Source organism: Pinus tabuliformis, chromosome Q (assembly GCF_031772625.1).
Source record: "Pinus tabuliformis cultivar Carrire ecotype Pingquan chromosome Q, CPIR1, whole genome shotgun sequence".
Classification (NCBI taxonomy): Eukaryota; Viridiplantae; Streptophyta; class Pinopsida; order Pinales; family Pinaceae; genus Pinus; species Pinus tabuliformis.
Genome location: NC_142296.1, coordinates 1,297,958,971 through 1,298,247,328, shown reverse-complemented (window position 1 = coordinate 1,298,247,328; position 288,358 = coordinate 1,297,958,971). Strand labels below are relative to the sequence as shown.

The following is a 288,358-nucleotide window of genomic DNA, read 5'->3' as shown; positions in this document are numbered from 1 at the left end:
AACACTTATTTTTGGACAAATGTCCCTGGAAAAAACCCAACTTGGGAAAACCAGTGTAGCAACTAAGGGTTTATATTATTAAGTAGCAATGAAATTCTAAGTACAATCTATGGATACCCAACTGACAATTCAATCAGAAAAATAAACTAGTTGAAATATCTGTGAGGCAAATACCTCAACACCACACCTGATCCTGCCCTGACATCTGACCAAATTAGCTAGTCATTTTTCCTCTGTGTAAGCCCCTGTGCAGTGCTTGTGCAGACCCCAACTCGCTAACCTGTAACTGCAAGAAATATGACGTCCTACCCAAATCTAACCCTGGGAGAAATTCTCTTGGCCTATTAGAGAATTTTCAGACCAATAATAATTGAATATCTCTTCCCTTTAGCAAAATTGATCTCCCTCTGAAGTTATCTGCACTGCCTCTGCGCAACCTCTCTAGGAAATATGACCCTTCTATGGTAGACTCTCTAGATCTAGAAAATCTTCCTCCGGACTCATTGTCCGCAACCCTCTCTGTCTCTGCTTCCCTTCTATGGCTCGAACTCTTCCAGCAACTACTACTGCTCTCTAGAAATTGAACTACCCAAGGAAATTGATCTGTTTGTATGTGTGTTCTCCATCTACCCATCCACTTCTTATAATATTTTGTTAGGACTCCAACGAATAATATTAAATCCTAATTGATGGATAATATTATTTCCTAGTTGATCCATGTGATTTTCTAGATGATTCTCACCTTTCTCAATTAATACTCATTAATTAACTCCTTTTCCTAAGTTTAGACATAGGAAATAATTGAAAATAGGATAATAATCTAACTGGGACACTTCTAGGTGGAATTTTCAGAAACAATTATGGGTTATGGGGAACTCCGGTGTTGTAGCCTCCCCACAAAATTTCGAGACTATAACACCTATGACACTACAAAAATAACACTCCCTCTTAGTGAGGAAGGTATTCTAGTGTTGCACCACTGCTACAACACTCTGTCTCTGTATCACCTTTTGTCACATTGCTAATGTTTGACTACTACCCATCAACCATTGCACAACTCTGATGTTGCATCCATGCTACTGTTGACACTACACTATACTACTATATTATTTCCAACTTTGCATCTGCACTGCAACTCCCTCTCATCTGTTGTTGCAACTACAACTACTGTAACTGGGAAGCATCTTAAATATTGAATCAGCTGTATCTGATGCATCTGTCTCGTGAGTATCTGACTGTTATTAGCCATTGCATTATATACTAAAGAATCTATGCTACTATTGAATCTCCTACTGAGCCTCTAGCTCTACTGCCAACACTGCATTGCACTCCTCATCACTTGACTACTACTAGTCTGCAACTATCACTCTGGATTCCAACAGCATCAATTGACATTGATCCATCATGTTACTAACTACTGTGGGCCCCCGTAGCAAAGTAATGATCCATGAGGAGGACATCTCAATGGACCTTGCCCGAACCTTTGCACTGCCCTATGACTATAACTCCATAACGCCCGACCTCTCTTCTGGAGGTATAGATTTAGACATAGAGAAATATTCCTCCAGCCTAGAAGACAACTTGTTTATCTCTGCAGATCTTGTTGCCTAGTCCTGCTTGTCCTTCTTCCTGAGACGATAATGGATACTGTAGTGGCCAAGCTTGCCACACCTGAAGCACATATATAGGTCCTTCTTCTTTTTCTTCCCCTATCTCTAGCTATGATCCTTTGATGGTAGGACCACATTCTCCACTTCCTTCTCACCTTTCACGCCCTTGTTGTTTCTTCTATTGATGGTACTCTTCAATAAAGCACACCTCAACTCCTCCTATTATAATTTAGACCACATCCTGTCTCATCTAGCCAATGTGTCTCTGCCCCAGATACTTTGGACACACACCTGCCACTCCTTTGAGACATTGTTCAGTGCCAAGCGTACAAGATTTGTTCGTTGAGGTGCCTCCCCAACATCCGCAAGTTGATCTTAGACCTCTGAAATCCTGGTAAGGAAGGCATCTATTCTTTTGCCCTTCTGCATCCTAATGCTTCTTATCTTCTCTTGCAGGAAAATCTTCTGCTGCTCGGAAGAAATCTGATATAGTCAGTCGAGAGTGTCCCACATTTCCTTGGTAGTATTCTTGCCAAATACATGTGAGACTATATGGTCCTAGACTCCATCCAGGATCAACCACTTCGCCTTCGCCATCTCTCTCTTGTATTCCTTCAATTGGTCTGCATCCTGGGGTACTGCCACTACGTTGTCCACATAGGCTTTCAGGCCATGTTCATCCAACAAGAAGGACATCCTAGCCTTCCATATGAAAAATTTGGAGGCACCTATCCTAATCTCTAAGCCCAATTGTGGCCATCTCTGAATCTAGTCAAAAATCTCCATCTTTGTGTGCTTGGTTGTTGAATCTACTACTCACACTCCCTTTTGCAGTGAGAAAATCTTTTCACAGCTACTTCCAATTCGCAACTAGAAAAAATAGATATCTAAAACTCGAGATCCCTTGAGAGAAATTTCCCTATGTGTGTGCTCTTTCTCTTCCACCCGAAGTTGATTCTGATGCTATAAAATCCTTTTGCATCCAAGAAAGGAATTTGCTCAACGAAAATATGATCTGCTTCACTAGAACTGCTTTTTGACTTCGCTACTGCCTGTTGACACTACTCATAAGTTTTGCAAATTTTTCCTACCACCTGCACTCGAAAAATTGAACCCTCTCCCCAACAGTTCAGTCTGCAAAGCCAACCTTTGCACAAATCTAGAAATTGTGTTGCCAGACTCCCTCTAAATCTGGATGATTTCTGCCTATCATTTTTGAGCTTCCCACCTGACCAATCTCACTCAGATATAATGTGAAAATTTTGCGCTACGAAATTATTCTGTGGTTGAGAAAAAATTGCTATGGAATTTTATTGTAGCAACTGGAATTATTTCCTCTAATTGTTAATTAAATTAGTAGTTTATTGCTACGACAACAACGAAATAAACACACTGCAATCTTCATAAAAGTACTACGGAAAATAATAGCGCTAGAAACTGAGAATTATGTTAGCGCACACATATAAAAGTTGACACACTTATTTTTGGAAAAATGTCCACGAAAAAACCCCAACTTGGGAAAATCGGTGCAACAGCTGAGGGTTTTATATTATTAAGCAACAATGAAATTTTGAGTACAATCTATGGATGCCCAGCTAGTAATCCGATCAGAAAAATAAATTGGCCTAAATATCTGTGAGGAAAACACCTCAACACCATGTCTGATCCTACTCCGACAACTAACCAAACTAGTCAGTCGTTCTGCCTCTACGCGAGCCTCTGCATAGTGCTTGCGCAAACCCCAAATCGCTAAGCTTAGAACTGCATGAAATATGACGTCCTGGTTGAATCTACCTCTAGGAGAAATTTGCTTGGCCTCCTAAAGAATTTCTAGACCAACAACGTCGAAATTTTTCTTCCCTTCAGCAAAATTGATCTCCCTCTGAAGTTATTTGCAACCTTTGTGCAACCTCTCTGGGAAATATGACCCTTCTACTGTTGACTCTCCAGATCTGGAAAATATTCCTCTCAACTCACTGTCCCTGCTCCTCTTTGTCTTTGTTTCCCTTCCCTGGCTCGAATTCTTCTAGCAACTGCTGCTGCTCTCTCGAAATCGAACTTCCCAACGAAATCAATTTTTGTGTGTGTATTCTCCATATAGACATCAAATTCTTCTTATAATCTTTTGTTGGGACTCCAACAACCAAGATTAAATATTTACCGATAGACTAAAAGTAAAAATATTTTTACCATTTCACTTGGAGTAAATTGGAGAGTGCATTTTACCCTATTTTCCTTAATTCTTCAAGCAAGCAGCATGGGAGATCCAAGGCACCATTTCACGACCTATCAGCTGCAAGTAAGAGCTCTTCCTTTTCTCGTGCTTTTCATTCTACTTGTATGCCATTTCTGATGATTTTCACTGGTTAAAAGGGAGGATTTAGAATTTTAAAATCAGGGCAATCGGCGTGAGTCTACTCATTGGATCCGCGTTGATTGCCCCTGAGCCTAAAAGGCTCACATGCTGCCAGCGCGGAATCAATTAAAACAGTTGCATTGGCTGCAAGGCGAAAAAATGAAGAGAAATTTTTGAGTTTTTGATCCATGAAAAGGCATTTAATCAATGTAAATGGTTGTTTTGTAGGAGATTTCGACAACATGGTCATCGAATGGAAGGAAAGGGGCCATGAGGTAGAAGATCACCAAGCTGCCCAAAATGTTGAATGTGTCAACGCTTTGAGGAACTACGGGTTATTGAAATTCTTCCGAACCCAGGACTTAGAGCTCAAAATGAGTTGCTACATTATCTAATCAGTCTATGGGATGTTGATTGACAGATCTTCATCATTGGAGACCAAGAACTAGAGCTAGAAGTAGTTGATATCTACTTCATTACTGGATTGTCTAGAAGAGGGGAAAGAGTCCAACTCTTTGGATCCCGTGGTGGAGGTGAGAGCACCAATGCCTTAATCAGAAGGCATTTCCCAGGTGTAGAGACAACAATGAGTGGGAAGGTGAAGATATTGACCATCGACAATATTCCCTTGAGGACAATTCTACACACCATGGCTCATATAGTTGGGTCGCAGGCTTTGCACGAGGTCTCAAAATCACAATTCCAGTATGCAGTGGATTGCCTTACTCCAACAATGTTCAATTGGTGTGAGGGACTGCTGGCCAACATGAAGAGGCAACTAACCAAAGGCAAGTTGGGAAACTTGAAGTAGTTCGGCTTTGGTTCAATTTTGGTCACTTTCATTTTGGAGCGCATGCCCCTATTTCAGTATCAATGGACAGAGGTACCAGATCATGCTCCACAAGATCTGAGACTTCTTAGATGGAGTGAGATCATGCCTCGTGGAGGAGGGGGCCACCAGATGCATTTCCCTCTGCAATTCTTCGGTTGGTTGCGCTGACAATTGATCGTTGTGGATGAATATGCCTATGCAGACACGGACTTCAGAGCGGATCGATATCTACCTCTACCACCGGGTGAACAATGGATTGATGCAGGTAAAACTTGTTTTTGGATTTTTTTCAAGTTTTATGAGTAATTTTTTATGATTAAAGTGTATCTGAGAGTTTACTTGTGATAAATGTTTAGATGTAGGACCAGAAAGGCCTTCTGGCATGTCACCAATAGCATGACAGGTAGCACGTCAAATTGAAGATGCTCCATACAAGGAAGGAGCATATCCTATGGTAGAAATGGAACGAAATATAGAAGTGATCACCTAAGGGATTCCAAAATATGCGACTATAGATGACGTTCCACTGTGATACCAGAGGCATACAATAGGAGTGTCTGCGAAACTGCATCGGTTGTTGGGCCGAGTGATCAGAGCGGTCTCATGCTATCGCGAGCATCATGTGGGCGAATAGCCTTTTCTAATCATGTTTTTTGCACTATTGTAGGCTTTCAAATCCATGTTTCTCGGAACACTTATTTTTTGAAATTTTGATGAACAAACTTTGACAAATTTTGATGAAGCTACGCAAATGTTTATCAAGAACATAATTTTCTAATGCATCTATTAGTTTATTCAAATTTCGTGGAATGTGTTGATATGTGATATAACCAAAATTTCTTTCTGGTAATCGAACACGTAGATACATACGCAAAATTTGTGGATTTCTTACTGAGCAATGACTATTCAAATGTAACACAACGAGTCATGAATCTAACTTAACAACTAAATTTCTAATGCCAAGAGCAATTGCTTATGATAACAGTTCAATAACTGTACTGTACTCGATAATATTATTAGTTGTTCGTCCCAAGAAAATACCTTGTAATCGATTAACTCGCCGTTAGGGGCAAAGAATGCCCAAGGTGCGGAACGTAAGTTATGTGTTCTACGACAAGCACCATCAGCAAAACCAACATAATGATTTGACGACATCTGCAAACCGAGTGGAACATAAGGTAAGCAGAAGGAACATGTCTGCAAAGCAAACAATCACACCAAAAAATCAAAATTGCACACTAATGAATTCACACAGTAATGTATAAAAGTATTTACACAGAATTCACACATAATACTTTTTAAGATAAATCCCTTTGTGGGGTTGTGATAATGCATTAACTTCATAGTCAACCAGCTCATAGGTGCCTTTTTGATGGACACGTTTAACGATATATGGCCCATGCCATATAGGTTCGAACTTCCCAGCTCCCAACTTATCATTGGCTTGGTCATACAGCAAGACCAAGTCACCTTCAGTAAAAATGTGTGGAGAAACAGTTTGATCGAAATGAGCTTTAACTCATTTTTTATGTGCTTCGATCACCATTGCAGTAATACGATGGGTCTCATCAAGCCTCTCAATATAAAGTAACCGCTCCTCTTCAGGTGAGGTATCAGGGAGTAGCTCGATAGCGACTTTTAACGAAGGAATTCCACACTCGATCGGGGCTGTCGCCTGTAAACCATAAACCAACTGGAATGGAGTGAAACCAGTGGTTGTCTTAGCCGATATCTAATAAACCCAAAGAGTCGAGAATAGCATGAGATGCCAATCATTTTTATGCTTCCCAATGGTTCGTTGAAGCATAGTAATTAAGACTTTGTTAATTTCTTCAACTTGGCCATTAGCCTGTGGGTAATAAGGAGTTGAGCTATTATGGTTAACACCCAACTGAGCAGTTAGCTCTTCCATCATGTACTGACGAAAATGTGATCCGTGGTTAGTGACAATGTCTTGAGAGACGCTAAAACGAGTTATGACATGGTTAAAGAGGAACTGAGCAGCAGTGATACCGTTAGCGTTATATGTGGGCATCACCTCGGCCCATTTAGTAAAATAGTTGACAACAACGATGATATAGCCATGCCCCTCGGCCGAGCGAGGGTTACATGTCATGAAATCTATGCCCCATTTAGCAAATGGGCCAATGGTAACGACTGGGTGTAAGGGTGCTGGTGGGGCGCGCTATTTGCGGTTATAAATCTGACATTCATGGCACTTTTGAACAGACATAATACAATATTTGAAGATAGAAGGCCAAAAATAACTAGCGCGAAGGATCTTCTAAGCAGTGGCATAGCCTAACATGTGACCACCACATGCCCTAGAGTGGTAGTCATTCAAGACTCATTCAACCTCTTCAAGTGTTAGACATCTACGAAGAACAGAATCAACACCGACTCGGTACAACGTATCACCAATAATCTGATAAGGTTGAGACTAATGTCGGATGCAGCGTCGGTCAGATCGAGACAACTCATATCGAAAAGTTTGGGTCTAAAGATAAACAATGATATATTCATACCACGGGTTAAGAGTGCTGATGAGAAACAAAGTTTCATCAAGAATCTGCTCAATAAAATCAGTGGAGGTGTTTGCGAAAGGAAGGGCGCAGATCAATTCGGCAAAAATGAGTGATTTCTTTGATTTGGTGGTAGTGAACTCCAAATCAAACTCTTGCAGGATAACAATCCATTTAGAGTATTTGTCCCCAAGCAATTGACGAGTCAGAATATAAGTCATGGGTTTACAGTCAGAAATCACAATGGTCTTCTGTAAAAGAATGTAATGGCGAAATCGTTGAACAACATGGACTGCTAGCAAGACAAGTTTCTCGACATGAGCATATTGAGTTTCAGTGCGAATAATATTTCGACTCAAATAATAAACCACATGTTCATTTCCATCGTCGTCATCTTGGACCAGCACCATAGCAATGGTACTATCATTTGTGGCCATGTATAGCAAATAATAGTGATGATAGTCACAAGGATGCAATAAAGGAGCAATGATAAGTGTTTGCTTTAGAGCGTCGAAATATTTTTGGGCAATCTCATCCCAAATGACTGGGATCCCCTTTTTGAGCAAGTGAGTAAATCCCTTGGAAAGCTCAGCATAATTAGGGACAAAGCAACAAAGAAAAATAGCCTTTCCTTGCAACCTCTGCAATTGGTGCAACGATGAAGGAGGGGGTAGATTTACAATAGCCTTAAATTTCAGATGATCTATTCGGATACCTTCTTTGGACACAACAAAACCCAAGAGACGACTAGATTCTATGTAGAAGACACATTTATACGGATTGAGATGGATATTATAATGTCGACAACACAAAAAGACTGCTCGAAGGTGGTTTGGATGGTCACGATGCTTAGCAAAATGATATGTTAAGTCGTCTAGATAAGGCTGAACAATGTGTTTAATATCATGAAAGGTATATGACATTGCTCTCTGGAAGGTATCACTAGCGTTTTTAAGACCAAAAGGGAGCTTCTTATAAGAAAAAGTCCCCCATGGACAGATGAAAGTCATCTTGTGTTGATCATCGGGTAATATGTTAATCTAGTTGTAACCAGAAAAACTGTCCATAAAAGAGAGGATCTCACCTCTAGCGCACTCATCAATGATTTGATCAATAAAGAGAGTTGGATAGTTATCTTTAGGGCATCCGTAGTTGATGTCGCGGCAATCAACACAAACTCGGATTGTTCGCTGCTTTTTAGTAACAGGTATGATATTAGAGACCCCATATGTCAATGGGATAGAGTAAATAAAATCATACTTTAGAAGTTTCCAACTTCTCCCTTAATACCGCGACCTTCCTGGGATGCATGGGACGGAGTCGTTTGCGAATGGGCTTCGCATCAGGATACGTGGGTATTTCATGCACCACAATAGTTGGATCAATACCAGGAATTTCCTCATACGACCAAGCGAAGACATTGCGAAATTCTTTGAAAAGGTCAATGTAAACCTTGATCTCATCAGGAGAATAGGAAACCCCAATGTGAATGTTCTCAACAATTCCAGGTTTAATGGAAATGTTGATTGGCATGGTTGCAGTAATATTTCCCATATTACCTTCAGACAAAACTTCATGCACCAGAACAAGTGTTTGAAGTGGGTGCATCGTGTTATGAGAAACAAAATCTTTAAGACACGAAAGAATCTCGCTTAGACTTGGAAGAAACAAGGAACGATGATGGGCATCATTCCAAGGAGTTTCGTCAAGATACATAACCTCAACAATATTGTCGTCAATGGGGAATATCTTATCCAAGTGATATGGAGAATCCCAAGAACCAAGCCGAGGAGATTGCGAATAAGTATCCAGGTGCATACTGAGAACAACATGATTGTCTGGAGCAACTACTGAAGTCGAGAAAATTTTGTGATAAGCTTGTTCTAAGGGACTTAACGACATAGTGTCACTAAATGAATCAACTTGATCTAGAGAAGGAATGATCCACGAGTCAATAGAGAAAGAGATCATATTGATCGAGGCGACATGTAGAGGTGGGAGAGAAAAAATTCCCATTAAAGAAAAATCTTTGAAAAGACCTACCCCCACGCTCTCATATGGAATATCGGTATTTCCCACATATGGGACGTTGCCATTTGAGGCATCGGAAGAGAAAAAGGACAATTGATTGACAATGACAATTTTTCGTTCATGAGGAAAACAGAGCACCTGGAACAAAGAGGAAACCACACAAAACATGGCATGGGTCCAACTTCGCCCAAGTAGAAGGTTGTAATTTAGATTTGCATCTACAACTTCCACTTCTAACTCGACAGTCTTCCCTTCCAAAGTGATAGGCAAACTTGTGAGAATACCATAAGGACGGGAGCCTTTGCCATCAAAGGCCTCCAAGGTGTTCAGGGACTGGTTGAGAGGTGGAGAGCCAATAGCTTTCCAACATGAAACAAACATGATGCGGGTGGAATAACCTTCACCAATGGCACTCCAATGGATCATCTTTCCTTTTATAATGACTTGAATCAAAAAGGAAATTTGATGAGGAAGACGAGGAACATGGTTTTCAAGATCGAAAGTAATCAAGCTCGAATCAATAGGATCAATGCCTCCAATAATAGACAATAATGTTTTTTGCTGCATTGGACAAGTTTGGAGAACTTCTAAAGTAAACATCACCGAAGGCACTTGAGCTAAATCTTCAACAATACTGTAATGTTGATCAGCTCTAGCATTCAAGTTATAAGATGACTTCCAAAGCACACCTTTGGGAGGCAGTCGAATAACAGATTTAGTATTAGGTCTCTCGATATGAAGAGGACTAGAACTGGATCGAGCAGAAGTAGAAGGTATATTTGTGTCTTCTTTTTCCACTGTCTGCTTTTGAGGGGTTTGATAATATTTTGATCAAGTGGCTACCGAGATAGGTAAGGAACACATCATCATGTAAACCTGAGAACCAGATAAGGCAGAGGATTGTGGTTGGTCTACCAACTGAGTCTATTGAGATGGGAATGGCTCTTTCAATATAGTCGGGGTCCCTTTCAATAAATGACTAACTTCTACACGTCGGGGACAATCCTTGGTGTAATGATCTTCCTCACAAATGAGGCAAGGATATTTCGGCTTTCGTTTGGAGGCATCATCAGCAGATGACTTAGGAGGATCATGTTTTGGGGTATCGAATTTTGCTTTCCCCTTACCCTTCTTCTTATCTTTCGAGGCTTTATCCGCTGCGATAAACTGGACAACGTTGACCTCGGAGGTTTTACCAGGATTCGATGGGTTTTTCAAAGGATGACTGGAACCAGTATTCAAAACAGATTTTTTATTCGAAGAAGCTTTAGTGGAAGTTTGAGATACTGATCCAATTACACCATCAACAGGTGGCACATCGGGAGAATTTGAAGAAGCTGGGTCCAAAGATGGCCTTGGAGCATTAGGCAACATTTCATATAGCGTCCTAGATTGGGAATAAACCAAATCCAAATACTGGGCATGGGCAATAGCCTAATCCTCAGTAACACAACCACCCATTGCTATATCTGCAGCAATTTTGTTTACGAATGACTTGGTAAACCATTCAGTCAACAACTCATCAGGGATTTCAAATTTGATGAGGCGACACCGACGTCTCCATTCATGGATGTGATTGGATATATGGATCGTGGTATCCTGCTTCAAATATGTAATCAAGTGAGTACCAGTTTCATAATGAAGTGGTGAGAAACTGGTACCTAGCCAAAGAGTCGAAGTCTGCCTAGGTACCTCGAGGCAACTTGATGTACCACTTTGCGGCAGCACCTGTCAAGGTTCGCTGAAAGAGGCGGAGACGAATGGAATCATCAACGTAGGAATTAGAAGAACACCATAAGTGATATGTCATCACATGGGCTTGAGGGTCCTCTTTAGCTTTTCCTTCAAATTTGGGGCAATCGCTTAGAATTTTAGTGAGAAATGGAGGCCAATAAAGCGAATGAAGAATTGGATCATTAGTAAGCCTCGAGACATCAAGCAGTTCCAACGTCGTTAAAAAAGGCAATTGCGGGTTAAAAGGCATATAAGGCATTTGATAAGGCCCAGTCTGCGAGTTCCAACCTTTTTGGTAAGGGTTCTGCCCCAAAAGTAGATGATTTTGACCATAAGAAACTTGATTTTGCCTCCATTAAGGGGTACCTTGACCATAAGGTGGATTTCGTCCAAGGTAGGGTTGATATTGACCTGCCATAGGCTGTTGATAACTGTAAGGAGGATAAACATTATGTGCGGCGTATGGATTGTAAGGTTGTTGCACCTGCTAACCCTGGTAATAAAGTTGTTGGCCCTACTGCTGCAGGGGTTGGCATTATGTCTGTAAGATTTGACCTTCTTCATATACAGGTTGAGCTTGTTGCTGCAAGGGTTGACCTTGTTGCTGCAATGGTTGACCTTGCATATACAAGGGTTGGTTGGATTGTTGGACAAACTGCATCTGTTGTTGCAAAGGTTGTTGAAATTGCTACAAAGGTTGCTCCTATTGCTGCAAAGGTTGCCCCTGCTTCTGCAAAGGCTGCCCTTGCTATTGTAAAGGTTGCTAAACATTTCCTTGAGGGATTCCCTATTGGTACTGATAAGTTCCAATTGGGATTTGACTATAGGCACCCGGAATAGGATTTTGACCAGGTTGCATGATCTGGAATTTATCCAGGATAAAGAAGGAAATGTATTATAGACTCATGTGCATGGATGTGCCTATGTTTCTTATGAAACGAATTGATAAGATTGCTAGAACACATAGACAATGAGGCAAACAGAGAAAACATAACAGTCAAACATGCAAACAAAACAAGTTTAATAAGGAGTTCACCCAATGCTCTTGGGCTACGTCTCTTGGTCCAACCTTTCAGTGGTGGCCTCTCTATTATGTTCCCAAGCAAAGTTTTACAACAGTGAGCTCGATTTGAGACTCAGTAAACATAATAAAGTCAGTAGGAATGGAGTGCACAGACTCTCCTTACTGAGACTCGACCTTTGAGGGTCGCAAGTAGTATGACAGGCCTATACCGAGGAGCTTGCTTGAACCTCTCAAGCCTTCAATGGAGTACACAGACTCTCTGACCCTCTCTAGCTATATTTGGCTCAATGCTGCCTTCAGGTCAGCTCGGCTTCTACTCTCTGTTTTCTGCTATTAGCTTTCCGCGTCTCTATGTGTTGCCTCTCTATATGCTGCCCTCTCTGCTTCTGTCAGTTTATGGCTTTAAAGCCAGTATGTTCTTTTGACTGTTCGTTTCTGCTTCTTGGCCTTCTGGTTTCCTTTCCTCTGTCCGTTCGAATTACTCTGCTCTGTGTCATCGTCACTGGGTAATGCCTCGTAAGGAGGTGGCCACTTGTTTGTTAACGAACTAGGTGTCAGATTCCCTGAATCATATTCGAATGGTCATTAAATCAGTTTGCTTCAAGATCGCCTGTGAACATGAATCGTTTGCCAACTCATCATCCTTGTCAGACTCCAAATCCCCTATCATCCTGCTTTTTAACCTGTTAAATCCGGTTAGCCATCGAGATGTATCTCCGCCGTCGATTTGGACCCCCCCCCCCCCCCCGATCCTACGGTCGTCCTTCATATCGGGCAGACAAGTTGCGCGATGTTTACCCATCCGATGCGGGCGGTTTTATCTCTCATTCGCCGGAAGCATGTCATTCGATGTGTGGCATCAGGCGAGACTCAGTCAAAACTGCTTACCGCCTTGAAGCCTTCTGATATCCTGCCGGTTTGGGGGATCCCGCGTTACGGAACCGAAACTGTTGCTTTTCCGAATTTTATAGCGATTTCAGGTCTGGGCGCTTCGGGGCTTTCCTTCACTGAGGGGGACGCCCTGCGATACGTGATTAGCACTAATCGCGTATCAGAATCCACCTCTGTTTCCTAAATTAGCCTCCGGTTTTGCCAGTTTTGTGCCATTGCGCTTTACCATGGGCCAACGGTCTGCGCGCTTGACCAAGGGTCCTCGTTGCTCCGCTCTGGCCACAACTGCGATTGTTATGAGGATTCCTTCTGATAACTTCGAATTTTTTTTAAGACTTGAATCTTTTAGCATAATTTGAAACAGTCATGAAAACTTAGAGAGTTTTAGGATCCAATTTGAATCACGACCTTCCCACTGAAAAAGCTTTTGGACCACCAAAAGTTGGTTTTTTTCAAGCATCAATCAAGTGAGGGTATTGCTTCCTCACTTGCTCAATTTCTATCCATTTAGCACTGCTTGGCTTTGAACCTTTGAGTCCGATCCTGAGGTACTCAACATCCCCTCTACGTGTAGTTCTTACCTTCCTGTCCAGAACTGTATCTTCCTGCAACTTATTAAGATATTCAGGTAACAGATCATCAATAGAAGGCAATTGACTTTGCTCTTCAAGATCTTCAATTAATGTAGGTTCAAATAGTCTCAAGCTGTCTGCATTAACAACTAAATAGATGTGCATGTAAGCTGGTAGATCAAGGCGAAAAGCATTCTCACCAATTTTCTCAAGTATCTTGAAAGGTCCATACCTTATTGGCTTCAGCTTCTTACCTTCTCCTTGCATTCGGTCTTTGCTGATAGACAGCCAGACTTAATCACCAACTTGGAAACTATGCTCCATTCGATGCTTGTCATGCCTTGCCTTGTACTTGGCTTGGTTCTTTTCCAGTTGTTCCTATACTACCTGGTGAATCTCTTGGATTTGTTCAATGAACTTGATTGCCTTGTCCACATCAATGTGTCCATCAATTGCTATGTCTTCACCAAAGACAAAATCCAAGGGAGAGCTTGGTGTGAAACCAAAACATGTCTCAAAAGGAGATCTCTGTGTAGAAGAATGTTTAGCTCGGTTGTAAGCATGTTGCACATAACATAAATGTTCATCCCAAAGTTTGGGATGCTTGCTGCAATAGCCTCTAAGCAATTGGATCACTGTCCTGTTGACCACTTCTGTTTGACCATCTATTTGCGGATGAAAAGTTGTGCTTTTCTTCAACCTGGTGTCCATCAATTCCCATAAACTTGACCAAAATTTCCCAACAAATCAGGTATCTCGATCAGATATTATGGAAGTGGGTAATCCAAAATGAACCCATACATGCTGAAAGAACAACTTTGCAGTTTATTCAGCTGTAATATGTTTGTTACAAGCTATTAAAATACACATTTTGCTTAACCTATCCACAACAACATATAAATAGTCATGACATTTCCTAGATTTAGGCAGTCCTCCAACAAAGTCCATGGAAACACTTTCCCAAGGATGAGAAGGAACTGGTAGTGGAGTGTACAAGCCTGGTTTTCTATTGCTGGACTTGCTTGTAGCACACATGGTTCACCCTTTTACATTTCTAGAAACTGTCTCATTCACTTTTGGCCATTAACAAAATCTTTGCAGTTGTGCAACCGCTTTACTTACACCAAAGTGACCTGATATTAGAGAAGTGTGTGCTTCTTGAATTATCTTTACTCTTTCAGTTTGTGGATTGCATAGCTTCCCACAATGATACAAGAATTGGTCCTTAATATGATAATCCAATTCTTCTACCCATTTTCCTTGACTCAGAGTTGCATATACATCTTTAAAATCTATATCTTGAGCATATTGTTCAATGTAGCTTTCATGCAATACTGAACTATGCTAAAGTATAGTAGATGCATTTATAATTGGTATAGATAACATATCTGCAACTTTATTGTTTATGCCCTTTTTATATCTGATGACTAAATGAAATTGTTGTAGAAAACCCATCCATCTATGGTGTCTTGATTGCTGCAACTTAGTTTGGGAGTGTAGATATTGAAGTGGTTGATGATCAATATGTATAACTGTCTCTGTGCCCATTAAGTAATGTTTCCACTTTTTCACACTCTGTACTATTGCATACAATTCTTTATCATATGTGGGATAGTTAACTACTGCAGAATTAAATGTCTCAGAGTGATAACATATGGGTTTACCATGCTGCATCAACGCTGCTCCCATGGCCTAGTCACTGGCATCTATTTCAATCTCAAATGGTCTTTGAAGATCGGCTAGTGCTAGTACTGGTGTTGTACTAATCTTTTCTTTCAAGGTGTCAAAGGCTTTCTACTGTTTGCCTCCCCACTGAAACACCTTGTTCAATCCTGTTAAAGCATGTAAGGGAGCTGCAATTAAGGAAAAGTTAGAAATAAACTTTCTCCAATATTGTGCTGCTCCTAAGAAGCTTCTAACTTCTGTAGCAGATTTGGGTTTAGGCTAGTTTACAATAACTGCAACCTTAGAGGGATCTATCTTCAATTCACCACCTCTTACTATATGTCCCAAATAATTCAAAGATGTTTTGCCAAATTCACATTTTGAGAGTTTAACATAATTTTTTTCTCTTTTCAAAACATCCAGTGTCTGCTTAACATGCTTTAAATGTTCTTCCCACATTTTGCTAAATATAAGAATGTCATCCAGATATACAATAACAAAATCATCAAGAAATGGTTTGAGTACATCATTCATTACTCTCATGAAAGTAGCAGGAGCATTAGTTAAGCCAAAAGGCATAACTAGCCACTCATACAATCCCTGCTTTGTTTTGAACGCATCCTTCCATGCATCTTGCTCTGCAACTTTGACTTGATGATAGCCACTATGCAAGTCTAACTTGGAAAAATAAACAACCTCTTTCAACTAATCTAATAGATCATCTATGCGAGGAAGGGGATCACGATTTTTTATCGTTATCTTATTCAGTGCTCGGTAATCAATGCACATTCTCCACGAGCCATCTGTTGGCATTATGATTCAAGTGTTGTCCTTGATGGCAACTCACTCAGAGGTTGGTACAGATGCTCAGAAGTTGGTACAGGAGATGGCAACTTAATCAGAAGACAGATCCTAGTACAGCTTGCCAAGGAAGTTCATACACGCAGGTTTGTTAAGACCAAGTCGCGTGTACACGCAGGTTGGCTTCAGAAAAAGCGCGTGTATGTGGAAAAGTACCTTTGGTCCATGGCGGTTAGTCCTTGGAAGTTGTGCCTATGGTTTCGGACCATTATGTCTCGACGGACGTGTTGATCCCTAGTTTCGAGGTTGATGGTATTGTGTTTCTATGGTTTTGGCTCTTGGTATTGAACAAGGCCTAAGGCTATATAAGGAGAAGATCACTAGGCAAAGGAGTATGGATTGTGGGTGTCTGACGCAGTGAGAAGATCTGGTATTGCTGGTTATCTGTTCGGGACGCTTGGCAAGGGTCGGATCTGACAGCAAAGGCAGAAGTAATCATTTCTAGATCTGCACGCGGGTTGCCTTTGGAGAAAGCGCGTATACACGCGGTTTTGGTACAGTGAAGTAGCGTATGCATGATAAGTGTTAATATTTCAGGTTGCTGCTGATTCTGGTGGTTGTTGCAGAGTTCTAGATTCTGGTTTGGGTTCTGTGTTCTTGATGACAGGGTTTCAGTGATTCGGTATTGGGTTGTTTAATGAATTATGATGCAAGTATAAGTTGATGATTGTATTGCGGTAATGTTTGCTTTGTACTCTTGGATCCAGTATGAAAATGTATGAAACGTGGTCCCTGAAGGTTGTAGGGTCAGCACCTACGTACTAGTAAATGGATCAGCTAGTACAAGAGCTGAGGGGGTTGTAGCTCCCTTCCAAAAGTAGTTGGAAAACGAGAGAGAGGGTTGTAGCCCTCTGCAGGTTGTAGCCTGCGTGCTGGTAAAGGACTGCACCAGTACATTGTAAAAGAAGTTTCTCATTAAAGAAGAAAGAGACAAATTGCAGCAGGTGGTTTTCACCCACATTGGGTTTCCACCTTATATCATGGTGTTCATGTGTGTGGCTTTTGTGTGATGATCTATTCTGTTATACTGCATCTGTTTACTGTTAATATGCTTAATAATATCCTGATGCATTTACTGAAGATAAGATTAACTGAATCATAAGATCTCTGCATATACGCTAGTTGCTTTAGACACAGTCGCGTGTACACGCGGGTTCACTTAACTGAAGTCGCGTATATGTTTCTGAGTATGAAATTGAAAAGTTTTATCTGATCTGATAATACTGATTCACCCCCCCCTCTCAGTATTATTTCCAACAATTGGTATCAGAGCAGGTCCTTCAAAGAAAGCTTGATCGCTTGAAGGAAAAGATCCATCAAATGGCTAATCCAGAAAGAGAGGCACACATCAGGCCACCAGTCTTTGACGGGAACAATTTTACTCACTGGAAGATAAGAACCACTGCATATCTACAGTCGCTTGGAGCAGAAGTTTGGGGAATCGTAGAAGGAGGATACAAATTCCCATCAGCAACTCCTACAGATCCAACAGAGAAAAAGCAATATGAGCTCAATGCCAAAGTAGTTACTGTCCTATTGAGTACTTTGACTCAATCAGAATTTATGAAGATCATGCATCTCAAATCAGCTAAGGAAATATGGGACAAAATCGTTACAAGCTACGAAGGAGATGATCAGGTAAAAATAGCAAAGCTTCAAACTCTCAGAATCCGATATGAAACTCTTAAGATGCGAAGTAATGAAAGCGTAGCTAATTATTTCCTGCGTATGGATGAGATTGTGAATTGTATGAGGGATCTGGGTGAAGAATTTGAGGAAGTTGTCTTAGTTCAAAAGGTTTTGAGATCTCTGTCTACTAAATTTGATTCTAAAGTATCTGCCATAGAAGAAAAGGAGAATGTGCGGAAAATTACCATGTCACAGCTTCACGGGATCTTAACTGCTTTTGAAATGCGACAAGAGGTACCACCAGAGGCCGCATTCGAAGTGTTAGAGGAAGAAGATGAGGTAAATTTTGTCAAGAATCTTGAACGGGGATCTGGACGGTTCAAAGATAAGCTACCTTTCAAATGTTTTCTATGTGGTAGAGTTGGCCACTATGCTGCTAGATGTCCTCATAACAAAGAAAAGATATATGAAGAAGATGGTAGAAGCTATTATACCCATATTAAAAGTTCATTAAATGATAGTGAGGATATTAGAAGTCTCATGGCACATAAGAAGAAGAATGCTTCATCCAATAATAGCGAGGATATTAAAAGTCTCATGGCACATGAAGAGACGAATGCAGAAACTGAAGAAGTTGCCAAACTAAAAGAACTATTGGAGACAGAAACCAGGGTAAGGGAGAAATTGCAGGATATAGCAAAAGATCAGAGCACAACTATTCAGAGACTTGAATCAAAGATCCTCTCTCTAAAAGAAGATCTTGAAGATCAAGAACATGAAGTGATCAAACTAAAGCGACAAGTGGAAGAAGGGAGAAAAGTTGAAGAAGACCTAAGGAAGAAGTATCTGAAAAAGGAAGAACAACATCAAGTTGAGGTAAATATCTTGAAAGGTAAACTAGAAGAAAAGGATAAGCTTTTACGATTTCAAGATAGTTCTAAAGTCTTGGATGATATTCTTAATAGTCAAAGATCTCCTGCTATCAAGACTGGTCTTGGTTTTCATGAATATGTTGAAGGTGAATCTAGTTCACAAGGTGAGACAAGAAACTCTAATGAGAAATCTGAAATGCTCAAGGAACAACCAAGGAAAGAAATTCCTCAAGGAAGATCCTTTACTCCTAACTATGGACGTGATAGACGATTATTTCCTCCGCTGAATAATGTTGAATGTTATGTATGTCATAATCTTGGACATGTTGCAGCCAGATGCAGAAGTAGAATGGTTCAAGAAAGATCATCGCATCCCAGGTACTTCAGAGGGTATTTCTTTGCCTGCAATGCATATGGACACAAAGCAATTGATTGTGATAGAAGGAACATGAAAAATATAAGGTGCTATACATGCAACAACTATGGGCATAAAGCAAGGGAATGCAGGAGTAGATTTCAAAATTCAAGACAAAAGGACCATACATCATCACAGTTGCAGGAATTGAAGAAGACAGAGACAGAAAGGTGTGGGATAACTCAGTCAGCTGACATAACAGACACAGGGGAATCTGAAAGTGAAATTCAGTATTCCATCCTGCATACGCTTATATAATGAAGACAAGTCGCGTATATACGCGAGTTACAGGCTGCAAAGTCGCGTATATGGAGAAAGGGCAGCAGAACAGACCCAGGTTCAGTCATGGTTGGCTCAGGCTCAGGGGGAGCAGAACAGACTCAGGAAATGGTTCAGACATGGTTGGCTTACACTCAGGGGGAGAATATTCTTCAAATAATGCATTGTTGGCATTATGGTTAGAAGGTGTTGATAAAGTCTATGAAGCTAAATGATACATCTTACTGTTTAGGAATGGTATTGCAGGCTGATGCTTATGGTACAGATCATGATGCTGTTGGTGGCTTTCATAAGTCTTGGTCTAGATATTTCATCACTATGTCATGTATCTCTTTTATGATGTCAAGGTCATGTAACGGCCTATGTTGGTTTCCCCACTATGCCTGGGATGAATGATGAAATGTTCATGTATTATCATGTATCTTCACATGGTTAGGTGGATGAGTCAATATTGGTATATCCCCACTAGGTTGGGTGATGAATGTATGTTGAGTCTTTTGGTGATAGGAAGGTCTTCTATGATGTATAAGTCTTTGTTCTTCTTGAAGAACATCTTTTGCAGATCTTGCCTACAGTCAAGGGGAGCATGAACAGCACAATTCAGCAAGAGCAGGATGGATAGATTGGTACACTTTGGCATACACAAAGGGGGAGCACATTTGGAGATTTCAGCATGTACTCAGGGGGAGTATGGACAGCAGTATGGACAGGAGAGGGTATACCAAAGAAGAGAATATCTTGGTCCACCCTTTTCCCTTGATGTCAAAGGGGGAGAGTGACTTGGTGTGGTGGTTGCCATCAAGTCCAAAGGGGGAGATTGTTGGCATTATGATTCAAGTGTTGTCCTTGATGGCAACTCACTCAGAGGTTGGTACAGATGCTCAGAAGTTGGTACAGGAGATGGCAACTTAATCAGAAGACAGATCCTAGTACAGCTTGCCAAGGAAGTTCATACACGCAGGTTTGTTAAGACCAAGTCGCGTGTACACGCAGGTTGGCTTCAGAAAAAGCGCGTGTATGTGGAAAAGTACCTTTGGTCCATGGCGGTTAGTCCTTGGAAGTTGTGCCTATGGTTTCGGACCATTATGTCTCGACGGACGTGTTGATCCCTAGTTTCGAGGTTGATGGTATTGTGTTTCTATGGTTTTGGCTCTTGGTATTGAACAAGGCCTAAGGCTATATAAGGAGAAGATCACTAGGCAAAGGAGTATGGATTGTGGGTGTCTGACGCAGTGAGAAGATCTGGTATTGCTGGTTATCTGTTCGAGACGCTTGGCAAGGGTCGGATCTGACAGCAAAGGCAGAAGTAATCATTTCTAGATCTGCACGCGGGTTGCCTTTGGAGAAAGCGCGTATACACGCGGTTTTGGTACAGTGAAGTAGCGTATGCATGATAAGTGTTAATATTTCAGGTTGCTGCTGATTCTGGTGGTTGTTGCAGAGTTCTAGATTCTGGTTTGGGTTCTGTGTTCTTGATGACAGGGTTTCAGTGATTCGGTATTGGGTTGTTTAATGAATTATGATGCAAGTATAAGTTGATGATTGTATTGCGGTAATGTTTGCTTTGTACTCTTGGATCCAGTATGAAAATGTATGAAACGTGGTCCCTGAAGGTTGTAGGGTCAGCACCTACGTACTAGTAAATGGATCAGCTAGTACAAGAGCTGAGGGGGTTGTAGCTCCCTTCCAAAAGTAGTTGGAAAACGAGAGAGAGGGTTGTAGCCCTCTGCAGGTTGTAGCCTGCGTGCTGGTAAAGGACTGCACCAGTACATTGTAAAAGAAGTTTCTCATTAAAGAAGAAAGAGACAAATTGCAGCAGGTGGTTTTCACCCACATTGGGTTTCCACCTTATATCATGGTGTTCATGTGTGTGGCTTTTGTGTGATGATCTATTCTGTTATACTGCATCTGTTTACTGTTAATATGCTTAATAATATCCTGATGCATTTACTGAAGATAAGATTAACTGAATCATAAGATCTCTGCATATACGCTAGTTGCTTTAGACACAGTCGCGTGTACACGCGGGTTCACTTAACTGAAGTCGCGTATATGTTTCTGAGTATGAAATTGAAAAGTTTTATCTGATCTGATAATACTGATTCACCCCCCCCTCTCAGTATTATTTCCAACACCATCTTTCTTCTTCACCAAAACAAATGGAGACCCACATGGTGATGTGCTAGGTCTGATGAACCCTTTCTCGAGCAGCTATTGTACCTGCTTCTTGATTTCTGCATTCTCTAAAGTGGACAACCTGTACATTCTGATGTTAGGCAATGGAGCATCTTGCTGCAAATTAATATCATGCACTATTTCCTTTTTGGGTGGCAGACCTTTAGGTTCTTGAAACAATACATCATATTCTGAAACGATTTTTTCTAAATCAACTTGCTGTTTAGCATCACAGCCCTTAAATACATTGGTTTTATCAGGTTTCTTTTTCCTTTACAACCATCAGTAAAAATTGTTTGCATGAATTTACAATTCGTTTCAACTGCCCTGAGTTTATGAGAGTATAATTATTCTTGAGCTTATGAGCTCTTACAATATATTTGATTCCATCTTTAATGAGTAGATACTTGTTCTCAGCTCTATAGAAAATAGCTTTTCTATCATACAAGTAAGGACTTCCTAAAACAATTCCACATATATCCAAAGGAACTATATCTAACTCAACCTCATCTACAAATGTTGACCCAAAAGAAAACTTAAGTTTACATTGTCTAGTCACTTGTAGCTTTGCTTTATCACATAGCCAACCTAATGGATATGGTTTCTTGTGAGGTGTGGTTAGTAATCGCAACTTCTTTACAATTGCTTCAGAAATTAAATTTACTTGTGAGCCACTATCAAACAAACTAGCAATCTTTTGATGATTGGAAATAACTCAAATATGAAAAAGCTCACGTCTTTTTCTCTCATTTTCTTCATTATCAGTAGATTGTGCAGAATTACTAGTAGATGCCTCAGAATTTTTACCTTTTATACCTGTGGCTGCGATTGTTGCTTCATCTCCTAAGTCCGACCCCAAATCCTTTTGAATAACTGCATCAGTCTTCTTCTTCTTGCCCTCGAACTTCTTAGGTTTCAGCTCCAGATGCAGAATCCAGTAGTGTTCATCATAATGCCCATCCTTCTTACAGTGAATGCATGAAGACTTGCTTTTCTGTACAGTGTTTGTCTTCCTCTCTTTCCATTTCTGTTTTCTTTTCTCCTTATTTTTGCTTGCAATGGGTTTGGATGATCCCCCAACTTCTGGGTTCCCATTCTCACCTCTAGCTTCGAGATGCGTAGCCTGAACGGATACTTCATCTATACTAGTGGGATTAAACATGAGGATAGTGTGCCTCATGTAGCTGTGTAGACCACCTATATACTTCAATAGAGTCTTAGGTGAGTCTAGAGAAATTCCTAGAATCAAAGCTCTTTTCCTAAATTCTTGGGTGTAACCTTGTACACTTTGCCCTTTTAGTTGTCGAAGAGTTTGCCAACTCGTCATGGCTTGATGCATGTAGGCTAGTGGATAAACAAATTCACTCTAGACAGAAAGAATCTTACCATGTTTCTTCATGTCAGCTTGTGTCGTGCCTTCCCACCATACCAAGGCAGTGCCTCCAAGCCGTAGGCTGGCCAGCTAAATCTTACTCTTGTCTGAGTCAATGCTCTACACTCTGCAATAAACATCAATCTGTCTGATCCAATTATCCAACTTCTCTGCATTGAACTCTCCATCATATATTGGTAAATCAAATTTAACATCTAATTTAATCAAAGATGTCTTCTTTTTATTTTCATGGCTATTAGGAGGAGGAATTTTTCTTCTTTCCCTTCGCCTTTAGAGTGGTCATGGAGGAGAGATTCTTCTACTCTGTCTTGTTTGGAGCTTGATGAATCTTCATCTCTATGTTTCTTATAGTCCCTATACATTTCCTCCACCATGGATTTCAGGGTCATAAAACTATCCATGAACTAGGGGTCTGATCCCAAGGGATTTTCTTCTGACATTTTTCTCTTAGGATAGACTCTTCCAATTTCCGGGTTAGTTTTAGCCAATTCTCCTTCTCCTAATTTAAGCTTTGATCTAGTTAGCATTCAACAACAAGATCTAGCACAAGCTTGTCTAACCTTAGTAACCTAGAGCTCCGATACCACTTGATCTGGAATTTATCCAGGATAAAGAAGGAAAGGTATTATAGACTCATGTGCATGGATGTGCCTATGTTACTTATGTAACGGATCGATAAGATTGCTAGAATACATAGGCACTAAGGCAAACAGAGAAAACATAACAGTCAAACATGTAAACAAAACAAGTTTAATAAGGAGTTCACCCAATGCTCTTGGGCTACGTCTCCTGGTCTAGCCTTTTAGTGGTGGCCTCTCTATTATGTTCCCAAGCAGAGTTTTACAATAGTGAGCTCAATTCAAGACTCACTAAACAGAATGAAGTCGGTGGGAATGGAGTGCACAGACTCTCCTTACTGAAACTCGACCTCTGAGGGTCGCAAGTAGTATGACAGGCCTATACCGAGGAGCTTGCTTGAACCTTTCAAGCCTTCAATGGAGTACACAAACTCTCTGACTCTCTCTGGCTCTATCTGGCTTGATGCTGCCTTCAAGTCAGCTCGGCTTCTATCAGCAGAAAACAGAGAGTAGAAACCTCTCTGTATGCTGCCCTCTCTGCTTCTATCAGTGTATGGCTTTAAAGCGAGTCTGTTCTTTTGACTGTTCGTTTTCGCTTCCCGGCCTTCTGGTTTCCTTTCCTCTGTCTGTTCAAATTCCTCTGCTCTGCGTCATCATCACCAGGTAACGCCTCGCAGGGAGGTGGCCACCTATTTGTTAACGAATTGGGTGTCAGATTCCCTGAATCATATTCGAATGGTCGTTAAATCGGTTTGCTTCAAGATCGCCCGCGAACATGAATCGTTTTCCAACTCATCATCCTCGTCAAACTTCAAATCCCCTGTCATCTTGCTTTTTAACCTGTTAAATCCGGTCAGCCATCGGGATGTATCTCTGCCGTCAATCTAGAACCCCCAGATCCTATGGTTGTCCTTCATATCGGGTGGACAAGTCGCACTGTGTTTACCCATCCGATGCGGGCGATTTTCTCTCTCATCCACCGGACGCGTGTCGCTCGATGTGTGGCATCGGGCGGGACTCAGTCAAAACTTCTTACCGCCTCGAAGCCTTCCGATATCCTGTCGGTTTGGGGAATCTCATGCTATGGAACCGAAACCATTGCTTTTCCGAATTTTATAGCGATTTCGGGTCCGGGCGCGTCGGGGCTTTCCTTCACTAAGGGGGGAGTGCATATCGGAATCCACCTCTGTTTCCCGAATTAGCCTCCGGTTTTGCCAGTTTTGTGCCATTGCGCTTTACCATGGGCTAACGGTCTGCGCGCTTGACCAAGGGTCCTCGTTGCTCCGCTCTGGCCACAACTGCGATTGTTATGAGGATTCCTTCTGATAGCTTCGATCTTTTCTAGGACTTGAATCTTTTAGCATAATTTGAAACAGTCATGAAAACTTAGAGAGTTTTAGGATCCAATTTGGATCATTGCACATGAGGGCCAGCTTGCGGAATGTAAGGTGGATTTTGCAATGCTTGTGAACCATATGGAACATAAGACTATTGGAAAGGTATCTGGGCCATGTAAGGTTGTTGATACTGGATATTACCTACCCCGGATGGATCAACAAGATTAGGAATACCACTAGGATTAGTTTGACTCACTCCAACCATGTGAGGTTGTGATCCACTCAATTGGGTTCCACCTGACACAAGAGGAAAGTTTGGATTCCCCCCCCTAGACTGTGAATGAGGTGGTGGTACATCCTGTCCACTTAATGGAGGGATTGAGGAACTTACATACGTATAAACCAAAACTGTCGGTTACACCAGAATGGAAGGTTGAAACGACAATAACGGTTGTGACAGAATCGTTGGTTGAATCAGAACTGAAGTGACGACAGTTTGCATAGGTATCTGAGAGGTCACATTAGGAATAAACAGACCAGAAGTAGGCATAGCATTTGATGACCAAATTGGATTTTGGTACAATGAAGAAGCACTGGGAGTTCCTAAAACTAATTGAGCCAAGGTTGTATAACCATGTGGAAGCATAGGCCCACTGTTTTCAGGAGGTGGTTGAGATGGAACTCTTCCTACATAAGGAAAGCCTTCTGGAGGAAAGTCATATTCAGACTCATTATCAACATTAGGAGTGTGAGTAGTGGAGACTTCTAGAGGACCTCGAGGAGAGGTTGGAATCTCACCTTCTGAAGCCATAGGTGGAAACAACTGGCGAGGAGGAATTCGAGATGGACGAGGAGATAACTCCAAAGGAACACTCGGTTGATCATATGGACTATAAGGGTGTTGAGGAGATATCACAAATGGATCAAATAATGGATTCAGAGGGTATAAAACAAACCTCTGTGGACTCTCAGGGGTTTCTGGATCAGACTCCTGAGATGATGATGAATCTCAAGGTGGAGGACGAGAAGCAAGGGGTTGGATGCTTGGGACAATTCCAAGTTCAAATCCTTGAGCTTCAAGTGACTACGAAAGTTCAGGATGAACTCCTTGTGAAGACCCTTTAGTATCAAACAACGAAGGGGAACTGTGAGGTGAACTCAATGGTTCAGCCACGGTGACTTTCTCTCAAGAGTAGAAGGAGAAGAGATGATTCGTTGAGGGCTGATTAAAATTAAAATTTACAAGGAATTTACTCAATGTGAGGCCAAGAAGCAACTACATGGGTTCAACATAATATCGTTGGCAGTTAATTTTATGACATGAAATAATAAATAAATCAAAACGGGTAATGCTAGGCAAGAGGGTTTACCAAGTATCTATGAACTGTTATATACACCTTAGCTGAAACCAAGGACTTGACATACAACGACCGATCTCCCCGAATGTTGTGTTCGGTGTATCACATTTACAAGGCGGCTGACTCGGTTACCTATGGCTAAAAGATAGAAAACTAGTGGGGCCTCCCAATATATACTCGATGGTACGAGGAGCACAATTCCGTGTTAGCGTTGTCTAATGCATAATCGTTCGATGAGAGCATCCCTATATGCTTTCCATACTGAAGTGCCTCCTATAAACCCAAAAATACAGGAGAACCTTTGATAGACTTTCGTATTGGGATGGGATTTCACCCCGGGATACAATGCAGGTAGTTAACAACAATTGCTATGTTTAAAGACGTCAGAACATGTCTCTAGCCTAGACCTCTAGATATTTGTGTTAGGTTACAAATGCTCCTTATATTGATTGAGGTAAATTTTAAGTTTACCTTCAATTAGGCTTAAGTTTGATGGCTCAACGATGTCACCTGAATTCCTATGATGCAACTAAATGATAAAAATGAAATATTTTCATTCGATGAAGGCTAAACTAATGAAGGAAGAGAGACAACCAAATAATGCATCAATCAAGCAAAATGCATCAAAACATAACTCTTTATCTTTCCAATGCAAAATGCAAAAATGAGATCTAATCTTTCACTTTCACAAACAAATGCAATGCCAAGATGCAATCCTACAAGAAACAAAAAAATCACTTTTCTTTCATTAAGATGCACTAATTTTTTGTCCTTTTTCTTTTCACTTTGATTCAACAATGAAAACTAATGCAATGAGAAAAGGAGAAAATGCAATCCGAAACAACTAAAATGAAAATTTCATTCACTTATGGTTTCAAATGCAAATCATTTCAAAAATACTTAAATGAAGAAATCTTTCACTTTTCTTTTCGAAACGAAGAAATCAAAACAAACATTAACTTTCAATCCTACCAAAGCAAACAACTGTAATCTATGTTTGACAATCAAACAAAAGAAATCTTCAAAACATCAAATGATTCAATACTAATTGAAATAACTCCACAATCACAACCAAAAGCAAGTTGAGGATGGTGTCTTGACTGCAGTAAGACTCCTTAATGGAAGCAATCAATCTCAGAGAGGCAGACCAAGCAATGAGCGAAGGGTGACCTAGATACCCTATAAACCCTAGAAAGCACTCAAACTCCAAGAACACTTCAGCAATTCCAATAGATAAACTACAATCACACAAGGATGACAATCAAGACAAATACATTATAGGCACACTAGAAAATCACTGACATAGGTCAAAAACACCGAAAACGGTAAGAAACCATAATTATCTTCTATCCTCTAGGATCAATGCGCTTGTTAAAGGAAAAAGGGCGATGAAAGGCACATCAACGCGATTGTAATCTGAAAATCCACGTCGTCAGCACTTCTATCAGAGCAGAAAATGCATTGGGCAAGAAAAAACAAATAATAGAAAAATTCTTTGAGATTAGAGCAGGTTAAACATCCTCAGGCAATAACCAATGATTTCAAATAACTACAGTGATGCACACAAGCCACCAAATTGAAGGTTGTTGAAACTCATCAGAGAATCTGATTGAAGGAATGGATGGAAAGGGTTATAGCTTCCCCAGTGGAGTCGCCATTTTTTTGTCTAGGAGAATCCTCTCTACGGACAGAGACAATCCCTTTAGCCCAATGAGTGGGACTAACAACCTACGTGACAATCTAGAAGACACTTTCCTAAATTACAATCAAAATGAGAGAAGAGGAAGATGGCCTACCTCATTTTGATGCTATAACGCACTCCTTTGTTGAAGACCTCGAATTGCTTGTGCCTCAGGCTTAGCTCTGTTACTTACAACGTTTGAATACATGCACAAGAGATCAAATACACAACAAAGCATATAAGTACAACAAGCATAATTGAAAGTAATCCACTTAACAGATCAAGGAGCATTAAGATAAATGATGCATTAACACAAACATTTATGGAAAATGAACCAACAGCTATATATATTAATGAAATAAAGGAGGAAGCATACAACCAAGCCTTGATGTCAGTAAACTCTCCTTGAGTGAATGTCCAAGTCCAAGCTCAAGCTCTCCAAGCACTCCTTCTCCAAGCCAAACGAGTAGTATGTAAGCATTATCTCTGCATAAGGGTGCAAATAACCAAAGACCAACCATTTGGGAATGGGAGAGGATCGATATATAGGCAAGGAAAGGAAGTTAGGATCTCTCCAAAGATAGGATAATGCCCTCATCTCAAGGAGGCACCTCATAGGGATAAGATCGAAAGGAAATATTGGGAGAATTCGATCACATCCACACCGAACAACCTCCAGCTCATCGTTCTGGAAGCCTCTAGATCACGAAGCTTCTTGCCCTCTTTGGGAAAACTTGCCTTTTAGGGAGCAGCGCAAGTATCCAAGTAAAGAACGTGCTCGCAGCATGAGGCCAATATAGTGCAACTCGTGACCGCACTAGTTTCTAGTGTCACAATCGCATTAATCCTGAAATTAGGGATTTAGAGCCTACTTCTACACAGAAGGCTCAAGTCATGTTTCCATTAGTGTTTCAGGGAGGATTTGAACTATATGTCAGGATGGGTACACTGCATGATTGTCAATTTTCGAGCACTTCGGGGTATGACACAGGGAAGTGCAGGAGGCGTGATAAAATACTGTGTAACAGGGAGGTAGCCCCTCTTAAATTCCAATACACAAGTCAAATGTTTAACAACAAAGTCTTTACTGTTGAAGACAAGAACCCTGGTCTTTTCTTTGTTGATCATAGTGCCAGAAGTTTCAGCGAAGATTTGCATGATTTTTTGGAAATTTTTGGCTTTGCATAGTGAGGTTACACCAAAAAGACATACATCATCAACAAATTGGTGATGTGTTAATTGTAAATCCTATCCAAACAATTTTAGTCCTTTGACAATACCTTTAGAACATGATTGCTTTAAGAATCTGTCGAGGCTTTCCATTGCCATGATAAAAAGAAAAGGAGATAAAGGATCCCCTTGTTGACCTAAATGTCGAAGATGGTGAGCCATTGATTATTATGGAAAATAAAGGTGAGGATATGAGGAAAAAAATCAAGGAGATCCACTGCCAATAAAAACCAAAAGCATCTAGAAGCTGGATTAAGTAATCCTAGCTAAGACAGTCGTAAACCTTTGATAAATCTAATTTCATCAACATACTAGGCTTATTCTTGACTTTTAGGGAGTGGATAATTTCCAAGGTTGTAATAATGCGATCTATAATCTGCCTACCTATGAAAATTTCACGCTACAAAATTATTTTGCAGCTGAGAAAATTTCGCTACGAAATTTTGTTGCAGGAATTGAAATTGTTTCTTTTAACTGTTAATTAAATTAACAGTTTATTGTTATGGCAAATACAAAATAAACACACAGCAATATTCACAAAAATACTGCGAAAAATAATAGCGTTAGAAACTGAGAAATATGTTAGCACACACACATAAAATTGACACACTTATTTTTGGACAAATGTCTCCAGAAAAACCCAACTTGGGAAAACCAGTGTAGCAACTGCGGGTTTTATATTATTAAGCAATAGTGAGATTCTGAGTACAATCTATTGATACCCAACTGACAATCCAATCAACAAAATAAACTAGTTGAAATATCTATGAGGAAAATACCTCAACACCACGCTTGATCCTGCTTTGACAACTAACCAAACTAGCTAGTCGTTTTTCCTCTATGTGAGCCTTTGTGCAGACCCCAACTCACTAATCCTGTAACTACAATAAATATGATGTCCTAACTGAATCTACCCCTGGGATAAATTTGCTTGGCCTATTGGAGAATTTCCAGACCAACAACAATTGAATATCTCTTCCCTTTAGCAAAATCGATCTCCCTCTGAAGCTATTCGCACTGCCTTTGTGCAACCTCTCTGGGAGATACTACCCTTTTGTGGTTGACTCTCTAGATCTAGAAAATATTCCTCGAGACTCACTGTCCCTACCCCTCTTTGTCTCTGCTTCCCTTCTATGGCTCGAACTCTTCCAGCAATTGTTACTACTCTCTGGAAATTGAACTACCCAAGGAAATTGATCTGTGTGTGTGTGTGTGTTCTCCATCTACCCATCGACCTCTTATAATCTTTTGTTAGGACTCCAACGACCAAGATTAAATCTTAATTGATGGATAAGATTATTTCCTAGTTGATCCATGTGAGCTTCTAGATGATTCTCACCTTTCTCAATTAATACTCATTAATTAACTCCTTTTCCTATGTTTAGACTTAGGAAATAATTAAAAATAGGTTAATAATCCAATTGAGACACTTCTAGGTGGAATTTCTAGAAATAATTATGGGTTATAGAGAACTCATGTGTTTTAGCCTCTCCACCAAATTTCGAGACTAGAACACCTCTGGCACTACTAAAAATAACACTCCCTCTTAGTGAGGAAGGTGTTCTAGTGTTGCACCACTGCTACAACACTCTGTCTCTGTATCACCCTCTATCACGTTGCTAGTATCTGACTACTGCCCACCAACCATTGCGCAACTTTGTTGTTGCATCTATGTTACTGCTGACACTACACTATACTACTATATTGTTGCCAACTTTCCATCTGCACTGTGACTCCCTCTCACCTGTTGTTGCAACTGCAACTATTGTAACTGAGAAGCATCTAAAATATTGAATCAACTGTATCTGATGCATCTGTCTCGTGAGTATCTGACTGCTACTAGCCACTGCACTATATACTGAAGAATCTATGCTACTGCTAACTCTCCTACTGAGCCTCTAGCTTTACCGCCAACACTGCATTGCACTCCTCATCACCTGACTACTACTAGTCTGCAAATGTCACTCTAGATTCCGACTGCATCAATTGACATTGATCCATCCTGTTACTAAATATTGTGGGCCCCCGTAGCAAAGTAATGATCCATGAGGAGGACATCTCAATGGACCCTACCCGAGCCTTTACACTGCCTTGGGACTATAGCTCCATATCGCCCCACATCTCTTATGGAGGTATAGTTTTAGACATAACAAAATCTTCCTCCAGCCTAGAAGACAACTTGTCTATCTCTGCATATGTTGTCACCTGGTCCTACTTGTCCTTCTTCTTGAGCCAAAATTACATGCTGTAGTGGCCAAGCTCGCCACACCTGAAGCACTTGAACTTATATAGGTCCTTCTTCTTTTTCTTCCCCTATCTCTGGATGCGATCCTTTGATGGTAGGACAAAAAAAAAACATTCTCCACTTCCTTCTCAACTTTCACGCCCTTGTTGTTTCTTCCATTGATGGTACTCTTCAATAGAGCACACCTCATCTCCTCCTATTATAAGTTAGATCACATCCTGTCTCATCTGGCCAACGTGTCTCTGCCCCAAATACTTTGGACAAACACCTGCCACTCCTCTAAGACATCGTTCAGTGTCAAATGTAAAAGCTTTGTTTGTTGAGGTGCCTCCCCAACAGTTGCAAGATGATCTCGTACCTCTGAAATCCCGGCAGGGAAGGCATCTATGCTTTTTCCCTTCTACATCCTGATGCTTCTTAGCTTCTCTTGTAGGAACATCTTCTGCTACACGGAAGAAATCTGATATAGTTAGTCGAGAGTGTCCCACATTTCCTTGGTAGTATTCTTGCCAATTTGAGTCCTTTGACAATACCTTAAAACATGATTGCTTTAAGAATCTGTCGAGGCCTTCCACTAAAATGATAAAAATAAAAGGAGATAACGGATCCCCTTGTTGACCTAAATGTCGAAGATAGTGAGCCATTGGCTATTATTGAAAATAAAGGTGAGGATATGAGGGAAAAAATCAAGGAGATCCACTGCCAATAAAAACCAAAAGCATCTAGAACCTGGATTAGGTAATCCTAGCTAAGATAGTCATAGGCCTTTGATAAATCTAATTTGATCAACATACTAGGGTTATTCTTGACTTTTAGGGAGTGGATAATTTCCAAGGTTGTAATAATGACATCTATAATGTGCCTACCTGTGAAAATTTCATGCTACAAAATTTATTTTGCAGCTGAGAAAATTTCGCTACGAAATTTTGTTGCGGGAATTGAAATTGTTTCTTTTAACTGTTAATTAAATTAACAGTTTATTGCTATGGCAAATATGAAATAAACACACAACAATCTTCACAAAACTACTGTGGAAAATAATAGCGCTGAAAACTGAGAAATATGTTAGCACACACACATAAAATTGACACACTTATTTTTGGACAAATGTCCCTAGAAAAACCCAACTTGGGAAAACTAGTGTAGCAACTGTGAGTTTTATATTATTAAGCAAAAGTGAAATTCTGAGTACAATCTATAGATACCCAACTGACAATCCAATCAACAAAATAAACTAGTTGAAATATCTGTGAGAATACCTCAACACCACGCTTGATCTTGCTTTGACAACTGACCAAACTAGCTAGTCGTTTTTCCTCTGTGTGAGCCTTTGTGCAGTGCTTGTGCACACCCCAACTCGCTAATCCTGTAACTGCAAGAAATATGACGTCCTAACTGAATCTACCCCTGGGATGAATTTGCTTGGCCTATTGGGGAATTTCTAGACCAACAACAATTGAATATCTCTTCCCTTTAGCAAAATCGATCTCCCTCTAAAGCTATTTGCACTGCCTCTACGCAACATCTTTAGGAAATACGACCCTTGTGTGGTTCACTTTCTGGATCTAGAAAATCTTCCTCCAGAATCACTGTCCCTACTCTTTGTCTCTGCTTCCCTTCTATGGCTCGACCTCTTCGAGCAACTGTTACTGCTCTCTGAAAATTGAACTACCCAAGGAAATCGATATGTGTGTGTGTGTGCGTGTGTTCTCCATCTACCCATCGACCTCTTATAATCTTTTGTTAGGACTCCAACGACCAAGATTAAATCTTAATTGATGGATAATATTATTTCCTAGTCGATCCATGTGAGCTTCTAGATGATTCTCACCTTTCTCAATTAATACGCATTAATTAACTCATTTTCCTAAGTTTAGACTTATGAAATAATTAAAAATAGGTTAATAATCCAATTAAGACACTTCTAGGTGGAATTTCTAGAAACAATTATGGGTTATAGAGAACTCATGTGTTTTTAGCCTCTCCACCAAATTTCGAGACTAGAACACCTCTGACACTACAAAAAATAACACTTCCTCTTAGTGAGGAAGGTGTTCTAGTGTTGCACCACTGCTACAACACTGTCTTTGTATCACCCTTTGTCACGTTGCTAGTGTTTGACTACTGCCCACCAACCATTGCACAACTTTTATGTTGCATCTATGCTACTGTTGACACTACACTATACTACTATATTGTTGCCAACTTTGCATCTGCACTGCAACTCCCTCTCATCTGTTGTTGCAACTGCAACTACTGTAACTGAGAAGCATCCTAAATATTGAATCAACTGTATCTGATACATCTGTCTTGTGAGTATCTGACTGCTACTAGCCACTGCATTGTATATTGAAGAATCTATGCTACTGCTGACTCTCCTACTGAGCCTCTAGCTCTCCTGCCAACACTGCATTGCACTCCTCAACACCTGACTACTACTCGTCTGCAACTATCACTTTAGATTCCGACTACATCAATTGACATTGATCTGTCCTGTTACTAAATATTGTGGGCCCCTCTAGCAAAGTAATGATCCATGAGGAGGACATCTCAATGGACCCTGCCCGAGACTTTGCACTACCCTGGGACTATAGCTCCATATAGCCCCACCCCTCCTCTGGAGGTATAACTTTAGACATAGTGAAATCTTCCTCTAGCCTAGAAGACAACTTGTCTATCTCTGCAGATGTTGTCGCTTGGTCCTGCTTGTCCTTCTTCCTGAGACGACATTGGATATTGTAGTGGCCAAGCTTGCCACACCTGAAGCACTTGAACTTATATAGGTCCTTCTTCTTTTTTTCCCCTATCTCTAGCTGCGATCCTTTGATGGTAGGGCCACATTCTACACTTCCTTCTCACCTTTCATGCCCTCGTTGGTTCTTCCGTTGATGGTACTTTTCAATAGAGCACACCTCAACTCCTCCTATTATAAGTCAGACCACATCTTGTCTCATCTGGCCAATGTGTCTTTGCCCCAAATACTTTGGACAAACACCTGCCACTCCTCTGAGACATTGTTCAGTGCCAAACGTACAAGCTTCGTTTGTTGAGGTGCCTCCCCAACAGTCGCAAGATGATCTCATACCTCTGAAATCCTGGTAAGGAAGGCATCTATGCTTTTGCCCTTCTGCATCCTGATGCTTCTTAACTTCTCTTGCAGGAACATCTTCTGCTACTCGGAAGAAATCTGATATAGTTAGTCGAGAGTGTCCCACATTTCCTTGGTAGTATTCTTGCCAAATACATGTGCGACTATATGGTCCCGAACTCCATCCACGATCAACCACTTCACCTTCACCATCTCTCTTTTGTATTCCTTCAGCTGATCTGCATCCTGGGGTACTGCCACTACATTGTCCACATAGGATTTCAGGTCATGTTCATCCAACAAGAAGGACATCCTAGCCTTCCATATGACAAAGTTGGAGGCTCCCTCCAACTTATCATGATCTCTGAGCCCAATTGTGGCCATCTTTGAATCTAGTTGAAAATCTCCCTCTTCTTGTGCTTGGTTATTGAATCTGCTACTCACACTCCCTCTTGGAGTGAGAAAATATGCTCACAGCTACTTCCAATCCACAACTAGAATTAATAGATATTTAAAACTCGAGATCCCCCAAGAGAAATTTCCCTATGTGTGTGCTCTTTCTCTTCCACCCGACGTTGATATTGATGTTACAAAACTCTTTTGCATCCAATCAAGGAATATGATCAGTGAAAATATGATTTGCTTCACTAGAACTGCTTTCTGACTTTGCTACTGTCTGTTGACACTACTCCTAAGTTTTGCAAATTTTTCCTACCACCTGCACTGGAAAAATTGAACGCTCTTCCCAACAGTTCAATCTGCTAAGCCAACTTCTACGCAAATGTATAAATTTTGCTGCCATATTCCCTCTAAATCTAGACGATTTATTCCTATCGCTTTTGATCTCCCCGCCTGACCGATCTCACTTTGATACAATTCGAAAATTTCGCGCTACGAAATTATTCTGCAGCTGAGAAAAAATCACTACAAAATTTTATTGCAGCAATTGGAATTATTTATTCTAATTGTTAATTAAATTAGTAGTTTATTGCTACAACAACAATGAAATAAACACACTGCAATCTTCATAAAAATATTGCAGAAAATAATAGCGCTAGAAACTGAGAAATATGCTAGCACACACATAAAAATTGACACACTTTTTTTGGACAAATGTCCACGAAAAAATCCAACTTGGGAAAATCAGTGCAACGGTTGAGGGTTTTATATTATTAAGCAACAACAAAATTTTGAGTACAATCTATGGATGCCCAACTAGTAATCCAATCAACAAAATAAATTGGCCTAAATATCTGTGAGGAAAATACCTCAACACCATGTCTGATCCTACTCCGACAACTAACCAAACTAGTTAGTCGTTCTGCCTCTACGCGAGCCTTTGCATAGTGCTTGCGCAGACCCCGACTCGCTAAGTCCGAAACTGCATGAAATATGACGTCCTGGCTAAATTTGCCTCTGGAGAAATTCGCTTGGCCTCCTAGAGAATTTATGGACCAACAACAACTAAATTTCTCTTCCCTTCAGCAAAATTGATCTCTCTCTAAAGCTATTTGCAACCTTTGTGCAACCTCTCTGGGAAATACGACCCTTCTACTGCAGACTCTCCGGATCTGGAAAATCTTCCTCTGGACTCACTATCCCTGCTCCTCTTTGTCTCTGCTTCCCTTCCCTGACTCGAATTCGTTTGGAAGCTACTGCCTCTCTCTGGAAATCGAACTTCCCAAGGAAATCAATTTGTGTGTGTGTGTGTTCTCCATCTACACATTGAATTCTTCTTATAATCTTTTGTTGGGACTCCAATAACCAAGATTAAATCTTAACCGATGGCTAAGATTATTTCCCAGTCGATCCATGTGAGTTTCTAGATGATTCTCACCTTTCTCAATTAATATTGATTAATTAACCCCTTTTCCTAAGTTTAGACGTTGGAAATAATTAAAAATAGGCTAATAATCTAATTGAGACACTTCTAGGTGGAATTTCCATAACCAATTTCTAGGTTATGGAGAATTCTTGTGTTTTAGCCTCTCCACAAAGTTTTGAGACTAGAACACCTCCGATGCTACAAAAACCAACACTACCTTCCACAAATTTTGTTTGCTATGGCGAAATGAGACTGGAAAGTAAAGGTTTTAAAGAAGAGACGAAAGTTATTGGGGTCCTTTGAATGCCCACGTTTAGGCGCAAGTGTAATGAAAGTAGCATTTAGACCTATCGATAATGACTGGGTTTGTCTTGATTCCTCCACTAGTTCATATATCTCCTTACCCGTAAAAGACCATCATTCTTGATAAAAGTTAGAGGTAAACCCATTTGGCCTCGACGCTTTATTTTTTGGCAAACCCAGGACGATCATTCCAGCTTCTTGGAAAGAGATCAATTGCATCAAAGCTATGTTTAGCTCCTTTGAGACAATTCATGGTATCCCTGTTAATAACTGACTTATTTGGCCATGTCCTTGATAATAAATTTATGATAAGAGATCCCATTCATAGTGCACTAATTCTACCTCTATCTCTGAGTGTAGGATTTTACAATAACCATCTACCCCTATGACAGAGAAAATTCCATTATGATGCCTTCGTTCCAACATTGAATTATGGAAAAACTTAGTGTTTCATTCTCCCTCCTTTAACATTGGACCCTTGATTTCTATTTCCATAATAATTCTTCCTATTGTTGTTGTTGTTCAAGTTGGTGTAGTGTGATTCCCTCCTCCACAACCAGGTCCATAGTTCGCCCTTCGAGGATTATTCGCTTCTGCAGTTCCTACATTTTTTGTTCCAACCTCAGTTTCTCTTCAAAACTATTTCCAAAGTGTTGTTTATTCCAAATTTTAATTTTCCTTTTTAAAGCTTGTAGCTCTAGTTGAAAAGAATGCATCCTATTGCAACCCTTCATCGAACCTTCCTGCCACCAAACTTTCACTTGCTTTATGAAATCTAGGTCCTTCAGCCAAAATCTTTCTAGGCAAAATGGTTGATTTTTTTGCATTTCTTTTAAATCTATTTCCAATCTAAGTGACCAATGATCCGACCCTAGACAAGGCAAAATAATGGCCTCTATGAATATATCCATATGTAAAATTGTCTCCGATATAAGGAATCGGTCAAAGCGATTAGCTATCTGATGGTGCTCACCCCTTCTATTGTTCCAAGTAAAAATTCCATTGACAGTGGCGATATATACTAACATACATTGCTCAATGAGGCTATTAAAATTTTCAAAGACTGGTTCGAGTCTGCTAAGACCCCCTTTTTCTCTAATGTTGACCTTATGATATTAAAATTTCCCCCTAAAATCCATAATTGATGAGGAAAGCAATGCTTATGATACAAGATTTGAATTAAAAATCTTGGCTTATCTATTGATAATGGGGGTCTATATATTGTTGTTAAAGCAACTAGGTATTGTGTGCTCAAATATCTAAATAAACAACTTAAAACTCATGAGCTTGCCACCCAATCTTGGAAAACAATCTCCCCAGGGTTCCATAATACAACTAATCAATCGAAGCTACTTTGAGCATAAAGTGAGATGAATTGGAAACCCTTCCAACAAAAATAAACAAAATTTCCCATTTTATCCCATACTAACTTAGTTTCTGTTAGATTTAGAATTGACATCTTCTCATTTTTAATTTATTCCCGTACATACCTTTGTTTTCCTTGCTATTAAGGCCTCTAATATTCCATGTGAGTATCTTCATTGGGATGGTTTTGGAACAACAAGAAAGTAATTTGAGAGCGTCATAGCTTGTCCAGAGTTCACTAGAAGATCTCTCATCTCTTGCAAAGAATCCTTTTTAGTTTTTATTCCCCTTTTTTTCGCCTCTTTAACCAATTCTTTGACTAGATTATCTTTATCTTTCAACCAAAATTGCTCTATCGAGTGTATACCAAGTCCCTTCAAGGATTGCTTGCATTTTTGGGTTTTCCATTCAAACAAGGCCTTCTCATTATGTTCACGTTGCTCCTCCAACAAATTCACGAAATCTCTCTCTACCCATTCATTTAGAAGGTCTACGAGTACACTTTTTTCCTTGGACAAGGACTCGTTAGTCTATTTTTTCAACATAACAACCTCCTCAATGTCCGGTAGGTCATTAACATCGATTTTCTCATCAACCCCCTCTACATCTCATGGATTTGTACTCTTCACAGGTTGCTTCATTTCCTTGAAATAATGAGTTTGTTCCATCATCTGTATATCATTTGGTGCTTCCTCTTTTGGATCCTCTTCCATTACAACTAGGGCTTTGAAGGCATTTTTCCACGAAAGTGTTTGTTGGTTTGTGGTAATGTGTGGCCTAGGGTTTCTTCGGTGAGAGATTACTTTGGTGAAGCCTTCATATTTCTAACCATTCCCACATTATCTAATTCCTTCTTCTGACTAGGGCAGTCTCAAAAAACGGTGACCATGTTCATGGTAGAGGTGGTAATGAAAAGGAACATGCTCATAATCTATTGGTTGGGACTAGATTTCCCCTTGATAATTTAGATTGATTGACTCCAACAAGGGTTGAGAAATATTCATATATATGCACAAACGAGCATACAACATATTCTGACCCCGTTTAGTTACTTTTGAGACTTTTACAAAACGACCCAATACATTACCGATCCCTTCTAGTATTTTTGGGATCCAAATTTCAACTAGTAGGGAATACAACCTTATCCAAACAGGTCCAGACATGAATTATTCTTTATTAGGGTTGAAACATTCTTCCCAGTGCCGAATATAAAAGCCCACATTATTGTAAAAGTAAGGCCCCCTTCAAAAATACAAGCTTTGTCTTCCAAGTTGGAAAAAATTACTACGAAAAAACCTTTGGGTCCTAATCATAGATCGATTTCACCCTTTGGTTTCCATTCTATAGAATCCAACGCTTCGGTTCTCTCTCTATAGGCCAACCTCCAATAAATTTATAAATAAAGGCATGATATTTCAGTCTTTTACGATGATCCTCCAAACATTGATGTGGGATTACAAAAGTCAGGTTTTGAGGAGCTTTAGGTGTGCATCTCCCCTGAAGACCGACTTAACATTTTTCCCCTAAAATTGAAAATTATGAGGAATTGGCTTTAGTCTTCTCTCCCTTAATCGAACCTACCGTAGATCCAGACACAACATTCCTGAAGGAGGGGGGGGGGGAGAATTGGTTCACCCTTTCATAACACTCATAGTATGTCATAAACCCTATAAGACATTAGGTACCAAAATTCTAGGGTTAGAGATTGAATCCCAACTTATTACAGAATGAGATTCGTGTTTGAATGTATCCAGTGAAAGTTGGTGAAACCACAAAAGTTTGTGTTGATCTATGTCTATTTGGTGTACCCTCACTATGCGAAGACAAAAAATTTCAGAAAATCATGCAAATCTTCATTGAAACTTCCGACACTATGATCAACAAAGAAAAAACCTGGGTTTTCTTCTTCAACTGTAAAGACTCTATTACTAAACATTTGACTTGTATATTGGAGTTTAAGAGGGGTTACCCCCCTGTTACATCTATGGGAGTAACATTAGTCTTTTACCCAAGACAAATTGCTTGGTGACGAGAGTTAATAGCTAACTTATCGCACAAAATACAAAATTGGACGTTTCAAGCACTAAATTTTGCAGGTAGGTTGGCCTTGACTAAATTAGTACTACATGCAATCCTAATGTACCAGATGACAACTATGCCGCTTCCCAAAGCCATAGGAGGTAAGCTTAGAATAATTTGGCAAGAATTTTTGTGGAGGGGATCCAAAAAAGATAAGATATGGATCGTAGTTAGCTGGGAGAAACTAATTTTACCCAAACCTTCAGGTGGTTTTAGGCTTAGAGATCCATACATCATGAGCACTGTGTTTGGAGTATGGCAATGGGTCAAAGGAGGTATGGAAATATGGAATCATAAATATGCCCAATTCTCATCACCGAAGGACAAATTGCATGATATTGGGTCTATTGTTAGGTCAAGGCTATGGAATTGGGCTCATGATAGTAGATAAATAGTGTAAAGATTTGCTTTTTGGGAAGTGAAATATGGTGAGACTACCAATTTTTGGAACGAAGCCTAGAAACAGATGCGAATAATCGATGAGAAAAATGAATTGCAGGGGATTAAAACCTATTTGGAAAACCTAGGTATGACTAGAGTAAAGGATTATTGGAAGAAATAAAGTACAAACCCATTTTGGAGGATATAAAAACAACAAACTGACTAGCCTCTATCCTCGCACCCACTCCCATGGGAAAAGCTTGATAAATAGTTAAGCGAAAGAAGGATTCATCACTCAAATGGTGCATATATACTATTTTGGGGGAAGAATTAGCACGAATGCTTCACAATTAGCGAAGTGTACCACATTGCAATAGGACCTCATTCTTTGGAGAAAGAGCAGGTATGGAAGTGGATATGGTCAGATTTTTTGTGGCCGAAAATTTCAAAAGTTTTATGGTTAATATCTTGGCAGCGTGTTTTAACTTTGGATAAGATATGCAAGTGAGGATTTGAAGGGTCATCACTTTGTTTTCTTTGTCACAAAGCACATGATACAACGAAACATATATTTCTTTAATGTAATTTTGCAACATAGGTATGGGAACTTGCGTTAAGACTTTTTGTTTGTCCAGTCTCACATTTTCAAGATATGACTTCTGCAGTTAACCAATGGTCCACTACACATTTCAAGAACATAATTGTTAATAGAGTCTGGAATTTAATTTTCGGTTTCATCTTATGGAACTTATGGAAGGAGTGAAATAATCAAATTTTTAGGCAAAAGGAGAAAAATTAAGGCTTATTGAAAGAAATTTTTTTGATCAATTTACAGGAGACCATATTATCAGCTACATGGTAATCAATGGATTGGGAAGTTGATGAAACACAATAGCGATCCTTATGAAATTGAATTTGGATGGTAAGATGATTAGCTCTCTTCCTCAGACCAATGCAAATCACTCTTTATCAATGGACCATGGTTATTGGCCTCCCCCAATGAATTTTATAAAATTAAGCTTTGATGGTGGATCAAAGGGAAACCCGGGCCTTGCGGGTTTTAGGGGGGGTATTTAGAGAATATAAGTCAGTCCCTTTAAGAGTTTTCATCATGGGTTATGGAATTGAAACTAATAACCTAGCTGAGTTCCTCGCTATAGAGAGAGGACCCCAGATTGATGTCCGTCAAGGTTTTAAGTTAATTTAGGTACATAGGGACTCTTTATTGGAAATACAATGCATTTGCCAACTATTAAACAACCAACCAAGCTCTAAAATAATCCACAGCTGGAGGCTAGAAGATGTGGTGGCCACTATTGCTGAGTTATTGAAGACCTTCAAATATATCCTAGTCGAACACACAAAATGAGCAGGAAATGGAGTGGTAGATTACATGGCGAACATGGGTTGTCGATTTGCAAGTTTGGATATGGACAGGTCATGGCCAATTTCTAACTGGGATGAGGGGAACCAAGCATTAATGGTGCAACTTGAGAGGGACAAAAAACTCTATAGAGGAGGATCCCCGATGTGGATGGGAACAAACATTTAATTAATTAGCATTGGAACGCGTGTTGGTATGGACAAGTGTTCACATGCACCCCATATGTGGAAGCATGGTATTGTGAGATTGGGACATCAATCTTTGGCATTGCTCTCTCATCAATATGCGAGGGTAATGGGAGAGGGATATCACAGCTTACTGGTTTTGTTCATTGCGTATGGTGTGGTTCATACAGTTTTAGGTGGGGTAGCCATAATGGCTTTAACGAGCTCAACCATGGGAGAGCATGATGTATGCTCTCAACTCATTTATGGCTCGTTGTAGCAGAGAAGGAATGCCTTCCTTAACAAGTGTGCCACAATTAAAACTTGTCTTCTCTCCGTCCTTCACTGCCAGAGCAACAATATCTTCATCTCATGGAATTCCTCTTCCTTTGGTCATTATAAATGGGCCGAACTTTTAACAGGTTGGCGTGCATACATTGTACTCTGTGGAGATGTTACAAGATTTTATGGTCCTTGTGTTTTAGTTTATCATGTCATGTTCGACATTGTGTGCTGGGTGCTGACGAAACCATCTCTCGATACACTGAGATATCCTTGCTCAAAGGAGGGAATTGGGGTTTTACAATCCTTTTGTTTCAAAGGATTTCAAAGTCAATATTTTTTATCCTTTTCGTCCATAGCGTAGCCTTAGGGCTTGTCTTCGAATTGGTGGTCGTGCTTCCTTCATCAACGCTCCAGGGCTTGGAATTTCCAGGTATCTCTTTCAACTGTCCAGTTTTGGTATGCGGGGTTTGGTACCCAGTATTTCTTTCAACTGCCCAGTTTTGGTACGCGGGGTTTGGTACCCATGGATTTGTGGTGTTACAATGGGGAATTTTGTGGCTTGTTATGTTTAATTTTGGGTCACATTGTTTAATATTGATGTCTAGTACTAGAAAGGAAAAGTGAATATCCAAAACTCATTATCTTACCTCTACCTACTGTTAAGAGAACATTAGCCTAATTTGTTTACGTCTAATTTGTTTATAATTTTGAAATGACAAAGTTTAAAAGCTCAAATGTAGTTCTATATTCGATTAAACGCCTATATTTTCATCATAAGAAATGTTTACATTAGACATATAACTTTTTTTAAAGTCACAAATCATATTTATGCTCATAATAACCTGAAAATGGTAAAGATCAAAACTCAAATTAAAAAATACCACTCACTAAAAGAGATCCTTTGCGTACGATAGACAATTCTTTTTATATCCATACTAATGAGTAGTTGAAATCTTTAACATATGAGTACTATTTTTAATCTTAATCTTAACAAAGTATTTATGTCATTAGCCTTTTATTCCTTTGAGAAGCTTTGCCTTACTATTAGACCATGGCTTGAAAGTCCTATTCTACTATTAGACCATGACTTATTTTCCTTCTCGTTGTTGTTTCATTTATAAGGCAAAACTACATAGTTGTATTTTGATAAATAGAATTCTACTGGCCTCACTCCTACAAGATTTGTTGGGTAGTCGAAAATTCCAAAAAATGCATATTCTAAGCTAAAGCCATTTTGTTGTCCAAACTCGGAGAGGGATATAATACCAAAAAACCATTAATATCAAGACAAAACAGATCACCATTAGGGCTGAGGACCAGGAGGGGGTGGCAAATGGAAGTCACAATGAACATGATTTTCCATATGGCTTTATCGACCATCAAGACGATCCAAGCTTTCTTGTGTGTGTCGTTGCTTTTGTTGGAGATGTGCGAGACTATATTTCATGTACCATTAATTCCATTGGACATCATTCATAAAGGAAATGATTGCATTTTGATTGTCGTGTTGGGCCTTTAGAAGTTGCTCCATTAACACATGTTGTTGCCTCTACATGGTAAGTAATTCACTTGATAATTTAGAATCTAATGCATATTGCCTATCTCAGTTAGCCATCCCCTCTAGGTAGCAATGCTCTTCTCACATTCTGGGAGAATTTAGGACTCGGTCCATTGTAGGCTCTGCTAGAGCGAAAGCCTCAAGAGGAGGCCGACTGGGCTGATCCCTTTCACTAGCACCCATACGGTCACAACAATCTTGACGTGGCATCCCGAAGCTACCTGGAGCCCAATGACAACTGAAATAACATAATTTACATGAGAGAGTTTGGATGGTAGGAATTCCACGTCTCCCAAGCTAAACGAGGTTCTCATTCCCAAGGAATTAACCAATGATACAAGCCCCTAATACACCAAAGCAACCAGACCAAGAGGGGTAGCCAAGAAAAATAGGGCTCGGGGGGAATACCAAGACCAAAAGGAGCCAAGGGTTTATGAATTGTAATCTTGAGGACTTCCCTTGATCAAGAGCCATAAACATGCCCCTGAAGCGAAAATAAGGACACCAAGTCAACCACAAAGCTGGACACAAAAGAAATCATACAAGGTGTAGGGAATTAACCAATGGTATACGCACCCAATCCTGTGGCCTAAATAAGGTTGACAACTCCCCTCTACTCAAACATATACTATGCACGCTAGAAAAGATATCGAGGCCCAAATAGACCAAGGGCCAGTGGACTTGGGTCTTGGCCATAAACCTTGGGCGTAAAACAAAGACCAACCCCTAATGCATACTACAAAAAACTCAACTAATCACTAAGACTGTATTCCAAAGAAAGATGCTAGAGGGGCTTTGCTTGAGAAGTGAACCAAGAAATCATAATACCAAATATTGAGAGCCAGGCTAGCTAGAGAGCCCAACTTACCTCCAGAACTAGCAGAATTTGAAGGGAAGAGTGCCATTGCACACCCGCTATAGGAAGGCAAAGCTCGTGACCCTTTCCCTCTACACTCCATGACTCCCTAAATGAAGAGATTAAATTGGTGCCATGATCCCAAATTTTCCAAGTTTTCCCTTGTCCTCCACTAATTTGCCTAAAGACCAGGTAATAAGGCAGGAAATTTCCATTCCAAAGGTTCAGAACCAGGCTAGCAGGGCCTCCATGCGGGCAACCCTTCTGCCCATCATAGCCCTAGACCACCAACAACGATGAATTGAAACAATGAAAAGACACCAAACAACAAATGAGCTCCTTCATAAATAACATTGGATGTCACATGCATGTTGCATGAGAGGAGCATGCCATGCCACCCTTGCCTTTATGAGACTTAGGATTCGATGGGGTGGTTGGCGCTCCCCCAAACCCACTTTCACTTTAATCATTCACCCCCATCAGGGATATTATTATTATTATTAAGTGTGGTGAGAATATTGTATTAAATCGAAATATGCATTTGGATTGTGACTTGTACAATGAAAATCTTTCAAGGTCAACTATACTTGTAACCTCACGATGATCTTTATTCTATTAGCTATTTTACTATCCTAAAGGACACAAGGTTTTTGAGGTGTAGATTCTCTAAATGAACTTTAGATACAGATAAAATTTACACTACATATTAACCCGTTATTAAGGAGTAGTTGCAAGGGAAAAATACCATTTCTCATTAGGACTCTTGTGTTCAAGTTTACACCTTAATTGGTGAGATCATCTACAACATAATTGTTCGTTCTCAACATATGAAAGAAGCTAATAGTAGAGAAGGCTATTTTCAAATTCTTGATTTGATTAATAATGCTTTACAATCTGCAATCCTTAGGCAAAAATCCATGAACAAGGTGATGGATAACCAACTGTGAATCTCCCAACACCACCAAACATTTGATGTTTGCTTCTTCGGCCAAAAAAGGTCCTCTCGTAGTATTCAAAAAATAAATAATCATTATAATATAAGTGGTTAATGTTTTAATAAATAATAGCCTTTTCAATCATGTTTTTATAAGAGAAATCATAGCATTGCAAGAGGAATAGGGAATCAAACTTTAATCCCTTATATCAATAAAATTCAAATTTTAGTAGTCGAAATATTAAATACGATACTCATTCAAATTTTAGTAGTCGAAATATTAAATACGATACACTTTGATAAAGAATCAATTCATAAAAAAGCACATACCAACTTCCTCTTAATATAAATTCATAATTAAAATGCCAAAACTCATTTGGGAATCGTTGAATTGCAAAAAGAGAATTCCAAATTATGGGTTGGAGTTCCACTCACAGCAGTTCATGAGCACTTGGGGACATGAGATTAACCACACCATTAGTACGTATTCAACTCATGGCTGTGCATTGAAATCTGGTAAGTTGTATGTGTCGTTGGAGGGATCCGAGATCAACGCCGGGAGGTGAAAGACATTTAAAAAGGTCCCCTGTACGGATAAGGAAGGAAAACCAGCCAATGACACTCGTCCGATGAGAGCCTCGCTGGCAGAATCCGGCCGTCGGTGTTGCATGAGTGGAATCTCAGTGCCACAACCCCAGTCAAACACAAACAAATAAAATGCAACAATCATACTCTGCACAGGCCACAGTCCGAGCTCGTTCTTTCTGTAAATCTGAACACACACACAGTTCGTTTCGCAGAATGACCAGAGACCTCATGCTATTCAAGTTTTGAACTCGACACAACACCGACCAAAACGTTTTTCAGAGTTTTTGCCTTCGATGGACGGTCCGTATTCGAGATCTCGATCACACAAGCGCTCCTCACAGTACGACGATGGAGGTCCCGGGGACGATTCCAACGGCCGCTACAAACGCTACCAATCCTCTTCGTATTCGCCCCGCGGAGGCCCTCCCCCTCCGCCCAGAACCCCAAAATTCATGTCCGGTGAAATAGTCTTCCGCATTCTGTGCCCCGAGTCGCTGGTGGGTAGCATAATTGGCAAGGGCGGCAGCATCGTCAAGAACCTCAGGCAGGAAACCGGTGCGCGGATTACCATTCAGGACGCAATACCGGGTTCAGAAGAAAGAGTGGTTTTGATCTCTTCGTACGACGGAGGAGAGAGGGAGGTGGTTTGCCCAGCGCAGGAGGCCCTGTTCAGAGTCCATTCGAGGATTTTCGAGGGCGGTATCGAGGAAGAAGGCTTAAACCGGAACATTAAAACTAGGCTCGTGGTGCCCAATAACCAGGTCGGCTGTTTGCTGGGAAAGGGCGGGAAGATTATTGAACAGATGCGCGAAGAAACCAAGGCCCAGATTCGAGTCCTGCCAAGGGATCAGCTTCCTCTTTGCACTCTGCCTTCAGACGAGATTGTGCAGGTGGATTCCCTGCATAATTCAAAAATCCTGCATACCCTAAGATGCTTTTAAAACCCACAAGAAAAAAGTTTTTTTTAAAAACCCTAAAGAGAATGTTTGTTTAAAACCCTTACCTAATACATTGTTCAAACCCTACAGCAATGCATTGTTTAAAACCCTACCAATTATTGTTCGAGGTGGATGGACATGAGACAGTACAGCTTGCTTATCATAACTTTCTATGTTTGACTCGCTCAGAGCTAGATGTTTTCGTAATACACTGTTCAAATCCTACCATGCATTGTTAAAACCTCACCAATTATTATTCAATTAACGTTATTCACCCCTGGATTTAAGTGCATGGATGGACATAAGATGGCTTATTTTGCTTCTGATAAACTAGCATGTTTGGCTCACTCAGATCTTTTCGGGTGGGTTAACTGAGAAAATTTCAGTTCCCTTAACCACCTAATTTATTTTGGAAAAAAGGGAATTTGAAGCCATTACTTAAACGCGCAATATTGAAATTCGAAGTCGAGGGCTACGCCCTCAAACAGATTATGAGATCGCTATTATTACCTCGATGCAATATATTGACCTGAAGAATATGAGCCAGCTAATTTTCTGAGATTTAATTCTCTGCTTGGGATAGCCACATAAATGAAGCGAAAATGCTTCCTCGTTTTCACCAATATTTGGTTGTCTCTCTGGATAAGTATCACGATCCAAAAAACCCTTCAGTTTTTCGAGAAACTATCATTTTCATTGTGGAAGCGACGCAATGATCAAACATGTCTCGAGAGGCTGCACTACAAAAAGTGTATTTCTTCAGGTTAAGCCCGTGGTCTCCAAGGGGAAACTATTCTGCGAAAATTGCGTGCGACTTGCACATGACCTTATTCCTTTGCAAATCATGCTATGCAGGTGAAGCAGACCACAGCAAAAATGGAACCTTGTTGGACAGCAGGACACTTCGGAATCAACGCCCCCATTGGCTTCTGTAGAAACTATCTTAGACGTGATGGTGAAAAATTGGAAACTGCCACTCCAGTGGTAATAAGAGGAAAGTTAAAGCGTGCTTCTTTGAATTTTTTTGCAGTTTCACTATTTCAGTGAACTATACTCATAACTTACCAAATGGTAATGAAATCAAACAATAAATGTAAATGCAGGTTATGAATTGTCCTTGTAACATCGGAGGCTTACGTTATTCGCATGGAATCGTAGTATTGGCACTGTTTGAGATTGCTCATAGAATTTAGGAAAATTTCCTTGAAAACACATTTTATTTGACTTTGTTTCATCCATGTTTGAGCACATTGCAAACATATATATGGCAGCTTACGTCATCAAATTGATAACGAATATGCCTTTGGCTGCTTAAGAGGCCCAAATATGGACCTTAACCAAACTTTCCGGATAATCCAATTCCAGATGCATGACTTAGTTGAAGATCCATCGCGGGAGATTTTCTTCCATGGCGATTTTACCAAGGCATAACAACATGAAACCATGATACGAATTAAGGAGATTTTCTTCCATGGCGATCATACCAAGCTGTAACAAGAAACCATGATACGAATTTACCTGCATTTTCTCTAGTTCCACTCTCACCGTGATTCACCTAGTCTCAATTTCAAACTCTTGCACATCTGGATGATTTGTTGTCTTCTCTTTCGACATTAAATCCGGAAACTTCGATGCTGATACAGAAAGTGACCAGATAAAAATAGAGCACGGGAAATTTGACATTCTCTTCTCATTTAAGCTGACAAATTTTTGCTTGATCAAGCTTGTCTATCTGTGCATGCAGGCATTGATGGATACATTGCCCATCGTTCATAGGTCTGGCAGTTTCTGACTCAACATTGCCTGTCAGAAAACATATACAATCTGTAAGCTCCCATTACCCAAAGTTTTCTTTGCCACAAACCTAGTATTTGCACTATTTATGTCTGCAGAATGACAAGAGATTTATGACTGGACTTCTCACTTTTGATGTGCAAAATCTCTGCCAACATTTACTACCCAATATGATCATAGAAATCAGTAAATGGTTGGAGCATGGATTGTCCATTATGCAGTAACGCATAGACAACTTTTTGAGTCAGGTACCATGCATGGTGGTGGCACCTGAAATAGTGGTGGAAATTTCATGGGATTTCAGGCAGGTTAGTCTTATGCTGGGGTGGCAAACTGATTAATGATGGCAATTTGGATTGTTGGATTTGGAGTCCACTATATAGAGATAAGATTAGGTGATTTTGTTAGTAACTTAAAACATAGCTTGCAGCTATTGTAAGTAAAAATGAGACGTGATTTTAATATATATGTGTTTCATCCAATAGACTTTGGTAAAGATAATTGTGCATTGAACCAGTCCTCCGTTGTAAGATATAGAAGATAGACATGACCTGAATTTATCAGGTTATCCAACCAAGCAAAAGACTACACTAAAAAGTGGATCAATGCACTTCATCGGTTATTCGATTCAAAAGGTTTCACTTGAACTTAAAGTGAGTTGGAGCCACGAGATTTTCAATACGGTTAGATCCCTAAGTAAAAGATGATTGCAAGAAGCCCCAGTCTGGTAGATTGTATTAGTTAAATAAAAATGAACCTCAAGGAAGCTTGAGGTTCTTGCTGTGAAATTATTTTAGCCTAATAAAATGGATTTAGAGTAAGCCCAAATTTTTGATGAGAAATCTAGAAAAGTGAGGTTCGACTAATTTGAAGGCTTTCTGAGGGAAATCATAACTACCTATGGTACGTCCAATATAGTATTCTTGCATTTAAGCTGTTTACATAAGAAAACTAAATGCAAAGTAACAATGAAGTTGATAAGTTTTAGTTTAGTGAGGAGATTAGTGCAGAACCAACTTCATTTGTATTTTGATAAATATAGTCATGCCTTTAGGCCTTGGGCTAATGTTGTTAATTTGTTTGGAGTCTAGTGTAACCAAATGAAGCTTTAAAATACTGTAATCAAAGGGGCACTTCTAATCTAGATCAACCAAAACTTACTAGTATAGAGGTGTTTATCTCAAACAGTGTTGTGGGTGTCCCTCCGCCCTTGCTCCCAGCCTTGGAATAGTGCTTAGGGAGTGCACTTGGGAGCGTGCTCCAAACCCTTTGGGAATGCTGCCTGCTGATTTGGGAGCATGGTGCTCCCAAGGATGCTTCTAGAGCCAAGGAGCACACTTCATAGATGCTCCTTGGGTGCTACTTAATTGTAATGTTATGTAATGTTAAATTCTTAAAGTAAATTTTTACTTAGATTTTTAACATTACCATTAATTGTTTAAAGATGTTTGAGAATGGTTCCAACTTCATCGAACTTTATATGGAGAAATCAGAATTTCATATCCCATTCAAAATTCAATAGACTTAACAATTTTCAGGATTTTAGGATGGGATTGCAACATTTCATTGGATTCTCTTAAGTATTAGGGCATACAATTGGCATTTAATCAAGACACCTTCTTATATGTACCACAGTGTTGGTGGTGTTGATTGTTGAACTCCTTTGTCATGGCCTTAGCAAAAATGCGCCCTTCACTCAAACCAAAATTATTGGTTGGGCATGTTGAGTTTTTTCTACCATATTTTAAGGCTTGGATTAGACAATTTCATCAAAATTGGGTGGTGTCGATTGGCGCCCCTAGAGAATTGTGGTAGAGGCAAAGAATGAAGGATGATGCTAATGACAAGGATCCTGATATAAGCGATGTTGGGAGACTGCTTGTCAAGGTGTGGTGGAACATGCATGGTTGTGCTACTCCACAACTACACCATTTGGCAACATGGGTGCTTTCACAATTCGTAAACACTTCTTCTATAGTGTTGTTTAGCAACTAGCTTAGTTTATTGTTTTGGATCTTTCGGTCTTCATATTTTGGTGGGTAGATGGCCTAATAGTTGTAAACATGACGATTTGGTCATGTTATTGTTGACAATTGCTAGATAGCCTATTTCATTCCATAATGGTCTACTTCCTATTATATTGTCTAAAAATTTGTATGTTTGTTTGTAATTGATAGAATCTAGATTTTAGATGGTTGATGCTCAAACGATTAATTATTAATGTACTATAGTATGGATCCCTTTTCTATCTTCATTGATGTACAAATATTCATGTTTCATATATTTTGCAACTAATTTGGCATTCTAGATATTTTTTTGAATATTTTTCCTTGAAAAGAAACCCGTACTTTCATTCAATAATAGATAGAAAATACATTTTGTATATACACACTAAAATGTGTGCATTCTCCATGGATCAACCCATCCATGAGTGGCGAAACATAAGTCAAAGGTATATACCAAAGGCATAACAAAAAAAGACCAAATGGTCCAGAAGATAAAACAACAAACAAAATGTAAATATTAGGGAAGATCATGAAGCACTAATCTTCCCCTTCTTCCCTTTCTTTTTCTGGACTTGCTGCCAGACCCTCGTGCTAGTACCAATTGGAACCAAGGCCAAAAAACACTTGGATATCTTCAGAGGATGTTCCTTGTCTGAATCAAAGCTTTTAGATACATGGACACATTTTGTACCCCCAAACCATCCTCCATATGTGTCTCATTAGTCTAATGTTTAGAAACCATGATTGTTTAGGATTCTACCAAGTTCTGTTTAGGAGAAACAACATCATGAGTCACTACACCCCCATCTGAGTGTAAGCCACGACGTGTCGATGCCTCCTCTTCTGATTGGATTGGCTAGTTTTTTGAGATTTCCTCAACCTCAGCAATTGAGAGGTGAGGATAGATATACTACCAACCCTTTTGTTTATTTGTTGCCCCCTTTGTTTTGGGTACTTTTTGGCTTGAGGACTTGTGTTCTGTAAATGGCCAGTTTGAAAATTGTTAGAAAATTAGAAAGGCAGAAAGATTCTCTTATGTTGATAATTACTTGTGATATTCTTGTAGTCTTATTAACTTTCTTTATGTTCTTCTTTTATCTTCTTTTCATCAAGCAATCATCAAATCAAAACATGAAGATTAACGACACCAGATATAGGCACTCAATCAGGGCTAAAACCCCTTTATAGGGGAAAACCTTGTCAAACTCTTCCACTAGTAGATTTAAATCAAACTTGAGACAATCCAAGACCTTAGACCATATCAAAAGACTTTCCTCCTCCACCAAGTCAAACTTCCAAGATGATGAACTAAACACAAAAGTCAATACTGCTTCAATCCAGATTCAAGTCTAAATTTCGGCCCTATAGCAACCCTGCAATTTTGGCCCTCCTTTAGCTTCAATTTCTTCACACGTGTGATATTGAGACAAGATAAAATAGTCTTCTTCCTTCGCTAGGGTTTTTCCTTCTTCGCTTTAGGTTTTCTCCTTCTCTTCTTGTCTTTTTTCGCACCTTTTTCTCTTCTTCGAACTGCAGATTGAACTTGCTTGAGTGAGTGACCAAATGAGGTCGAGTAGTTGCCTATTTGTAGTTGTTTCTGGCTCTAGTTTGAGGTCGACTTGGTGGAGGAGCCTAAATGACTTAATTTACATCCAAATAAATTTCTTCCTTGATAGATAAAGCCCAAGAAAGGTTTTTAACATAATGACAAAGACTAGGACTCGAGACATAAACCCTAGAACCCTACAGTGGAGGCTTTGACCTATTAATCATTGACCCAAGCATGAAACCCATGCTTTAATAAGTCAATTTCTTTTAATAATAAAAAATTCTTTTTCTTTCTTTTGATCAATACAATTATGAAGACTGATACTAGTTACATTCTTCAACAAAAACATTCTCGGCATCTAAAAGCCATGTTCTCATAATCTAAAACTTGTGGCCAACTGAAGTCTTTATGCTTCATTTGTATATGGTTAGGAAGGCCTTTACTAAGGTCAATCTCTACACATATTTTGGCAAATGTAAAGATGCTTTTCTCTATCCTTTCATTGTCCATTTTCTTGAATTTCCCAAGTGTGTTCCCAATATCCTCTATGACCCTGGGGTGCTAGAATGGAGGGGAAGATTTGGGAGTCTCACCCAAACCGGCATAGTAGAAACCACCATAGTTGTGGCATCAATTCTGGGAACCATGGTGTAATGAAGAGGCTCTTATTACCCCAAAACCATGGTCCATCATTTAACACATCCATTTCTTTTTGTGTGTCAAATTGTACAATGAAAAAACCTTTGGAGCATAAGTAAATGTCACAGTTTGGTATCCAAAGGGTTAAAATCCATTGGTGGAGAGCCTCAGGTTTGGGCCAAAAACCATTAAATCTACAAATGACAGCCTTTGATTGAAGAATAGAAAATAGTGTGTTTGCCTCTGAAAGATTTACATCCATGTTGGGAGCCTTCTCCATTTGTTCAACAATGTAGGGACTAGGATTATTTTGTATCTGAGACCTAGTGCTATTTTGGGGTAGCCCTGTAGTAAGGGAAGACTTTCCCTTGGTAACATCCTTGTACGAAGCTAATCCATTTTGAGACTTCTATCCTGAAGCACCACCACACAACCACAGATTCAAAATAATGGACGAATTGCTGTAGATTCCATTGTCTTTGAACTGTGTGTAGTCTTGTAGTAAAATCCCTGCATAAATGAGGTTTTGATATTCAATAGGTATACACCATTTATTCCTGATACTCTGTGTCAGGTCATGTATGGTGTTTGTATTGTTTATCCAAAACAAAATTGTCTGCCCATGTATGCTCTTAATGAAACCTGGAAAGAAAAAAATCCTTCCCGAGACATAGGAATGGCAGGCTCCATCTAGAGATTGCAATTTTCCATTTTATTTGGGTTTATAGCCCAACAGGAGCAAAAGTTGCTCACCTTCATTAGCTCTGTCACTCCCATATTTGTGTCCACAGAAAACAAATAGGGGTTTATTGTATCCCTTGACTGTTCGACGGCCAATATAGAGACATTTATACATATTGGGGAGCAATACAAAAGTAAATTTACCTAGTATATCCTTCTCAACCAATAACACCAGGTTGTGTATGCGATGGAAAGCCCAAACTTTTGATACCAAAGCCACCCTTGTAGTGGCCGCTCCAGAACAATTAAGCAGATGGTTTTTGTATTTTTGTCGTTTTGGGAGTAGCTATCACCAAAACAAAGACTCCTGACATACGAAGATTGTTCAAAGCCAACAACTCTCGTCCACCACTTTTGGTGCACCGTCACGTAGGGATAGCCAAAACCCCCCCATCGAAAGGTCCACAAGATAGCCTACGTTGGACCAAAGTCGAGAGGGGCATCGCCTCGCCACTCCAAAGACTGTCGAAACCATCCAATTCGAGGAGAAACATGTCGGTGGTGCATCCATCATTCTTGCAACAAGACAAAGCCCTAGATAGTCTTGCCATCGCCTCTCCTCACCTACTCCAATGCTTTTTTTTGAATATATATATATATATATGCTTTGTTTTCGAGGATTTTTGGAAAATGATGTTCCCGATGTCATAAACGGAAAGGAAAAATAAGATGTTTCATACAACCCATTCGAAATTTAAAATAAAATTGAAGAGATTTTCATTCGCTGCTCGATAACACAATTACATATATTTGAAAAAAATCATTAATGCTTTTCTCTTTACTTAAGATTATGATTTTTTTGTGTTTTCCATGGAGTTATATTTTAACTTGAAATCATTCTAGCATGTCGATGTCCTGTCAACTAACAAATGTTGCATATAGGCTTTGATAAGATGACATTCTTGTTGTTGCTGTTTCTGGTCATTTCCTTACGCAATCTTGCTTATGCCTTTGACTTTTGATGGTAGTTGTAGATATTATTGATATTTTAAGAAGAAATGGTTTGAACCCTCACTAATAGTTGGTATTTGTTGAATTACTAATATGCTTCATTTTCATTTTGTTTTGTTGTTAGTAGAATATTGAACCTCACTTAGATACTTGACCCTTGATCCTATGTTGATCTGAAATGGATCCAAACAAGCGAATATTGAACCTCATTTAGATACTTGAACCTTGATTCTATATTGATTTGAAATGAATGCTTGTAAGATTTAGTATTTACAAATATAATTTGGTGATTAATCAAGGTTAGATAAATATAAAGGACAATGCAATTGTAAAAAAAGTTAAATGAAACAAATAGAGAAAAAAATTAAATAAAACCATAGTTGTAGGAAGTGTCCTTACCCTCCTCGCTCTAACACTGGAACTGTGCTTGGAGCGGGAATACCCCTGGGAGCGCGCTCTAGGCCTTTTTGGCATGCTCCTTGCCAATTCGAGAGTGTGGTGCTCCTAAGGACGTTCTGGGAGCTAAAGAGCACTCTCCCAGGGTGCTCCTTGGATGCTCCCTAATGGTAATGTTAAATTCTTAAGGTAATGCTTTTTATCCTTTTACTTAAAAATTTTAAAATTACCATTGATTGTTTTAGGATGTTTGAGAGTGAGAGTGGTTCCAACCTCATCGAACTTTATATGGAGAAAATAAAAGTTAACAGTTTCAAGATCATTGGGATTGCAACATTTTCATCGGATTCTATTACGCACGAGTGTATGTGATTGGCATTTAATCGAGAGCACAAAGCCCTATATATACCACAACGTTGGTGGTGTTGATCGTTGAACTCCTTTGTCATGGCTTAAGCAAAAATGTACCCTCACTCAAATCAAAATCATTGATCAGGCATGTTAAGCTTTTTCTACCATATTTTAAAGTTGCGCTTAGGTAGTTTCATCAAAATTGGGTGGTGTTGACTTCTGTTCCTAGAGGATCGAGGTAGAGGCAAAGTGTAGACATATTTATTAGGTTTTAGACTTTGTGCAAATGAGCTATTTTGTATGTAGGATTAGAGCTTCAAGTTGTTAGAATTCTTGAAAACCTAGCACTCAATATTTAATTCCTAGCAAAAAGTTGATCTACTTAATAAATACACAACTATTTTCCTAACAAATTCAGTAGGAGCAAATTTAAATAAATGATCACTTGAAACAAAGCACACATTTTTTCCCAACAAGGTTATCATTAAAAAATCCAGACTTATGTGGGCTCCCCTCTTGGGATAATGGCCCACCTAAGAAAATACAAAATACAATTAACCTGGATCTGATCCAGCATATTTGCCTAGATTGGTGCTTGATCTTCCTTGCAGGTCTAGATCTCTAGCCACTTTGCCTCGGGCCCAACACATCACTCGCTGAGATGCTTCTCTCAATCTTGTGTTGTTGTTGTGTGTCTTTCTCCTCTCCATAACCTTGCTTTTATAACTTTACATTGAGCTAAATTGTTAACCCTAACCCTAATCACCAAATTTATTAACAGTTGAAATTAGATTTCGCCTTACTTGAGATCAATGGTTGAGATTAAAACACAATCACTAAAGTAATTTACTTTACTATTCTTAAGTTTTTTTAACTCAATTAGGCAACACAATAATATGTGCTTTTCCTAAGTTAAAAACTTAGGCTAAGTTACATTAGCAACTTGCTCACACTAGAGCAAGTGTTCTAAGGAGAATGTAGGTGAATTCTGCATGCCTAGACACAAGGTCTATGCAGAAGTACCTGCCCAAGCTAAAAAATTTGCACTCCCTCTTAGCGAGGGAGCTACTTTTGGAAGAACCTTCTCCATCTGGATCTGTCTCCAATCATGCCACATCATTTGTTGCTGTAGCTACTCCTTTTGAACTAGGAAGCATTCTTGCTACTCGCTTTGGAATCCACACTGAAGACTTGTTTCTTTCAACCATGCTCCTAGGAGTCTGCTCTTGAGCATCCATCAATGTTAGCTCATACCAATTGGTTTTAACAAACTTGGAAGAGGCCTCTTGCCCATCTTTCAGATTAGAAAACAAAGTCCCCAGTCTCAACTCAATCTTTAGAGCCTCCTGCCCAATCTCTGTCACTAACATCAATCCTTGATCCATGATCCCTTTGGATCTACCTACAGGTTGGCCACTAAACAACTTACCCTTCTTGACACCAAGTCTTACTGTTGTGTCCTTGGTTGCTACCTTTGAACATATGAATACTTGTCCTTTCTGGAACACAACATCATATCCTACGTCCTCTAAAGCTAAGACTAAGGGCAAGTTTGTTTTGAAATCTGGGACATATAACACCTCTGCCACCTCAAGAGATCCTCCTGATTCTAGCTAGAATAACACTGTTCCAACCCCTTTCATTGCATGTATGGTACTCATACTAGCTTTCACATGCATGTTTGAATCTACCTCTAAAACACTAGGGAACATTTCCCTCATTACCTTCATATGGCGAGATGCTCCACTATCCACGAAGCATGCATCATTGTCCACAAACTGAGCACTTCTAACACTAGTGCCATAAAGACAAGTAGCCACTAATGAGAACTCCTCAAATTGTGTTGCAAACTCTTTAATCTTTGTTGATGCAGCAACTTGTGCTTTCCCTTTGTCTTTCTTTTTGTTTGGGCATTGGGTTGCATAAGGTCTTGGCTTGTGACATGCAAAGCGCTTGACTTTGCCCATGTCCTTCCTGAGGATCTTTCCTCTATTTTATTCTGTTTGGCAACTCCCTTGCCATTTCTTGCATGACCTGAAAGAACAATGTTCTTCGCATTCCCTTCACCGTTTACCTGGTTGCCACGTAGAGCCTCATGAGTCTCCTTCTGGGTGAATTCATCCCACAACCTGTCCCAGGTTGGGAGATTCTCTGGTGCCATGCCTCTAACGAAGGTACCCCACCGCTTTGTGAACCTGTTCAAAGTTGTCCTTACTAGTTATGAGTATGACACTTTCTTGCCTATTGCAACAAGCTCATCTCGTACTTGATATATTAGGGTGAGATAAGAAGAATTTTTCTCAGTCTTGGGCATCTAGGTTTCTTTCTCACACCATTTTTCGGTTTTGGTTGTCACTTTGGTATAGCATGATCAATGTCTCCCATATTTCTTTTGTGGTTTTTCTTCCTGGATATATGACAAATAATGTGATCCTTCACTTAGACCAGGATAATCCTCTTGGATTTCATGTCCTTTTTCTTATGGGCGACCAAAAGTGTTGCATCGATAATCTGAGTTTGTTCTACAAATATTTAGATTTCGTTCTCCTCTAACACCAATGCAATTCTCTCCTTCCAGATGTTGTAGTTAGACAACCCATTTAAACGATCTTCAAACCTAAGGCCAGTAACCATCTCTGTACAACTGATCAAACCCTGTCAAAAACATTTTTTATTGGCGAAGAAGAAAAACTGCTCTCCACCTCTACAACTCTTGACAGCTTCGGCCGGTTGTGCCTCTGCTTGTTGGCTACAACACTCCTCAACACCCTTGTGTCTGGGCTAACTCTTGTCTTGTCCTTGCAGTGGCACCCACACACTGACCCAACTTGACCAACACACATATTCCTTGGTCCGACACCTGTGCACAATGAACTCCATGCAATGGCTACAAATCTTGTATCTATTCGGGTGTCTCCTCTACATCCCGAACTCGACTACTTGTCCCGTGCGCACGTTGACTATTTGTTGCCAAACCCACACACCAACCTGACAACCCCACATGACTTATTCTCCATGGTTTGGATGAACTTTATTGATTGGTAATTCTTATGTCTAACAGCTAATCCCTTTAACCTCTTGTAGTGGTGGTGGTTGGGTCTGCTTCCTTTCTCATGCGTTGTGACAACTTACCACTTACTTAGGCCCTCTATCTCTACTGAACCCCATGGCCACTCCACTCGTGTGTGTCTTTCTGTACCAACCCTTACAATATTGCACTGACTTATCTGCGATAGGTTAGCTCTATTCACAAATTGCCTTCGTTGCTTGAGACAACCCTATTATGCGACCCCACGCGTTGGCTGTGCCGGTTGAGCTCGAGCCGTGTCCAACTTGGTGTCCACGTAAACTGCCACTGTGGCACCTTCATCTTAGTTGCTCACTGGATTTACACGATTAGTCTTCTGCTCATGACAGTTTTGTGCGCAACTTCTTTGGCCTACTTGCCAACGGTTCCTTGGCTCCTTAACCCGATGTATCGACTCTTAGCCTTGATTTGTGCATGACCCTAGCACTTTGCATCTCAATTTGGGCTTGACCTATCTTGTATGCTTGCGGGTCTAAGACCTTTGCTAGTTGGGTCTGCACATATGCTTCCCTTGCATGTTGTTGGGTAGCTTGGCTGGTGACCCACTTCGCTGCCAAACTCTCTCTCTCTCTATCTCTCTTTTAATTAAATTTTAAACTTTAAAATTCAACCGCCAACAACTTTCCTAGCTCTGATTATCATTGCACGAACTTGGCTCCTTGCGCTCCTGAAATTCAACTGTAATACCTGTTAGCATTCTTGAAAATCTAGCACTCGGTATTTAATTCATAGCAGAAAGCTGATCTATTGAATAAATACACAACTAGGTTCCTAACAAATTTAGCGAAATCAAATTTAAGTAACCGATCACTTGAAACAACATACAAATTTATGCTTAACAAGTTTTTCATTAAAAAATTCAAACTTACATGGGCTCCTGTCCTGGGATAATGGCCCACTTGAGAAAATGCAAAATACAATTAACCTAGAATTGATCTAGCAAATTTGCCCCAGATTGGTGCTCGATCTTTCCTGCAGATCTAGATCTAGCCTCCTTGCACTTCCTCGGACTTAACACACCGATCTTGTGTTGTTGTTGTATGTCTTTCTCCCCTCCTCATCCTTGCTTTCATAGCTTTACATTGAGCTAAATCCCCAACCCTAACCCTAATCTCCAAAGTTATTAATTGTCGAGATTAGACCTTGCCTCACTTGAGATCAACGACTGAGATTCAAACATAATCACTAATGTAATTTATTTTAATTTTTAAAAATTTCTTTAGCTCAATTAGGTAATATAATAATATGTGCTTTTCCTAAGTTAAATACTTAGGCTAAGTTACATTAGCAACTTGCTCACATTAGAGCAAGTGTTTTAAGGAGAATGTGTGCGACTTCAACACGCCTAGATGCAAGGCCTGTGCAGAAGTACTTGCCCAAGCTAAAAAATCAACACAAGTTAGAGATTTAGGAACACACTGAAGTGAGGATGCCAATCAATATTAAGAGTCACAAGGGAGGAGATGATGATAGTGATGTAGAAAATAATTAGAACAAATTTGTGGAAAAATTGGAAGATTTTTTTGCGAAGTTTGTTGAGGAACTTAAAGCACCTTAGAAGACATGGAATCAAAACCCTTTAGTGAATGATGGTTCTTCACATAATACTCTAGATGGCCTGTAGGACGATGAGTGCTTGATTGAATGAACTTTGAAGGAATGTCAACCCAAAGATCTTCTATAACCTTCAAAGTTCTCACTATGATTTTGGAGGTGATGTTGAAGTGCATAGATGCTTGAGCAAGATCAAGTTAGGTTTCTAAGTGTAGGGTATAAATAACCAGGAGAATAAGTTAATATTTCTATTCGACACTTAGAACAATCGACAAATACATAGGGTGAGAAATGGATCACTAAATACCATAGGGGACTTTTCAACAAGTTTGTAGATGCATTAATTTTAAAGGAATTGTTTGGAATTGGGATGAACCTTATAATGTTTAGTTGATCCATTGGTTGTAGGAGGAGATCTCTATTGAAGAACACACTTGAGAAATTTCAGGTTTCAAAGTAAGGGAATACTTCATTATAACCAAGTACATGACATCTACATGTCAAACTTGAGGTGAAACATCGGAACAAAGATAATATTGTTTGAGCGCTTGAATTGTATGAAGCCACTATTGTAGCTAGGAGAGTAGAAACATAAAATTTGTATCAAAGCTTTTAGAAGGAATATTTTCTCTTAAAGTAGGGAGGATTTTACATCTTTTGTAAATTCTATCTTAGGAATAGGCCAAAAATGTCCCTTCCTAGATCTAAATCCATGTTTTAAATGCTCTTATCCTTGATCTAAAGCCCATGTTTGTCTTCCTATGAAACTTTACATGACTTGCAATTTAAAGATCTTAGTCACGATTGATCATGGAAGTACACTCTACATCATAGATGAAAACACGTTAATAGATTGAACCTCCATCTTTATACATCTGAATGATTCTGCAGTGGCCTCTCAAGCCATAAACATATTTGATGCAAAGGTGTCGTCCATAATGTAGAAATTACATTAGTAGATTATATCCTCAAGGACAACTTTTATGGTGCATACATTGGAGGTGTGGAAGTGGTCCCTTGGTATTCAGTGGTTGTATTCTTTGGGGATGTACTCCACTAACTACCAAGAGAAGTTTCACCTATTTAAACAAAATGCTTGAGAGTATACCATCAAAGCCTTGCCATTGAAGAGCTCTAAGACCACATACTCTAGTCACATGAATAATGGTCAACTTGGGTTCATGGATTGTGTATATAGTGTGGAGGCAACACTTTCAAACAACCTCAGATTTTGACCTTCTCAAAATTGGTATATAAATATAAAGGGGGTTTTGTAGCAAGGTCCTTAGTATCCTCAATGTGATAAGATGTACATTTTTGGTCTATTATTTTGTCAAACACTTGGCATGCTTCCATGATCTCTTAGTAAAAATTGAAATTCTTGTGAAAAACCATCTATAGGAACATCTTAAGGGCCATATAGGGGGTCTACGAGGTAATATGAGGAGGATGCATCTAGTAGAAAATGGATGATCAAAGTTTTCATTTGGTAGATGGCTCTATAGGGCACTTTGAGGGGCAATTACCTAAAAAAATACCCTTTCACATTTTATGCTTTAGACATAGCAATTACTTTATTGTAGGTTGGCTAGGATAGCATTTTTGTGAATAAAGTGGTTTGGGTGTCAAATCTTGCCATTTATTGTTGTAGTGACTTAATCACAAGGTGAACCCATACTTTTGTAATTGCATCTTGAAAGCCACTCTAGATTCCAAAAGGTGGGTTCTACTATTAAATTTTGGCAATTTAATGGCTCCTTTAGTTTGAGAAGCATATTTTTACATTTTTTAAGGTATGCTTCTACATATTTTGGACTCATATTGTGGTGGATATACATATTTGTAGTGTTTCCACAACATTCTCAACTTGGGTTCCTATTGTTTGATCTCTTAACCTTGGGGACATTGTTGAAAATTGTAGCATGGATGGTCTTGTCTATCTCGTTCCTTAGCCAAAAAGACCACGAGTTGTCCTTCTCTTAGCATGATGCGAATCATGACTTTAGACTAAAGTTCATGCATAGTGTTGGAGGATCAGTTACGTGGACCCCTCTTTAGTTTGACTACAGGATTTGAGTGGCAGTTGCGAGCTCAGTTTAGGACGAGTTGGTACTTGTTAATTTTAGGTATGTTCTATGCTTAGAGCAATTTATTTCAATTTTCACAGTTAGCTCAATATCTCTTCCAGATTAGCAATCACATTAGCGTTAAAGTAAGCTGCAGATAGAACATAAACTTAAATCACAGAAGACAAGCGAAGACAAGAGGACACAAGATGTGGCGCTAGCCAGGGACACACCCAAATGTGGGGAAACCCTTGATCAATTCTTCTTATATGTTTATCAATAGTTCAACAGAGAGAGAGAGATAGTACATATACATCAGAAGTCAACACTTTGACTTGACAAGATAAGAACATAGATCTTCTCTAAGAAGATGTCTCATGAGGTAACTGATATGGACTCATGTGATTCCATCACCCTATCATAGTGCTGCACCATCATACCGTGTCTCATCACAGAGCTGCACCATGATGCATCACTGCTGAGCTGTACCCATCTTGCTGCTCTTCATCTTCATGCTGCACACATCATGTTGCTGCACCATATCATCATGCTGCACCTCCTTGTGTTGCATCTTCAAACTGTACCTTACTGTGCCTATCATGCTGCATCCCCTTGTGCTGCATCTTGATACACTTACACTTATGCTGCACCTTGATACACTTGTGCTGCACCCCTTGATACACTACCCATAACAACTCTTGCTATGGTGCTATGGCCTGCGGCCTAGCACATAGCAACAAACGTATCCCTAACAGCCCATCTAAGCTGGCCCAGAATTGCTCTTAATGACTGTGGTTGTCCTCCAATGAGTTGCTGCCCTCCACGCTGCATCATAACAGTCCTCCTTGATATAGTAGACCTCCCAAATCGTCCCACTAATGAACTGCTGTAACCTTCTCTTTTCTTGTGGCTAGGGCAGTCATGAGACTGCATATAAGGAACCATTCAGATCCCTTCTCACAGCAGTCTAAGGGCACATGAAACCCTCCACAAATGCGGCCTAGAATATTGTTAAGGTGACTGCATTTAGGCCTGCGTTCAGCCATGTATAGACTGCATCTAGGGCACGCTTAACCCTTCCTTAGATATGCAACTAAGGCTCCTTTAAGGCTTCCTCATGTCCGCGGATTAGGGCTGCCTTGCTGCGTGTAGAAGTTCCCCTAAACAGTGGGTAGATCTCCCTTCTTTGCTGCGGATTAGGGCCTCCACTTGGCTGCGTATAGGGCTCCTTAGATCTGCGGATTAGGGCCTCCACTTGGCTGCGTATAGGGCTCCTTCTTTGCTGCGTATTAGGGCCTCCTTTAGACAGCTGTTAGGGCTCCTTTTGGCTGCATATTAGGGCCTCCTTTAGACAGTTTTTAGGCAACTTATGGCTGCATATTAGGGCCTCCTTTAGACAGCTGTTAGGGCTCCTTTTGGCTGCGTATTTGAGCTCCCTTTGACTGCGGCTAGGGCTGCGTTCTTCAACTGCGTCTAAGGCACATAGAACGCTTTCTTCACTGCATCTAGGGCTTCTCCCTCTTGACCTCTCTAGCCACTAAACCCAAATGAGTGGAGAAAGATCTTAGGAGAAGTGAGTGTTTAAATGACTTGAAGACCTCCTCCTTTTATAGTAAAACGTGGAGCACAAGGGGGGGTAGATTAGTTGCTGGCCGACCTTGACGAATTGTCCCATAACACAAATAAAATCATATCTCCATGAATACTTATCGGAATCAGATGATCCTTAGATCAATCCTACACCTTTCGATGAGATGAGTCCAAGAAAAATATCAGCAGTCATTAATAAGATGACCCACATGGAGTTTGTCCCTAGTTGCCAATTTTAATGGTACTTCAGTTAATTGGTTGAAGGAAGGACGAGTTATAACTCCAGTGATGATTGGAGCGAGAACCCGTTTGACTCAATTAACATGTCAATCACAACTCAAGTTCTAAATTTGTACTTGCCTATTTTAGCATGGATCAAAGCTATAAAAAAAGGACGAAGGCACATGTATTGTTCATTGTTGAGTGCACAAGTTTTGTGAGATCACTTTGCTTGTGGCGTGCGTATCCTTGAGGAGGTGCACATATTTTTAGGAGGCTTCTTGTGCTAAATAATAGGGAAAAATTGCACTAGGAAATAGGAGGCAATTCTACGCTAAGAAATAGGAGGCCCCGTGTGCTAGGAAATAGGAGGCTTGGTGCGCAAAGAAATAGGGCTAGGATTTGCGCAAGGAAGTAGGAGTAGGGCCAGAGGATTGTAGAGATAGAGTTAGGCTAGCACAGCAGGAGAACAAGTGTGTTCTAAATAAGACAAATTACCTTTTAATCGATCTATTTGCTCAATTAATAAAATACGACATCAAAGAAGCAGGTTTTCCCAGTTGGGTTTCTTGAGAAAAATAAGTGTGTTAATTTGTGTGTTGTGTTTTTATCACTTTGTTTATATTCTGCTGCTTATCAGTTAAGAAACTCTGTATCTTGGTGAGAGTAAATTTGGTTTCAGTATTGGCTGCCTTGTTTTCAGTAATTCACTAAGTAGTTGCAGAGTTTTATGGAAATTTAACATGGTATCAGAGCAAAGGTCAACATAAAAACCAATGTTATCAGAACCAGTGGAACTGGCCGGTCTGACCGTTTTTGGCCAAGATCGATCCGAACTGGAATTGGCCGGTTCGGTATCGAACCGACTGGTTTAGGACCAGTTTTGTTCTGTTTGTCCCTTCCCAGGTTAGTGTAAAAAAATTGCCTTTTTTATTTTTTGATTTTTTTCAGTTGGTTGGCCCACTTCTAATTCTCCCCTAGGCCAACCTATGGTCCTTAGCCTAATATTCAAGCCTATGGTCCTATTATTGCTATGCATTTCATGGTAATGTTAAATTATTAAAGTAAAAGTGACATTCTCCTTAATTTTTCATTTCCATCCTTTTACTTAAATTTTTAACATTACCATGAAATGACTTAGGATGTTTGAGAGTGGTTCCAACCTCATTGGATTTCATACAGAGAAAGTAGAATTTTAGATTTCACTCAAAATCCAACAGACTTAACAATTTTTCAGGATATCAGGATTGCGGGGATTGCAACATTTCCATTGGATTTTGTCATGTACGAGGGTAAGGAACTAGTATTTAATAAAGAGCACCAATCCCTCTATGTACTTTGATGTTAGTGGCATTGGTTGTCGAACTCCTCTATCATGACTCTACTAAAAATGTACCCATCACTAAAACAAAATCTTGACTTGACATGTTACGCTTTTTCTATCTTATTTTAATGCTTAGAGGGTTATATTGATGATAAAGATCCCAATATAGGCAATGATTGCAGACTTGGATGCTACTCATTCTTCAAATGAGGATGAGGAGGATGATCAGGATGATGATTCTGATGATGACATTGACAATTAGCACTTGTAGGCTGTAGCTATAGTATTGTAGACTACAGTATCATACTATCATGTTATTTTGGACTATCAAGGCCTTTTAGACCTTGCTACTTGATGTGTTTTGGTTCAGGATGTTTTGGACTAAGTGCTATTTCAGTTATATGCACCATTACTTGCTATATAAATGAGAACATTTTCATATTTGTGTATAAATGTTTTGGATTCATATGGATGCACATGAATATATATGTTTTTCTTTCAAATATGAATATTTTGTGTTTTTAGTAAATTGGTATTTTTTTCTCCAGTTTTTTACTGGTTCTGGTCATGTTCTCGGTCCACAAGATTTTTTGGTTTGATCAACGGTTCGGTTCTGATAACATTGATAAAAACCAACACCAAGTTGATCAGTTAGTGAAGAGTGCAAATCAGTCAAGAAGGCTAGCGCTAGATTTTGAAGAACAGTTCTTTGGATAAGCAGAATGCCGTTCCAAGGACTGAGGGTAGATCGCTATTTAAAGGGAGCCTCTAACTTTTGCTCATGGAATGAGTAGATATTAGTAATGTTGGAAGATAATGGGGTGCTCTAGTTTATAAAGCAGGCTATAGTGCCACGTTAAGATCCCCAACAGTTGGGCCAACATAACAAGAATGATACCAAGGCGAGGAGGATTATTCTAGAGTGGGTCAAAGACCATATTATTCCTCATCTCCATGGGAAGAAGACAACATATGAGATGTTTAAAGCAATCCTAGATCTGTATCAGGGTTCCAATGATGTTAGGAAGCTATCTCTCAAGGAGAAGCTAAGAAGTATTTGCATGAGCAAAGGAGAGCCCATCATCACATATCTTTTAAAGCTCACTAAGGTTCGGGATGACCTAGGTGTGTGGGCGAGATAGTTGTAGAAAAAGACCTTGTGAGTCTTGTGCTTCTGGTACTCCATAAGTCTTGGTATGGTTTCCAAGATGCAGTGAATGGTAGAGAGAATTTTCCTAGTTGGGAAAGGTTTTGGAGTGATTGCGTCCAAGAAGAAATCTAGAGAGGGACGAGAGATGGTAGATCGACGAAGACAAAAGATGAGGAGAACTTTTCCATGGTAGGCAAAGACAACAAAACCAAGGGAAAGAAAGGCAAAGGAAAGGCCGAGTCCAATCAAAAGGGTGAGAAGAAGAAGAAGGATATGTGCAAGATCAAGTTCTTCCATTGCCATGAGTTTGGGCACTATGCTACTAAGTGTCCTAATAGGAAGAAGGGTTCCAGTAAGGATCATATGGCTGCATCAGCTGAGGTAGATGGTTTTTCTTCTCGGTTCGAGAAGGATTTCTCATTGATAGCTTGCATGGCAAGCTCAATAGGGTGCAACATATGGTATATTGATTGCGAAGCATCCTTCCATGTAACCGGGAACAAGGAGTATTTCATTGAATTGGAGGAGAAGGACATGCAAGTTGATATCGAGCTAGGAGATGATGGAAAGTATGCAACTAGGGAAGTTGGTACTGTCGGCTTGAAGAGGGAGTTAGGTAATCCTCTTCATCTTAGAGATGTTCTCTATGTTCCAGGCTTGAAGAAGAACCTTGTTTCAATAGCTACCCTTGAGGACAAGGGGTATGATGTCATCTTTAGTAGGGGTAAGGCTTACCTCCAACACTTAGCTTTTGGATGTAAGAAGTAGATAAGTATAAGGAAGAAGAATCTGCACATGTTACAGGTTGATACAAGCACAACCTTGAGCAGTAAGGCGAGAGGTGATCAGAGTAGATAGGTTGGAAAACTTTAGCATAGGCACATGGGACACTTGCATCATGAGGCATTGAAGATTATGAGTAGATAGTCACAGGACTACCAACATGCAGTTTTGATCAGCATGATGCGTGCAAAGGTTGCACACTTGGCAAGTATGCCAAGTCACCTTATTAGGGTTGAGACAACAAAGCTAAAGGAGTTTTGGAGCTGGTACATTCAGACTTGTGTGGGCCCTTCTCTTCTCCATCTCTTATGAGACACAAGTATTATGTTACTTTCATAGATGATTATTCTCAGAAAACTTGGATCTTCTTTATGAAGAAAAAGGAGGAGGTCTTCTCCAAGTTCATGGAGTTCAATGCCTTGGTAGAAAACTAGATTGGGAAGAAGATCAAAGCATTGAGGAGTGACAATGGCAGGGAGTATGTCTCCAATGCCTTCAAGGATGTATGTGCCAAGGAGGGCATTAGGAGAGAGTTGAAAACACCCCATAACTCTTAGTAGAATGGGGTGGCTGAGAGGAAGAAACACAACATAGTTGGAGTGGCTAAGGCCATGTTACATGATCAAGGATTTCCTATGTTCTTGTGAGCATAGGCATACAACATTGCAGTATTTTTGCAAAATAGGGGTCCACACAGGGTGCTTGGACGAGTTACACCAAAGGAGGTTTTCACAGGCAAGAAGCCTGATGTTTCTTACTTCCACATCTTTGGTGCAAAATTTTATTCCCATGTGTCCAAAGATAGCAGGAATAAGTTGGAGCCCAACTGAAAAGGGTATTTTCGTTGGATACAGTGAGACAACCCAGGCATTGTAGGGTGTACCTACCAGGACTCAAGAAGACATGTGAAGTTCAGTAGGACCGAGCTTTGAGGGAATCCTTGGAATGAGAGTGGGTTGGAGTACTTGAGGAGGAGCTACTCACTCTTAAGCAGGATCCATAGCCCGGATCACAGATTGAGTCTCAGCCAGGCGGTAAGAGGGCCGCACAGAAGGATGACTAGGAGTTAGTACAGATGAGGAAGAGAGATTAGGACGAGATCAAGTAACCACTCCTACCAAAATGAGGAAGAGAGCCAAGTGGGCTGCAAGTTGATTTAAGAGGCCCAAGAGCACGTTGAAGCTCCTAGCTCTATGTTTTGGCAAAGCAAGCAGCCACAGAGGTACACAGGATAAATGGCCCTCATGACAGAGTTGGTGGACACAGAGCCGTCTTGTTATAAGGAGGCAAGCTCTTAGCAGGTTTGGCAAGATGCCATGGTGGAGGAATATTCCTCCGTCATGAAGAACGATGTTTGGGACATTGTGCCACAACCAGATGGAAAATCAATGGTAGGCTCACTTTAGGTGTACAAGGTGAAGCATGGAGTAGATGGAAGTGTCGAGAAGTATAAGGCCAGGTTTGTGGCCAAGGGTTTCTCATAGATTGAAGTACTAGGCTATGAGGAGACATTTGCCCCAGTAGCACAGTATTCATCCATTAGGACGATTCTGGCACTTGCAACACAGATGGGGTGGAAGATCCACCAGATGGACGTGAAGACAACATTCCTCAACGAGGTTGTTGAGGAGGAGATTTATATGGAGCAGCCAGAGGGGTTCGAGCCGTTCAATAGAGACACGCATGTGTGCAGGCTAAAGAGAGGTTTTTATGGGCTCAAGCAGGGTTCGAGAGCATGGTACACTCACATTGATAACTACCTTCGAGGATTGGTCTTCACTAAGAGAGAGGCGGATGCCAACCTATACTACATCATGACTAGAGGGATTTTGCTCATTTTAGTGCTCTATGTTGACGATCTTATATTGACTGGAGCAGATAACTTGATTTTTAGGGTTGTGAGGAATACCTTGCAAGGGAATTTGAGATGAACGATATGGGGCTTATTCACTATTTCCTTGGATTGGAGGTTTGGCAGGGTGATGGTGAGATATTCGTGGGACAGGGGAAGTACAATATAAAGATCCTTTGAAGGTTTCATATGCGGGATTGCAGACCCATGACCATGCCTCTAGTCACAAACTAGAGGAAGGTGGATGCTAGTAGAGTAGAGCAAGTAGATGCTACAATATATAGGCAACTCACTGGGTCGTTGATCTATTTGGTCAACACACGACCTTATATTTATTTTGCAGTAAACCAATCGAGTCAGTTCATGTCACATGATGGAACCGACCAAAGTTCACTGGGTTGTTGCGAAGCATGTATTGAGATATCTTAGAGGCACAACAAATTATAGTTTATGGTATAGACAAGTTGATGGAGTGAGGCTTGAGGGCTTCACAGACACAGATTGGGTAGGGAGCTCCATAGATCGGAAGAGTACTTCAAGTTATGTTTCAACACTGGGTCAACAACTGTTTCTTGGTACAACAAGAAGTAGAGATCAGTTGCACCCAGTTTGCGAAGGCCGAGTACATGGCTGCTAGTTTGGTAGCATGTGAAGCTATCTGGATGAGGCAGTTGCTTGTGGGACTTTTCAAATAGGGGATGGAGCCTATTTTGATACATTGTGACAATCAGAGTGTTGATTTGGGGTAGCATCAGATGTGCTCTAGGCCTCAAATTTTGCAGGGAGGCTTGGGCACATGCATTCCAAAGAACCCAGAAACTGTTTTGGGAAATTCCACCCAGAGACGATTATATTAAAATAATTAATATTTTTAATGGGGTTCCTAAGTTTAAACTTAGGAAAATTAAAATATTAATGGGTAGTAATCTAATTGTGGGTGAATCTTCTAGATAAAGACAAAGATCAAGTCAAATTGATCTGAGCCTTTAATTAGGAGTTAATCTAGGCCGTTGGTTGTCCAATAGGACGATATAAGAAGGGACTTGAGGGTTATTTGGAAACACACCAAGAGAGATCAAGAAATCGATTTTCTGAAGTGAGAAGTTCTCAAGAGGAAAAATCAATTGAGGAGATTTCTTGTAGTAGAGGGGTAGTGAGAATCCAGAAGAAGGAATTTAAGGAGAGTATAAGGCAGAGGGAGGACAGAAAGTCATCCAGAGGAAGGTTGACGCTGGCCCACGCAGATGTAATGCAGTCCTTGAGGGGAAGTCGAGTTTCTTGCTAAGGGAAGTCGAATTTCAGTTGCCGGGAGTCGAGGTGTGAGTCCGGGAGGCAAAAGATCGATTTTCTCAGCCAACAGAGGATATGGAAGAGGGGCAACGTAATACCCCGCAGGGGTGACACAAAAATTGCTGGTAGTGACGCAGTTCTATGCAGAGGCCACGCAGAGGGGTGACGTAGAGCCTCCAGTTCAGCAAGATCATTCACTGATTCTTCCAGTGACAGGCGAGATCATTTCACCATTCTTTTGCCCAGTATTCTCTTTGTATTCGATTGCTAGTTGAGCATCCTAGAATTGTACTCAGTTTTTCTCCTGCATAATAATAAAACCCTTAGAGCTGTTGCACCGGTTTTCCTGCATTGGGTTTTTCCGGGGACATTTGTCCAAAAATAACGGTGTCCTATGTGTTTGTATTTCTTTTCTCAGTTTCTATGTTTCAGAATCATATTTAATTTGGTGTAGGTTGCTTCAGTGATTTACTTCAATATTTCAAGAAGAAATCTGAAATGAGTTTGTAATGTAATTAATGATCTAGGTGAAGTAGATTCAGTTGGTTGTAGTAGGATTCCAGAGATTGTTAGATTTGGGAATTTTCACACAGAGTTGCATTAAGCTCTCTGAGAATCTAGTGTTTCTTGATCGTTCCAGGGATATTGAGATCAAGTATCATCTTCCTAGAGATTGTGTATAGAAAGGGATAGTGAAGCTACTATAATTCCAATAGAGGAGCAAACAACATATATCTTGACCAAGGCATTGGCAAGAAGCAATTTCGTCTACTTCAGAGACAAGTTGGGAGTTGTACAAAATTCCTGCGTCGCTAAGAGGGATTGCTGAAAATTGTAGCGTGGAAGGTCTTCTCTAGCTCGTGCCTTAGCCAGAAAGACCATGAGTCCTTCTCTTAGCATGATGCAAATCATGAGTTTAGATTTTAGTTCATGCGTAGTGTTGGAGGATCAGTTACGTCGACCCTTCATCAGTTTGACTACAGGATTGAGTGGCAGTTACGAGTTCAATTTAGGACAAGTTGGGACTTCAGTTATTGATTGATGGACGGTCTATAGCTCCAGTGATGATTGGAGAGAGAACCAATTCAACTCAGTTAACATGTCAATCACACTTCAAGTTCTAAATTTGTAGTTGCCTATTTTAGCATGGATCAAATCTATAAAAGAAGGATGAAGGCACATGTATTGTTCATTGTTGAGTGCACAAGTTTTGTGAGATCTCTTTGCTTGTGGTGTGTGTATCCTTGAGGAGCAAGTGTGCACATTTTTAGGAAGCTTCTTGTGCTAAATAATAAGGCAGAATTGCGCTAGGAAATAGGAGGTTTGGTGCCTAAGGAAATAGGGCCAGGATTTGCGCAAGGAAGTAGGAGCAGGGTCAGAGTATTGCAGAGACAGAGTCAGGTTAGTACAGCAGGAACAAGTGTGTTCTCAAGAAGACACATCGCCTTGTAATAGATATATTTGCTCAATCAATAAAATACTACATCAAAGAAGCAGGTTTTCCCAGTTGGGTCTCCTGAGAAAAATAAGTGTGTTAATTTGTGTGTTGTGTTTTTATCTCTTTGTTTATATTCTGCTGCTTATCAGTTAAGAAACTCTGTTTTATCTGGGTGAAAGTAAATTTGGTTTCAGTATTGGTTGCCTTGTTTTCACTTATTCTCTAAGTAGTTACAGAGTTTTATGGAAATTTAACAGACATATTTTTAAGGAGTAGGGCATGTTGTGTACATAACCACAACTTTTTTGTTAGGTATCAAACATTTATGATTTATGTTCGTATCAAACATTATGTAAATGAGCTATTTTCTCTGTAAGCTCATAATTTTGTAACACCCTTCCAGTCTTGGGTCTTTATAGTATCATATTTCAATATTTGTAAAAGACCACATCTATGTAACAAGGTTTGTATCACTTTATTATTAACTTTGCTTTAAGTTGAGGTTTCTATCTCTGTTTGGCATAAATAGTGGTGGAAAAATGTGGGGCCATGTTGTCAACCTTCCCTTTTACTCTCAAGAATAGAGGAGTATATTGTTGTATTGTTCGAGGGTCTTTCTCTTCTCTCAAGGGTAGTTTGATTTTGCTTGGAGTTGAGTTTGGTGTGGGTACAGTAGCATTCACTTCCCATTTCTGAGGCATTTTGGAATGCTATGGTAGTGCCGTGGAACACTTTTGTTCGTTAAAACTTAAAAGATGCTGTTTCATGGAAGCTAGTTTCGTTTAAGATGAGAAAGTTAGAAACTTCCATATGACATTGTTTGTATTGCATTTCTTTACATTGTGGTACAAGTTTTTAAAGGCATTGTTAAGTGTGTTGTTTCACTGTGAAATACTATCAAGGGCATTTCATAGATCTGTCATGCATGAGATTTGGCTTTGCATAATGTTGACAACAATCACAACTTTGAGGGTTGTGTTTGAAGTTCTCCATTCAACATCAAGGCTATATCATGTACTTGGGCTTGAATGACAGTGCTTCTCTATTTGTTTTGCCGATGGTTTGTCTGCATCAAAGTCCACTTGACTGTTTTTTTAAACTTTTTCTATTGCTCAAATCAAATTTGACTATTTTGAATTTCGTTTTAAGTTCACTGCTTTAAATTGTTATGGCCTTTGGTCCTTTTTCGGTTCCCATATTACCTTGTTTAGGTGCCTGTTATACAAAAAATACTGCTAATATATATATATATATATATATTTTCACATTAATATGTGTCTGCAATTGCATACATGGAATGCTCCTAGGACTGCTTAGCTCCTGTATTTTTGGGGAAATCCTGCTCCTGCTCCCCACTTGTGCTTTGCTCTATTCATTTGACAATGGAAAACTGAACTGTCTTTTATAAAAGAACAAATTGCACATGATCATAATTTCTCTAAGTATGCCCATTGGTTCACGGTTGTAAATGTCATACATGCTTGTTTATTTCTTATATTTATTTATCTATTAAAAAATTTGGATTTATTTTCCTTGACATTCAGTGTATCATGTTATAGCCTTGAATTCTTTCATATTAATATTTTGAGAAAATTGGTGTCTAACTGTTCATTTTAAATTTAATGTTGGGATTAACTTGGGAAACTATTATTGAAGTGTCTTAGACTTCAAGTCCATGATGTTCTTTTCTCTTATCCTAGTGCAATCATATGTGGTAGCTAACTTGCTCAACATTTGTTTTGCCATTTGTTAGAGTGGCTTAACTTTGCCTTTATATTGTTATATGGAGTGTGTGAATGTTGGTAATATTAAGATCTGCCTTAGCATCTCTTCTTTATATTTGATTTCTTTTATTGCAATTGTAACAAAAAATGGGTGAATGCATCTTATAGTTATGAGGAAATTGGATTCCTATTTAGTTTGTCTACAGTGCAGATTTTTTTGATTGAGTGGACAGTTTATTATTTAAATACATCTGCATTGAGCCATTTAGTTCGACTTTTTGGTTTGTTTGTACAATCTTCATAAAAAAGTATTGCTTTTCACTTAGCAATATCAACTTGAAATAGTTCGAGTCCTTTGTGATTAAATAATTAAAATCTCACTGTCAAAAGTTTGTTAGCAAAAATCTCTTTTTCATTTACCAGAGAATAAGATAATTCTTTGTTTATTGCAGGTTGCTGGTGAATTGAGTGTTGTGAAGAAAGCATTGAGTCTTATTTCATCTCGATTGAAAGGCAATCCTCCAAGGGAACGTGAACGGGAGCGGGACAGGGAGCGTGAACGGGAAAGAGAATGGGAGCGTGGTCAACCATCACCTTCACTTGCCAATGCGTACTCTCCAGATCGTCATATTCAATCAGTGGATGCTTTTCCTGTCTCAAGTCATGCACATGAAGATGGTTCTCTACCAGGTATAAGGTCATCAATGGGGTCCAGTAGCAATAGAAATTTGGCTCACACACTAGTGCCTTCGAGTTCTGGACACATGCTTTCTGAGGTTGTCGAATATCATTCACGTGATTATGAGCCTTCTTTTTCTGGAGAGGAGCTTGTTTTCCGAATCCTTTGCCCAAACAAGAAAATTGGTAGTGTCATTGGAAGGGCTGGTAGTGTTATCAAAAGTCTGCAAGATGACATTGGGGCCAAAATAAAAATAACTGATCCAGTTCCAGGGTCAGATGAACGGATCATCATCATATCAGCAAATGAGGTACATCAGTTTTGATGCCCTAGGGTAGCTGGTTATTTTTCTAGTCCTTTTCTTTTATCTGATTGCTGTTTGAGTTCTTCTATGACAGTTTATATTCTCCCATGCTAGCTGAAGAAGAAGCTACTCAGAGACAATGTTTATCATTTTCTCTAGATTACTTATTGATGTAATTTCATAGAAAACATGAGGTCTTCTTTATGTGATGTGGTTAAAGGGGCTTCAATGATTGCTGTTATTTTTCAACTTGTTGATAGCCTTCTTTGATTTCATTTGTTTGATGGGTGTTATGCTATATTTAGTACATTATTTTGTTTGGAAATGTAGAATAGTTAGAACTTAGAAGTGCCTAATGTGGAACAATCAGATTGGTTTCTAATACATCGCCAAAATTCCTTTATGGTAGCAATTTCCCTTTCTTAGTACATCCGTAATCTTGACAATGTCTTGTTCTGGTGGCTCTTTGCATGCTTTGCCTTTATTAGATAGTTTGACAATGATTGTGCGATTGTTCAATTACAGTTTTGCTAATCCACTTTGCATATAATTTACAGTGTCTTAAACAGAGGGTCAGATAAGGTCTGTATATTCTTTAGATGCTTACTCTAAAATTGCTCTCTGATATTGCAAAATAGAATCAACTTCTGTTTTTGTTTTGTTATATATGTGATTCACTCACTGCTCAAGATCTATGGATCATTTACATTTCAAACAACTTTGATCAAGGTAATAGTATGGTATGGGGTTTTGATAGCAATCATCTGTGGATATGGAGCTTGAATGCAGATTAATATCTGTACATTGTCTGCTGTGAGACAGAAAATATTTGTGAAAAGGTAAAGGCCGATTTTTAAATGGTAGAACAACTTTGCAGAAAATGGTGTTGCAACTCACTATTCCTCTATTTGATAGCTTTCAGATCTCTCGAGTATTTAGCCTAATCCAAAAGATGTAGCTGGGTCAAAGATGCTGCAATCTATAAGATGTTTGGGATAAACTTTCCATAGAAACTTGCTAGGCAGGAGGCTTTGAACATCATGCACACTCACTAGATCTCTCTTGTTGAAAATAGCACGAAGGAGAGGTGTTGCTAGGCTTTTACTATGTCACACGATTCAGGTTCGAATTCGAGTTTGGAAACAATTAAGTTCGATTCGAATTCAAATTTTCCAATCAGGTTCGGCATTAAGTTTGACTATACATATTTTTTATATATATATATATATATATGTATGTATGTATATCGTAAAATAATAAAATATCAAAAGCAATCAATAAAACTATGAGTAGCAGTGAGCACCCACGAGCCACAAATCACGACCATTATTAACTTCACGCTCCGGGCGACAGGGACAAGCAACATCTAGAAATTGAATTCAGGAAATTGTAGAGAATACAACACGCAGCGACAGCGCTGAGCACAATACAGTGATTACACTTATATTAAAGTTGGCTTGTGAAAATCTATCGACAAGCATGGTAAATAAAGCCAAACTAGTGACCACTGTGAGAAACTAATTGATGGGAAGCGGAACAAGAGAAAACCATGTGTTGCCCACGGTTTTTCTCATAAACCTTAAAACAACTGACAAAAACTGCCCTAAATCTAACCTCGAACCCCAAAAAATTTATAAAATTTATAAAATTTATAAAATTCGGCTTCAGGTTCATCTTTAGGTTTGCCTTCAAGTTCGAATTCATTGAGGTTCGAATTTCAAGTTCGCCGAACCTGAACGAATTTGATTTTTTTTTTTTTGGGTTCGGCGAATTACGAACCTCGAGGTTCAAATTCGGCGAACCTTGTGACATAGGGCTTTTATCCCTTTTAGCCTAGTGAGTATTACCGCTCAAACTAGCAGGAGTCCTAGGAGGGGATCCTAAAGGGAAACTACTAGGTCAAGGGAAACAATGGAGCGATAACCCACTGTCACCTCAGCTAAGGCTCCCTACCCTTTACAGACTTTCACCGATGGGAGGAGTCCCGGTATATGAGGAATCACGAGAATATATGGTCAATGATAAGATAAATAAGTGATTTTGTTGTAGCGGCTACAACCATCCTCCAAAATTTTGCCTTAGCTTCGTTTTGGAACTTCCCTACCAACCATCCTTAGCAGCATGTCTTGCACTGCCCAGGTACTTGTGCTTTCAGTTGAGTTTCTTTGGCTTATCAGCTTATGTTCGCTAAGTTGTTGTCTTTCACCCGCACGCTGACCTCCCATGACTTGGTCTCAAACCGACTCTTGTTCTGACTTGGAAAACTGCGCAACACTGAAGGGCAACCAGCCTTGCTCTCCGCAATTTCGCAGTGCAGACAAGCTGCCTTCCCCAAGAAAATTGCGCAGAGTAGCCCATCACCGGGCTTGCTCTCAGAATTTGCGCAGTTCTAACTGGCAGCCTTGGCTTTAGTCCAGAAATTGCGCAGAGCTTGAGGGGTAGCCAGAGCCACTCAACCTAGAAATTGCACAGAAGTCATCCCAGAGCTTGCTGATCGTTGCATGTGCTCACAGGTTGACCGGTTCCCTCCAGGACTGTGCAATCTTGCCTTGCATGCATGGGCAGTTTTTCCGAAAAAGCAAAAAAAGAAAAAAAAGCAAAAAAGCATTCCTAGATTTTAGGGATCTATTTTTAGCAGCTGGGGGTTACATGCAAAAGCCGTTTTAGAAACCTCCTGCCAAGTGTCGCTTTTTCCTAGAATTGTGGCATGCGCGTCATAAGCCTCGATCTTGTCAAAACTATTTATTCGACACTTCTTCACTTTCGATCTTGGAGCTCTGGCATTCCCAACGCATCTAGGAACTTTCAGCACACTCATCACAACTTTTTCCGGGTAAGTCCACTTTTCATGTCTTTTGTTGCTTTTATGTCGCTTTTTACATTTCGGTTTGTGTGAATGTTGTTTGTTTGGTTTTGTTGAACGCTTGTTGTCGTTTCAATGCATGTTAGCTTGTAGAAGCGTTGTTTCAAGTTTTGCATTTCCTTGTTGCACTAACTGTCGCCGTTGCGATGACTCGCTTCACACACTTCATTGTTTTCCCTTTTTATTGAATCCTGCATTGTTTGTAATCACATGCATATTCATTCACTCATGTCTGCACTAACTTTGCACATGCTTTCAGTCTTTACTGGTTTTCAGTCGCCTGTCGGCAGGTTTGAACTGCCTTGGCCTGGACCTTGCCTTGGGCGGCGTGCACTGCACATTTTTGGGATGGAAGGCTTTGCCTTGCTCCTAGGAATTGCGCAGAGCTTGCCTCACACTGGCCTCTTAGGCTGTGCTTTGCATAGTTTTGAGAGGTAGTGCCTCAGTTGGCCCCCGGGATTGCGCAGTGCAATTTCCCGAGTAGTAGTCATGCTGACGAAAAGTGCGCATTGTGTAGTTCCAGTCCTCAACAGGCCAAGCTGGACTGTGCTCTGTGTAGTTTCAGTAGTTAGTCAGCTCACTGGCAGCCTAGACTGTTCTGCGCAGTTTCAACAGTCAGTCTCCCAGTCTCTCCTAGAGAAAACTGCGCAAATTTCCCAGTTAGTCAATCAGGTGTGTTGCATGTCAATCCTCAAGTTTCTTTTGGTTTTCAACTGGCATTTTTCTTGCCATGAGTGTTGCTCTGTCTCGAAGCATCATAGGCGTTCATTAATCTCCTAGCAACACAAGTACAATGGCTTCCAAGAGAGCAGGGTCAAAGGACACCATAGAGAGCACAACTGGAGATGTGGTCAAGGAAGTGTCTGTGAGCTCGCTCATCTATGAAGATACTAAGCTGTTAATAGACAAGGTGATTAATATCACATGGTAGGACATCAATGACATCTTTTCAGGTACCATTGAGGAGAATTTGGAGGACCGCAGAGTTTATGTTAACATACACAAGTCTGGTTTGTATCGGGTTGCATGCAGGGATCCCGTAGTTTCGTGCGCGAACATGATCCACTGGAATGTCTTGCATACTGATCCAGAGACGATGGTATTGACCAGTGTTAGTGGAACAAAACTTGCTACCTTTAGGGCAGAGAACTTTCAGGAGATGTATCACTTGCCGCAACCAGTGAACAAAATGGATGCACTCTTCACCAATCCCAACAGCAGTGCGAACTCAAGAGACATCTTGAAGAGCTGGGTGAGAGAGCCATCTAAGTTCAGGACGACACCCAACTAGGTATACAAGACAAAGACATTGTGGAAGGCTTATCAGTTCTTGGTCATATTCGCATGTCGCTTATATGGCCAAGAGAGTACAAAAACCTTCCCACAGAGTTGGGTGATTGTGTTGGATCAGCTGGTGAACGAAGGAAGACCTTTCAATTGGTCCGACATGTTGGTTCTCCAGCTGAAGGGGCAAGTAACAAATGCCTGACATTCGCCCAAGGGTCAGCAAGCAAAGCTCTTCATGTCCGCCTACATTCTTGATGCAATCTGTGCCCATTAACAATTCCTTGGCTTGGGTTGGGCATGGACACCTTTAGAAACCTCTGTGCACATCTATTGCAGGTTGTTCTCCGAGTGCAACTTCTGTGGAGTTATACTACAACTATCAGACCACTTCATCACCCTAGTGTACAAGATGATCTTGAGTAGGATCTGCCTTGCATGTCACAGGAAACGACAGAGGCATTGGTTAACATAGCAGATTGGTATGCATCACCCCTTGGCACCTTCATCTAGATGTATAATGTGGAGAAGGCTCCGCATGTGTTACCGAAGTTTGCCATGGACAAGCTGGTCATGCAAGAGGTTGCATATCACATCTCGACAAGGTTGTCAGCAAGGCTGCAGAGGAAGAAGAAGGTACCTTGGCCCGCTCTTCCTTTGCAGATCAAGTTGTATGAGATCCAGAGTCTCAAGCATGCTGAGGCTGAGACGAACGAATTCAAGAGATTCACCTTCGACACCAGAAGTTTCAATCCATATGACTCGCATTGCTTAGTGAAGGACCACTGTGCAAGAGTGTATCATCCTTGGATCCACAGGGCATGTCATTGGCCTGAGGAAGACCCATGGAGATACTGCTATAACTCCTCAAGGCTCAATGAACCAGTCAGAGTGGCTGTAGAATGGTTAGCAGCGCACAGGGCAGCAACAGCAGAGGGCAGCAGACTTGCGCATGACAAAGGCAAGAGGAAGATTGCCAACAACGCAGAGGCAGAGCAAAGCTACAAGTTCAAGGAAGATCCACTTGTAGTAAGAGCAGCTTTGGAGATTGAAGCAAAGAAGCGACAACACAACAGAAGGATTGCGCAAAGACAGAGGGAGAAGCAGAAACTGGAGGAGGTAGAGAAGAAGTTGCAGGAGGTGAAGCAACAACTAAGGGAAGAACAAGAGCTGCGCAGAAGGGAGAAGGAAGCGTAGTAGGAACATGAACAACAGGAAGCGTAGTGTGCACACATTGATGAAATTGCGCAAATACAGGTTATTGAATTAGAACAACTGGCAGATAGCAAATAGGGTGAGCAGTCGCAGGAGCAGGACTTTGCTTAGGAGATTGAACAGATGTTGGAACAGATGGACACGGATGTGGTTCAACTGGAGCAAGATCAGGATACAAACCTCATGCCCAAGGACCCAGAGGTCACTCCATAGGTTTACCAGATCCGGGAGCTGAGCAAGTCCCAAGTGATCAAGTAGACACTGAAATCCTTGAGGACAATCGGGAAGCAAATAGGGACAACATATCCTTGGACGAGTTACAACACAGAATTATGCAGTCGCACAGAGCGCCCACTCCGGATGTCCATGCATCTCCTGTGCATTTTCAAGAACGAGTGATCGTGTTCGATGTGTGCAGACATCCAGTTGCATTGGCCGATGCTACAAAGGCATATGTCGAAGCCACCAGCTCAAGTGTGAGATTCTTGATAGCTGAGAACGAGCGCATGGCTAAGGAATTGCAAGTGGCCAAGCAGAGAGAAGAGAAAGCTACAACATCCGCTAGAGCAGAGTGGAGGAAAGCGATACTTGATGAAGTATCATCTCTCGAGATAGTCATGTGGAAGCTGTACTTCAGGTTCGTCACCGTGCATAAGTCAGTTGTCCATCTTAATGGTTGGAAACAATGCTGTGCTAGGAGAGCACGCATCTTGACAGACATACACACTGTTGTCGATCACATGCAGATATGGACAATGAGGTACAAGGGAGCCCCGTTATACTTGCTAAAGATGATGAAGCCAAAGGCAGTGGAGTTGAAGGCATGCATTTGGAGTCAGATCCAGAACTATGAGGAACTCCCACAACTCATCACCAGCTTACAAGCTTCACATGCACGAGTGTTCAAGAGCATGGATGTCATTGTGTGCACGCATGCGATCCCATCCATTGGCACACTCACTGAGGCGAAAGCAAAGAACCAAGTCTGACTGGAGCTGGACATGTACTTCGAGCAGTTGATGTGCATAGCCATCAACACAGATTTGCAAATGAGCGCAGACACTATGCACAAGTATGTCGTTGGTCCGACTGCACTCAAGACCATGATGCACATGCTACATGACAAGTTGGACAGAGGTACCAGATTGGTGTACCCGGATGCTACGGAGGCGAAAGTTCGCTTTCAAAAGGATGTCACCACGGAGTATGTAGACACCATAGCAGACTACCAAGCTTGGCATCAGTTCGCCACCAACGATCACCAAGAGGATGTCGAAGAGTTAAACTTCCTACAACTGTCTGAGTCTCAGTGATGTCTTGTATGGCTTACTCAAGCCCATTCTTGTCTCACATGGTTACATGTGCAGATTTTATTCTAAACATGTTGTAAAGTGAAGGACTAAGTGTCAATAGTAGAATGTAAACAATCATGTGTAAGTTGAAGAGTCACGAGGGTAGCTCAAGAGTCACAAAGGGGAATGTCAAGGGTCACCCCACCCTTTGCTATATATAGAACCTCATAACTCATTGTATAGGCTTTTGGGAGCCAAGCTTCTGATAGGTATAACTTAGAGAAAGCTTGGAGTGTATTGTAACGAGCCTTGGCTTCTCCACAGTGCAGAGCGAGTACATCTCTTTGGAGGAGCAGGCGGCAGTGACTGTAACGTTCCACTATTGGGGCTAGTGGCTGTCATGGTTGTATGTATGATTGGATCTTTCACTCTTTTAATATAACAGAGCCAACACGTTTCATGCATGTATTGTTATTGTAGTTCGACTATTCTGGTTACTCTAACAATGTATGTAGTTGTAACTTATGCATGTATGTATGGACTATTCCGTATATGTTTGTATGAATCTTATCAAAGTGTGTTGTTGGTTTAACTCATCACTTTGGATTGTCGACTATTCTGCTTTCCATCTTGTGATGTCTTTCAGCTCGTGTGTTCCCTTTCAAGCTGTGTACTATTACAGGCTTCTAAGGGGCGCACTCCTCTCCCCTTCCGTGTGTTAGAGCCTTTCCATGCATCTTCCCTGACTTGCTGCAAGGTCACACCCTTGCTTCCAACAAGGACATCTTGCTTACCTCTGCGCGCAACCGTAGTCAAGGCGATACCGTACTACCCATTGCTGGGACTCCTACTCCAAATGGTTTAAGGCAATGTTGTTAAAAGCGCGAGCGGGATTAAATCGGCGCCGGGAATAAATCGGAAAAAATCGGCAAAAGCGGGAAAAAAGCGGAAAAAAGCGGGAAAAAAGCATTTGGCACAAAAATATTCATTTTTTTTTCATTTTTTTTCAATTTTTTTAATATCTAAACCATCTACAACATAAAATAAATACATTGACACATAAATATGATAAAAAAACTAATATATAAGATGTTTAATATCATTTCTAGCGCTAAAATCACACATAACATTGAATCATGTCCTGAATAGTAAGTCCTGAGTCCCAACTTAGCCTCAAAATATCAACAAAAAATATGATAATGTATCTCATCATGTCATAATGTCATATACAATAAAATGAAAGTCTAATCCTATTGATTTCCTCTGCCCCTCTTGCGAGAAAATGTCACAGCTTTCTCTTTCCCTCTAGATGTAGAAGCTGGTGCCTGTGCTGGTGGAAATGGCTGTGGAGTCTGACGTGCTCTAGAAGCTGAAGAACTAGTAGTAGCAGCTACAGGAGGTAGACGGAGACCACGTCCTCTACTGGTGGTAGTGGTAGCCCGGGTAGGCGGTGTCACCTCCTCCTCCTGCTCCTCCTCCTCCACCTCCTGCTCCTGCTGCTCCTCCTGCTGCTCCTCCCCCTCCTCCTCCCCCTCATCCTGCACTAACCAATCATCAGTGGAATCCATGAGAGGCCTCTCGGTCTCAACCCTCCATTCAGCAGTGGTGTCAATCCCATCCAATGAGATGGCATCCATATCAGGTGTCTTCTCTAGTTGCCTCACCCACAATCGAAGATTGTAGTAGACATAGACCATGTCATTAAGTCTATGGGACTCCAACCTGTACAAAGTTCATGAAATAATAATTAATAATTAATATTATAAAAAAAATATTGTTTAATGAATTCAAAAATTTATTTGGAAATTTGCAATATTTTAAATGTTTAAGTGTTAACCTATTGCGCTTCTTGCTGTGTATTTTTTCAAATACACTCCAATTGCGCTCACATCCTGAGGAGCTGCATGTTTGGCTGAGGATGCGTACGGCAAGCTTTTGCAAAAGGGGTATTCTGCCACCATACATCTTCCACCATGCGTCTACAACAAAATTACAAATAAAATTTTAAATAAACATAAGAAAAAAATGGAATTTGAAGAGATAATGAAATTTGAAACAAAGTTACAAAGTACAAACTAAAAAATACCTGGCATTTTAATCGTCCTATCAGTGACAGCCATCTCAAAGCCAAATGTGCCACCTGACATCTTATATGTCTCAATTTGTTTAGAGATCTCTATACGTTGTTCTGGAGATCTCACCATCTTCTGGACACAGGATAATAATCCATCTATGACCTCAGCATCAAAATCAAACCCACATGCATAAGAAAATGCAGGGTTCAGGAAAAGCCCAGCAGCATGAATGGGACGATGGAGTGTGTTGTTCCATCGCTCATCAATCACTTCCCATAGAAGGAGTTGTTTCTGAAACCCATCATCTCCCTTATCATCATAGTAGGACCGAATGGCTTCTTTGGCCCTGTCCATGGCTTCATACAAATAGCCCATTGCGGGCTTCTCACCATCAACCAACCGAAGAACCTTTACCAAAGGTTCAGTAACGGCGCACACCTCTTGCACTCCTGCCTAGAAGTCTTCCTGGTATGAAATTAGTCTGCATACGGCCTCTCCTTCTGGTTTGCGGCTCATTGACGAAGCACGCCACTCCTCTGAAAGAAACATTCTCTTCAAATCCCACATAGAATTCAAAAGGGATTGAAGAGATATGAAACTCGTCGCAAACCGTGTAATGGCGGGGCGCACCAACTCTTTGTTGTTGGTGCATCTTCTCATCAAGCTAAGCACAGATGTATGATTGTAAATAAATTTTGTGATGCTTTTTGATGAGTCAACAATATCTTTGACAAAGGGAATTTTCCCTATGTCCTCTAACATCAAATCAATACAATGGGCAGCACAAGGTGTCCAAAATAAAGTAGGATGCCTGTCCATAAGCATTCTACCAGCAGCAACATAATTTGCAGCATTGTCCGTTATGACTTGGACAACATTTTCTGCACCCACCTCCAAAATAAACACATCCAGCAAATCACATAAAGTTCTTGCATCTTTGATTTGATGAGTTGCATCAATAGATTTGATAAACATAGTCCCCTTGGGACAACTAACCAAGAAGTTTATAAGGGTTCTCCCCTTTTGGTCAGTCCAACCATCTGACATAACAGTGCATCTTGTTTGTGCCCATGATGCCCTAAAATCCTCCAATCTTTGGGTGCAGTCACGCTTTTCATCTTGAAGAAGCCGGCCTCTGAAATCATGATAAGAAGGGATTTTGTACCCCAGGCCAACACTGGCAACAGCGTCAATAGCAGGTTGGAAAAATGGATTATTCCTTACAATGCTGAAAGGAATATCACTCCAGAGGAGAAATTTTGCCATCAACCTATCAGCTTGTTCTTTTTCAGTTCTTTTTAGCATTGAACCGATAGTTGGTTGTGAACCAGGTGTGGTTCGAGGAACAAAAAATGATGATGCAGCTACCGGATTGACTGACGCTGCAGTAGAACCAGTGCCACTTGGTCCACTTCCTTCAGCTGACCTTCTTAGTTGCCTTTTGAGTTCTTCTTTGGCCTCTCTAGTGTGCTCTAATTCTCCCAATGCTCTCATGGCTCTTTGGATAAGTTCAGGATTTGTATTTATACAGGGCCCCACATCATGTCCAGGGATTTGTGCAAGGTGGTACTTCAACCTGTACACCCCCCCGCGTATCTCCTTTCCACACAACTTGCAATTCAAGTTTTGTCTATCATTCGGAGCTTTAGGTTCACCATATTCCCAGAAAGGATCCAATTTCCTTGGCATGTTTGTTTTTGAATTTTGAATTTGCAAACCTATGGAAAAATAAGGATTAGGAAATAGGAATTTAGGATTACAAATTACAATTTAGCATTTACAAAATTACAAGTTAATTATTTCCAAAATCCCAAGTTACCCAACCAAATGGCAAATGCCAAAAAACAATGAAAATAAAAAAACATAAACAATGTTTAAAAAAAATGAAAAATAAAAATAAAAAATTGGTTCCCATAGTCATACAAAGTTACCCATCCCAAATCAATGAAAAATTACAAAAAATTCTTTAAAAACAATGAAAACAAAAGGAAAATGGTGCCCATATGAAATTTCTCAACCAAAAACAATGAAAAACAAAGTTTATAACAAGGAAAACAAAAAAAAATTAATCTACATACCGTTTTTATGGACAAATTGGTGATCTTGTCTTGGATTTCTCCTAAAAACACTTGGATTCGCTCCCAAAGTGGACCCAAACCCTTCAGCTCTTCTCCACAAGGCGTCTCCTCCTCCTCCGCGCGGCGACAGTCAGAAATGAAAAAATAAAAATCGATTTTCATAGTTTATAACCCGCTGCCCGCGCCCTCGGCGCTTTTTTCAATTTAAATCGCGTTTTTTTCGAAAAAAGCGCTATAAAAAAACTGCCGCTTTTTTCGTATAAAACGCGGGTTTTATTCGGCAAAGGGAAAAAAGCGCGCGTTTTTGAAAAAAGCGCGATTAAATCGCGCTTTTAACAACACTTAAGGTCTAGTTGGGACATCTTACCGGGGAGATCCCTAACATGTTGGCGGGTCCAACACCATCAACAAATACGTAGGCCTATTCACAAGAGAGACTCAACTAAATGGGTTGCTTGCTTTAGAAGCAAGGTGATGGGCTCTCTAGGAAGGGCTAAGAGGGCCTTTGAGGATAGGGTTTGAGAGTATGCTTTGTCAAGGTAGCCCCTAGTCTCAAAAGGCCTTATGGATGCTTGACTTCTAAGTGATATTTGTGGAATTGGAGTCAGGAAGTTGCGAGACCACAAAGGGCCAAGTGAACCCAAAATTAGGTCAAGGATATGGAGTTGATCAACCAATGATGTACTTGACCTAATTGGGGAAGGGAAAGGGATCAAAGAAATAATCTTCTTTTGATGATTTAGTTCTATGATCCCAATGAGGTCACTAGCCCATGGGAAACCAAGGGAAATAATTGATCTTCAAGCTAGGGCTTGAAATATCTCAAGATCTCACCGTAGGAATTTCGTGAAATTTGGAGGGCTTTTAGAAGACACACCAACGCAGTTGTGGGCAAGAGATCGAATTCTTTGGATGGCTAAATTGTGAGAAAAGTGATGCCCTAGTGGTCCTATGGAGGCTAGGCCTAGAGGAAGGGGAAAGGTGAGAGGAATTCGCTTTGAAAATGATCACCTATGGAAGGATCAGTGCCTTACCCTTTGGGGAAGATGGAGTCAAAATGAAATTTGTAATTTAGAGGAACTACACCCAATTAAGGAGCCTCCTAGACAACTTCGCATGGCAACTAGGGCACGAGAGTAGCTACTAGAAGAATTTATACTTCTATTTTCAATAATTGATGACTTATCAAGATGTGTTCAATAGAAACAATCTCTAAGAACATTCATCCTTCACACATGATACATGAGATGATGAAATGCCACAAAAGACTAAATTTCCACAATTTCGCATAAGAAAAGTAGTAAATTTCAGATCTAGTATAGCAAAAATCCTAGCAACACCAATGTATTAAAGCAAATAACAAGAATAGACATGAAAAGATTACTTACATGTGTAAAGAGTATATCCAATCACCAAATTATGCCAATAATGAAACTCCAAGAAAAGAGAGATATCCAAACATCAAATTTCATCCATTACATCCAAAATTGTTAATTTAAGGCAACAATGTTATGTTCTATGCTTTAGAGCAATTTTACTTCAATTTCTTTATGAGCCCAATATCAATTTTAGTTTAGCAATCACATCAACATGATAGTAAAATGCAGATAGAACATAAACATAAACAGTAGAAGACAAGCCAAGACAAGAGGACACGAGATGTGGCACCAGCTAGGGACAAACCCCTATGTGGGGAAACCCTTGATCAAATCTTCTTTTAGTCTTTAATAGTTCAGCAAAGACTCGAGAGAGATAGTACAATTTACAAATTCTGATAATTTATAACAACAACAAAATAGCCCAACCAAAAAAGTCAATGCTGGTCAACAGGGCAAATTTCTTCTTCAATTTAGCTCTGTCAAACCTAGTCAACTTCGGCCTCCAACAGCAAGTCTAATCAGCCCAAAACAATCCGAAAAAGTCTAGTCAAAATTGGTCAACAAAAGTCAACCCTGTGGCTAGCCCTAGTACAATCAACGCTGGTCAAACAGGAGATCAGATTGCCTCGGTTCTTGTGCCCATATCTGTGGCTTGATAGCCCAAAATCACACCAAAAACAGGTCAACGCTTGGTCAACGTAGTCAAAACAACCTCCTGCAAATTCGGTCAATGGCTGGAACATAAAAGTACAATCCTTCTTCGCACGTGTGGAGAGTTGCCCAGAAATCGGTACCCAATCGTGTGAGGAGAGAGAGACATGTGAAGATGAGTGATGTCCAAATGAGGATGAGGCATCATGTATTTATAGGCAAATTTTGAGGATGAATAGACGTGACTGTTGGGCTTCTGAGCCTACATGAGTTCCCTGGTCGACCTTGACAATTTGTCCATAATCAAAATAAATTCATAACTTCATTTGTACATGTCAGAATGGGATGATCTTTAGATCAATCCTACACCTCTTAGAGAGAGGAATCCAAGAAAAATACCAGCTATCATAAATAAGGTGACCCATGTGGAGTTTGGCCCTAGTTGCCAATTTTAACAAAAATCCTCCTCCAAAAGGGATAGCGAAAATCTCACAAGAGATAAGAATCTAATCCAAGTGATGACGATGAAAATGAATCATCTCACTTGTATTTATATACTCTCTAATGAATTCGATTTAGCTAAATTAGCTTAATTGAGCCCCTAAAATAAAATAATGTGCACAATAACAATACTTTTGGTGAAAAACCCACCAAATAGCTCAATAATGTAAAGATAAGCCTCTCACGAGGGTCGAATGATCAACAAAGTGAGTTGTTGGGCTGTGGGGGAGGCCTAATGGAGTCCAAGGGGTGCCATGATGTAGAAATGGACTCCAAACATAGTGGACAGCTCCTTGTTTTTCAAACAGGAACATGTGGTGCTCCCAAGTGGGTGTGCGGGCACAAGGATGTCCTCATGGGTCTCTAAATGGATCAAATATCCCTGTAGACCATTTGTAAGGGCCGGAGTAATGACATAAGCCCTCCCTTTGCAGCGGGAGACACCCTCTGGAACTTGGAACATCTGCCAAGTGTATGGTGCAACTATGGAGTCGGAGTTTGGCCCTAGTTGCCAATTTTAACAAAAATCCTCCTCCAAAAGGGATAGCGAAAATCTCACAAGAGATAAGAATCTAATCCAAGTGATGACGATGAAAATGAATCATCTCACTTGTATTTATATACTCTCTAATGAATTCGATTTAGCTAAATTAGCTTAATTGAGCCCCTAAAATAAAATAATGTGCACAATAACAATACTTTTGGTGAAAAACCCACCAAATAGCTCAATAATGTAAAGATAAGCCTCTCACGAGGGTCGAATGATCAACAAAGTGAGTTGTTGGGCTGTGGGGGAGGCCTAATGGAGTCCAAGGGGTGCCATGATGTAGAAATGGACTCCAAACATAGTGGACAGCTCCTTGTTTTTCAAACAGGAACATGTGGTGCTCCCAAGTGGGTGTGCGGGCACAAGGATGTCCTCATGGGTCTCTAAATGGATCAAATATCCCTGTAGACCATTTGTAAGGGCCGGAGTAATGACATAAGCCCTCCCTTTGCAGCGGGAGACACCCTCTGGAACTTGGAACATCTGCCAAGTGTATGGTGCAACTATGGAGTCGGTTGGGCATGGTGAATCAAGTGCATTATCCTTATCTCGATGAGTGCTGCTGGTGATCCACGAAGTAATTTCTGCTATGGTGGAGGCCCACATTGTATAAAAGTCTGGTTAGTAGTTTGTTATATCTCACTGCAACTAGCCCTAATATCATGTTTGCTACTAGTTTTGTCTCCATGTTTATGCAATCACCTACAGTTTCTCATTGGAAGGTTGCAAAAAGGATCTTAAGGTAGATTTTAGGGACCATAGACCATGGTTTTGTTCTATACACATTCTAAAAATTGTTCACTTTTAGGTTATACAGATAGTGATTATGCAGGGACCTCAGTGTATGCTTTTCATCTTGGAACCAATATGATTTCATGGGCATCCAAGAAACAATCAATTGTTTCAATATCTTTTGCAGAGGCAGAATATGTAGTAGCAAATTCAGCAGCTTGTCAAGCAGTGTGGTTGAGAAGATTATTGAAAGATCTATCAAATGTTCAAAAGGATCCAAATCCTATTTACTATGACAACAATTCAATAATTTCTTTATAAAAAAATCACGTTTTCCACAAAAATAGCAAGCACATTGACACATTTTCATTTCATGCATGAGCTTGTCAATGATGGGGACATAGTACTTGCTTTTTGTGGTTCCAAAGATCAACTTGCAGATATTTTCACAAAGCCATTGGGCAAAAATGTATATGAATTTCAAAGAGGGAAATTAGGCATTGTATGTATCTCTGCTTGTAATAGTTGAGATTAGGAGGGTATGTTGAGATATTAATCTTACTGTCTGCTAGGTGTCATCCTAAGTCACAGGACACGTCCTCCAAGGTCCCGTGTCCCGTATTTTACATGCCGGACACGAAAATGGCCCTAAAACGTGTCGAAAACGTTTTTCATCGTGTCCTGTAAAACGTATTCGCCAGTTTTCGTCGTGTCCTGCATCTGGAAAACGCGTATTTTGTTGATCGAAAACGTTGCCCTAACGTTTTTCCTCCGGTTGAAGAACTGTTTTCAAAATTCAATGCTTGTGGGATCGTTTCTAATGCTAGTACGTCTACCAGCTTTGCAGCCATGTCCATGTGCAGTAAATATCCCCTTGTTTGATCCATTCTGTAGGTTAAGGATGTTTTTATTATGTTTGTCATTAAACTGACCTGCTCCTTCATTAATATCTACATTGTTATCAGCCTGCACTTCCTTATGTGCTTTCATCACCAAGGGTTTCCAAATGGTCTCTCAAAATATTGACTGCTCCTTGTAGGCAATTTTTAGCAAGGATAGGGAGCTGTTGTTTCACTTCTGAAATGCCCTCATCTGCATGTTTGACATCAACAGCTTCATCTCTGGGGCAATTTGAGTTGTTTTGCTCAATTTGTATGCACAAGTCTGCCCCTGGAGCAGCAGATCCATCATTCGTTTGTGTGAGGGTAGAGGTATTCAAGAATCAAGACCAAGCATATCACATTCTAATTTCTAAATAGTAAATTTTGATTCTATTTATTTTTTTAAAGTGAACTATGAACTTTGAGAAGTAATTATATTTTAATTTGATTAGATAAGTTGCAACCTGCAATTTAATATGGATAAAAAACTATATTTCAGTATATATATATAGATATATTTTATTAAATATATATAAAACGTGTCCGCCGTGTCCTGTTTCCAGGTCGTTGCGTTTCGTATTGAATACTCGTATTTACGTGTCCTCTATGTCTCGTGTCCTCGTGTCATGTGACTTAGGTGTCATCACATTTGATTTTGTTGTCTACTAGGTGTCATAGACAGTTCAATTTACTTCAGTTTAGTCGAGTTTCACTCCATCTAAACGCTCACCTCACAAGTGCCAATGTGGCCCTCTGGAGGGCGAGGACCCCGTATAGGGATACCAAGCCCCAAATGAAGACCCACCTGCAATCCTACATAAGATCCAATGTGTCCCCTTTCCCTCCATTACAACAAGTCATTAGAATAATCAAGTAATAAAGCTTACAAGTCATAGAACCATTGGGGCAATTCATGGTGGTATGCCCTTCCATATGGGCTTTGGCATGTACAAGTTTCTTCAAGCTCAATAGGGGGGTTAACCAAGGGCCCTATTAGGTGGTTTCAACCTCTAAAGGGGGTGACATGTCCATGGTACATTCCTCAAGTGGTAGGTGGCAAATGATATATTAATGGAACAGAGTGGGGATCAGGGGAAACATCCAGACCACATGTCATGGTGCAAGGGTAGCTATAATGAGGAAAGCCCACACCTGAGTATATGAGTGTAGGAGTGAGAAAATTGTGGTACATGAGCTACCTTGGCCTTTTGTTTTTCCACCCTTCTTCACATGCCTTTTGCATTTAATTGAATTTTCTTCATAACTGCTCGAGGCTCCAAGGGATGAGAGCATGATGTGTAATATGTAGCAATGGATTCCCTCCTTAAGGCGGGGCAATTCATCACCCACTAGGGGCTGGGACAATCATGGGTTCCTTAATGATGGAGGGGGCTCATCTAGGGCCCATAGGAACCAGGGTGATGGTTATGGATAAGAGGTAAAGCTCATGTTTGGATTTTGCTCATGTGCTAAATTTGTATGTCCTGACCATCTTTTGCATTTTGTGATACATTTCCTATTGAGAGTGGCCAAATTATGCTTTTTCTTTTCTTTCTAGCTACATCAACCTCTGGGGCATTGTTCTAAGCCCAACTCAAGGTGCGGATAAGGGGAGGGGGAGGCTAACCCTATGTGAACCCGGCTGGGAAAAATGATGAATGGGGTTAAAATGAATGGAAGGGGGGTGATGTATATGGAGTTGGGAAGCGGGACCACGCAACCAAAATCGAGATTTCCCATGTAGTGCCAGCCCTAAAGCTAATGGCTAGTAAAAGAGATCCCACGAGACTAGGATACAAGGGTAACCACGAAATCGGGCAATGGAGACAATGATACAAACCTAACCCACTCTTTCCATCGAATCCCCCCACCAATCCATGTCCAAAAGTGTCCATGACAAGTAAGCAAAATTACTTAACTATACCAATGAAAAGCCAAACCTTTAGGGTTGGGAGTCCCACCTTCAAACATACAATCATGACAAGTGGTCGAGGGACCACATGGCTGGCTTAGCTGGCATATACAATGGCACATTGAGCTATCTAGTGGCTACAAGGGGTCGCTGGCTGCCCGTTGAGGACCATCTAGGAGAATTGTTTTCTCCTATATACACTATCCACAGGTGGTGGGTAACAGTGAACACATTAATGAATTTTTGTCTTGGTGACATTTATGAGTTATATTAATGTCATGGAGGAAAAAAGGTACTTAGAAGTTTTGTGCCATTTATTTTTTTTAATATTAAAGTCACTTGTACTTTATAAAGTGACTTTATGTTGAAAGTACTAAGTGTACTTTTCTAATATTAAAGTGAGGAGAAAAATCATTTTATGAGAGAAATAAAAAAGGTACACAACTTAAGAAAAGGTACTAGGAGACTTTTAAGTGATGGAGACAATGTATGAGGGGGTCATTTGGGAGAAATGATCTCAACCACACATCTTGAGATTTGAGGATGAAATCTCAGCCATTGGATCTTAGGTTTAGGGATTCAAATTTTTCCAAGTAGACAAAAGAGGAAAAGGGAAATCATTCTTCACTTCACACTTGAGAGAGCATGAGGAGAAGAGAAGAGGAGAAAAATTCAAGGAGAGGAGGAGAGATTGCAACTGTGAGAGACTGGGCTCGAATCCTGAGGAGAAGATTGTACTAGCAGCATGAGTTTCAAGGTGAGAGGCTGCATGATTTTCGAGGACAACAACACTGAAATCGAGGATAGTAACATGAAATTTGGTGCATCTGGGCACACGTTTCGAGGAGGTGCAATGCTGTTCTAGTCTGAAATACGAGGCACAAAATTTGGGATTTTTTGCACAAAAATCAAGGGGTTTTCAGCAACTTCCACGCATGGAATTCGAGGAGTTTACAATCAACCTTCAGCACAAAATTTGAGGCAGAGTTCAACGTTGTTTTCGAGGCAGATTTTGGGCACAAATTTTGAGTAGTTGAGAAGAGAAAAGTGCTAAAATTCTGGGCACAAATTTAAGTGTAAATCTGAATTTTCAGTGGGCACAAATTTTCAGAATGTGGGCATTTAATGCTACAACAAAAGGGAGATAAATACTGTGAATTTTATGTACTTATTTTCAATTTCTCAAGCAATAAAAGCCTCCTTTGAACACTGGTTTTCCCCAAGAGGCCGTGGGGTTTTTCCAAGGCCAGTTTGACAAAAAAAAAGTGTCTCTTATGTGTTGAATGCTTGCATTAATTATCAGCTATTAGGAAAGTGAAAAAGAGTAGAAGCACTCTTTATGTTTGCAATTAATGCATTCTGAAATTTATATCAACATGACAAAACATGTGGGATGGGCCTAAATAAACACATGCAAAATTGTAAACTAGGTCAAGGGTGCAAGTCTCTGAATAAATTTTTTCGCAAATAAGCAACTTTTTTTACCTTCATGCTTTGGTTAGGTCCTTTTATTTCACTGAATTTTGGTCTCTACCGCTTCCTTTGCCCCTGTTAGAGCTGAGGGTAATCCTACTTTTGGTTAGGGCCTTGTTATTGCAAAATCTAGCCCCTTAGTGCAAAGGTTCACTAAGGAACCTAGATTGAGATCAACAAATGGGAGAGTTATCACTGTTACCTCAACAACTACTCCCCCCTTGTTTCAGTGGTTGTATGTAATCCACCACAAGGGAGGCTTCCTATTAACCCCAAAATTTTCGCCCATACAAATTTAGGGGGTTAATGAGTAGCGCATTTCATCAAGCTAGAGGTTCATAGATATATGCAGATACAATTTTACTTAGGCAGGGGGTTACTTCCTAGGGAGATTTGTTGCAACATGGATTTACTGATGATTTAGACACAATTTGCATATATTTTTCTGTTCAATTTTCTACAAGAGCACGGTAAAATACTATTTTCTGCCAGATAATTACTACCTAATGATTCTTCACATTGTATTCTTATGCCACTGATGTCATTGAGTAATTACACCTCATAAAATATCAACAATAAACACAACATAAACAATAAAGATCAGAGAAAGACCTCTGTGCACAATAGAGACAACAATTTTACCCTGGGAAACCCAACCTTGGGAAAAAAACCCAGTAACTTTTCTTCTAGGAGAAATTATTCTTTAGCGAGGTTTACAAATCCAATTTGTCTACAAATCTGTGCCAAAATCCAAGTCAAAATACTAGTCAAACTTGCTCAAATTCCAGTAATTCAATGCTGGTCAAATTAGCCAAAAGACACAGAAGTCAACGCTCGTTAAGCAGTCACATTGCAGTCAAACTTTGGCCCTGTGGCCCTTGTGGTCAACTGCAACTTGCTTTTGTGGTCAAATATGCGCTGCAATCAATTCTGGTCAACGCTCAAATTGATTACTCGGTCAAACTCTAGTTAACTCGACCTCTTCTGTCACACTTGCAGCTGCTGTAGAAGAGAGAAGATGTTGAATGAATGATGATGAAATTGAAGCGTCACATCATGTATATATACTAGTTGAATGGGGGTGAATTGGCCCAAGGGACACACCCTTTCATGTGGCCGCGCTGACTTGATGCCTCAAAAATAAATTTGTTTTGATTTTTCTTCAAGACTGACTTAGGCATGCAGGAATACCTCTCGATGCTACAAAAAATCAACACTTCCTCTTAGCGAGGGAGGTATTCTCCTTGGTTGCATTAGATTTCTCCTTAGTTGAAATTTCTCCTCCATAAGAAAAGTTCATGAGCTTGCTATGTTGATGCATGTCTATAGGTCACTCCATCCTGTAGTAGGCACCGTGACTCCTTACATGCACGTCTATAGATCACTCCATCCTGGAGTAGCAATGTAACTCTTCACATGCATGTTTATGGATCACTCCATCCTGGAGTAGGCAATGTGACTCCTAGGCCATTTGCCCTTGGCCAAATTGGCATGACATGGCCAAAGTCCTTTATGGCTCCTTAGGTAAGTGTATCAATCTCCTCTAGTCAAATCATCATGACCCAACCAAGTCTGTCTGGCTTCCCAGGAGAGATTCTGCCCCTAAACCATTCGCCCTTGGCCAAATTAGGATGACCCAACCAAGTCCTGGATTCTCATGTGAATTTCATCTATCTCCTCTAGTCAAATCAACACGACCTAGCCAAGTCATTCCTGCTTCTCAGGAGAAGATCTGTCTAATCCTGCAATTGCCTTGGGCCATTCACCCTGGTCAGATGAGCTAACCATGTCCTTCTGGCTTCTTAGGTGAATGTATCCATCTCCCTTTTTCAAATTTGCATGATAGAGCCAATTCCTTCTGGCTTTTCAGGAGATAGTCTGCCTAATCCTGCAAAGACATCAACACTCCCTTTCAACGAGGGAGACTGTTTGCATCATGCCAAGCTTGTCTCTGAATTATATAAACTTAGCTCTAGACAAAGGCTTGGTGAGAATGTTTGCAATCTGCTCATCTGTGGATATGTATTGGAGTTTCACTGCTCCCTTTTGCACCATGTCTTGGATGAAGTGACTTGATCAAAGAGTCCTACAAGAAGCTTCCAAAGACATTGCTGCATGATTTGCGGCAATGGCTGCAATATACTTTGCCTCCACTGTATTGAGTGCAACAGAAGTTTGCGTCTTGCTAAACTAGGAAATCATAGTTGATCCTAAGCTAAAGCAACACCCCAAGGTGCTCTTTCTGTCCTCTGCACTCTCAACCCAATTTGAATCTGTATATCCCTACAGCCATAAACCATATCCACCTCTACCATATAGGTACCTTAACAAATGCCTCGCTACATGCCTTAGATCAAACATAAATTGGTTAGCTTTCTTCATTGGAACCATCACCGCAACTACTTTCGAGTCACCCTAAGTGGGTGCTCCCTTTGACACTAAAGCAAATCCTCTTGTGGCAATCTTGGCTGCCCCCCTGCTATTGTTGGTCCCTCTGTCACTGAAGCATATCCTACTGTCTAGCATGGTCCCCTCATAGAAGGCATACTACTAGAGACCTCCTGTCTTTGAGCATCTAGTTTGACAATCTCAACCCATGACATCCTCTTGCAAGGCTGCTCCTTCCATCTTGCTTGACTGTCTGTTTCCGTGGAACTGGAAGTTATTTCTGTTATCTAGCAAGACCTTTGATGTTCCAATAATCTACACTTAATTCTTTTCCAGTTCAGTTTCAGTTGGATGGCCAGTTGATTTTACATCACTTCCTAGTGCACATTGATCTTCCCTTTTTGAGGAATTCGACTTTCTTTATTCTTAGTGCATATTGAAGGAGGCAGAGGGTTATATATACTGGTGTGAGTTATTGGTTCAATGAATGGTCTTCATAAGTAGTGGCAATGTTGCTGACATTGGCATTTGGATAAAATCAACGAGTGTTTGGGAAAGCAAAAAGTCATAAAAATCAGGAAAATATCAGTAAAAATTGGCAAACATCAACAAAATAAAAGAAAAAATACAAAATGTTCATTTTTAAATTTTTTTTTGTAGCATCTAAGCATCCAAACATCAAATAAATGCATTGCCACATAAATATGAAAAGAAAACTAATATATAAGATGTGTAAGAGGTCTAGTGCTACATCAGACATCAATAGTGAATCATGTTCTAATTCCTGAGTCCTGATTCAACCTCAAAAATATCAACAAAAAAATATAATAAATGTATGGGGTGACAACAACTAGGTGAGAAGGAGGCCCAATTTTGAGATTGGGGTAGTTAATAAATATTAAATCAATCTCAAAAGGATCCCAACCTATTTGAAAGTTTGAAAAGAGGAAAGGTTCAAAGAGTAAGAAAAAATTGATTAGGAAATTGAGACCAATCTGGAATTAGAGCTCTCACTCGTACTAAAATTGGTGAGAGGAGGGTCTGATTTGTCTAGTGGGATGATTCCCAAATTGGGGTTTGACTCAAGTAAGAGAAGTGAAGAAGAGTTACAATCTAGATATTAGGAATGAAATAGTTCAAACCATACAAGGAAGAAACATAATTTTTCTGGGTGATAAAGGCGAAGAAAAGAAAAAAAAAGAAAACTTGCCAAATGAAACTTGAAAACTATTCTAACTTTAATTAATTAAAAGAAAGAAAGAGTGCAACCATGCAATAAATAATTAATCCCATGTAAAACATGAAAGAGAGAAGTATATCTTGAGTCTTGACCATTAACAAAGAAGCGGGGTCACAAGTTTTGCCCAAACTTGGTGGGTTGTTGAGGAGATAGCACATGGCTTAAATGGTTCTGCCTAGAAGATGATAGTATGGATGTTTGCATTTTGAGCGCGACTGACTATAGAATTCGTACAGATTCTATTGAACTAACGAGAATGTGGAGGGATCTTCCAGTCATTCTTTATATATGTAATAACAATTCGGTGTTCTAAGAATGCTGAAAACGTTCTTCCAGTCATTCTTTATATATGTCATTACGCTATCGAAGAATTGAGAAAAGAATCGATCAATCCGATACGAGTTGACAAGGTCAATCCTTCGACAACGCTTTAGTTCGACCAGTGATTCCAGTCATTCATGAGATATATTATATATGTAATTATGCATTTCTTTCCTGGCCAACCAAGACAATGGGTCATAGAAGGGTTCGTCGATGGATAAGAACTGGTAATTACTTTCTCGGTCAGGAGAGCTTGAAATAATATACGGGGCATCGGCGGCAAGTCATTGAGTCAAGTCATCGGTGGCAAGTCATCGGTTGAAGGATCTAACATGTTCCATTATCTCTTTTCATTACGCAATCTAATTTGAGGCCCGGTAGGGCCCGTTAGGGGGCTCACTATTCATATGGTGAGGGATTTTGTAGGCAGGCTTCTCACTTGCATAGCTGTAGGTAGTAGTAGTAGCTGTTCTCACTTCAATAGGTCAGTAGAGCTACAAAGATAGAGCTACATAGAGCTAACCAAAAGCAAGAGGTAACACAGTGCACAGTAGGCAAAGCAGTGCATGCAGTTCAGTAGGTAGTATATAATAGCAGTAGCTTTTCTCATGCATAGAACGAGTAGGGCGCTTTCTAACCACTAGGAACAAAGTCAATAACTTAGCCTATTCTAGAGCCATTACCTCGCCCCGCATCTATCTTAGTTCGAAAGCCAATTTGAGATCGAGCAGCAATTTCACCTGCCAACTGGCGCGGATTCGTTTATAGATCAAGTGTAAGTTCCAGTCCCTATAGCAGTTTCAGCACCACGGGAAGAAGCAAGGGAAGCCTCTTTAGGTAATAATAAGTCTATGGAAGAAGCAGTGGTTAGACACTCGATTGAAGTTCAAGCAGCAGTTCGAGATGTAATAGTGAAAGCTCCGATTATAGCCTGTGGCATCCTTTCTTTCCTGTTCGAGGGTCAATTTTAGATCCTTCCGTGTCTCACTTATATATTGCTCTCCATGCCTTTTGACAAGGGAACAACGATAGTAGCTGAACATCACTGTACACAGTATCATGAGGAATTGGACGGAAGCGAACGTTGAAAGACATAGTGAATAGTGGGGGCCTCTCTATTACATCAAGTTTTGCATAGAATTGCATGTAAAATCATGGTGGAAGTTTGCTCTTGATAGTAGGGTTGGGCACCATGATAGGATTGGTTTTCAATATTGTTTCCTTGCTCAGAATAGTAGTTTGAGAATTACAAATACGGAATGTGTTTGGTGGTATATATTGGATGGACAATAATCATATTTCTCATTCCCTTAAGAATTGAACCCTAGTTCAATTTGATATTTGTGCATTTGTTTGGTTGATGGTTGTTAAGGTTTGATTTGCTTGAGATGGTTGAACAATCATGTGTTTAATTGGTTAAAGACCTAAAATTCTATGCATTGGAATTACTTATTGATTTCTAGTTATTCACAATACAGTTAAATATTTATTCATAGAGTTGGTTGTAAGAAGCTATATGTACAAGATTGTATTCGATTCACATGCCTACTACCTTGATGTTACAATACATGGTTGTACTTGAAGCAATAACAAGGTTTAGGCCTATTGGTTTATTGATGCATGACTTGGTTTAAAGTATAGCCATACCTGGGATTATAATTATTATGGTAAAATTCTATAGGTCTTATTGCCACAAAATCTAGCAAGGCCTAATGCAAAGTCTCACTAGGACAATATAAACCTCAGGGCAACAACAGATCGACTGCCACTATTACCTCAACATTCTTCAACATTCTTTCTCCTGTGGTTTAGTGGTATTCAACCATAAGGCATGCTTCCCTAAAGGATCACCTAAAATATATTCAATAAGAAAGACTCAAGGTGAAGAATGAGGTTTCTTAGTTGGGATATAGTATTGATAGGGCCTAGAGGGCTGATGTAATCTTTGCCAAAGTTCAGACACTCTACCATTAGACCATTTATGTGAATTATAGGGCTGTTATAAATTAGGGTTTTGCATATTTTCAATGATAAAGCAATGATGTCATTTAACAACTGAAAGAAGTCTCTTAATGATAAATCGAAAAAGGAACAAGGCTTTCAATTAGATACTAAGGGTCTAGGGTTCACAATGGAGTTTCTATGGATGAAACATGCATAAAACAACGAAAGGGTGATGACATCAATCCTAAAAATAGGGTTTAACATGCAAATAATGTTAGATATTGCTTTTAAACATCTATTTAGTGCAATTTCTATTTAAAGGACAATGCGGTATCAAAGGAAATAACTTTTTTAGCAACATTTCACATAAAATCGTAATTGTAACCCTAACTATCTAGAGTTTAAGAGAGAATAAGGAGAAATTTATTAAAGAATAAGGTTTGATCAACACCACCTAGATCAGTGCCTTGTTCTAAATGGGCAAATGGAGTCTTCTAGGGAAAATCCAATGAGAATAGTTTTGTTGAAGAGGGTGAGATGACTAGGGCATCCACTTATAAACCCTAATGACTTCCTTGTGAGGGGAGATTTTAAATTTAAGAGATGCACATTCAGAGTTCTCTTAAAGAATTCAAGGAAAACTATATATATATATATAATTTTTTTTTTCACGATCACTAGAAAACAATAATTTTTTTTTTCACGATCACTAGTGAATCGGTAACTTTGGAGCATTGTTCTGGGCAAGACCCAGGATTGAATCACGACTACCACTGTTCACCTCAATATCAAGATATTCAAATTTCCCCAAGGAATTACTTGTTGCGATTTTCAACATGTTCAAATTTTTTCCACACAGGCTAACATGTCTACGGAGAATAGAACTCGGGTGTGGGGGAATTAAACCCGCTAGCTACCGCTTGAACTATTGTCCTTTCACAATGAAAACAATTTTACATATCATAGAGGAGCAAGATTTCTAGATAAATTCAACAATTTTTTATCATGGCACATGTAGAAACCCTACTACACAAATATAACATGCAAAATATAGAAATATGCAGTAAACTTACAAAAAGTCTCACAATAATCAGTTCAATCAATCCCAAGAAACCATCCTCAAGCAAAATACCATCTCCAAGAGCAATTCACACCACAAAAGATCACATTTCAACCAAGTAGAAGAGACAAGGACTAATGTGCACTCCCAAAGAGAGGAGAGTGTGATGAGTGAATGATGATAAAATGAAATAAGGCCTCCTCTATTTATATGAGGTCTAACATGCCTTATTTCCATAATTTTACAAGCAAAGCCCTAAAACAAGTTTGCTTAAGCATTCAACAAGTCTAAGGTCACAAGCTGACCTTAGGATAGCTCAAAAACATAACATAAATGCCAAAAATAGCCCACACATGTGGGAAATAATGATCTCCACCATGACATCATCCTCCATAAATGCTCAAGGTGCCTCAAGCAAGTGACAAAATGGATCATGAGTGCTCCTCACTCCAAGAAAAACTCAAAGTGCATGGGTATATCTCCATAAAGTGCCTCCTCAACCATGATGTCATCCAAAATATGCCCTATGTCAACCTTCTAGGGTTAAGAGTGGTGACGTGGTTGGCATAATAAGCAAGTGTTAGGGTCCAAGGGTGATGTGCAAGCCCTCCCAAGTCATCTCAATGACAATCGACCATCATATGGGCTCCAAAACGAGCAACCTCCATCAAATAGTGTCAAGGCCAACCTAGGGCTGTCCTGGGTCCATCTAGGCACATCATCAACAATTTCAATGCCCAAGCTCATTGGCTTAGTGTTTCAACTTTTGGAGGCACATATGGGGGTCAAGTACCACGTGGAATCATCTCGTTACCCAATGTTCTTTAGAGGGGCTGCGTTGCATCATGAAAGTCATAACTGCTCTCATAATAGGGTACAACGACCTCTAGAGTGGTGTTGAAGAGGGTTAAGCCCATCCCTCAAGGGGTATTTGCTGCTGTGAGAACACCTGGAAAAAACCTCTCAACATCAAGTGAGATCAATAATCATTAGGGACAAAAACCATTAAAACATCATAATGGACCATATCTAATGCTAATGGCTCATGAATAATTCAAATAAAACTCACCTTCAAATGTCTAACTAGATATCCTGAAAACAAGTTACCTCACTTATATTAGAGATGATTAGGTCAACAACCATATTAGGAGAATGACATGTTCCAGGTTAACCCATCAATCCATAGGTGTGTGTGATAATGATGGTTATGGGGTGGGAAAGACTTCAGGGTGCCATAGCCATGCGACCAACTAATGGGGTCCAACATCTTGAGTGTATAGATGTAAGGAGGGAGTAATCGTAGTGGCATGAGTTGCCCTTTTCCTCGACCCATTTTTCCACCCCCTTGGTGTGGCTTTTACTTAATGATTTGTTTTTATTTGGTGCATAACTTAGGAGCCCACGCTTTCTTTTTTATTTTCCAATACCCGTCTAAGATTTAGAAATTTCTCGCTCATCACGGTTGGGATTTTCAAGAGTTTCTTTAGTTGGATGAAGCATTAAATGCTTGAGGAACCAGGTAATGGATAATGAGGGGGGTAAAGTTCATCCTAGGCTTTTGTCCACACACTAAATAATGCCTGAACCATCTTTTGCATTTTACATTTTCTTTCATTGTGGTTTCACTTGCTTTTAACTTTCTTTTAGCTGCGTCAAACTTTGGGGCCAAGTTTTTAGGCCCTGACTCAAGGATGTAGATGAAGGGAGCTAATGTTGGAGAATGCAACTAAGTTCGGTCTTCATAATGACTTTTGTAATCATGACATTGTATATTTTATAGAAAAAGAGAAAAATAATTTTTTATTTATTCAAGCATGGGTTTCATGCTCAAAGTCTAGGTCAAAGCATGTTATTCATGCTTCTAGGACTTGTTGAGTCAAAGAAGAAATTTTTTCATGTCTTGTAGTCCTATTTGGACTTGTTGTAACAAAATAAAATCTTTATTTTTGAGTATAGAAAGTCATTTTGTCCTTCATGACCAATTCATCCCTGCTATGGAAAAGTCAACATAGGAGAGGCCTATTCGATCTCTTGAGAAGTGTATATATAGCATGAGACTTCGACTCATTTGGAGACACTTCACAAGTTTGATCTGCAACAAGACAGGAAGGCAATCTAGAGCTAAAGTCAAGAAGAAAAGAAGAAGTCGAAGGCAAAGGAAGAAGATATAAAATCTGATATTTCTTGCCCACACATGTGAGAAAATTAGGGTTTCTATTCGAGTTGCAGGGCCAAGAATTGCAGGTCTGAATTTCAGACCTAGAGTTACTGGGTCGAAGCTTTGATTGGAGCAGATTTTGAAGAGTTTGACCTTCGTTGACTTTGGTGGACTTTGACTTGTTTGGAAGAGATCTTATTGGAGGGCTGACTTGGTGCTTGGAAGGAATCTTGACTTTGGTCTTTGGGTCTTGGAGGTCTCACTTTGATTTGATTCTATAAGAAGAGAAGTATTCTTTCTAGGTTTTCCCCTTGGAGGGGTTTTGCGTGGTTTGCAACCTATATCTTGTGTTCTTTGTGTTTGTTATCTTCATGTTTTGGTAATTGCTTGATGAAGAAAAAATAAAAGTAATAAAAGGTTAACTACTATCACAAGTAATTATGAAGTAAGGAAAGTCAACTCTAATCTACAAATACTTTGATTTTCCAACAACCAATCCCAATGACTAATGATTACTACCCCGAATAATGGAGATGGATAACAGGAAAAGATGGAAAGTGCCCTTTCTAAACCCTTAGGCCTCAGAGGAGGTCCCATTTGACTAGTGTCAAAGACTAGCCTCCTAATTGAAGTGTGGGAACAAAAATATAATCGAGATCGGTCAATCATCAGTTTTCCCCGTGATTAATATTAGTATTCCTATAACATTAAATGAAAGCACATGCATGCAAGAATGGTTAAAGTACCCGTTGATAGATGACCCATCATTCTTCAAGAAGAAATGCCAGATGTGAGAGAGATCTGACCGACACAATAAGTGGAGAATCCTGACATAATTATGTGTTAATCATCATATGGTTGTAGGTTGGCTAGTTGTCTAAAGTGAAGAAATTTTTTCTCGTGGGGGTTACCCCCTTTTTTGGTGGCTAACAGGTCTCAAGACTTTTAGAGTGACATATCAAGATCCAAAACATTGATTATTTGTGAACATCATTATGCAATAATGTGCCAACAATTTTGTGCTATTGTAGTGCAAGTTATATGAAGGCAAGAAATATTTACATTTTCGATGATGATGCCTTTCTATTGCTTATGATTCAATGTGGGAGCTTGTTACTAGCCATGCCTACAATGGTGTTTACATGCATTATGGCTACCCACTTTTTATGTCTTATACCGTTAGAGGTTGATCATAATTTGTAATGGGATTATTGTTAAAAATATGTAACTGCGGTCAAATTCCATTTTGGACAGCTCACTTGATGGAGATAATGACTACATTGAATTCCTCTTTCAAGAGGACCAAAATCAACTTAAAGGTCACTCAAATTGGATAAGGGAAAGTGTATTTATGAATAAAAACCCACATGTGCATATTTGATAAGGTCAACCCTAAAGCAAAATGGACCCTCTGAGAAGGCTATAAATACAATTGATCTCTACCTCATTTGGACACAATCAGGAGACACTCTTCTATCTTGGTTTTTGGCTCGCACATTTCTGAGGCTCATCCGCGGAAGAATAGGTTCGCTTTGAGGTGAAAGTGCAGGGTCCAAAGCTCGCATTTCAGATCTAGGGTTTTGGGCCACAACCGCAGGCACAACACATAAGGATCTTAACCATAGTCGCTTCCACAAAGGCTCATGCGTGCGACTAGAGCCTTCCAGTCCCATGGACAACTTAATGTGCATGCGATCGAGTGTTAGGGTTTTCACAGACACAATCACTTGCTCGCCACAAATGAGATCCGATCGCTCACTTGCCAGGCTTAAGGGTGTGATTGGGCTGCTAAAGTCGCTTGAATGACTCCTCCATGCGACTGAGAACTAAAAGATGAAATCTCAGTTGTTCGAAGATTTCGCTCAGTGACCGCAGGGTTCAACAGATGACTGCAGTCAATGACAGTTCAATACGAATTTCAGAATTAGTATTTTGAGTATAAGCTTTGTTGAGTTTTTTTCATGGATGTCGTAGTTTTTTTTGCTAGTTAGCTGCATAGATGAAGATATTGTTCATTGCACTCTCTTTTGCTGAATCATTTGATGACAATCTATAAGAAGAAGAATTTGCAAGGATTTCCCCATAGTGGGTTTTGCCCTGGTCTTCGACCAATGCTGGTGTCTCTATGTGTGAATGCATTTCTTCTATTGTTCCTTTATGTTCCGTTGCATTGATGATGATGATATTGTTCTTTCTACATAGTTGCATATGATGACGAATAATGATGTAAATTTGAATAATGTTTTGATTTTATGGGGTGAACTTAATGTGTTAATGAAGAAATGCAATTATTGAAGAGAACAATATAGCCCTAAGAAAATGTAACATGGTATCAGAGCTGGGCTAAAGAAAAGTCATGGAGATCACCCCCATGGAGGCGCCTTTGATGGAAGCAAGAGAAGATGGAGGAGACCTAAAATAATTCTAGGGTTTGAAGAAAACCTTAGGCAATTTGTGTATTAGGGTTTGATGGATATTATGAGGTTAGGGTTTGAGAGAAACCCTGGTTTATGGCAAAGATTTGAGATATGCAATCTAGAAACCCTAGCATGGTCAATGTGAAGATGCTCAAGCACTTGTGACAGATTTGATGAAGCCCTAGATGGGATAGTCTCTATTAGGCTTGGTTACTAATAGAGTTGGTTGATATAGTGAAGACAACATAGTTATATGTTCAATGGACAATGATGGCTCTTGAAGGCTAGTTCAGGAGGGAGATGATCACCTCATTGAAGATAAGTATTTTTGATTTATGATGCTTCTCTATGTCTTTACTTTTGTTTAGACTTATGGATCTGATTATTGTTTTGACAATTACTCATGCTTCATGTATATATATATATATATATATATATATTTGAGTATTTGGATGCTTCTAACCTCTTGATGAGTTGTGATAAGTGGATCCTTCTTGAGGATCATAGCTAGTGCAGGAAGAGAAGGACTAGTGTTGGAAAAAGGTAAAGAGGCACCCGATGAAAAGGTGACAATGTGCCACAAGCCGACTATATAAAATAAGAAGGTGCACTGGTATTTGAATACTACAAGTATGCATGATATATTGTTTCAATGTTACGTTTCAACTATAATATTAGCAAGCCCTAAGGTATGATGAGAATGTCTCCTTCTCAAATGGTTCATGCATGCATATGAAAGTGATTTGTATTCATGTTTCTTATGATGAAGTGACGCACTTGGTATTGAACAAGTATCTTAGCTTTTAGACATAATGAACTTCTTGATTCTATGAAGCCACTTAATATTGGTCTTTGATATATTGGTATACTTGATGTTTAGCTAACATCTATCTTTTGTATATCTTGATCCCATAAAGAAGGCTAGCACCTTGACTCTAGCAAATGATACTCTTGACACTTGACACACGTAAGACATGATGGATTTCATGTAGAATGTTAGCTCATTGATTTCCATATACAATACTATTGATGATGTTTGTGATGAGCATGATGAAAATATGGAAAAAGGTTTGACACTCTTGTTGTTTTGGTAAAGTTTTATTGAATGACATGACTTGATCCTATTGATAATGATAAGCATGGTAACCATAGTGATAGAAGTATAACTATGAGATTGATATTCTAGATCTTTTACTAACCGTGGTTATGTTTTGATGTAATTAGTAACTTTGGCATATGGTAAAATTGCATGCCCTAACTTGATGGATTAACTTGATAGAAGTAATATTGTGGTCATGATCTTTGAAATATGATGTTACATCTGTCTGCTTCCCTAATCGCTTGACTCTAACCCTTGATGAAAGATTGATGTGATGATGTGATGATGTAGTAGCTGATGTTAACATGATATAACCATGATAAATATGTGGATATGGTCTGACTTTATGATCTAACAGATTTGTTGATGCATGATAGCATTATAGACAGGTTGATGGCATGAATAAAGATGACTTAAGTGGTTTCCTATTAGCATTTGCATTATATGTATATTCTTTACCATTGAAATATGATTTATGGGCATGAATAGACAGACATCTAACATTGTTGATCTGCAGCAAAGGTCTGATCTAAGGTGAGATAGTTTTATCTCACTCTAAGCCTTGGTCGCATGGAATGTAGGTTAGATAGTTTTATCTCACTCTAAGCCTTGGTCGCATGGAATAAAGCCTACAGGTGTGACTATAGCCTCCCAGCCGCATGGATGCAAGCTCAAGGGTGCAACTGAGGCACTAAGTTAGTTCTGAGCTAGGGTTTGGCAGTTGGGAAGCCACAATCGCTTGCATAACATCTTGAAGAATGCGACTGTAATATCCCAACTGCTTAGAGGAAGGCCTATGGCTGCAATTATGCCTGTTGGACATAAAAATGAATTTTTGTTTATGAAATCAGATGTTCTCCTGAATGATGTCAGTCCTATAGATGTGGGGCAAACATCAGAAAGTTCTATGAGAATGAAAATTTGAATGTTTACTATAATATGAATATATAGACTGAATGTGTGTTTCCGGGTGACCGGGACATACATATAGATATGTCATTATGTTTGAAGTTTGTGCTACAAGAGTTTGGCATGATTTCGCTGATTGATATAGATGAGCAGTGTTTGGAGTTTTGTTATGATGCTTGATAATGACTTAGAACTTTGACTTGATGTTGGGATATGTTCTGGACTATAGGTCTCACTATGATAGTGAATTTGGGATTTGACTTGATGACTAATGATTTGATTTGACGATTGATGATTTGCCTTGATGAGAATGATATGTGAGCATAGTAACTTCAAATGACCAATATTGGTTTTCGATAATGGTTTTGTATTGGCCTCCTCGTTCTTAGCACATTGGTTGAAATATTGACAGCTGTGATTTAGTTTGAAGTAATGTAACAATGAATGGATGGTACCTGCATGACTTATTCTTGGTGTATGCATTTGCATCTAGTAACTTATATTATATTTGTTGACATAGATAAAGTCATAACTTGACATTTGGATGAAGTTTGGGTTGATATTGCTAATGGCATCTTGTTGGCATGACAATAGATGAAGTCTTGACTTGATATGAGCCCTACCTGTCACCTGGTCTAAAGAATTGATACTGTGATGACTTTGATATCAATTTTGATCTGGCTTCTAAACTTTGATGAGATGACTTAGCTGATTTGATTGTACAATATTGTGAGTCTGAGCATATTGGTTTGGAAAAGTGTTATATTTGCAGAGAGCATTGTATGAAGCAAGCTCCCCGATCCAGATATGTCCGCATTGATAGTTATCTGGTGAAGCCAAGAAGAAGATGTGTTGATCCAAACCTCTACTTCAGAAGTGTTCCAAGGTATGACTTTGATTTTGATTTTGGTTTTATATTGATGGTCTACTCTTGACAGGAAATGAGCCTATGATGATCAAAGTAAGAGGGAGATGGCTTCTGAAGCTCAAAATGACGAATCATGGCATGATGAATTGATTTCTGAAGTTGGGAAAAGAAAATATATATTGCGAAGCTATTGAAGAAGTATTTGAAAGTGGAAATGCAAATCCTTGGACACTCCGATTGAATTTCAAGAAGTTGTGAAGAGATATTGTTGAACTTGACTTGGAAACCAACAGTTGATTGAAGCATTGATGTTCTATTTTGAACATCCATCCATATATATATACATGATGTGCATAGAACCTAAGTCGATTCATGATTGAGCCGCTTCATTCACATTGAGTTGCTACCTAGCATCCTTAAAATTACTTGCATGGGACGATCTTCTTGTCGTATGTGACTACTTGGGTGTTTTGATGATGATTAGATTGTTATTGATAAGATAAGCACATTTGGATGCTGCCTTAGTATGAGAACTGCTATGGTATCTTGGATGAGAGATCCATAGCACGACTGAGGTTGAGTACGATGTTGCTAGCATGACTAGCCATGTGGCAGGATGAAGAAGCTCCTTGGAGAGCTGTCTCAGCAGGATTTGGATATGACATGGATACATTATGATGAGAAAAAATGGGAACCGATTGGTAGAGAATCTCGTATATAGTTGGGATTGAGTTACCCTCATATATTGAGACAATGTTGTTGTAAGAGACAAGCCCAAGATTGTGGTTGGCACCTCCTTGAGAGGGAGGATGAATATGATATCCTTTTTGTGATATATATATGTCTGTTTATGTTCTAATATGATATTTGATTTGATGTCCTGTATGAATAGGAGAATGTTGCTATTACTAATCAAGATGATACCAGATATAAGTATGATGAGAGCAGCGCTGATCGAAGACACTGAACCAACTCTTCCTCCCTTGTTTGAGCTCTCAGGGTGTGGAATTGAGATAGAGGGCTCCTGGGGTTGAGGGAACTCTAGATAATAGGGTATCACCCCTATCTGTTATCCATAGGGTTGGAGACGCTGCTCCCCTATCTTCATAGGGTTAGAGATGCTGCTCCCCTATCTGGTCTATGTAGAGTATACCCCAGTTGGCATCATACCCACAAACAGGGCTTGTTCGGAATACCGCTCCTTGTTTGGTCAATAGGTTGAGAGTGTACTTGGGGTGTACAACGCAAGTCGATTATGATGCAGGTGTTCTACCTCATGACTGCAACAAACAATAGGATTGGGTTGAAATTTGCTCCCATATGCAGTTTTGGGTTGAGATTGAGCTCCCCAATGTGATTCCGGGGTTGAGATGTGCTCCCCTGTGTGTTTGGATATCATATTGCTCGATATGGGGTCGTAGTAGTTGCTCCGCCATGAGATTCCGGGTCGAGATATGCTCCTCGATGTGGTTCCAGGTTGAGACGTGCTCCCTGATAATATGATCTCCGACGATGATGTGAATTGACTCCCCGCCGATGAGATTCTGGGTAGTAGCCCGCTGACAGAGATACCGGGTAGTAGCCTGATGAATAGAGGATGGTAGCTTAAGCTCCCCTTCGATAACAAAGTCTTCTTCTTTTAGATTCGAGGATGTTCAACATATGAGCAGGGACAATCAAGAGATAAGCATAAATAAGTAAGAGATGGATCGAGATGATCAGTGACAATATGTGATGATACTTGAGACTGGATAGGATATGATCATATGAGGACATTGCCATGTTGATCGATGGTCAGATATTGACAGGTGGAATTCTCCCTAGTTGAGAGGGAGTGTTAAAAATATGCAACTGTGGTCAAATTCCACTTTAGACAACTCACTTGATGGAGATAATGATTGCATTGAATTCCTCTTTTCGAGAGGACCAAAATCGACCTAAAGATCACTCAAATCAGATAAGGGAAAATGTATTTATGAATTAAAACCCACATGTGCATATTTGATAAGGTCAGCCCTAAAGCAAAATGGATCCTCTTGGAAGGCTATAAATACAAGTGACCTTTACCTCATTTGTACACAATCATGAGACACTCTTTTATCTTGTTTTTTGGCTCGCATAGGTTTGAGGCTCGTTTGCGAAACAATAGGTTCACTTTGAGGTGAAATTGTAGGGTCTGAAGCTCGCATTTCAGATCTAGGGTTTTGGGCCACAGTCGCAGGCACAACACAGAAGGATCTCGACCATAGTTGCTCCCACAGAGGCTCACCCATGCGGTTGGAGCCTTCCCGTTGCAAAGACAACTCATCGTGCATGCGATTGGGAATTAGGGTTTTCACAGATACAATTGCTTGCTCGCCACAGATTAGATCCAGACCTAATCGCTCGCTCGCTAGGCTTAAGGGTGCGAGTAGGCTGCTAAAGTCACTCGAATGACTCCTCCTCCATGCGACTAGGAACTAAAAGATGAAATCTCAGTTGTCTAAAGATTTCGCTTAGGCTATGGCAAATGACTGCAGTTAATTACAATTTAGTACATATTTTAGAATCAATGTTTGAGTAATCGCTTTGTTGAGTTTGTTTCATGGATGTTGTAGTTGTTTTTGTTGGTTAGCTACATAGATGAAGATATGGATCATTGTACTCTCTTTTGCTAAATCATTTGATAACAATCTATAAGAAGAAGAATTTGCAAGGGTTTTCCCCATAGTGGGTTTTGCCCTGGTCTCCGACCAATCCTGGTGTCTCTATGTGTGAATGCTTTTCTTCTATTGTTCCTTTATGTTCCACTGCATTGATGATGATGATATTGTTCTTTCTATATAGTTGCATATGATGATGAATAATGATGTAAATCTGAATAATGTTTTGATGTTATGGGGTGAACTTAATGTGTTAATGAAGAAATGCAATTATCAAAGCAAAGAACAATATAGCCCTAAGAAAAATTAACAAGTATGAGGTTGAAGTTGCAAAGTCTGAACTAGTTGTTAGCAAAGTTCTACCCTTCACTTGTTTTCTTTCTCCAATCTCTGCACATCATCACAAGTCATCTACAATGAAATTAGATACATAAACTAGTGATTTCCTCTGCCCCTTTTACGGACAATGGTAATGGCTTTACCTCTAGAGGAAGAAGGTCATAGGGCTAGCGTTGGATTCCGATGTCTTATAGAAGTAGGGGGTAGAATCTAATGTCCTCTATTGGTGACCATTTTGGGTGGTGTCACCTCTTCTTTTTGTTGCCGTTTCTCTTTCTCCTCGCCCTACCTCTCTCTCCCATGTGGCTGCTACATCCTCTAGTGTTGCCTCCTCTAACCAAATTAAGGATCCCTTCCATGATAGGTCTCTCGATCTCAACCCTCCATGCAACAATGCTATCAATCCCAAGCAATGAGACAGTGTCCACGTTAGGTGTTTTATGAAGTTCCCTCACCCAGAATTAGATAATGTTGTAATGTACCTTTTTAATTCCCTAATGTTTTAAATGTAATTAATGCTGTAATGTTGGATAATCAACATGGATGTTATACCAAACTTTATCATGATATATCTATATATATATATTGTTAAAACCGAAGGAGAGGACATCCTATATGGATCCCAATGCCTGGGATAGAAGCTCCATTGAGGGAAAGCTATGAGGGGATTGAGAGATTTTTCTACCCTTGTGAACTTAATTATCTTGTTTTTTTTGATTTGGTAGTTAGTTTGTCATCTTCCAGCAGTGATGAGTAGTGGAGAAAAGGGTATCAAAGTTCCTAAAGCTATGGACGACCTATTGCTCTGGAGTCTTCTATGGCGGAATCATAACCCAAGGGGAACCCCGATCTCTTACGCTAGCAACAACACTTGTGGGGGGGTAAGTGGGTAGATAGGTGAAAAACATACAAGAACATTATAGGCGAGAGGGGAAGAAAAAACTGAAAAGTTTGCATACTAAGGAGAACCATAATTTGCGAACTATGTGAAAAAAACTAAGACACACGAGGGCAACGAGGTGATTAGAACATTGTTGTAGGAATCGTCCCCCGTGTTTTGGAGGTCGTAATTGTGCACTGTGCGGATCCGTGCTTGAATCACCCTTAGAAATATGTCTCAAGATTTTAGAACTGCAAATGGAAACCAAGTTTTTTGGTTTCTTGTAATGGAAAAAAGTGGATGTGAATTGGAGATAGATTTTCATAAAAATCAATCTTTGGTTCTCCCTAAAGGCTCCCGTAATAATCCAGTCATTAATATTCACCTTCATGTATAATTTTAATTAAGTTCTCGCTCAAGGGTTCAAAATTTGTTTCATAACCCTGTCATTAGTTTCATAGTCTTCTTGTTGTATTTGCAAATTGTTGATAATTTGCTTGCTATGAGGGGAGAGTTGATTGCTTCTCTTTGGTGCCTTAGTTGGGTACCTATCCTTGTCCTTATGATGAGTCTGCATTCCGCACTCATGATGTAATTGCATACTTGGTTATTTTCTTTTTGGACTTCACTTAGCACCTTTCAGAGTCACCAATGGTGGAGTTTTTTTTAAACTCTTGTTACTTTATGATCCTCTTCTTGAGATTGGTTGTTGTTATTATTTATCAGGTTTAGTTGTCTAAAAGCAGTGTCACAGGGTTCGTCGAACCTAAAGGTTGAGGTCCGAAATTCGTCGAATTTCAAAAAAAATCTTAAGGTTCGTTTAGGTTCGAGAAGGTTCGGTTCCTGCTGCGTGCATTAATTTTATAACGGCATTCATATTGTTATTACCCTAAGGTTTAGGTTCGAGAAGGTTCGGTTCTTGCTGCTGTGTCCTAACTTGTACAGTATTCCACATAATCGTCCCAATCTCCCAGTGAGCTTGTGCGCGATTTCCGAGTCATGGTTCAAATTTGTTTGCTTACGCGTTGACATTATTATAATTTTACAAGCATTATAATATATTGCAGTATCGAAATCTGCGTACATACATTATAATGTGTTAAAAGCATTATATTATAAGGCGTCAACATTATTATAATTCTATAAGTATTACAATGAACTGTAGTATTGAACTCAACGTACATGTATTACAAGCAATACAATATGTTAACACATTACAATGTATTGAACTCAGCTTATATGAGGCATTACGATAGGCTAATGTATATTTATTATTATTATTATAATAATAATAAAGATAAGTTAACATAATTTAAAAATTATATATTTTTACAAGAATTATTTTTAATATATTTTAAATTATATTACATTAACGAAATTAGGGTATTGTTATTTTAAATATTATAAAATAATATAATTTATATTTATGAAGAATTATAAATTTATTGATATAGTATATGATAAAAATTATAAATTTATATTAATTATAAATGAATATAAAAGATTTATGTAATTTTAATTATTATATATATTTTTAAAATTATATACATGAACGAACTTAATGGCGAACCTCATCGAAAAATTCGAACTCGAATCGAACTTAATTGTAATCGAATTCGAATTCGAATCCGAACCATGTGACATTGTCTAAAAGTTTGTAATGCCCCCATTCGCTTAAGAGTCATAAAGAAGGGGGTCCATTGACCTAATAAGATTCCCGTAGGTTAGGGCAGGACACAATTAATCAAGGGAACTTGATTCACCTAGGAGAAAACTTAAAAAAAAGCTAAAGTGGTGAAAAAGGGAAAAGGGTTGAAGGCTAATGAAAAGTCACTTTAAAAATATAAAGTGAAAAAACCCACTAATGTGACTTTATTAAAATAAAAGGGTAAAATGGTGACAAAAGTGTCAAATGAGTTATAAAAGAGGGAAAATGAGGAATCTGGGAAATGATGAGTCTCCTCATTTTTGTTTTTTCCCATTTGAGAAAAAGAAGTTTGGAGAATTCTTGAAGAAGTGTTTAGGCTTTTTCGAAACCCTCATTGCTGGTTGCTAGTTTTGGTGTTGAAACCGTACACCCTAGCTAGTTTGGGGATGGAATCACTTAGATTTTGTCATTGAGCTTCATTGTGCAATGTGGACCAAGGAGGAGAAATGGCAGAGATAGAGTAAACTTTCGTGGTGTTATTAGGTAATTTTATCTTCTAATATTCGGTATTCTAATATATATTTGTAGGCTGAGTTATCTGTGGTGTTAGACGACCAAAATTTGAGCTATTTTGCTAAATCCCAAAGCCATTTTCCTTTGTTGTGTGTAGCCACTACTTTGAGGGTCTGAGTCAGTAAAAAGAAGCCGAGTTATCACTGTAGAAGAGGGTCGAGTTTCTTGGTGTATCTCTGGGTTGAGATTGAAGTAAAAGGGGATCAATTTTGCCAGTTTCTTGTGAAACAAATTACCATTCTTGTGGGCCGAGTTGAATTGGGTGTGTAGGCTGAGTTTTGACAAATTGGTGATAGAGTTATTGCTGGGTTCATTGAGCTCTGCTATCTACTTTAGAGATCGTGATACCATAGCCAAAGAGGTTGATTTCCCTTCCTTTTTTGTCGGTCGAAGGATTCCTATATACTATAGTCAGTCTTCATCATTATTAATGCTTTGTGTCGAATCCCCCCACCAATCCATGCCCAAAAGTGCCCATGACAAGTAAGCAAAATTACTCAACTATACCAATGAAAAGCCATACCTTTAGGGTCAGGAGACATACAGTGATGAAGAGTCCTACCGTCCACTGCAAACCTTTTCTTGGCATCCGGCCAAACCAATACATAGTTAAAAAAAAACCCGTTGTCGTTCCCCTGGCTTCAAGCATCAGTTAAAACATCGTAACTAAGGTCAAAGGGTCAACAGGTGTGACCCCTAGCGGCGATTCGTACGGGTTCGATGACTTGTTGCTCAGTATATATATAAAAATGGATACATTGTGGGTGGGCTACGTATATACAACGAATCAACACCTATACATCATTATAAGTTAATTAATTTAATTATATATATATATATATATATATATATATATATATATATATATATATATGAACAATTAAATAAATAAAATATTATTATTTAAAAAAAATATTATTTAATTAAAAATAATTAAATTAAATAAATAAAATATTATTATTAAAAAATATTATTTAATTAAAAAATAAATAAATAATATTATTTAATTTAAAAAAAAAGGAAAAAAAAGGAAAAACAAGGAAAAAGAAGACAACCTTGGACTCAAAATAGAGTTACTAGCGAGTCACCAGTGACAGAGACCTTCCACCTTCCATATGTCGAGACGACAACAACAAAGACAATTGCCAGCAATATAGCTTTGAGGACAAAGCTTCTGAAGGAAGGGGCTATGTTATGAATATAATTCATAACAAGTAAATAAATATAAATATTAATTAGGTTAAATAGTCATTAAGTTAAGTGAAAAGGCATGTCTAAAAGACATGCCCATTCACGAAAGGGCGCCTGCTTAGGTATATAAATGCGGGTCGTCATTGTAACATTCATCACTTGTACAATTTTATATATATAATAAATTATTATTCAAATACCTCTTGTGTATTTTTACATTGGTATCAGAGCTGTTCGATCCTCTGGTCGCTCAACCGCTGCACAGAGCCGTGTTCTCCGATCCAGGTCTTTGACCATTAAGTTCATCAACACTGTTGTCGTTGAAGCGTTTCGCTACAAGAATTTGGAGTTTCTCCATTTCACAATCGAGCATTTCGCCATTCAATAATAATAATAATAATAAATCTAAGTCACCTGACACAAGGATTCGGGATTCGTAGGATACGGGGATTCGAGTGTCGGATTGGGACACGTTGACCCCCCGGAACAGGACACGTAGGATTTGTTATATATTATTTTATTAATATATATATATTAAAAATTAGATATTTCTTACAGAAATTCTCAGTAATGATACAAATTCATTGATTTCAAACATAGATCTTCATCTAGATGTTAGTTTTACTGTTTACAAAGTAAGTTTGCAACATTATAGCATGCATAGTGCATACAAAATTCAAATACATGTCAGTGGTCACATAAATCATGATTCATAAATGAAAGACAACTTACAACTACAAGATAGTAAGATAAAGACACTGACAACGGTAGTTTTCTCATTAAGTCATCAAATCAAAATGTGTTACATAGGTAGTGCAATGCCAATGGCAAATAGAAATAGAAAATATAAAACAACTACAAGTATACAAGCTTCAAGGAATTAGGCAGCCCATGACTCATGAGTCGTCAATCCTCATAGTCATCATCAGAATCAGCATCAATGTCCTCATCATCATGGTCACCATTGCTCTCCTCTGCATCCTCCTCCTCCCTTGTATCCATAGTCGCCTCTGCATCTACTGGTGTGGAGGATGACCCCTCTAAAATATCACTGTCATCAAATCGAACAGGCTCTAGCACTGGATCATTGAGATCCATGTTGGCCAATGCCAACTCAACATTGTTGTCCAGACCCATATCATTAGGAAAGACATCCCACATCTTTGTCTTTCCCCTCAACCACTCTTCCCTCTGCTTGTAAATAAGATGAAGTTTGGTGTGCACATACACCATTGTCTCTGCCCTGGACTGCTCAAGCCTGCTCTTCTTCACACTATACAAATTCCCATATGTGCTCCAATTCCTCTCGCAACAAGAGGATGAAGTCACCTGAGAGAGGAGCCTCATGGCTAATTGCTGAAGAGGAGGGCTTTTTGCCCCATGATTTGCCCACCAAGAATAGGGCTTCTTAGCCTCCCTGTCTCTAATCACATCATATCCTGCAAATCGACCAGTGTTAGTGGAAAACTCTGCAAAGGCATCCTCCACCTCATCAAGCAATGCTATATCCTGAAAAACCCGCCTGAATGCATCTTTCCTCCCTTGTGAGATTTCACCATCCATGTGAGGAGGGAATCTGCAGGAAGGTCCACCATTTAGCCACTCATGGCTGTAGTATTTTGGGTTTAATGAGTGAGCCAAACAATGTAAAGGTGTACAATTCTTGTCCCATTTGCTGACAAGAATATCTTGTATAGTACTACAAAAGGTCTCTGGTGATGTCTCATACTCGGGGCACTCAATTTGTAGAATAATGCTCCTCACAGACTCAATCATGGAATCCCATCCCTCATAATCCTCTCCTAGGATGGGTTTGTCTGTATGAAAATCGAAGCAAAGAAATGATAGGGTCCATGATTTGAATAATTAGATCTACCCTCTCCCACCAAGCATCATCTAGCATTGTGTCCTTCACTCTTTTAGAGGCTACTTGATCTGTCTTTCTCCAAAAAGACCAAAAACTCGGAAATAACCATGGCCCCAAGAGCGGTCTTGACCTCCCTCAACCTCTTCAACATCATGAATGAAGAGGCAAACCGTGTATCAGCAATCTTCAACAATGATAGATTGTTGTACTCCTTGTAGATAGTGAGGGCATTTGTATGATTTTGCACAAAGTTACGGATATGTCATGCATCCTCAATAATGTCACCAATCCAAAGCACATCAGAAGCAATGGATTTCAGTGCTAAGTTCAATGAATGGACAATGCAAGGTGTCCAAAACACTTGTGGATATTTAGCTTCCACTATCATGCCAGCAACCTTGCAAACAGGTGCATTATCTGTAATGATTTGCACACAAGAATCAACACCTATATCTTCAATAACTTTAATAAATAACTCACCTATAAATTGTGCATCCTTGTATTCTCCAAGTGTATCCATTACTTTCAAGAAAATTGGACCATTCAAGGAAGACACCATGAAGTTGATAATTGGGTGTCGTGCTGGATCTGTCCATCTATTAGAAACAATGCTAACCCCAGATGTTGGCCATGATGCTACAATAGGCTCAAGCATTTTTTGCACCTCTTTTTTTGCCTTCGTCAACAATGTGGTTCTAAGCTTCTCTGAACTAGGAGGCACATACCATGATGGAGATCCGTGAGTTATGAAGAAATTTCTGTTTTCCCACCCCGGTTTTCAGTTTCTTCTTATTTCTCCCATATAGTTAAATGCCCTTTCCCATAACCATACATTTAACAAGCTGAAAAAAATAAATGTGCTGAAAACACAAATTCTGGAAATTTTACAGAATGCTGGAAATTGCAGAAATAAAAATCAACAGTAATAAACAGCTATTAAAACACATTTAAACACTGAGATTTTTGGTCAATGTGACTCTGGAAAAACGCCCTACAACTCTTGGGGAAAACCAGTTTGAGAGCTCTTCTTTATTTCTGAAAATTGCCTTTTACAGTGAGAAATTTCCAGCAAAAAAAATCAGCAAGCAAATTTACAACTTATCTCTTTTCCCATGCTTCACAACAAACTGGAAATTACAGCAAACAGGATAGCAATAAATGCTGTACGGTCTCCTCGATTTTCGTGCCCACTTTCAGCATTAAATGCTGCTGTATGGCCCTCGTTTTTCGTGCAGAAAAACCAGCAAACTGCTCCTCGATTTTTGTGCAAACCTCTCTTCGAAAATCGTGCCAAAATCTGCCTTTCACTGTGTGCCGAATCAACTGTACAAATCTGCTCAACTGCTGCCTTGGAATGTGTGCCAAGCTGCTGTCTCCTTCTCCTTCTTGCTCAGAAATCTCTCTTGCTCTCTTGCTCTCCTTCTCCCAATCTGCTCATGAAAGAATTGAATCGAATGTGATCTTTTCCTCATTTTCTTCCCTTAATATAACTCCAAATGACTTTTGGGTGACCCAAGTGACTTTTGGGTGATCTCTAAATCCAATGGCTGAAATAGATTTAGATCAATGGCTGAGATTAAATGCTCATTTAAATCTCACTTTTTATTTTTTAATTCACCCCACTTTAATAAAGACCCACTTAGTCATTTATTTCCAAAGTCACTTTTCCTTTCTAATTTTTCATTGACTTTATAAAAGTCACTTTAAAATTAGACTTAGTAACTTTATCACTTAAAGTCACTTTTAAATTAGATTTAACTTTATAAAATTATAAAGTCACTTTAGGAGAAAAATTAAATTCTTTTGGACACTTTTCCCTAGGCCAAAGATCAAAGCCTAAGGGAACCACCTGTCCTCCGGTACCAAATTTCAACACTCCCTCTTACCGAGGAAGGTGTTCCTCACCACACCCATCTTGTCTCTGAAGTAGACATGCTTGCCCCGTGGTAAGGCTTTGGTAAGGATATCTGCAACCTGCTCATCAGTGGAAATATACTCAAGCTTCACAACTCCCTTCTGAACATAGTCTCTGATGAAATGATATCTGATCCCGATATGCTTTGACCTGTCATGAAATACTGGATTCTCTGTGATTTTAATGCAACTCTGATTATCACAGTAAATCACTGAAGGTCTCAACGGCTGACCAAATAAGCCAAACAACATCTTGCGAAGCCAGATAGCCTCACAACTAGCTAGACTGGCTGCCATATACTCTGCTTCCGCTGAACTCAGTGCTACTGACTGCTGCTTCCAGCTGAACCATGACACTACTGCTGAACCCAACCCAAAACAGCACCCTGAAGTGCCCTTCCTATCAGAAGCACAACCTGCCCAATCAGAATCAGTGTATCCTTCCAATCTCACTCCATCTCCCTGCCTGTAGTCCAGACCATAATCCACTGTCCCTTGCAAGTATGTATCTATCCTGGAGTACCAAGCTCTGGGAGCTTGCTTCAGGCCATAAAGGGCCTTCTTCAGTTTGCACACATGGGACTCCTTCCCATGCACTTCAAAGCCCTGTGGTTGCTCAATGTACACCTCCTCCTGTATGAAGCCATTGAGAAATGCGGTCTTCACATCCATCTGGTGGATCTTCCAACCCATCTCTGCTGCTATCGATATAATGGAGCGGATCAAAGTATATCGAGCCACGGGAGCGAAGGTCTCCTCATAATCAACTCCCTCTACCTGGGAGAACCCTCTAACCACAAACCTTGCTTTGAATTTCTCAATGTTGCCATCTGCAGCATGCTTTACCTTGTAAAGCCATCTGGAAGTAACCACGGATTTGCCCTCAAGCCTCGGCACCACCTCCCAAACATCATTCTTCATGATAGAAGAATACTCCTCCTGCATGGCCTCTCTCCAGACCTGCTGGCTAGCTGCCTCCTCATAGCTAGAAGGCTCAGAGTCAAGGATGCTGGTAACCATCGCCATATAGCTACAAAACCTCTCAGGTGGTCTACTCTCTCTGACCGGCCTCTTCGGTTCAGCAACAGATGTGGCATCTCTCAAGGTGTCCTGAAGCCACTTGGGCTTTCTCTTCCCTGAGCATGCTTCTCCCATAGGAGAATGAAACTCCTCCTCCTCATCACCATCTGTAGCCTGAACTCCTGACTGTCTGTCTGCTGTCCTCCTGCCTACACCTGAACCTGTAGAAGCTGAGGTACCGTGTGAACTGTCCATCAGTGGACTCCCTAGTGAACTGCTCTGCATGCTGCCCGGAGCACCACCCCTCTGGCTCGGCGAGCCACTGGTCACTGATGGACCTGACATCCTCATAGATGTACCTCGTGATCCTCCTAATCCCTGCCCACTGGATCCCTGCGACTGACTCAACTGCTGCTGAGGGTCTGGATAATCCAGATACTCTAACTCCCATGACCTCCTAAAGGCCTTGTCCTCCTCGAACTTCACATCCCGTCTGACAACAACTCTCCTCTGTGCAGGAATGTAAATCCGAAAGGCCTTTGAGGTCTCACTGTAGCCCACAAAGATACCCTTCTCTGCGGTGGGCTCTAGTTTGGTCCTCTTCTCCTTGGGTATATAGGAGTATGTAATGCATCCAAAGATATGAAGATGACCAATATCAGGCTTCTTCCCAGAGAAAGCCTCCTCTGGAGTCATGTGCCCCAAGGCACGATGCGGACTCTTGTTCTGCAAGTAAATAGCTGTGTTGCAGGCCTCTGCCCACAAGAACAATGGCAACCCTTGATCATGTAACATGGCTTTGGCAACCCCTATGATGGATCTGTTCTTCCTCTCTGCAACCTCGTTCTGCTGGGGGTTGTAAGGAACAGTGAACTCCCTCCTAATGCCTGCCTCCGCACAATAGTCAACAAACTCTCCAAGGGTGTACTCTCCTCCATTGTCCGACCTCAGGGACTTGATCTTTCGACCTGTCTGTGTCTCCACAAGAGCTCTGAACTCCTGAAACCGCTTGAAGACCTCACTCTTGGTCTTCAAAAAATAAATCCAGGTCCTCCTGGAGTGATCATCAATGAATAAAACATAGTACTCATATCCACTCAAGGAAACATGAGACATCCGACCGCTCACATCGGAATGAATCAAATCAAATATCCCAGTCGCTTTGCTGTCACTGCTGGGAAAAGGTGATTTGGCAAACTTGCCCATCGCACAACCTCTGCAAGTATCAAAGTGATCAGTACTGAAATCTGGGACACCTGTAGTGATCTCCCGCAATGTCCTCAAGGCTCCTTGATACATATGTCCCATCCTGCGGTGCCAAATCTCACACAGCTCAGAACTGCTAGCTTTGCTGTCGGTACTACTGCTCAATGCCAAAAGGGGTTGGAATGCAAACTTGTACACCTTTGCATGGCGTACACCTATCACTCTATCTGAATCAGCTGGAGTGCCCCTGGGATACATCAACACCTGTCCTCCCCTGAACAGTACCTCATATCCTCTGTCCTCCAACGCTGAGACGGATATGAGGTTCTTCCTCATCCCTGGCACATAAAGAACATCTGACACTTTCAAGGGAGGTTTGGACTCCCTCTGAAATGTCACTGTCCCCACCCCGACTGCTCTAACAACTCTGTCATCACCGAGTACTACCTCAATATCAGTGCCACTCTCTGAAAGCTCTGAGAAGTACTCACGGACTCCTGTCATATGACGTGAAGCCCCACTGTCCACATACCAGATACCTGAAGATGCTCCGCTAATCGAGGGAAAAGCATGCTCCCTCTGAACCTGTGTGGCAGGTGATCCTGCACTAGAGGACTCACACGTAGTGAACGCAAACTCTCGGTCAAAACGACCATCAAAGTCCTCAATCTCTGCTGAAGCTGCCACGTCCTGGTTCTTCCCCTTCTTCTTCTTCTTCTCCGGACACACAACTGCATAGTGTCCCATCTTTTGACAATTCCAACACTTCACCTTGGAATAGTCCTTCTGTGTGTTCCCCTGTTTACCTTTACCTTTGCCTTTGCCCCCACACCTGCTTGTGGAAGCCTGCTTCTTCCCTTTGCCTTTCTTGCCTCCTGCCAACAGTGCTACATCCTCATCCTGCTCAATTGGCTTGGCTGCCCCAAGTTGACCTTTCCTGATCTCTGTCTGAATGCAATCATCCCAAAACCTCTCCCATGTGGGAAGGGTCTCACGTGCACAAACCCCATCAGCAAAGTTCAACCATGAACGGGGAGGCCATTCACTGCAATCCGCACCAACTCAGTGGGTGGAATGGCCTCTCCAATCGCTGCCAACTCATCTCTCACATTAGTAATCTTTGTGAGATATCCAGCTGCACTATCATTACCCATCTTAATGTTCTTCAGCTTCTCCTTCAGGACCATCTTCCGGTTCTCATTGGTACTTTGGTAGAGATTGGAGAATGCTGTCCACATCTCATGGGCATTGCTCTTTCCTCTCACATGAGGAATGCAATGGTCTTTGATTCCGTCTAGAATCAACCTCTTACCCTTGTTGTTCTTTTTATTATAAGCTGTCAACTGAGTAGCATCAGTAGGCACAACAACAGGGTTCTGTGTGGTATGCACCATGATATCCCAAACTTCTGCCTCCTCAAAGATACTTTGCATTTTCTCCTTCCAAACGTTGTAATTTGTATGCCCATCCAGCCTATCCTCCACCCTCAGTCCCAATGACATCCTGCTGTCCTAAAACTGAAAAATAGCACTGCTGTAGGAAAGATAAAACTGATGTTTATGAAAAAATCAGCTTGCTGGAATTTTCTGAGTGAAAAATCAACAACTGTAATTTTTCCTTTTGCTGTCCCAAACTGCCCTTCAGCACTCAAGCTCTGATACCATGTAGAAATTTCTGTTTTCCCACCCCGGTTTTCAGTTTTTTCTTGTTTCTCCCATATAGTTAAATGCCCTTTCCCATAACCATACATTTAACAAGCTGAAAAATAAATTTGCTGAAAACACAAATTCTGGAAATTTTACAGAATGCTGGAAATTGCAGAAATAAAAATCAGCAGTAATAAACAGCCATTAAAACACATTTAAACACTGAGATTTTTGGTCAATGTGACTCTGGGAAAACGCCCTACAACTCTTGGGGAAAACCAGTTTGAGAGCTCTTCTTTATTTCTGAAAATTGCCTTTTACAGTGAGAAATTTTCAGCAAAAAAAATCAGCAAGCAAATTTACAACTTATCTCTTTTCCCATGCTTCACAACAAACTGGAAATTACAACAAACAGGACAGCAATAAATGCTGTACGGTCTCCTCGATTTTCGTGCCCACTTTCAGCATTAAATGCTGCTGTATGGCCCTCGTTTTGCGTGCAGAAAAACCAGCAAACTGCTCCTCGATTTTTGTGCAAACCTCTCCTCGAAAATCGTGCCAAAACCTGCCTTTCACTGTGTGCTGAATCAGCTGTACAAATCTGCTCAACTGCTGCCTTGGAATGTGTGCCAAGCTGCGGTCTCCTTTTCCTCTCTGCTCAGAAATCTCTCTTGCTCTCTTGCTCTCCTTCTCCCAATTTGCTCATGAAAGAATTGAATCGAATGTGATCTTTTCCTCCTTTTCCTCCCTTAATATAACTCCAAATGACTTTTGGGTGACCCAAGTGACTTTTGGGTGATCTCTAAATCCAATGGCTGAAATAGATTTAGATCAATGGCTGAGATTAAATGCTCATTTAAATCTCACTTTTTATTTTTTAATTCACCCCACTTTAATAAAACCCACTTAGTCATTTATTTCCAAAGTCACTTTTCCTTTCTAATTTTTCATTGACTTTATAAAAGTCACTTTAAAATTAGACTTAGTAACTTTATCACTTAAAGTCACTTTTAAATTAGATTTAACTTTATAAAATTATAAAGTCACTTTAGGAGAAAAATTAAATTATTTTGGACACTTTTCCCTAGGCCAAAGATCAAAGCCTAAGGGAACCACCTGTCCTCCGGTACCAAATTTCAACAAGTTAGAGCTCGACACATCTCAATAAATAGAGTTGAGCGTGCAACATTAAATGATATGAAGTTTTGATAGAAAAAGAAGGTAATGGTGAGATCAAGCTCTTCTCGTTTCTCTTTTTGAAAAATCTTGTCCTTTGGACCAAGTGTAATTGCTCTTCTTTTTGCTGCTTATCCCCCAATAGAACTCTCAAATGGAAATTTGGTGGTGCCCTTCCTCAAAAATGGAAGGGGGTCTTCATTCTTGATTTTTCTTGATTTTGCAGCCACATTTTCCATACCAACAGTGAACTCTTTTTCCATTTCTTTCCTCTTTTGTAAAGGAACAACTTTACAAGCTCCAATTCCACAACCCGGTAAAGCAAACAAATGGCCTTTCACACGGTAATATGTGCTTTTGAAAGAAATGTGGCAAAAGTTGCATCTCCATTGCACATTGCCTCCTCCCTTCCCCTTGGTGCTTGTCCCATCCTCTCTTGTGACATATTTCCACAAGGGATATTTCTCAATGTTGTCTTTAGGTCCTCCTCTTTCCTCAACATTACTTGCAGTAGACTCTGATGATATTGGGGGAGGAGGGGCATCTCCAATGGAGACATTCTTCCCCTTCCTTTGCCCCCTAACTGCCGCCCTTGATTGAGCCATGAATACTGTAAAAAAAAAAAAAAAAAAAACATGCACAAATTTGTAAAAAAAATCATATACAAACTGTTATAATCAAAATGCAAAAAAATAGAGATGAAATGCACTTACCTGGTGCTTGAATCTCCTTGCCGAACGCTCCACACCCTTAGCTCTTTGCTCCAAACCCTTAGCTCCTTGCCCGTATGCAAAACTAAAAGAGAGAAATGGTAAAAAACATAAAGAACAACGCCTTTTTTATGCTAGCGGGTTTCATTTTTGGGGATTCGAATCCTAGAATCGGGACACGTTGTGTCCTAAAGGGACACGTATGGGATTTGTACGTGTCTCGTTAGGGCACGATGTGTCCCCTTCTGGGATTCGAATCCCCAACGAATCGTGTCCGATTCGCAGGATTCGAACACGTGGCCCCTTTTTAACGAATCCGGTTACTATATATATATATATATATATATATATGGAGAGAAAATAAAAAGTCAAAAAACAAAGATTAAAAAAAATAAAGAAAAAAATCAAATTCCAAAAAAAAGAAAAAGAAAAAAGAAAATAAAATAAGTACATATAAAGATTAAAAAAAAGATTTAAAAAAATAAAAATAAATATAGTCCGATGTAAATTTTGAAGGAGAACATTCATATATATAAAAAGGTTCTACATTATTGATAAAAAGTGCATGATAAAGTTAAGAGGGAATCTTTCCAAATATATTTAAAACTATACATAAGAGAAGGAAGAGTAAATAATATTATCTTGATTCTTCATTAAGTGGTTTACAAGCCCGTGGTTTTAGAAACCCATGGTAATTGCCCATGGTATTTTAAAAGTAAAAGAAAAACAAAAGGAATACAAAATCTCTTTATGTGAATGGTAAGTTTTACTTTTTACATGGAAAACATTAACCGAGGTTTTAGAAACCCATGGTAATTGCCCATGGTATTTTAAAAGTAAAGGAAAAACAAAAGGAATACAAAATCTCTTTATGTGAATGGTAAGTTTTATTTTTTACGTGGAGAACATTAATCAAGTCAAGAGTACATAAGTGAACATATATTTTATATTATACCCCAAAGAGGTGAATAGCCACGTTTCACTAGGGTTGTAACTTTTCAAAAATAAAAAGAAAAAATTATTATAAATAAAAGATATATAAAGAGAAGTATTATATTATAAAGGGGTATTTACAGAAAAGCTCAAGTCATAAAATTGTTGAAAATATATCTATGTACAAAGCGGGTATTATTATAAAAGGTTACATAAGGAGAAAATATCAGTTAAGAGTTTACGTTAAAGTGAAGCTGAATTAAAGTTTAAAGAGTTATATGAAATTAAAAAAATAAATACAAAGGACAATAAGATATTTAAAAGAAGCCAATTGAAATAATATTTAAATATTCTTTTTAAAGTACAAAAGAGAAAAAAGCGTAAGTAGAATTATATAAAAAGATACAAAGGAGTTTTGAAATATTAAGGATAATAGGAACTTGGATTAAAAGAGTTTTGAAGAACGACGACGGTTTTTTTTTTTAACTGTGTATTGGTTTGACCGAATGCCAAGAAAAGGTTTGTAGTGGATGGTAGGGTGACGCGGAGAGCGGAGGTGGCGACAAGTAGGACATAAGTTGTGTTGAGTACCACTACGGCGTGGTGTAAGCCAATCAACGATACAGTCCCTGTGGAAAATATGCGAGCAGTGTGGCAAATTGGTTCCTTTTGTGCCCACTTCGATGTCATATTGGCAATACAGACACCTATATCCCTCTTCTTATATAACCACTGATGGCCATCCACCTACTGTTACCTCCATGGCCTGCCGGGCATCCGGATCAATTCCATCCTCGCCAGTGCTGTCATTTTCAAATTCAGGAACTTCCTCGATGACAATGTCGTCGCCATCATCATCATCATTGAGCAGGTGATGCGCAGGTGGCCAATGGCCCAACGGTTGAAGAAAAAATTGATGTGGCCAATGCCCCCAGGGGACAACAGTTTCTCCATATGGCCACAAGCTGAAAGTAAAGTGTTCGCCAATGACAACGTCGTCATCATCAGAGTGTCCTTCCTCAATGGGGCTCATGTGAGATTCGTCGCTGCTGTTGTATATGAGGCTTTCGGTTGGCTCGAGCTCTTGTAGATTCAATAAATTTACTGCAACAAGATCCTCGTCCAACTCGTCCCATCCACAGTCCTCGTCTTGAGCATGTGATAGTTGTGCTCCACCTTGTGCCTCTGTGTCCACTCCAACATTCCAACCTATAGTATACTGAGATTGCAAAAGTTCACCCTATGGAAGAAGATGTTTCTCCACATAGTTGCTTAGCTTATGAATGATATTGCTTTCTTTCATGTAAAACATTCTATCTTGCTCTTCTTCAGCATTCTGCAAAGCCTGAGCATTCCTTGCATTCTCAGATATGGTAGTGGTTGTGGAATCATGCAGTGGAATAGATACCACATCATTGCTGTCAGTAACTGGCATCACCTTAATTGGACCAGATTCAGGCTCTTTCAGTTCCACTTTTTGAATGGAGACAACCATAGCCGAAATACTCACATCACCCTCACCGCCTTCAAATCTCAGACTGTTAGTTTCCTCATGAAGAAGAAGGGACTGGTTTGTACCTGCAATCTTTTCAGTTCGCTTGAAACTTCTGCATCTTCCTCATTGTTATGATATTGTTCATCTTCGTGCTTCTCAAGATAGTCCTCATCCACATCATCTTCATCTATATTATCATCCTGATCTATATCAGCATCATCAAAATCTTCAACATTATAATCATCTAATGCTTCTCCTTGTTTTGTTTCACCATCGCTATCATCTTCCTTATTATCGATTTCTGCATAAGTCTCCTTAAAACATGTTGTAGCTTCGGCACATGATTTTTCTAAACGTTGAAATACTTTTTGAATTTTATTAAATTGCTCAACGCAATCAAGACGTGAACATAATGGCACATTGCGCGGCAAACAACGTTCAAAGACTTGCATCATTATTATGTGCTCCATGGCTCTGATACCACTGAAGCATAACCGATAGTTTGTAGACTTGAATGTAAAAATACACAAGAGGTATTTGTAATAATAATTTATTATTTATATAAAATTTGTACAAGTGATGAATGTTACAATGAGGACCCACATTTATATTCCTAAGCAGGTGTCCTTTCGTGAATGGGCATGTCTTTTAGACATGCCTTTTCACTTAACTTAATGACTATTTAACCTAATTAATATTTGATTATTTAATATTTATATTTGTTTTATTTATTTAGTTGTTATGAATTATATTCATAACAGGGTCCCTTAACTGAAATCTATTGGGTGATGCTGCTGTTAATTGTCATTTCTGGACTGCGTGTACCTTGAAGAGGACCGAGTTAAGCATTATCATAGAGCTGCGTGATTGCTGGGCAAATATATTGAAGTGAAAGGCTGAGGTTTGTCACCACTGTTGCTAGAGGAGACCACTGCCATCGTATCACTCAAGTGTAACCAGGTTCATTGCTTCTATCATGTTGTAATAGTTCTCTTATTAGTCCTTAAATTTGTTGAAATGTGTAACTAGGTTCAGTCTTCATAATGTTTAATGTAATCATGATTTTATGTAAAGAGAAAAAGAATTATTATTATTATTATTATTTTGAAGCATGGGTTTCATGCTCAAGGTCATTTTATTTGTAGGTCAAGCACCTGTTGAGTGCTTCTAGGGCTTTGTCATAAAGTCTAGGAGTCATAGAAGTCATTGTCATATGTAAAGACCCTATTGGGCATATTATATCATGTAAAAGAAATTTATTGTAAAGTCAAAATGTCAAAAGACACCCTCCAAGACAAGTCAACCTTCACGAAAAGATGTCAGCCTACAAAGATGCCAAGTCGGCCTAATTAGGGATCCAAAGGAAGCATATACATAGGAGGTATTCAACCTCATTTGGAAGACACACATCAAGTTCGTTGTAGCACAAGAGAAGAAGCCTAATAGCCAGCACAAAGAGGAAAAACAAAAGAAGGAAGAGTGAGGTACTAAAGGACTGTTTTTGGGGCAGAATCTCTCACAGATTCAAAGGAACTAGGGCAAACTCTGTTGCAACAGGACCGAATTGCAACCACGAAAAAGGAGCCGAATCTAGTGTGAAAAGGAGTTAGGTTTGCAGGCTAAATTGTCAAGGAAAGAAGTCCAAGCCAAGCGAAGAAGAAAAGCACCCTTATTCTACCCTAAATTTTCCGCACATGCGAAATTGTAGGGATTTCAGAAAGGCCGAAAAGTACAAATTTGAAGTAGTGACCGAATTTCTGAAGTGAAGCCGAAATCTGGAGCATTGAAGCAAGTTTGACTAGCGTTGACTTTGTGAAATAGAGATTCATCAAGAAGAGATTTGACTTGGTCTTGGAGGGGTCTTTGTCAAGGGTCATAGGTCTTGGAATTCGTCATCTAAACATTCTATAAGAAGAGAAGAATTCTCGTGGGTTTTCCTCTCAAAAGGAGAGGTTTTGGCCTTGGCTAGTGTATCCAAAATTGATCAACGGATGATCAAGGATCTAGAAAAAGCCAAAATTGAAAGTTGTTGGATTCGAGCGAAACCAGCGCCATCACGTAGAGCTTGAAAAAACGATTACAACACAACTTGAACAGGAGAAAACCGAGTCTGTATGTGAAAGTTATTCAAAGTCAAAATTTTCAGGGTAAACTCCAAAAAGTCAAAGTCAAAGTCAAGTCAATGTGTAGTCAAAGTCAACACTGACGTGGTAGATGACTGTGCGAAGATGTGGCGATAAGGTGGCAAGCTGTGGTTGGGTGCATGGGAACCAATCCCAAGACGACACATGGCCCAACCTGAGGGCGACATGTGGCCTCGTCGGATTCGCCAAAATTGGTTATGGGTCGGGCAGAGCTAAGTGAAGATACTCTAGGCTAGGTGAAGATACTCTATGTTGGACAAGGCTCAGTTTCTTCTTGATAGAGGAGCAATGTATCAAGCACCTAGACTAGATAATGACTTCTATAAACTAGGGTTTGTTGATATGCAACAAAGGAATACCAAGACATATGCAAGTCAAAGAAAAAAATTAGTGAAAGAATTTACTTGATAGTTTGGTCATAAAGAATAGTGTAAACTCTCGAATAGGCTTCAAGTTGAAGCTTGGCTAGGGTTAGGGTTTCCAAGGCACAAAGTTGACTAGGAGAAGATTACATCAACCCTATTAAGGGAAGATTCACCACCATAAAAGCTAGATTTTGCATTAAGAAGGTACAAGGCAGTGAACCCTAGGTACTCATCCATAAATACACATCTACAAGAGGCCTAGAATCAATTCGGCCTTAGGAAAAAGCCCTAGTGGCTTTCCTTTAAAGCTTAGGAAAGATTGAAAAAAGAAGGAAGATATTTAATTTTGTAGGTTTTTGATCAACACAAAATTCACCAATGCCTAATCCTATTTGGGTGATGGTCTTAGGGAATTTTTTTAGAGATAACTGACAAATGATTGGAGTAAAAGGGGGGGGGATTTGTTTTCCACTTCATAAAACCCTATCTATCTTTTTTGTGAGGGTAAAAATTAAATAAAAGATGCACACTAGGAGTTCTCCTATGGATTTCATTGAAGAAAAATTCAACATGTAAAATTTAACCAAGATTTTCCACAAATAATATGCCCTTAGTCATGGATCATAGAAAGGCCCTAGCATTAATTCATTTACATGCAAAATAATGAAAATCAGTAATAAACTTGCAATCTCCTCCAAGAAAATACCTCCTTTTGATCCCAAAAAGACATCTTCAATACAAAAGCCAATATCCAATAGCATTTACTCCATAAAAATCACATCTCCATAAATAGAAAAATAGACAAGTCTAAATTGTGCCCTAGAAGATAGGGTGGAAATCTCTAGTGTGATGATGAATAACAAGAGCGAAGGGATCTTTTATTTATAGGGGTCTATCCCTTCACTTCACATAATAATATTAGCCTACAAGCCCCTTAACAAGTTTCATTTTGAGTGTTTGGAAAGGCAAGGGGTTACATGCCAACCCCATAGTTCAAAATAACAAAATAATGCCATAACAACCCACACGTGTGGGTCAATATCCTCCAAACGTATGATGTCATGCCCTTTTTATGCCACACATGCTAGGAAAGTGCATGGATGGGCTTGTGAGATGTCCCATCATCATGATCAACTCCAATCCTTGAGGGGAAGACCTCAAGGATTTCCTCAAAATGCCTCCATGCGTGAAAACCATGCTCTAGGTGCCATACATCACCCTCTCAAGGGCTAGATGGGTGACCTTGGCATCATCTCCCTCCAACATTGGAGCTCCTAGTAAAAGTACAAGCCCTCCCTTCTCATCTTGGGGATGACCATCATAATCTGGACTCTGGATCAAGCCATGCCTATGAAACAATGTCAAGGCGAGCCTGGGGGCATGTTGGGTCTAGTGGGCACAACATCAAGTAATCCAACATCAAGTTTTCGGCCTAGACTCAAGGATGAGGATATGAGGGTGCCAATCCTAATGAACCAATGACACCAAGCTCGAAGAATGGAGATGAAATCTAGGGAATGATGGAAAATGGTAAGTATGGAATATCATGTACTACTTCAATCCAAGTTTTCTAAGTAGTGCCCCTCCTATAACCCTAATGCCTCAAGGTGTTGAATTTTAAATAGCTCTCCAATCTGATAATTATTTCTTATGATTCTTTCTTATACAGATCTTACTTACATTCATTATGCATCATAAAATAATTACACAAAGAACTTCAACAAATAGTAAGATCATAAAGAGACAACCACACAAGAACACATTCATTTTTCTCTAGGAAAACCCAAATGGGGAAAACCCAACAACCTTTTCAATAGAGAATCTTCAATTCAATAGAGTCACATCTTAGTCAATAACTAGGTCAAACCTACTCCATCCTCCCAGTCAAGTCAATTAGCTGGCCCAATAACATCTGCTTCTACTGGAGCATAAACTTAGCTTCTTTAATGTAGAGTTTTGTCCTTCAATTTGGTTCTCCCATAGAGATTTCTTCTTCAGAACTTCGACCTTCACAACAGTGTGCTATCATCCTTTGTTGACCTCAGACAGGGTTTGATTGCTAGCCTTAGACCTCGCATGCTTCCCTCAGATTTGAGCCTTAGACGATTTGAATTATCCTTGAATAGAGAGATGTAAATTGCCTTGCATAATGCGAGCTTGCCTGGCTTGGAGGAGGAATGATTTGGTGTCTTTATATAATTTCTTTGGAGGTCGAATGGGTGTCTCTAGAAGTTAGGCCGACATGACTAGGAGGGTGACATAAACTTTTGGAGCCAAATTTTTTGCTTTTACAAGTTTAAATTTTTCTCTTTTTAAAAGTCAAAATGGACATGATTCAAAATTATTTTTCTTTTGACTCTACGCTTTACAATAATCACTATTATGGAGACCGACCATAGTTACAAAATTCAACACTCCCTCTTAAATACGGAGGTATTCATAATGACTATCTATGTGTCTCAAGTTGACATATTTTCTCTATAAAAAGGTCACAATAGAATCATCATTATCCTTGTCAACATCTCTGACATAAGGTAAATCATCATATTTCCAACATCTTTGACATCATCAACATCATCTCGTCAACATCTTTGACATCATCAACATCATCTCGCCAACATCTCTGACATCATCAACATCCAATTACCATAATCCTGGTCAACAACTGTGACTCATCGTAAATCAATAACATCAACTACTACCATAATCTGGTCATCAACTGTGACACATGGTAAATCAACAACATCCACAAGTTACCATAATCTAGTCAACAACTGTGACACATGGTACATCTTTAGCATCAACTAGTCACCATGATTTTGGTCGATGCCTTTGACCCATGATATATTGATTGAGCATGGGACTTTAGGACCATCCTCCCTAATTCTGGTCAACGACTGTGACACAGGGAGAATGACTGCTCATGGTGCTATCAAATCAACACTCTCTCATGATTGTCCTCTGATGTTGCTGTATCATCACTCCCTCTTACTGAGAGAGACATGCTTAATCACTTCAAGCTTGTCCTGTAACAATCTGCTTGATAATATTGGAGCCATACTGCTCTCTTCCTGTACCACGTCTTGGTACTAGATCTCAAGGTGCCTTGACCTGTCATCATGCTGTCACTTGCACGTGATCAACTGATCCTGCAAAATGGAGCCATACTGCTTCACAACTTGCCATTCAAGCTACAACATACTCGACCTTTGAGTGCCACAAATGTTTGCTTTCTGCTCATCCACGAGATCAGAGCACAAATTAAATTTGTAAATCCTTGCAGCTTTCGAAGCCACGCTGCATTAGTACAAATTTCATAGGGTGCAATATACTCTGATTCTGTAGTGCTTATTGCGACATACATTTGCTTCCTACTTGTTCAAGAAATCATAACAGAGCTCAAACTAAAGTATCCTCACGAAGTACTCTTCTTGTGATCTGCACTCCCTGCCTAGTCAAAATCTATATATCTCAAATTTTAGTTGACTGTGCCATGACCAACTGTGTCTTGCTGGTACTTCAACATATGTTGAGCTATATGCCTTGGCTCATCCATAGACTAATCTACTTCTTTCTCTTGAACTATCTTCTTGGCTACTTTCGGGTTACCCTAACTAGGTATTCTTTCGAGAACAAATCCTGCCAGGTTGCTCCCTCTGCCATTGATGCTATTAAAGTGCATTGACTTTCTAGTCAAAATATTTACTTTGAATCCAGAGATCAACTCCCTCCAAAGCTAAGGCAAGGGTACCTAAGAAATTCTTTACTTCTTCCTATAAAACAAAACTTTTTGGTCAAATTTGCTTCCTTTGACACATGAGCTCTTCTGCTTTCGTCAAATCATATAGGATCAACCTTGATCCATCAATACAAGAGGAGTTTGTACAAAGGCTTCCTTTTGCTACAAGCATAAAACTTCTTCATGCACCTCACAAACTTGAGTTAGCTCTCTCATACATTTCTTCTTTCATCGAAAAAGATGATTTCTACTTCCATCTGATGTAATTTTCAACAAAAATCATAAAGATAATAAACTTTTAATAGAAGTGTACTTGACAAGATGTCCCTTCATAGTCTTCTTCCCTCTTACTGAGATAATCCTTCGCTTTGTACTTCTTGCCATCCAATCATACTTTGTCTTGGAAGTCATTATTGATTTCTTTCTGACATAGATCAAGGCATACTTCAATCTTGCCGATTTGTCTGCTCCCTCTGAGTCGAGTTCTCATCTAGTGCAATATCTCTTATCACGAATTCCAATTTCTGGGAGAATCCTCTTGTCACAACTTTGCTTTGTTTTTTCATTTGTTACCAAATTCTAGGCAACCTTTAATATGTACCTGCAATCCTCACTAGGATTCCATGGAAGAAAAATTACAACCAAGCAAAGGATTCAAAAACAAGAGACTAACTATTATTAAAACAACAATAGTAGTAATAATCAATCAAGAGAGATATAAAGTACTTATCTTTGAGAAGAATGTCTGCTTCCTCTTGATGTTTGGACTTCTTGAATCCGTTTGCAACTTTATCAATTTCATCCACATCATCATGATCATGTCATTCCTTCCTTACAAGATCTAGGGTTTCTATTTTTAGTGGAAACATCCATTCCTAGGGTTTTGTTCATAAACCCTAAAGATTACTTTTTCAGGCCCTTTTGATTGCTAGAGTTTACGAGCCCTAGATATTTCAATGTCCAAAAACCGTAGAATCTTTATGTCTTTTAGAGGAAATCCATGGTCATCAATCAATCAATTATCATTCTTGACTCTATTAACATAAGAGTTCGACTTCTTCAAAACATTGTAGCCTGAGTTACAACATTTTGTCTTAGTCTTTCTGAGTGGACTTCATTTTGGATTGAGCATATGATCTCTGGATTGAGCATATGATCTCAACACTTAAATATCTATAGTAGTAGGTGCAAGTAGTGTAAATGCCATCAGTACTTTTGAACTAGATTTACTCAAGAATATCTTTATGTTCTTGACCTGTCATAGAGGAGACAATGTAGTACTAGGTTTGCAAAATGTCTTGACCTTATTTAGAGAGTTCTAGTTCTTACTGCCATTCCTTTCATTCAATCTTCATGTTATTGAGGATTCTTCCAAACTCCTCAAGGGTGAAACAAGAGATAGTCCTATAATATTGCTTACCAAGTTCAACGCTTTTTTTAACTCCCTCTGTCCCTGAGAGGATAACCAAAATTCTCATAGCATATTTTCCATGCCCCTTTTAGATTTCATTCTAGTTTTTTTGGTCCTCATCATTGTAATGTGCCCACATGAAAACAAGGCTATTTAGTTTAGGCAATATAACAAATCTATGGCGACCATAAAAATACATACCGATCAATCCTTTCTTCAGTACAATTCTAAGGAGAAGGATTATTTAGCTTTCGAGGTCTCTTCAAATTTCTTTGGACTACCTTCTTCAAAGGGATATTAGGTTGGCTCCTTTGCAAGGCATCTCGTCTTGATCACAAGTCTCATAACCTTGTTTTATGTATATAACAAAGATCCTTTGAAATTGATATTAGATTGTCTGATGAATGAATTTAAGGATTCAACTTCTTCAGAGGTATAAAGAAGACTTGTTTTCACCTTTGAGACTTCTTGGTCACAAATTCTGAGACTAAGACCTTAATCCTTGTAAACAAGGGATGCTTCAAAATCAGTGTTTCTTACAATCCTTTTTAATTGTTTTAGTGATTTCCAAAAGCATATATATATTTGTATATGTGTACACAGACCACATAGATCAACATCTGTAATTAATGCTTTTATTAAAGGAACGCAAAACAGTGCAATGAAATAAATACAGTATTAATATATATATCTAATTGTGAACAGTTGCCAAGACCCAACTTGGACTTCAGTGAAGCTCCAACCTCAAGAGCACCAACTCTGTTTTGTCAAGACACCAATCTTGGACTTAGGAGCACCAACTCCCAAGGACTTCAATCCTGTTCAATTCTGAGGCTCCAACCTCTTTGGTATACACTGGTGTGCTGTTGCACTCTTTTCAGCTTCCACTGCTTCTGTTGCCCCCTTAGCCTCTCCTGCTTCCACTATCTCATACTCAGGTTATGCCATCCACCAACCACACACTCAGTTCTCTGTTTTTGCTGCTTTTATATGCTCGATGCCTCTGTCCCTTCATTTCTTCTTTCTCACTGGCTCTTTGACTTCCTTTCTTCACAGGCTCTTCAGCTTCCTTACTCCGTAGGCTCTTCGGCTTCCTCAGCGCTTGCTTGCCCTGTCAGTCACCTCTGTTTATCCAACCGTTCCAATAATCACAGGATACTTACATCAAAATTATAACAACACTCCTGTTTTGCTCATGATCGCAGGCATACACTGGAGCCGCTTGACACTTCGGCTTCCATTTCTTTGCTTTTTTTTTTCTTATAGGCTTTATCTGTGCTTTTAATCACCCATCGGAAGCCACCACCTGAGCTTTTTAATCAACCATCGGAAGCCACCACCCGAGCGTTTTAATCACCCATCGGAAGCCACCACCCGAGCGTTTTATCAACCATCGGAAGCCACCACCCAAGCGTTTTAATCACCCATCGGAAGCCTTATATATATATATATATATATATATCTTAAACCCCTGCGGACATATATCATATAATATATCAATACATGGAAACAACAATAAAACCGCTCAAATCAACACACGCAGATCTCAGACTTTATAATTCTGCCTTTATAAATTTCGGCGGGTCCAGATTTCGGCTGTCTCCATAAACTCTTAAGCCCTGACCTCCGACGAGGTGCGGACCCGACGCACTTTTAGACTCCCTTTATCAGATTTCGGATCCGATGTATATCGGCACTAGCTGCAAACAATAGCACAGCCTCCTCCGATGCGACGGACCCGACACCCTTTTACGATCCGGCCTATTCAAATTTCGGCTCCGTCAATTCGGCGAGTTCACCTCGGCGTCTTTGTGATACAAAGGTTTTACGGACCCGACGACCCATTAACTCCCTTCTATATCGGTTTCGTATCTATCATATCGGCGGGGTTGTTATAACAGAACGGGTTTGCGGACCCGATCTCCCATTCAACCATCCTCTATATAATTTCGGCTCCGGATGATTTCGGCGATTTCGCTAATCGCTACCTCCACTGCTCCGATGCGCTATAAGGATTCTGCGGACCCGATGTGGCTGTATATTCTGCTCTATAAGATTTCGGCTCCGGGCTGTCGGAGCTTACACTTCGGCGGTGTCACATATCGCATCCCCCGATCCTTCCGACGCGATCGCTCCGATATGCCGATTGCCGATTAGATCTCTGCCATCCATTATTCCTTCAGATCGGACGGTCAACGCTAAATCGCATATCGCGTCCACTCTCACCCCTAAGGGTTCCGATACGATATCGTTGCTATTTGCCTCCACTCCCGATAATTGTTAATACATGCATATGTGGGTTTTCATTGCCCGAACAATCGCCCGATAGTATTAATGAAGGCATATATGGCTCAACAGCTCCCGATAATGTTGTCTGAGGCATATATGGCTCTGTTTGCTTCACTTGCTCCTCCGATGGCTCCTCTTGCTTTGGCATGTATATGGCTCCTCCGATATGGCTCCTCTTGCTCTGATATATGTGGCTCCTCCGATATGTTCCTCTCTGCTCCAATGTGGCTCCTCTGGCTTGGTCCGCTCCTCTTGGCTCCTTTTGCTCCTCTTGGCTCCGATATGCTCTGTCTCCTCCTCTTGAATATTGCCATATTGACATCAATGACAATCTATGTCCAACAATCTCCCCCTTTGTTATTGATGGCAATATTCTTCTGCTTTCTCCCCCTTTGACATCAATGGCAAAGGAATGCATACGAACTCCCCCTGTCGAACTGCTCCCCCTATCCTGCTGCATCTTTATGAATGAACTTGAGTGATGATAAAGAAATAACCCCCATCTTTTGTTGCAGATGTTCGAATGCTTCCCGAGGAAGAGGTTTTGTGAAAATATCAGCTATCTGCTCCTTAGTACTGATATATTCCAGAGCGATGTTTTGTTCAGCTACTTGCTCACGGAGGAAATGATACTTGATTGGTATGTGTTTGGTTCTTGAGTGCATCACTGGTTTTTTGCTGAGACTGATAGCACTAGTGTTGTCACGATAGACGATAATCGATTGATTTGTACATATGTCGAGATCTTTTAGCGCTTCCTTCATCCAAAGTATCTGAGAGCAATAGCCTGCTGCAGCAATATACTCGGCTTCGGTTGTGGATAATGATATGGATGACTGTTTTTCGCTGAGCTAGGATACCAAACAGTCTCCTAGGAAGAATGCATTCCCACTAGTACTTTTTCGATCATCTATGTTTCCAGCCCAATCAGCATCGGTGTATGCAGTTACAGTCAATGTTGAACTCTTTGGGTACCAGAGACCAAAATCAGAAGTTCCCTTCAAATATCTGAGAATTCTTTTTACAGCTAATAAATGAGTTCGTTTGGGAGCCGATTGAAATCTTCCCACCATTCCTACTGCTTGCATTATGTCTGGTCGTGTGGCTGTTAAGTATAGAAGGGCTCCAATCATTGACCTGTAATGAGTTGCATCTACTAGAGGGGAGTCATCATCTTTGCTCAGTTTGCAGTTTGTGGTCATGGGAGTGCTCATGGGTGCACAGTCCTCCATTCCATATTTTTTGAGCATGTCTTTTAGATATTTGGCTTGAGATATACACAATCCTGCTCTGGTTTGAGATACTTGAAGTCCAAGGAAGTGGGACAGTTCACCTATCATTGACATCTCAAATTCTTTTGCCATGCTTTGAGAAAATTCATGGCTCATTTCATCATTATTACTAGCAAAAATCAGATCATCGACATAAACAAGAGCAACTAGTAACTTACCTTGATCTGTCTTTATGTATAGATTGCTTCCAGCCACTCCCTTTTTGAAGCCTTGTTGTTGGAGATAGTTATCCAGTCTTGCATACCAAGCTCTAGGAGCTTGTTTCAACCCATGCAAAGCCTTTTTCAACTTACAGACTAGGTCCTTTCCTGTTGTCAGATCAAAACCTTCTGGCTGCTCCATGTAGACTTCCTCCTTGAGTTCCCCATTTAGAAATGCTGATTTCACGTCCATTTGATAGATTTTGAATCCTTTCGAGCAAGCAAATGCTAAAAACATCTTGATAGCTTCCGTACGGGCCACTGGTGCAAACGTCTCTTCAAAGTCAACTCCTTCAATTTGCGAATAGCCTTTGCAAACAAGTGTTGCCTTGTTTCTGATAACCTTTCCTTCCTCATTCATTTTATTTTTGAACACCCATTTGGTTCCTATTATGTTTTTGTCCTTCGGACGAGGTACCAGCTCCCATGTCTTGTTCTTCTCAATTTGGGACATTTCTTCTTCCATTGCTTTTACCCAATGAGGATCCTTACTTGCTTCTGTGAATGTTTCTGGTTCTATCATAGATAGGAGGGCAATGGCTTTTCTCTTGGGTGAGGTGGTTATCCTTCTTCTGGTCTGCACACCTTCATCTTTATCGCCAATGATTTGTTCTTGTGGATGGTATCTTTCTACATACTTCATCTTTGATGGGGTATGGGATGGTTCTCTTTCCTCTTCTTCTTCTTCATCATCTATCTCTTCTTCTTTAGATTCTTCTTCTTCAATGAGGAAGTCATCTTCTTGTTCTTTAGTTTCCTTTTCTGGAAGATCTTCATCAACCTTTACATCGATGCTTTCCACTATTTTCTTCAGTTGATAATTGTAGCACTTGTAAGCTTTGCTCGAGTATCCAAGAAATATCCCCTCATCAACCCGAGAATCAAATTTTCCAGGTGAGCCATCATTTATTTTTATGAAGCACTTGCTTCCAAATATCCTGAAGTACTTCACCGAAGCAGGTCTTCCTTTCCATAGCTCATAAGGAGTTTTGTCACAATTTGGTCTTAATTGAGTCCGATTCAATGTATAGACAGCTGTCCCTACTGCTTCCCTCCAGAATTTAGGTTGTAGGTCAGCTGCTAACAGCATGGTTCTTGCCATTTCTTGGACAGTTCGGTTTCGTCTTTCAACTACCCCATTTTGCTGAGGTGTTCTGGCAGCCGAGAATTCCCTTTTAATTCCATGAATATTGCAGAACTCACTGAACTCGTTTGATGTGAATTCTCCTCCTCTGTCTGTTCTGAGACACTTAATTTTTGAATCTTTTTCGTTTTCTATAAGGGCTTTTAGATTCTTAAAACACTCAAAAGTTTCAGATTTATACTTTATGAAATATATCCACATCATTCTAGTATAATCATCAACAAATAACACAAAGTACCTTTCTCCTCGGAGTGCTTGATTTCTAGTTGGCCCACACACATCAGCATGGATGATCTCCAAGGGCTTTGATGTACAGTGTTCCTTTGTCTTGTGGCTGGTTCTGGTCTGTTTTCCATGTTGACATGGACCACACACTGCTTGCTTTGGTTTGAACAGCCTTGGGATGTCTTGTATAGCTTTGATCTTGCTGATATTGATCAGATTTTCGAAGCTGGTATGTCCAAGTCTCTTGTGCCACAGCCAACTCTCATCTGTCTGGCTCAAGTAGCATTTATTTTCCTGGATCTTGTTCAGAACGTAAATATTGTTTGGTGTTCTCACCCCTTTTGCCACAAGTTTCCCTGAGGCAGAGTTCCTTATCTCACAGTCTTTGGTCCTGAAAACAACCTTATGTCCTTGATCACAGATTTGGCTGACACTCAGAAGGTTGTGTTTGAGTCCGTCAACTAGCAGAGCATTTTGATCTTTTCCTTTTCCATTTATCAGAGTAACTGTTCCTTTTCCTGCAATTTTGCCAGTTCCGCTTCCAAAGGACACATTCCCTTCCTTTTTGCTCAGTGAGATAAACTTCCTTCTGTCTCCTGTCATGTGTCTGGAACACCCACTATCCACAAACCACTGGTTTCCATTATTTTGGGCAAAAAGAGCTAGGCCGCATTTGTCCATGCCAGAGTTCTTGCTACTCGTCTTTCTTCCTTTAAGTGGGTAGTCTTGTTCATAGTGTCCATTATTGTAGCAAAAAGAGCAAGTCAAATCAAATTTGGTCAAGGGATCAAATGAATTGAAGGTTTTGATTTGTCCCTGCCTTTTGGGGGCGTATGAGTTGATTACTTGGTTCTTTTGCGTTGTCTTTTCACTTCTGTGAGCCATACAGTGTCTAGCTTGGTGACCGAAGTTTTTACAGTGAAAACAGTGTCCAAGAAAGATGGTTTTGAAGCAACCACGATTTAAGTCGATTTCCTTCCTGAGAATTACTCCTCCCTCGTCCTTTGGATTTTTGATGGGCCCTTGGTGTATTTGCTGTAGTGTCCATGATTCGACTCCACATTCTTCTTTGGAGAAATTCTTTCTTCATTCTTGGAATCTGGGATGCACTTTTGATAACATACTTTTTCATCTTTTGGATTGCAGGAAAGTGCATCGGCATAGCTTTTCGCACTTTTCTTAGTGCTTGAGGATTCTCCTTTGAAACCTATTCCTGACTTATCGTGTTGAGGTTTTTGATTTTTCAGAATAGTCTCAAGTATTTGAGAGCTTTTACAACCCTTTTTAACTTGCTCCAACTCCTTTCTCAAAGATACTATTTTGGCCTCGCGTTCTTCACAAGTCTCTTATTTTTCTTTAAGTTTTGTTTCTAAGAGATCTTCTCTCCTTCTTATTTCCTCGCTTTCCACTTTGAGAGAAATGATTTTGTTCCGTAGTTTCTTGTTTTCTTCAATGGCGCTTATTAACAGTTCATCTACATTTCCTTCTAGCCCCGAGTCATCATCATCCTCTGTGAGTGCCATGAATAATGCTTCTTGGCTTTCATCCAGATCACTTTCCTCATCTGATTTCTTTTTGATGACCATAAACTCATCCTCATCAGACTCATCTTGCTTGGAGAAGAAGTTTTTCTTATTGAACCCTTTCTTTTTATGTGCCATTCTTTTAGAATTTCCTTCATCATCACTGTCATGTTTATGAGGACATTTTGCTGCATAATGACCTATTTTACCACATTTGAAACATATAAGAGGATACTTGCCTTTAAGCTTAGATCCTCTCTTCAGCTTTCGTACATATTGAGTCAATTCGGATTCCACATCTGACTCATCACTACAGTGATTCCTTTCTTTCCCTTTCTTTGACTTTGAGGCCTTTAATGCTGCATCTTTGGAGCTTGGGCCACCTTTCCTCATTTCATAGGCGGTAAGAATTCCATGAAGTTCATCCATTTTGTGGGTGTCAAGATCCTTTGATACTTCTATAGCACTTATTTTGGAGTCAAATCTGTCTGGAAGAGACCTTAATACCTTTTGAACAATGGTACTTTCTTCAACTTTTTCGTCCAATCCTTTCAGGGAATTTACCACTTTAGCTACTCGGAGGAGGTATGCTGCAATGTCTTCTTCATCTTCCATCTTCAAGCTTTCAAATTGTCTTCTGTGAGTTTGAAGCTTTGCCTTTTTGACTTTTGAGTCTCCATCGTACAAGCCAACTAGCTTCTCCCACATTTCTTTGGCAGAGAAACAGTGCATGATTTTTGTAAACTCGGAATCAGTGATTCCACTAGTGATGGAGTTCATGGCCTTTGCATTTGCAATGTAGGCTTTCCTCTCGTCTTGGTCTGTTGGAAGAGTGGAAGTCGCTTGGTATTCAGTTTGACAAAAATGCCAGACTTCAGGTCCAAGGGACATTAAGTAGTAAGTCATTCTTTTCTTCCAGAACCCAAAGTTAGTGCCATCGAACAGAGGAGGTTTTCCTGATGCTTCATGATTTCTCATCATGGCTGCTGATCCTTCTTCAAGCTGTTAGGCTAGAATGAAGAAGCCCGCTCTGATACCAATTGTTGGAAGTACTGAGAGGGGGGGGGGGTGAATCAGTGTTTCTTACAATCCTTTTTAATTGTTTTAGTGATTTCCAAAAGCATATATATATTTGTATATGTGTACACAAACCACAGAGATCAACAGCTGTAATTAATGCTTTTATTAAAGGAATGCAAAACAGTGCAATGAAATAAATACAGTATTAATATATATATCTAATTGTGAACAGTTGCCAAGCTCCAACTTGGACTTCAGTGAGGCTCCAACCTCAAGAGCACCAACTCTGTTTTGTCAAGACACCAATCTTGGACTTAGGAGCACCAACTCCCAAGGACTTCAATCCTGTTCAATTCTGAGGCTCCAACCTCTTTGGTATACACTGCTGTGCTGCTGCACTCTTTTCAGCTTCCACTGCTTCTGCTGCCCCCTTAGCCTCTCCTGCTTCCACTATCTCATACTCAGGTTATGCCATCCACCAACCACACACTCAGTTCTCTGTTTTTGCTGCTTTTATATGCTCCATGCCTCTGTCCCTTCATTTCTTCTTTCTCACTGGCTCTTTGACTTCCTTTCTTCACAGGCTCTTCAGCTTCCTTACTTCGTAGGCTCTTCGGCTTCCTTAGCGCTTGCTTGCCCTGTCAGTTACCTCTGTTTATCCAACCGTTCCAATAATCACAGGATACTTACATCAAAATTATAACAACACTCCTGTTTTGCTCATGATCGCAGGCATACACTGGAGCCGCTTGACACTTCGGCTTCCATTTCTTTGCTTTTTTTTTTTTTTTCTTATAGGCTTTATCTGTGCTTTTAATCACCCATCGGAAGCCACCACCTGAGCGTTTTAATCAACCATCGGAAGCCACCACCCGATCGTTTTAATCACCCATCGGAAGCCACCACCCGAGCGTTTTATCAACCATCGGAAGCCACCACCCGAGCATTTTAATCACCCATCGAAAGCCTTATATATATATATATATATATATATATCTTAAACCCCTGCGGACATATATCATATAATATATCAATACACGGAACCAACAATAAAACCGCTCAAATCAACACACGCGGATCTCAGACTTTATAATTCCGCCTTTATAAATTTCGGCGGGTCCAGATTTCGGATCCGATGTATATCGGCACTCGCTGCAAACAATAGCACAACCTCCTCCGATGCGACGGACCCGACACCCTTTTACGATCCGGCCTATTCAAATTTCGGCTCCGTCAATTCGGCGAGTTCACCTCGGCATCTTTGTGATACAAAGGTTTTACGGACCCGACGACCCATTAACTCCCTTCTATATCGGTTTTGGATCCGTCATATCGGCGGGGTTGTTATAACAGAACGGGTTTGCGGACCCGATCTCCCATTCAACCATCCTCTATATAATTTCGGCTCCGGATGATTTCGGCGATTTCGCTAATCGCTACCTCCACTGCTCCGATGCGCTGTAAGAATTCTGCGGACCCGATATGGTTGTATATTCTGCTCTATAAGATTTCGGCTCCGGGCTGTCGGCGGTGTCACATATCGCATCCCCCGATCCTTCCGACGCGATCGCTCCGATATGCCGATTGCCGATTAGATCTCCGCCGTCCATTATTCCTTCAGATCGGACGGTCAGCGCTAAATCGCATATCGCGTCCACTCTCACCCCTAAGGGTTCCGATACGATATCGCTGCTATTTGCCTCCACTCCCGATAATCGTTAATACATGCATATGTGGGTTTTCATTGCCCGAACAATCGCCCGATAGTATTAATGAAGGCATATATGGCTCAACAGCTCCCGATAATGTTGTCTGAGGCATATATGGCTCTGTTTGCTTCACTTGCTCCTCCGATGGCTCCTCTTGCTTTGGCATGTATATGGCTCCTCCGATATGGCTCCTCTTGCTCTGATATATGTGGCTCCTCCGATATGTTCCTCTCTGCTCCAATGTGGCTCCTCTGGCTTGGTCCGCTCCTCTTGGCTCCTTTTGCTCCTCTTGGCTCCGATATGCTCTGTCTCCTCCTCTTGAACGGTATAACCTGAGCATGAGATAGTGAAAGCAGCAGAAGAAAAGGGGGCAGCAGAAGCAGTGGAAGCTGAAAAGAGCGCAACAGCACACCAGTGTATACCAAAGAGGTTGGAGCCTCAGAATTGAATAGGATTGAAGTCCTTGGGAGTTGGTGCTCCTAAGTCCAAGATTGGTGTCTTGGCAAAATAGAGTTGGTGCTCAGGAGGTTGGAGCCTCACCAAAGTCCAAGTTGGAGCTTGGCAACCAATTGTGACAATCTATTTATTGTATTTATTTTATTGCACAGTTATATTAATAAAAGCATTTATTCCTGCTGTTCATTTTGTGTTCTGAACATATATGTTTTAACTAGTAAAACAATAGTGAGAAAAAGAAATAGTGAGAAAAAGAAATACTGATTCACCCCCCTCTCAGTATTTCCAACAGGTTTAGAGGCAATATTTCAGACTTTTATCACTTTGTGACAATTAAGACAAGAGACTTGCGACCTACTAAAAAATATGTTAGTCTTCTTGGTCCTGAAAGTATTCCTTGGCTTGGAGACCTTCTTAGACTTGTTGAACTACGAGTTCGCATCCTCATAACCAAGATAAACTAATCTTTTGTAGATATGATAAAAAACATGACTTGGATAATTCGAGGTTTAGGCTTCGACCTTCATTAATATTCCTGAGGTCATCATTCGACCTTCTAGAATTTGACCTGAGCTCTTTAGACTTGCTTAAAGATTGTCAATTGAGACAAGCAAACAAAATGGCAATACCCTGAATCTATTTGTTATGAATATAATTTATATATAAAATAATGTAAATATAGTAATGATTAATTAGTGATCATTAATTAGTAATTATAAGAGGCATGTCTAATGGGACATGACCTTCCATGAAAAGGCAGACCTCATTTGAAACAATTACATATCTTTATATATTCAACAATTCTTATATAATATGTATTTATTATCCTTTGATGGACATTTACATATACCAAGTATTCCGCTGCGTATACGAACAAAGTTCGTTACATTGGTATTAGAGTTGTTCGATCCTTTGGCTGCTCAACCGCTACATAGAGTCAGTGTGATCCAAGTCTTTGGCCATCAAAATTAGTTGATCTTGTTCAATTGAAGCATTTCGCTACAAAGAGTTTGGAGTTTTCGTCGTTTTGTCATTTGCGCCCTTGGCCATTAAAAAAATTAGTATATATATATATAAAATGAAAAATATCAAGAAAACAAAGAGAGAAAAGAAGCAAGTTCAAAGATATATATTTAAAAAATATTATAAAGAAGGATTTAAAAAATTGTAAAAGAAAATATACAAAAAAATATAGAAAAGGTTACACAAAAAAATAGTAATAATAAAGAAAAAAACAAATAAAAAATCAAATTATTAATAAAAAAATAAAAAAATGGCAATCGAATAGCACGACTGCCTCAGCCGCCGATCGACCACCACTAAACGTCTGCAACCGCCGGTTCACTGTCGTAATAACCCCTGAACCATCCGACACATTGCTACATGTTCACGCAGCACCTGTGCAAAGCCCCAACTGTCCACTGAAGTCGTTTGCCACTCCATGCTAGCCGCCACTTTCACCCATCAACATCCAGTATGGCATAACACTGCAGACCCCTGCTAGCCACTCATGTCAACTCTTCCTCAATCACCACAGCCCCACTGTATACGTCACCAATCTTCCTAGCTGCCCTCGCAAGTTCGGTTCTACACAACCAACTCTGGTATAGATATTGAAATTTCAAAGTAATTGCTGGAAAATACCACAATTCATACAATTCCACAGGCCTTGGTACAGGAACATTGCTGGAGGTTTTAGCTGGAATATGACCATAAAATAATCCATGATACCCAAAATTGGAATTTAATCGAGCACAAATACTATATAGGAAGGTACTTGTTCACACATCATCTGTATATAAATTCCATACGACCTGTTGCCATCATATTTTCGCCAATTGTGGGTCTGTACATTCTTATCCGTACCTCCAAAGGTCACAACTAGTGTGTTCTAGGGGTATCATAATTCATTGTATCCAAAGTCAATTTTATATAATATGAATTTATAAAAGAAGCTAACAAGATTACATTAGTATTGAAACTAAATAATTAAATAAAGGTTCAAAACTTATATTTAAAAAATAAAAAGAGAAGACAAGTATGTATATATATATATATATTATAAGTGAGGGAAATTATAAGTTGAATACTTAAAAGTGAAAAAGTGAGTAAGTGAAAAAGAAGTTATATTTTAATAAACTATTAAAGTTTTAATAAAATATTGAAGTATTCAGAAAGAAGTGTGAGCAAGTGGATATAAGGTATTTATAAGTAGAACCAGGTAAGCTAATTAAAAAAAACCTAAGCCATAAGAGTATTATTTAATTTAAAAAAAGTTATAAAAAAACTGTGTCAAAGTTTCGTTGACAAAATTATTGATGAAGCAAATGGAATCTAATTCTGAAATGAAGGACGATTTTCCTATAATGGTATTTTAATTACTCATCACGAATTATTTACATTAAAAGGGAGTATACAAGGGAAAAAAGGTTAATATCATTATCAGTACAAGAAACGAGGAAAATTACATAAATATTAATTTGGCGAATCACCCATTAATTTCTGATGCTAATGTAGGCGAAAAAGAGATATTTTTGGTGAAAAATATGAAATTAATGGTTTACAAGTGACAATAGATCATTATGAGTACATATCTCAATTTTGTGTTGTAACTGTGTTCGACAGAGAGGTTGACATAATTTTTGGTCGACTTTGGTTTAAAGAATTGGGTAAGTTTATGTTAAACATAGAGATTTTTTTTTGATGTTTTCTTATAAGGAAAAGTTGATCACATTCCAAGAGATGACAATGAAGTCAGAATCGACAATGCCCTCATCAAAAGAGTTCAAAAATGTTATGAAATTGATGCCTCAAAAGAATCAAAACACAGTATCAGAGAAGCAAAAAGAGCTTGAGGAGGTCATATTCAAATCATAAACAAAAACTACTTGCATAAGTTAGGAAGTGTAAAGCTAAAAAACACAACTTAGAACAAGAAAAGGAAAGTCTCAAGAAGGAATTTAACAATAATCTATCAGAAAAGGAAGAAGAAAATTTACGTTCAAAAACCCTTAATCAAAGGTTATTAGAACAAATCAGAGATCTAAAAGATGAGAAGCTTAAAAGTCAAAACATTGAAAATAAGGTTGATGAATTAGAAACCAAAGAAATCTTATGTGTGAAAAACCATAATCAAAGTCTACTCACTCAAATTAAGAAACTTAAGGATGATAAGAAATCATTAAAAAACAAGTTAGAAGAACTACTCACGAAAGAAGAATCAAAGTCTTTAGACATAACAACCCAAGTCGAAGAAAAGGGAACAAACACAAATCCCATTAATTTCATAGTTCAAAAAAATCTAAATTCAATTGAAGTGAAGACGTACTCAAAGGTTGCAGTTCAAACAATGGAAAATCCAAGTGATGATTTAGTAGCCAACTCAACAACATCAGTACCTGAGGAAAATCATGAAACTGCCACACTCATGATAAGGGAAAGCCAAACCAGAAGAACTCCTTATCGACATCCGAATCACAAGAACAAACATCTCAATTAGTGCGCGTATCTATATCACTCACAACATAAACAACAAACTTATGTTGCAAGGAATACTGAATGTTATGCAATCCAATCCTATGATAACAGTTCATCACAAGCTTCCAGTAACCGCAAGGTCCCCCAAAAGATTAATTTAGGATGGTCAGATCTGTTCTCAGCGCGATAATTTTGTTTATCACTCAAAGGATCTTATCATCATGTATCAACGAAGATGACAACTCAAAGAACTTTGAAAGATACAAAATGATTAAAAGACATAGAAACAAATGACACGCCTTGTCAGCAATAAGCTTTGATGACAAAGCTTTTTGAAGAGTGAGGCAATGTTTTGAATATAATTTATATATAAAATAATGTAAATATAGTAATGATTAATTAGTGATCATTAATTAGTAATTAGTACTGAAGAGGCTTCTCTAATGGGACATGACCTTCCATGAAAAGGCACCTGCCTAGGTATATAAGCGGGCCTCCTTTGTAACAATCACATATCTCTGTACATTCAACAATTCTTATATAATATATATTTATTATCTTATGATGCATATTTACATATCCCAGATATTTGTGTATTTTGCTGCGTATATGAACTTTGTTCGTTACACTATTTCTTGCAATGTATCCATACCTTTTATAGGTTTCTGGATCTGCTGGATTCTTTGCTTGTATGGAGATAAATGTTTGCCTATATCTCCAACACTTCGTCCCAACGACTGGAGGCATCAGTATTGAGGCTTCTGAGCCTATAAACTCTGAGTTTTTCGGACCCTTTGCAATCAACTATTGAGATTTTTGGACTTGCTAGAACAAAAATAATTTCGGCCTCTTCAAATCTGAAGATTTCAGTCTTTTAGTGTATGAAAAGAGGCTTGTTCGGGCTACAAGTTCTAAGATCATTTGGATTAAGCATATTAAGGTTTATTCTGGGCTATTCAAGGCCTAAGGTCTTCAGTGAGGACTTCGACCCTCTCATTGGAGCAAAGATTTAATCAGAAAAATTCGACCTTTAGCTAGGGCTTCAACCCTCTTTTAGAGAATTAAATTTTTTAGTTAAGACAAACTTTCAATCTTCTCCCAGAATGAGATGCTTTGAACAAATAGATCGAACCCTAGAGATTAGCTTGAATCTTTTTGAGGCTGCTCGTACAGCAAGCTCTGTAACCATGTTGAATTTTAAGTAGTTCTCCAATCTGATAATTATTTCTTATGGTTCTTTCTTATACAGATCTTATCTTACATTCATTATGCATCTTAAAATAATTATACAGGCAACTTCAACAAATAGTAAGATCATAAAGAGACAGCCACACAAAACCACATTATTTTACCCTGGGAAAACCCACATGGGGAAAAACCCAACAACCTTTTCAATAGAGAAATCTTCAATTCAACAAAGATACATCTTAGTCAATAACTAGGTCAAACCTGGTCCATCCTCCTAGTCAAGTCAATCAGCTGGCAAAATAACATTTTCTTCTACTGGAGCATAACTTTAGCTTCTTTAATGTAGAGATTTGGCCTTCAATATTATTCTCCCACAGAGATTTCTTCTTCAGAACTTCGACCTTCACAACAGAGTGTTATCATCCTCTGCTGACATTAGACAGGGTTTGATTACTAGCCTTGGACCTCAGATGCTTGCCTCAGGTTTGAGAATCAGACCATCTGAATTATCCTTGAACAGAGAGATGTGAATTGCCTCGGATAATGCGAGCTTGCTTGGCTTGGAGGAGGAACAAATTGGTGTCTTTATATAGTTTCTTTGGAGGCTGAATGGGTGTCTCTAGAAGCTGGGCCGACTTGACTAGGAGGAGGGTGACTTCAACTTTTAGAGCCAAAAATTTTGCTTTTACAGTTTCAAACTTCTCTTTTAAAAAGTCCTAATTGACATGATTCAAAAATATTTTTCTTTTGACTCTATGCTTTACGATAATCAATATTATGAAGACCAATCATAGTTACAAAATTCAGTATAGAGGAGGTCCCATTGGACTAGGGTCAAAAGCTAACCTCCTTGGTAAAATGAGAGAACAAGTTTACAGTCAAAATTGGTCAATCATCATGATTACCCTTTTATCCATGTTAGAATCCCCAAAAAATTAAGTAAAAACACATGTTTGCAATATGGTTAAAAAACCTACTGAATGATTACCCACCTTCCTTCGAGAGGAATGCCAGATGGTGAGAAGTGATGATATGCCGGAGGAATATGACATATCATCATCTACTGAGCAATGTAGGGCTGCTGGCTGGTTGGCTGTCCAAAGAAGGAGAATTTTTTTCTTCTAGGGGATTACCCAGTTTTAGTGGGTGACAATTCCTTAAGTGAGAATTTCCTTTATCTTTTCCTGATAAACTCTTGTTGAGTTCCTCCTTGAGATCTTTATTTTTATATTCTAAGTTTTGATTGCATTACTTTGTATCTTTTGTCTTGTTCATTTTTGCAAATAGTTAACGACTATGATCCTTTAGGCAAGAAATATGCTCATATTTTTGAAATAATTTTTGCCAACTATATTCTTGAGATGTTTATTTATTTTTCTTGTTTAGCTAGTTCGTCCTCCAATTTCTTAATTTGTGATACATGCATTTGTGTGTTGCATAATACTCTTGCAGTGTATAATCTTCAACAATTGTGGCAAAGTATATTTTTATCTTTAGTTAATCTAACTTCACTATACAAAAAGGACATTTAGTCTAGAAGGTTGGAACATTTGTGGAATTCATAATGAATATCAACTTATAATTACCTCCTCAAATTCCAAAAAAAAAAAAATCCTTTTGTCAACTTCCTTTTCCACAGCGTACTCCTAAATTACTTTAAATTTGTTCTTTTAAATAGTCTAATTGTTGGGTCTCAAAAGAGATGACACTTTTCCAAGTGGCACTTTCTTGTTTTATAACCATAAACTATTTATTTTATACTTTATCCCCAACTCAACACTAAAATATTATGTCAGAATTATGGATTATGGGTTAATTCTTCCAGTTAGCTAATTGAGAATCATGACTCAGTTTGTCGACACTGGAAGAAACTGTCAACAGATGGCTTAGGCAGTGTTTTGAATGAGCTTTTAGATATTACTAGTGGCAGCAATGTAGGGAGGATCCGAAATTAACCAGAGTAACTACTGTGAGCAGGCCAGAAGACTGCAACCTGGTACTCACTGTACTATGGTGGTGATCTTTCCCTTCGCGTTGACTTTTTCTAGATAGAATTCAGAGACTATTATCACTTGCACTTTTCCTGGTGATTTATTGAAACTGAAGCTTGCTAGTCGCTGATAAGTTTTTATTTTCAGATGTACCCTGTTTGTCCAGAGGCCAATTTTATCCTCCATGACAGCTACCACAGGAATTCTAGTTTGGCAGCTTCAACTAGAATGAAATTGCAGGGTTTCTCTTTTGTCATCTCTAGTTTTTCTTCTTTTGTTTTATTAATGAATCTCTTTGCTTATATATACTGGCCGCAAAATGATCTTCAACAATAATTTTGAAACTTTTAGATGGCTAAAACTTCCAATTGTTATTTTCCTTCAATTTTTTTTTTCTTATTTGCAGCAGAGTAAATTTTCTTCAACAGTAATTCTGAATCAAAAGTCTGAAAGTTTATTGGCCAAGGCCTGAATGTGGTCAAGGACCTGGAGGTCAGAGAAACTCTCAATTTTTATCGAATGTGGCTAAAAGTGGGATCGGAAAGTGGCTCTGATGCCAAATGAAATGCACAAAGTCCATTTTCTGCATATGACATGAACAACTTGGTTCATAAGCTAAATATCCAAAATAGATGGGAGAATATAAAATAATCCATATGGATTAAAATATTATATTAAATAAAATATGAGAGATGACAATTACAATGATGAATGGCAAGGTGACCTTTGACCTAAAACCATGTCTTCATGTGATACAAAATTATAAATAACTAATATCATAAGTTCTCCAGTTTATATATATATATATATATATATTTTTTTTTTCTTGTTTTTTTCTTTTTACTATGAGTATATTATTTTATATACATTACAGATACACTTAGCATCAACTTTAAATGCCGTGCTCCAGAAATGATTCCATGCTTCGGTACTGTTGAAGGCATTGAATTTGAGTAGGATGCTCAGGAACAAGAGAATGGCATATGTTTACCTAATCTTAACTTTCGATGTATTTGACTAATGATAAATCAGGAGGTTTTGGTTGTATTATTTTTCTTGTATTTCTTCTTGTTCTAATTGTTGTTACTAAGTTTACATGTTATTGAGATCATTTTGACACACCCTCTCTGTCTTAATGGCATTCTCTTTAATACATATAAACAGTGGCATTCTATAGAAAGCCAACTAATAACTAGGAGACATTTTCAGAAATAAAATATGGTTTCTACTTTTATTCATGTCTCCACACCTTGTATAATTGCAATATCTGTCTAAATTCAATCTTTTCAGGTACTAGAGGATAATCTGTCTCCTGCCCAGGAAGCTCTGCTGCATATTCAAAGTCAGATTGTGGATCTTGGGCCAGACAAGGATGGGGTTATTACAACAAAGCTTCTTATTCCATCCAATCAAACTGGTTGCCTTCTTGGGAAAGGAGGTGCAATCATATCTGAAATGAGGAAACAAACCCGCGCAAATATTCGAATTCTATCCAAAGAAGACCTTCCCCCATGCGCTTTAGATTCGGATGAAACGGTTCAGGTGTGCTTTATATAACACAATTATGATGAAGTAAAGTTATAAGTCTAACTTGCATGACTAATATTGAGTACCAAATTGTTTTATATTTCTTTAGATATTTTAGAGTGTTGTGGTGTTAAATTGCATTGCTTACTGATGCCAATCCGATGTGGCAGATTGTAGGCGACATAAGGGCAGCGCGGGCAGCTCTGGTTCAGGTAACTTCAAGGCTGCGCAGTTTTATACATCGTGAAATTGGCATCTCAGGGTCATTTTTGTCTTCATCTTCGGGACCAGATCCAAGCAGTAAGAGAAGACTTGAGCCTAGCTCCCCTGGTAGATCTTATTCACCTGGTTTAAGTTTCCAAGCTGGTAGTCGGTCATTACCAGATTCATGGCCATCAAAGGTAAAACTATGGAGAAGAATATTTATATTAGCAGTATGAAAAGTTGATAGAAGGGAGCTTTACTGGTTTGCTATTTTTAGTTGACAGTGCAGTGTATACAATCAATTGCTTTACAGTTTATCTTGAGTGTCAATGTTACCCACTTAAAATTGTAAACCAAAGTTTCATAATCTGAATGAGTTAGAAGTTACACCTGATGTCTGAATTTCTTTGAGCTTTCTGAGAAGGGCAGATGTTTTCAATATTTTTTGTTTAGACATTTTGACTGATTACATAACATGTTATAACTACAAATATTCTTATTTTGGGAAAGAAACAAAGGCTACATGAAGGCCACCCTTTTTATGCTGGAATATAGAAAAATTATTTAGATAAGGTCAACCAATTGTAAATATTAAAATCTTGTTCTTCAGAAAGACTGAATATGTGCAGCACAAAAAGTTATTAACAAAGCAGAGGGAGTGGAGGATGTGGCAGTTAAAGTCCATAGACAATGTACAAAAGCCAATAGATACATCTTACTAATATTAACAAGTTGCTGAAATTAGAACTGAAAGAACCGACTTATGCAAAAGTAGGCCTGGCTTTTGAGGATATTATGAGAGCAGGTATTGGATACTGACTTCTTTTAAATTGGCTACTTGGTTGCATTATCTTCGCCTATTAGCTAGCCTACATGAAGATAAACTGTGGAGATTGTGTCAATGTGCAATTGATACTTATCACTGACTCTGCGGAAATGGGGAGACCATATTCACAAAATTATTTGATGGATGTCATGAAACTGATATCATTTTGGTTTAAGAATATGCTGGTAGCCTGGTATTCTATTATGATGAAAAATTTGGGCAAACTTCTCGGCTTCATAATCATGGATGGTGGACTAGGAAATAATATCCTAACTGAAGCTATCTGGTTATAGCTAGAGTGTTTGCCTCGGCCTCTCTCCATGCAGCTCTGAATGGTCATCCATTGTTGGGTAGGGCTTTTCAGTAAATTGTTAGAGATGTCCATAACTGTTTTTTTTGTTTGTTTGTCAAGTTCTCTGTGATCCTCCAGGCTTGACTTGTGGCTTGAGGAGCTGCGACCCAGGGGCATCTAATCCGTCAAAGTCACCCAGGGATCTCACCCGGCTTGGGCCACACTAGCCCTAAGTTGACTGGATTTTTTAGCATGTCTCCTCTGTTGGAATTTCTAAGTCTAACTGTTAGAAATCCTTCCTATACTTTCTGATTTATTTCTTCCTACTTGTTCTATTAATTAACAAGTTATTTACCATTTAAATACTGAAAATAAATACAAGTACAGTTTCAACACATACAGATCATTAACTGAAGGAAAAACAAACACACAAGTGACACCGTTATTTTTGGACTAATGTCCCCGGAAAAACCCAATGTGGGAAAACTGGGGCAGCTATCTGGGGGTTTTATTATTAAGCAGTTTCAGAATACAATCTGGGTGTCAGAAATGGTTCACCCAACAGAGAATGCCCTCGGCAGTAGTACCTTTTAATCGGAGACAGATATCAACCCCAATCTGCCTCATGAAATCTCTTAGCGTCAACTTCTAGGGTCTGCGTCAGCCTCTCTGGCCCAACGTCAGCCTTTCTGGCCCAAACCTTTTCTGGGTATTGGAGATCTCATGTGTTTTAGCCTCTCGACCAACTTTCATGGCTAGGGCACATCCGATGCTACCCCAAATCAACACTCCCTCTTAGCGAGGACTGTGCTCTAGTAATACTCCTCCTTGACCATCACTCTGATCATCTGACATCGGTCCCTGTGATAATGCAAGGCCTGCTGCCCAACATTCTCTGCACTGCTGCATCAGGTACTGCTACCCATGGCCCCGCCACTGCCACCGCCACTGCTGCATTTGTACGACAACTCCCTCTGCATCCGTGCCACTGCCCATGGCCTTGCCACTGCCATTGCTGCATCTGCACTGCAAAACATAAAACAATTACACAGAGGAGCTCAACATTAAAACAATATGCCAGAAGAATCATAAAGAGACAGCCACACAAGAACACAAGCATTTACCCTGGGAAAACCCACATGGGGAAAAACCCAACAACCTTTTCCTTGGAGAAATCATTTAATTCAACAGAGATACATTTAAGTAAAACACTAAGTCAAAACTGGTCCATCCTCCTAGTCAAGTCATCTGCCCACAGAATTTGGTCTGAATAGGTCCGCTTAGAATAAGGCCTTCTGCCTTCCTCAGAATTTGGTCCTTACACAGAAATTTGGTCCTTCATAGAGTATTCAGTCCAGCACAGAGGTTCAATCCATTACAGAGATTAAGCCTTATCACAGAGATAGATTCGACTTTCAACAAAGATTAGAAATTTGTCCTAAAACAGAGATCTTCCACAGAGATTCGCTACCTCATAGAGTATTTGCCTCGGACCTTTGCTTGCCTCAGATCTTTGCTGCTTCTGATGTTCACTTGCCTCACACTTCGCTGCCTCAGACCTTTGCTTGCCTCAGATGATGTGAGTTGCTTGGCTTGGAGGAGGAAAGAAATGGTGTCTTTATATAGTTTCTTGGAGGCCGAATAGGTGGCTTTAGAAGCTGGGCTGACTTGACTAGGAGGAGGTCGACTTGGTTTATTTTGGAGCCAAAAATTAATGTTTGAAAAATTCAAATTTTCTTCTTTTTACAAAGGACATGAAGAACATGCCTTTAATATTTTTCTTTTGACCCAAGAATGAAGCACATGCCTTTAATATTTTTCTTTTGACCCAAGAATGAAGAACATGCTACACAAATACATCAAGAGCAAAAATAATAATTATGAAGTCTGACCATAGTTACAAAATTCAACACATCTCTTGTGCTGGAAATTTCGTTTCAAACAAAAGTGGCAGAATACAAGAAACAAGAAAACGCCACTTCTGTTAAGTGCCAAGGAACAAACAGAAGGCTTGCAAAATTGAATTTGAGCTTGTGTTCTCTGTGTACATGCCAAAGAGAGGCAACTGAACAACTGCAGGTAGAAGTAAAAGAGGTTTGCTCCTGAAATTGGCCCAGAGGATTTCTTCAAAATCTTGGAGTATTTCTTCTAACCGAGGCAATCGTCTTTACTTGATCATTTTTTCTCTTACTGGGAGAACCTGCACTTACTGCAATCATAACTTTCCAAGAAATTGTAGCAATGACCAATAGTAGTGTCAACCTAATTCTGCCAAAAGTGTGTTCAAAGTTTGAGCCAATCAACTATTGAATCAAAAACTCTTTAATGATGTTTCCATGAACCTGTAGATTGTCAATCAACCTACTCAGGGAATAAGTATCTTTTGAATTTATGCTCAACTACCTAGAAGTAATGTGTCTGACCAACATATAGTTTTTCTTGTTTCCAACTCCCTCTGAAAATAATGTCCATAAGTCCATCCTGAATTTGAATTGATTCCAGGTTGTAAGATCACGAGACTTCCTTTACATAATTGGAGTAACTTCTTTCATTTGAAGTAAGAGAAACCTTTTAATTGATAGAAAGCTTCCTTTTGAAATTAGCTTCCATGTTGCCCGTCAATTGCCTGTCTCTAATGTATGCTATTAAATTTCCTGCTCTTCCTGTAGAATAAGCTTTACCATGTCCCTTTAATTTATCTATTTCTCAAAATCTAGCTTTGGTTCTGGTTGCGTTGCTTGATTTATTCTCATCTTCACTGGTACTTGAAACAAATATCTTATTGGAAAAATTCTTATAATGCTGCATAATGACCTTGACTTTGCTATTGTTCTGCTTCTATAGTCAACTTGTAGTCCTTGCTTGCTAAATGATATGATGACTGCTTGTAAATCTTCATGATAAAATTAACATTGATACGATGACTGTAGAATATTGTGACTGTGGAATAGTGTGTAGACAAATATTGATGTCCCATTCTCTTCTAAACTATATGCTTCTTCTTAAACTAGATCTTCATGACTTTGCAAAATATGAATCCAAAACTCTTCAAATGTAACTGTAATTGCTACTTTAACTGTCATCTTCTAATAAAAAATGGAAACAAAACTTGCTTGCGAATCTGGTACTTTCCAAATTCTTCAATAGTAGAGGTCTTGATTGCCTTCAGTGTTGGGTATCTTTTTGGCTCCTTCATCTTCTGCTATATGTGCTTGATTTCTTTCCTTCCTTTTATTGCTCTTATTATTCTTAGGGTCCTTGGGACAATCTCTCTTATAATGTCCATATTCATTGCAACAAAGTATTTAACTTTAGACATGTCCCTGTTTCCACGAGGCTTGTTGTTGTTGTACTTGTGATGAGATCCAAATCTACCAAAATTTCCAAACTACTTCTTCGACTTAGCAGCGAATGCTTGAGAATTTTCATTATGGGGTTCTATATCATCTTTAGCCTTCAACCTTGTTTTTTCTAAAACACACAGAGCCCAAAGTTTTTCAAAACATGGAGTATCTTTTCTTGCATAGATTCCACTTGCAAAACCGTTCCAAGCTGGAGGTAGGGCATCGAGTACAAAAGTGATTAATTTACAATCAGATATGGTTTCCCCAAGTCCTTGAAGTTGATTCTTTATTTTTGATATTTTCATAAAATATGAAGCCACATGTTCATCCTTCGATATTCTTGTTCCATAAAGTTGATTCCTTGGAGATATCCTTTGTCATGTAGTATTGACTGAATATAGTTTGACCAATTTGTCGTAGACTTCCTTGGATGTGGACAAATCTGAAAGAAAAGAGATAAGGTGGTCTTTAATAGATTCAAAGAGAATTCTTTGCACCCTAATTTCTCCCTTGTTTTACTTGGCTATTTCTTGAGCATTATTCTTGTCTGGTACTGGAACATTGACTTCAGCGAATTGCATGAATTCATTTTAATTGAGAACTAGATCAATTCTCTTTTTCCAAGCCTTGAATTAGAAGCTCCATCAAACTTGTTGACGTCCTTAGATTTCATTTGGCTAGGAGGATTAGACATACAATATAGTAGAGAACTTACTTGTCAAAGAAGGAGAAGTTGTTGTAAGGGTGTCTTCAAGAATGCTGATGAGAGGACAACAGTGTTGATGAATGATTGAGAACTTGATGATATTTTCAAAAGCCTTCAATAATGTTCTTGGGAGAGAGATGGTTGCTATGAGGATGTCTTCAACAAAAAGGTCTTCGAGCCTTTCTTGGAAACATAACTGCTGCAATAGAGTCTTCAAGTATGCCAACAATTTGTGATCTTTCAAACTGCCTTCCCTTCACCTTAGCTCTGATACCATGTTGAGAAACCAAGTATAATGAAGATGATGTTTGATTTCTCTTAACTTGATAAGTACTTGTGAATGTTTGTTGGCTTCTTATTAAATTTTATGTTTTCTTCACCAAGCAATTACCAAAGCATAAAGATCACAAAGAGACAAAGAACACAAGAAATAAGGCTCCAAGCCAAGGCAAAAGCCCACAAGAGGGAAAACCCAAAAGTCCTCTTATAGAATCTGATCAAAATGAGACATCTAAGACATAAGACCAAGTCCAAGACTGTCACAAAGAACCCAAATCAACCCAAGTCTAAGTCTCCTCGAAGAAGTCAAAGTCAGCAAAAGTCAATGTTGGTCAAACCCTTATGAAATCTTCTCAAATCACAGAAAATCTTGGACCTATAATGGAGGCCAAATTTCGGCTTTGTAGTAGCCTCAAAAAACCGCATAATTTTTGCACATGTGAGCAGAATTAGGGAAAAAAACACAATTTTTCTCTCCTTTGACTTTGCTTTCTCTTCTTTGACTTCGGATGATTTTTATTCTTGTTCTTGCACAAAAATCGATGTGATGTGTTGTTAAATGAATGTCTCAACAAGAGGTGAAGTTGACTCTTTATATACATGTCCAGGAGGGTTGAATAACTGCCTCTCAGGCTGACTTGTTCAAGGAGGATCGACTTGATCTTGTGTTGACACTTTGACTCAAAAATAAAATTCTTTTTCTTTTTCTTTCAAAATTCCAAAGGGGACTTGACTCAAATACATTTCTATTGACTCACAATAAATTCTTCTTTGACCTTTTTGACCCTATAAGCATGAAGAACATGCTTTGACCAAAATAAAAATAATAATAATAAATGTATCGATGATAAACTACATTTTATTATGAGGACCGACACTAGTTACCTTTCTCAACACATAAGGGCTAGACGGGTGATGTGGTATCATCTCTCTCTAGCGTTGGGGATCCAAGTGCTAGTACAAGCCCTTCCTCATCATCTTGTGGATGACCGTCATCATTTGGACTCTAGATCGAGTCATGCCCATCAACTAGTGTCAAGGCCAGCCAGGGGGCATGCTGGCTCTGTTGGGTGCATTTTTAAGAATATCCAACACCAAACAAGAGGGGCTAGGTGTTTTAGCTTTTGGGAGTGCTTTGAGGCGTCAATCATCTGCTAGAGTCATCAAAGTGCCCAACGCTCTGCTCTAGAGGGGCAATGCTACATATGCAAGGTAATCATTGCTCTTTGGAAGTGTAGAAGGACTTGGGCATGTGCAAGCAGGGCTGCGGTGAGCGCACCCCCCACACCCACTTTTGAAGCGCACTCTGAACAAAAGCACTTAGGGAGTGACCCAGGGAGTGTTGATGAATGTAACTAATGTCAGTCTTCATAATTATATTTGAGTCATGATGTAATGTATTTGTCAAAAGAAAGAAAAATAAATTTTATTATTAAAGAAATTAACTTATTAAAGCATGGGTTTTATGCTTGGGTCAATTGTTTTTAGGTCAAATTATCCATTGAAGACTTCTAGGGTTTATGTCAAGTGTCGTTGTCCATGTCATAATGTAAAAGAACCTTCTTGGGCTTTATTTGTCAAATAAGAAATTTATTTTATTGTAAAATAGGTCAATTAGGCCTCCTCCACCATGTCGATCTCAAGAAAGGACATGTTGGCCTGAAGAAAGGACATGTCGGCCTCAACAAGGGAATTTGACCTCACAAAATCACTATATATTGGAGCAACTCGACTCATTTGGAAGCACATCTCTCACAAGTTCGAATTGCAGTAGCTGGAAGCAGAAAAAGTACGAAGTTCAAGAAGGACGCTAGAATCAATGTTTTTGGGCCTCTCTCTCTCTCATGTGCAACGAAATTTTGAAGCTGCATTGAAGCTATGAAACTACATCGATGTTGTGAAGCTGCATCAAGGTCGAAGCTTTCAAGCTGCATCAAGGTCGAAACTGTGAAACTATATCCAGGTCGAAGCTGTGAATTTGCTAGGCTGAAGCTACTAAAGTTGCTAGATAGAAACTATAGTCCTAAAGTTGGGTCAAAGTTTTGAAGCTGGGGGTCGAAATTCTGGGTTGAAGCTGCATTTGAGAAGCTGGCACTTGGTAACTTTGGAAGAGATAATCTATTAGAAGGAAGAGTTGACTTGGTGGAGGAGGAAGGTCTTTTGGTCTAGGGTTTTGGTTTATCTCAATTTGAATCTACTGAAGGAAGAGTTTTGATTGGGTTTTCCCCTATAAAGGGGTTTTATCCGTCGCTGAGTGCATACATTTGGTGTCCTTGATCTTCACGTTTTTACGTTGATGATTGCTTAATGAGAAGAAGATAAAAGAACATAAGAATATCACAAGTAATTATCAATATAAGAAAATGTTTCTGCATTTTCGATTTTCTAACATGGTATCAGAGCTAAGGTAAAGAAGGAAGAAAGACGCAGCCAAAAGATCTTTTGAAGAAAGAATAAAGAGTTTCAAGGTCAGAAGGAGTAGAAGATATCAATATGACAATTCAATGAAGGGAGAGAACAAGCTAGAAGGAGCCACCAACTATAGAGCATGAAAAAGAGGATAGACCTTATCCTCGCTAAGCACAAAGTTTTGGATCTTGTTCTAGGAAAAGTCAAGAAGGCTACAGATGAAGCAGAGAAGAAGTTCAGAGAAACCAAAATCTTGGCCATGAACCTAATAGTGGATGGAGTTAAGGACAACCTAATTCCATACATTTCCAACATAGATTCCGCTCGAGAAATGTATGAGGCTTTCTCAAAATTATTCACCATCAAGAACATTGGTCAGATAGCAGGCTTCAAGAATGAACTAATAACTGTTAAGATGACAAATGATGATATTGTTCCATCATATTTTGTAAGAATCTCTAGAATAAAAGATGAACTCCAAGCAATAGATGAAATCATACCAAAAACAGAGATTGTAAATACTGCTCTTCTAGGACTACCAAAATTTTGGAGTGCTTTTGCATTAGGAATTAACAGCTCGAAGGATGCTCCAACATTTGAACAAATGTGGAATGCATGCAGTCAAGAAGAAGCCTGAATATCATTAGTAAACAACAAGAAGGAGGATGAAGAAGAAAGCACCTCAAATGCATATTCTGCTCATCACAAGAAGAAGGGAACCTTCAAGAAGTTTAAAGGACCAAAGAAGAAAGTTGACTTATCCAAAATTGAATGTTACAATTGTCATAAGATGGGTCATTATAAAATTCAATGTGAAGAAGAACAAAATTGAGGAATCAGAAGTCAAGGACTTATACTACTAAGTCCACTCCTACATATCCCTCAAGGACTTATACTACTAAGTCCACTCCTACATATCCCTCAAAAGGATTGGGTTAAGAGGGACCCTTCACCATTCTACAAAAGATAAGTATTTTGTTCTTTTTATCATCTTTTCATGTTTGGTTTCCTCTTCACATCAATATTTGTTTATATTGTATACTAATAACCTTTCTTTGTATATTTTCCTTGGTTAGGAAAGCTTGCTGAATGCGCAAGGGTTATGGAGGAGACTTCAAAGGATATACTTGAAGCATGGTAGAGTTCTATTGCAAAGGAAGCCCTTCAAGAATTGATGTCCTACAAAGTTTGTGAAGGAATAATTCAAAGGTATGTCTTAGAATATAAGCTTTGTTATAAAGTTTTCTTCATGTAAAAGATATGTTCATTGTCTTTTGAAATTTGCTTTACATTACTGACATCGCTATGTCTTGGGTTTTGAATCTTAAAGATTCTTGTTAGGGTGTTTAATCATTAGATTGAATCTACCCTTGTTATACCATTATTTGATCATTCTTGTTAGGGTGATTAATCATTAGATTGAATCTACCCTTGTTATACTATTATTTGATCAGTCTTGTGTAACCCTAACCTTTATGGTTCACTATAAAACCCTAGCCTCTTGTTGCTAAGGGTATGCCAATATTGACTATGAAACCCTAGTCTACTTAGTGTTGTTATTCTTCTAATGTTTAGTTTTTGGTATTATAGAAACCCTAGTTCTTTAGGGTTTACATTTAATGTCTAAATTATGGATTTAATCCCTAAATCTTTAGGGTTTGATGAATTAGGGTGTATGAGCAAAACCGTTGCAGTATCTATAGTAAAATCTTAGGAATGGAACCCTAGGTGTATATTCATCTTGACCAAAACCTTAGCCTGGGGAATTTTTTTTTTTTTTTTTGACTTTGATGTATTGTTGTTTGTGTCCTGGGTTTACCTAGTAGGTATGAATGTTGACATGGGATGCTGGTACATAAAATCCTAGATATGTATATGCTAGTATGCTAACCTAATTGTTGATATTTTATGAATTCTAGGGTTTGTAAAGCCCTAGTAGAGATTGATATTCTAGGATATAATGATATTGTTTTCCGATGTGATTTAGTTTTGATGATAAAATGTAGGGTTTGCAACAAACGCTATTAAAGTCTAAAATTGTTGAAACCTTAGATGTATAGTAGGATTGTTATTTGATTGAATTGCTCATATCTAAGGCCTTGTGTCTAAGGGTTTGTGACAAAACCCTAGCAAGAGGTTGAAGTCTAGTATGTGTCTCTTGTTGATTATGAATCTAATTAGGTTTAGGTATTTAATATTTGATTGTTTTGATGTCTCCATTATATTGACATAGTTTTGATATAGTTAACTTCATGCTTCTGTATATGTATTTTGGTTGTACTTGTTATTAAAGTTTTTTGTAGATACATAATCTTCAAGATAATGAAGATGGTCGTATAAGCATGATAAAGGAAGCTATAAGAATGATGACGATCAAGATGACCTTGATGCCATAAGAAAGAAATAAAGCCTTGAAAGGATGAAGTTTTTCTGATATCATGAAACTGTTGATTTCCCTAAATTAAGAGGGAGCCTGGATAAAAGAAAGGGTATATCTCTACAGTTGAGAGGGAGGGCATATTATGATAGTGAGTACCGTGAAGTAAGAATGGAACCAAATGAAGGAAAGTATCACAGACAAAGGTTCGTGATTCATGAAGACTTGAGAAGTACTGAGGCTGTTTTTGGTGCTGTTGAAGAAGTGAAAGAAGAAAGCTTTCAACAGATGTATTTGGATAACTTAATGATGATATTAGCAACATTTGAATGATTGAGGACCCCAAAGGTTTGCGTTTACTTGTATATATATATTTGAAAGTTTATTACTGATTAGGTTTTGTGTTTGTACCGATAGATCTCTCCATAAGAAGAATGAACACTTTGGAAGCATGCTTGGAGAAATCGATATATCTGGTTTAGTTTATAAGGAGGGGTGAAGCATCTAATGGCAAGATGCTTGGGAGGGCATATGGCTGACCTGTGTGTTGATGTCTAGATCCCGAAGAGGGAGGGTTTCATTAGTCATGGAGCTCCAACCTTAGATACACACCTAGATCCTTAGGTTGATGGTTAGCAAGTAAGCCTGATAGTATCTAGAGTGGATGAAAGCTTGAGTCCATCTCAATCCCACCCAGATATATTACCCTAGTTAGATATCTAGTTCGCAACACTGAGTGTGATAGAACTCTTCGTAGTTCATTTTTGAAATCTTCCATGTACCTCTATATATATATATATAATTATGAATACCTCCCTAGTTAAAAGGTAGTGTTGAAGAATGTAACTAGTGTCGGTCTTCATAATTGTATTTGAGTCATGATGTAATGTATTTTTCAAAAGAAAGAAAAATAAATTTTATTATTAAAGAAATTGACTTATTAAAGCATGGGTTTTATGTTTGGGTCAATTGTTTTTAGGTCAAAGTATCCATTGAAGACTTCTAGGGTTTATGTCAAGTGTCCCTGTCCATGTCATAATGTAAAAGACCCTTCTTGGGCTTTATTTGTCAAATAAGAAATTTATTTTATTGTATAATAGGTCAATTAGGCCTCCTCCACCAAGTCGGCTTCAACAAGGGAATTTGACCTCACAAACTCATTATATATTGGAGCAACTCGACTCATTTGGAAGCACATCTCTCACAAGTTCGAATTGCAGGAGTTGGAAGCAAAAATAGTGTGAAGCTCAAGAAGGAAGTTGGAATCAAAGTTTTTGGGTCTCTCTCTCTCTCATGTGCGACAAAATTCTAAAGCTTCATCGAAGCTGTTGAAACTGCATCGAAGCTGTGAAGTTGCATCGAAGTTGTGAAGCTGCATCAAGGTCAAAGCTATGAAGCTGTGTTAAGGTCGAAGCTGTGACACTGCTAGGCTAAAGCCAATGAAGTTGCTAGATAGAAACTGTAGTCCTAAAGCTGGGTCAAAGTTCTGAAGTTGGGGGTCGAAATTCTGGGTTGAAGCTGCATTTGAGAAGCTGGAACTTGGTAACTTTGGAAGAGATCATCTATTAGAAGGAAGAGCTGACTTGGTGGAGGAGGAAGGTCTTTTGGTCTAGGGTCTTGGTTTATCTCAATTTGAATCTACTGAAGGAAGAGTTCTGACTGGGTTTTCCCCTATAAAGGGGTTTTAGCCCTGGCTGAGTGCCTACATCTGGTGTCCTTGATCTTCATGTTTTTACTTTGATGATTTCTTGATGAGAAGAAGATAAAAGAAGAACATAAAGAAGTTAATAAGAACATAAGAATATCACAAGTAATTATCAATATAAGAAAATATTTCTGGCTTTCTAATTTTCTAACAGGGGGTGCACTCCCGAATCGTTCTCGTTTGGGAACAATTTTCAAGAGTGTGCTGCCGCAAAGAGAAAATCGCTCCCTCGTTGCTCTCACTAAAAAAATTCGCTCCCTCCGTGGTGCTTTCGCAGGTGGTTAATACTTCTTTTGTAGAGAGGTGTTGGAGCACCTATAGCTTCATCTACAATGTCAAAAGAAATTGGCTCAATGAAAACCGGGCAGAAAGCTTGGTTTACGTACACTACAATTTGAGGTTGTTGACACGTTATTGTAAGCAGGCTCGATTTGATAGAGCATATATCACATGGGACAACAACCCAAAGGAGGAAAATTTGGAGGATGGAGACTTACATTTAGAAGAGTTGGAAGCAAATTTCTTTTCTTTTCTTCGCGAAAGAAATTTCGTCCTACTATTCAACACCCTTGTAAAAGTATGTGACAAAGCTAGTGAGAAGGAAAAGTGTTGGAACAACAAATTTTACATGCTCCCATTGTAAAACAATCTACACTAGTTGATACACTTGTGTAAGAAAGCATCTCTACAAGATTATATTATAAGACTGTATGAGTCAAAAATTGTGATCAAGTGCTAGCAAAAGATATGAATAAATACAGAATAATACCCAACTACAATACAATTCCCTCATACAAAACGAGGGTTTCCTTCTCAGGAAAACACCCTCAATTAACATAACTTCTAACGTCAGATCTTCCTGCTAATGAATAGTCAGATTGACTACAAATTTACAATATTTCATAGGGCAATTTTCTCAAAAATTCTTTTCAAAGATGGCCCCCTTGGACCCCCTTCCATTAGTGGTTTTTTGGGGGGGGGGGCAAGCCCCCCGACATTTCGTCGTTAGGGGTTGGGATCCGAACATAGTTGAAACAAGACCTCTGAATTGGGAAGATAATCAGGCTTCACACCTAACATGATGAGAATCGAGATGTTGTAACTTGTGGACCTGTGGTTGATGAAAATTATAACTACTAGATGATTGATGTTATATGGTTTCATCCATTTTTTTTTATGCTTTTTATAACTAATTCATCATTCTACATGCTTTTGTTGACATATATGCATCAAAATATATAAATATATATGTTATATAAAAAACACTCCCAAATTCACTCTTGGCAAGGAAGCTTTTGAAAATTGTCGCTCCTTGTTGGCACTTCCTACTACCATTGCCACTTCCAAGCAACCTTGTGTGCAAGTGCCCTCTGTTGAGAAATGTAGGGCATGAATAGTTAAAAGATTTCTCTGCTTGATAATTGCTTGTGATATACTTTAACTTCTTAGCTTATGGTCTTTTCTTCATTATATTATTATTGTGTTCTTTTCATCAAGACAATTACCAATAAGTACAATAAAAGACAAGTGAGACAGTTTGTAGGCTTGTCAGCGAGGGCCAAAACCTCTCACCTCTTGAGAGAAAACATGATCAAAATTTTTCTTCTAGATCTTAAATTGATGAGTTCCAAGACCATGACATAGACCATTGACTCTAGAATCCTCCCAAGAACCTTGTCACTAACCTTGATGCTCTGCCTCTTCCCTTTCTCGACTTTCTTCTTGACCTTGAACTACTTTCCTCGACTTCTTCTAGAGAAACTTGGTCTCTATACTTCACACTGCTTCTTCTCGACTTCTCCTAGAGAAGCTCAGTCTTTATGATCTCACTGGCTTCCTCTAGAGAATATCGGTCTCTAGATCTCTATCTCGGTTACCCAAAACAAGTACTCTAGACGAAACCTTCTTCGTTGCCCTAGAAGAAACCTTCTTCGTTGATCGTAGAAGAAACCTTCTTCGTTATGCCGAGAAGAATCCTCCTTCGCTTGCACAGAAGAAACTTCCTTTGCTTGCCCAAAAGAAACTCTCCTTATCACTTCTTCACACTTCTCTTTTTAGCCCTTCTTCTTCGCACTTCTTCACCAAATGTATGTCGAGTTGCTTGCCTCTAAGTGAGGCAAAGTTAGGCTTTATATACACCTCATCTCGTGTCCTTTAGGCCGACATGATCACTAGAGGTTAGGCCGACTTCTTCTTGCATGTTCTTCCATCGTTGTAGGTCGACTTGAAGAGGATAAGTGACAAGGTGTTGGAGGATACTTTACATAGCCAAGATTTCCCTTTTACAAAGTGTAACATGACTTAATTACATGACAATGAGTCTAGCATTTTATGACTAGATGACAAATAATTCTATTGTAGCCACTGCAACACCCTCCAAAATTTTGGCCTGCATCCAAAATTTCTGAGCCTTCCCTGGGTTTTTCCTTGATGTTTGCAAGCACTCGGGCTCATCTCGTGAGCTCGTGTTGAGTCTTTGCACCCTCCTCGCTTGACCATTCAACAAACATCCTTTTGCATTCAGTCACAATGTGATGCTTGCAGCCGTGTTCTGGCCATCCAGAAAGTCCGCCTTCGTGTGTACAAGTTTTATTTGCTATGTAAATGTCCGTTGCACTCACACACAAAGTTGTATGCACTGTCGCGCAAGGGTCGTTGCGGTCGTTCAACAATCTGTCACAAGTGTCGCACTTGTCGCTCGTACTGTAGGTCGGTCACATTGAGTATATGTTGTCTTGATGGTTTGAGGTGTCTTGTTGTCGAGTCATGTTGAGTGTGTGTTCGCAAGTTCATATATGCATAAGTTCACTCGCTCACACACTTAGTCATTTTTTGAAGTTCTGACGACCTGATCAGCCTTCAACAGCCGGACATCCTCGAAGATGCATTGCGTAGTTTCAACCCTTAGTGATTATGTACTGCTGCCCAAAATTGTGTAGAGCTTGAGGCTGTCTCCCAGGCAGCTTGGACTGCGCAATCCTGGAATTGACCAGACTGACTATCACCCAGAACAACGCATAAATTTCTAAGCAAGCCATCCCAATCTACGCTGCCCGCAAGCAAATCAACCAAGCCTCCAGCTGGTCAACCAGAGAGTTTGATTGGGCAGTGACCCTGGGCATCACTCCAAAAAATCGTGCAGAAGCTGCCAAGCATGCCCGCTTCCGCTGACTGAAGAAATTACGCAAACATGCTCGACAGGCATCCACTACATGTCGTTGCACTGCCCTAAAAAATTGCGCAGTTTTCTCAACCAGTCACCCCAACAGCTGGCCTGCTGCTCAGCCTGAAAACTGCGCAGTTTTCATGAGCAGTCACCCAACTGCCCAACGTCCTGCTCAGCTGAGAAACTGCGCAGGGATGTCCACCAGGCCAGCCTCCCAACTTGCGCAGTTTTTGCTAGCATCACTCCCGTAGCCCACTACCAACTCCCCAGAAAAATTGTGCAAATTTTTCAAGCAACCTCCTGCAGCTCGCTGCCAGCTCCTCGGAGAAATTGCACAGTTTTTGCTGCCAGTCCCCCTCTGCTGCTTGCACTGCCTCCTGAAAAAATTGTGTAGATTTGCCCTCTAGCCTAGCCAAATCCCGCGGACAGTCACTGCTAATCCGGATTGTCCATCTCAGTCTCCTAGTGACCTTTGTGCAATTTTCACCGGTAGTGCCCGGAGCCCGCATCCCGGCTTGAAATCTGCCTTGCGCAGTTTCAGAGCCTTGTCCTCTCTCCCGGTCACCTACATCCGAAAGCGAACGACAATGCATCATGGTAGACTAGGAGATTTCTGGATTTGATGTTGTCTCGTCATGAGTGATTGCAAATACAGGTACATGGATGAGACATGATGCGACGACGAACGAGATGAACAAGGAGAGCACACGAGGAGATTCGTTCGCGAACAAGGAATGCATGCGAGGAGATTCGTTTGCAAACGGAGGAATGAAGAATGCATGTGAGGAGATTGTTTCACGAACACACGAACGAGGAATGCATGCGAGGAGATTTTTTCGCGAACGGATGAACACATGAAGCATGCCAAAGTACAAGCAAAGGAGCGACGTGCACATGCAACATCAAGCGAACACCAAGACCATCGAAGACTCCACACACCTTGCCATGTGGAGGTAAACCTATGAGACACCAAGAGCACACCCATCACTCAGTAGCACTGCAGCTTGACATGCACACCACCAGTAACATGAACATACCAACTCTGTCATGTTGAGTCATGTCATGAGTCATCTCAGCCACATCACTACTGTGGGCCACAATGTTGTAATCAATGTAATGTAACGTGGAAGTCCAAGAGACCCACATGTAAATTTGATGAGTCATGTAAAGTTGAAGATTCATGTAAGTGAAATAGTCATGAGGGAAGTCGAACAGTCACAAGGGCCAGTTTTACCCTTGGCTATAAATACCCCTCATTTGTACATGCAAAAGGACTTTTCACTGTGGCTCCTCCCACATAGCCTTGAGAGTCTGTAACCTTTTCTTTAAGGAGCGAGCAATGGCTCCAATGCTCTGCTATCGGGGTTAGTGATGTAATGGTGTACGAATGTGTCTTGGAACTTTCGCTTAATTCAAAAGCCTGTTAACAGGGCGTCACGTTTTCACACATGTATTGTATTTTTTTGTAAGACTATTCAACGGGCCGTCACGTTCACACATGTATTGTATTTGTTTGTAAGACTATTCTTTGGACACTTGTAATGCATGTTGCTTTAACCTGTATTAAGACAATTGAACTATTTCGGTTGTTCTAATACATATGCTTACGAAAATGTGTTGTATAAGTTGTTAACGTTGTCTCGCCCGTGTGGGCTATCCTGCTGGACACTTGACATAACCATTCTCATAAACTTGTTATAATGACCATCACACTCGTGTGGACTATTCCGCTGGGTGTTGTACGTGTCATTTGTTCACCTTGTGTTTGTCACTGCCGCATCCATGTGGACTACTCCGCCGGAAGCTGCGCATGTCCTGTTGTGTTGTGCGTCTCTAGCAGAGTTGGGACTTTTCCCTTTCAACTTGAGACTCAATTCCACGCTCTCCCTTTGCAATGAAAGAACTTGACACAAGCGGCACTAAGCACTCACCAAGCACGCGAACCTCGTTGTTCGAAGACAAAGTAAACCACTCTCATGTGCTGACAAGTAAGAGCTAATGAAAATCTTTAAGACAATGGCAACTGGGCCATCATACCAGATGGGACTCCTACAACAAACGGTGTGAGGTCTAGTTGGGACTTCATACCGGGGAGATCCCCTGAATGTTGGCGGGTCCAACACCGTCAACAAATCCTTAAAGACTCTCAATGGGAGTCTTGACTCAAAAATAAAATCTCTTGCTCATGAAACCCATGAAGCAAGTCAATACAATAATTTTTTTTCTTTTCTTTACATCTCATTACATAAAATAATAATTACATGTCATTATGAAGACTGAATCTAGTTACACTTTTCAACACTCCTTCTTAACTAGGGAGGTATTCATAATGGTATTTGGACTTTCTCAATCTGCAGAATTTCTCATAAGAAGAATTCAGATTGGTAACTCATTTGTATAGCTTCATATCAACCAACATTGTTACATAGCAAGGCCTTGACTAATAGCTCCATCTCTCCACAAGATGCGAGCTCAATGCTGGCGAGACCAATGATTTATAAACACTCTCATCATTGTCTTCTCGGAACATCCAGTACTCGGGGTGTGTTCCATGAGGACTATTCTTAACTTGGACTCCCCAACCCTCAAAGAATGTCAGTCCTCCATGACTACTCTTCTATTGGATGCCCTATCTCATCCTTAAGGAGTATCAGATGCCAAATGACTATCCAATCATCCATTCTATCCTCCTAGGTGAAGACCAGAATGACATGTCTATCTCTCCCTCTCAAATAGGGAGGACATATTCGAATAAAGGAATGTACTCATTCCTACAAAAAGGAATGTACCCAAGCTTCCTCTTGGCTTGAAAATTTCCAAGTTTCTTCCTAGTAAGAAACTTCTTTTCAGGCTCCCTCTCAACTAGGGACCTATAGCGCCCAAGTTTCTGACAATCTCTTCTATAGTGCCCAAGTTTCTGACAACCATAGCATCTTTCCTTAGCTATGCTCTTCTTTTTCTTTGGAGGACCAAACTTTCCAAATTTCCCTTTTCTTCTTTTCACTGATTGATCCCTTCTATCTGATCTTTTGTTCCTTTATTTCTTCAACCTGTCTTCTTCTACCTCGCAGAGAGACCATAGTTTGATGAATGGGATAACTTCCTCTTCCCTAGTAGATATGAGGTTACCTTGTTCATCGAATAATGAAGATCATTTCGTTATCAGATACCATCTCTTCTAGATCTTGCAATTTCCCTTTTATTTGAGATGCTTTTGAAAGACATGACGATATCCCTTCATCCTTTGACACCTTCAATTTATATAGATCAGATCTAAGTGATATGATCTTTTCTATCGTGCTTTTAGAGAAAAGTTCTACCAACTTATCATATATTTCTTTAGATGTCTCCAGCTCGGCTACATAGGAAATGAGAGGATCTTTGATAGATTCCTTAAGAATCTTTTGAGCCTTGAGATCCCTTTCCATGTATTCAGATAATGCTTGTTCTTCAGATGGCTTGGAGACCTTTCCATGGACATGATTAATGACTTCATTTACTTCGAGGACTATGTCTATCCTTCTTTTCCATACAAGGAAGTTTGATATCCCAACCAGCTTATGGTTCTCCTTGAAACATGAAGTCATTTTTACTAGAATAGATTATAAGAAAAATGTACTTACTTGTGAAGATAGAATCTTCAACTTGATAATGATGTTGCTTCAGATGATCCTTTCTTCAATAGAGAGAAGATTGCCTTTCGATCTAACCTTCCTTAGATTTGAAGAGCTTCCACTTCTTTGGTGATGTATGAGTGATGATCTCTGAAGTGATCCTAGGGTTTAGGTGTTTCTTCCTGCTTCCTTCTTGAAGATAATTTCAAGACTCTTTCTAGAGTATATTTCTTCGATCTAGGGTTTTGAAGATCTTGCCCTTGGTAGCCCTTGGATTTGCTACGATCCTTCTTCAAGGCTCGACGTCTTCTTGATTGAGTGCCCCTTCTTGACTTCAACACCTAACCTTTGATACCATGTTGAGAAATCTAGTGCATGAATAGTTAAAAGATCTCTCTGCTTGATAATTACTTGTGATATACTTTTACTTCTTAGCTTATAGTCTTTTCTTCGTTATATTATTATTGTGTTCTTTTCATTAAGACAATTACCAATAAGCACAATAAAATTCAAGTGACACAGTATGTAGGCTTGTCAGCGAGGGCCAAAACCTCTCACCTCTTGAGAGGAAATCTCGATCAAAATTCTTCTTCTAGATTTTCAATTGATGAGTACCAAGAACATGACACAGACCCTTGACTCTGGTATCCTCCCAAGAACCTTGTCACTAACCTTGGTGCTCTGCCTCTTCCCTTTCTCGACTTCCTTCTTGATCTCGAATTGCTCTCCTCGACTTCTAGAGAAACTCGGTCTCTATACTTCACACTGCTTCTTCTCGACTTCTCCTAGAGAAACTCGGTTTGTATGATCTCACTGGCTTCCTCTAGAGAATCGCGGTCTCTAGATCTCTATCTCGGTTACCCAAAACAAATATCCCAAAAGAATGCTTCCTTTGTTGCCGTAGAAGAAACCTTCTTCGTTGCCCTAGAAGAAACCTTCTTCGCTATGCCCAGAAGAATCCTCCTTCGCTTGCCCAGAAGAAACTTCCTTCGCTTGCCCAGAAGAAACTCTCCTTATCACTTCTTCGCACTTCTCTTTGTAGCTCTTCTTCTTCGCACTTCTTCACCAAATGTATGTCGAGTTGCTTGCCTCTAAGTGAGGCCAAGTTAGGCTTTATATACACCTCATCTCATGTCCTTTAGGTTGACATGATCACTAGAGGTTAGGCTGACTTCTTCTAGCATGTTCTTCCATCGTTGTAGGTCGACTTGAAGAGGATAAGTGACAAGGTCTTGGAGGATACTTTACATAGACAAGATTGACCTTTTACAAAGTGTAACATGACTTCATTACATGATAATGACTCTAACATTTTATGACTAGATGACAAATAATTCGTAAAGACTCTCAATGGGAGTCTTGGCTCCAAAATAAAATCTCTTGCTCATGAAACCCATGAAGCAAGTCAATACAATAATTTTATTTTTCTTCTTTACTTCTCATTACATAAAATCATAATTACATGTCATTATGAAGACCGAACCTAGTTAGACTTCTCAACACCCTCAAGGCCTCTGTTGCTATGTGAAGGACTGTATGGAAAAACCATCTCAAGATCAAGTGAAAGCCAACAATCATAAGGGACAACGACCATAGATGCATCATAGTGGAACATGCTTAACTGTTAAGGGCATAGTAACACTTCAAACTGAGTTCACCTTCAAATATCTAACTAGACAATGTCCCATAAAAGTGTTCCCTACTTTGTTAGGGATGGCTATGTCAACCCTTTTAGGTGTGTCTAACCGCTAAGGGGAGGTGACATTTCCTATGCCAACTCTTCAATTCATAGATGCTTGCGATAATAGTGAAAATGGAGGGGAAGGACTTCAAGACAAGGTGCCATGGCCATGGGACTAGCTGATGGAGGTCCATCATCTTGAGTATATAGATTGAAGGAGGGAGCAATTGTGGAGGCATGAGTTACCCCTTCCCTCGGCGTGCTTTTACCATCGCTTTGGTATGCTTTTTACCTTTTATTGATAATGCTTTGATTGGTAGCATAACTTAGGAGTCAAAGCTTGCTTTTAATGATTTAACATCTATTTACCCCTTAATGATGGGATAATTTATTGATCATTAGGGCTAGGGCATGTAAGAGTTCCTTATGTAGGATCGAGTGCTCAAGGAATTGGGTGATGACTAATGAGGGGGGTAGAGCTCATGCTAAGCTTTTGCACACGTGCTAATTAATGTCTTGGCCATCTTTTACATTTTAACTTTCTTTTTCTTACATTGTGGCCAGTTTATGTTTTTACTTTTGTTTTGGTTGCATCAACCTCCAGGGTAAAGTTTCTACCCTAGACTAAAGGATGAGGATATGAGAGTGCCAATCCCAATTAACCATGAGCATAAGCCAAAAGAATGGAGATGAAAGCTGGGGGATGATGAAAAGTGGTATGTATGGAATATCATGGACATGCTACTTCTTTCCAAGTTTCCCAAGTAGTGCCCCTCTTATAACCCTAGGGCCTCAGAGGAGGTGCCACTGAACTATGGTAAAAAACTAACCTTCCTGGTGAAGTGAGAGAATAGGCTTACTGTCAAGATTGGCCAATCATCCAAATCGCCCCTTAATCCATGTTAGAATGCCCAAAACATTTAGTAAAAGCACATGATGACAATGTTGTTAAAGTACTTGCCGAATGATGCCTTACCTTCCCTAAAGAGGAATGCCGGATGGTAAGAGGTTTTCCAACCAAAGCAAATGGTGGAGAATCATGGCATATCATCATGTACTGAGCAATGCATGGCTATTGGTTGGTAGGTTGGCTGGCTGGTTGTGAAAAGGAGGAAAAAAGTTTTCTACTATGGGGCTAACCACATTTTGGTGGGTAATAGGTGTTATGAATATAATTCATATAAAAATAATAAATACAAATACAAATATAATAATAATAATAAAAAATTAATTAACTAATGGTTAGCTAGTTAGTAATGAAGAGACATGTCTTAGAGACATGACTATTCATGAAAGTGCACTTGCCTAGGGTATATAAGTAGGCCCTCATTCTTACATTGGTATCAGATTTGTTCAATTCTTTGGACGTGCACCACTAAAGAGAACTAGTTTGATCCAACCTTCGGTCATTAATCCTTCGTCAACCTTGTTTTCGTCACAATTGAAGCGTTTTGCTACACAAAGTTGGAGTTTCTTTGTTTCGCCAGTTTCGTGGTAACAAAAAATTGAAAATTCATTTTTGTGGTATCTATGTTCCACTTCTTTATAGTTAAATGCGCTTAAATGTTTGTCTAAAATTAGCTATATGAAAGTGGTAACTAGTCAACATTTAAATTTTATGATCACTCAAAGCATTTGATTTTTATTGAAATTTAATTGCTAGAACATTGTTAAAGCATTGTGTGTTTATCGATTATCTTGCATTGCTTGGGTTTTTGATGATAAATGATTGTTTTACAAAATTCATAATACTGCAACATCTAATAAATAATCATTTAATCATTAACTCCATAAGGCACTGGTACATTAATTCCCAAAATCAATCAAGTACTGGTATCGCCTTGTTGGGTCTCCCAACCCAATTGGTCCACAGTTGGTCTCCTTTCATCCCATAGGGTCTACCCCCCTTAGCCTCGGGAGACAGATTAAACAGAGAGATCGGGGATCAGAGTGACAGCCCCCGGTTTGAGCGTTGTCGTGACAGTCTGTGCGACAACAGTCCCAAATCACTCCAAAAGATTTTTTGTTCCTTTTCCTTAATTCGATGGTTGGAGGAGCATCTTTGTTGACCTTTTTTGCTCTTTTATTTCAAACTTATACTTCATCGAAAATCTGTCTGAAATTTTGTGTCAAAGATGAAACCCGAGCTACCTATATAAATAGTGGTTTGCCTCTGTAAATTAGCCTACATGAGAGTGCTGAGCTGACATGTTTCTTTGAGTAGGCTATTTACTCCATTTTGTAGCCGACTTGAAGGAGATGTTTTGTTCTTGATCTTGGAGGGCTTACATACTGATTTAATGACTCATACAAAATATAACATACCCAAGAAGGGTCCTTCATACATGACATTGACTCAATTTGACTTTATGACCAATCCTAAGGACTCACAATGGGAGTCATACTAAAAATAAAATTCCTTGCTCATGAAACCCATTAGACAAACATTACAATAATAATTTTATTTTTCTTCTTTGCATCAATTACATATGTTCGGTCGTTATGAAGATCGAACCTAGCTACATTTTTCAACACTCCCTCTTAAGTAGGGAGGTATTCATAATTGTACTTGGTCATTCTCAATTTGAAGAATCCTCATAAGAAGAGTCAGATTGGTAACCCATCTGTATAGCATCATATCAACTAGCACATAGCAAGGCTTTGACTAACAACTCTATCTCTCCACAAGATCAAAGCACAATGTTGGCGAGACCAATGATGTATAGACACCGCCATCATTGTCTCTCTGGGAACACACCCCACCCGGGTTCTCAGGGTGTGTTCCACCAGGACTATTCTTATCTTGGATTCCCAATCCTCAATGAATATCGGTCCTCAACGACTACTCTTATCTTGGACGCCCTAATACATCCTCAAAGAGCATCGAATGCCAAAATTTCACCCAATCTTCCATTCTGTCTTCCCAAGTGAAGACAAGAATGATGTGTCTATCTCTCCCTCTTAATTAGGGAGGAGATATCTATTTCAATAAAGGAATGTACTCATTCCTTCGGAAGGAATGTGCCTTAGCTCCCTCTTGGCTTAGGATTTTCCAAGTTTCTTCCAAGTAAAAAACTTGTTTCTAGGATTCCTCTTAATTAGGGACCTACAACAGCTCCTTAGGTGGAGATGATGGGACAACCAGCTGCTTGAAGAGCTCCTCTTCACGATGTCATGAATTCCTTTTCATTATCTAGGAGTCTTCATGTTTTGTGCTTCTACATAGGGCACTGACCATCCATCACTTTCATCCATGAGTCAGCCATTTAATCATTGGAAACTGATCCATCAGTCCATATTTGGCCTTCCTTCATGCCATGTTTACTTGAGGATCCTTCATCATACTACATGTGTATTGGTGGTGGAAGACATCCATAAATCTTCCCTTGGCAACCTTGCATAAACCCATCTAGATATTTGTAAAAATAAAAGAATGAACATTAAAATCAACATTACCTTTGTGATGGTTTTTCATGATGACATCTTCTAGTTTGCATTAACATTCTGCATACATAGCGACACATCTCCCAAATATATATATATATTGTCAAGGGTGTCTTTATTTTTCAGAGTTCATCGGAGTCTTCATTTCATATCTTCCATGGAGATATCCTAGTCAAATATCCTTGGTCTTTCAGATGTTGATTGCCTTTACCATGATTGCATATTCCACGATCTCTTCCTTCTTTTCTTCACACATTTAATTCCCAGGAGCTTCTGATCAGAGTTCCTCAATTTTAATCAACCACCTCATACTTCATATGAGGACATATTATGTTGATTTCATCTAGTGAATGTGTGACCCATGCATTCCTACATTCCTTTGAGGGAGGAGATCCTTTCTTTTGATCATGCTCTTAAGATAAATAATTGGTCCATGTTACCTGCAACCATATGACATGACTTTTCATTATAGACTATAAGCATACATACATCATTTTCTTTTGGGTCATCTAGACCTCCTGTAACAACTTCCTTGATTGAAAGATCTTCAACCCTTGATCTGCTTCACTTTTATGTTATCATACCATCATCCCATAAATTCCACAAGTTTGAAATTCTTCATGAAACAGTTGCTTCCCCTCATGATCGGTGAACCTTTCAATGAAGATTCCATCAGAGAATCTTGAGGATCTAAAGTATCCCCATCAACAGATGTTTCCATTTGATAGATGTATGATGAACCTTGTACTAGATGACCTTGCCACTTGTGTTTTTGAATGAGATTCCCAAGAGCTATATCCTTGACTTCCATATATTCTAATTGTCTTTCATGCTTCTCTATGATGATGTCCTGAGCTCTTGCTTTCAGTGCTTCTATGATGCCTTGATACATCCCATTATTTTACTTACTGAATCATGATAGCCATATCTTACAACAGATTACTTAGGAACTTGAAAAGAACTTATGTGAGGAAGACTATCTCAATAGTGGAGATTTCTTGCTTCCTCTTTCTTGGACTTCTTTTCAACTTCCTCCACTTCTTCGGTGATATCAACGTCTTCTCTATCTCTCTTGTTATTGCCCTTCTTTAACTTGGGACAATCTTTCCTGTAATGTCCATATTCTTTACATCCATTGCATTGAATCTTAGCTATGTTCTTCTTTCCTTTCTGAGGACCAAATTTTCCACATTTCTTTTTACTTCTAGCAAATGTTTGAATCTTCTCATTTGATTCTTCAACACTTTTTGCCCTCAACCTGTCTTCTTCTATCTTGCATAGAGACCACAAGTTGTTGAATGTGATAACTTTCTTGTCCTCATTGGTATTTGATATGAGGTTACCTTGTTCATTAGTTTGTGCATTTAGAACAATGGAGATCATTTCTTTATAAGATATCATCTCTCCCAGATCTTGAAGTTGAGATCTTATTTGAGATGCTTTTGAGAGACACGAGGATATTTGATACCTTCAATTTGTGTAGATCAAATCTAAGTATATTTGAATGGTTTCTCCTCTGTTCATCTTAACATCCTTGAGTTGATTCTTCAAAGCAAGAATTTGAATCAAATTGTTCACTTGGTACATTCCAATCAACTTGTCATACATTTCTTTGGCTTTCTTCAAATTGGAGACATAAGTGATAAGGTGGTCTCCAAGAGAGTCTAAGATAATCTTTTTTCCTTGACTTCTCCTTTCTTGTATCTGGCCTTGATAACAACATTGGAGTTTTCAGCTCGTTCTGCTACTACTCCTTCAACATACTCTAGAACATCATGTTCCTTAAGAGTAATATCCAATCTGGCCTTCCAAGAAAAGAAGTTTGAAGCATCACCCAACTTCTCTTCATTCTTAAAGTAGGAGGAAGACATCTTGATCTGCTTAAAATTTCAACTACAAATAAAAATGGACAACAAGAGATATTTCAGCAGCAAAAGGGAATAGAATTTCAACTGAAAATGAGCAGCAAGTAGAAGGAACACCAAGAGATATTTCAATAGAAAGAGAGTTGCAAATGGATCGAACAACAAGCTATATTTCAGCAGAAAGAGAGCTGCAAATGGAGTGAACAACAAGCTATATTTTAGCAAAAAGAGAGCTGCAAATGGAGCAGACAACAAGAGATATTCCTGCAGAAAGAGAGCTGGAAATGGAGTTTGTCTTATTCAGTTTGTTTTCACCAAAACTCTGATACCATGTTGAAATTATGATGTTCTATGTTGTTACAATCACTTAAATCTAAAACTTGTTTATGCTGCAAAATAAGTTAAGTAATTGTAAATAGAACATAAACCATATAACCATATGGCATATGCACAATGGAAGACAAACAAGAACTCAATGAGACATAGAGAAGTTAGGTCAATGACTAGGGCAAAACCCACAAGGGGAAACCCAACTAGATTCTTCTTCTATTAGAAATCAATTGTTCAACAAAGATACAAAGTACAATGAGAGAATGAAGAAATTCACCCAAATATGAAGAAAATCTTTGATAACAGTAGCTGATGCAAACATTGAATCACTTTGGCTCTCCATGATCTTTACTTGCTCTTCAGGATTCACTCTCTCTCTTGCAATCTTCCTCTAGACTCTCCAACTCTCTTTTTCTCAATTTCAAATTCTGCTTTCACAAGCACAAGTAAGTGTGTGAAGTGAGGATGAGAGGCACGAATATATAGGAAGAGCAAGGAGGTTGAATTCATGAGGGAGTAACTCCTATGCCTTGGGGAGGAGTTACATATGCCAAAATAGGAGTGTAACATATGCCATAAAGGAGAGGAGTGTAACTTATGCATTTAAGAGAGAACTGTAACTTATGCATTAAAGAGGTGTAAGAGGAATTATATTATGACAAGTCATTAAAGTGTGTAAGAGAGTGTAAGAGGTGTGTAAGAGCATTAAAAAGGGAGAGGAATGAATCCATTAAGAGAGAGATAGAGTAACATATGCATTAATTGAGGGGAGTTACATATGACATGATTGAGAGACTTGAATTTCTGTTTAATAATGATATATTAATATCATGAAGAGGATAATAGTAATAATAATAATAATATTGATGATTAAGTTAAAATTAAATAATTGAGATTAATTCGGGACAAGTTAAGTGATTTTCCATCATGTATATATGATTACAAATTGATGGAAGGTGATGTACTATTTTTGGAAAGTCATGGTTGCAAAGATAGACATGACTTTCTATTTTTAGAAAGTCACTTTAGAAAGGTCAGAAATGAAATTTTATTTAAGGAAATTCATCCCATAGCTGCCAATTTTCAACAACAATGGCTAGGTTTTGGGAAAAACTTCATTGGGATTGTTCATATGCTATTTACATATGCAATAGCTTTTGTCATAGTGAATCGTACCTTGTCAACTGGGATTTTCTTGCATTAGTCTATTAGACAAGGGTGTTAATTTTCTAACCCAAGTAAACAACAACTGTTTTCCTAGTAAAATTCCTTGTTGATTTTTAATTTAATTTTTCAGCTTGTTGAGCAAAATGTACTATTGGGATTTTAATTGGTGAAATTAATTTTCAGCAGAAGCAAAAGGAACAACTAATCTCAAGCACAAATACACATAAAAAATTTCCCCTTCAAAATTCAACTTTTCATTAATAAATTTCTTTCAAGCTTACAAGGGCCTTCCCAAAAAATCTGCCTATTAAGAAAATACAAGCTACACCAATATTTCAGAAATTTTCTAGAGAAAATTGTGGGCACATATAAAATTGTACAACCCTTTGAAATCATTGAGAAACCCTAGATTTGCAAATATGTTCTTGCACCCTGTACAACCACGTGTGGACTGTACAACCACGCATGGACTGTATTATGCGAGAACCATGCATTGTACCTCTGTTGTACTTGCACATGCACATTGATACTACCTTCTACCACACGTGTGATGTTCTCCTCTCCTGCTTGCATGTGAGATGCTACTGGTGTGTTCTGCTGCACCTGTGGGCTATGCAACTTCTCTCCCTACCGCACGTATGGGTTGAACTCACTGTAGAAATCAGTGCTTTGATTCACTGATGTTGAGTTTCCTCTTATTGTTGCAATTCCTCTTTTTTTTTTCTTTGGCACTTAGTTGAAAGTCTTTATTCTCCCAATCACTGAGATTTCTTCTCTCACAATGTTTCTTATCTCTTAGCCCAACCTTCTATTTATAAGTTTGAGTTATCCCTAAATCAACAACCCTATTCTCCAAAATGATTGACACTGGAGATTAAATCTCAACTTCACTCTAGACAACAATTGTGATTTATCTAATTCACTAATGCAAATAAGCTTTGCATTTTGTTAGATTAATTCACTTTCTCATAAAAAGAAACTACTTTAATACATAATGTAGTTTCTAAGGTTAAGAGTCAATTACATGACTTGCACATGCCCTGACACTTGGGCCTGTGCAAAAGTACTTGACTGAGCTACAAATATCAACGCTTCATCTTATCAAGGAAGGTATTTTGCACCACTCCTAGCTTAGCACAAACTTCCCTTTCACCAAGGGTCTGATGAGAATGTCTGTTGTAAGATGAATTTTTGGAAAAGAACTATCTTTGTGAATTTAGCTTGTCTAACATTTCAGGTGGACACTTCACCCGTCATCAAGGACATAAAAGATTTGAGATGATGTGTTATAAACGTATAAACATATCACATGATAATTATTTAGTTAGTGAATAAATGTATCTTTTTGTAAAGACACATCCATTAGTGGAAAGACACCTTGCCTAGGTATTTATGACGGTGGCCTTATTATAATATTCATCATTCAACAATTCAATTCACTATATATATATATTGTTACTTAATATTTGGTATTAGAGCCCATGGTTTCAAAACCCATGGTATTTGCCTTGGTATTGAAAAGATAGGATTAAGAAAATGAAATATGAAGAAAAAGGAAGAGTAATTTTGATTTTACCGTTGGTGGTTTACAGGCCTTTGGTTTTTGTAAAGCTTTAGCCCATGGTATATTCTATGAATCTATCATATGGGAAAAAGAAAAGAATTCCATGCCCTATGTTGGATTCTTAGTGCCCTTGGTTATTTGGAGAAACTGATACACGGGTTTATTCCTCTCGTTCTGTAGACCAACTTTGACATATTACATGTCAAATTTTGACAAAATTTGCCCCTATTATGCCACTTGGAAACTTGTCCTACGACATCATCACACCCAACTGAATGATCTCTAATGCCCTTGAGGATTTGGAAAATCTAAAACATGGGTTTTGTTTCTCTTGTTTTGTTGATCATTTTGACATAATGTATGCATCAATCTACCTAATTCCCCCATATTCTATCACCTGGAAACCTGATTTGACCTTTTAACCAAGCTGTAACTAGACAATACCACCTATGAATGGAAAAATTCAATGTGGCATGGACTCCTGACATCAAACTGCAATTTGAGACTGAGTTGACTTTTTTACCATTGTGACCACTTTGCATTGTGAATCATGTATTGCCTTGGGAGATGTGAAAGTTGTCAAAAATAACACTGTCATGCATGAGAGATTTTTGACAAATGCTACCCAAAAGCCAAGGCAACCTACACACTCGATAGACTCTAACTATGTGGTAAAGAGATATGTGCACCTTGACACGTGTCGGATTGGTCTATACACCGATGATAACCCCTACAAAAGTAGTCTCTCATAAAACCATAAATCCTTAAGTAACCTCACCTAAGGCTATTTAATCTCATATAGGGTGATCGGAACTCGAAGTGAACTATAAGGGACCAACCATGGTCCAACCAAGACAACAAGACATAGGCTTGGGATACTTAATACAAACCCTCACATGTTTGTTACAATGGTTGACTTGTGACCTTGGGCTTACAACGATGGTGATTAAATATTGCAGAAATTTTTATGTACCCCTGCTGACATGTGGGGCAAGACAATTTCTAGCAAGCTGAAAATTGTTTTTTTAGAAAATGGGTTGAAACACTCTTGGTAAAATTATCCAAAAATTCCATATCTCAAGATAAGCTTCAAATATAACTAGAAATTAAATGAAATTCACTCTAAACAAGTAAAACATACAAGATATGGCACAATAGAGTTAATAGAGAGATTTCTTGAGACTCACTTGTAGAGTGTTGGAAATCCCTAGTTTTATTGCAGAATTACACAAGTACAACCAACAAAACACGCTCAGATCTGCAAAATATCAACTAGATACAAGTGTATACCCATATGAAACATGTATCTACCCTAGGAATAACTTATTCAACAAACTCAAATTTCACCAAGGTTTTTAACTTCCTAATAAGATAAATCAATTATAATCAACAAGTAAATAAATTCCTAATAAAATGTAGAAAAGTCAAAAGTTATGAAATTTTTAAAAGATTAGTGGTTGTTGGAGTAATACCTTGTGCCCACTTACCTTACCTTTGCTGAAGTGTGAAATCTATATTTTCTTAAGTTGACCTCACATGTAATCAAGGGAGTTGGTGTGGTCTCTACAAGAAGTCACCTTGACTATTGAGTTAATAACCTCAAAAATATTCAAACCCAACTAGGAGTGGCCCCTTTTGGTGTGGCGTTTGTGATCCTTAGATTGAATGTATGATGAATATGAACCCCTCCACGATTTGAAGCTCCTTTACGAACTGGTTCAATCATTTGAAGTGATCTACTTGCTAAACAAGATGCCAAGTGAGGTTTCCCCCTAGTTCACCCTCTCCACGTGACTAAGTAGCCCCTTAGTGACTCAACCTGTTAACTGTTGTGTAGCTTTACTCATTATTGAGTTTATTAGACTATATTAATGGTAGGAATATGACAAGAAACAAAATACAAATTAAATCCACTCCACACAATGAACATAAAATATATGGACAAAGGTTTGCAAAAATTGAGTTCTTTTATTAAAATGACGATACTAACTCATATGAAAACAATAACAACTACATGAGAGGAGGGTAGCCTTTTATAGAACACTTTGTTGAAAAATAAGTGTAACTAGGTTCGGTCTTCATAATGACAAATCTTGTAATACTGTGATTTTTGTATCAAGAAAATTCTATATTGATTGCTTTGAGTCATGGGTTTCATGCTCAAGAAGTTTCTTGATCTAGTTGTGGCTCGCATTGAGAGCCTTAGGTTAGGTCATTTAAGATGAAGACAATCATGTATTGTTACACTTGAAAAATGTAATTTTTACAAGTCAAAAGTCCTTCAAGATCATGGTTGAAATACTCCAAAATGTACCCTCCGAAACGTTATCAAGAAGCTGCTCAAAATGATTTGTTTGGACAGTCTAGAAGCCTTTCATCAAGTCAGCCTGATCAAGGGTTCATGTCGGCCCAAAGGATGAGGACTAAGGCCTATATATATAGGCAGCCAAGATACCTCCTCAAGGACACATTCGCACTGGGTCTCTAAGAGAAGAATAGTTGAAGTGAAAGGTCGAAGAAAGGAGCTGCAGTCCAACAAAGAAGTCTGTCCTCTTATCCAAAATACCAAGAAGTCTGTTCACATGTGCGGCAACAGATCCAAGACTAGGGCATCATCTTGTATGGTCATTTTGTGAAGTAAAGGGTTCGATCTTGAAGCATTTTGAAGGAGAAAAACACCAAGAAGAAGTCTACAAGAGAGTGAAGGCATAGGAGGGCTAGAAGAGCCCTAACACCTCTCTCACATGTAACTGTTTCCTGAGAAATTGCAGACCTGTCCTCGCTGTTCTAGGACAGTCATCCTCTTGGCCTCAAAAAGCTTCGTTCCAAGGATAAGGTTAGGGGTATTGGTATAGGAAACCAATCTCCAAGGACAGCGAAGGAATAGGAAGGCTAGGTGAGCCTCTCCTTGAGCTAATGAGCAGCCTATTACAGTAAAATTGCAGATCTACATTGCAGACAGAAGTTGCAGGAAGAACTTGATTGGGTACATTTTGGAGGTATTGTCATATTGATCTTTGAAGGTGTTCTTGAGTCAAAGTTTGGGTCTTGGAATTCGTCAATAAAGATTCTATAAGAAAGAGTTCAAAGGGTTTTTCCTCTCACGATTTGGAGAGGTTTTTTCCCTAGCTTGGAGCTTACATCTCGTGTACTTGTGCTTTGATGATCTTCTTGTTTTGATCGCTGGTTGATGATATCACATCATAATAGTAAGCAGAGCATAAGTAAGTGAAGAAAAGATATCACAAGCAATTATCATAGTTAAGAGAAATCAAAATTTTAAATTGCCCTAGATTTCTCAACATGGTATCAGAGCGTGGTTTTTCCAAGGGCATGAAGAAGAATATCTCCTCCCTCATGAAGAAGTTGGCAAGCATTAGATCATTCATCAATCAAAAGATCAAGCAAGTATGGGTTGTATGCATGAGCCTGGTGAAATCCTTGTTGTGACTTGGCATAATGGATTGCGAGTCCATGAACATCTCCATGATGAAAAACCTGTAAGAATTTGTTGGTTCTCTAATTGGCTTGTTGAACCACCTGATGCGTGGAATTGCTAACTCTATTTGGACTGGATGTATTCAGGAAAGAAAGAGCACTTCTGCGTGTTGTGTTGGTCTGAGTGACATGGATGTTCTTGTTGCATTTAGCATGATTGAAGCCAAAAATGTAGAAGCAGTTTGGTTTCAGAAATTGTTTGATGATCTATTTGATCTTGTGCTGGAATCGACAATGGTATACATGTCTGCTGATGAGCAGGTTGTTGATGTTTTCTTCTGTGAGAAGCCATTTATTATTTGCTAGATTTGACCATGGTATACTTTTCTGTTGTTGAGCAGGTTGCTGGTGTTTGCTTATGTGAGAAGCCATTTATTCTCTACTACATTCGACCATGGTATACTTTTCTATTGTTGAGTAGGTTGCTGATGTTTGCTTTTGTGAGAAGCCATTTATTGTCCACTAGATTCGACCATAGTATACTTTTCTGCTGTTGAGCAAGTTGGTGATGTTTGCTTCTATGAGAAGACCGAAATGGCTAAGAATTCCTCTTGGAGAGGGAGCATTGATTATATAGCATCTTGAATCTTCCTTAGGCTATGGCTATGAGACCAATGGATTGGTCGGGAAGATTGTCACTCCCTTAGGTCAATTGACTGAGAGACCAATGAGTGTGGTTGGGGAGATTGGTTATGAGGCATAGAATGATCCCTTAGGTCATGATGATAGTGAGACCAGTTTGGTTGAGGACACCGATTTTGTGATCTCTCCCTTAGGAAGTTGTTGTGAGACCTATGGATTGGTCGGGGAGATTGATCTTAAGTTCTTTTCCTTAGGTCATGGACTGTGAGACTATATAGTTAGGGATTGAGATAGTGATTCCTCCCTTAGGTCGTGGACCGAGAGACCTTATTTGTGGTTGGGGAGATGCACCTTGTGCATATGCTTGGTTTGGCCTCATTGATTGATCCCATTGGTCAGTAGGGCACTGACCTGGATGCCATAGGGTTGTGGCTTTTGGGATGTGTTGGATGTTATGTATCTTTCCTTATGATGAGACTAATGATCTCTCCCTTAGGTTGTGGGCCGAGAGACCTATGGATTGGTTAGGGAGATTGATCTTGACAGAGAGACTTCTACTTATGATCTCTTCCTTAGGCCGTGATTTGAGCTTCTATGATAACTAAGCCTAATTGGAGTTCTGTAATCAAAGTTTGATGTGATTTGAAGCATCTATCCAGAAGGGCCGAATCCTAGTTATGATAAAGTTCAATTTTTCATCTCTAAAGCTTATGATCTTGATGTAAGCTTGCATACCCCTATAAGACCGAACCTGTGGAAGCATTTATTTAAGTGATCTGAACTCATTTTTTTTGCTGGCATTTGAATGGCATTATGGTCTTTTTTGTAATGTATCTATTTCCTTGGTAGACCAAAGATCTAAACCCTACTATGGCACCTTTGTTATGCGAATTCTTGTGGCATCCCGCTCTTTGTAGTATGCGAGCTCCTGTGGCATCTAGGCCATGTATCTATGGAACCATGCAAAGTTTTTGAAGCTCATTCACTGCATCTATCTATCTCTGTCACGAATTCTATGGCTAATCCGAATTGCCCTGCCTCATAATCCAAATTACATAGCATCCAAGGCATCTGAGCTCGGTTTATGTCTCTATGGCATGGTATGCGAATTTCCTAAGGCTTCTTATATCTCGAAGGCACGAAGTTCTGAGTCTAGGATATGCAAGTTCTGTGACTCATTCTTTCCTTGTAATTTGAGCAAAGGTTAAACGAGTCCAAATCAATGTCATATGCCACGAATATTGATGATGAAGTCTATTTGAAGTCTGAGAAAAATGCCAAGCCGGGTGTCATCTATAAGAAAGGTAGTGAACTTGTTGTGGCATCTATGGAAGGCCGAAGGCATATCATTGAAGATCTGAGAAGTATGATTTGAATCTAAATTGTATGTGTTATATATATATATATATATATATATATATATATTAAGTGTAATTTTATCTAAAGCAAGCCGATCTGAATGATATCTCTTGATGGAAGGAATTAAATAACCTTGTGCATAAAAGGAGCAACAAGTGCAATTCCTGGAGTAGCATTCTCTATAGCAAATTTGGCAATTCTGTGTAGACATAAAGATCTTTTGGAACTAATATATAATGCAAGAACAGCTCTTTGTCCTCCCTCTAGAAGTCAACATTGAAGCCTGTTGAAGCATCCTTGTAAATGTTGTTGAAGTCCCTCATAGCAATCTTAAGAAAGAGTTGGATTAAGCCTTGTCAAAGGAGTTCTCTTGAAAGCATTCCTGACCACTTGTTGAAGGACTTGAAATTAGAATATGAAGGATGAATTCAAGTTTTGAATTTCAAAGACAAAGTCATAAATGACTGAAGATAATTATGATTTGAAGATCTTGACCATATTAGCAAAGTCTATTGCACTATGAAAAGGAAATACTACTACAATGAATAAAGGGTTTCTTGATTTAAAGAGATCAAGAATGAAAAGTGACTAGGGTTTGAAAGTTTGAATATGTATCTAGACTCATGAATGTTTTGGATTTGCTAATACCCTAGTAAGGGTTTGAACAAGAGAAACCCTAGGGCTATGAAACCCCAGGATTACTGTTGATGAAAATGATGAAGATTGCAGGAATGCCACCTGAACATTTGAAGAAAAATCCCAGGATATTGGCAAGTTTTGAACTCTGGTTTGGCTAGGGACCAAACTCGAAGTCTAATAGAAAGAATAATGAAGTTTGGAAATGAATGCAAGAATGAGTTTGTAAAAACTAGGCTAAAGAATTATTAGGGTTTGGAGTCAAAACTCTAGTTGATCTATTGTTAACCCTATCAAATCATTAGGGTTGGAAAAGAAAGCCTTGATGAATTGCTTCCGCATAAATGAAGGAACCCTAGAAGATTTGACATCTTAATGATGAGGTTGTTTTGCAGGTTGAATAAAGAAGGCTAAAGATTAAGGAGTGGTCGTGATATCAAAAGATAAGTATCTTGTATTTCTTTTATTGTTTTAATCATTACTAAAATTGGATTGTTTATGGTTTGCAAACCCTAGGCAGGGTTTGGAAAAGAAAATCTAAGGCTTATGAACCAAATCTTAAAACTGATTATGTCTGTTTGAGAGAAGAAACCCTACTGATGTGGATGATGTGGGCTCATTGATGATGATGTGGACGAGGTCAATTTCTTTATGATGATGTGGAATTCTTGTTGATGATATGGACTCCTTAATGATGTGACTGATGATGATGTGGACGAGATTAATTCCTTGATGAATTGAACGAGGTTGATAGGACCCAAGAAGACTAAGATCAAGTGGGCGCTGACACATTCTCAAGGGATAAGTACTCTCTTGATTGTTTCAATTATTGTTTCATTATGAGTCTCTTGTCTTTGTATGTCTTGCTTGGTTGTATTTGTTCTTACATGGCCTCCTAGTGAGGATTGCAAGTACATGATGAAGTATGTCAAGGCTATGGCAATCGTTGAAAAGATGGAAGAACAAAGTGACAAGAAGACTCGTGATTGGATGAGCCTTTGGACTTAGAGGGAGCAGACAAGATCAACCTAATTAAAGCTTGTGTTGATCCATGATATAAACAAGTTAGTTGTGAAGATGGCTTGAACTCTTGATGTTTAATCCAAAACTGCTAATACAATGTTCCTAACAAGGACTGAGGTCCTCTTTGTCTAGTGTAAGAGGGAGCTGATTGGAAGTACGCACTTGCTTATTCAAATCCTTGCTAACGTTTAGCATAATGATTGAGAATCCTTTGACACTTGCTCGAGGAAAATTTAAAAAAGTTGCGAGACTATGATGTTGATTTGATGAATCCCTATGATTGGCTCGTTGAACCACTTGATGCGTGAAATCGCTGACTGTATCTGAATTGGATGTATTTTGGGCATTGTATGACATGGTCCTGCTGCATACAACACGATTAAAGCTGGAAATGTAGCTGATTTGTGAAGTTGGTTACTGATCTATTTGATCTTTTGTTGGATTCAACTATGGCACACTTTTCTAGTGATGAATAGGTTGTTGATGTTTTCTTTTATGAGAAGCCCTAGATGAGCTGAATGAATATCTAGATGTTGTTGTTTGCTATAATGTTTGATAAAGTGTTGAAATCCACCATGGCTACTTTTTTGTTGTTGAGTTGGTTGTGATGTTTGTCATGAATCTTCCTTAGAGTGTTGGGAGACCTATGTATTGGTCAGGAAGATTGTCACTCCCTTAGGTTGTGAGCCGGGAGACGAGTGAGTTTGGTCAAGGAGCTTGGTTCTGAGCCCTGAAGTGACCCCTTATGTTTTTACCGGGAGACCAGTTTGGTTGGCGAAACTAATTTTGTGATCTCTCCCTTAGGTGTTGACTGGGAGACCTATGGTTGGTCGAGGAGATTAATCTTGAGTTCCCTTAGGCTGCAACTGAGAGACCTATGGTTTGGTCAAGAAGGATGAGTTTCCTTCCTTAGGTTGTGGGTTGGGAGACCTTGTTTATGGTTAGGGAGATGTACCCTATGTATATGATTGATCTCGAATTATATGATTGATCTCGAGTTTCCTCCCTTAGTTCGTGGACTGGGGAACCTATGGATTGGTCGGGGAGATGTATTCTCTACATATGATTAGTTTGGCCTTATTGATTGATCCCACTGGTTAATAGGGCACTGACTTGGATGCGATGGGTTTGTGGTTTGTGGGATGTGTTGGATGCTATGTATCTTTCCTTATGATGAAACTGATGATCTGTGGGCCAAGAGACCTGTGCATTGGTTGGGGAGATTGATCTTCAGAGAGAGAATGAAAAATACTTCCTTGGCTAGAAGGGAGTGTTGGAAATATGGTAGCCATGGTCGGTATTTTCATCTTGAAAAGAATCTGGAGATTTTGAACTTCAAATTTTTGCCTTCAAATATTTTATGTTAACCTCATTTTATTTTAAGTCGGTTGTGTTACCACTCAAACTAGCAGGGGACCTAAAAGGGATTCCTAAGAGGGCAACTATTAGGTTAAGGGCAACGGTGGAGGTTTAGCCCATTCTCACCACAACTAAGTCTCCTTGCTCTTTACGGATTTTCACCGATGGGAGGAGTCCCGGTAGTGTAGGGATCACTTGTAAACTATATGTCAATGGATAGGTGGAAAGTGGCCATGGAAACCCTTTCCCAAGGATGGAGTGAAGAATGGACCTTGCTTGCTGTTTAAGCAAGGGACTTGGTCGTACAGGGGTAAGGGGTGAGGATTAGAGGGTTGAGGGAGAAGGAATAGGCTCATAGACGAGTTCTTAATCCCTATAATCCTTGGGAAACTTGGATTCCCAAATGCTCCTTGACAAATAATCTTTATTGAGAAGTGGGACCACACGGGGCCAAGTGGACCCAGTTCAGGTTCGGGGATGGAATGTAGCAACCAATGATGTTCCTATCTTGGAAAAGGTGAAAGGAAAGGACCAAACAAGAATATTTACTTCAAAAGGTTGAATTGATCCTGTTGAGGTCTAGTGTTTGGGGATGCCTAGACAAAATTTGATCCTAGAGCTAAGGCTTGGGATTTTCGGAGATTCCACTGTTAGAATTGCCTCAAATTTGGAGGAGATAGAGGGGACCCACCAACGCAGTAGCTGTTGATTTCTGTAGCATTGTGTTAAAATTGGCAACTGGGGCCAAACTTCATGTGGGTCATCTTATTCATGGCGGATAATATTTTTATTAGATTCCTCTTGTCGAGAGGTGTAGGATTGATATAAAGATCATCCGATTCTGATTAGTGTTCATGGAGATATGAATTTATTTTGATTATGGAATTATTATCAAGCCAACCTACAACTCATGTAGGCTCAGAAGCCCAACAGTTGCATCTATTCAAACACCAACATTGTGTATAAATACAGGAGGACTTTTCCTCATTTGGACTCACTCATCTCATCACATCTCTCTCTCTCTACTGCGCAGAAAAGAGTCTCTTCTCTATTGCGTAGAAAAGGGTCTCTCTCTCACACATGTGAAGCTGGAAGCTGCTGAAACTGAAGCTGCAACTGCAGAAGTAAAGTTTGACTTGCATGGACCAGAAGATCTCCTCATATGAACTACGTTATAGGTTCATATGAACCTCCTCTGAAAGTCGCAACTTTTGGTGGTGGAATCAAGTCAATCCGACGGACGGTTTGCAAGATATTGACTACCCTAGTTTGAAGGAAGTTGGTGAAACTGAAGCTGCAACTACAGAAGTGAAGTTTGACCTGCGTGGACTAGAAGATCTCCTCATCTGAACTACACTGTAGGTTCATCTGAACCTCCTCTGAAAGCCGCAACTTTTGGTGGTGGAATCAAGTTAATCCAACGGACAATTTGCAAGATATCGACTGCCCTAGTTTGAAGGAAGCTGCTGAAACTGATGCTGCAACCGCAAAAGTGAAGTTTGACCTTCGTGGACCAGAAGATCTCATCTAAACTGCACTGTAGGTTCATCTGAACCTCCTCTGGAAGCTGCAACTTTTGGTGGTGGAATCAAGCCTATTCGACGGTCAGTTTGAGAGATATCTTTTGCCCTAGTTTGATGATGAAGCCGCTAACGCTGATGCTGCTGATCTAGGGTTTGCTACTGCTGATATAAATCAGATTTATTGTACTATTTCTCTCTGTTGAATTATTGAAGATAAAAGAAGATTTGATCAAAGGGTTTCCCCACACATTGTGGGGTTTGTCTCTGGCTTGCCGCCACATCTTGTGTCTCTTGCCTTGGCTTGTTTTTTGTCGATCGTTTAATGTTCTATTTGCACTTTACTTTATGTACATGTGATTGCTAATCTGTGGAATATAATAAGAAAAAGAAGTAAACTGTTATAAGCATAGAACATACCATAACTTAACATGGTATCAGAGCTGAGGTGAAGACAAAGCCTGAGCAAGAGCAAGAGCAATCACCGAAGGGAAGATTGGCAAGGCTATCCTAAAAGAACTATGGGGTCCTCAACACTCTTTCCTGCCGAAGACAAGCTCCATGAGAACGCTGACTATCACGGATGGAAGATGTCTATCGATCTAACGCTAGAAGATCAAGGAGTGCTGGACCATGTAAGAGGCAATATTGTTGAGCCTCCATCAAATGCATCCACTGCTGCATGGAACAAATGGAAAACTGGAGAAGTCAAAATAGAAGATCATTCGGGACTCTATTGACATGCACTTGGTGGTCTACATCTCCGACCTGAACACCTTCAAGGAAATCTACGATAGACTGGTGAGTTTATTTAAAGTTAATGATGCAAATCAAGTTTTGTTTATTAGAAATAAGCTAAGGGAAATCAAGAAGGGTAAAGATGAGAGTATGCAAGCATACTTCTTAAGAATCATTGAGATCAAGAACGATCTCCTATCTATAGGGGAGACTATTACTGATAGGGAAATGGCACTCACGACTCTTGGAGGATTACCATCCGAATGGTACGTGTTCAGGACTACTCTTCTGAACCATAATGTAATTCCTGGTTTTGAGGAATTAATGGCTAGATGCATTCAAGAAGAAACAAGGGTAGAAGAGCAAGAAATGCCCTTGCCTAAAGGTCCTGCTGCTTTTTCTTCTCATGCTAAGAAAAGAAATAATTCTGGGACTAAATCAAAAGGAAAGACTGGACCTAAGGGTGGAAGAAAAGGACGATGTTACATCTGCGATAAAGAAGGTCACTATGCAAGGGAGTGCCCTGATGAAAAGGACTCACACCGGGACGATGATCAAAATCCCTCTGATGGCAATCAAAGGAATGACAAATTCAATAGCAAAGGTAAGAGGAGAGTTGGGAATCAAGGAAGAGGACAACCATTCAAGAAGGCTAGAAATTCAAGGATGTATTAAATGCACTTGACCTCAAAAAGGACCTGGTGTCCATCTCGGCAATGGAAGACAGGCTACAAAGTAACCTTCAGCGATGGCAAGGTACGTATATGGAAAAATAATGTTAAATATGCCTTTACTCTTGGGTTTCGTGTTGATTCATTATATCAGGTTGATGGAAGTCTGCTAGGTGTCATGTCTTATGACACATCTCTTTAGTCTGAACATTGGCATTGGCGGTTTGCCCCCCTTCATTATAAAGCTCTACTCGGTGTAAGACAAATGGTGACAGGGATGCCCAAATTCCGAGTAGGGAAGAAGGTGTATGTCCAGGATGTGCCGAAGGAAAGCTCAAAAGGGGACCATTCCCCTCAAGCCTAAGCAAGACCTCCGATATATTACAGTTGGTTCACTCAGGCATACCTGAGGTTGGCATTAAGAGGGAGACTACTAAATCACATACTCTAGAGCATAATGGTGTGGCATCGTACGATTGTGGAAGCTGTCTCTATGGGTAGATGATGTTACAATGCCTGATGTGGAAGAACCGAGGATCCTATTTATCCACATGAACCTTCCTCTTCTAGGAAGGGGCCTTCATGGCTTAGGGGGCTACTTGATGATGCTGAAGTAAATGCTGCACCCCGAGGAACCTTCCGTGAAAGTAAGAAACCCAACAGGTATCAGGGATACCTAACTAGTATGAGCACAATCATACAAAATGAGCCTTCATTATTCTCAGATGCTGTCAAGCATCTAGTATGGAAGGATGCTATGACCATTATGGAGAATGATGTCTGGGAAGTAGTTCCCAGACCCCAGGACAAGACAATTGTTACTTCAAAATGGCTTAACAAGATAAAGCTGCAGCAGATGGAAGTACGGAATACTATAAGGCTCGTTTTGTTGCTCGTGGTTTCTCCCAGAAGGAAGGTATAAAATATGATGTGATATTTCCACCTGTTTCCAGATATACGACCATCTGCTTGATCATAGCCTTTGTGGCTTCACAAGGATGGAACCTACATCAAATGGATGTCAAGACCGCGTTCTTGCACAGTTCGATCAAAGAAGAGGCCTATGTGGAGCAACCCGAAGGATTTGAGATTTATGATTGAAAATCTCATGTATGCAGGTTGAAGAAGGCTCTCTATGGGCTAAAGCAAGCACCCCGAGCATGGTATGAGAGGATCGATAGCTACTTGATGAAGCTGGGATTCACTAGGAGTGAAGCCGATCCTAACCTTTACTTTAAGGTTGAAGATGACAAGCCTCTCATACTGGTGATGTATGTGGATGACCTCTTTCTAACATGTGCATACCCTCTCATTCACAAATGTAAGAGGGAGTTGGCTTCTGAATTTGAAATGAAGAACCAAGGACTTGAAGTGTGGCAGAAGCCAAGGGAAATTTTCCTATCTCAAGGAAAATATGTGGTGAAGATTCTGAAAAGATTTGGTATGGTAGATTGCAAGCGTGTGACTACCTCGAGGATCTTAACTTTCAGAAGTTATATGGTAGTGATGTCAGACCATATTTGGGAAATACCTCTAAGTTTCAAAAACTCATTCGCGTTGATGTTCTTGGTGAACCTTCGTCCAAACATATGTTTTTCAGTTAGCATTGTGAGCTCATATTTGGTTGAGCCTCACTAGATTGGTGCCAAGAATCTTCCGAGATGTCTTCAGGACACAATCTCTCATGGATTTAGATACACTGGCGGAAATATGAAACTACATGATTATTCAAATGCTGATTAGGCAGGTAGTGTGGAGGATCACTAGAGCACTTTTTAGTGTTGTTTCTCTTTGGCTTCTGCTTTGATATAATGGATGAGCAGGAAGCAAAAGTCGGTTGCCATAAGCACCGCCGAGACTAGATACATATCTACGAGTATGATCTCGTATGAAGCTGCCTGGTTGGGGAAGCTCTTCAGTGAGCTGTTTGAACACATACCACTGTGATTCTCTGTAATAACTAGAGGTGGGATTCGATTATTGAGGAATCTTGTATTAGTCGATTGCTCCAGCAGATAGACATCATCTGGGATATGGTAAGTCGATTAGCAAGGAGGCTCCATCGCATTAAGATGATGTACAGGTCGATACACCTAGTCAAAGCCCCAAGGAAAGATCTAATCTGTGATTTTCCCAAACGACTTGGAGTCGTCAAGAAACCCTTGTACAAGGGTCCTGCATGTTGCATATATTGAGCTCTAGGAGCTCTGAGGGCTTGCGGTTCTTATTGGAGCAACATACGACCACGGGATGACTCACCCTCCCCTAGTGGTGCGCACTGGAACAAGATGATTCACTCTCTTGTGGGACAAGATGATTCCTCTCTTGTGGAACAGGATGATTTGCTCTCCTGTGTAGCAGGATTGATGTGTTCTACTGTGAGGCCTGGATTGATGTGTTCTCCATGGCGATTGTAGCAGGATTGATGTGTTCTCCCGTGAGGCCTGGATTGATGTGTTCTCCATGGCGATTGTAGCAGGATTGATGTGTTCTCCTGTGAGGCCTGGATTGATGTGTTCTCCATGGCGCCCTGGATTGATGTGTTCTCCATGGCGATTGTAGCAGGATTGATGTGTTGTCCTGTGAGGACAGGATTGATTAGTTCTCCTGTTGAGGCATCCTACCCATGCAGTCTGGGACTCATGGGAAGTACCTCTCATCTGATCATTGAGCAGGGAAGTGGAGTTAGGGACCATAGTAGTACCGATGGACGCATCGTTGTATCTACTGTACTCCCTATGCTAGGATGACCTCCATTGATCTGGGATCATTGATACTGGTCTAGGACTAGTGGTAGGAGTGGTACATTCTATGACACTGACTTCGGGTTGGTTGAGACTGGTCTGGGACTAGTGGTACGCACTCTGAGATTGACTTTGAGTCAGTGGAGGATGTTACTGGTCTGGGACCAGTGGTAGGAGTTGTACTCACTATGACGCTGACTTCGGGTTGGTTGAGACTGGTCTGGGACCAGTGGTACATACTCTGAGACTGACATTGAGTCAGTATGATACATCCTCGATCATTTCTTCTTCTTCATAATTCAGACAAAAGCAGAGCATAATAGAACAAAGCAGAGTAGAGCATAATAGAGCAGAGCCATACAGATCAGTACAGGGCAGAACAAGACAAAGCAGAACAGGCAAAATAGAGCAAAGCAGGGCAAGGGCCAGGCTGTATAGGGCAATGCATTTGATGGATGAATAGTAGCGACTGACAGACAGATTGCAGATGAAGTTCTCCCTAGTTGAGAGGGAGTGTTAAAATTGGCAACTAGGGCCAAACTTCATGTGGGTCATCTTATTCATGGCTGATAATATTTTTATTAGATTCCTCTCGTCGAGAGGTGTAAGATTGATATAAAGATCATCCGATTCCGATAAATATTCATGGAGATATGAATTTATTTTGATTATGGAATTACTATCAAGCCGACCTAGAACTCATGTAGGCTCAGAAGTCCAACAGTTGCATCTATTCAAACACCAACATTGTGTATAAATACAGGAGGACTTTTCCTCATTTGGACTCAGTCATCTCATCACATCTCTCTCTCTCTACTGCGCAGAAAAGAGTCTCTTCTCTATTGCGTAGAAAAGGGTCTCTCTCTCACACATGTGAAGCTGGAAGTTGCTGAAACTGAAGCTGCAACTACAGAAGTAAAGTTTGACCTGCGTGGACCAGAAGATCTCCTCATATGAATTATGCTGTAGGTTCATATGAACCTCCTTTGAAAGCCGCAACTTTTGGTGGTGGAATCAAGTCAATTCGACGGACGGTTTGCAAGATATCGACTACCCTAGTTGGAAGGAAGTTGGTGAAACTGAAGCTGCAACTGTAGAAGTGAAATTTGACCTGCGTGGACCAGAAGATCTCCTCATCTAAACTACACTGTAGGTTCATCTGAACCTCCTCTGAAAGCCGCAACTTATGGTGGTGGAATCAAGTCAATCCAACGGACAGTTTGCAAGATATCGACTGCCCTAGTTTGAAGGAAGCTGCTGAAACTAAAGCTGTAACCGCAGAAGTGAAGTTTGACCTGCGTGGACCGGAAGATCTCCTCATCTAAACTGCGTTGTAGGTTCATCTGAACCTCTTCTGGAAGCCGCAACTTTTGGTGGTGGAATCAAGCCTATCCGACGGTTGGTTTGAGAGATATTGTTTGCCCTAGTTTGATGATGAAGTCGCTAATGCTGATGCTGCTGATCTAGGGTTTGCTACTGCTGATATAAATTAGATTTATTGTACTATATCTCTCTGCCGAATTATTGAAGATAAAAGAAGATTTGATCAAAGGGTTTCCCCACACATTGTGGGGTTTGTCTCTGGCTAGCCGCCACATCTTGTGTCTCTTGCTTTGGCTTGTTTTCTGTCGATCGTTTAATGTTCTATCTGCACTTTACATTATGTACATGTGATTGCTAATCTGTGGAATATAATAAGAAAAAGAAGTAAATTGTTATAAGCATAGAACATACCATAACTTAACACATTGGATGTGCTCTTGTCTCGAGATTTTGCAGAGAGGCTAAGACACATGCATTCTCCAATACCCAAAAATCGTTTAGGAAAATTCCACGTAGAGATTGTTTAATTAAAATAATTAACTTTTTAAAATGGTTCCCTAAGTCTAAACTTAGGAAATCTGGTTAATTAAAGGTTATTAATTAAATCAGGTGTAAGTATTCTAGAAGAAGACAAGGATCAACTCCTAGTTAATCTTTAGCCCTTGATTATGTTTTAATCTTGGCAGTTGGAGCTCCAACAAGAGATTATAAGGAGTTTGATGGGCACTTGGAGAACACATCAAATGAGAGATCAGAGATCAAATTTCTCAAGGGTAGCAGCGTTGAGTTGCTGGAGTGAGATCGAGCGATCTTCTTGCATTGAGTGGCAGGGATAGTAGTCTGGAGGAGAGTTTTCCAGATCCAGAGACTGTAAAGCAGAGAAGGCTTAGAGCAGTTCAGAGGCAGCGCAAAGCTTCAAAGGGAGTTCAAAATCCAACTTGGAGAGTTGAGATCCAGTGCCAGAAATCGGGGTGTGAGACCGGGGGGCCAGAAGGACGAATTTCCAGACAGCAAGAGATCAATAGAGAAGGTGATGCAGAGCCCAGCTAGTGTGATGCAGATTTGTGTAGGTTTGATGCAGAAGTTGTGTAGCGGCAGCGTGGGGCCAACCGGCCAACCCCTGATCAATGTCAGATCTCTCGAATCAGTGTGAGATTTTTCTCACTAACTCTTTTCCAACCTTTCTCTGTATTGGATAGGCAGTTTGGGCATCCAACGATTTATACTCATATTTACTATTGCATAATATTTAAAACCCTCAGCTACTGCACTGATTTTCCCACATTGGGTTTTTCCGGGGACATTTGTCCAAAAACAACAGTGTATATGTTTGTGTTTATTTCTCTAGTGCAGTATTTAGTTTCCGCAATATTTTATTTTGTGTAGGTTGCAATGTATGTATTTCAATATTTGCCATAGAAAACATGTAAGTAATTTAACAAATAGCAGAAATATCATCAGTTTGCTGCAGTAGGAATTGGGTCACCGATTTTTCACATGGTATCAGAGCACAGATCGTGAGTAGAAGAGCTCAACTGCAAAAGGAAGAGGAATTCAAAATTACTGCAGAGGCAACAATTCGAAACCCCAGAGGCAGTGCAGTCCTTGGGCCAAGGAGGTCGAAGTTTTGAGGAGAAATCGGTTTCTCTAAGTGAGTCGACAAAGAAATTTGATTTCTAGATTGAAGCTTTCTAGAGGGAAAAGGGAGCAACGTATTTTCCTTGCAAAGCAAATCTTCAGTGGGGACACTGATTTTGCAGCAGTTTGCTAGTGCAAAATAGCGTTAGAAGGAAGGAAGAGCACACATGGAGGGAATTCTTTTCTCAGGGGACTTTTAGAAATTTCCTAGCAAAGTAGCAGTAGTTGTGAGCAGATTTGCCCACTCCAGCAGGGAGTGTGAAAAGCCAGTCAACAGCTGTGCAGAGGAGAAGAGGAGGAATTCGACGTTTGCAGAGATGGCCACAGATGTGCAGGATCCATGGAAGAGCAACAAATTAGATTCAGTTGATGCAAATTTCTCACATAGATCAATTTCTTTGCTACGAGAGTCCAACAAAATCAGTAGTCAGAGGATCACAGTGTCAGCAGACGCAGCTAGTCATTCAAATAACAATTGCATAACTAGTTGCAGTCAGTTTCCGGAAGATAGTTGCAGAACTAGTTGTAGTGACACATGCAGTGTGAATTGCCGAGTTGCATTATGTAGGTGCAGTTCCAGGCAGGAGATTCCTAGCGCAGACCTTCACATTGAAGTTTCCAGTACAGGAGGACTGTGTGAGTTGCCAAAAGGGAGTAGAGAGATTTTCCATAGGGAGATCGGGACTTAGAGGGAGTCTAGTTTCAAAGGGAGCAACCCTATGGAGGCTAGTACTTCTCGATCTGGGGAGATCAGACTCATTATTACAGTAGTTGCAGCAACAGTGCAGAAGCATCAGCATAGCAATAGTAGCCGCAATATGAGTATATCATATTTTGCCATGATTGCCGAGATGCCTCCAAGGGTGAGGTGGGGTGATTTGGAATTGTAGCCCCAGAGAGCTATATGGGCAAGGTTCTTGAGGAGGTCCACCTCATGAATCAGGAGCTTGCTATGGGAGCCCAAGACATGCAGTGGTAGGATGGACCAGTGGCAGTTTGTGCAGTCAGGTGCCAGAATGACAAATGCGATAGCTAGTAGCAGGTCAAAGACTGAGCAACGCAGAGTAGAGTTGGCGGCAGTGCAATCGACATACTGCAGAGTCAGTAGCAGTGTAGAGGCTTTAGTGACAACGCTGAGACTAGCAATAGTTAGAACTCAGACGACTTATGCATCACGCTGGACACAATTGGTTCAGTGTTTTAGATGCTTTTTCTATTGCAAATGTTGCAGTTGTAGCAGCAGCAGATGGAGAGAGGGTTGCAGTGCAGATGTAGTGTTGGCAGCAGTTCAGTAGGGCCAACAGCAACACAGATGCATTAATAAGAGTTGTGCTGTAGTTGGTGAGCAGTAGAGCAAGACATCAACAACGCAGCAGGAGATGGCGCCGAGACAGAGTGATGCTTTAGCAGGTTGCAACACACGAGCACATTCCTCGCTAAGAGGGAGTGTTGATTTCTATAGCATCGGATGTGCTCTTGCCTCGAGATTTTGTAGAGAGGCTAAGACACATGCATTCTCCAATACCCAGAAATTGTTTGGGAAAATTCCACCTAGAGATGGTTTAATTAAAATAATTAACTTTTTAAAATGGTTCCCTAAGTCTAAACTTAGGAAATTTGGTTAATTAAAGGGTATTAATTAAATCAGGTGTGAATCTTCTAGAAGAAGATGAGGATCAACTCCTAGTTAATCTTAGCCCTTGATTATGTTTTAATCTTGGCCGTTGGAGCTCCAACGAGAGATTATAAGGAGTTCGATGGGCACTTGGAGAACACATTGAATGAGAGATCAGAGATCAAATTTCTCAAGAGTAGCAATGTTGAGTTGTTGGAGTGAGATCGAGTGATCTTCTTGCAGTGAGGGGCAGGGATAGTAGTCTGGAGGAGAGTTTTCCAGATCCGGAGAGTGCAAAGAAGAGAAGGCTTAGAGCAATTCAGAGAGGTAGCGCAGAGCTTGAGAGGGAGTTCGAAATCCAGCGTGAAATCCAGATCAAGAGAGTGCAAAGTAGAGAAGGCTTAGAGCAGTTCAGAGAAGTAGTGCAGAGCTTGAGAGGGAGTTCGAAATCCAGCTTGGAGAGTCGAGATCTAGTGCCAAAAATTGGGGTGTGAGACTGGAGGGCCAGGAGAACGAATTCCCAGACAGCAGGAGATCAACAGAGAAGGTGATGTAGAATCCAGCCAGTGTGACGTAGATCTATGTAGGATTGACGCAGAAGCTGCACAGAGGCAGCGTGAGGCCAACCAGCCAACCCCTGATCAGTGTCGAATCTCCCGAATCAGTGTGAGATTTTTCTCACTAACTCTTTGCCAGCATTTCTCTGTATCAGATAGACAGTTTGGGCATCCAACAATTTGTATTTAGATTTACTACTGCATAATAATTAAAACTCTCAACTGCTGCATCGGTTTTCCCACATTGGGTCTTTTAGGGGACATTTGTCCAAAAACAACAATGTATATGTGTGTGTTTATTTCTCTCCAGTGTAGTGTTTAGTTTCTGCAGTGTTGTATTTTGTGTAGTTTGCAGTGTATGTATTTCAATATTTGCTGTAAAAAACTACAAGTAATTTAACAAATAGGAGAAATATCATCACTTTGCTGCAGCAGGAATCAGGCCAACGATTTTTCACAGTGGCCTATAGGAGATCGAAATTTTTCCTTGGGTCAATTCCCAGGAAATTGATGCCCTAGGTGACCTAATGGGGCTAGACCTAGGGAAAAAGGGGAAAGTGGTAAAAAGAGGGTTAAAATGATCACCCTTTTTGAGGGATCAGTGCCTAATTCACTTTGGGATATGGAGTCAAGGATGACGATGAGTAAGAACATGGTTTCTTGATCAAGGAGTCCTCGAAAGTCAACTTCATCCAATGTTGAGAGACAAAAAATAAAAGTGACCTTCAAGCATTTATACTTCAAAGCAAATGATGCAAGCTTATCGAGACAAATAATCTCTCGGACATCTCATTCATATAACATTGGCCCATACATTAAATTAGCTAAAACATATGCTTAATTCCACATTTCAATTATGCAACAACTAGCCCTAATTTTAGTAGTATGAAACAACAAGAATAACAACGCCAAAATTTACTTACAACGTTATAGAATATAACCAACCAGCATTTCGTTTGCAAGACAAAGCTCCAAGACAAGAAAAATAGCCCAAATCCATATGTCAAAATTCATCCATCCCCAAAAAATATCCTCCAAGGAAAAAATGCGGAGTTCTCTATGATTAAAGAGATCCCAAGTCAAGTGATGTTCCAAATGAATGTATCTAACATCAATATATAGCCTCCTAAGGAGTTCGAATTAGCCTATGGGTGTATATTAGTCCCTAAGTAAGTCACTGGACATGTCCTCCAAGGTCCCGTGTCCCGTATTTTATGTGTCGGACACGAAAACGACCCTAAAACGTGTCGAAAACGTTTTTCATTGTGTCCTATAAAATGTAAAACGTATTCGCCGGTTTTCGTCATGTCCTGCATCTGGAAAACGTGTATTCCGTTGATAGAAAATGTTGTCTGCATAAGCTGCAATTGTTTTTGAAAGAAACATTTTTGAGTGGGGCAGCTTAATGATCAAGTTTAGGCCCTAGTATTGATATGCTATTCATGGTAATGTTAAATTCTTAAAGTAAAAGTGACATTCTCCTTAATCATCATTTTCATCCTTTTACTTAAATTTTTAACATTACCATGAGATGACTCAGGATGTTTGAGAGCAGTTCCGGCCTCATTGGATTTCATATGGAGAAAGTAGAATTTTAGATTTCATTCAAAATGCAGCAGACTTATCAGTTTTTTAGGATTTTAGGATTGGGAGATTGTAATGTTTCCAGGTGATACCACCTTCCTGGGCTACCCCTGCCACCAGTAGAGGACGTGGTCTACCTCCTATAGCTCTTACTTATAGTTCTTCAGCTTCTAGAGCATAGCAAACTCCACTGCCAACTCCACCAGCACCAGCATCTACATCTAGAGGGGAAGGGAAAGCTGTGGCATTTTCTCGCAAGAGGGGCAGAGGAAATCAATAGGATTAGACTTTAGTTATTTTCTTATGTGCTTGTAAGTTGTACATGAACAATGAACATTGAATATTCAAGAATCAAGACAAGCATATCACATTTTAATTTCTAAATAGTAAATTTTGATTCTATTTATTTTTTTAAAGTGAACTATGAACTTTGAGAAGTAATTATATTTTAATTTGATTAGATAAGCTGCAACCTGCAATTTAATATGGATAAAAAAACTATATTTCGGTATATATATATATATATATAGATATATTTTATTAAATATATATGAAACGTGTCCCCCGTGTCCTGTTTCTAGGTCACTACGTTTCGTATTGAATACTCGTATTTACGTGTCCTTCGTGTCTCGTGTCCTCGTGTCATGTGACTTAGGTCCCTAATGATAAAATAACGTGCAAATAAAACCTCCCCTATTGGTGACAAGCCCACCAAACTAGCTCACAACTGGAAAAATAAGCCTTACAAGGAGTCAAATAATAATATGTACATGTTGTGGGGCCCTCCGAAGGCCTAATAATGTCCTGAAATGCCATACTGTGGAATAAATTCCTCGGAATATGATGGACAAGGGGGTGGTCCCTTGTTCTCCAAGTAGTAGACCTATGGTGCTCCCAGTGGGTCTGAGGGCACATAAATGATCCCATGGGTCTCCATATGAATCAGAGATGCCTGTAGATCCTCTGCAAGGGTCCAAGTGGTGGAATGAATGCTGCCATGACGTTGTACAAGTCCTGGGACACTTGCCAAGAGTGTGGGGCTCCTGTGGGGGCCTGCTGGGCATAATGTAACAAGCATATCACCATCATCCCAAAAGTGGATCGCTAGTAGTCTCTGAGCATTGATGAAGATCCATGGAGTGTTGTCTACTGTTGTGGCGGCCAATGGCTCTCTATGCACACCCTATATGTGCCAATGTAGACCTCTAGGGGTTAGGATCCTGAACAGGGAGATCAAACCCAAATGGAAAACACCTATAATCCTGCATAAGATCCAATGTGTCCCTAGGCTTCCAGTACAACAACTCATTAAAATAATCATGTTAAAGAGTTTACAAACCATGGATAACAAAGTGAGCACTACATAATGGCATGCCCTTCCATAGTGGGTTTTGGCATGTGCTAGTGTCTCCAAGCTCCAAAGGGGGTTAACCAAGTACCTTATTAGGTGGTTTCAACCATTAAAGGGGATAGTATGTCCAAGGTTCATCCCTCTAATGAGGGTGGCAAGTGATAATTAAGTGGAATGGAGTAGGGTGTGAGAGGGGCAATCTTGGGCCACATATTGGGGCATAGGGGTAGCTAGATAAGGGGAAGCTCACACCTAGGTATGTAATGTGTAGGGAGCAATCGTGGTACATGAGGTGCCTCGACCTTGATTTTTGCACCTTTCTTTATATGCCTTTTACCTTTTATGAATTTTCTTTAATTAACTGCTCGAGGCTCAAAGGGCAAGAACATGATGTGTAAGATATAGCAATGATTACCCCCTTTAAGGTAGGCGGCTCATTGCCTTCCAAAGGTTGGGACAATCATGGGTCCCTGAATGATAAAGGAGGCTCATCTAGGGCCTATGGAGCTAGGGTGATGACCACAGATTGGGGTAGAGCTCATGTATTAGCTTTTGCTCACGTGCTAATTATTTTGTCCCGACCATCTTTTGCATTTTGTGGTAAAATTTCCTGTTAAATGTGGCCAACTATGTTTTTTTTTCTTTTCTTCTTTTAACTGCTTCAACCTCCAGGGCATCATTCTAGGCCTGACCCAATGTGGGGGCAAGGGGATAGGGAGGTTGGTCCTATGTGGACCCAGAATGGAAATGTGGACCGAGGTGGGAGAAATGATGAATGGGGTATAGTGAGTGGAAAGGGAGTAATATATGCAGATAAAGGAGCAGGACCACGCACCCAAAGTCAGGGTTTCCCAAGTAGTACCACCCTAGAACTAGATGGTCAATAAAAGAGATTCCATGGGACTAAGATCCAAGGGTAACATCCAAAAGAGATCAAGGGGACAAGAGCACAAAATAATCCAACCCTTTCCGCCAAATCCCCCCATCAATCCATACCCAAAAGTATCCATGATAAGTAAACCCAATACTCAATTACCAAATGACAAGACATACCTTTATTTTTGGGACCCACCTTCAAACATACGATCAATACAGGTGGGTGAGGGACCACATGGCTGGCTCAGGTGGCAGAGAAATGGCACAATCGAGCTAGTAGGAGTCTGCAAGGGGCTGCTAGCTGCTGACTGAGGTTCATCATGGAGAAAAATTTCTCCTTGGGATATCACCCACGAAGTGGTGGGCAACATCTGGTTCCAACTGGGACATGATCTCTCTCGAAGTGGACGAGGTTGCTCAAACGGGAGGTCACGAGAACTCCAACAATCTCTTGGTTACCGTAGAATTGTTATCTGCACATTTTAAAGATCAAAGCCACGGGGCAACATGTTTTTCACAGTGTCTTATGATCACCCATGCTTAATGTTAGCCCATAAACCAACAAGAAATAAAATATGTATTTTTTTTTTTTTGTTTATAATAACTAAATGAAATCTAATCTATCATGAGAAACATCATATGCGGTTAGTTCTAATGCAAAAATCCTCTTGCAATGCATCCTACCCTAACATGTATGTGATACAATGTTAGTGCTAGGTATAATCATAAACCCAATGCAACCAACATGTCAATTGATCAATACAAGAATGCACGTCCATGATTATTTTTGCAATGGACTTGACAATATAAATGGGAAAAATGATGCGAAGAGTTGCGAGGGCAGGAGGTGGCAAAACAAGAGATCCATATTATATAGAAAGGAACCTTAGAAGAAGGGAAAGACATCATCCGAGAAGATTGAATTTGGTCATCTAACCAGGGGATAGAAATGTCAATGATCAAGTACATGAATCTTTGATGAAGAGTTATCTCAGACCCATCACCCTCTAGGTAAGAAGGATTGAATGTCTCAAACACATTTAGGATGATGTTATTTTGGTCATTGGGAAAACAAGAAGTGGACTTGTCATTGTATTTGGGGAAAACCATGATTCCTAGTTCTTCATCGGGGAAAGCAGCCCTCCATCAAGGCTAGGGGAATGAAGATCATCACAAACATCTTGTTGGATAGGTAAATCCCCTCTACGGATAGAGGCGATCCCTACTAGCCCAGCAGGGGTCTAGCAACAATCACACAATGCTGCTACGCATGTTCCTAATTACAATTAAACAAGAGGTAAAAAGCACCTACTTGGATTCCTGCGCCGTCGTTTGACGAAGAGATGTTGCCTTCGCTCCTCCGCTTCGGCTGGTCACAATCCTCCGCGATCTCCGCAAATAGATACCTGCACACACAAAGAGGAAACAAACACAAGCGTGAAATCTAGTAAAAGTAACCATACATCAGTCAGAAAAGATGTAATTCACATTTAACCATTGCATAGACAAATGAGAATGGAACAATAATAGCAGTCATCTATTATTAATCAGAATAGAGAAGAGTACAACCAAATGTTCTGACGTCGGTAACCTTCTCAGGAGGGGCCAGTCAGCATGTATCTCAAGCATTCACCTTTGAGGATGATTCTCCCAAGACAAACAACTCTCTCTCTCACACAAATAGCACAAAACAACCTTCCCTAAGCAATCAATCACTTCCACACCTAGCACACCAAACCTATAGCAGCAATCTGAGCACTACAAGCTCTGTACAATCCAAGCTATTCCAAGCTAAGTCTAACTAGCTGCTCATGGTATTGGTGGAAGTTTATATAGGAGAAGGAGTCTCCTAAAAGGGTGGAAGGATGAGCTTATCCTTGAGGGAAACGGTTGCAAAGGGTCGAACAGTCATGCCATAGAAGGGAGTCGACATTCACAAAGCTAACAACCAAGCCTGGAGTTATCTGGAAGGCTGGTTGTTTGAACGAATTCGCCCAAACTGGATCAGCGCGGATAATGAGGAAACTGACGCGATGTCGCCGCGTCTACATAACTGGGACAGTCATGTCAGCGCGGAAGAACATGGGAAGGGCACGCTGGCGAACAACGCGGAAAAGTGATGTCCTTCCGAGCTGTCAGCGCATTGAATACACTATGGAGCGCCAGTAATCGCGGATATTTTTCAAACAGACGCGCTGATGCATAAAACTTTAGAAAAATGGGTTTCTGGGCTAGTTCAGAAGGCATGAAGCTTAGTGATTGACACAGCAGGGTGACTGACAGGAAGGCAGTGACAAATTACTGTGTAACACATCTATTTCCAGGGCAAGGGTATAACAAGGGGAGGAATGCTCAAACATGAAGAAAACCCCTTTATTAGTGGCATGGCCTAAGGAAGCATCTTCCTCAATTTCTTCTATATTAGAGTCATCAAAATTTACCACAATTTTGGAAGGCTCTTCTTAAATAATCTTGGAACATAAAGAAGAGACCTTTCCAATCACTAGGAAGAGCTTCATAAGGGCCAACATTGTTATTTAGAAGGAGCAAAGCATTTTCTTCTTCCCTTAGCTCATTCTTATGGACTTGAGAAACCATGGGGTCCTCATTTCTATAATCATACCCAATTCCCCAATCGACAGCCCAAAAGTCACTCGTAGATTCTTCAATTATCATGATTTTCCTCAGAATGCTCCAATTCTTCACTATATATTTGGTGTTGGTTAGGATTCCATTCATTCTCTTCTTTGGATGGGGAGGACTTTTCCTCCTTCATTCGTTCCCGAAGAATGATCTCCAAGGTATTTACTACATGATTTTGATAAAAACTCTCAAGAAGAAGGTCATCTATAGGACTTTCTTTATATGCACTCTTCGTGTTACAAAGTCTTTTCGATTGCTCACACTAGTGGGAGAAAATCTCTTGGGAGTTATATGTGGCCATCAGTTTCCTGCAAGACTTTTCATATTCCATCATCCATTCTTGCAATGTCTGAGGGCTCTCGGGGTTGAGATCTTACGCATTGTCCTTAGAGGATATCCTTTCCAATTCATGAGTATCTCCCTTGGCATTATTATTGAAGTACACATCAATAAGAGGCCCTTCTTCAAACAAAAAACCATATTCAATAACTTCTTCTTCTTGAAGGGCCATATCTAACATTTGGGGTATGTCTTCATGAGATTGGAAACTTGGCCCTTCATGCAACAAGAACTACGTAGTCAATATTGCAAGAGAAGGAATGCTTTTAGGTTTACATGATTCGAGCCAATCAGTACTTGTGGCAATGTGTAGGACAAACAATTCCATTTGGTCACAAGGTTGAGTTATATTTTGCTTGGAAAGTTACCTTATGAACCTTACCACATGATTGGCTAGGGAATGTGGATCCCCATCGAACATTGGCATATTCTTCGTGGATTTCGATGAAGGGTATCTTGGGGTCCTTGTCATATCTATGGCGGGAAAATATGTGGTCAACATGTTGCTGGGTCCTTAATGGCATGGGAGTTGCTAGGGTGAATGAAATTGCCTTAACAAATGCTTGCTTTAAGTTCAATGAAGAACCAGGGCTTCATTCTTCCAATGGAGTCACCAATAAATGATTTTTCAATATGTCATATGGGGAACAAAACACACGTTTCGTGTTCCCCAGAAACGATGCTGGAAAGGTACAAATTAAGCTCACCCTTTCCGCCAAACCACCCCATCAATCCATACCCAGAAGTATCTATGATAAGTAAACCCAATACTCAATTACCAAATGACAAGACATACCTTTAGATTCGGGAGGCCCACCTTCAAACATACGATCAATACAGGTGGGTGAGGGACCACATGGCTGGCTCAGGCGACAAAGAAATGGCATAATCGAGCTAGTAGGAGGTTGTAAGGGGCCATTAGCTACCAACTGAGGTTCATCATGGCGAAAAATTTCTCTTAGGGATATCACCCACAAAGTTCGGGTAACAGGTTGGGCACCTAAAAGGTACCCATTTGACGCCCTTTGATCACTATAAAGAGGAGACCACCTTGCCTCATTTGACACACCAATCAATCTTGTCATGAGCTTTTTTCCAACAAAGAAAGGAAGGAAGGAGGCGGCCGAAAATCTCAAGAGGGCTTGGCAATTTATCTTGTTCTTATGTATTGGTTTGGCTATTATCTTGATTGTGTTTCTGATGTATTGATAAATCTTGAACTCTCTATCTCTCTCTCTCATAAGGAATAATTTCTGGGTTTTCCCATAGTTGATTTTGCTTTGGCCTCAAGCCTAATTTTTGTGTCTCTTGTCTCATGGTTTCATGATTATTTACTACTGCTCTTTCATGGTTTAATGGTTGATATTTTTTGTTTTGTATAACTGCTTAATGATTTTGAATAAATGCTATGAGGAATTAATGCTAACAAATCATTTGAAGTAGTTATCATGTAGAAGAAATATTATTTCTAATTGTGCCCTAGAAAATCAACATGAGAGACCTATGGATTGGTCGGGGAGGTTGATCTTTAATAGAGAGAGAGGCATGTACTTGTAATCTCTCCCTTAGGATGTGGTTCGAGAGACCTATGGATTGGTCAAGGAGATTGATCTTGAGAGATAGAATGAAAAGTATCTCCCTAGCTATGAGAGAGTGTTGGAAATATGGTAGCCATGGTCGTTATTTTCATCATGTGAAGAAAGAAAATTTGAATTTAAATTTTGCATTCTAAATTGCTCATGTCGACCTCCTATTGTTTAATTTGGTTGGGCCCCTTTGAGGCACCCATTTGATCCCCTTTGAAGACTATTTATATGTGAGGCACTCCTCCTCATTTGGGCAATTCACATTACATATTCTTCTATATTTTCTAGCGAAGTTAGGAGGAAAGGAGGACGAAAAACAAAGGAAAGAAAGAAGAGAGGCTTGTCATTTGTGAAATCATGTTTTGGTTATCTGTTATCTTGATTTCATGGTGTGATTGGATGTATTGATGAATATTGAACTCTCTCTCTCATAAGGAAAGATTTTCGGGTTTTCCCCTAGCCTCAGGTCTAAATTCTCTCTTTTGTTTCATTGTCTCGTGGTTATTTTCCCACTGTTCTTTCATGTTTATTGGTTGAATCTTTTTTTTGTATAATTGCTTAATGATATGTGTTTGCCCTAGAAATATCGACATAAGCAAGTAAAACATACAATATTTGGCACAATAGAGTTACTAGAGAGATTTCTTGAGAATGAATTACTTGCAAAGTGTTGGAAATCTCTATTTTTATTGCAAATTTATGCAAGTACAACCAACAAAACACGTTTAGATCTACAAAATATCTACTAGATACTAGTGTAAAATATATCCATATAAAACATGTATCTACCCTAGGACTAGCTCATTCAACAAACTCAAATTTTGCCAAGTGTTTTAAGTTAACTTCGTAATAAGATAAATCAATTATGAACCCCTGCGCTATTTGAAGCTCCTCTACAAAATGGATCAGTCGCTTGGAGCGATCTATCTACAAAACAAGAAAGCCAAGTGGGGTTTCCCCCTAGTTTGCCCTCTCCACAAGACTAAGCAATCCCTCAGCGACTCAACTTGTTAACTATTGTGCAACTTTAATTATTATTGAGTTTATTAGACTATATTAACGGTAATAATATGATTAAGAAAAGAGGACAAATTAAATCCACTCCACACAATGAACATAAAATATATGGACAAAGGTTCATAGAAATTGTGTTGTTTTATTGAAATGATGGCACTAATCTCATATGACAACAACAACAAATACATGAGAGGAGGGTCGCCTTCTATAGAAAAATTTGCGATAGCTAGGTAACAATTGGATAACGACTAGTTTGAACTCCTAAAGATATTATTTTACTAGTCATCCACAATTTGAAGACTTGGTGATTTTTTCATAAAATATTTCATTACAAATTTTTAATTGCCCACTAAGGGGTCGTCTCGAGTCAAATTTACCAATTTGTTCCAAAAATCTCTTTGCTAATGGCTCGATACAGTCAACCATGAAGAATAATACAAGATAGTAGCTCAAATTCCACTAGTTTCCCTTGGAAGAATTTGATTTGGTCATTTGGAGGAATATTTGATCTTCTAATGGCTACTTTTTCGATCCATTGCCCAACTACTTGGTCCATGAGGTCTCCAATGGCTAGTAAGACCTCCTAACGACTAGTTGACTTGTCCAACGGTCGAAGCTAGTGGTAGCTTCGGAAGGTCTTCTACATAGGTTTGGTGTTTTAGCATGTGAGAGATGATTTATTGCCTCGTTAGGTGCTTACTTGGTGAAGTAAGTGATTTATGTCTTCTTTCCCAAGTCTAACTTAGGAAAAGTACAATAATTAAAGTCAATTGATTATTGTGGACTATTAAGCAATTTTCTAAGAATAAATAATTTAATTATCTGTGACCTAGAAATAATCCCAATCGTTGATCTCCAAGATGTTCTTGAAGTGTTTGGGTTAGGGATTTGCACTTAATGAAGATTATAAAGGAAGCCTAGTGAAGAGGTGAAGGCACATAAGAACTCAAGAGAATGAGTCATCACAGAAAGAGCGATTTTCTTTAGTGTGAGTGGCTCAATGGATTGGAGTGCTAAGGAGGAGAAGTACAAAGAATTGAGGGCGAATCTAGGAGGTCAACTTGAGGAGAGTGCAGGGCCAAAATGTTGGGAGAAGGTCGATTTGATTTGGATTTGGATAAAGCTGAATTGTTGGGGCTGAGTTTACTAGGGTGCAGTGAGAGCTCGCAGGGAGGGTCCAGGTTGATTTTCTAACTAATTGGTCGGGCCGACTTTCTCTAGGCCTATTTCTTCCAGAGGTTGATTTCCAAGAGGTCAAATTCTTTGGGTCAAATTCATCTTGTGGGGACCGAGTTATAGGGTCCAATTATTGTATTTTTCCTTGTATCTTTGTGGGTCAAAAACCCAAAATTTCCAGATTAATACATGACAGAGAATTGTTGTGGGTGAATTATTTTCACAATGTGTGATTGATCTCTCTGATTCAAATTCCACTGCATATATTCATTTCTAGAAGTTAAAAATACCAACGATTTTATTTTTCGATAATTTAGTGTTTATTTGGTTAAATAAATAAATTGCTAGGAATAAAATAAATCGTCATGAGAAAATAAATCTGGCTAGTATTTGAAAATTTAACACCAACAACTAGTTTGAATTGACTTCCTCCCTTTACTAACTCCACTTGGCCACCTGCGAATTGGATTTCCAATGCCCTTGATTATCTGAGAATTTTGGCGCTTGGGTTTGGCTAAATTGACTATGATTTCAACTGAGTCTCTTTTGAATTCTTTAAATCTTGCCTAGCGTTGCCACATCATCATTGTCTGCCATGTCATCACATTGTGTTGGATCTCTGGTGCTCTTAGGAATTTAGAGAAATTGAGGCATGCATTTTATTCCTCTTGTTGTGTGTACCAACTTTGACATGTAATACTTTGACATATTACATGTCAAAACTTGACAAAATTTGCCCCTATTATGCCAATTGGAAACTTGTCCTGTGACATCAATGTTGATTTTTTGTGTGATCTTCTTATTTGATAATTACTTATGATATCTTACATTAATACTTTCTTGCGTTCAAATTCATCATAAAGCAATTACACATAAGACCTCAACAGTAGAAACAAAATTTTCAATAAGATCATAGAGAGATAGACAATGAAGAGATACAAGAGTTTACCCCAGGAAAACCCACATGGGGGAAAAAGCCAACAACCTTATCCTTCAAGAAATTATTAAAGTTCAATAGAGATACATCAAATTATATACTAGGTCAAACTAACCAACAATTTAGCTAGGTCAAACCTGGTCAACTACCCTTCAAACAAGACAACCTATTGTCCAACAAATTCAACCGTCTTCTTCTTTTAGGAAAACTTGGTTCTACTGCCTAGATGTTTCTGCCACATATTCGATCTCTCTGCCTCAGATTTGTTCTTTCCTTGTCCTCAGATTTGCCCCTTCTTGCTCCTAAGGTTTGTCGTTATTCTTTTTCCACAGATGGTCTGAACTTTCTTCCTTTTGTTTGCTCAGTTTCGTCCTCTTTTTCCTGCCTTAGAATTTCCCTTTTGCTTGCCTCAAACACATTGAATTTCTTGCACTTGGAGGAGGACGAAATGGCTGTATATATAGAGTCTTGAGAGGCCATATGGGTGCCTCCAGAAGCTGGGCTGACTTGTCTTTGTAGGAGCGTCGACCAGATTAATTTTGGAGCCAAAATTCAAATTTAAAAATTCACAACTTTTCTCTTTTAAATCCGACATGAAGAACATGTCATATATTTTACCTTTTGACAATAGAATGAAGAACATGCTTTATATTTAACATTCTAAAAACATCAAGGGCTAAAATGTTGATTATGAACACTGACCATAGCTACAAAATTCAAGAATCAACATGCCCAAGTAAATGATTTCTAACACCCTTGAGGATTTGAAAAATCTGAAACATTGGTTTTGTTCCTCTTGTTCTGCTGATCATTTCTGACGTAATGCATACATCATTCTGTGCAATGTGTGAAAAATCGGTTACTCGATTCCTACTACAGCAAACTGATTATATTTCACCTACTTGTTAAATTAATTGAACAAGTTACTTGCGGTTTTCTACGGCAAATACTGAAATACATATACTGCCTACACCAAATAAGACTGCGGAAACTAAATATAGCACAGGAGAGAAATAAACATCACACATCTACATAGTTATTTTTGGACAACAATCCCCAGAAAAACTCAATGTGGGAAAAATGGTGCAGTAGCTAAGGGTTCTATTATTATGCAGTATTCTGAGTACAATTCGTTGGATGCCCAACTGGCTATTCGATATAGAGAGAAACTGGACAAACCGAAATAGTGAGATGATCTCACCCTGTCACTGGAAGAACAACTTTGATCTGTTGGAAGTGTCTCTTTTGCGTCCCTTTTGCGTCAGCCTCTACGTAGAACTGCGTCAACCCCATGCAGTCTCTACGTCACCTTTGCTGCTCTTCCTTCTGACCCTCTGCTCGCTGGAAACCTCAGCGCTTAGCCTCCTAGTCTAACAACCCGGCTCCCAGCTTTTGAAACTCGATTTCCTCAGCAGGAATTCGATCTCACTTCAAGCTTTGCACTGCCACTGCGTCAGCTCTGTGTGGCCCAGCGTCAACTTCTTTGGACGTCTTTCTACCCTCTCTGCCTTGTACTCTTCTGTCCAAGAAAAACTTCCCTTTTGATACTATCTCTGCCCCTCACTTCGAATTCCTCTTTTGGCAACTGTTGTGCTTTAGAAATTCGATCTTCTAATCTCTACTCGATGTGTCTTTCAATTGCCCATCAAGCTTCTTCTTATAATCCTCCAGTTGAGAATCAACGACCTAGATTAGATTCTAATCAACGACCCAGATCATTTTGGCTTGATCCTCGTCCTCTTCTAGAAGTTTCACCCATAGTTAGATTAATAACCTTCAATTATTTTAATTTCCTAAGTTTAGACTTAGGCACCCATTAAAAATAATTAATTATTTTAATAAAACTGTCTCCGAGTGGAATTTCCCAAAACGAGTTTTGGGTATTGTGAAATACATGTGTCCAAGCCTCCCTGCAAATTTTGAGGCTTAGAGCACATTCGATGTTACCAGAAATCAACACTCAATGTTAGCGAGGAATGTGCTCTAGTAATGCAACCTGCTAAAGCATCACCCTGCTCTGTGACATCTCCCATTGCGCTGCTGATGTCTGACATCGCTACCCACCAACTACTGTGCAAATGCTGCATTTGTGCTGCTGCTGACACTGCTACTGCCAAAACTACATCTGTACTGCAACTCCCTCTCAAATTCCGCATCCATGTTGCTGCTGGCCCTGTCACTGCCAACACTGCATCCTTCTCCAACTGTTGTTGCGACTGCATTAGCAATGGAAAAACATCCCAAATTACTGAACTGGTGTTCAATATGATGCATCTATTGCTAAAGTTCTGACTGCTGCGCTGACCCTCTGAAGCCTCTGTGTTGCTGTTGACTCTGCTCTGTGCCAATTACACTGCTACTAACTCTAGCTTTGTGCTGCTTAGTCTCTGGTGCTCTTAGCCACTGCATTTGTCACTTCGACACTCCTTTGCATCAACTGACCCGGTCCATCCTGCTACTATTGATCTAGGCTCCCATAGCGAGGTATTGATCCAAGAGGTGGACTCCTCAAGGATCCTGCCCATTTGCAGTTCTTTCGAACTACAATTCTATATCACCCCACCTCTGGGAAATCATGGAAAACTTCTCCTCGATTTGTGCGAATGCAGCCTTCAGATCATGCTTCTCGTCCTTGTCCTTCTTCTTGAGTGGACACGATGTAGCGTAGTGACCAAGTTCAACACATCGGAAGCACTTGATCTTCGAAACATCTTTCTTCTTCTTCCATTGCTCCTGCTGCCCCTTAGATGCGACGACTGCATTCATCCTCCTCCTTCGGCTTTGTCCCACTCGTATTGTCAAGCTTGCATTTGACTAAGTCCCTCCTCATCTCTTCTTGCTGAAGAGTGTTCAACATTCCTTCCCAATTTGTCAATTTTTCCCTGCCCAGGATGCTCTGGACAAATACTTGCCACTCTTCTGAAATTGAGTTCAGGGCCAGCCTCACCATCTTGGTAGGTTGAGGTGTTGACCCCACAGCTGCCAACTCGTCACGGCTCCTGAATCTTTGCAAGGAAAGGATCAATACATTCCCCCTTCTTCATCTACATGGATCTCATCTTTTGCTCCAAGTACATCTTTCGTTTTTTTTCCTAGGGAAAAATCGTAATCTTCCATTAATTTGAAAAATTACATATAGTAGATGCCACTAGCATATGCATAACTATTTGGCCTAGGCCAGTGAAAGTCGCTGTCAAAAATATAAGTTATGGCCAAATCCATTCCCAAGAAACGCTGTACATATTCACCTCAGAGGGTGTTCATCGTGTCTAGTATGCGGAAAATAAAAACATAAATATATACATATAGTGATACTGAGTATCAACTGTAAAATAACTCCAAAAATTTAGGGCTTGCCCGCGCTAGGATATGCTCTATCTATGTAGGGCCAGTGATAATACTGATATTGTTATGTACCAAGTTGTTCCTATATCATCCACAAGCCTCTAGGGTGTGCCGTGGCCTCCTTGGATAATTTGTCAGCAACCTTGTTATGTTCCCTGTAAATGTGTTGACAGGTGATAGAGTTAAATTGTGCCTTGTAAACCATAATTTCATCCAAAATGTTCCTAAGAGTATGAGCATGACAATTATTGATGTTATTGAACCAATTTATGATGATTTTGGAGTCTCCGAAGATCTGAAGATTAATGCAAGAGTGTGCCAGTGCAAAATGCAAGAGATGCCTAAGAGTGATCAGTTCTGCATAGTTATTGGTTCCCTCTCCCAATCCCAGCTATATTTTGTAATGGTGCTGATCTATTAGGAATAGAAGGATACCCCCCCCCCCCACATCCTTGAGCTTGGGCTGCTCCATCAAAGTATGCCCACAGTATGGAGCGATCAATTGTCTCAGAGGTATGTGATCGAATTGAAGGAGGGTGGCGTTCCTCCGAGATTTCATGGTAGGCAACGGTGATCTTAGCTATTATAAGCGGCCGTCGTGCCTTTGTTCCTTTAAAGATAATACCATTCCTTGTCAGCCAGATAGACCAACAGATGAGGAGAGGCAGACATAGAGATTTTATGTCTTGATATGCAACGATCTAGTTGTTCCATGCTTCAGGGATCGAAAGACCGTGCCATCTGCCATGCTTGGAGAGGAGATGTAAAACTTGTTGCCACAGCTGTACACACTTTGGGCAGTGTACAGAGAACGCACCAATGCAGCCCATAGTGAGATTTGCTCATGAGGTTTGCTCCGATAGGTGTCTTGTTGTTGAGCACATTCTACATAAAGAGTCTAGTTCGAGGAGGTGCTTTGAGCTTCCAGATCTTTCGCCACCAGTCCAGGAGAACAGGTGGTTTGCGCTCAGTGAGAAGGTTGGGATAACTAGCTTTTGGGGAGTACTTCCCATGTTCGGCCGGGGTCCATATGAGCTCATCAGGGCCCTCCTTTATGCGCACATGTGCTTCGTTCAGGGCATTTATATACCCATCCCAGGTTTGTTGCCAGTGTTCAGGGATACCCAGGTTTCGAGCAGATAACCAAGCATGTTCGAAGATGGAGCTGTTCTCCATGTCTACTATTTGGAAGTACATCTTTTGTTGTTTGGAAGATCCTTGATATAGCGTGGACAAGACATCCCACATCTCCCTGGCAGTCCCTTTGCCTGAGATGTGACATACTACATGATCCTTCACTCCGTCAAGGATCATCCACTTGGCCTTCGTCATTTCTCCCTATTACTTTTTGAGCGGATTTGGATCCACAGGCTCAGCTACGACACTGTCGATGTAGATCTTGAGAAAATGTTCATCCAAAAGGCATGACATCCTTGCCTTCCAGATCACATAGTTGGATGCACCATCCAACCGATCCTGATCTCTCAACCCACGAGTTGCCATCTCTACCAATCGAAAAAGTCGAATGACCTCCTTTCTCCTCTGCGCTGCTGCTGGGCTAGCCTATGCACTCCCTGCTGGATTTAGTAGATCTGCTGCCCCTTGCTGCTACTCAGCAAATGAGAGTTCGAATTCCTTGGCTAGGAATTCTCCGAGGAAGAATTCCTCAACTGTCTCTCTCTCTCTCCCGCTTATGCTATTCTGCTAGCAACCGCTGCAAAGTATCTGCGTTCCAGCTGAAGATCTGCTCTGCGAGGAAAAATACGCTACTCCCTTCTGCCTCTGGTAAGCTTTGATTTGGAGATCGAATTTCTCTATCGACTCACTTAGAGAAATCGATTTCTCCTCAAAAATTCGACCTTCTTGGCCTTCGAACTGCACTGCCTTAGGGGTTTTGAATCGCTGCCTCTGTAGTAATTTCGAACTCCTCTTCCTTTCTGCTTCTGAGTTTTTCTGCTCACGATTTGTGCTCTGATACCATGTGAAAAATCAGTTACCTGATTCCTACTACAACAAACTGCCCAAACCAGTTAGAATCTGCCCAAACCATTTCTGGGTCTTGGAGATCTCATGTGCTTTAGCCTCTCCACCAATTTTCATGGCTAGAGCACATCCATTGCTACCCCAAATCGACACTCCCTCTTAGCGAGGATTGTGCTCTAGTAATACTCCTCACTGAGTATCACCTTGATCATCCAGCATCGTTCCTTGTGCTGATGCTAAGCCTTCTTGCCAACATCCTCTGCACTGCTGCATCCTGTACTGCTGCCCATGGCCCTACCACTGCCACTGCTGCATCTGTATGACAACTCCTGCATTCGTGCTGTTGCTGGTCCTTTCTCCCAACACTGCATCTGCACTGCAACTCCCTCTGCATCCGTGCTGCTGTTGGTCCTTCTTCCCAACACTGTATCTGCACTGCAACATCACCCCCATTTCTGCTACTGAAATGGATTCCTTATCATCCCCATCTTTTCCCTGAAGTAATCAAAATTTGTTCTTCCAAGGGCCTTGATGAGGATGTCTGCCACCTGTTCTCGTGTCGGAGTGTAGCTCAACTGTACAACTCCTCATTGGGCACAATCTCTGACAAAGTGACAACGGATATCAATATGCTTTGACTGATCATGAAACATTGGATTCTCAGAGAGCTTGATGCAACTCTGATTATCGCACGTGATCCTGGTCGTCTCCATTTTTCTTCTGAAGAGGTTCACAAACAATTTTCTAAGCCATATGGCCTCACACGAAGCTGTGCTCGCTGCCATATATTCTGCCTCAGATGAGCTTAGAGCCACGGACTTCTGTTTCCTACTGCACCAAGAGGTTATTCCTGATCCAATGTTAAAACAGTACCCAGAGGTACTTTTTTGATCCACTGAACTTCCTGCCCAATCTACATCAGTAAATCCACTCAATCTGATATCCTTACTCCTGGTGTACAAGAGTCCACAATTGACTGTTCCCTGTAAATACCTGAGAACATGTTTCGCTGCTGCCCAGTGCACCCTCTTCGGTTCCACCATGAACTGACTGAGGGTGTTGACAATGTTGCAAATGTTTGGCCTGGTATTGACCAGATACATCAGGGACCCTATGAGCTGCCTGTATAAGGTGGGATCAACATCCTTGTCTTTTGATGCATCAATCTTCATCCAGTTGGTGATCATTGGAGTAGCCATAGGTCTACAGTCCTCCATCCTGAATCTCTTCAGGATTTCTGTAGCATATCTCTCTTGCCCAAGGAAGGTCTCTCTCTTTTGCTACTAAACTTCCAACCCTAGGAAATAATACATTCGTCCCAAGTCCTTCATATCGAATTTTGTGGCTAGATTCTTCTTGCAGTCTCCGATGAGCCTGGATGATCCTGTCAGAAAGAGATCATCCACATACAATACTAAGATTAGCAGCTCATTCTTGACAAATCCCATCTTCTGCAAGTAGCCATCGATTCAACCATACCATGCTCTAGGTGCCTTTTTCAGCCCATACAAGGCTTTCTTCAACTTGCATACATGAGACTTCTTCTCATGTGTCTCAAAGCTCTCTGGTTGTGCAATGTATATGTCTTCTTCTATCACCCTGTTCAGAAATGCTGTTTTGACATCCATCTGATGAATCTCCCACCCCATCTGTGCTGCAAGAGATATCACGGTTCTAATAGATGTATACTTGGCTACTAGGGCAAAGGTTTTTTCGTAATCAATTCCTTCCTTCTGAGCATACCCCTTAGCCACAAACCTAGCTTTATATTTCTCAACACTGCCGTTTACAACCTATTTGATCTTGTAGATCCATCTCGGACCTACCACTAATCTATCTTGAGGCCTTGGCACTACCTCCCAGACATCGTTCACCATTATGGAGTTGTACTCCTCTACCATTGCATCCAACCAAACCTGATGTTGAGTTGCCTCCTGGAAATTGTCAGGCTCCCCATCCTAAGCTACTAATGCCTGATATCTATCTGGCTGTTTTCGCTCCCTTGTATTGTTTCTTGGCGCGCCGATGAAGTCCTCTGCATCTCACAGAATCTGATGAAGTTCCCTGCTAGTTCTTCCTCTGCCAGCAGGTGCTTCTGTTAGCTCCTCATCCTGTGAATCTTCCTGACCCGAGGAAGAATTCTTTACTTCTGTTGGTTGAAGAGGTTTAACCAACGACTTCTCTCTTGACTGCTCTTCGGAAGGCATTTCTCAAGATTTTCTGAAAGCCCTGTCCTCCATGAACTTCACATCTCGTCGAACCACGACTTTCCTGCTCCCTGGAAGATAGATTTTGTATGCCTTAGCATTCTCGCTATATCCCACTCAATGTTGCACGAAGCGGGAGCGAAGCGGAAGCGCGGAAGCGGAAGCGCGGAAGCGGAAGCGGGAGCGCGGAAGCGTCATTTTCCAAAAATCTAGGAAGCGAAGCGTCCGCGGAAGCGTCTGCTATATATATATATATATTTATATTTTTTTGCATTTATACTCAAAACAAACATCCCAAATACCAAATTAATTGTAGAAGACATGAAAACATGCATATTTTTGCATAAATCAAGATAGATATGGCATCCATGATTCCATTGTAGTTACTAGTATGTACAACAATCATCTATATTCTAGCTATTACAAACATACATCAAATTTTTAAGCATATTATAAAACATAAAACATTTAAGCATATTATAAAACATAAAACATAGAGCATATTATGATTTATCTAGCAAGTGAGCAACTGTCAACATTTGTCATGTCCAAATTCAAATAATAATGTTTACAAAATATGTCACTTGGTCACCGCCAAGCCAAAAAGGTTCAAAATTCAAATTCACAAGTCTACAAGTCTAATGAGTAATCTATGACAAAAAGTAGTAGATTGTGAATATATCTACTAATCTCTCCTCCTTCCACCACGAATAGAATGTGGTGGCGGGCCTCCACGTGGTGGCAATGAAGAAGATGGTGCCTGTGGAAGTCGTGGCACTGAAACTGATGAAGAAGAACCCCCTGCTATTGGTGTTGAACCATGGAACCTAGGAACCAAGGGACCAGATGGGGGTGGGGGTGGTGGCATATCAACACGGTCATCATCATCCTAGAATCGCTCAAAAAATTCATGCAAAAAAAAAACACTAGCTAACAAAAAAATTAAAAACATGAATAATTGAATTAGAGAAATGCTTCATAAGGGAAAATTGGAAAATTCATACCACAATGGACATACCTAGAAAAGAGCATCCTCTAATTGCTCTAGTCGCAACACTCCATCCTCCAAATTGGGCTCCTCTGGATTCTTGTCCCAAATCAACAAGTCTTTATTAGACTTTGCATCTTCACAGTAATGGGACAACAATCGCAAGTTGTAATGAACATAAACCAAGCTCTCTGTCCGGTCTAAACTCAACCTGTTCCTTTTAGCACTGTGGATGAAAGAATAAGAGCTCCAACACCTCTCTGCAGAAGAAGTGTTTACCACCTGTGATAGCACCCGCAATGCCAAACTCTGTAGAAGTGGAGTACCCCCTCCATGGATGTTCCACCACTCAAGAGCAGAAAAAGTCTCTCGATCTTTAATTGCATGCATGCTCCCAAATGGACCAGTGTTGAGCGTATAGTTGCTCACCTGTCTCCGTACCAATGCAGCCTCCTCCTCATCAGGGATTAATTTACTCAATGCAGCCATATATTTTTGGTGAACCTCTTGATCTTGGTGTGGTTTTCTCCTGCTTCCCCCCCCAGGTGCTGGTGTTGAAAGCCATGATGGATGATAGTATTTAGGTGTCAAAACATATGCTAATGCATGCAATGGAATATTTAGCATTTCCCATCGGTTTTGCACCTCTACACGAATATAATTGTACAAGGTGGTATCTCTAGGCTCAACAATGTCTTTAATCTGCCCCAACATGCTATCCATTTGCTCATACACCTCCCCAATTACTGGTCGATCTGAATCTGCAAACTTGATCATGTAATAAATTGGTTTGGTGAATTGCAAAATATATTTAACCTGTGACCAAAAGTAACTGTCAAGAACAGTGTCCTTGACTACATTAGCACCATCTGTGTCAGTGTTAATTTCATCCCATGTTTCAGCACACACCAGATTAATTAAAGCTTGTCTCACCTTCACTAGCCGCCTAAAGGTGAGGTAATAACTAGCAAATCTTGTCTTTGCAATTTTAAGCAATTGCAACTTGGAGTAAGTGCCATAGAAGTAGTTTACCCTTGTATGCCCTGTGATGAATTTAATGAGCTGCTTCCCTTTCCTGTAAACCTCAGCAATCCACCCACAATCTTTGTGTTTCACAATATCATGCATCAAAAGGTTCAATGTGTGAACCAGGCACCCAGACCAAAAGATGTTTGGATGAGTACGCTCAATAATTTTTCCTGCTGCCTTACAATTTGCTGCATTATCTGTGATCACTTGAACCACATTATTCGGACCAACATCTTTGATTGATTTCAATAGGAGATCTGCAATGTTTTGTGCAGTTGCACTGATGGAGGAGGAGTCATGACATGCAATAAATACTGCACCACTAGAAGAAACACCAAGAACATTTATCAAATGTTGGTTTCTAATATTTGTCCACCCATCTGATACAATGGATACCCCAGAATCCACCCACTCATTTGTAAAACGTGTCAAAGCTCTTTGAACCTTAGCTTTTTCTCTTTCTAATAACACTGTTCTAGCTTTCTCATAGTTGGGGGCCTTGTATCCTTTTGGGGCTTCATTGATGGCCTTTACCATGTCATGCCAATAGGGAGAGCGAAGCACATTGAATGGTACACCGCAAGCACAAAGAAAACGGACTATCTTTCCATCCACATCATCCCTCCCAGCAACATTAAGGAAATCCCCTATTGTTCTTCTACCTCCAGAGGTTGCAGAAGTACCATGAGGAGATGAGCAACTACCAAATTTAGAGGTTGCACTTGATTCAGAATGAGTTTTTGGTTTCTTGTTTTTTTGTTGTGCAGCCATCTCTATTTGGATGTATTTTCTTCTTTCTTCAGTTGAAATGTTTGGGCAAATTTGTACCCCCACAGAACCCTTTTTTTCATCACTGTCCAGCACCCCACAAAGATGCCTCCTCAGACGGGTATATGAACCACAATATGGTTTTCCTCCATGACAACCATGAGGGCACACAAATTTTTAAGATCCACCACCCTTTCCCCCATCAAGTTTGGTCACATAGTTCCACAAGGGTGTTGATGTAGCTTTCCCATCTTGTGTTTCAGTGTCCCCTTCAAGTTCATACCCTTCCTCTTCAAACCCTTCCTCCTCATCATACATTGGGTCACTACTATTAGGACCATCACCAATGTCCTCCTCTGTTTCTTTCCTTCTATTCTTCACCCTTGCCATCATTAAAACCAAGAGTGGAATGATACATAGAAGCCAAAAGAACACCATCTTGGAATATGGATATAGGTGGTGGACAACCTGTAAATAAAGGAGCAAGTAGAAACAATGGGAAAGAGTAGGAGAGGGAGGAGAAAAATACAATTTTTTTTTCAAAAAAACAAGGGAGTTTGGGGTTTGAACTTACCTCTTTAGCTCTTGTAGATGAAGTCCTCCAAGCTCTTGCTCCAAGCTCCTCCTCCTTCTCCTAGCTCCTCCTTCTTCACTCCTCCAAGCTCTCCTCTCTTCTCCTCTCCTTTCCTCTCTTCTCTTCTCCTCTCCTCTCTTCTCTTCTCCAACTCTCATAAACTCAAAGTGAGAAAATGAGGAATGAATGGGGGCTTTATTCTTTTCATTCCTCAACCTAAACTCACCCTAAACTCACCCTAACCCACCCCCTCAATGCTAACTTAAGTTAACTTTAAAAAAAAATTAAAAAAAATGATGTATTTTTCCCTTGCCCGCGCGGTTTTGGAGGAAGCGCTCCGAAGCGCTGCGTGAAGCGCACGCTTCCGGGCCCGAAGCGTGGCGCTTCGGAGGCCCGAAGCGCCATCCGAAGCGCGCTTCGGGGCCCACGCTTCCTAAAATCCAGGAAGCGCTTTAAAAAATCCGAATCGCGCTTCGCAGTTTTTGGAATCGCGCTTCCTGGGGCGCTTCCGGAACGCTTCCGTACGGAGCGCGATTCCGGCCTAGGATCCGGGGGGGGCGCTTCCTGCAACGTTGATCCCACTACATATCCCTTTTCCGCAGTTTGATCCAGCTTTTTCCTCTTTTCCTCGGGTATGCGGCAATATGCTAAACTCCCAAATATCCTGAAATGACTGATTTCAGGTGTATTCCCTGGGAAAACTTTCTCTAGAGTAATCTTGCCCAATGCCCAATGAGAGTCCTGTTCTGAACATAGATTGCTGTGTTGCATGCTTTTGCCCATAGGAATTTTGGCATATCTTGATCATACATCATGGCCCTAGCTACTTCTACAATAGTCCTGTTCTTCCTTTCTGCTACTCCATTATGCTCTGGATTGTAAGGAGCTGTCCACTCTCTTTTGATGCCCTCCTTAGTGCAAAAGTCAATGAAGTCCTTATCGACATACTCTCCTCCATTATCTGAGCGCAAAACTTTTATTTTCTTCCTAGTCAAATTTTCCACCAAAACCTTGAACTCTTTGAATTGACATAAAACCTCGTCCTTAGTTTTCAGAAAATAAATCCAAGTATTCCTTGAGTGGTCATCAATGAAGGTAGGGAAGTACTCGACACCACTAAGAGCTTTAGTGGACATAGGTTCGCAGATATTTGAGTGTATCAATCCTAGTACACTCTTGGCCCCTGTTTTTACTTCTAGGAAATGCTGCTTTGGCATACTTTCCTAGAGCACATCCTCTGCATACATCATCTTGTTTCGTACTAAGATCCAGAACTCTTGTTACAGTGCTCCTAAGAATTCTCAGAGCCCCATGGTGCAAATGTCTCATTTTTCTGTGCCATAGTTTGTTCAAATCCTTGTCTCCATGACTGCTTATTACTGCCATTTGTGATTCTAGTTGTAGTCTATACAACCTGTTACTTTTGATCCCGATCTGCACTTTCTTTTTCCAGGTCGGGTGTTGACGTATACTTTCTCCTTGATGAAGAAGACGTCATAGCCTTTGCTTTGAAGTTGCAACACGGAAAGTAAGTTCATCCCCAATCCTGGTACATGAAGCACATTGGTAGCACGAGACCACTACCCCGATTTTGTTTGAAAAACTATGGTACCCCTCCCTATTGGAGTACACTTTGCCTTGTTCCCCATGGTGATCTGAAAGTTCATCTTCTCCTATCGAATCTGAGAAACATTCTCGGATTCCCATCATATGCCAAGAGGCTCCACTGTCTATATACAATACCTCTAATGATGCAAAACTAGTCATACAAGCCACTTCTTTTTCCAACTTGGAAGCCAACATAGAAAAATCAAAATCACTTTCTCTTGTGCAATTTTTTGAAAATCTGTGCGAGTCTCCTGACGTAGATGCCTCTGCATCATGGTCTCGACCCATGATTGATTTTCCCTTCCTGTCTCTGATTACTTCCTCTGATACCATGTGAAAATTCTATCACTGCAACACTGATTTACTTTACCTACTTATTTTCCAATAAGTTATTTATGAAATTCCTTCAATAAACATTAAAATAATTTATGCTGCAGATATCACACCATAATACAGAAACAAACACATGCACAAGAATCAACACATTGACACAGATATTTTGGACAACAATCCCCGAAAAAACCCAATGTGGGAAAACCGGTGCAGCAAGGGAGGATTTTATTATTCAACAATTCTTTAGTACAACAGGGTGCCAAACTGGCTTACCCAACATAGAGAAAATTTCTCTAGCACTTCTCCTAGTCTCTGCGTTAGCCTGGTTGACCTCTGCGTAGCTCCTAGACACTCTACGTCAGCCCCTGCCTCTCTGCGTCAGCACTGGGCCTCTCTGTGCCACCCATGCAGGCCCTCCAGTGACTGCGCAGTCTGCTGCTGCCTGAGAGGCTCTGTGTATGCCTCTCCAACGTTTACACTGGTCTTCTGGTGCTGTTCCCGACTCTCTATTCCATACTTGCTGCCTCTTGCTACTCTCTAGACCACTAGTTTGAATTTCTCAGCTAACCCCGCTCCAGAAATTGAACTGACTGGTCTCCCTCAGTGTATCCTCCCACTGACCCTCAAGCCTCTTCTTATGCTTTTCTCATTGGTCCATCAACGACCGAGATTAAATCTCTAATCAACGACTAATATTAGATTTGGCTTGATCCATGACTTTTGGACCCTTCTAACCCAATTTTATATTAATACCCATTAATGTTTTATTTTTTCTAAGTTTAGACTTAGGAACTTCATTAAAAATATTAATTATTTTAATATCTCCCCAAGCGGCTAAAATCTGCCCAAACCATTTCTGGGTCTTGGAAATCTCATGTGCTTTAGCCTCTCCACCAATTTTCATGGCTAGAGCACATCCGATGCTACTTTAAATCAACACCATAAAACCATGAGTCCTCAAGTAAGTTCACCCAAGGCACTCTTCAATCCCATACAAGATGAGAGGAACTCAAAGTGAACTTCAAGGGACCAGCCATGGTTGAACCAAGACAACAATATACAATCAATGAGAAGAGGACACAAGCTGAGGGTACCTAATACAAAACCTCACATGGTTGTTACATTTGTTTGACTTGTGACTTTGGACTTGCAATGGTGGTGATAAATGCCACAAAAGTTTCTTATGTACCGTTGCTGACATGCGGGATAGCAAGGCCAAGGGTTTGTTAACCTCTGGAGAAATCATTATTAAGAATATGCAATAAATTATCAGCATGGAGGATCAACCTATGATTAATGGCTCTCTTCATGATGCTATTTTGAGGGTTTGGGCATGGTAATATTGTAAAGCCATTTATCATGGTATTTTTCCAAAAGTAATGAATGTCGGGATCACCCTTTCTAGTTTCTACCCGATGTGGACTTGGAAGTTTCAAGGTCGGTGTATTTTTGACATTCCATGGTTCCATTCTCGCAGATTAAGTGAGAAGAGCTTTCTTATTTTCACAAGGCCTTTAAAATGCGGAAAGAAGAACATGGTCAAAATGGAGGGATCAAACTTGGTTCAAGGGTTTGTTGACCTCTGAGATGATCATCGTTGGGAAATTGCAATAAACTATCATATGGAGGGTCAACCCACAATGAATGGCTCTCTTCATGACCCTATTTTGAGGGTTTGGGTATGGTAATATTGAAAAAACATTTTTTAGTACAATTCCAAGAACTTATGCATGTCTATGCACAAGAGAACTCAAATGGCAGCTATTTTAAACAAGGGATTGGAGCTGATCAGACAACAAATTTTGTGGGTTACTAGGCTTTGTAGTGTGTGGTTGTAGAGAGTATCTTACAAACTTACGGTGTTCATGTGGATGGTGGTGTGTCAAGGAATTCTCTTAAAATCAATATTGGCCATGTTTGGATTAACCAATGAGAAGTTTTGCCATTGTGGAAAACTAGAAATTATCGAACACATTTTTTGGGAATCCACATTTTAACAAAAATTGTCAGAAATAATAGCAAATTAGATTTTCCCTAAGTTGTAGTAAATACCTAGTTTGGCAACTTCCTAGTACCGTGAGATTCCTGGGAATGTTGAAACGGGTACAAAATGCCTTGGAAACAGCATCATCCATGCTGTATGATGTTTCAAATATGGAAATCTCATACAGTACTGCTGGCAGCGTTTCGAAGGTATTTTTGCCATTTTTGGTGACCTTCAGGCACTCTTTTGTAAGTTTTCAGGCCCACCTAACCTCCTGATATTGGTGTGGGACCTGAACGGAAATATCAACATGTTTGTGCCCATGACCCGTTAAGACAAAACAGAGATAGGGGATTGAGGTTTGAAGGGTTTGTCACCTTGGTAATTAATGGTAATATTAAATTCTTAAAGTAGAAGGATAGGAAAGGCGAGATAAAGGAGAATGAGGGTATACGATTGACATTTGTCAAGACCACCAAGCTATGGGATTTTGCATCGTGTAATCATCTATGAGAGTTAATATAGACATGGGTTTCATTCTAAAATATCAACTATATATATCATCCTTATTTTCTTGCAAGATAATGTGTTATTTAAAAAAAACCTATATATCTATATTTTTTGTATTTTTATATACTGTGTTTCCCCCTTCCACTTTTCATGCAACTTAGGATTTACCTCAGTCATACAGAAAACCATACATTGGCATGCAGCTTTCCTTGAGGATCACAAATTACTTGTCTCCGACAATTCCCATGGCTTTTGGCATTGTCTTTGTGCTTTGGTATTGTATACAATTTAGAGAATTTGATATAAACATTTGATGGGAAAATAGGTCTTTCTTTAAAATTCAGCTTTTTAAAATTGCCTGCTCAAGCTAGACCCAAGGGGTTATTGTTGATTAGGAATGTACATCATATGTCTTCACTTGCATGTTCTGACGTTACTGCAATTCTGGCTACATTAATGTAGCTGCACTCACTGTGTCTTGCATCTATATGGCTTTTGTATTATATAACTAAAACATAATTTGATTTTCCAAAACAAAACAGAAAGGATGTGACGTCAAAGATACTCTTATGATTGTTGTAAAGTTTCAGTTCTTTGTTGATAGGTTATTTTCTTTCTACATAAATTATTTGCTGTAGGCATATTGTGCATATTACTCAAACTTCACTTGAGTGCTCTGAGTCATTTGATGGGAAAATAGGTCTTTCTTTAAAATTCAGCTTTTTAAAATTGCCTGCTCAAGCTAGACCCAAGGGGTTATTGTTGATTAGGAATGTACACCATATGTCTTCACTTGCATCTTCTGACGTTACTGCAATTCTGGCTACATTAATGCAGCTGCACTCACTGTCTCTTGCATCTATATGGCTTTTGTATTATATAAGTAAAAAATAATTTGATTTTCCAAAATGAAACAGAAAAGCTGTGACGTCAAAGATACTCTTATGATTGTAGTAAAGTTTCAGTTCTTTGTTGATAGGTTATTTTCTTTCTACATAAATTATTCTCTGTAGGCATATTGTGCGTATTACTCAAACTTCACTTCTTGAGTGCTCTGAGTCATTTCAGTAATTGTCTGACATGCTTTCTGTTGACAGGAGATCAGCGGTAGGAATCTGCCTGAGTATGAAGAGAGAGCAACAAAACAAGGGGGGCCAAAAGGATCCGGAATGTATGGATAACATTGATATCTCTTTAATTAGTTTTCAGGTTGTAGTTTCGACTTATCTTTATTAGTATTTGGTAAGATGGACTCATTTTCACTCATTGCATGTATCAGATCAACTGCTGGGCTTGTCACTAAAACAACAGTTGAAGTTGTCATACCTGAGCATGCCATTGCACCTCTTATTGCAAATTCAGGGAAGGGTGTTGCTCAAATTTCCCAGGTAGGATTTTGACAAGAAATAATGGTCAATGTTGGCAGAGATTGTGAGTTCTAAATATATGCAGAGTCCACTTGACTGTCCATTTGTTCAAAATATCTTCTTGGTTTCTGATTTGAATTGGTCAATCCCCTATTGTATCTGCATTGTCTCAGAGCTCTTCTTATGAGAATATTCATCAACAAGATCTTATTTACCTTCTACAGATATCAGGTGCAAAAGTTAACTTACTTGAAGTGAGACCAGGATCAGATAAAGTGATAGAAATATCTGGTACTCCAGAGCAAACCCATTCAGCTCAGGGTTTGCTTCAGGCATTTATTCTAAATAACCAGTCATCGCGTGGCTCATATTCTGGATAAGTACTTGTATGGTAAGCTTTTTATATGCATAATTTTATGTAGTTAGCTGCTGCAAGAAATTTGAAATTCGTTTGGTAGCTTCTATTTGAATTAGTTACTCTTATTTGGTGAAGGTTTTGAACATAAATTTGCCTTTCTGACATTCTGTCATTTCACTGTTCTGATTATTCCTTAATATCAGCGTAAGCCATCAAACCTGGGTAAAATTACAAACTCATTTAAAAGCACTGTTGGCATGAAAGGAGATGGACTTTACATGTATATCTTGAAGTTTGACAATCAAAAACTCTGGTCTCTACTTCTGTAATTCTCTGTGAAGGATCATTTTCCTTTCCAGGAAAATAAACTTACTATGTGCTGAGGTACATTCTGCAGAGTCTAATCAATTGCAATTTGCTATGCTGCATGGGCAGTGGGAGAGACCATCTTCTCTAAGGTGGTCTGTTGTTAATGCATGCAATTCAACCATTCATACCTACCAAGGGACGAAAAACCAGAATGGCTTCTCTTTGTTTGTATAAAGATGAGAGTTTCTTTTGATTTCATCGCTTCATATTTTCAGTGAGATTATTGATAGTGGAGCTGCACTAGCTGGCTTCAAGATAGTGTTTGAATTTGTCATTGAACTAATATTAAATCTCTTTTAAATATTTAGCTCAAGCTTTCTTTTGTATTTGTTGGTTTATGAAGCAGCTAACGATTAATATTCATAACCTTGCTGGTAGGATGCATTATCCATTAAGGCATAGAAATTTCAGATAGATTTATGTAGTACAAAATCTAGCCTATCATGTTTATGCAGATGATAAATTTACGTTTGCATATTAGTTACATGTTCCACGCATGATACGTCAAAACTGCTCCGATATTTTCTCATTAAATGTTACATGTTCCACTCCGGATACTTCAAACTTATGGCAAGAATAATTTCTACCCACAAATATTCGTACAGGTTAGTTTTTCCAAATTTTATGAGTCTAGCCAATATATTGGAGTGCCAAGCATGCGATAGACCTTGATAGCACTTATTCTTTGGACCAACATCTAGGAGCTTCTAAGATCTAGGTTTTTTCCTTGTAATGTTTTACAGATGGCATAGGTCGAGGATTGGGAACCCCTACAGTCTTGAGAATATGGTTGGTGGCCTAAACTTTTGTAATGGACCCGCTAGTCTGCGACATACTTTAGATAGGGTTAGTTTGCAGAATTCATACTGAGCTGGGGTTGCTAGTATTTTAATGGTCAGGAAACAGAAGATGAGGTTACCCAAGTAGATTTAAAGATCTTTTTTAGTACTATAAATTCTTTCTCTTGCGAGGACTTATCAGAAGCAAGTTCAATTTTTGCATCAACTACTCACAAGATCCTTTGAGAAGCATCAAAGATGTATTTCACAAGGAAAAATATCCTAGGGATCCATTAAGAACAGAATACGGCTTACCTCAACACGAGGCCATTGCCAAGAGTTTGTTCTCTCTCATTTTGATGTTGCACAATGGCCCATATATAAAAGCAATCACAGAAAAGTAAACCGACCAGCATTTACAAAAATTGTCTGCTGTAGTAATACACAAAGGGATATGAAAAATAGACATGGTACTAACTTAAAGGTTATGTACCTTAACAATACAGTGGCTAAGCTAAAGACAAAGTGCTATAATAGTGCCAGGTGTGGAAACTTTTCATTATCATGGTGGGAGGAGAAAGTCATCTATGGTAGCTTTCCCATATTCATGAAAAAATGTGGTAGACTCTGAGAAGAGCACCATCTACGTCATTATCAGCGCAGGGAAGAAGCCATCTATGGCACCTTTCCCGATGCTCATGAAAAATGCGATAGGCTATATGACAAGAACACCATTCAGAGCTCTGAGACCATGCTAAACGAGCATGGGAATGAACAAGAAGGGGCATCCTACTCATGGTCCATGGAGCAACCACCTGAAACTTCAGTGATTGGCACAGATTTCTCTCCTCATGGTGCATGGAGCAACCCCCCTAAAGGTCCACTGATTGGCAGGAATGTGCCATGTCTATCTCCACCTTCCTCACCTTAACTTTGATCTGTGAATGGAGATTGGTACATGCCACATAGTGAGCCATCGTGCCAAATAAAAATGTTGTGTTGTACTTCTTAAACAAGTAGTGTTTCCTTATTTCCCATATATAAATTACAATTTCAATCCTAATCAATTGTAATGTTGCGTTGAGCTCAACGGCATAAGGTAGCTTATCTCTTATACAAAATGACAATTACTGGGAATAGAGATTTGCGGATGCAATTCAATGAAATTTGTTGGCTTGTTATCAAGTACTAAGAAACTTATTCTAGTATCTTTATTTCATATCTTTATATATATTTGTTCGTGTGCTTATCCCCTTTTCTAAAGTTGAATTTTATTGATAAGGAAATGTCCTTAAGCATAACAGAAAATATAATTAGCCAATTTAGATTTCGAAGAAACAATTTGGCTTAATTGTTGAATTTGAAGCTGAAGTTTCAGCAAGAATTGCAGCGAGCTAACAAAAGGATACCAAAAAATTGCAGGGAGCTAAGAAAAGGAACACATATGCTCTGATTGCATTGGCATTGGTAAGAAGTGAACATGGACTAGTTTCTCACAAAGGATAAAAATTTCAAGATTGGGTTACCTTGGAGTGGTGGTCTTAGAGAAAATGATGTTCGAAATCCCAATGTGAATAATAGTGGCATCGGGGTCATTGTTGTAGAATCGAGCACAAGATTTTGGAGCATGTTAGTGGCATAAGGATAATCTTCTCGTGTTGCTCTTATATTTTACCCTTTTTTCTTTGCTTAAATTCCTCATTTTCTTCTAGTGCTCTTATAACTCTCTTTGCAAACGAGATGATTTGTTCTTTTGTGATAACTTGAAATTACTAATTTTATTGCAAGGATGCTATGTTCACCTCTACCTCCATAGTCATATTCTTCTACCATTTCAGAAAACTTATTTTGTGGCCCAACATCTCTATTGGTGCACACTACTCTTCCATAAATTCTACTCGTTGCAATATGATATAGTTATAATGATTTATTTATTTTTTCCAAACCAAGATGGGATAGTTGGCCCACACCATGCTTGAGGAATGTATCGTTTGTTGGCCTCCCTTTAGTAGTACTTTACTAAATTTACAAATTTCTATAGCTAGTGATGTTCTACACAACATAAAAAATAAACATGCCCCATTTGTGTTTTTGTCACTTCCATTCACTTGGACCTAGTTCCTCAAGTATTCTTCCCCTGAAGGTTGGGTTGACCCTTCAACGAAATTACATAAACAAACTTACAAGAACATAAAATTAAGAATTAGATCGATGATGTTCTTGGAAAATAGGATTGGACATGGGGTCTTGACTCTTGACTTATACTTGAAGATGGAAATGTCAACAAGCATTTGCTAGAGTAGTAATGGGCTATTATTTAGGATGTTTTTTTCTACATCAAATGGAGTAGACAAATGGCATTTTAAACCCCTAAGTTGAGTTAGACATATACTTGGCATCATTTAATAATATTCCTAAGTATTTTTTCTACATAGGCTATAAGTGTTCTGATTTTAATATATTGAAGTATTGAGTCGTAATGATCACAAAGACTATACCAACTTATTATTTGGTACCAACGAGTTATACTTTTTGCAATACTTTGATTAATAGATAGGAAGAACTGGAATCCCCTCATGAGGTGTTTAATGATGATGATAATAATGATACCAACACTAATTTAATTTGAGGTTATAACCTATATGGTATTGTTCAATATTTATCCTTATCATAAACTTCTTCCTTTTCTTTTCTTTGAACTATTTACGAATTTTCGAATGTTTGTTTCTTCCTCCTAGGTCCCTTCTTTAGAAGTGAGACACTATTGATGTGCATGATCAAACTTTGTCAATCACACATGGTTACCCAATTAAACTATCCAATTAGACCTCTCTATTGAAATTACGAACTCTTCAACAATGGCCTTGTTGCACTGTGCAATTCTTTTATGCTCTTTATTTAATATAATCAAATGTGAAATGTGAAAATGTAAATGAAGATGGGGTGAATGTGGAAAATGAAATACAACTTAACATGATTTGAAAATGTAACTGATGAGGAAAATAGTCTCATTGTATATATGATTTAAAACCCCCTTAACTCTTTATTGAAATGAATGGTCCAATTGCTAAGAACACTTCCACGTCACTAAACAAGTTGGAAACCAAGCTAAATAAAATGGAATATGTTTAGACATCTAGTATTAGAGAGATTAGTCCATCAACTGAAGTGTATGCATAATTAGAGATCCTAGCAACTGAATATTGAACATCTCTATTTCATATTTGGCGGTAGCAAGCATAAGATAAGTAAGAGAAAGCATTATAACATGATAATAGTTCCATAAATTAAAATGCTCACATCCACAAGTACCCAAAGTATGTGAGATGATAAAATAGTTCCAAAGACCAATCAAAACATTGCAAGAGTTTAAAGACACTAGCTAACTACTATATTTTAATTAACTTAGGAAGACAACTCACAATGTTGAAAAAGAACTTTTTGCTCGAAAGAAATGGTTTTATTTATAAGGTCAGTTTTTGGTTCTTGGCCTTCCAAAATCTAGCATCCTCAAGCACTGTACATTATGCTCAAGCTATTGTGGATGGCTTTAGAGCTTTTAGCTCTTAACTTACTACAATTTTCATTTCTTTTTCATTTAACCATTCAATCTAGTGATGACATTGTTTAAGAAATTATACTATTGTTCATACAAGTGACACTTCATCAAAATCGTCTTGACCCAATAATATTCACTCCTATCGCTTTGCATTCTTTTTTGTTTGCTTTGGTGCTAGGTGTCTTCTTGCTTCTTGCACTTGTATGAAATTTCATGTGCACTTCAAGCTTTCATTCATTGATCAATACTTTTTTCTTCATGCAATTCTTTGCACATGAAAGCATTCATAAGCAAATGTATCAAACTTAGACTATGATACTAACGAAAAAGATGAAAATGTACTACCTTGGTGCCTCAATGATTCACTAAACAACTTAAAACAAGAAGAGTATTGTAACTATTTCAATGAGGACAATAGATGTTTTATTAACATAAATAATTAAAATGTCATAGTTGGAATTGATGAATAAGAGTATACTGAGATTATCTTCCTCACTATGAATGCACAATGTTATCGTAGTAGCTTTATACCGTTTATGGTGAGAGAAATTATACTTAATTATTTCTTTTTGGTAATTAACAATGTATCAATAAATTTCATCAAGAAGCTAATAAAAAAGGCCTCCTTGGATTCAGAGGTTGTAACCAATCAATCTAGGGGTAAACAAGCTTGAAAAATGTGATTTTGAACTCAAACTTGATTTTTGGATAATGGACAATAGTTATGGGGTCTTCAACTTACCTATTTTAAAATCCCATCATTTAATTGGAAATCCAAACATTAAATAATTCATAGTAGCTATGAATTAGCTATTGAATATGTTTTACAACCAATGGATTTACATGTAACAAACCATGAAGAATGTGTTTGCAAGGTAAGATTTTGCTTTTGTGTTGACTCCAAACAAGACTCTTACCTATAACACTTAATAAAACATTATGAACAAATAAAAATAAGCTTGCAAAATCATCATGAACAACAAGAAAAGATTATATCAAGCAAGGACAAGCAAATCAAATCCCATGGATCAATGAGTTAAGATCTATGGGAAAGATCTTGGCTTTGAAGCTTTCCTAAAAAGGAAAATGTTATAGTGGCCATCTCAATGAGTAAAACATATCTTGTCCCCATTTAACATGCCACTGCAACACCTTTGATGATGCCTTTGGTTGTTGTTGTCTTTTTTGCTTTGCTTGGGAGTTGCACAAAGCGTCTAAGAGAAAAACCGCATTGGTTGATGGTCTCTAGCTTTTCCAATGATGTGTTTACCTTTGCATACACTTCTCAACTTATGGGGTCCAACAAATTCTCGAAGGCAGAAACACATTGCCAACTATTTGAGGTTGCTGCTACATTGGCCTCTTTGATGATGCATTTTACTTCATTGTGCATTTTTCAACTATATGGGGTTTGAAAAATTCCCAAAAGGAAAACAACACCCTTGTCTAACTTCTTCCGTTGGTGTAGTGTCCCACATAATGTGTAAGGACCCAACCCTATATTATTATTATTTTATAATCATAATAAAAATACAACTAGAAGAGAATAGAAGAGAATAGCATTGGGAATTCAAATTTATTCAACACTATTTAACACATTTTTGAATTTCACTTCATTGAACATATCATCTAATTTACATGTATTTAACTAAAACCATAAAGAAGTCATAAAAGAATATAATACAACATAGGTACCGTTCACCAGAAGACGAGATTCAAACTTGACTTGCTAATACTTGTCTTCCTTTGTTGTCAGTCACCTCCGAGTGTGAATGTCGACGTGCTTGATCTGAATGCAGTGACCCACCGGTTGACCTCCCAGCCTACTCCTTGGGTACTCTCCTTCCCCACGGACCCTCGAGTTGCAATGGGGTTGTACAATAGAGGAATGTATTAGTTGGTAGAGGAGAGCACTCCTTGGCTCAAGAGTCCCCTCTCTAAAGTTCTCTACCTCACGAAACTCACTATAGCTCATAGTCACTACTTTGATATAGTTTCATCCATCCAACAATAGGGTTTCCCAAAAAGTCCCTTCTCCCATGGCTTGCCCCTTTTTTTATAAGAGTCCTCGTAGGTGACACTTGGCATGTTATGCATAATTAATTATTTTTGATAATTCAATTGTTTGATTATTCACCCACCCATGTGTCACTCTCTCATTAAGGGTCTCCAAAATTATTTACTTAAATTTTAATTTAAAACTAATATTTTCCTCACCTCAACAAGATTCATATTTCTTCTCTTAGTTGCCTTTTAATCCCCCTTTTTACTCCTTAATTTGTGTTCATTACTAAATTCAATTGATAAGTCAAGATTTGATCTCCTATCTAATCCCTAATTTAATTCAAGTTATCTCTGAGATGAATATTCTTATGTTGGTTGTTGCCACATGGAGGTTCTCTAATTTTTTCTAAAATTTAATTTATTAATCTTATTTTAATTCACTATCTTCTTCCCTTAATTAGGTCTAACTATTTTAAAATTACTAATTATCCTTACATTTATGTCTCTTTTTCCCCTTTTTACCTAATTGAACTACATTATCTACCTAATATTTTCCAACATGGGGATGGTAGAGTTTTTAAGGTAAAATATTTTATTTCTTCCTACGATCCTCTTAACCCAAGTTTTATTTTTGATTTAATTACCTCAGTTTCTAATATCATTTGTCCTTGATGTGAATTTATCTGGTTTTCATATCTTGATTATATTTATTAATTTATTTATTTTTAATGATTCCAAGGGTACCAAGTTTGGTCGTGCCCTTCAAGAACTTCCCTTGAAGTTCCAAGGGTGTCACGCCTAACAGTTTATTTGTGATGCCAAGGGTGCCAAGTTGGTCGTGCCCTTCAAGAAATTCCCTCGAAGTTCCAAGGGTGCAACGCCTAACATTTTATTTGTGATGCCAAGGGTGCCAAGTTGGTTGTGCCCTTCAAGAAATTCCCTTGAAGTTCCAAGGGTGCCACGCCACTTGTCCTTCAACAATTCAGTGGCTACGAAGGGAAAGTATAGGTGCAACGACAAAGACCACTATCATCTTTTATGTTGCCTGCTATAATGAGACTAATGGTGTCGGGGATCAAGGAATCCGCCTTGATGCGCGCCCCCCGGTAAAATCCTCATGAGCGACCCAACTTTGGGACTTGCCCTCATGACATCGTGATCTTCAAGACGAAGGTGTTTCAACCTTTCCAGCCCAAGTCACTGCGGGAGTGCTAGTGGGTGAGATCAGGGACAGTGCCCACCCCTCCCATGTAGTTCCATCCAATTGTACAACCCCATCACCCATATGTGAGTCATTCATCTAAGCAATTAATATGTGCCTGCAATAACTAACATATCATCATAATATAGATAAGCATATATAAGAGGTTTCAAAATTGACTTAGAATTTCAAAGATAAAATAATATAAATTTTCATCAAATCAGGTGTCATCAACTCGTCATATGCGAGTGCCTCTGATGGTTTCCTGCCATACTCAATAATCTTTAGTGACAACGTTTCTCAGTGTTAGTCATTGTCATAACAACATCATTAACATCACCTAGTCATTCGCATCATTGCTCATTATGAACCAGAACTAATGCAAGTAGGTAACATGGGGGCACAACCATCATGGCTATCATCATCATAACATCAATGGAAACATACCTATCCATCAAAGTTATCATCATCATGATATCAATAGAGAGCGTACATATCTTTTACTGCTATCATCATCATAAATTCAATAGAGACCAAACATAACCATTTATGCTACAATCATCATAGTATCAATAGAGAACACGCATAACCATTAATGCTACAATCATCATAATACCAATAGAGAACATGCATAACCATTAATGTTACAATCATCATAATACCAATAGATACATACATAACCATTAATGCTATCTTCATCATAATATCAATGGAGAACATATATAAACATCACAACCACTAATAATAGAGTCATATGTTTGGATCCTCAACCTGAGGTTCTCAAAGAATAAAGTGTGGGCCTTAGGGTTAAATAAATGTTAATGACATATCACTGTCAGTCAACTAGAGTGGGGCACTACATACACCCCTCTTAATAATGGACTTTGTCTCGAAGTCCTTGGAATAGGTAAGGAAAATGGTGACGCATCTCCTCGGTGTCCTCCAAAGTAGCTCAACTGGGACTATAGTTGTCCCACTAGACCTTAACCTGGTCCACTAACAGTCGTCTAAGCTGCAAAGTTCATTGGTCCAGTATGTGAACTTTTTTGGCCATCACTGTTCCCTCGTCCGAAACCTGAAATGACCAAAGTCAATAACATGCGAAGGATCTGAAATATAATGATGCAAAACATAAACATGAAACACATCATGCATACGCGCTAAAGATGGAGGTAAGGCAAGCCTATATGCCACCGTCCCTTTCTTTTCTAAGATTTCAAAAGGTCCCACAAACCGTGGAGACAATTTTTCTCCCTTTCCAAATCTTATAGAGCTTTTTTGGGGCCTTACTCTCAGGAATACCCTATCTCCCACTTCATAACTTCGATCTACCCGATGAGCATCAGCATAGCTCTTTTGTTGATCTTGTGCTTCTTTTAGCCTTCCTCTAATCATAGTCATTTGTTCTTCCATCTCTTGCACCACTTCTGGTCCTATTAATACTCGGTCCTCTAATCGGTCCCAATTGAGAGGTGTTCTGCAAGGTCTTCCGTATAGGACCTCAAATGGCGCCATCTTGATGGAACTTTGATAACTATTATTGTAATCAAATTCCACAAGGGGCAAAAACTCCTCCCATCTCTTTTGTTGGTCCATCACATACATCCAAAGCATGTCTTCGAGGATTTGATTAGTCCTCTCTGTTTTCCCATCTGTCTCAGGGTGATAAGCAGCGCTGAAGTTCAACTGGGTTCCCAAAGATTCTTGGAAACTGGTCCAAAATCTTCCTATAAACACTGCTCCCCTATCAGATATGATCTTCCTAGGCACTCCATGCAATCTCGTAATCTCATTAATAAAAACTCTGGCTATTTATGGTGCCTTATATCTAGTCTTAACTGGTATGAAATGGGCGCTCTTGGTCAACGTGTCCACCACTACAAATATGGAATCATGTCTTCTTGAGGTCATTGGTAGTCCCACAATGAATTCCATTGATATAACTTCCCATTTAGATTTTGGTATCTCATGGGGTTGCAATAAACTTGCTGGATGATTGTGTTCAACTTTTACTCGCTGACACTCTAAGCATCTTGCTACCAAGTTCACGATGTCCTTCTTCATCCCTTTCCAAAAGAAGAGTGGTTTCAGGTCTGCACTCATCTTCTTAACACCAGGGTGTGCCATGTATACTGCGCGATGTGCTTCATTTAAGATTAATTGGCGTATATCTTCATTCAGTGGTACATATATCCTTCCCCGAAATTGTAGTAGCCCATCATTATCAAGGGAGTATTATTCATATTTTGGGACCCCCATTTCATCCTCCCTCAAACTTTTGCTAACCTCCTGATACCAGGTGTCTTTAAATTGTAAATCAAGCAGTTTCTCTCTCAAATTTGTCTTTAAGGGAATCACTGAAAATATCTTAGGCCTCCTACTTAAAGCATCAACCACCCTATTTATTGTTCCTTTTATGTAAGTGATATCAAAATCATATTCACTAATTAGCTCAAACCATCGTCTTTGTCTTGCATTTAAGTGGTCTTGAGTGAATATGTGTTGTAGCCCACAATGGTCAGTCCTAAGATCAAACTTCCTTCCTAGAAGATAGTGTCTCCAAATCTTTAGTGCATAAACAATTGCTGCCATTTCTAGATCATGGGTTGCGTAGTTTTCTTCGTGGGTTCTAAGTTTCCTTGATGCATAAGCTATTAATCTTCCTTCTTGCATCAACACACAACCCAACCCTTCCTTGGAGGCATCAGTGCAAACCAAAAATTCTTGTTCCATATCCAACACCTTCAAAATTGGTGTTGTCGTTAATAACACCTTTAACATTTGGAATGCCTCTTCACATTTTTCAGTCCAAATGAATTTCTTGTTCTTTCTTTGGAGCTCAGTAATGGGGCTTGCTATCTTCGAAAACCCTTCGACAAATCTACGATAATACCCTGCCATGCCCATGAAACTTCGTATTTCATGAACATTGGTTGGTGTTGGCCATTCCATGATGGCCTCGATCTTTACCGGGTCTACTATGATACCATCCCTAGAGATAATGTGCCCAAGATAATGAATCTTGGTTTGGTAAAATGAACACTTTGACAACTTCCCGAATAATTGGTTTTCTCTAAGACATTGTAGAACTATCCTCAAGTGTTCGTCATGCTCTTCTGGGGTCTTTGAGCAGATCAAAATGTCATCGATAAAGAATTGTACAAACTTGTCTAAGTAATCTCGAAATATTCCGTTCATCAAACTCATGAAAACACCCGGGGCATTTGTTAGTCCAAAGGGTAAAACTACAAATTCATAATGCCCAAATCTTGTCGTAAAGGTTGTCTTCGAGATATCTTATTCCTTGATTCTCAACTGATGATATCCCGACCTCAGATCTATCTTTGAAAACATAGATTCCCCTCTCATTTGATCAAACAAGTCATCTATCCTTGGCAGAGGGTATTGGTTTTTTATCGTCACTTTGTTCAACTGGCGGTAGTCAATGCACAGTCGCCAAGACCCATCCTTTTTCTTAACGAAAATCACAGGGGCTCCCCACGAAGATATGTTAGGTCGTATGAACCCCAAGTCCAACAATTCCTTTAGCTTTAGAGCTGACATATGATAGGGTGCCTTTGCAATAGGCTTAGTGCCTGGTTTAAAGTCGATGGTGAAATCAATTTCCCTTTTTGTGGGTAGCCTGGGTAGTTCTTCGGGAAATACATCCTTAAATTCAACAATAAATAGATGTTTATCAAGGTTTTCAGAATCACCCTTATCGTTTAGAGCTAACACCGAGAACATTTGACATCCCTTTTCACTATATTTCATTGATTTTCTTTGGCCGTCATCGTCTCTGAAATGTAGAATCTTGTCTAAGAATGTAATGATTGTGATAATGTTAAACTAGCACAACCATGAAGGGTAAATGACTAGAATAGTGCAAGAGTTATTTGAGATGTTATTTACATTCAGGTAAAAATAACATATCTACCAAGAGTTGTTGCCCACCATTATTTATGCAAGTTATTTTTGTTTTTATTTTTAAGCATAATTTAACTTAAGAATGTCAATATGTGGATTTACCATGGTTAATGCCCACCAAAATTTATGCAAGTTGTTGAGCAATTTTAGGTAAGAAATCTATTAATGTTGTATTTAAAAGAATCCAACTATATGACCAAATTGTACATTAGTGTAAAATATTTTTATAACTTACGGACACTATTACCATATTGTAATATCTCAACTCCAATATATTGTAATTTGTAAATGACCATAATGAACAATTTTAGTAAAAATAGATTCCTTGAAAACCTTAGACTCAACTTTATTTTGCAACAAATTTAAACACTAATCACAAGTAAGTTAAAATATGTATATATGATCTACTTTAAACTCAAACAAAAATCAATAAAATATGTCAAAAGAACTGGAAAAATTATTACCATTTAATTATGTTCTAATACAATTTTAAAATACAATACTGTCAAAAATACCCCCAAGGAAAAATATTAAACTTAACTATATTTTCAAGTAATAATAGGAAAATGTAAAAAGTAAAACGTAGTAATTATATAATCTTAAAATAAAAAACAAAATTTGATGGATTTTAAAATAAGAAACAAAATTTCATAAATCAAGAATTCCATGAATACTGGGTAAGGCCAACACAAACAATATATGGCTGCCTTGAAATGTACAAAAGTTTATAAATCAAGAATTCCATGAATACTAGGTAAGGCCAACACAAACAATATATCACTGCCCTGAAATGTAGAGACTTGTGAATCACTACGAGGCCAACACAAACAATATCTGGCTGCCCTGAAATGTACAAAAGTTCATAAATCAAGAATTCCATGAATACTAGGTAAGGCCAACACAAACAATGTATGACTGCCCTGAAATGTAGAGACTTGTGAATCACTACGAACCAGAAATCCTAATTTTAAGATTTTACACTGATATCTATAACGTCCAACATAATTACCAAATTCAAATTTGATTTCAATTCCAAAAAATTTGACAGTATATATATATATATATATAACTTCATTGATTTAAATAAATTTTAATAATTTTAATCAATATAAACAATTTTAAAACTACAATTTACTAACAAAAACCACAACCACACTTATATATTTTCTTTAAACTCTCTATTTTTTAAAACACCAAACTAAATCCATGAAATCTTATTTAAAATTCTTTTGTAATTAATATATATTTAAAAATTAAATATTCTTAACTACATTTGACGTGAAATCTTTTATGATATAAAAATTAATATATATATTTAAAAAACATATATATATAATAACCATTAGTTTCAAAAAAATTATATATATATATATATATATATATATATTTAAAACTAATAACCATTAGTTTAAAAAAATTAATATTCAAAACTAATTGCTCTTAACATAAATATATATAAACATAACTATATATATAAAAACTCAACTCAACTTCAGAATTTATTTCCTTGTTCTGTGAGCTTTTAAACCATTAAAGAAACCAGTGAAATTCAAAATTGGCGGCCATTTAATTTTATTTGGAGTTGTCTATAATGCGACTTTTTGGAGATTCCGGTGACGGAATCCGGCGGAAGAAATTGAGGTTAAATCTTGATTTGTTGCAGTTAAAATGATTTTTTAACTGCATATTTGGATTCAACACCCTGAAAAACCCCTGGGACGCTTTCATTGTGCAGAAACTAGCTATCAAACTTGCGATTCCAATAAATTCTTGCCGGATTTCGACCGAAAAACCAGCCGGAAAGGCTTTCAAAAAGTCGCGTTATAGACAACTGCATTTTATTTTACCTTAATTTTGTGTTTACAAGTCACTGCATTTTACCATTCCAGCCATGAATTTATATCAACTCTAATCGTTGTATTTACTGGCTAATGGCTACTTATTGCCTATTATAGAATTTTTATAGCTCTGCTAATTTAATTAAGGACAAAGAGTTTTGTAAGATTTAAACTTAAATACGTTTATGAGAATTCTGAGAATTCGGTGATATCTCAGTGATTTAAAATAATTATAGTAGACAATATCATTTGCATTGATTGAAGATTTTAAGCTTAAATACTTTTATGAGGATTTGGATATCTCAGTAATTTAAAATAATTATAGTAGACAATATCGTTTGCATTGATTGAAGATTTTATTGTTTTCAGGTAACTGTTCTCAGAGCTTTAGCTCGGCGACACTTGTTTTCTCTGAAATGGAAAGTTGAAAAATTAAAAAGGCGAAATGGAGAAGGGAAGTCTATCGTTGTGTGACGGATAATCTCGGAAGAAATGTTTGGAGGAGCACAAAAGAGATCAAGTGGCAACAACAGATCAATGCTTTTAAATACACATGCTTTATTAAGAAACCTTCTCATCCATCTGAGTCGGATCCCAAGCCAAGCTATTAGTTATTTTTGGTAGAGATCGTTATTTCAGAAAAGGATTACTATTTTGTTTCTATATATAACACTACATTTGATTTAAATCTCCTTTGAGCTTAACTAGTTTTAATATTTCTCTTTTTTAGTTGATGTGATTTCATGTTATGAGATCTATTTCTTCCGTGGAAACTGAAAAACTCATTGAAGATACACTGTGTTGTGGGCATGAGTACTCAGGGCTGACCATTATATATAGTACCTGCACAAAACCGCCGCAAGAATTTCTAGGAATTATGGTTTCAGTGCTATGTCGACTGCAGATTTGGCGTTAGGGTTTACTTTATAAAAAAATTGAAAATGTTGTGGAGATTTTTTTTTTTTGTGTGTGAGTTCAGCGATTTAATAGCCAGCGACAGTAGGAGCACTACCCAACATTTATTTACGGATATTTATTTAGGCGAGTATTTGGGGAATTTGGCCAAATTTTTGTGTGAGTAGTTTTTAAACATTTTTATTTTTTTTTTTTTTAAACCAAAATTTGCCACATCGAGTTAATTCAAACTTATACACATTCAAAATTAACATTAGCATAGGTTTCATTTCATCGTAGTCCTAAAATAGAGTTGTGTTCTTCTCACAAGATGGCCATGGAAACTATGAGAACCAACGCTAGTACTATAAACAATGGATTGTTAAACTCATAGAAGAAACATGGAACCTTTTTGAAGCGAAGTTTATTTCTTTATGGAATGCAAACACAGAACATTGTGGAGATGCTTATCTAGAAGCTACATATAATAATATTGATGGTAGATTGCTCGTGCAGTAAAAGTATATAAAGGATCTATTTCATGATAGTCCTTGGATTTGGTGCTGCAAAAATGATCACGAGAATTGTTGGGTAGCTCATGTAGAAGATATTTTAACAAAACTAGTCATGCATGCATGGGCCCATAGGTCTCAAGGGTTCAACATGGCTCTGATACCAAGTGTAAGGACCCAACCCTATATTATTATTATTTTATAATCATAATAAAAATACAACCAGAAGAGAATAGAAGAGAATAGCATTGGGAATTCAAATTTATTAAGTATTTAACACATCTTTGAATTTCACTTCATCGAACATATCATCTAATTTAGATATATTTAACTAAAACTATAAAGAAGTCATAAAAGAATATAATACAACACAGGTACCGTTCACTAGAAGACGAGATTCAAACTTGCCTTGCTGCTACTTCGGTAGCCTCTGAGTGTGAATGTCGCCGTCCTTGATCTGAATGCAGTGACCCACCGGTTGACCTCCCAGCCTACTCCTTGGGTACTCTCCTTCCCCACGGACCACCGAGCTGCAATGGGGTTGTACAATAGAAGAATGTATTAGATGGTAGAGGAGAGCACTCCTTGGCTCAAGAGTCCCCTCTCTAAAGTCCTCCACCTCACCAAACTCACTATAGCTCATAGTCACTATTCTAACATAGTTTCATCCATCCAACAATAGGGTCCCCCAAAAAGTCCCTTCTCCCATGGCTTGACCCTTCTTTTATAGGAGTCCTCATAGGTGACACTTGACATGTCATGCATAATTAATTATTTTTTATAATTCAATTGTTTGATTATTCACCCACCCATGTGTCACTCTTTCATCAAGGGTCTCCAAAATTATTTACTTAAATTTTAATTTAAAACTAATATTTTCCTTACCTCAACAAGATTCCTATATCTTCTCCTAGTTGCCTCTTGATCCCCCTTTTTACTCCTTAATTTGTGTTCATTACTAAATTAAATTGATAAGTCAAGATTTGATCCCTTATCTACTCCTTAATTTAACTCAAGTTATCTCTTAGATGAATATTCTTATGTTGGTTGTTGCCACATGGAGGTTCTCTAAATTTCTCTAAAATTTAATTTATTAATCTTATTTTAATTCACCATCCTCTTCCCTTAATTAGGTTTAACTATTTTATGATTACTAATTATCCTTACATTTATGTCCTTCTTTCCCCTTTTTACCTAATTGAACTACATTATCTACCTAATATTTTCCAACATGGGGAGGGTAGAGTTTTTAAGGTAAAATATTTTATTTCTTCCTACGATCCTCTTAACCCAAGTTTTATTCTTGATTTAATTACCTCGGTTTCTAACATCATTTGCCCTTGATGTGAATTTACCTGGTTTTCATATCTTGATTATATTTATTAATTTATTTATTTTTAATGATTCCAAGGGTACCAAGTTTGGTCGTGCCCTTCAAGAACTTCCCTTGAAGTTCCAAGGGTGTCACGCCTAACAGTTTATTTGTGATGCCAAGGGTGCCAAGTTGGTCGTGCCCTTCAAGAAATTCCCTTGAAGTTCCAAGGGTGCCACACCTAACATTTTATTTGTGATGCCAAGGGTGCCAAGTTGGTCGTGCCCTTCAAGAAATTCCCTTGAAGTTCCAAGGGTGCCACGCCACTTGCCCTTCAAGAATTCAGTGGCTACGAGGGGAAAGTATAGGTGCAACGACAAAGACCACTATCATCTCTTATGTTGCCTGCTATAGTGAGACTAATGGTGTTGGGGATCAAGGAATCCGCCTTGATGCACGCCCCGCGGTAAAATCCTCATGAGCAACCCAACTTTGGGACCTGCCATCATGACATCGTGATCTTCAAGGCGAAGGTGTTTCAACCTTTTCAGCCCAAGTCACGACGAGAGTGCTAGTGAGTTAGATCAGGGACACTGCCCCACCCCTCCCATGTAGTTCCATCCAATTGTACAATCCCATCACCCATATGTGAGTCATTCATCCAAGCAACTAATATGTGCCTGCAATCACTAACATATCATCAGAATATATATAAACATATATAGCAGGTTTCAAATTTGACTTAGAATTTCAAAGATAAAATAATATAAGTTTTCATTAAACCAGGTGTCATAAACTCGTCATATGCGAGTGTCTCTGATGGTTTCCTGCCATACTCAATAATCATCAGTAACAAGGTTTCTCAGTGTTAGTCATTGTCATAATAGCATCATTAACATCACCTATTCATTCGCATCATTTCTCATTGTGAACCAGAACTAATGCAAGTAGGTAACATGGGGGCACATCCATCATGGCTATCATCATCATAACATCAATGGAAACATACCTATCCATCAAAGCTATCATCATCATGATATCAGTAGAGAGCATACATATCCTTTACTGCTATCATCATCATAAATTCAATAGAGACCAAACATAACCATTTATGCTACAATCATCATAGTATCAATAGAGAACATGCATAACCATTAATGCTACAATCATCATAATACCAATAGAGAACATGCATAACCATTAATGCTACAATCATCATAATACCAATAGATACATACATAACCATTAATGCTATCTTCATCATAATATCAATGGAGAACATACATAAACATTACAACCAATAATATCACAACCACTAATAATAGAGTCATATGTTTGGATCCTCAACCTGAGGTCGTCAAAGAATAAAGTGTGGGCCTTAGGGCTAAATAAATGTTAATGACATATCATTGTCAATCAACTAGAGCGGGGCACTACATAATGTATTTTATCTTTCTATAATTTGTTTTACCTTCAGTAAAGGCCAACGAATTCCCAAAGGGTAAAACACATTTGTTGCTATGTTATGAACCTTGCACCTTAAAAATGATAAACAAACCAATAATTATAGTCATCTTTGAGGGGAAAACCTCCTTTTTACAATGAATTGAATGTTCAAGACAATATTTTATGATTCTAACATTAGGTATCCTGAGTATATATAGGAGACAAGAGGTACAATTATAATAAAATGGGACCATGAGGGATTCTAGCCTACATAACAATATAACAATAAGAATGTAATCATTCAATATTTAGGGCTTAATAAGGTGTTTTAGAGTTAATGTGGGGCTTATATAAGGCTTAACATGCCCCTCCACTTCAGGTGTTGTCTTCAACACTTGACTAGTTGATAGAGATTCTATAAGAATAAGTCATCTTCCCATATCATCTCTTCCATTGGTAGGTTCTTATATTTGACGACACCTTAAAATAATAAGAAACTAATAATTACAATTTTCTTTGAGGGGGGAACCTCCTTTTACCAAGATTAGAATGTACAAAGATAATATTTGATGATCCTAAGACTAGTTCTTCTTAGTGTATATATAGGTGACAAAGTGTATACTTATAATAAAATGGGATCATGAGGGGTTCTAGCCTACATAATGATATAACAATGAAATGTAATCACTTAATATGTAGGGTTTGATGAGGAGTTTTTTGGTTAACATGAGGCTTAACATGCCCCTCCCCCTCAAGGAAGTGTTGTCCTCAACACTTGACAATCTGTGGGTGTTTCTTATGGAACAACTCTTCGTCCCATGTTACTTCTTCCATTGGTAGGTTCTTTGTTATGCAACCAGCTCACAAAATAGAAGAAAAGATAGATCAATGCCTTCAAAATTAGCCTCTTTGAGGGGGAAACCTCCTTTACATTACACAAATGAACCATTCTTGGATGATACAAATGACAAAACCTCCTTTCTATATATAGGAGTCTAACGGGTCACAATATAATCAAAACCGACATAACAATAATAATATAAGGGCACAACAATAACAATAGTGGGCTTCTATGGGGCACAATAATAACAATATGGGGACAATAGGGGCACAACAATAACAATAAGGGCTACGATGACAATAATAATGGGGGAAGCACTAGTATTATAGGGACCTAACATGCCCCTCTCCTTCAAAAAGTGTTTTCCTCAATGCTTGAGTAGTTTTAGATGATTTTGTATAAAATTCTCACCTTATCATGTGGAATCTTCACCTGGTAAGTTCTTCCACTTGATGAGATACTCCAAAATTGATCGATTTCGTAATTGTCGAGTTCTTGTTTCTGTGACTGCTTCAGGTTCCAATATGATTTTTCCTTCCTCATCAATGTCTGGCAATATTGTTTGAATTTATAATTTGTCACCTATAACCTTCTTTAAGCACGAAACATGGAAAACTGGGTGCACTCGGGAAGCTGCATGAAGCTCCAATTTATATGCCATAGTACCAATCTTTTGCAACACTTTGTATGAACCATAATACTTTGGTGATAATTTATTATCCTTCTTAGTTTGCTTGAGGGACATTTGTTTATATGGTTGTAGTCGTAGGAATACCCAGTGACTTACATCAAAACTTCTTTCACTGCGATGTTGATCTGCCTGTTGTTTCATTCTATTCTGCGCCAAAGTGAGGTTATCCTTTAAGAGTTGGAGAACCTGTTGTTGATGCTCGATGTCATCTTCCACTGCTTGAACCTTAGAATTTTCTCTTAAATATGATGTGATGAACGATGGATGATATGCATAAAGCGCCATAAATGAGGTCATTTTTGCTGCAATATGGAAGGAAGTGTTATACCACCATTTAGTTAGAGGTAACCATTTGACCCTCTCTCTCAACCTTTCAAGGATTAATCTTCAATCAACGTCAAGATTAAGGAAGAAACAAGCGGCAAATACCCAAGTAAGTTTATGACTTCATTGATACTATCAAAATGTCTTTTTGCAAGGAAAGTAACAAATTGGTTGGGGCTGCAAACTTCCTTGCATGGAAGAAAAGAACATACCTAAATCTCATTGACAATTAACTCATGGACCACATCAAAGGGTTAATAACTCAACTTCCCAAAGAAGATACTCAAGCACATGCTAGATTCATGAAGGGGCAAGTAAGAGCCCAGAGGATTCTTATAGAATCCATCAAAGACGCTCTCATCCCATATGTATCAAAATTAGACACCGTAAAATCTATATATGACAAATTAGTGGAGTTATTTACCATAAGTATCGCTGGAGAAGTAATCTCTCTAAGGAAAAAACCCTACAAATTTAACATCTCTAGGGAAGAAGGAATAGCCTCATATTTTATTAGGATTTCTAAGATAAGAGATCAAATTCAAGACTTGGGTGAAATAATGTTTGAAAAGGAAATGACCACTGTAGTACTGAATGCACTACTGGAGGAATGGGGCAACTTCACTTCAAGTATCTATTGGAAGAAAGAAGCCACTCCCTTTCAATACCTATGGTCATTATGTAAGATCAAATAAACTAGACTAAAGGCAAAGTCGGATGTCGGAACAAATGAGAAGAATCAAGCATATGCTGCTATGTCAAGAAGAAAATGAAAGTTTGGAAAATTTAGTCCCCAAAAGAAGAAGAAAAACATGGCTAAAGTACAATGCTATAGATGTTAATAATATGGGCACTATCGAAGAGATTGTGCTAAGCTTAAAAGGGACAATAACAAGAGGAATAAGGAAGAAGCTGATATTACCGAAGTAGTAGAAGAGCCTGAGACAAAGAAGCCTAAGAAGTAGGAAGTGAAAGATCTCTACTATGACTGAGATAATCTCCTTCACTAAAAGGTACTCTTTTGATGTATTATAGATAGGAAGCTTTGAAAAATAAAATAAGATGCATCATATTAGAGAATTGCATCATGGTAGAAGCATTAAAAGTAAGAGCTCGTGACGTATGTAATATGATAAATGTCTGGAACAAAACCTATGGAAGTCAACTAGGTAGGATATAGCTCTTGGTAAACCTCATTAGAAGCTCAAGTGATACTTATGAAGAAGGAATAAGTCATCTAGGAAAAAGGGTTATCATACATATGTCAAAAGGTAACATCTGCAGGATAAGATATGCAAGATCCTCAATATTCTCTGATGGAATCTTCATTGCAAGATTCACCGATCAAGAGGAAAAGTAAGTGGTTCTTCAGTAATTCCAATGTAACATGACAGTAAAGAAGATCAAGGGAATGAAGTTTCTTCATTCAAAAGGAAGTTGTTGCAAGAAGTATGGATGATTCTGAAAAATGAGGTATGTATGCTCACATTTGATATCATGGTAGTCATGTCATATGGTTGTAGACAACAGGGATCACTTGTTGAAGAAAGTGTAACTAGGTTCGGTATTTACAAATGTAATTTTGATCTTTGTATCTGTCAAGAAAAAAAAATATTATTTTTGTAAATTATAAGAATGAGTTTCTTTCTCATTTCATAGGTCTAGGAAAGTCAAAGAGTCAAATACATGTATAAGGAGCTCTTCTTGAGCCTATGTGTAAATGTATACTAATCTAAAAGGCCCTCCAAGACCAGCAAAATCCTCCTGAAGACATTATCTAATAAAACAATGAAGAGAACATCCATGTCGGCTCAGAATAAAGACACAACATTCCACTTGCACACGTTGACTTATTATGGAGACATCACTGTTATCACTCAGTAATTTCTCAAGGTTAAAGAAAGAAATCACCGAGGTAACGACAAACCACTTTTGGAGCATAGGCTCTAGCCAACCTATAGCTCAGAGAGGGCTCTCTCTATATGATTTAGCTTTGTTTTTTCGATCTTAGGCTAGTTATGATTGTTCTAGAGGTTTTTTATTTGTATTTGGGATTGGGTGGTGGGATTCTTTAAACAGGTGGATAGAATGATGTCCTTTAGACCATTGGGTTGTGGAGTCAACAAAAGGGCAGCAGAACTGGATCAACTCACTAAAGGGAATATTCAAAGGGCAAGCTAGCAAAGTAAAGTGCAAGTCTTTGTAACGAGAGGGTGAAATGGTTTTAATCAAGGTGATAGAGCAATTAAGAACTCTAAGACCGAGATATAAAGAAGGAATAGAGGGTAATCGAAACAAAAGGCAATTAAGAATCCTTTGATATGGAATAACAAAAAACAACATAAACTAAGGAGCAACTAAGAATTCCTTAACTTAGATATCAGTTGAAATCATTTAAATGCCTAACTGCTAAAACAAAGTGTAATTAAATAAATTTCGAGATATTGTTCCAGTTATAGCGTTTAGATTCCAAAATACATTAAATATTGTGGAAAAACTTTAAGAAAAATAATGAGAACATAAGAAAATACTTGTCTGCACTTCACTTAACACATGAATCCTGTGAAATATCTTGTCTTTATTCATCAATCCAATTTGCTGGCCCAGTGAGTGATGCAATAGCTTTACAGTATTTTGATCAAGAAGTCTATAGAAATGTCTAAGAATCCACCCCAAAATACTTCAAATGAAGAAGTATTTATACAAATTCTAAACTGAAATATCTTGAAAAAATATCAAGATTGGTTTTACAAATATCTCAAACTGTTTTACATTAATAGAACTTAAATAAAGGACACTCAAAACTAATGAATCTATTTGGCACTATATTTATGGATTGATGGTGACAAAGAAGAGAAATTCGAATTTGATAACAACTCTTAATTGATGATGAGGCTTCCAAGTCACTAACTAAGTCCTTCCTTTGTGCATTCTGCCCCAGAAATTCTGCAAAATTAGGGTCCAGTGATACCTTTTTATATCTCAATCCGAGATAGATATGTAAAAAGTGAAAGAGGTTATTGTAGATAAGTATGTTATTGAGATAAACCTCTTTCAGTTTCCCAAAATTCAGCTCCAGATGTTCACAATATTCTCTGCAAAAAGATGTCAAAAATAGGACTTTGCACAGTCCAAAAAATAGGTTGTGAAGATATGCATTTATCTCCATTTTTGTAATACCTGTGTAAAAAGTGAGATAGGTTTTTGTATATTGGCCTTTTAGGAACACAAACTTCCTCCAGTTTCTCAAAATGCATCTTGGATTGGCCATAATAGTTTCTGCAAAATTATGGCTTAAACAGGAAATTTCTGGAAAATGTACCATTCCTGCTCTCATTTCATCTTTTAACTGTTTTTACCTTTATTTTGGATAAGTTCCATTGTTGCTGGTGAAAGTGTCTTCATCTCTGTTTAACCCTTACTGCTTCCATGCTTACTTTTATTGTTTACCTTGACTACTCTGTTTTTTCATCTATCTTCACTTTGATTTTCAATCTGATTCTCTTTTACTGATACTCTTTCATTTGATACACTTTTACTTTGATGGCCTATCAATATCCTTTACTTTTTTTTTTACTTTTACTGTACATTTTAACCTTTTTACTGTGTATTTCAACAGTAAATCATTTATTTTTTTATTTGTATCAGCATAAGGTAATGGATATTGATCAACTTTCTGTATGTTTGATCTATTTGTCTTTTGACTGTATGCTTTGTCTGGCTCCTTTGTTTTAACAGTCAATATCTCTATGTGAATGATTTCCTTCTATGTTCTGTGTATAACTGTTTTCTTCTTCTGAATGAAGGTTTTTTAATAGATTTCCTTCCGATTTTTAGAGTAAACAAGTTTTAGGACTAGTATCAAAATTGTTTATCCAAGGTCTGGTCTTCTACTAATTACCTGCGAAATACAACAATCATTAAAAAAACATAGGTTGGCAGAAAAGGCAATTGATGGCTTTATTGCACAGGGATGTCTGGGGAAGGGGTCATGGCAATGTTTTGAAAGTAATCGGAGGTCGAATTGTGTTGCAGAGGTTCAGGGTGGCGCCAGAAGGGTTTGATAGGTTTTACTGTGAAACGGGGCAAAAGGAATGAAAACGAGGGTTTTCAGGGTTTTAACGGGCAACTTTTTAAATTTGGCGCGAGATTAGTTAAGTGAACAGTGATGGTCTTGTCTTATGTGGGGAGGCGGTTTTCCAAGCCATTGCACTGCTTTTGTGGCGAAGGTGGTATTGAGGAGGGGTCACCTGATCTACCTCCGCACCTGACACGTAGCATTTGGGGTTCGAGGGAAAACTGCTTTATCGGGCGGGTAACGTTCGGCCATCAGGCACGGCTGATATGGCTGTGCGCCGTTTGATTTGGGCGCAGATGATCGGACGGTAGTCGGGTGGTAGACTAGCGCAAAGGAAATGGACGGAGGTTTAGGGGGGGCCCAAGGGCTTTAATTATGGCGGATTGTGATTATTGCGGGGTTAATCATGGGGTTAGGGGATCAGACGGGTTTTAATGAAGGTTTAACTTAACTCCGCGAAGAATTGATGGGTTAAGTGGGTTTCATTGGGGGGAATAGAATAAAACTATAGTTTATAGTTAAACTATGGGTGGGGATAATACATAGGGATTTATTTATATAGGAGAAATAGGGGATTATGGGAGCTATATAATTAAATTAGAAATTAATATGAAATGAAATGAGCGGAGATGAAAATAGTATTAAGTGTAATGTAATATTTGTACATTTCCTTAACATACACTTAACTTAGGATAAAATCTTTTGTGGGTTTTCGAATGAGATGGGATTTAACATGGTATTTCTCACTTTTCATAGGCTAGTGGAGTTTAACCTTGGGAAAAAGAGTTTATTAGGGGAATGAAGGGCGATGACTTTTATGAAGGGGATTTTAACACTTGATGTCCATAAGTCATTAAGTCGAGGGTCCGGTCCCACCAAAAGTCAGATAAATGCTCTGAGCCTCTTTGCCTTGAAGGATTTAAAGTACTTAGAACATACTTGTGGATAGGAAATTAGTAAGTAAAGGGAAAAATGAATGAGGGGGAGTTAATCACATTAACTTGTAAACCTTTGTTTTTGCCTTCATAATTGATCATACATATTGAAATATGTGTCTAAGCATGATGCATGTGTTTTGATCTAATCAACTTTATACTTCAGTAATCTTTCTTCTACTTACCCATTTAGTTACCCTCACATTTTTTCTTCATTTTATTTGGGTGCATTTAAACTAGCAAACCATTATCATCCATTTTTCTTTTGAAAAGTAATCTATCCAATTCTAACCTTATATCATCCAAGGGCTCAGATTAAACTAATGAGCTCTTTTTATTTTCTCTACCTATCTAATGATCTGCCAAGATTAAACTGTTTGGTCAGATTTTATTCTCTAACTATAAACATAAAATTCAAATCATGAAATAACCAAGATTAAACAGTTTGATTACCATGGATTGTGGCATAAATAACAAGCTGCACACAATCATTATTATGTATAAAAGTAAATAGGAGTGGCATTTAGACTTGCACACTTTCATGGTCTCTTTTTGTTTTTGGGGTTCATATATTTTCATTTTTTGACCTTTTCTTATTCTTTTTGTCCTTTGATATTTCTTTTAGGACATACCCTCTTTACATTTTTTAATTTTTAATATGGAAAACATTTGCAGAAAGCAAAGATATGTACAATATTATAAGGATTAACCTTAGTCATTCAAAATTATGACTCCTATTGGTATAGGTGTTGAGGGGCAAAGTCCCCTAGGGTTTTGGGTCAATACCCTAGCAGAGCGGGGGTTATCTACAGTAAAAAACAAGCATTCCACACAGCCATGATACTAAAATAAGAAAACTACGCAAAGAGAGGTGCACCTGGGTGTCCTTCATTCGGGTATATCCAACCAGGGTCCAAACCCTTTTGGAGCTCCTTTCGATCCTTAAACCTGCAAAACAATCAATTCAAAGAAGCATAACAGTATATGGACCAAGCGTCATATATAAATCAACTTCATAACATATTGAAAGGTAGTTAGTTATACAATTGAAACAACGATTCATATGTAAACCGTAACAGCAACATCATAAGCATGAAGAACATTGATTTCGGGAACAAGACAAGTGTTTCTTTATTGCAGATAACTAAAACAAAGTAAGGAATGATATCACCTGCATCTTCCTCTCGTTGGCTCCAAGCGGAACCATCCTTCGGATCCGTCCAATCCCAAGTCTTCAAAAGGTTCCTTCCATGACTCACACAAGGATATCTCAACTAGTGAAAAGACATCATAACTCAAGGAAACAAGGGTTTCCTGTAATGGGGGAAGTGCTAGAAGCATAAGGATCTTCAAACTTGATTAGGGATAATCTCAGCAGAGTGATTTTTCTCTCTATTCTCTCCTCCCTTAGGCCTTCCTATTGAAGCCTTTTTATACTTCTCCCAAAGTAGTTTTTTTGGTTGGGAATTCATTGGGAACAGTGGGGCCACGAGCACTAATAGGTAATCAATAGATAAAACCCGTGATATCCGCCCAAAATTAAGGAGATTTAATTTTTTTTAAGTGTTTTAAGACATACACGGGTTGGGCATACATAGACCCGCATACACACGCGTTTAGCTCAAGGCAATGTTGCGTATAGGGAGTGAAACATTGTTTTCTAAGTATTTGGACCAGGTCTAGAAGGAGGGGTTTCCCTAGGCCATGAGTGCAGCATCACAAACATCAAGAGTGAGATTTGGAGCTATAACAGATGCTCCCTAATATATGAGGTTAGAAGGGGTACATGATGGCCGAAATGTATTAAGTAAGTACATGGAAAGGAAACCTGTCAAAAACTGAGAAGGACTTCACTAGAGTTCAACCTGCCAAGCCACAAAAGGAGATCAGAAAGAAACATTGTCTGAGGCGGGCATACCCATGCTCAGAAAAAGTAAAGCATGTCGCATATCAAGTACAAGAGGATCCACTAAGTATACAAGTATAGGAGACTGGAAAATACATAATGGATCATCTGATCACGATCGAACAAGTACATGTTTGAATATCACATAAAAGAATGTCAATGATGCTAAAGGATGAATCTAATCACTGGTATCAAAGACTGATCCCAAAAGTACCAAATGAACAGATGGAGTAATATGGTACTACACTGCGAACTCAAGTGCCAACATATAGATTGTCGCCATGAATGACTGCAACATATAAGATGGAGTGGTATCAACTAGCAGCAATAGGAGCAATTGTCAAGTGAATCAATGAATGATGATGCAACCCGAGGTCTTCACCGACTGCCGTGGTACATTTCTACACCATGTGAATAAATGATCTGAAGTCGACCACGTGAGAAATCGTTTGATTACCGGTCATTGATGTATATCGTTAACAAACGCGAGATTACTCACCGATAATGATAATGAGCGTCAAGGTACCCAGTACAATCTAACAAATGTGAATAAATGAGCTGGAGTCGAACACCTGTAAGAATTTATCAAAAAGGAGACAATGATGGTTTCCCACTATCGATAGTGAAGGATCTGCCACTAATGATTGCAAACCCCAAGGTACTGCCAAATGGACTCTAGATCTTTGCCCCAGAGCAATGAGTCATAGTCGATAGGGAAAGATCTGCTAGAAGGAAGGCATTAAGGCATCCTTCATCAATCTAGCGCAAGTGTAACCCATAGGCCAATAATGTGGAAGGAATCAGACGAAAAAGATGTAGTAACCCGACCAAAGCACGTTTCCGACGTACACAAGATGTGGCTAGCGCACGACATAAACCCTCTGAACCAACCAATAATGAAACCTAACACAGAGGCAAGGTATCCACCAATAGGGTCAAATGGAAACCAAGGTACTACATGAATCCCAATGTGTGATAGTGTAAGCTGATGTCGAACACAAGGGAAACCACTCAGTCAAAGACCCATGATACTGATCGATGCTGAGCACAAGGTGACCTATCAATAATGAAAATAGGTCCAGGGTGCAACTCTAGGCCTATCCTCAGAGCAAGATGTCGTCATCGATAAGGACAAGACCCACCAACAAGAAGTCAATGGAGACCTTCTCAAACCGGCACGACTAAAGGACCAATACAACTAATGTGATGATAGACAAGACACTGACAACTAGGGATGGATGACTGAAAAATGAGTCAAGAGACACCGCAGAGAGGCCGACTCAGGCTTACTTCCCTTGAACAAAAGCACGACTCAAATGATGACTTTGTGACAACATATGATAAATTTGTATAAGTTCGCCACGCAGGAGGCATGAACGAACTCTCCATATGATTGGAAGAGATAATCAATCGGAGGAGGTCTGACTCAATAACAAGGTTAAGGCATACCTAAGCCAAACTAAATCCCACCCAAACAGAGGAGACTTTGTTTGAGTGCTTTGTTCAAGGGTGACACGACTCTAGCTGCCAACAATAAATGAAAATATTGTCCCGTTCTCGCTCTTTTTTGGAATATATAATTTTTTTGTCTTTTTCATTAAGCTTGAAAAAGAATAAAAGAATGCTATAATATAGTGGAAAGAACGAGTGTCGATGAAGCAAATGATCTAGTTCCTGGGATTGGAACAATCCTATGCTCAATGTAGGGAGGCAAAAACTGGTCAAAGACACTCAAAGGTATGTTCCTTCCATGGGTCATTGTGTGTCAAGTTGCAAAAGTCAAGGGGATGCAAGTTTGATTTTGCAGATGACATGGTCAAAAGTTGGCTTAAACACGAGTTCGAGTGAAGTCGACTAAAGGCCAAAAGGTGCAATAATCAATATGCAATGCAATAGTACAACTCAACACGAAGGAACCTCTAGGGTACAAGGCCAGAACGAAGCGAAGAAGCAAAGAGGAATGAGTCTTCAGTGCATAAGTCATGGCGGGACTGGAGAGGACTCCTAAGCCTAGGGACGAAAAATCAACATGAGTGCCAAGTGACAATAAGGTACTAACTAGGGCACCCATGATAAGGTAGGCTCTACCACATAAGTCATGATACTTCTAAGCAATGAGAAGGTTCTGCACCATAACTTGGTGGGGTCGATCCTAAGGCCAAAATGGGAAAGGAAACTAATAAGTGCATAATGCAGGTGAAAACCTAACTTATATGCCAGTTTCGAGAACCAATACCTGTCAGAACGGATCAACCATAAACTTCCAAAGGAGAAATATTCCAAGTTCTGTAAACATAAATAGGAACACTAGACAAGAAGTTAATACATCCCACATATAAACTTCATATAAAATCTTGTGTTATAGAATTCAAAACTTGAAAATGCATACCTTATATATACAATATGGTATAGGGAACCACACAACCTTGCGGTTTACACATAATAGTTCTTCTGGACAAACCACTTGCAGGGCTCAGGCCAAGGACTCCTTTAGTAGTCAAAACTCATGGCTTCAAAGAGTTCCTCCTGTGAAGGCAAATCAAGTTTTGAGAAATCATGAGAACTACAAGGATCAAAAGAGGGAATTAAGGGGTCCCATGTCCCTATAGGAAGAATCTCTCAATCAACTTCCGGGACCAAGTCCCAAGAAGGAGAATAATAAATCAAAGGATCCTTCTCAACAACGATTGAAAATTGAATGCCACATAATTCACTCGTGGCGGGGTAGAGTCTACTTGAACACTTGGAGCAAACCAAGGGGTATTCTGCAGTAAATTCGAATTAGGGTGGTGATTATTAGATGCAAGCTAATCAATAGTGACAATATTCTCTTTATGAGGAAAGCACATCACTCGAAAGAGTGAAGACACCACAACATTCATAGCATAGACATAATCACGCCCAAGTAGCATATTAAAGTCTAAAGGGCTATTAACCACCATCATATCGATTAAGACATTCTTCCCACCTAAAGTAATAGGCAATTGAGGAAGAACACCCATAGATTCACCAAGTCTTCTATCATAGGCTAACAATTGACTTTGAGTTGTCAACAACTTTGGGGAACCCAAATATTTCCAAGTCAAAGAGGATATAATACTTGCAGAGGATCCTTCATCCACCATACATTGATAGACGTTTGTAGAATTAACTTTGAACTTTATTTGGAAAGGTGTAGCGGAAGGAAGACGAGGCTTGACAAGACTATCCCAATAAAAGGAGACACTCCTAGAACTTGGAGGGGGAACATTCGAAGAAACAAGAATGCCCCCTATACCAGAAGACTCTGTACTAGAGATCAAACAGACTCTTTTGTTAAGCACTTCACCCCCCAAAAGATGAGTGTAATCAGCTAGAGATTGCACTGGCACAACCACATTATCAACCAACAGTTTATGGGATTGATGAGAAACCATATCAGATCTAGGAGTAGAAGAACGTTCAGACTCAGACCATATCCTTTGTACCTCTGGAATACCAGGGCACAAATGAGTAAGATGGTCTCCTTGCATATCTTACGAGGGAACTTAGGTTTAAAACTTCTACGTCCAGGTTTCTTATTAACCTCCATTCCGCCAACATGACTAGCAGTGGTTTGCGGAGAGTCCTGAACATGATTTGCAGAGGTCGGTGACTCTTTGCTAGTATGAATTGCAGTGACTAGACTTGTGCCCCAAGCATGACTTACAGCGGCTGAAGACTCATCTTCAACATGACTTACAGAGGTTGATGATGAATTTCTAGTATGACTCGCAGTGACTAGACTTGTGCCCCCAGCGTGACTTGCAGTGGCTGAAGGCTCATCTTCAACATGACTAGCCGAGTTCGATGATAAGGTGCTAGTATGACTGGCAGTGACTAGACTTATGCCCCCAGCATGACTTGCAGCGGCTGAGGGCTCATCTTCAACATGACTTGCAGAGATTGATGATGAATGGATAGAATTATTCTTCTTCTTCGTCTTCGTCTTCCTCCTCTTTTTAGATTTCTTATTACAAGAAGAAGGAGAAAGAGGAACCCTAGATTTCTCTTGGAAAGAAGATGAACAATTATCATTCATGTGATGCCCCTGAAATAAAGCATTCAACTGAGAAGCTTCAAGAGCATTTGGAACATTCGAAGTGGACCACAACCAAACGGGTAGTCCAACATTCAATCCAGGAATATTCAAGGTGGCCATCAAGGGAGTACCAACGTTTCCAAAGAAAGGAAAAACACAAGGATCCGTACTTTGATTGGTTTCCACAGGAATATCGGCCATATCTAACTGATTCGCAGACCCTTTGCTTACGGGAATGTACAAATGAATTTTCAAGGAAGATAAACACACAATCAAAACCTTTGCCCTTGAGGAGGCAACTCCACAACTCCAGAAGAAAGATCAAAAGCCCTTCAAGATTGGCGGAGTGGTAAGTCAGTCACTCAGAATACAAAGTCCAAAAGTGACTAGACAAAAATACCTAAAGCCAACTATATACAAGGAGCAAAGAGCACTCAACTACAAAGTCCCTAAAGATACAACCAATCAAGCGACTTCCAAGTATTTCCGCTCTTGATGATTAGGACCGGACACCAAAATACAAGAAAGTGAAGTAAGGGACCTTCCGAAGATAGTCTAGGATAATGATAGCTCAAGCCTACCAGCGAAGGTATTAGAGGAAGTTATTCTGACCTTCAAACAACAACCTGTGCCGGTGCAAGCACCCGAGCTTCGCAAGGGTGCCCTCCAGAAGTACTGCTGAGTGTGATACAATGTCGACCTTAGGTTCCACTGGATACCCCTCCGCAGCCACCTGTGTAGATCCCTAGGATAAGCAACTAAGGTTACCAACTCATGTCAGAAGCCAGGCAGAACATCCTGAGGTAAGATCCGACAAGTAGGAGAGGGGGTATCTCTCTTCCTTATCTTCATAAACCCTTGTGCTTAACTCCTAGATCCATAGCTTTCCTGGTCTCCATAACGCTATTGGATTTTCACTCGCTATTCATACTTCTATGTTTGACAGTTTAAAGTGACCTTGGAGAGTTTACTTTCCTCTCGCCTAATCCAAGGCCCTAAATATCCTAAAACTTGTTGGTGTGTCTAAATCGACAATATGAAAAAGTTCTAATATATTTTAATTAACGCTTGATTAAAGGTTGTTCTTTTAATTCAAGGGTATGGGAGTGAAACTGATGATGTGTGTATGACTCAACCAAAATCAAAGAAAAAGTAACTACATGAATGCAATCATTTTTTTCGATGAAAAGCAACTTCTACTCAAGTTCTAAGAAACACCTAGAAAGCAAAAAAGTTTTTCCTTTTCTTTTTCTTGCAACATACTTCACACATGCAAAAGCTAGAATGCTTTGACAATGAAAAATTATCCTAATGCAAGGTGTAATGAAGATGCAATAAATTTAAGGTTACTCTAAAGCTAAGAATGAAAGCAAATTGTTTATCGTTTCTAATTAGCCACCTTAGATGTTCAGATAGAATATAAGTTCCTAATGCAAATTTTCGTCCAAACACTAAAAGAAAATCTTAAGACAAACAAAATGCACTTTCACTCGCAAAAAGAAACCAAATCAAAACAAGGCAAAAGAAAGCAAAAACCAAGTTTTTCAAGAAGTTTTCCTTTTCACAAAAGCAAAACACAACTTTTCAAAAGCACTCCAAATACTATTGAAAACTTTGAGACCGAAGAATAGGCAACAGAAACACTTTGCAAGTTATCAACTCAAAATGGGTGAAAACTCAACAAAATAGGTGTTTCAAGATGCTCTTAATGACCAAAAAGCAGCAAAAAGAGCTTGGTGACAATGATCAAAAGATCAAGAAAGATAACTCTCAAAATTGTCACTCAACAACTTTCAAAAAGCAAGAAAAGTAAAAGGCCACAAGATGTAGTTTTGAAACAAAGCAAGAAGATCACAAAGATAAAGTTTTTCACAAAGATCGAAACCAATCTTTCTGCTCTGGAAGACCAAAACATCCAAGATTCTCAGAGAGAAATCTCATGTGCTCAAACACAAATGATGACACTTGAAACAAAACAAAACAAGACCAAAACTTTCCACAACCGGAGAGAATTTGAAATCAGAAACTTGCTGTAAAAACAGAGACTGACAACCAAACTTGACAGCTTAGGAAACACTCAGACCAGTAAACAAATTTACTGAACAAGAAAGATTTGCAAAAATATTGGAAAATTATGGTATACGCGACTGTGTCAATGCACAACTGCGTGTATACACGATTCAGCCCAAAGAAACCTGCGTATACGCGGGTTCATATGGGGAAACTTGCGTACATATGCTTCTGTAACCTGGAAAAACCACGTATATAATAGTTCACAAGAAAAAGCAAAAAAAGGGGTCTAAAGAAACTGTTCAGACTTAAAATCTGAGTTCCTATAGGAACAGACAACTCGGTTATAGCAAGAAAATCAAAGGCTGAGACCTGATTGGCTTAAATTAACCCAAACTAGGAACAACAATATAGTTGTCCCTAACGGAGTCGACAATTCTGTTGAGGGACAAAGTCCCCTAGGGTTTTGGGTCAATACCCTAGTAGAGCGGGGGTTATCCACAGTAAAAAACAAGCATTCCACATAGCCATGATACTAAAATAAGCAAACTACGCGAAGAGAGGTGCACCTGGGGGTCCTTCGTTCGGGTAGATCCAGCCAGGGTCCAAACCCTCTTGGAGTTCCTTTCGATCCTTAAACCTACAAAAAAATCAATTCAAAGAAGCATAACAATATATAGACCAAGCATAGTATAGAAATCAACTTCATAACATATTGAAAGGTAGTTAGTTATACAATTGAAACAACAATTCATATGTAAACCATAACAACAACATCATAAGCATGAAAAAGATTGATTTCGGGATCAAGACAAGTGTTTCTTTACTACAGATAACTAAAACAAAGTAAGGAATGATATCACCTAAATCTTCCTCTCGTTGGCTCCAAGCGGAACCGTCCTCTGAATCTGTCCAATCCCAAGTCTTCAGAAGGTTCCTTCCATGAATCACACAAGGATATCTCAACTAGTGAAAAGACATCATAACTCAAGGAAACAAGGGTTTCATGTAATGGGGGAAGTGCTGGAAGCACAAGGATCTTCAGACCTATCTGGGATAATCTCAGTAGAGTGAATTTTCTCTCTATTCTCTCCTCCCTTAGGCCTTCCCATTGAATCCTTTTTATACTTCTTCCAAAGTAGTTTTTTAGTTGGGAATTCATTGGGAACAGTTGGGCCATAGGCACTAATAGGTGATCAACAAGTAAAACTCGTGATCTCCGCCCGAAATTAAGGAGATTTATTTTTTTTAAGTGTTTTAAGACATATACGCAGGTTGGGTATACACAGACTCGCATACACACACGTTTAGCTCAGGGCAAGGTCGCGTATAGTGAGTAAAACAATGTTTTTCAAGTATTTGGACCAGGTCTAGAAGGAGGGGTTGCCCTAGGCCATGAGTGCAGCATCACAAACATCAAGAGTGAGATTTGGAGCTATAACAATAGGAACCTAACAATCACCACTATATATAGGTAGCTAAGGATCACCACAAAAAAGAAAGCAACTCGAATTCCTCTATATATCTCGATGGGGGTAACGAAGAATAGGAACTTGGATTCTCTAAACTAATATGGATGGAGACAAGGGTCTCAAATACGCATAACAGGAGAATGCAGTGTCAGGTACTTATGAGTCATTACAATATTAGTATAATGATGATCTTGGTGCAATAAAAGGAACTCAGACACGATGATCACAGTTCTGGTCTCCTTACAGTTTCCGCCTCCTAATTGTCTCGACATTCTAATACTGATATCACTAAGGAAAGCTCCTATGTCTCGGAATGCTTGTGGACACACTGTCATCATACTAACAATCTTGACATAGTTATGTCAATAAAGATCTCGGTGCAAGGAAGGAACACACTCATTGTCTCGATATATTTATGATCTTTGTCTCAGTACAATTGTGATCCCACAGTAACGCATTCGCAGCATACTCTGTCTTGACATATTTTGTAATGAACAAATCATACCACCTTAACAAAATCATGATCTCGGTCTTAGTATTGATCATGAAAATATCTTGGTAGTATATATATATATATATATATATATATATATATATATATATATATATATATCGAGATTTCAGTAAAAGCGTAAAGATGATCTTAGTAAAAGAACAACGAAGATGTGACAATGAAGCAGCAATAATGATCATGTTGTTATAATGAATATCTCAATGAAGGTGAATTAATGATAACTTCTATGAAGCGATAGTAATGATGACGATCTCAACAGTAATGAAGAAGAGGATTAATGTCTTAGTCTTGGAGTGGCCTAGCAGGTCAAGGGTCGTGGTCTTGATATTCGTCAATCAGAATCACTATAAGAAGAATTTTGTGCAAGTTTTCCTCTCCAAGAGGGAGAGATTTTGGCTCTGGAAGGATGCCAACACCTTGTGTTCTTATCACTTTGTTTTGGTAGCTATTTGTTGAACTAAAGAAGACACACTCTAATAAGAATAAGTGAAGATTGGAATAAGAAGAAAAATTTAAAACACCTCACAAATAGTTATCTTGCAAGAAGAATATAATTAACTCTAACTGCCCTAGGTTCTTCAACATGGTATCAGAGCAAAGGTGCTAAAGTCAAAGGAAGGAAAGAAAAGATACATTCAAGGATCAAGCTCTAAGAAAGAACATCAAAGAAAGTTGAAGGGTTTTGTCAAGATTGAAGGTTCAAAGAAACAATCTACAACAGCGAGAACCTTTTCTCCACAGTCATCATCAAAAGGCCACCAAGGCTCCCATCAAGATGTCTACAAAGAAATATAACACTCAAAATAAAGATCTCATCATATTGAAAAATATTGAAGCAGTCTTTATCCACTCCACAAAAGAAGGTAGATCATTTTGAAGGAAAGAAGGCATTTTCATCTTCAAGATTATAATCAAGCAAGGATCATCCTCATCAAATGGAGCAACCTTTTCTATTAAGGAAAAACTCTCTCATTCAAAAGAAGGTCATTCAAGAAGAATCCCTAATACATCTTCTTCAACCATCATCAAAGTGATGAAGTGGAATATTTCATCTTCACTTTTCAAGTAAGTATCTTTTCATTCTATAATCAAGTTTGGTTAAATGACTTCATGTTTGCAAGGAGATCTATGAATCGGTTGGGTCATCAAGATTCCTTGCATAAGAAAGGAGGATAGATATAGTCCCCGAAAGAGAAGTCATATGAAATCAGTCCTAGGTCCTCTCATCCCTATGTAGCAGGAGAGGTGACATAAAAGAGAGATATGAAATGCTAGAAGATATACTCTCTGAAATGCAGACTTGATTGAAGGTATCAAAGAATGAAGGAATATCTTCATAAGATCTCTATTGGGAAATGAAGATAATCATCATTGTTCTAACTAATAGGCAAGGTAACAAATGTCCATGAACAAGAAGGTTACCTCATTCAACAATTTGTGGTCTCTATGCTAGATAGAGAAAGACAAGTTGATGGAAAAAGTATTGAAGATTAAAGGACTAAAACATGTGCAGAAAGGAAAGGGAAGTTTGGTCCTCAAAATAGTATAGCTAAGATATACCATAAGCTTTTGTTATAGATATGACCATGATGATAAGACGCATCTTGGCATCATTAGAAACAAGAGCTCGTGACATCACCATGGGAATAATGAAGGACAAAAATCCATGGCAGTCAAACATGAAGAATATAGCTCTTGGGAACCTCATCAAACATTATAGGAAGAAGTCATCCTGGACAATGCTCATCATACATCAAGTAAAAAAGAAAACATTTTCCAAATGGGGATATACAAGAACCTCAAGATTCTCTGATAGAATCCTCATCGAAGGATTCACTAATCTAGAGAGGAAGAAAGTGTTTCATCATGAACTCCAACTTGTGGAATTCATGGATGATGTTATGGTGACATAAGAAGAAAACCAGATCAAGAGGTTGAAAAACGCTTCAATCAAGGAAGCTGTTGAAAGAAGCCTAGATGACCTAAAGGTAAAATGAGGTATGTATGCTTGTGTTTAATATTATAATGGCATGTCATATGGTTGCAAGTAACATGGATCGTTACTTCTATCTTGAGAAGCATGATCAAGAGAAAAAGGATCTCCTCCTCTGAAAGGAAGAAATAAGGCATAAGCCACACTGGATGAAATTAACATAATATGTCCTCATATGAAGTATGAGGTGGTTGACCACAATGAAGAAACTCTGATTGAAAGCTCTAGGGAATGGAATGTGTGAGGAAGGAAGAGATTGTGAGATATGCAACCATGATGAAGCTGATCAACATCCAAAATACCAAGAAGATTTGACTAGGAAATCTCCCGAAAAGATATGAAGACTCTGTTGAAGTCTGAAAACGATGGAGACCCTTGATTATGGATATTTTTGGGAGATGTGTCAACATGTATGTAGGATGTTGATACATATAGAAAGATGTCATGATGAAGAGCCATCTCGAAAGTTACAATTTGATTTAATGTCATGTTTTGATTTCTTGAATAATATCTGGATGAGTTCATGCAAGGCTACTGGCACAAGAGTTGTAAGTACAAGTACAACTATCATTCATGTGGAGGATGGAAATTCCTGAAAGAAACATGATAAGGAAGAAGTATCCATATGACGAAGGTTCCATATATGTATCAAGAAGGCCACTTTCCATGAAGAAAGGAATGACATGATGAACCAAGAAGGAAAGTGATCGATGGATAATTCCCTACAAGGAAGAAGCTAAACTAAATTTCATGGCATCAAAGAAATTGATCAAGCAGCCGAAGGACCGACAAAGAAGAAGCTAGTGATGAAAAAGAGAGGCCCTAGTTAATAGGGAGCTTTGACAAGTCCCTAATTAAGAGGGAGCTTGGGCAAGTTCCTGGTTAGAGGTAACTTGGGTACATTCCTTTATAGGAATGGGCATATCCTCCCTAGTTAAGAGGGAGAGATGGACACAACGTTCGTGTCTTCACCTGGGAAGAAAGAATGGAAGGATTGGGTAATCATCTGGCATCTGATGCTCTTTTAGGATGTGTAGGGAATCCAAGATAAGAGTAGGCAAGAGGACGATATTTTTTGAGGGCTAGGATCCCAAGATAAGAATAGTCCTAGAAGGTCATACTCATTGAACACCCGGGTGGGTATGTACCTTGAGAGACAATGATGAAGGTGTCTATAGTCATTGGTCTTGCCAACACTGTGCTCTGATCTAATGAGAGATAGAGTTGTCAGTCAAGGCCTTCCTATAGAAACAATGTTGGTTACTATGATGCTATACAGATGGGTTACCAATATGATTCTTCTTATGATGTTCTTCAAATTAAGAATGACCAAGTACCATTATAAATACCTCCCTAGTTAAGAGCGAGTGTTGAATAAATTGTAACTAGGTTTGTTATTTACATATGTAATTTTGAACTTTGTACTTGTCAATAAAAAGTAATATTATTTTTGTCAATTATATGAATGAGTTTCTTGCTCATTTCATAATTTGGTAGGGTCACTAGGTCTGTGAACCACATAAATATATATATATGAATATGAATCATTATTTGTCCGTGGGTGGTAGCATAATTAGAAAAAAGAATGTTGGCAAGCCCTTGTGAATCCAAGTGTTCGAAAGGTCAATCCCCCTGATATGCCACACAAGTAGAACCTACAAAAAAAAATTAAAAAAAATTAATGGAGAATTTGATCTTTTACATTGCTAATGATTGCGCCAAGATGCTCTTGATTTTTTACATAGCTAATTATTGTGCCAAGAGGCTCTCTAACCCAGTCTGGAAGAGATGTTGTAATGCCTTGTTATGCTTTCTTTCTGACCCTAATGATGGGTAGAGTGTCTATTATTGTGCCAAGAGGCCCTAATGATGGGTGGAGTGTCCATTATTGTGCCAAGAGGCTCTGAAAAGTCGGACCGGAAAAACTCTACACAATTCATATCCCAATGATTCATACAATATGAATAATTGTGGAAAGTTAAAAATGCATTGTTATGTTATGTAATGTAAACATTTTGACTCACTAAAATAAAAATAAAATTAATACTTTAACATTGACGACTTTTTAACTTTTGACAACCCATGGTTTTGCCCATCGTATTTGTTAAGATGACACCTATTAAAATGCTTAAGGAAATCATTTCTATATATCAATCTAGTTAAGCACAACACACTCACTTGATGCAAAATATGTAAGTTTAATCTTTTGAACTAGTTTAGATTTTCTGTAAGATAGTTTTGTTTTCTCGTGGATTCATTTATTTTCATTTGAACTCGTATTAATGAACTGTATTTAATGTATGCATGTTGTTACCGACTATGAAGCTACCAAGTTGTCCAATGGAAAGTTGTAGCCAAAGGAGAGGAGAGGTGAGGAGGAGCACTATAAATTGTATTTGTGAGTTAATTTGAAAATTTAATGGTTGCATAAAACTGAAAATATGCTTTAAAATCATAGTAATTTAATTTTAATCTTAATTTATTTATTTTGAAAGTCATGTTTATTCCTAAAAATTTAATGGTTGTGTAAAACTAAAAGTATGCTTTAAAATTATAGTAAATAATATAATAAGATAAAGATGATTATTCAATAATCAGAGCTAAATCATAATTTTATTTTTTATTTTATTTAATTAATAAAAATAATTAGTCTCGCTAATCTGATACCAAAGGTTGGGATTATACAAATCTTTCTTATGCATCTCATAACTTACCCCAAAAAAAATGTACTCATAATTTGAATTTGTTTATTTCTAAAATGATGTTTATTCATAAAATTTTAATGGTTGCTTAAGGCAGAAAGTACTCTTTAAAATCATAGTAAATGAGTTTCAATTTGAATTGGTTTTTTCTAAGTCACATTTATTCATAAAAAAATAATGGTTGTGTAAAATATGCTTTAGAATCATAGTAAATAATCTAATAAGATAAAAATGATTATTCAATAATCAGGGTTAAATCATAATTTTAATTTAGTTTTTATTAATATTTAATTAATTAAAATAATTAGTCTCTTATGTGGAATTCTATTTTTCTCCTCCTAATACAAGTAAAATGGTTTTCTTTCCTTAAGGAAAAGAAAAATAGAAGTGAGCTCTTCACAATTCACAAAATTAAATACATAGTAAAAAAATAATTTTCTATGATGAAAAATAATGTGCCTAGAGGGGCTCTGAGCCCAGTATGGTAGAGATGTTGTAATATAATGTTTAAGATTTTGAATAAGTCAAATTGCATAAAAATAAAAATAAAATACGATAAAAATGCAAACATTTTAACTCGTCAAAATAAAATAAAATTAAAATTAACGAAATAAAAATAACCTTATAAAAATAAAATAAAAATGGTCCATGGTATTGAGAACTTGTGGTATTGATGTGGAATATAGCCTATTTAAAGGGGCAAATTAAACTAGCCATATCCATTTTAACTCCGGATCTACGAAGTGCCTAGAGGGATCAAATCTCTTTATATGCAAACCTCTTGTTATGCAAACCTCTTTTAGAGTGAAAAGAGATTTGAACCCTCTCCGGGCTTGGTAGATCTGGAATTAAGATAGACCTAGGTTGATATTTTTAAAGTAATATAAAACATATGATCAAGTCATTATTAAAAAAATTATGAAAACAAAACATAAAACTTATACTACCAAAAAATTGTTTTTGTACTCACAAAAAAAAAAAAATGTAATACATAATATTTAAATAATGGGTAAAAATAAAAATCAAACTTTATGGAAAAAAAAAATAAAAAAATCGTCATAAATATATTTGTTGACCCCTCAAATTTATAAAGAAGCGCTACCAAAAAATTGTTTATATACTCGCAACAAAACAAAAAATAAAAAATATGCAATACATAATATTTAAATGATGGGTAAAAATAAAATCAAACTTTATGTGAAAGACAATCTAAAAAAAACGCCATAAAAAAAATTGTTGACCCGTCAAATTTATAAAGAAGCGCGACATTTAATACCACAAAATGGGCAAAGGCCCTTTTTTCTTTTATTATATAAATTTTGTAGGCTAGTAGCAAATGTTTGTGGGAATATTTGAGGCCTACAGCATGAAGCGGATAGTTACCAACAAAGAAAAAATATTAGTTTCCTACGAAGACGAAGGGCTTGTGACCGATGCTCATTTCAAAATAAGAGAAACCTAACTAGATATTGGAAATGTGAGCAGAGATGGGTTGCCCGGAGATGTATGAAACAACCCAATGATGGCCTCTATCTCCAAAATTTTCAGTTGAATCAGGCGATCAAATCTTGTGCAATAGAGATTTTTGAAAAAAAATTAAATGACACCAGTGTTGCTAAACCGTACTATTATCTGGGACTTCTGGGGACGCCTTCCTTGGCTACATGAATTGTTTTCATAATCATCGAAAACCCTAAGCCTGGGGATGAAGTATTTGTCTCGGCGACAGCAGGAGTAGTGGGAATTCTCTTAGAGTTTGAGCAGTGTATTTCTTTCTTGAAATATTCTAGGAATCTGCAATCGATTTAAAGATGATTTTCAATCCTAATGGTCAATGTTAAGAAGACCAAGAATTTTTTTTGCAAACTTCAGTTTGCACAAGGTTACACATTATAAGAAATGGAAAGACAATCATTATGCTCAAGGGAATCAATGGTATGATGGAAGACAATCAAGTTATGGTAGCCAAACAAAACATGTGTTTCACAAGAAGGCTAGAAAAATGTCATGGTGTAGGTGAAGAATACAATGACTTTGGTCTCCAGAACAGTCAGGTAAAGCCAAAAGGTTCTCAAGTTCGTCAAATGCATATTGCATAGTGTTTGGTTAGTGATTAAACTTGTGTTATTTCTTTTACAACCAGGAATGAACAAGTGGACTTGATGAAGGTTGGCTCAATATGTTAAGGGGTTCAATGAGGCTGACAGTTGATAAGTTGGGAAGAGTGGAAGGGATTGCAAAGACTAAAACTGGATTCTGGATTTTATCTTTATTATCTTGTTGATAAAATGAACCTAAATCTAAAACTTCAACATATCTGCATATCTATATATCTATTAAACAGAATAATTGGAGCAAAATGATGATAATAATAATTATTTTATTTTATTTAATAAAATTAGAAAATTTCTATATCAATCAACAATTTATCAATTTGATGTTGTTTTCCAAAAGCTTGCAATATTATCCTCATTGTTTCTTTGATACCACCATGAGTGTCTTTAAACACACAAATTGTATTAATCAACCGGATAAAATAAAATAAAAGAAAAGAAAAATAAATAAATAAATTGATGCAATAGTTTACAGCAATCTCTCAATACTCTTGCATGAGGAGAAAAATAAGATTTAAATAAGCTTAAGTCCTAAACTATATTTGTCATGGACAACATATCACAAATGACAAATTTCCACTTACATTAAATGCAATACTAATAATTTGCCTAATTTCAATACTAATCAACTAATGTTTTTTATTCATAGGCATGTAGCCATTACATAAATATTTCTCATCGTCATGTCTCTCACGGGAAATTGAATCTAGGTGGGGGAAACAATAACCATTATATGCAACCACCCGAGATAAACCCAATTGACAACTAATGTTTTTTTAGATATACTAATAATATAGAAGATCTACTACTAATATAAAAAAACCTAACTATATGAAAATATAATTCTAAACTAAAGTATTTTTGGATCATAATATCTAACATGAAGACTAATTATGAGCAATAGTGATTGCATTAGAAGGACATAAATCATCTAAGATTTGTGTTGTCTTAGCTAAGGCCATATTGAGCTTGAAGAAAATCACATGGATGGGTCAAAATACCATCACGCATTGCTTTTATTTATGCATCGAATTTTGCATCTTATTTTACCTCTATTCTTGTACTTATGGCCACTCATAGGCAACATTATCCTCTATTTGTGTGTTAAAAGTATAGACAAATGACAAAGAATTAGATACTTTTAATACAACTTATCTTGCACTAGTTGTTGATCATGAACAAGACTTCTCCAAAGAAGAATCATATTAAAGAGTTTGATTCTATATTTCTTTGTTAGATGGGATATATAAGTGGTGGGCTCCATAGACATGGATAGGAAATTGGCACACCTATTGAGGATGAGATAAGGCTAGTGAGAATAGGCCTTTGATTTCTTGAGACCTCCTTATCAGGATTCAAGTATTTTTTATCCTTATACTATTATTTTGCAAGAACTAGATCATGCATCTTTTTATGAATCATTTGATGATTTATTTACATTAAAACTTGAATAGTATATTGATTGCTATTAACCACATTTTGTGCACTAGATTCTTCTCCATCCATATTTGAGTTTTATCAACACCTTAATCATTGTGATTGGAGACATTTTCATTCTCCATTTAAGTACCTAACTCCTTATTGATATGCAAACAATTCCTATTACATATCTTGCGTGATGAGGTGTAAAAGGTAAAATCTTGGATCAATATTAATTACTAGGGGCCACTATGGTTGGATTAATGATTGGTTATTAAGCATTTAAGCAATTACTTGAGGACCCCCTATCCACTTGTGTCTTTTACTATACAATAGTGAAATCCTCATTAATCTCATTGATTAATTTATCATTATATGATGTCTTCTCTTGATAACAATCTATAATCGCAATATATTTTACTTGTATGTATGTTGGCATGTTATGATGGGAATACCATCTTAGCACATGCATTATTTGGGGCACACATTGAGTTTTACCCTCTTGGCCCATAATATGTGTGGTTAACTCTCTTTCATGTCTCATTTGAAGCATTCTCATTTAACGTTGATACATAAGCTTTGCCATAGTACTCTTAGCTTCAACATGATTCTTGGTTTGCATAATTTGAGCCTCTTGTGTTGAATGGTGTTGTAATTGATGCCAACGTCATTTGTTGAATGCTCTTAATATTCGTCATCAATTGGAAGCTCCATTGGTCAAAGCCCCTGGAAAACCCCAGAATTCCCACATTTGTTGAAGCATTTGGGAATGAAGATTAGGAATCTTGGGCCCAGGACCATCCTCATTGGACTTTTCTCGTTATGTCAATTACAAAAGTATGTGGCTTGTCAAGAGATCCCTCATTGTTTGAGAAATATGCTTGTTTAATAGTCAAAACCCCATCAAGTGGGTAAAACCCCCCAAAAGGGAGATGATGTGGCAAAGTGTTATTGGGAAAATTTGGCAAAGTAAATTATGGCACAATCATAAGAAAAGGAAGGGATTACAATTATTTTTATTATCAAATCTTAAAAGAAAATGCCAAATAAAATATTCAAGATAGACATTTAAGTGGCATATTTAAAACTTGCAAGGGAAGTCGACCTCATATGATTTTTGGCTCCAAACAAAAATTTAAGTTTTGAATTTTCATGTTCCCTCCTAAAATGTGAGTCAGCCCCCTTCAAAGATGGCTCTTCAAATCTATATAAAGACTCTCATCTTTCTCATCATGATATGGATCTAACAATGATCTATATAGGAAGAGAAATTTTGAAATTCATCTACGGTTAGGGCATCATGATTATTAGTTTTGGTTGGATTTTTCTATTGGGTAAAGGGTCTCACTTGGTCTTTGTGTATTATTTTTTTCAGGTGACATATCCTCTGAATTCTCAGCCCTATTAGGGGTTGACTTAGCAAAGTTTTGACAAGTTCAGACTTCCAAACTTGTCATTATTTATTAACGTGGATCATTATCTTTTGAAGCTCTTACCACACAAGGATTGATGGATTTGCACATGACGAGGTTACTTCAGAAAGTTTGAAGTGTTGTATGGCATGGTGCTTGTGTTTTGGTTCTAGTTGAGACTAGGATCATTTCTATGGTGTGGTTCGACCCTTTCATTAGGGTAGACTCCTATGTGGTAATTCCTTAAGACCTGAAAGAGGGTTACTAAAGTTTCAGCCCTTGAATTTGGGCATCCCTGAAGTTTTCCATTAATATTTCATTGTTCTCTAGAATTTCAGAATTCTTGTTTTTTTCAAGTTTGAGACCAGGGCCTGAAGCACGAGAAGTTATAAAGTAATTTAAGTGATAAAACCAACGAAGGTCCTTAGAATTTCAGAATTCTTGTTTTTTTCAAGTTTGAGACCAGGGCCTGAAGCACGAGAAGTTATAAAGTAATTTAAGTGATAAAACCAACGAAGGTCCTGAGATTAAACTGGTTGAATTCTTGACCTTCTAGACTTGTTTATTGGCAGATGTATAATGACCTAAATGACGATCCCTTGCGAAAAACTTTCGGGCAATAATTTGAACTGTCCAGTCTATATTTAATACATATTTTCCAATATGAGGCCTTGTTACCATTGAATATCTCGAACTGAGGGCTTAGAATTTTGTGATATGTTTCTTATCAATCATGGCTATTAATTTGTCATGAAAAGTAAACAAGTGAATTTTGGACAGAGGCTTCCATCATTACTGATTACTGCTCTAGGCATTCATGTCTATGCCCAACATATCTCCCAAATGAGTCAATAGATCTAGCATAAGTAGCAGTTCCAGGTGTGCATATATAAGATCGAAATGCAACACCAAACCAAGCAAGAGTATAGCGTACGCTACAGATGCAAACATAATATATGGGCCACAGAGATCAAGAGTCATCAATTTGGAATTAAATTTGACACGTCCATGGTGCAAATTCCTCATGAGTCGATGAATTCAATGTACAGGTGCCAATTTATTCTTTCATACATATCTACTTACCACCAGACTACTAATTAATATTTGACATAGAGGGATTCAAGTTATTTAATTTTTATGAAGTTCCATAAAAATTGAACTTTATTTTATGAAGTTTCATTTTGTTGAAAATAGCAACTTTGTAGTATCACACTAGAACCTGTATGATTTGTAGAACAATGCCTGGAAATTATTAAACTATAGAACAATTAATTCATTATATGTTTTATGGATATTGAAGCCAATTTTGATCCAAATTAAAAATCAGAAAAAACACTGAGATCATAACTCAGGTACAAACTTTGTTGAAGCATTTGAAGTAGTTATAGTAATAGAAAGATTTGACACGTCCATGGTGCAAATTCCTCATGAGTCGATGAATTCAATGTACAGGTGCCAATTTATTCTTTCATACATATCTACTTACCACCAGACTACTAATTAATATTTGACATAGAGGGATTCAAGTTATTTAATTTTTATGATGTTCCATAAAATTAAACTTTATTTTATGAAGTTTCATTTTGTTGAAAATAGCAACTTTGTAGCATCAACACTAGAACCTGTATGAGTTGTAGAACAATGCCTGGAAATTATTAAACTATAGAACAGTTAATTCATTATATGTTTTATGGATTATTGAAGCCAATTTTGATCCAAATTAAAAATCAGAAAAAACACTGAGATCATAACTCAGGTACAAACCTTGTTGAAGCATTTGAAGTAGTTATAGTAATAGAAATGATATTTCTTGCATCTTGTGACAGTAACGTTGCAAGGTTGATTGTGGTGTTGTTAGTTTACTTGAATATTGCCAATCTAAGCATCTAGGGTTTGAGATAATAATTACTTGCATGATTTTGGTGTAATAGTTGAGACAACTCAAGCTCGACATAGAATATACTTGTGGCACATTTGATTGTACATGGGAGCATTAGTCAACAGTGACATAGGTCGCAGTAACATGGATAAAGGTTGTAAGACAGTGGTCACAATCCATATGGCACAAGTCCCTGAGTGCATGATAGCGTGATGGTTGCAATGTGTAGATATTTGATGAATTCCAGGGTTTGCGGTGCTTCTAACTTTCTTGTTTGAACCAAGATTATAACGTTGAATGTTTGGTGACATGTTTATGTTGAGAAGTGAATTGATAGATTTTTATGTCTGGTGTAGAAGCAAAGGTAGTGAAATGGTACATTGGCAACAATGAAAGTACAGAGGCAGTATAGCAATGTTATGAGATTGTATGCCAGGTAAATTGTTGCAGCAAATTGATTGAGTTTGATGTTTGGTGCAGCTAGGGTTTAATATTCAGATTGAGAAGAGGTGAAATTGATCAATAGAGATTGTGTTGTCGCTTCAAATCGCACCAACAGCACAAGTGTTGCTGGGGAGATATAAAGCCTCCTAGAGACAACCTCTGGGTTGATTGTAGACCAGTGCCTAGGACATCTTAAAGGGAGGAGTTCTTAAGAGATAATCTGTGAGGGGTTTTCAGCACTCCAATTGTCACGTAAAAAGGTGTTAGGATGGGCTTGGTTCAATAAGCCTTCACTAAGGCAGTTCAAGCCGACACATGGATCCAAATGCTAGGGGTATATTGGGGTAATCTCAAAGAGAAATGGCATCTTCTTGCGGTGGCCGACACATAACAATGAGACATATTAAAACTGAGGTTGTAGAAATGGTGGAGAGGAGGAAAGGAATGAGGGAAATAGATGCATAGGGTTGTAACAAACAGAATCCTAAGCAGCAATGTTCCAGCATATGGAATTCAATGTATAGGGTTGTAAACAACACAGAATCCTAAGCAAATATTTTCCAATAAAACTATGGAAGAGGGAGGATGTGGAGTGATAGAAACAACGGAGTACTTATTGAGACTTCATGCCTATAACATGGGTACCTCTATCACCAAACAATGTAAGAAAGGTTGTGCTCATATAGGAATTGCAAGCTGATCTAATAACACAAGTAAATATGTAGTTACTACAGGTATTGTAGGCTATTTAACAACAAAAGTAAATATGTAATACACACAGGCATTATTCTCTATTTAGCAGCCAGGGTAAATCCATGAACCAAGGAGAAACCAATAATCTCATTACACTATTTTAGAGAAGGAAAAACACAAATGAAATGAGATTACCGAGAGGAACATGCTACACATTAATCATGCTTGGAATCAACAGGGAAATGCCATTTATCTTAAAGAGTCCAAATAACCAGTCCATACATTCAGCACAATATCAGTGAAACCCTCATGAAAAATAAATTGAACCAAAATGGCTTCTCAGAATTTAGACCGCTCGGGTGAGAAATTATGGAACCAGCCAACCCCTATTAAAGTGTTTCTTCCCCCTTTTTGTAAGAAGAGGGGGAGCTGTAATTACAGTTTACAAAATATCTGAGCCAGAGCTCCAGTTGTCTGCTAGACTAGCTGTCTCAACCCATGTAAGGCGTTGTTGCCCAAAATAATTACAATTGGGATTCAATCCCTTCTTGGAAATAAACAGAAATTAATGAACAGAGAAAGAAAATGGAAAAAGGAAGGACTAGGTGTCCCTCTGTTGTCCCTAAGAAGGTCTCTAGTCAAGCCACATCTCAGCCGTGATGCGCTCCCCCTACTGCTCGGTTATTTTATGTCAATTCTTCCTTTACTGCATGAATCGACTGGTTCTGTGGAATAGGGAGTGGGTCACTACGAATGCCAATCGTGGAGTGGAAATGGAGTGCGTCCAGACAGTCCTTTTTCATGTATTGGGATGGAGATCCATGTCGAGCCATTAAGTCTTGCTCAGCCTTCCCATACTAGTTCACCGCCGCACCATGCTTTATTCAATGCTCCAGCTGCCGACCCATACGCATTTACTACCATGTACCATGCTCTAGAGGCCTTGTTGTAATCGAGGCCTTTACCCTTACAGACAATGCATAATGGTAGGTTTCAATGTTCCTTATCCCCCTTGAGTTTAACCCCTTATACTGTTATTTTCCTCATATGACCAGGGGTTGTGACTAGGGGCTTAGCCTTCAGGCGCTAATACCTTTAGACTTGTATTTGGGGGTCATTTTCCTTTGTTACTGGGAATATTACATCCCAATGATTTGTAATGTTTTGCCTGTGGTGTTCCCCATTACCCTTGCGATCGTCAATCTGCAGGATCGAGCCCACCAAAAATGTCACAATCGCAACCCTGGAGAGGGGGGAGCTTTTACCTTCTTTCTCAGTGTTGGCCGAATGTCCGGACGCGGGAGCTTTATTGGCCATATCACATAGTATATCAAATCCGAGGGGGATCCCTGCTTATCGCAATCACAAGCCGAGGAGACTTTGGTGTAGGAGCGCTTTAACTTGTGTGATTGTCGATCGTCGATCTGCGAGGGTGACGTCATTACTACCATGTGTCACCCTGTGAGTGATGGCATGTGTCACCCTAAAATGCCCCTATAGGACCCCTCAAAATGTCGAAACTGAGTGACATGTGTCCCTCGCATGGCCACATCACCTTCCATACTGCCATGTGGAGGAGAGAGAAAGGGGGCCGCCCGTTCCTGTTTTTGCATGCATTTCCTTTGTTAAGCCTTCTCGGCGTTCCCTAGTGATTTAACATTATATAGCAAGAATTCGTGATATCACAAAGTTTAGGAGTGGTGACCTCTCTGTCATGCCGATTAGCCGATGTGTTGATATTGTGGTATTTACTGTGCCGGAGACCCCTGACCTCCGATATGCGATAAACAACCCTGCTTGGACCTGCCGATAGCCGATTTTCAATATTGGCAATTAGTTGATCGTTGATTCCGCTGCATGCCCTATTTCCACCTTAGAAAATTGCTAATTTGCGATTAGCTCATTGTCCTGCGACATACGATTTTCCTTCGTCCTTTAGTGCTTTCTCTTTGTTTTCTGGGCTTTCCAAGGGTAACTTCAACATGCTTTAACTTCGGATCCAAGAGTCCATTTTTGGACTTCCATATACCGTTAGAAAGCCTTTCACGATCATTATGCAATGGAGAGGGACTGATTAAGCTCTGATAGCTCCTGTGTCTTGGGAAAAGGATTCAACCTTCACTTCTCTTTTGCATTCTGGGAAAATGATAGCTTGTAAAGCAGTGAGTGACAACATTGGCTCCTACTAGGGACAGTGCCTTGCTGGAAAGGTGCTGAGAACTTGCAGACTAGTATCCTTCACCATTGGGCATGGAGTCAGAAATATAATGGAAATTTACAACCAGGAAATCTTCATGGGGCTTTCCTCATCCATCTACAATGCAGAAAAATAAATCCTACCAACTGGAAAGTAAATGTTCAATTAGTGAGCTTATTTATGTACATTCCTACTTATGCACCAGAGATTAACTCACCTAGGTGAGTTCAACCCTCCAATGGAGCCAGGCCAACATTAGAGTATTGGGCTTTATGCCTTCATGCTGTTGAAATTTAAAAATTAAAATAGGAATGTACCATGAAAAAATTTCATACAAGGAACCTGATACATTCTGCTGAAACAACCTCTGTTTTTGGCTTAAAAATATGCTCATGTACTCAGCCAAAGGGTCATGGAACTCACAAGGAAAGTTTGCAACTGCCTCCTTTTCATGAGCATTCTACTAACCAATATCCTCTTGGCCAAGGCAGCCACAAACACTTCTCAGCTCCATAGATTTAAGATTTTCGAGATAATCTTGTTGTTGATCATTGGTTACCCATTTGTTGACGGGCCAACCTTCTTGGAAATCTGCAGTAGGATCTTCAGTTTATGAGCTACAAGAGTCAAAGGCCGGAGGACCTACTAAGACTTCTCGGTAGGGACCTTTCTGCAATAATTAATCACAGACACTGCTTGGTCCTTCGACTCTGAGCTCTTCTTGAAAGATTTGTTGCATGGAGCCTTCTCCCCACTAGTGAGTAAACAACTCCTTCTGAAATTCCGTGACCATCTCTTCCTCCTCTTAATAATATGAATCACAAATTGGAGTAGGGTCTTGGTCTTGTTCTCTGGGCAAAAGTTGAGCATTGCAAATTGAAGGCTCTTCGTTGACTTCCTGATGGGCTTCCTCTTCTTGTGAAGCTTCCCCTGACTGGAAGTGTTGTGGCTCTGCATCACTTGACTCTCTAGCCAAGTCGTATTCATCATAAGAAGGGGAAACATCACATTCACCCGAATCAGACCCCGGAGGGTTTGTTGGGAGCTCAGTGACATTCCCTTCTTCTCTTTCTTGCTTAGTGGGTGATGCTTCTTGATGCGAGAGGGTATTTTCTTGGAGTGAAGCCCCATAAACATCTTCAGCATGGTCCTCAACCTCGGGAATGTCTTCATCATTAAAATGTGCGCAGCAATCTTCAAATAGAGCATTCGGGGCATAAAATATTTTGAAATATTGATAGAATGTTGTATGAAAACTTCTTAGGGAAGATATGCTGACACGAGATATTGTTTTGTACCAGACTCTAGCATCTTCATCTAAAGACAATTTGAACAATTCCATTTGTACATCTTCAAGAAGAATACCTTGTTGCTCCATGCATTCATGAACGTCTTTGAGGCGTTGGTTAGGTCTTCTCTCTGTGTTCCCACTAAATCTAGGCAAATAGGTATTCCACTCATGCCATGCAAGGAAATGATTGGGATAACCAGCAATAGAAGAGAAATCCAATGGGGAAAATTGGTTGGCCAGAAATGTAGCAAGGGCCATCTCGAAAGCCTCCCTATATGAGTGATTGTAGGTTCAAAGGTTGGGAAAGTTTTCGGCTGCTGCAACATCAGAGTGAGTATGGAGCTGGTTGAAAGCCAGGAAGATCAAATAGAGATATGGGCAGTGGAGTCGCCAGGATGTTTACCATAAAATTGACAGTGGAGTTGCCAAGGTGAGAGATATTCAACCCACACTTCCCTTTCTCACCTAACAGAGTAAATGTAAAAAAATTCGTACCCAGGCAAAAATATTCTAAAAAGTCTCCCCGGAAACGGCGTTAGAAAGATGTCGTCATTTCAAATCACACCAGCAGCACAAGTGTTGCAGGGGAGATAGAAAGCCCCCTAGAGACAGCCTCTGGGTTGATTGTAGACCAATGCCTAGGACATCTTAAATAGAGGAGTGCTTAAGAGATAACCTATGAGGGGGTTTTCAGCACTCCAATTGTCACGTAAAAAGGTGATAGGATGGGCTTGGTTCAATAAGCCTTCACTGAGGTAGTTCAAGCCGACACATGGATCCAAATGTTGGGGGTATATTGGGGCAATCTCAAAGAGAAATGGCCTCTTCTTCTAGTGGTCGACACACAACAATGAGACAGCTTAAAACTGAGGTTGTAGAAATGGTGGAGAGGAGGAAAGGAAGGAGGGAAATAGATGCATAGGGTTGTAACAAACAAAATCCTAAGCAGCAATGTTCCAATAGAATATGGAATTCGATGTATAGGGCTATAAACAACACAGAATCCTAAGCAAATATTTTCCAATAGAACTATGGAAGAGGGAGGAGGTGGAGTGATAGAAATAGCGGAGTTCTTATTGAGATTTCATGCCTATAACATGGATACCTATATCACCAAACAGTGTAAGAAAGGTTGTGCTCATATAGGTACTACATGCTAATATAATAACACAAGTTAAATCTATAGTTACTACAGGTATTGTAGGCTATTGAACAACACAAGTAAATATGTAATACACATAGGAACTATTCTCTATTTAGCAGCCAGTGTAAATCCATGAACTAAGGAGAAACCAACAATCTCATTACACTATTTCAGAGAAGGAAAAACACAAATGAAATGAGATTACCGAGAGGAACATGTTGCACATTAATCATGCTTGGAATCAATAGGTAAATGACATTTATCTTAAAGATTCCAAATAACCAGTCCATATATTCAACACGATATCAATGAAACCCCCATGAAAAACAAATTGAACCAAAATGGCTTCTCAGAATTTAGACCGCTTGGGTGAGAAATTTTGGAACCAGCCAACCCATATTAAATTGTCTTTTCCCCCTTTTTATAAGAAGAGGGAGAGCTGGAATTACATTTTACAAAATATCTGAGCCAAAGCTCCAGCTGTCTGCTAGACTAGCTGTCTCGGCCCATGTAAAGCGTTGTTTCCCAAAACGATTACAATTGGGATTCGATCCCTTCTTGGAAATAAACAGAAATTAATGAATAGAGGAAGAAAATGGAAAGAGGAAGAAGCATGTGTCACTTTGCGGTCCCTGTGAAGGTCTCTGGTCAAGCCACATCTCAATCATGATGTGCTCCCCCTGTTGCTCGGTTGTTTTCTGTCAATTCTACCTTTACTGCATGAATCGACTGGTTATGTGGAATAGGAAGTGGGCCTTTGCAAATTCCTATCGTGAAGTGGGAATGGAGTGTGTCTAGACAGTCCTTTATCATGTATTGGAGTGGAGCTCCATGTCGATCCATTAAGTCTTGCTGAGCCTCCCCATATTGGTTCACCATCGTACCATGCTTTATCCAATGCTCCAATTGCCGACCCATACACCTTTATTGCCCTGTACCATATTCTAGGGGCCTTGTTGTAATCGGGGCCTTTACCCTTACAGACACTGCATAATGGCAGGTTTTTAATGTTCCTTAGCCCCCTTGACTTTAGCCCTTTATACTGTTGTTTTCCTCATATGACCAGGGGTTGCGTCCAGGGGCGTAGCCTTCAGGTGCTAAGACCTTTAGACTTGTGTTTGGGGGTCATTTTTCTTTGTTACCGGGGATATCGCATCCTAGAAATTTGTAGTGCGTTGCCTATGGTGTTCCCCATTTCCCTTGCGATCGTCAATCTGCGGGATCGGGCCCACCAAAAATATCGCAATTGCAACCCTGGAGAGGGAGGACCTTTTACCTTCTTCTTAGTGTTGGCCGGTTGTCCGTACACAAGAGATTTATAGGCCAGATCACATAATATATCGCGTCCAGGGAGGATCCCTGCTTATCACAATCACAAGTCAAGGAGACTTTGGTGTAGGATCACTTTAACCTATGCGACCGTCGATCACTGATCTACGGGGGTGATGTCATTACTGCCATGTGTCACCCTGTGAGTGGTGACACGTGTCACCCTAAAATGCCCCTATAGGACCCCTAAAAATGTTGAAATTGAGTGACATGTGTCCCCCGCATGGCCACATCACCTTCCGTACTTCCATGTGGAGGAGAGAGAAAGGGGGCCGCCCGTTCCTGTTTTTGCATGCATTTCCTTTGTTAAGCCTTCTCAGCGTTCCCTGTGATTTAACATTATATCACAAGAAGTTGTGATATCACAAAGTTCAGGAGTGGTGACCTCTTTGTCACGCCGATTAGCCGATGTGCTGATATTGCGGTATTTACTATGCCCGAGGCCCCTGACCTCCGATATGCGATAAACAGCCCTGCTTGGACCCGCCGATAGCTGATTTACAATATCGGCAATTAGTTGATCGTTGATTCCGCTACATGCCCTGTTTCCACCTTGGAAAACTACCAATTTGCAATTGCGATTAGCTCATTGTCCTGCGACATACAATTTTCCTTGGTCCTTTGGTGCTTTTTCTTTGTTTTCCGGGCTTTCCAAGGGTAACTTCAACATGCTTTAACTTCGGATCGAGGAGTCCATTTTTGGACTTCCATATACCATTAGAAAGCCTATCACGAGCACTATGCAATGGAGAGGGACTTATTAAGCTCTAATAGCTCTTGTGGCTTGGGAAAAGGCTTCAACCTTCACTTCTCTTTTTCATTCTAAGAAAATGATAACTTGTAAAGCATTGAGTGACAACAAATTGTATAGAAATTTCTTATATTACAATTATGTGATATCCCAAATTTCACAAATTTCTAAGGTATATCGTAATCGTTCAATTTTGGGCATTAGGGACAATTTTTTACGTATGGGACATAGGAGGAAAGGAGAATTGAAAAATTAGTGGAAGAAGGGGCCCTCCAAGAGGATAAGTGTGAATTAGCAAAGAGTGGGGACCATTGAGGGGGAGAGGTCCAACAAATTATAAATAGAGAATGAAGGCCTTAATTTTGTGCATCTTGGATCATTTTAACTTTCATCACTAGTTCTATTGAGCTGCTAAGCCAAGACAACCTGTGGTGTTTAGCACAAGGAATTCCCAAGCAGGAATTCCACTCTACCTTTGGTGAACATCGAGTGTCACATTAAGAGAGTAGAGAGGAGTCCATTCATGGCTTTCCAAGAGCCAAAATGCAGAATATTTACCCGCTAGTGCTTGTTTTTCCCAGGGTGCAGGAGGAGAATTTCGTGGGAATCAGAAGAACTAGTGAGAGTTAGAATTTGGGCCAAGGGTTTTTGCAGATAATCCAACCACCAACAGGGTTAGCTCCTTATTAAATTGCAAGGGGATTTCAGAGGGAATTCTTGGATCCAAATCTATTCTTTCCCATCGAGTGCATAGGAGCTCCTGGAGGAGAATTCCAAGGGTTTAAAGGAAAATTGAGGAGAGATCATAGTTGGAGCTAGGAGGTATTTCTCGAAGCAGCTTTTCAGGAATTTTGGGAGGCTTCTAGGGGTATATTCACACGTATTCAACAGAGCATTTCCTAACATGGTGTATTTCTTTGAAGAGAGGGAATTCGCACTCTTTAGGTGTCCCTGGTGATGTTGGATTCAGCCCGAACAATTTCTATGATTTTATGGGTTTCTTGTGAGGAGGTCATCTACAAAGTTTCCGCTCATTCTGGGCATTTTCCAAAGCAGAATCATCAATTCCATTCAGTATCTAGCAGTAGAATTACTGGGGTAGTTTTTAGTTCAGTTTGGGAGCCTATATCTACTCTTGAACCGATTTGTATCACCTGGGTTTACCGAGCTAGCATAGCAGAACCAGGTCCTATCATTCCTTGTCATTTATGTACTTGGATTTATGCATTAAAAAAATGGCTCAGTTGTTCAAAACATTTTCTTGTGTATTTTGATGTGTTCGGAATATGTTGTTGTGCAAGATTGGTTGTGAAACAGAGGTGCATATACTCTTGTACAGACTGCCTAGAAACACAGAGCATGAATTTTTAGTTGTGCAGAGCTTAGATGTTAACGAAGCTGCGAATGTATACCTGCGCGAAGTAAGAATTCTGAGAGTCTATCATTATTGGCCACAAATCCAGCATTAAGTTGTCAATAGTGGATGCCAGAAATATGCATGTAGATCTGAGGTTTTGATTGGTAAAAGTGTCAGATTGTCAACTGAGGACAGAGTAGGTTGGTGCGATCTATAGCTGATTGCAGGAGTGAGATCGAAATAGAGCCTGAATATCCCAGTTGATTTGTATAGATAAACGGTTGGATAGGATGTGAATTGAAAATATGGCATGGAGAATGCATATTCCCTATGCCGGCATGTGAGTTTAAAAGAGTTGAACTGCGATCATGATGTGCATTGTTCATATATATTTGTAGCTTTATCAAAAGGCATGTTCCCTTCCGGAGTGTTGATCCATTTTCATTTTGAAATGTGATCTAGGAAAATTTTATGAAATCGATATATGCACAGATATGTATTGAAGTCGGGATGTGCAAGTACATTATGGTCTGACAATGTTAAGCTTAGTGGAAATATTGTGTTTGGGGCATGAAATATATCATAGAACGAGTCCCTGGGCCATGTTATATTCTTTGCCATGTCTGTCCAAGCGTAATGTTTCTTGGATCAGAAGTTAAAGGTTTACACTGATAAGCTGACAGAGCACGTGGCTTAGTGTGCATCGGTCCAGTGCAATAGTGTGACAATGCATGTAATACACATTGTGTAACCCTATACCTGTGCAAATGACAGAGGTTGTTGCATGTTATAATTGTTGACTGTAGGGGAAGATGTTTTGGGCACAAAGACCAATTTCGGGATGCATCGGGTAGGAGTAGTGCAAATTGGGCAACTCTTCTACCATATTCTTGTTTGTATCATCAATTTCGTTTGTCATATCAATATTTTATCTCTACAAAGAGGGTATGCATCGAACCGAAAACACACATTATAATTTAGAAATAGGTTGTCTGACTGCAAGACAGACCTGTTTGGTGGAGTCTGTGTATAGTTCAAAGTCAGTGTGGTGAATCACCTGTGGTTGATTATAACATATAAGAATGGTGTCTGCATTGGTAATATTCATATGGGTCGAATCAGTGCCAAAGTGATGTATTGTTGGGTATTTGATGAGCCATGAACAGTGGAGAACTATAATTTTATTAGCTATTACAATATTCTAATATTATTCAGGAGACCTAATTTATCTATTACAGTGTTGGAGCTAAGTACAATCTTACTACAAGATCATGATCTCAGGGCCTTAGTTGTTATTAATGTAGCTAATTTTGTTTGGAAAAAACAGAGGCGCATTGAAAGAGGTTCAGTTGGTACTATTTGTGTTCTGTCAGAGGATGTAGTGTTGTGCTTCATTGCAGTTTGCATGAATGTATTAATGTAATAACCTTGTAAAAGTAAGTGTTGATGTTTGAGGTCTGTAAGAATCTAAATAGTTTGCATAGTTTTTCACAGTGTATTGTTGATGTATGTCTTGATAGGAGAGATTAATTGTTGCCTTATGTTGGGTGTGTGTTATATTCTTTCCACGACTAGCCTAGACGCGAAGCCGGGAGTTAGAGGGGGGTAGTGAGAATCCCCATTGTTGCATGGACATAGCGAAGGGGTCACAGGGGGGGCGGTAGCCCCCTTGCACGGGGTCTAGGGAAACAACCTGAGAATTTTTATTTTTTTGCACCCTATATTAGGTGGGTGGACCTACCTATGGTTTTTTGCATGGATTTTGCACATGGTTTTGGACATGATCGTTTTCTTCCCATGGTATTTTGTAGATCCGATCAACGAAACTATGATTATGTTCTAATCCAGGGTTAATGGATTGGGGTTTATGGATGCTTTGGCATGTATATATATGTATTGTAACATTAAAAGGAATATAATGAAAAATCAATATGGTCGTCCCTGTTTTGGGATCCAAGGGAAATCTCTGTGTATTTGTTTTGTGTTTCTTGCCATTGTATATTTTCTGTTTTTTAAGAATTCATTTGCAAGTAATTTTTGTAGAAGGTTAAAACATACATTTGGTATCAGAGTTGTTTCGGCTTCAAGGGGACGCCTTTGTTGTTGAGGAGTTTTTTTCTCGGGCATGTGGGAGACCCTATTCAGTGGGAGATCTGCAGGATCGATTCTTGCAGTGAAAGAAGATGGCAAGTAGTGGAAAGATAGAGATTGATAAATTTAATGGTTAGAGTTCTGAGTTATGGAAACTCAAGATGGAGGATCTGCTGGTGGATAAAGATCAATTGATCACAGTAGATCCAGGTACTAAACCAACGACAATGTCCGAAGAATACTGGAAGAAGTTAGATTGGAAGGCAAAAATCATAATATGGTTGTGTATCTTAGATTTAGTATTGTTGAATGTATCAAGGGAAGCTTCGGCGAAGGCTTTGTGGGACAAGTTAGGGACTTTGTACCAATCTAAGTCTCTGGTGAATAAACTATTCCTATAGAAAAAGTTGTATAACCATAGGATGAAGGATGGAGACTCGGTGACAGGGCATCTGAACGCCTTTAATACTATGATAAGCCAGTTGTTATATGTTGGTAATAAAAATTCAAATGAAGATAAGTGCATCAGTTTGTTGTGTTCTCTACCAGATTCATGGGACAGTCTGGTTGTTGCAATAGGTATCAATACAGCGACCTTGCAGTTTGATGAAATAGTTTCATCCTTGTTGTCAAAGGAAATGAGATAGAAAAATATGGAGGGATAAAATGGTGATGCCTTGTCTGTACGAGGATGGTCCCAGAACATAGACAAAAATAATTCCTCAAGTGGGAGATCTAAATCTAGAAGGAGATCTAAATCTCCAAGAAAACCTGTAAAGGTGTGCCGGAAATGTGGAAAGGAAAGGCACTGCAAAAAGGACTATAGATCTAAATCTCATGATAAAGGAAAGGTATTTGATGATTATCCTTCTATAGAAGGAAAAAAACCACCTCAGATGAAGGTGGGGATGTGTACTTGGCTTCTTCTTCAAGTACACATGTAGATCATGAGGCATGGTTGATTGACTCAAGTGCACCCTTTCACTTCACTCCCCACCATAAGTGATTATGCGAGTATGAGAAATATGATGGTGGTGATGTCTTCTTAGGGGATGATAGGAAGGCTAGAATCATCAAACATGGAAAATTCAAGTTGAAGTTGCAAGGTGGAAGGAATAGAACACTCACAGGCATTCTGCATATTCTTGCATTGGCCAGAAATATAATTTTTGTAAGAAAGATGGATGATGCAGGTTTAAAAACAATGTTTGAGAAAGATACCTGCAAGATGGTTTCAGGAGCATTTTTATTGATGCGGGGAGTTAGGATTGGAACTTAATACAAGCTTTTGGGTAGTATTGTTATTGATTAGTGCAAC

General features: G+C 39.1%; 1 protein-coding gene across 3 annotated transcripts; it reads left to right on the top strand.

Annotated features, from left to right (window-relative positions):
- Positions 1 to 45,967: 45,967 nt before the first annotated feature.
- On the top strand, positions 45,968 to 243,825 carry LOC149224572 (RNA-binding KH domain-containing protein RCF3-like). Of its 3 annotated transcripts, none has more exons than XM_089386165.1 (8): positions 45,968 to 46,990; positions 73,996 to 74,532; positions 152,517 to 152,768; positions 152,924 to 153,154; positions 228,925 to 228,998; positions 229,107 to 229,215; positions 229,419 to 229,585; positions 243,599 to 243,825. In XM_089386165.1, exons 1-7 carry the CDS (start codon positions 46,394 to 46,396, stop codon positions 229,572 to 229,574), a joined length of 1,956 nt encoding a protein of 651 aa, XP_089242291.1. In that variant the 5' UTR covers positions 45,968 to 46,393; the 3' UTR covers positions 229,575 to 229,585; positions 243,599 to 243,825. The 3 variants fall into 3 exon arrangements, with proteins under 3 accessions (XP_089242291.1, XP_089242290.1, XP_089242289.1); XM_089386164.1 differs by lacking the exon at positions 243,599 to 243,825 and adding an exon at positions 232,123 to 232,542; XM_089386163.1 differs by lacking the exon at positions 243,599 to 243,825 and adding an exon at positions 229,756 to 230,247 and having other exon boundaries at positions 45,972 to 46,990.
- Positions 243,826 to 288,358: the final 44,533 nt, after the last annotated feature.

Coding starts and splice junctions, on each gene's coding strand:
- LOC149224572 (XM_089386165.1), top strand. CDS start 46,394: ATGGACGGTCCGTATTCGAGATCTCGATCACACAAGCGCTCCTCACAG. Junction 153,155..228,924: donor CAGATTCATGGCCATCAAAG/GTAAAACTATGG, acceptor TTCTGTTGACAG/GAGATCAGCGGTAGGAATCT. Junction 229,216..229,418: donor GTGTTGCTCAAATTTCCCAG/GTAGGATTTTGA, acceptor TACCTTCTACAG/ATATCAGGTGCAAAAGTTAA.